The sequence below is a fragment of the Crocodylus siamensis genome, chromosome 4 (assembly GCF_052110815.1).
Source record: "Crocodylus siamensis isolate JL-2025a chromosome 4, ASM5211081v1, whole genome shotgun sequence".
In the NCBI taxonomy this organism is placed as follows: Eukaryota; Metazoa; Chordata; order Crocodylia; family Crocodylidae; genus Crocodylus; species Crocodylus siamensis.
The window spans coordinates 221,187,449-221,475,806 of record NC_143398.1 but is presented as its reverse complement, the minus strand read 5'-3'; the positions used below and the strand labels follow the sequence as shown (position 1 = coordinate 221,475,806).

The window sequence follows — 288,358 nt, the reverse complement described above, 5'->3', positions numbered from 1 at the left end:
CAGTTGCCTGCTAGAAAATGCTGTTCAGTTTAGCTAATTTTTTATCGTACTATGTGTTGAGAGATTAGATCTACTTTAGGCAGTTGGTAGGATGAGGGTGTATGTCAGTTATATGATTTGTATACAGATTTTTGCTAGCAAGTCCCTTCAAGGAGGGTATCAGTTGTAGTAGGAGAAACATGTAATTCTGTACTGTGCTATTGTACCTACATAACATGCACAGGGTCTACAGAATTTACTGAGTTCAGTCTCAGTCCTACCTGATTACAAAATTCAGTGAAGCCAAGAATGAAACACCTTCTGTCTTAAATGGTGTCTTGATCAGGGGCAGGTACAGTGGTACAGCTGCACCCTTTCCACTCTTTCCCCCCTCTCCCCCTGCTTTCAGATCACACTGTGGAAGCAGCAGCCAGGGATTTTTTTCTCTTAATATATTTAATAGATTTCATAGACATTAGGGGCTGGAAAGGTCCTCATGAGATCGAGTCCAACCCCCCCACCCTAGGCAGGAAGTGAGCTGGGATCAAGTGATTCCAGCAAGAAAAATATCTAGATGTTTTTTGAAAGAGTCCAGAGTAGGTGCTTGCACTACCTCTGGGGGGAGTCTGTTCCAGACCATGGACACATGCACCATAAAGAACTTTTTCCTTATGTCTAGTCTAAATCGGCTTTCCTGGAGTTTGTGGCTGTTCGACCTTGGGGAGCTCTGGTGAACAGAAATTCTCCCTCTTATATATTGTAGGCTGCTACCAAGTCACCCTTGAGCCTTCTCTTTTCCAAACTGAAGAGTCCCAGATTCCTCAGCCTCTCCTCGTACGGCCTGCCCTCTAGGCATTGAATCATATGCATGGCTCTCCTCTGGACTCTCTCAAGCTTTTCCACATCCCTCCTGAAGTGGGAGGCCCAAAACTGGATGTAGTACTCCAGCTGCGGCCTCACTAAGGCCAAGTAAAGTGGGAGGATGACATCTCTGGTTTTGCTTGAGATGCATCAGTAGATGCATGCCAGAGTTTGGCTTGCTTTGCCAGCCACAGCATTGAATTCATAATTAATATTTATCCTGTGGTCAATCAGGACCCCCAAGTCTCTTTCACTTGTGGTGCTAGCAATTGTAGCACTGCCAAGGTTGTGTGTTGATGCTTCTTCCTACTGAGGTGCAGCACCTTACACTTCTCTACGTTGAAGGCCATCATGTTTTGGTCAGCCCACCCTGAGAGAATGTCCAAGTTGGCCTGTATCCCCAGCCTGTCCTGCAGTGTGACTGCCCACCCCCATAATTTGGTGTCATCCGCAAATTTGGCCAGTTCACATCCAACTCCCAAATCCAGATCGTTAATGAAGATGTTAAAGAGTACTGGCCCAAGTACCAACCCCTGAAGGACTCCACTGCTCACCCTGTGCCACATTGATTTGGTCCCATCAACTAGTACTCTTTGGGTCTGACCTTGTAGCCAGTTACCTAGTCATCAGACCGTAAGATGATCAAGGACACAGTTCCCCAGCTTAGCTATGAGGACGTTGTAGGAAACTAGGCTTTCTTGAAATCCAGATATATGACTTCAATGTCATCTCCCTTGTCCAGGGCTTGTGTCACCTGGTCACAGAAGGAGATGAGGTTGGTCAGGCAAGACCTGCCAGTCACAAAGCCATGTTGGCTGGCCTTCAGAAGTTTGTCTTCTGTTAGTCTGGTGTTGATGGATCCCTTGACAATTTTATCTAGGATTTTTCCTTGGATGGACATCAGACTTATTGGTCTATAATTCCCCGGGTCATCCCTCCTCCCTTTCTTGAAGACAGGGACCACACTGGCCTTTTTCCAGTCTTCTGGGACCTTGCCCGAGTGCCATGACTTTTCAAATATCTTTGACAAGGTGGGTGCAATGATGTCTGCTGGCTCCTTCAAGGGTCTTGGGTGCATTCCATCAGGGCCTGTGGACTTGTGAATGTCCAGATTCTCAAGGTGTTCCTTCACCTGATCCACACCAGTTTTGGGCCTGCCACCCACTCCCAGGCTGGTTAGTGTTCTTTCTTACAATGTGATCCCCTTGAGAGGGTGAAAAACCGATGCAAAAATTTGTTTAGGAGATTGGCCTTTTCTTGGGCATCAGATGTCAGCTGCCCCATTTGATCCCACAGGGGCCCAATGCTATCTTTATTCTTTTTTCAAATTCCCACGTATCTGAAGAAGGACTTTTTGAGGTCCTTGATCCCTGAAGCTAGCCTGAGTTCAGTTTGTTCCTTGGCTTTTCTGGACCCCTCCCTACAGGTATGGGTGAGTGCTGAGTAGTCCTCTTTGGTGATGCTTCCCATTTTTCAACTGGGGTAGGCTTCTCTTTTGAGTCTAATGAGGTTCAGACCCTCTCTTCCCTTCCATCCTAGCATGTCCCTCTTCTTCCATTCCCCTTCCCACACACTGCTGCTGTCGCTGTCCCCACTGATGCTGCTGTCCCTTGCTCGCTCCAGCCAGGAACAGCAGCAACAACAGGTAGATTCCTCCTCTCTGTCTGGTTCCCTCTGCCCCTGCTGTCCCTTGCTGAGCCTGGCTCCAGTTGCTCTGGAGTCCCATCCAACCTGAAATCCTTCCAATTCATTTCACAAGGGAGAGAACTGGACACTGTCATCACCACCACCACCCAAGATGAGCCAGAGACAGTATCAGCAGTGGGCAAGGAAGGGGGAGAATAAATTGGATCAGGCATGCTGCTGAGGATAGAGGGGGAGGGGAGAAAGTGCTGAGAGCAGGGTCAGAGACAGGATTTTTACCTGCTTTGGGGACTTAAAAAAGTCCCTACTCTGCTCGCCTCAGTGCAAGGAGGGAGCTGGGAACAAAAGTGCTGCCATCCCTCCAGTGCCAGTTGCTGTTCCTGCACCCCATTCACAAAATCCTGGATCCCCCCCTATGAGGGTAGACAAGCACTAAGGTTTGCCCATGACCACCACTTGTTCTCTTGGCAGCATGGGGAGAGCATCCACAGCCAGTTTGTTCTATATTCATGGGCTAGATTCAAGCTGCAGGCCACAGGATGCCAATCTTTAGTCTACATCAATTATCAAGTGTGTCCATACCTCAGTTGGAAATCTGGTCTGACACCTCTCAAATAAGATGTAAAAGAAGGGTCCTGACCATTGCTGGTCATTAAAGATCAAAACAGCATGTCAGAGAGGTGGCAAGGCATTTCACATAAGATTTTATAGATCAAAATCAATACCTTGACCATGAAGTAAATAACTATCTGGAACATAAGTAGTATTCAAGGCTTGTACACCTTAAGTTATTTAGGCACAGTTTTATTTTAATAACTTTGTGAGACACCCTTACTCCTTACATCCTACCCTTACTCTGTGGAGTAAGGATTCCTGTTCCTATTTAGGTTAGCCCAAAGAGCATTTGGAATTAAGCTAAACAGAAGCAAACTACCATTATCCCAAAAAAAGTGTCAGTACCTAATTAAAAACAATGCATGTGCATGAATAACTTACAAGCCGTGGGAAGCAGTACAAAATAAACAGGTACCTGCCTTCTGCTTTCCCTGAAGCTTCTGGATGCTCTTCACAGCCAAATACCTACATGTAGAGAGCTAAGCGTAAAGACATGCCTGGGTAACTACGAGATTGTCTTCACTACAGTGTTAATATGAGAGAGAATTCAACATTTAGCCTTGCCTGACTCTCCTATACACATACACACCTTGAGTTTGAGTTAAATAGTGCTTTAAACTGCAGCTGGCTTGCATGTCGGGACAAGCTGTTGATGCTGAGGCTGGAGCTAATAATACAGTGGGGACTAGGCTACTCTGGTGCTAATCCACTCACTCTGTACTGCTCCCCTGTTAGTACTCTCACTCCATCTAGGCTAATGAGAGAAGTTAACTCAAGCATGCATTAAAGCTGCAGTGACAATGAGCTTTTGTGGTGGTGCTATGAACTTTCATTTTTTTGATCCCAAGATACAGGTACCATGAAAGCTAGGTACTTTAGCATCACTATGAGGGAACTTCTTCCTGACAGGAATATGTAGGGTTGATCTCATCAATTTTTACTGTGTGGTAAAGAAAAAATGTTTAGACTTTACTACAGTCTTGCCTTGGGATCGCTCATGCTTGTGGTTATCTCGAGGTACAAAATCACACCTTTTTAGCAGGGAAGTCAAGCATTAAGTCTCTCGAGCTCTCTCATCTGTGGGTGAAGTCCAGGCCTCAGTGAAGGGAAAAATCACTCCCAAGATTTCAGTGGGGACATGTGGACACTATCCTTCACTGTGGGCTAGGTGCATGTTTTCTAAAGCTATTAGCTAATGTATACCACAAAAAGTGGGGTTATATCAGTAGCACTTCTCACTGTTGTAACCCTTTTGCTTTCCAACTTTCTCCCCCGCCTTTTTTTTTGCTGCTGGTTCTTCCTGCATTGGGCTAGAAACAGCCTCTGGGTGCCCCTGAAAACAGGCCACTTACGGCTACATGCACCAGCTCTCTAAACTCGAAGTCACTTCATTGGAGGCCATGAAAAGACGGGGTCAAGCCATGTCCACTTCATATTGCGCACTCTGTTGTCCTTTCATGGCCTCTGAAGTGAGGTGGAGTTCACCAGGGCTTCTGTGCTCGTGCTCTCTCTCTCTCTCTCTCTCATCTGCTTCAGTTAGTCAGTTGTACATCCCCACTGCCTCCTGCCTCAGGTGGCAAACTCTGCCCCTGCCCGTGAGGAGCAGTCGGGCTGAGCAGCTCCTCTGAGCTGAGTGACCATGGCCAGGGCTCAGACTGTAGTGGTCTCTGGCACAGGACTTACCTGCTGTCTACAGTACGCACATGCACCAGCGATTGTCTACCCCAGGCCTGTTCAGTGGAGTCTACATCTGATGTACGTGTGTGCTTATGCATGCACCTGTGTGGGTGCACGGTGTACACAGCTGCACACATTTGCCTCCAACTTGCACGTGTGCACATCTGTGTATGCACGCAGCTTTGCAGTTGTGCGTGTGTTCACACGTGTATATGCTGTGCACATCTATATATTTGTGTGTAGCTGTGCACACCTGTGCATGTGTGTACATGTGCACAAACACTGTGCACAGCTATGTGGGTGTGTTCACAAAAAGAAATACTGCAACAAGCCCGTAGTTGGTAAGTTTTATTAATAAGAGTTGTCCTCCCAATGCGAGAGAGAGAACAGTAAGCTATTTTCAAAACACTGCTGAATATGAATTTGGAAGATGGTATTATTCAGGGCGTGCACAGCTGTGTGCGTAGTTATAAGTGAGTGCGTGGTGTGCACAGGTGCTGTGCACATCTGTGTATGTATGTGTGCAACTGTGTGCATGTGCGTGCTGTGCACCCCTGGGTGCCTGTGCGCGCTGTGCACACACCTGTGTGCCTGAGCAAGGGTGCGGACAGCTCCAGCGCGCGGCCCCGGGGCTGCCTCCCGCGCGCCGTCTCCCCTGCCCGGCTGCGCGCGCAGCGCTCCCCCCTCTCCCTCCCGCCCGCGCCGCTCCCCGGCGCCCCCTCCCCCCGCGCTCTCGCGGTGGCTGCCGGGATCGCTGGCCGCTTTGGTTAATGTCCGCCATGTTGGCCATGGCGCAGGGAGCGGAGCGGGCGAGCCCGGCGCGGATCTAGGGCTGCGGGGCGCGCGCTGGAAGCGGCGGGCTGCTCTGCGGGAGCTGGTCCGGGGCGGCTGGGCCCCCCATGGTGCGGCGGGCCGGGCGCGGGAGCCGGCAGGCGGCGGCGCGGCCGCACTGAGCCCCCCGCCCGCCGCCGCGGGCTGTTATTGTGAGGGGGAGACAATGAGCAAACTCTCCTTCCGCGCCCGGGCGCTAGACGCCGCCAAACCGCTGCCCATCTACCGCGGCAAGGACATGCCCGACCTCAACGACTGCGTCTCCATCAACCGGGCGGTGCCGCAGATGCCCACGGGCATGGAGAAGGAGGAGGAATCGGTAAGGGAGCCGCGCAGGGGGGGCACCATTGTTTATCAGCCGCCCCCCCTCCCCTCACGGGAAATAGGCCATTGGCATTCACCAAGCGCACTACGCACGCTCCCCGCCGCAGCGCCGCGCGCTCCTGACGGGGCCCTGCGCAAACAGCGCAGCGTCAAGCCCGCTCCGGCGCCGTAAGCGGCCCCTGCTCCGCCATCTTCTTTGCGTCCGGACTCGCGAGTGTTTTGATGAGCGGGGGAGGCCCTTACGGTAGCGTAGAGCGGGAGTGAGGCGCAAGACGCGTCTCTGAATGGCGAGGTGTGCGCGTCGGCCGCAGTTAGCGTAGCGCGCTGGGGCTGCTGCTGCTACCTTCCCCGCGCTCGCTGCGCCCGGGCCGGCACGGCGGGGTTGCAGCTGTCACGGGCTGGGGTCCGACTCGGGCAGACAAGAGGAGGCACGGCATGTGCTGCAGCTGGAGACACCTCATCTGGCCCATCATGCCGGGCCCATTACCTCGGGCTCCGCAGCTTGGGGTGCGGGGTGCGGCAGGTCCCACCATCCCAGCCCACAGGAATTTCCTTTACTTGTCATGGCAGGTGCTGCTTTGCGCTCTTAGCCCTAAGGGTACTTGATTCCAGCTGCTGTCTTGCAGGCAGTCGCATTGGAAGTGCCCAATTGCTGCCGTGAGAAGTGGCTACTTGCTCTTTGAGGAATGGCAGTAGGTGTAATGGGCCGCATGGTGCTTGTGGAACGCCGGCTGGCTGTGGCTGCAGAGCCGCAGCTGGGTCCTGACTGCCCTTTGCATTATAGTGTCTAGTGTGGCCAGTCATGAGCTTGTGCTGCATGTGAAATGTTTGCTGTGCCTTGCTGTAGCGCTGCAGGTAGAAGTGTCTGCAAGAGTCTGTCTCTTTGCACGAGAGTAAGGTCTTGTGGGAGTTAGGACAGTATAGCCCCAAAGCTGTTTGCTGTCCATGATTGCAGTGCTGCTTTGGTGAGCTTGCTGTTGCTGTCCGTAAAGGTTGACTTCTGCATTCTTTCGGTTGGCGTCTTGCTCGCACCAGTAGTCCCTTATGGTTGTACTTGCACGCAGAATTGATAGTAAATGAACCCTCAAGAATTTCTTCAATGAACCTCTGCTGCTGCCTTGTAGCCAACCCACTGTGGATGTGGATTGGCTTTTCAGAGGTTGTAGCTGTCAAAAGGAAGGTTCTGCATTTCTGATTGGCTTCCCTATTTGACTGCTAATATTGAAAAAGATCTTTTGTATCTTCCATTGGTTACGTATGGTTATGACCTCATTGTATTTTTCTTGGTATTACAATGTATATAATGTATCATGCTTAGTGCGTTTTGATCCTCTGAGTGTGTTTTGATCTTGTTAGAGAATGAAATTGTCCTACCATCCGTGAGGGTATTTAGAACAGAGAGAGAACATTACTAGTACCAGCTTGGGGAAGGTTGAGCCTCTTTCACTTTCAGGAAGATCTAACTATCTTTTTACTTTTTAAAGAAGATGCATTAGTAGCCATTTAATTTCTGTATTAATATCTTATTATATTTTTATGAAACATGGGAGGTATGTTTTATAAATACAGGTATATATTAAAAAAACAGAAGGAGTTTCTAAATTTTAAAATCGAACTTATCTAAAATATTTAGGCCCAAGAATAACTTCACTCAAGGGTGAATGATGCATGCATATGCACATGTGTACACAGTAGTGCACACACTTTTAAAAAAATCTCTTGTAATAATAGAATCCATACATGTTAAAAAATAAATAAAATCTGCTTGTCTTAGAATTGAGGTTTGCAATTGTACCACTCAGTTAATCTAATTGCAGTAATGTCATACAAATATTCTAGTGCCAGACTGCAATACTGTCACATTGACTGCTTCATGATGTGCAAGTATTTCTGTTGAATTCTGTGGGACTACTGGTGGTGTCAGGTATTTTTTCGGTGTCAGGGTACTGCAACCTGACCCTGAATATCACAGTGTTCCCAGTTTAGATTCACAGGTATTTTGAAAATAACCTACCTTCTCTGTATCTTATCTTTGGAGCACAAGTCTTATTAATAAAACTTACAGACTATGTTCGCATTACTATATTTCTTTTTGTTTATGACCCCCATTAGAGGTCTGGAATCTGGATATCTAGTACATTTAGGTGTGCTAGCATTCATAACTTTAAGATTCAGTTTAGAGTTGAGCCAAATTTTGTCACTTATATTTGCATACATCTAAACTAATTAGCATTTGAATTTAATCTGGATTTATATCATAACTGACAATAGAATTTGCCTCTATTTTGTTTAGTTTTAGAATCTGGGAGACAGTTTGTGGTTCAAATTCTTCAGATACTGTGCTGGAAATGTACTTCATATTAGCAAACTTATTGCTGTTATATATAAAGGGGATTTATTTTAGTGTACAGCAACACTTAATGTAGGTCTTAACTACCCAGTCTGATCTGAATGCATGTTTTTGAAGTTTTGTTGTGTTTCTGCATTTTAGGTAAAACCTCATGTTTAATAATAAGGCAAGGCAACTTCGCTAGTGACTGAAGGTATTAAGAGGTGGATTTGACTTACTTCTGTGCTTGTAACTACATAAAGGATCACAGTAATTGATCGCTTTGGGAAGTTTAGGTGCTATTGTAGATGTAACTCAGAATTTTAAGTTTCAGCATTCATTCATTTGTAACTAGGTTAGGCACTTAGAGGTTAAGCAGAACAGAAACCCAAGTTAAGGATATATTAAAAAATGCAGAAAGGAGTAAGAATGCAAAAAAACCCAAACTTATTTACTTGGTTTAAGGTAGCTTATCATTATTCATAATTACATGATCACTTACATGAGTGTTTTGAAAGGAAGGGAGAAAGTTAAATTAAATAAACTTAGATTTTGTCCCCTAGTCTGCCTTTGTGTCCATTTTTAAATTTCATTACAGTGTTTTGAACACTTGGTTTCTGATAGGTTTTTGTACTACATTACGTGCTTGGAACTAGTAGTATTTCCAAAGCAGCCTACTTGTTCTTTAATTGAGGCTGTTATGTTGGAGTGCTTTTATATTTAAAAAAATCATACTTGTAATGACAACAAAAGCATTTAGAAAAAGTAAAACTGAAAGTTACTATAACTGAAACAAATGAAGGAAAATCTGTATGATCATTTCTTTATCTTTTGCATTTGGCAGCATTCTATTTTTATTCTTAATGCTTTCTTGCTTTATGCATACAGTAAGGTACTAATTCTATGATTAAATTCTTTCAGGTAGATCCTTATATCTGAAGAGATTTTAAGGGAAATCATGGGGCCCTCCATAAATCTGGTTGCAAGGTCAGACCCAGTACTCATTCCTCCCTCCTGCCCTTAGTGTGTGTGTTGAGGGGGAGGGAGAGTATAACACCTCTGACCATAAACCTACAAACACTGGCAGAGGAGGCTCAAAAGTAGCCTTAAACAATTTGTCAAATTGGCTGTTGTATTGACCAGGTTGCTAGTTGACACAGTGCTTTTGTAAATGGCATTGACAGTCACCTATTCCTCATGAACATTTTCCTCAAACTTTTGTTAGTTCAGTCCCTCTTCAGGGAAATTGAAATCGGTCATCCCTTGCTTTGACCCCCTTATCTATTGATAAAATCCTTGTTAATGTGATAGGAAATGATAACATAGATCTTCATAATCTGATACTTTTCTACTTTCTTGTATATTGTGAGCAGTGAAATACTTAACAGTGCTGATGCATGTAAAATTATCTAGCTCTTCCAGACTTTACCAGGTGGATAATTATGCTGTCATCTCCAATCAAAAATTAATGGACTGATTGGTAATTGCCACTGGTTTTCACAAGGGGGAGAAGGCACACCCCTGCTTTTATGTTGCTCTGCAGCAGACCTCTGCTACAGAAACTTTCATTCTGTGGATAGATCATAAGTTTGAAGATCTTGAGTTTGCGGCTGATATTTTTCTTTGAATACATCAATAAATAAAAGGTAGCCAAAGACTGATAACCTAGCCAAGATTGCTAAGTAATGAACAAACAACAACAAGAGTTATGGAAGTCTTTTTGACCTTGGATGATCCCATCATTCCCAGAGAAATAGCTTTGATAAATTCACTCACCTAGACGCAGTGCTTTTTCAGAACTGTGGTGATTAAATCTATGATATGAGAGCTTCATTGTAGGTAAGGCCACCACTGCTTTTCAGAAGATCACTCGTATATGGAGGTCTGACGACATCAGCACTAGCACAAAGCTTGAAATCTTCAGTAATAATGTACTAAGCAAGCTTCTGTACAGGTCCAGTCATAAAGGGACATGTGTCTGTCTCTCTTTCTCTGTGGTCTCACAGGCTTCCAGGGCCTAGAATGGCCTTAACTACAGCCTTCCATCCCCTCTTAACTTATGCTGTTTCCTTCCACCTTGTCACATCTTTACCAGATCACTTTCTCATTTCCTTGGTCTTTCTTGAGATCTGATATCCTCCTCAGCTTCCAAAATCTGCCTTGAGTACTGTCAGTTTCTGTGATATGCCCTGCCCATTTGATTATCTGTGCTCTTATCTTGCTTGAGCCATCAGGTCTCTTGTAAAAGTTTACAAGGTCTTTATTATGTTCAGGGAAAATTGGACAGCTTTCAGAGTGGACACCTGCTCTGCGTATTCTACCTAACCACTTTCCTCTGAATAAAAATGGTGAAAACTTGTTTTTTGACTTGGGGATGTGGGGGAATAATTCTCCTGTTCCAGAGAACATAGAAAGACTGTAACTGGTCCAAAAGTTTGGAACAGTAGGAATTCCTATTTGACATCTTTGGGTTTACCTTGTGAATCATGTTTGTACACTCAACAGTGTAACATTGTATGGTACCTCACAGCACCCTTGGAAGGATCTCAAGGCACCCTAGCTGGGAATTACTGTTCTACAGGCTTTCTGTTTACTTCATTGGTCAGTAATAAAGGAAGCAAAAGAAATATAAATACATTGCAGCAGAAAAAGTTTTTATAGAGAGACCATTTTTAGTAGGTTACCTGTTACAAGAGGCTGCTCAGAAGTGTATTTAACTGTATTAATTCCCACTTTGCCTTCATTTAAAATACTAGTTCTGTTAATGTTGATTTTTGTGTGTGTATGTGTTTATATGAATGGCAAGTTAGGTTAAAATTTCCTTTACGTATACATTTTACTTTTTTTTTTTTTTTTTTAAATAGTCAGTTGATCTTTTATAAAATTAAAAACTTAATTTATGTTTTTAGAGTATCTTACCAGGTACTTTAAGAATGCATAGATTTCAAATCATAGAAACTTCGTATTTTGATTTAAAAGTTTTGGTAGTTGTCACTAGCATACTACTACTAGCTCAGCCAGTGACTTCTGTGAATGAAAGCAAGTCATTTGCTGTGTCTTTGTCTATTATACATACTTAACAGGATTTCCTGAAGGATAAAATGATGTTTGGGAAAACTGGTTGAATGTTACTGTATGTATAAAAATATTAAATAATTTATTAAAATGATAACTCAGGATTGTTTCTTGTATACCACAGTTCTTTAATCATACTCTGAGATCGTGTGTGCCTATCTTTTCTCATTAAACTATGATCTTCTAGCTATATATATATCATCTCTGTGTTTCTCACCCCCTAATACTGAGTGGACAGAAGCCTTTAAAGGTGTTTGGTTTTATATTGGCTCTTGTTTACAGTTTGTTTATACTTCTGACTTTCAAAATTTGATGTTGAACCTTTTCTCATGTAAGGTGATAACCAAGTGTTTTAGTCATTCCTCACTGAATGATCTGTGCTGTGGTGCAGCACTATAGGGTTTGTTTGTTTTTTTTAAATGTTTTTGTTATTGTAAGCCTGTATCTCTCCTAGCAAAAGCTGTGTGTATATAGTAATCAGACCTATTTTATCTGTTTGTGGATCGTCATTATTAAACAGAAGTATTTTTTAAGATACATTATTAGCTTAAGGTAGGTATTGATGATTCGCAATTGCTGGTGTGCAAAGTTCAAATTTAAAATTAAATTTCCTAGCTTTTATAACTGTAGTTTCAAAAGCTAGGAATTGGAATAAATATATTCTAGTTTAATACCTCTTGTAAGATATTAATTGATGAAAGCATTTATGGAGGAATATCTAGTCTCTTCTTCCATGCAAAACTGTTATACATATTAATTTTGGAGTATTATGGGTAGAGTAGTAATTAAATCCTACTCTGCCTTGAAAATGGTAAGAGCGTTCCCTTTCATTTCCTGTACAGACCTAATGTTCCAGGACCTGTTCTAAATTTTGGGGATACATTAATGACATGATATTTACCCTCTCCCTCTTGACTTGTCCCCTGCCCACCCTTTATGAAAGAAGCAGAAGATGCAAATGGTTAACATGAGTATTATGAAGTCTGAGGGATAATGGGTTCAAGCTACAGAAAAGTTTTATAGGCTAAAAATAAAACCTAGGAATGAGTGATTATGGTATAGAATCTCTAGAGATTTTGCTTCTGTGCAGAGTTTCATAAGTGTAATCAAGACAAGAAGTTTCCCTTACAGGAGAAATAGGCCAGATTTGATTAGAGTAAGTTCTCTTAACAACTGATAACGTATCCACACACAAGTTTTTCTTATCATTAGTCTACTTTACAGCTATTGTTTTATTTACTTGCTCATGAGGTTTTTGGAGATTGCTGGATTTGCAAGGCATAACACTACTTTGTAAATCTCTATAAATCTTTTTGCTAATGAGACATTTATTTTTAGAATTTGTAACTCCCTATAAGAACTTTTCTCCCTCTTTACTCATACCCCCCTCATTCATATAAGGAGGAAGGTTTCATTTCATTTGTCTTTTTTCCCCCTTCCTCACAAGCATTCTTTTTGTCCTTTTTCTACCCATCGGTCAGTGCTGTTAGTAGCAGTTGTTCTCTTCCCTTTCTGTGGCTTAAGTCTTTCACTTCCAGATCAGCCTTAAAAGTGGAGGAATATGACCTTTCAGTCTACTCCATGCATTGTTACTTTCTGTTGATTTGATGCTGCATCCTTAAAACTTAATAGGATCAGCAAACATAGCTACTGTTATTGACAAGGAAGTGCTTCACTGGTTCCATGTGGTAAGTATAAATCCCTGTCTCAGCACTGGAGCCTTACAGATTTCTGTAGTTCATCTAATTTTCCTTTCATTGAAAGAAACCTTAGAAGGAGATTTCTTAAGCATGTCGACTCATTTGTATTTAGAACGCTAGTGTGTCAGATCTTGCATCTCTTCAATTTTACAAAAACTTATAACAGCATCCAGTGGATGCAGTTTCAAAGTAGATTTTTTTTAAGGTGATTTACTTAATAATAACTTAGACAACTGGAAACCTTATTTTAATAAATCAATTTAAATTTTGTTTTGTGTTTGTATTTTATGGTTATTTTCTAAAAAGAGGTTCATTTTCAGGGTTTCCTAGCCCCCAAAATGTCTTGCCTTGCAACTATTTTTGTCTTAACCAAGAGGTAGTCTACTTCTATATACATTTATATAATCCATTATATACTTGTTCAGATTTTTAATTTAAAAAATGGAGAGTGACAGATTTCCTTTTTGTTATCTAATTAAATATTTTATTCATGTGTATATCTCAAGCTTTATTTGGATGGTAATTGGAATTTAATGCATATAGCATTTTCAGTCTTTTTTTATTTAACTAAAATTAAGATTATGAATATATAAAGAATGAAATGTAATGTTTCTAAACTGATATTAAAAAGGAGTATTAAACACAGTTAGTAAATTGATCTATGTGTTTGTCACCATATCCTTTGAGATTTTTAGAACTGGTATAACTCGTACCCAATTTCTGTTCATAGAAGAGAACAAGCTTTTTCTTTTTTCAATTCCTAATTGGTTTAGTCAGTTTGAATTAGCTGATGTAGCTGAATTAAACAGAACACCTTTTCTCTGCCCCTATAAAAGTTAACTGTTGCCTAGAGTTGGCTTAGCATTTCAAGGAGGTCCAATTCCAGTGCTAGCCAGTAATATCCACAAATTTATCAATAGATATGAGAGAGAGTTGTTTGAACATTGCTTTTTTCCACCAAATATTAGCTATTTGATGTGTAATAATAATAATAATAATTTGTTGCTGAGAAGTGCAGTAAAAATAGTGTACATATCTTCACAAGCATTAGTACAAAATTAGCAATGCTTCAAAGTCAGCAATTCCATGAAAAAATCCCTGAGTTGAGTTTATCCTTCGCTTACGCAGCTACAAGTACCATTAAGTATACTGTTGCTTGTATAATGTATGTATTTGCACTGACCAAATGCCTGAATGCTTGACCATTCAAATAAAATGCAACATAAATTCATTCATTATCTCTTCCTCTTTTTTGCCAGCTCTCCTTTAGCTAGAAATAAACAGATGGTGATTGATAGTAGTGAAAGAGTTTTAGTTATAATTCCCTGTTTTAAAGTGTTCTCGGGTTCCCCCACCCCTTTTTAAAGTCAGCTGGTATCAGAATTACATGCTCTGAAAGGAGTTTAAGAGCTGAAGGAATAGACAACTATCTTTCCTAATTGATACAAGTTATAGCTCTCTAATGACAGAACTGGGTTACCCTGTGTCTTAAGGGATTTTTCTTTTAGCTTGAATAAGTACACTGAAACTCTTATCTAATCCATCTCTCTCTTAGTGTAGGATTTTCCTTAATATTGTATTTGCTAGTGTTTTATCTTGTTGATATAAAATTGCAAGCATTCAGACTTATAATTACTTTGTGATATGTTATTCTCTATTGTGTATGGTGCAGTTGTTGAAATATTTTTTTGTGCTGTGCCCTCCCCTTCCCCCCCATGCTGATTTAATACCTTTTTACTTCCTTGACTTTATTCTGTTGTATCCCTTGTACCCCTTATTCTCAAGGTGAGTACTGTGGCAATCCTGGGGTGCTGTGAGATCCTTTTAAGAGTGTCACACATTATTGGCATGGTTAGGCGTACACATGCCTACATATAATTCATGAGATAAACCCAGAGATTTTAAATAGTGTCAGAAACATTTTGACCTTGTATGGTCTCTCAGAGTTCTTTGTTCTGGAAGATATTGCACTTATTTTTCTGCAATCAGAAAAAACTTGTGAAAGCTAAGAGCTGGCACATTCCAGGGGTGCCTTGAGTCTAAAAAAGTTGAACTACTCTCTTGTACTATCTCAAATAATTGTTTCACACAGTCTGGTATTACTGTTTTTGTCCCTTGATCTTGTATTACTGTGTTACTTACTTCTGCCCCTGGCAGTTTTTGACAATGTTGTATGTACATGCTACTTCTGCGATTTCTTTTCTCTTTAATTTACTTTCTCCAGTTTCATAGAAGTTTCTCTGTTAGAGCAGCTGGAGGGAATTCTTTCTGATCAGATGAGTCCTAGAATTCAGCAGGCTATTCCAGGTGTGGCTGTACCAATGCCAGAAGGGAAAGGAATCTTAGTTTCTGATTTGCAGTGACTCTTGATGATGAATTGACTATCAAATTGTATTGTAGGTCCATAACAGATTTGGTATCTGCGTTTTTTGTCATTCCCAGAAATTTTACTTAAAGATACTTTTTTCTCTTTTGATTTGGTATGTGTATTGTATATGGTTATTTCCCAAGGACAGATCCTGAGGTGCTCTTACTGTCATAGCTCCATCAGGGTCCAGAGGAGGGCTACTCATATGGTTTAAGGGCCTGTAGGTAAGATCCTACGAGGAGATACCGAGAGACCTGAATCTCTTCAGCCTCCGAAAAAGAAGGCTGAGAGGGGATTATGTGGCCGACTATAAAATTCCTTGGGGAGGGGGCAGCAAGGAATAGGGGGGAATCTGTTCACCAGGGTGCCCCTTGGCGTTACTAGGAACAGTGGCTATAAATTGACAGAGAACAGATTTAGTTTTAGGAAAAAATTATTTACAGTGAGGGTTGCCGAAATCTGGAATGGGCTTCCAAGGAAGGTGGTGCTCTCCCCTACCTTGGAGGTCTTGAAGAGGAGACTAGACAAGCACCTGGCTGGGGTCATCTTACCCCAGCATTCTTTCCTGCTCAGGGCAGGGGGTCAGACTTGATTGACCTAAGGTCCTTTCTGACCCTAAAAAAAAAAAGCAAGTCGGTAATCTGATGTCACTTTTTAACAGCTGAAAAGCTAACAAAAAATCTGTTTTGATTTTATAGAATTTGAGTTGATCCTTTCTTTTCTTTTTTAAGTAAATAAAGGCTGCATTGAGGTTTTTTCAGATTAATTTTTTATTGTGAATGTTTAGCTATACTTCCAGATCAGTATATTTATTTATATACTGCTATCCCCAAAAGAAGTATAAAATAGTTATACAGAGGCATAAATATTAGATACATACATACATACATACATACATACATACATACATACATACATATATGTATTATACAAATAATACGAAGTTGTACAGAGTTATAAATAATAAAGTTAACCAGGAGTATAAATATGAATATTTTAGTGCACAAATATAGTACCATTTTCAGTGGTGACTCGGCCAGATCACTTTTGCTTGGAACACAAATGCCTTCCAAGTTTTTGTTTTTCTATATGTGAAATTCTGTTACCTCTTGTATGGATAAAAGGCAATTTTCCTGCTGCATACGTGGCCTTTTTGGCACTTATGCACAAGTTGTGACTTCTATTAAACTCTGTTGCTGGTACAGAATAGATCTCCTGGCTTGGCAGATATGCACATGCAGTGTATGTGTATAAGTAGAGGCATAAGTCACAAATTGTAGCCTAAGAAAATGATTAACTGTGGGCCTTAGGGGAATGTGGAGGAAGAGGAGGACCCTCCTATCTTTTAGCTGCAATAACTCAGTAGGAAGGGTGCTGACCAAAGAAGTGGGAGACCTGGGTTCCAAGTCCCTCTTGCCAAACTCTTTCGAACTTCCCAATACAGTGTTGGAACCACTATTCCACAGGGTAGGTATTACCTGGATCCTTCCCCCACCTCACTCCCCTTTTTTGGAACTGGCCCCATGTGCAGCCAAGAGAGTGATATATGTGGGGCCAGAAAAGAGAGAGCAGGCTGCTCTACACATACATGTGTGATGGCTGCTGCTCTGGAAGTGAGAAGGCTTTGGATTCTTGCCTGAACCCTTGTTCCCAGTAGACTGTAACTTCCCAGCTGCTCGTCTGCTATTTTATCCAATGATTATTAAATGCAAGGGGCAGTGGCCCAGCTTCAAGAGGAGAGGAATGGATTGCATGGTGCTGAACCTTTAGCTTGGTGGTTAAGAGATCACTGTGCTAGGAAGCTGGAAACCCCAACTCAAACCTCCTGGGTGAGGAGGACTGAGAATCTGGGTCTCACGCTTTCTGGGTAAATGCCCTAATCGCTCACAGTGCCCCTCATTTCCTCGTGTTTGTTTATTTGTTTTGGAGGGAGATATGGCTACATACATAATAACCCTATACTTGCTCAGCTAATATGTAGCTAGCCAAACATGCACAGTAGCTGCCTGGACATTTGTGCATCCACATAGGTAATAGAATTGTGAACCTGTGCCCAAATACCCATGGGTACGTGCCATTTAGATGCATACAGAAGGAGTTGTGTTACTCTTTTTAAAATTATTGGCTTTCTAATTGTATCTAAAATTAGGCTCCTAAGTGGCATTTACTTCAGTTGGATTTGCTGGGTGCTTTATATTTTGGAAAATCGGGTTGCTTATTTAGTGCCTAACTGTTAAACATCAAGGCTTGACTTCTGTGCTAAGTACAGAGAGTCAAAAAGCCCAAGGCTGAATTGATTCAATCTTTCCTGCACAGACTGAACCGATAAGCAAGTGAACAGACATTCACTTTTGATTCTAGAAATGCACCCACCTGCCTGCAGTGGCTCAGGCAAGAAGCCAGGGGGTGCTAGAGCATGCCTCTTTGCTTGACTGGAGCAGACAACTTTGGCCAAAGCTAGCCCACCCACCCTGCGAGTAGGAGGGGTTTGCAAGGAAGGTGCAAAGCATCATGGGATGCTGAGGGACTGTGAGTTAACTTAAATCTGGAGGTGATCTGGGGCAGAAGTTCAAGTCTGATATTACATCCATCCATGTTTAGCTTAAACGATTTCAGCCCCATTGAAAGTGGTTTATGTGCACTGAACTTTTGCTGTGTTTATAGATCTGAACTGGTTTCTGATTGCCTATACTGCTTTATGTGTGATTTCTGTCCCTAGCCCTGATGCAAAACAAAGGTGATCAAGGTGGATATTTTCAACCAGTTTGAGCAGGCTCTTGTGTTTCTCTGAGTACATAAACTATGTTCCGTTTCAGTTCAAATTGTGTTATTAGGTATCTCTTATTTAACTTTGAGAAATAACTACATGCATCGTGTTCAGCAGTTAATTTTAGGTTAGTTATTGGGAGGGCATATGGCATATGTGACATTTTCTCAACTGTAGCACTTTTTAGTTGTCCGGTAGAATATGAGAACTGACATTTCAGATTTGATTGGTATTTCACATAGTAACATTTGTTATAGTATATAGAATTTAAAAGAATCTTGTTCTCAATTTGTTTGGATTGAATTTTTCTCTTTAGACGCACGTTTTCTTAATGCTTGCATCTTGGCATTTTCCATTTTCCAGGTGTTGTGTACAAATAGAACTGAATCATTTAATTGGGCTTCAGGAAAACCCTAGCTTGTATGGAGAAAGAATATACAAGTAAAGCCAATGGGGATTTTTAGATGAGGGCACATTCTTTAGCCCTTCTCTCTTGTGAGAGCTTACTATGATTACTTGTTTTGAAGTCAGTGGAACGTCTTACCTGATTGTGGGCTTGTACAATAAAGACCTCGTTTTGCTACCTACAAAAATAATTGCTATTTACATAACATTTCTTAGTAGTGCTTTGCTCTGCTTAGGTTTAAACCTGGGTGTAAGCAAATATTAGATGTTTTAACAACTAACCCCTGCCCCTCCCCCCCTTGTCAAGTAACCAAAGATATATGTGGGTAAGGAGAGATGCATGGTTATTACAGAAACAAGCTAGCATGATAAAATATCTTCTTCCCTGTATTAATTATGTCACCTTGTATTACTTATAAATTAGGGTTTTTTTTAACTCTCTCCCCACTTATTTGAGTTTAACCTTTCATTTTTGAAGTCGACTGGATTAAAAAAAATAGCTTGTTTTCTTGTTTGTGTGATGACTTCCTGGTTTTGAGTAGTAAGAAGGTTCAGTGCTTGAGTGTTTACTACAAGACATTTTAATTTTGTTAATATTAGTATTTGTGCCTAGGTTGATTGGTTGTTTAAACACAGAAGTGGCACTGGTTTTAACCAAAGATATGATGTTGAGCACTTTTCATAAAAAAAGCTTAAGCTTTGTGTATGATTATTTTGTTACAGCAGCTGCTCAGAGGAACAGTTCTTTTAATGCATGCAACCTAAGTGTCAGTCATATGAAGGGAAAATGTTGTGATGTGTCCATACCTCTCAGTGCATGGATGTTGTAAAGGCCTTTAAGGTTACTGATAAGTGGTTAAAACATAAATCAATCCTAAGAGTTACCGGGGTGGCATGAATGAAAATTGTTTTTGTAAGACTTGGCCTTTGACATTAAGGTAATGGTGTCTCATAGGTATATATCATCTGTAACTTTTCTTAAAAACATTCATTGAGTAATTTACAGGCCTCTAACTCCTGGGCCATGTCCACGCATGGTGTGGATGTTTGGTTCCCTGGGGACAACTCATGGCGGTGTACCTTGTACCACTGCTGTTGTTCTGGGGGAATGCCCATGCCATGCATGCTCTGGCTTGTGACAGGTTACCTGGGGTGGGGTAGGGGTGGCTGAGGCCAGCACTAGGCTGGTCCCAGCAGCCTTACCAGGAGCCCTCCTGGGGCTGCATCAGTGGTGATTCTGCTATGCAGAGCCTGGCGGGCAGGTGCAGCATTCTCTTTTGAGCAGTGCATACACAGCCCGTTAATGCACTGCTCTGCTTTTTGTTCCTTTGTGCTGCTCCCTTGCAGAGTGGAGAGCAACTGAACGTGTGGTATGTGGTGCTGCAGACTGTGCCACCTACTGCACAGTCACACTCATCTGGATGCAACCTTGGAGTGTTTGTTAAAGGAAAGATGAAAGTACTTTAGAAGTCTGCCCTTCTTAGATTTCATAGACATTAGGGCTGGAAGGGACCTTGGAAGATCATTGAGTCCAGCCCCCGCCCGAAGGGGAGGAAGTCAGCAGGGGTCATAGGATCCCAGCAAGATTAGCATCCAGTTTTCTCTTGAAGGGGTTCAATATAGGTGCTTGAACCATCTCCCATGGCAGGCTGTTCCAGACCTTGGGGGCTCAGACAGTAAAGAAATTCTTCCTTTTGTCCAGCCTGAAACAGTCTTGCGGTAGTTTTATGACCGTTCAACCTCGTCATCTCTTGGGATGCTCCGGTGAACAAATGTTCCCCCAGATCCTGGTGGTCACCCCGATAAACTTATAGGTGGTCATCAGATCACCCCTGAGCCTACGCTTTTCCAGGCTAAAGAGCCTCATGGCTCTCAGCCTGTCATCATAAGGTCTGTTTTCCTGACCTCTGATCATGTGTGTGGCTCTTCTCTGGACTCTCTGAAGCTTCTCCATGTTCTTTTTGAGTTGTGGAGCCCAAAACTGGACACAGTACCCCAGCTGCAGCCTCACCAAGGCCGAGTACAAGGGGAGAATGACGTCCCGGGATTTGCTCGAGAAGCATCTATGCATGCAAGCCAGCATTTTGGTCGCTTTAGTAGCCACAGCATCGCATTGCAGGCTCATGTTCATCTTGTGGTCAATGATGAACCCCAAATCTTTCTTCCGTAGTGCTAGCCAGTGTAGCAGTGCCAAGCCTATATGGATGCTGCAGGTTTTTCCTCCCAAGGTGGAGAACTTTGCATTTTTCAGTGTTAAACACCATCAGGTTCTTGTCTGCTCATTTGCTGAGCTTGTCCTGGATTACCTTCCTGTCTTCTGGCGTGGATGCTTTGCCTCAAAGTTTGGTGTCATGGGTGAACTTGGCCAGTCTGCTTCTGACTCCAGTGTCCACATCATTAATGAAGAAGATGTTGAACAATCTGTGTCCAAGGACAGAGCCTTGAGGGACCCCATTAGTCACAGGGCACCATGACCATTGACTTCCATCAGTTACCACCCTCTGGGTCTGACCACGGAGCCAATTTCCCAGCCAGTGGATCGTGGTGGACCCAAGGCCACAATTGGCCAGTTTTGCCAAGAGGTGATCATGGGATACCAGATTGAAGGCTTTTTTGAAGTCAAGATATATGACATCAATCTCTTCTCCCTTGTCCTATTGGTAGGTCGCCTGGTCGTAAATGGAAGTGAGATTGGTCAAGCACGACCTACCCACAACAGACCTGTGCTGGCTATCTCTCAGGCTGTTGGCGTCAGCCAATCCATTAAGGATGGCCTCTTTAATACACTTTTCTAAGACCTTCACCGGGATAGAGGTCAGGCTGATGGGCCTATAGTTTGCCATATCCACTTTCCTTCCTTTCTTGAAGATTGGCCTTCTTCCAGTCTTCGGGAACTACGCCAGAGTGCCAGGAGTTCTCAAAGATCCATGCCAGAGGCTGGGCTATGATGCTTACCAACTCCTTGAGTAGCCTGGGGTGCAGATTGTCAGGACCGGCTGACTTGAAGGTAACCAGCTTCTCAAGGTGTTCCTTCACGAGGGCAGGGGATCTCCCTCACCCAGACCTCCCTGTCTCATAGTGGGCATGGGCATCCTATGGGGCTGATGAAAGACTGACCCAAAGTACCCATTTAATAGGTTGGCTTTTTCCTGGGTGTCAGTTGTCCCATCAGGTTCAGCAGGGGTCCAGTGTTGCCCTTGCTTTTCAGACATGTGGGGAGCCGCAGGAAAAAGGACTTTTTATTGTCCATGATGCTCAAAGCTAGTTGGAGTTCAGTTGCAGCCTTGGCTTTCCTGGTTTGCTCCCTGCAGGACCGGACCAGTGCAGAATATTCCTCCTTGGAAGTGAATCCCATCCTCCATCCTTTGTTGGCCTTTCTTTTTAGCCTCAGGAGGTCTGCTAGATCCCTGGAGAGCCAGGGGGGCTGCTGTGTCCCCTTGCTGCCTTTCCTCCAAGATGGAATAGAATTAGCTTGTGCATTGAGGATTGCTCCCTTGAGGAGCAACCACTCTTCCTGAACTGCCCCCCTCCTCCTCCTGGGGTTGTGGTCCCTGAGGTCTTCACTGACAAGCCTCCTGAGCTTGTCAAAGTTGGCCTTCCTGAAGTCAAGGACTTCAGTTTTGCTGACTGATTTGCCAGCTTTATGACAGATGGTGAAGGTGATCAGCTCGTGGTTGCTGTCGCCCAGCTTCCCGTCGACCACTAGGTTGCCGATTTAGGTCATCCCCAGTAGCCAGTACCAGGTCAAGCAGCGTTTTACCTCTTGTTGGCCTGTAGACTTTCTGAGTCAGATAGAGGTCATCCATGCTTGGATTTTGCTAAGTGATCCTCCCACGAGATGTCTGGGTAGTTGAAGTTGCCCATGACAACCATGGTCCTGGAGCATGCAGCCTCAGCCAGTTCTCGGTTGAACTCCTGGTCAAGCTCTTGACTTCGGGTGGAAGGTCTGTAGTAGACTCCCACTCTTGTGTCCCCTGTGCCATGTTCCCCACGGATTTTAACCCAGAGGGTCTCCAGTCATCCATTTTAGTTGCCAACATCAGGTTGCAGGGACGCATTGCTTTCCTTAACATAGAGAGCTACACCCCTGCCCCTTTTATCTACTCAATCTCTCCTGTACAAGGTATAGCCGTCTATACCTGTGGTCCAGTCATGGGTGGAGTCCCACCAGGTCTCTGTTATCCCTGTGAAGTCATAATTATATTGTGCTATTCCCCAAGCTCCTCTCATTTGTATACAGGCAGGCAAGTGTCCCCTTCTACAGAATTGTTAATCAGACCCACCTCTCACACAGGTGCTTTCTCTTGAGTTTCCTTCTGACTAGGTACACTGACCTTACAGTCATTGAAGAAAATTTTCAGGAAAATATAAATAAATTTGCTGAGGTGTATTATCTTCTATTTATTGGTGGGAGGAAATCCTGGTTTGCAGAGTAGCATTCAGGCTGTTTCAGTGGGAGTATTTGTTTTCAGTGTGATAGGTGAAGTAAATATGTTGAGTGGGTCTAGGTAAACATTGTGTGCTCTCTGACTATTTGTTGATTGTTTGTTTTAATAAAGGTATAACAATTTAATTTGAGTCTCCTAGATTTATCTTTATTGCTTCATATTTGTACTTAAAGATGCTGAAAATTGTACATTTTAAATTTGAATAATTTTACAGTTTATTTTTGTAATTATAGCTTTTGCTGGCAATGAGTTTCACATGTACAGTTGTTGTCTATGTTCCATTTTAAAGTATCTCTGAACAGAGGATCATAACTTTCAGACAAAAGAACATTTTTTTTAGAATCTTTTCATGTTTCAGGTTTTGCCTGATAATGGAATTCCTAATAACTATTTTGATTTGAGATGAAGTTCATTCCAGTGCCTTTTTAATGTGGGAGGATAGAAAGTTAAGAAATTCCACATAAATAGGGTTTTTTTTCTTTAAAATCATCTTTCATAATTAAGTTTAAATCTCAGGTAAAAAGGATGGAACTTTGTAAAGTAATGGAAGATAATTTGTAGAAATTGGAGATGGCTAATGGGATAAAATGGTATGTCTTGTTCTGTCAAATAAGACTTTAGGAGTCAAAGTTCTTTACCATCTGTCTTTAAATTATGAAGGCAAAGAAAATTTCACCCTTTTTGGTTTAGTTTTTTTTTTATGCCAATTTTGTAATTTTGTAGACAAAATTTGCTTCGTTTTAAAATTTTGAACTTTGATTTCTAGAAAGAAAGCATGTTAACCTTTTTATATTGTAAAGATACGTCATTCAAAACAGAAGTCTAATCTTTCTAGCCAAGATAATGAAGCTATGGGATCACAATTTGGAGTTTCCACTATCAAATGGACTAGGTAACGTGTCAAGTGATCATTATGAAGCTAAATCATTTTCTTCTTGTGGTTAAAATAATCTCATAACCCTTTATTCTAAGCTTGTGGATTACTCTACACCAGTGGTCTCAATTTTTTTGATCGCGCACCCCTATTGGTAAAAAATTTTTGAGCACGCACCCCCAATATATGTATATCTATATAAATATAAATAGAAGTTCTAATATTTTTTCCCACACCCCAGTGGATCATCTTGGACACCACTGCTCTGAACAATTATTTCTCTTTGTTATCTAAACCACTATCGCAAGTGAACAGTTGTTATTAGTTGCATTCAGTTTGATATGCATACCATAGTATTTTATCTGTCAGTCCTCTTTTTACACTGTTTTGCAATGAAAGTTAGTCATTGTATCCAGGAAAATATACATCTTTTCCTCAGTCCCTGGTCTAAATTCTAGGCATGATATGGCTGATATTTCTTGCCCAGCAATCTTGTAGTTTGGAATATAATATGGTATGTGGAATAGACTACTATAGCGCCAAAAGTTTTCTGAAGTCCGTACATCATTATTGTTGTGCTCTTTGCCAGCTTCTGCTGTGACTAGCTTAATTGTTGCATGCTTTGCTACTGCAGTGACTGGAGACACCTGCTGGGATTCAGCGCCTGATAGTGACCTGGCTCCCCTCTCATTCTCCATTCTGCCTTTATAAATCTTTGTCTTTTGCCATCTGGCCCAACACTTTAGTCAAGTGCAGAGAAGGAAAAATTATTTGGCCTGTACCCTGTGCAGATAAAACCTTTACTGTGTTTAGTTTAGTTTAGTAGACCTTAGTCCTAGAGGTTCCAGTGAGGGTCTTTACAGTTCCCTTGTACCCCACCCCCTTAACCATCCTGGGGATCAGGTATGCTTATGATTGGATGCCCACTTGCTGAACTGATGGCTTTGGAGTAAACTCATGTAAATAAAAGCAATTAAAATTACCAAGTGGAAAGTTTCAGTTTACATGTAGTAAACTTTTCCATTTTGTACATCAGTTACTTTCCAAGGAAAGGTGGATTCTTATTGGTTAATATAACCCAGTAGTTCTCAACCTTTTCAGATCAAGGCACTCCTTGGAAAATGTCAGCTGTTAGCTTTCACTCTTTACTACAGAAGAATAATAGAACAGTTCTGCTGCTGTAGAGAGCTCTGAAGGACCACACTGGGTCAGAATGTTTCTGACACTCGAATTCCTGTGGGAAATCTCAGGATTATTTTATGAATCGCATTTGTGCAGCTAACAATGCTAACTTTGGGTGATAACTCTGTCACCCATGAAAGGTTCTCAGGTTACCCCAGGGTGCTGTGGTACCCTGGTTGAGACTCACTGCTGTGGAGTTACAGCTAAGTACAACCTTAACACTAGATCTTTTTGCTGTGTATGAACGTTCACTATATTAAGCCATTATATAGTTTAATATTTTTCAGATTTAATGTCTTCAAGATAATTATGCTCCTGTAGAGCAGTCAGTAGTAGGCCTTTTCTGAAGGCCTTCTGAAATGGAATAATTATCGCAATAGGAGGGGGGTAGTCAAAAGTGAAGTTTGTTCTTTGTGTCTTGTCTGGTACTTCTTTCAGTCACCTAGATAAGCTCTAGTTACGATGGCACTCCAGAAAAATATAGGTCACGTTTCACATGCTTTTTCATTATATTAAGACCTCTAAGTAAATGTGTAGCTTTAATATAAGAAGAAGCTTTAAAATGAGAACAGTTGGATTTTGTTTGTTTGTTTGTTTTAAGCTAGTTCTGTTTTTCAGGCAGATAGTTTCAAAATTCTCTAGTCCAAGAGAGATTCCTAGAACTTTTTCCTTTTGTGCGTCTTTATTTCTCTACACAAAAGCTTTTTAAGTATATGGACATCTGGTTTATCTTGACCCTTAAATGGTATTAAAGCCTTCTTTATGTTCTCTGTCAGAGTTCCAAGGGAGACCAAGGTTTCTGGGGTGGAGAATTGCTTGAGTCTGTGCCACAGTTTACTAGGATTCTGATTTTAAAATTCTGTACATTTCTGGGTAGGGAGAGTAACTGCTTCTAATCTATGAAAGAAGATAAGAGATTTCTAGGCCAGGGATGAAGAGGTGAGAGTGATGCAGCTATAAAAGGAAGTATGTTCCTTTTAGAAATGATAAGGTTTCTGCATGGGTGACTGGTGCCTCCTGAGTCTGGCCGGGGGTACCCAGAGAAGCCGGTAGTGTCGTTGGCGATCAGGACAGGGCTGGTGAGCACCTGCAGGCGCGACCAGTGGCGTTGGCGGTGGGGACGGGGCTGACGAGCACCTGCAGACACCGCTGGCCATGTCAACAGCGGGGACGGCCCTGTCAGTATGCCCTCCAGAGGTGACTGGAAGAGGGGGCACAGGGGTTTGTGTATGACTCATTGTGGTAGCACAAAACATGTTTGCTAAAAGAAACTCTTTCCTTTAGGGCAGGGTTAGGCAAAATACAGCTGCCAGCCGAATCCAGCCTGCCAGGCTGTTCTGTTCAGCCTGCGGGGACCCTAAACAATTTAGAAAGTTAATATTTATCTACCCCTGGTTCCTATCAAAGATGACATGAGTCAGGGCAGTAGGACCCAGGGGAAGTCCTGGCAGGCTCCTGCACCAGAGACAGGGGAGGAATGTGGAGATCGCCCCAGTCCTTTGGGCCAGACAAGCTCCTGCTGAGCCCTTTGGTCCGGCCATGCAGTTGGGAGCCGGCAGGTGGACAGGAAGGCGGGGGTAGGGTAGAGTGGAAGCTAGCGGGAGTCTGGGGCCTGTGCCAGTGTCCCGGGCCCAGAGCAGGGCAGTAGGAGCGTGGGGCACAGGCTGGCAGGGGTCTGTGGAGTCAGGCTGGACTGTACCAGCAGGGTGGGGGGGAGCTGGCCCCGCTCCATAGAACTGCTGGTGGCCAGGAGCTGTTGCCCCCCGCCCTGTGGCTGGCACTTCCTGCTGCAGCCCATACAGGGCTGTCCTGCCTCTCTGCTGCATCAGCACCGCCCTGTGGGGCAGCAGTGGCAACAGAGAGCAGGTACAGGTAGCCCCGTGCAGGCTCCAGGCGGCTGCAGTATGGGGCACCAGCCATGGGGAAAGGGAGTGGCTGTTTTTCTCCCCGCCCTGAGCACTAACTTGTTCCCCAGAAACTGTGGAGGAAAGCAGCACCTCCCCCTCCCCCCACTGCTGTTGGGCAGTGTTTGCTGCAGCTGCCTGCCTGGAGCCCACACCATGCTGGGCTGTGGTGTGGCTGCTTCACTACGGCTTCTGTGCTACCCGGAGCAGCCACTGGGCAGCGCAGAGGCGGTGGTGAAGCAGCTGTACCACAGCCTAGTGTGGTGTGGGCTCTGGACGGGTGGCTGCAGCAAACACTGCCCGGTGCCAGTGAGCAGAGGGGCCACTTTTCTCTGCACCAAGCAGCAGCATCAGCTTCTGCTGCTGCCACACCTCAGCCCCAATGGGCGAGCGCAGAGCTGGCATAGGGCCCAGGCTGGCAGCGGCGGTGGGGAACAAACTGGTGTTCAGCATGGGGGCGGAAAATGGAGTAAAATGGTTGCTCCCCTTCCCTGTGGCTGGCTCCCTGTGCTGCAGCTGTTCAGAGCCTGCGCAGGGCTACCTGTGCCTGGTTTCCGTTGCCACTGCTGCCCTGCTGTGGCAGAGGGGCAGGACAGCCCTACATAGGCTGTGGGCAGCTGCAGCACATGGTGCTAGCCATGGGGGGCTACTTTTTTCCACCTGTGCTGAGCACCAGCCCATTTCCCACAGGTGAGGACAGGGTTGGGGTTGTACATGCTGCTCCCTGCCTGTACTTTGGGTCTGGGCTGGGGGTTCTGGGAGTGGATGGGTGTGTAGGAGCCAGCGGCAGCTGGGTGGAAGCATGGGACCAGCGCTGGTATGCTGGGGCCTGTGCTGGTGGGGCCTAGAGTAGGGCAGTAGGAGTGCAGGGTCCTGGCCAGCAGGGGCTCTATGGAGCCAAGCCAACTCTCCACTCTCTCTGCTGGTGCAGCCCAACTCTACAGGTCCCTGCATGCTCTGGGCCCTGCTGGTGCTGGCCCTGGGAAATTGGTGCAGGCCCCATGCTCCTGCTTGCTTCCACTCCCCCCTGCTGCTTTCCCCACTTTTCTGCCTGGCCACTCTGCACTACGTGGATCATACTCATACATACATATCCCCACAAACCCCTATCTGCAATCAGTTCTGCATATACACCACAAATGCTCAGAAATCAGGACAAAAATATATTTTTAAATTAAATTAAAATATGTTGATATGGGTGTTTGATTTTAGTATGTAATTTGTTGGTGGTTTTTCCCCTAAGATGGCAAACCTTCTTCCCCAAAGGAGTACTTTCAGGGGCAAGGGGAGAGACTTCCAGTGGCAAAGGTCAGAGGTTAGGACCAGGACTTTTCAGTCCCAAGATGGCAACCGGGGGTGGGGCACCTGTTAAGGGGCAGGGCTGCCATACAGCCCTTGACAGCTTGCCTAAATTGGTAAGAGTCCCTCCATCCAAAATAATTGCCTGCCCCTGTTTTAGGGTAATATGGAATTTGATCTTCCTTAGATTTTTTGTTCTAAGGAAGGTAAGTAAGATAGGAGACTGGTTGAGCAGTTGAACAGCGCCACAAAGGCAAGGCTAATCAGGGATCCTGATTTTTTCTGACTTAAAAAAATCCTGAATTTCCAGATATAAAAAACACCCAAAATCCACATCTTTCTGTGATTAAACTGATTTATTTATATATTAGTGGTGTTTCTGTTTAATCGCAGAAAAATTTTGGGTTACTTTTGTAAAACCGAAAATTGGGGATATTTTTTTTTTTAAATTGGAGAAAACCAGGTTCCCTGTTGTTCCGGGCGTTTTATAGGATGGATGGATTAACCAAAGGAAAAGAATAAGAGGTGGCATTGTTTTTATTTGAAAATCAGAACAACAGCTGTATAGCTGTCTGTTCCGTGATTACTGGATGGACTTATGTCCTTGAAATTTATGAGCAAACAAGTTGATTTATCTCTTATAGCGTATCCTATCGAAAGGCTCATAGCAGTTTACAACAAACAAATAAACAAACAGCCGTTGGACAAAATGCGACACTCAGTGCTATAATAATGAGTTCATTTCTTTTAAACATAAAAAGCCTAATGATTGTTTCTAAATTGCTGCAATTTGCAATATTGGTGAATGCTGTTTTAAATGTTTTTGACCCTTAAGGTATATATTTGTAGGGTAACAGGAGTAACACAAGCCATTTACTGTGTTAAACCTCAAAACTTCTTTCATTTTCCAGTAACCAGAAGTGATTTTGATTTTTTGTCAAAACACTGAGTTGATAGTTCTTAGCCTCAACTAAATACATCTAAGATAAATCTTCCATTTACATATTAATAGGGTTTTAAGAAAAGAATTTCCTGAGTCCTACCCTTGCCTGAATTTTCCTTTTTATTTTTTCGTTTTCAGCAAAGATCAAATGAAACTTTGTTGTTGTTGTTGCACCCCATCAATCAGTGCCATCTAATTTTGTTTAAATCAGTGGTTTTCAACCATCTTGAACTCCAGGCACCCCAGACCTGGACTCCAGGTCCGTAACTTTTGTGAATTGAGTGGCACTCAAATTCAAAAACAAGTTTAGATAATATGGTACTTGCCTCTTTGCAGATGAACTGGGAAATGGGGGTGGGGACTTTAGCTTGCTTTATCTGCTGAATTCCTCCTACCTCACTTATCTTCTCACACCTCTTTGCACCCTTTAAAGGATCTAGCAGCACATCGGGTATCCCTGGGCCCTGGTTGAGAATCACTGGTTTAAATTGTAGTTTGTTTTGTATATGTTATGTTGTGTTGTCTTTAATGTGTATCAGGTGTATTTTGTATATTATGCATGCATGATAGTAAGTGTCAGCAGTGACTGTTACAACGTTTCTGGAGTCAGGGACACCAGAGCCAGCTGCAGTTGTCAAATGGAAAAGAATTATTTATGGAAGAAAGAAAGAATGATAAATGCTAGTGTTGGACAGGGCAGCCAACAAACTTTCTTCCCATTAGGAAGACTGGGAAGAGAGAGACAAATCAAAGCCCCTTTTTTCCAGGACTAACTTTGCGTTTTATGACATAAAGGATCACACCAGTCTTGTTTAGAGGTGTTCCCTGGAACTTTTGCTGTATTGTCTGTGGTTGAGATTTTCAGGGGTGACAGGGAAATTTGCGATAGAGCTCACTAACGCTGCATGTCTGTTTTGTCATCCCTTCCAGTTGGAGTTGAAAATCTTTTTTTTCAATAGCTACAATATTAGACGTTGGGCACTCAGTGTTAATGGGTTTTCTTCTGCCCTTTCCTTTAATTTTGTTTTGGATTGTAGGTAGGGCAGAGAGGTATTTAGCTTTCGGGAGCATGTGGAAAGCTATTCATCTGATTTGTATGAATTTGTCCAGGAATTCCCTTTTTCTTTACTCTCAGAATTCCCTTTTTCTTTACTCTCAGACTTCCTTAAAATGTGGAGAAGTACTGTGTAACTGTCTTGATGACAACTAAGTTACAGATAAGGTTTTGTTACCTGCTATTTTATGTGACTTAGCAGTAATAATGAAGATACTACCCCTTAGTTAAAATTTTGTAGAAATGATTTGTTACCAATCCAGATTCTATTGTTGGGAGCTCACTTGCAAAAAATGCTAATTTTGAAATTCTGTCTTTCAGAAGTATCAAAATAATTTGTTATGTGTTTAGAGAGATGTTCTACCTCATAGAGATGATCTGAAAATTAGAAAAAATTTGTAAGGTGTATTTAGAAGCATTTTGAAGCTTATAGTAATAAAAATGTATTTTTACAACAGAAAAAGGTGAAGTGTGTGATGGAACAACTTTTGTTTAAAATATTTAATTTTCAAGTGTTGAACTATTCCATCTATGACCAAACTGACTCTTAGAAGTTTAACTAATAAATAAATAAATTGGCCTGACGTGCAATTCTCAGGCCAGCTGTATCCCATTATGATATCACTAACTGCAGTTTCATAGTTAGCATGGACATCAGTCTTGAACTAGAAAGGAGAGTGAACTGTTGTCTATGACCTCTCTCAAAATTAATCTGTAAAGATGTTGAGAAAAACCATGTGGGGGAGAGAGAGTTTCATAGTTTCTAGGGTCGGAAGGGACCTGAGCAGATCATCTAGTCCGACCCCCTGCCATGGCAGGAAAGAGTACTGGGGTCAAACGACCCCAGCAAGGTGTTCATCTAACCTCCTCTTAAAAACCCCCAGGGTAGGAGCCTGTACCACATCCCTTGGAAGTTGGTTCCAGGCTCTAGCTGCCCTGACTGTGAAATAGCGCCTCCTGATGTCTAACCTAAACCTACCCTTTGCCAGCTTGTGACCGTTATTCCTGGTCACTCCTGGCGGTGCTCAGGGGAACAGTGACTCCCCCAATGCCTGCTGATTTTCCCCCCCCCCCCCGACTAGTTTATAACAGGCCAAAAGATCCCCCCTCAGCCTTCTCTTTTGGAGGCTGAACAGGTTCAGATCCCGTAGCCTCTCCTCATAGGGCCTGCCCTGCTGTCCCCTGATCATGCGAGTGGCCCTCCTCTGGACCTTCTCCGTGCTGTCCACATCCCTTTGAAGTGCGGCGCCCAAAACTGGACGCAGTACTCTAGCTGTGGCCTGAGCAGTGCCGCATAGAGGGGGAGGATCACCTCTTTTGACCTGCTTGAAATGCATCTGTGGATGCGTGACAAGGTACAGTTGGCCTTCCTAACTGCCTCCCCACACTGCCGGCCCATGTTCATCTTGGAGTCAGTGATGACTCCAAGATCCTTTTCTGCCTCCGTGCTGACAAGAGGGAGTTCCCTAACCTGTAGGTATGGTGCCGGTTGTTCCTCCCCGGGTGCATCACCTTGCACTTGTCTGTGTTGAAACCCATCCTATTCTCATCCGTCCACCCTTGTAACCTGTTTTAGGTCTGATTGTATCCTGTTGCTTCCTTCTAGTGTGCCAACATCCCCCCACATCTTAGTGTCATCAGCAAATTTGAACAGGGTACTTTTTACCCCCTCGTCCAAATCACTGATGAAGATGTTGAATAGTGCAGGCCCGAGGACTGAGCCCTGCAGAACCCCACTGCCCACGTCCTTCCAGGTTGAGAAGGACCCATCCACTACCACCCTCTGGGTGTGGCCCTCCAGCCAGTTGGCGACTCACTTGACTGTGTGGGTGTCTACGCCACAGCCCTCCAGTTTCTTAATGAGAACAGGGTGAGAGACAGTGTCAAAAGCCTTCCGGAAGTCCAGGAAGACTATGCCCACTGCTACCCATGCATCTAATGATCTGGTGATCTGATTGTAAAAGGCCACCAGGTTGGTCTGACAGGACCTGCCACTGATGAACCCGTGCTGGTTGCCCCTAAGCATGCAGTCTCCTGCTGGCCCCTCCTGGATGTGTGCCAGAATAATTTTCTCAAACAGCTTGCCTAGGATCCAAGTAAGACTAACTGGCCTATAGTTTCCCGGGTCATCCCTCCTCCCTTTTTTGAAGATGGAAACCCCGTTGGCCCTCTTCCAGTCCTCTGGTACCTCTCCAGGGCACCACGAGTGCTCCTAAAGCTGTGCCAGGGGACTTGCAGTGACCTGGGCCAGTTCCTTTAGAACTCTAGGGTGGAGATCATCCGGACTGGCTGACTTGAATACGTCCAGTCCCTCGAGAAGCTCCCTAACTAAATCCTCGCTAACCCTTGACATAGGTGTGCCTCCCCCGGGGCCCGAGGGGGGCCCAGCAGGGAGGTGGCTGTCCTGGTCCCTACTTAGGAAGACGGAGGCAAAGAAATCATTAAACATGTTAGCTTTGTCGTCTGGTGTGACGACCAAGTTTCCCAACGTGTCCTATAGTTTCATAGTTTCATAGTAGCTAGAGTCGGAAGGGACCTAGGTAGATCATCTAGTCCGACCCCCTGCCTTAGCAGGAAAGAGCACCGGGGTCAGATGACCCCGGCAAGGTGCTCATCTAACTTCCTTTTAAAAATCCCCAGGCTCGGAGCCTGCACCACTTCCCCTGGAAGCTGGTTCCAGGCCCTAGCCACCCTGACTGTGAAGTAGCGCCTCCTAATATCTAATCTAAACTTACCCTCCGCCAGTTTGTGACCGTTATTCCTGGTCACTCCTGGCAGCGCACGGGGGAACAGGGACTCCCCCAATACCTGCTGATCCCCCCTGACCAGTTTGTAGCAGGCCACAAGGTCCCCCCTTAGCCTTCTCTTGTGGAGGCTAAACAGGTTCAGGTCCCGTAGCCTATCCTCATAAGGCCTGCCCTGCTGACCCCTGATCATACGAGTGGCCCTCCTCTGAACTCTTTCCATATTGTCCACGTCCCTCTTGAAGTGTGGCGCCCAGAACTGGACGCAGTACTCCAGCTGCGGCCTGACCAGTGCCGCATAGAGGGGGAGGATCACCTCCCTGGACCTGCTCGAGATGCATCTGTGGATGCATGATAGGGTACGATTGGCCTTCTTGACTGCCTCCCCACACTGCCGGCCCATGTTCATCGTGGAGTCAATGACGACTCCAAGATCCTTTTCCGTCTCCGTGCTGGCAAGAGGAGAGTTCCCCAACCTGTAAGTGTGGTGCCGGTTCTTCCTCCCCATGTGCAACACCTTGCACTTATCAGTGTTAAACCCCATCCTATTCTCATCCGCCCACCGTTGCAACCTGTCAAGGTCAGCTTGTAGCCTGCAAGGGCCCCACATTACCCGGGACCTTCTTTTTACTTCCTGTGTATTTAAAAAAGGACTTCTTATTGTCCTTAATCTGGGAAGCTAGTCCCAGTTCCATTTCTGCCTTGGCCTTCCTAACTACCCCCCTACGTCCCCGAGCAACTGCAAAATAGTCCTCCCTGGGGATGACCCCTTCTTTCCATTGGGTGTAAGCCTCCTTTTCTAGCAAGGAGACATTCCCAATGGGCCAGGGAATCTGGGTACAGGAAGAAATCAGCTGATCCATACTCTGTCTGATCTAAAACAGATGGAATATAATGGTAAACCTGACCTGGAATGTTGATTACTATATATTTTCATATTGTCAGAAGTCATCTGGTAACATTCTCTTGGGTTGCTTCTTTTAACATTAACATTTTTATGAATGAAAAATTTCCCCAAGAAAAACCTTAGATGTAAATTATGTAAGATAGAACCTAAGTTGTATACTCCCTTTTTTAAAAAAAAAAATCACTTGCCAGGGAATAACATGCACATAGGTAGGGCAGAACATGAAAAAAAAAAAGTTCAGCTGTAACGCAAAGTAAGTCCTCCTGCAAACCTGGAATGTCCAGGAAATGTAGCATCCCAGGAGAGAGTTTGGGTGAGGCAGCAGGAACTTGGTGTGCCAGTACAGCACCACGGCTAGGCCCCATATAAGAGGTAGGCAGTTATTTGGCTGCAGGGCGACTTCAGGAATTTTGGTGAGCTGCTGCAGGCTGGAGGCCACAATTTGCCCATACCTGCCCCAGACCCTTGCAAAGGCAAGATTTGTTAATTCTTTACTGTAAATAGTTCTTTATGTAAGGTCCTGCAACTAATTGAGTCTTTCCACACTACAAGCTCCTCAAGAAATGGTAAACTGCATACAGTAGCTAATTTCCTTGCGCAGTTTAGTTGTTGCTTCAGGTATAAGCTACAATGCTCAGCCAATTGCTATTTCAAATTTCTCAGAGGCTGAGAGATGATTAACACTGGACTCTGCCACTGCTACTTGGTGGCTAGAAAGAAGTGGCAGCCCTTAGAGCAGTGTCTCTATACTTCTATTCCAATGAATTAATAATAGTTTCCCTGCTTAAGATTCTAGTTTTGGAAGGCTGATTTGTTTTTGTTTTTGTCTTTTTTGTTTTGTTTTTTTTGGGTGGGGGGAAGTGCATATGGTATGCAAGTGAATACAGTATCAGTGATTCAGTGGTTAAAAAAAAAAATAGGGGTATTATGTCCTTACCCAAAAGCAGAGTTTTTGTACACTTAGAAAATTTGAAGTTCAGATTAAATTTAAAAGACATACAAACACGTTTAATCTGATTGAATTTGTTTGTATTTCTTTTGAATTTATACTGAACTGTAATTTTTTTTGACACAAACACTCCCTTAAATCACTGGTATTTATTCAGTTTTACTTCCAGTTTTAATGTATTTATTATCTGGAAACTACTTACGGAAAACAATATGCATATTTAACCTGTATTTACTTTTTGATATAAAGTAGATCTTAGTCATCTTTTGTCTGTCAAGATTTATATTAAATTAGACCAACTGTACTATTCCATGGTCACTTAAAAATGGTATTTATATTTTATTCCTGGGACAAGGAAGTGTATAAAGAAGAAAAATCTGTCTTAAGTTCCACGTGCAGTTTCTCTTAAGGCAGTAGTGCTCACTCAACCTTTTGGCCCCTGTGGGCCAGATGACTGGAGTGGAACCAGTCTGTAGGCCAGATCAAGCCCTAAGTGCAAGATTTGGGCCCTGGGTCCCAGAATTGCCCCCTACCTGCCCTGAGCACTGGGAGCAGGCCCTTGGACCTGGCATTGCCCCCTCCTCCTGGGATTATTTTCTGGGGGGTTTCTGCCCCCCCTTTTGCCACTACCACAGAGATTGGTCCCTGGGAGCCTTGCATTGCCTACACCCCCCCCAGTAATTTGGGATTGAGTCTTTAGGGTCTGGCACTGCTCCTCCCCATGGGTTTGGGCCCTGGGGGCAGGGCACCTTCCCCTCCCACCCCAGCTTGCCAGGATTAAGTCCTGGGGGCCTGGCACTGCCCCCATCCAGCCCTCCACACTGGGGTTAGGTGCCCGATTTCAGTATGCAGGGCCTTGATGCTCCAGTACTGCCAAATTTCTAGGCTATGGGGAAACCTATGGGCTACATGACAGGGCTTTGGGCCAGATCTGGCCTGCAAACCAGAGGTTTGAGCGCACCTGCTCTAAAGAGTTCTGCTCTGAAGGGAGAAGGCAGCATTTACTGCTAGAAGATATATCTTTAAGTAGAAACAAGGGCAAGGACCTTTGATTCTGTGGATGCCCACAGGCAATCTGTGGGTAAATGTCAGGAACAGTCCCAGATGACCGTGCAAACTGGGGATAAAGTTCTAATCAGCCATTAAGATATATCTGCTCTGTTCTTTCTCTGGGGCTAGAAACTTTCATCCGTCAAATGGTGCTAAGGTCAAATGGAGAGGCTTTGTGGGAATATGGAGTTGTATTTTTGAAGGTAATAGTATGGGGACTAGTCAGTAGGTAGACTATATATATATTGCTTGTCTTGGGGTGCCTGTCCTTATCAGTTGAATGCAGATACTTGCTCTAATTGACTGACTTGTCTAGAAGAGCTTGGTGTGTGTGTGCACATGCTCTCTCTCCCTTCTCTCTACAAGTTGTGTCCTACTATCATTATAGATTTTCTTGCAGGAGACTGCTGTTGTATTGGCAGTAGGCAAACTCTTTGCTGCCGTGGGCTGGAATGACCTGGCTAAGGTCAGAGGAAAGCCAGCACTAGGACTGGGTAGCAGTATTCACTCCCTGGGTATTGACACTTCACCTGCAACAGCTGTGGCAGATAGGGGTTGAGTGGCTGTGACATTAACACCTTAGCTGCTGGCCCTGATGTAGCAGGTGTGATGAGAACCCTAATGGGATGGGTCATCCAGCCTGCTAGAAGCCCACAGTTGGGATCCACTGTTCAGTGCAGCATAAGCAAAACTCCCTCCACTGAAGTCCCATGTGGTACAGTGTCAGCAAAACCTACCAGCTCCACAGGCTAGATCCTGTGGTTCTGTGGCTGAATCTGGACTGTGGGCTATGACTGAGGTTGTCAGCTCCTGATTTATATTGCCAGTAGCAGCAGACAAGGAGAGATTCCCCTTGGAATCTAAGAGAGGTAAATGAAAAGGTAAAAAAATAAAAATGCTGTAACTATTAAGTAAAAGGTTGTTGGAGGCGCTCTTCATTTTTCCAGTTGAAGTTGTGCTAGTTAATAGTAAGCCTGTCAAATATTTGGCCCATGGAGGTGGGGGATCCAGCTTGTGGGGGGTTTCATCGTGACTGTGAGCAATATTAAGCTGCTACTGCTCCACCCTGACCCTAGAACTGCCTGAAGCCAGTGTCAATCTGGCCAGCATCCAGGGGGTTGTTACCACCACCATATAATGTAGTGTTTTCTCAATTGCTGCCAGTGGCAAAAAGCAGCAGCAGTGTTCACCCCCTGGGTGCTGGCCATGCTGACACTTGCTTCAGCAGCTGTGGCAGCTAAGGGCTGAGTGGCAGCAGCATTACCATCTTGGCTGCTGGTATACTGACACAGCAGCATCTGCGGCTGTGGTGAGAAGCCCTATAGGCGGGATTCAGAGGTGGGTCACTTAGCTTGCTTGGAGCTCACAATCTGGATCCAGCCCACCAAATTATTTGAAAGTATGGGTGCATGTTTGTTTGTATAATCAAATGCTGAAGTAGTAATTAGTATTTGACACTTGCTACTTGTCATTTGGACATTCAGTTTTTATTAGCATTTAATTGGGGCTGTCCAACTAGTATCCTCGAAGGGGTTAACATGTGGTCCCAGGTGCTTCTTTTCCCACTCCTTCCAGCTTCTACTTTTTGCTACTGTCCTGCCCTTGGGGGCAGGGGAAGGTAGCCAAGCTTACAGCACAGGGGCACTCATGTAGTGGGTGGGCAAGAGAGAAGCTGGACAGCTTTGGCATTAAGGGAATATGTCAGTTTGCATTCCCATTTTGTTTTATGTTTTTGTATAGCACCACTAAAAAGTGGAGTGAATTTTAGACATTGGAGTGGAAAATGTCTACTTGCTTCTTTTAATTAATTTGGCAGCACTATTTTCAGTTTTCTCTCCTCTTCATACAGATTCAGATGTTTGGACATTTTGTTTAGCAAGAAGGGAGATTAATACTTTTTAAAAATAAGATACTCATATTGTGTAACCACAAAAAATGGCAGACATGTAGGTAATATACATCACTGAATAATCTTAAAACTATTTTTAATGCCTTTTAAAGAGCTGATTATGTTTGAAGCTTGAAGTTTACTGTGTCTTTTTAATTAGATTTTAAGCTCTTGCAGGAACTGAAATTTAACATACACTTTTTTGTTTTCTGTGTTAAAGCTCTTTAAAGTGTTTCAAATTGAAAAATATTGATGCAATAATAAAAAAAAAAAAAATGTTGGCTAATCTCAAGAATTTTTCAGAATATCATAATACCCTCTGATTATAAGGGTTTTTTTTTAAAACTTGATATATCTTAATTTTCATCATGGGATATGCCATAAAGTTCTAAGAACAGGGAAATAATCGTATCCATTTTCTAGTATTGCATAAACTTTTTGAGAGTGTAAACTTTTCATCTGCATTATTAAATAACATGTAGAACATTTTCTAGGGGAAAAGAGGCATCTGAAATTTCAATTACTGTATTTCCCCTTTCAAACAGATTACATTTATCTATCCCTTCTTCATTCAATGCAGTTATTCCTTAGATCTATATGAATTGAGTTACCTTATCTTATTAAAAATATCTCTAAAAGTGGTTCAGTTTATGATATGTCACTTTCAAGGTGTCTTCAGGATTTACTGTCAATAATTTTCATAGCCCTTTTCCTGTTCTTTCATTCTTCTAAAAGACACTAATGGTTGAATGTCTTGCATCTTCATCTTGCACAGATTGAGCAAATCTTTGTTTCTTTGGAATATAAGTACTAGGGGGAAAAGGTGAAAGAGAATATATATAAATATATTGGAATACAGTGTTTCAGATAAACTTGCAAATTCTAGTTATTAGTATGGTCAGATTATCAAATGTAAGTTTAGTAAGTTAAATGAAAGACGGGGAAAACTGAGTGGCTTGGGAATGCAACTAGAAATCTTGTTACTGTATTTACTCCCCCCCCCCCCCCAAAAAAAAAATCTGGGAAAAATTGCATACCAGTGCTGCTTTACCACTGCTGAAGGAATAAGACCCCCACACCCACACCCCCTCCCCCTCCACTGGGCTGCATCCAGTGGCTTTGTAAGCCACATTAACTGACCCCTGCTTTGAAAGATATGATGTACATTCAAAGGGATCTGGATACATTGTGGAACTTAACAATATAAACGAAAAATTGAAATAGAACAGATCAGTACAAAGTGTTACACATAAGGAAGAAAACTTCTTCTGAAGCAGCAAGTAGAAAGCAGTGTTGTTATTGTGAAACTAGCTAATAATGTGATATGAAAGAATTTACTTCCAGGTAGGTTCTGTAAGTAGTCTAGTAACAGTTGTTGTCAGCAGCTGCAAAAATTGGGTATGTGGAAGAAGCTGAGCTCTTCCTCAAGCAGTGTCTTCAGGCCCTTGCTGTTAGGGTTTATTGCTTGCCTATTTTGTATTGCTAGGAAGTCAGATCTGGTTAATAGGTGTCATAGGAGTTCGTGTCATGTTAACATGATTGCACAAGCAACAGTTGTGAAGCCAAGTAAGCTGCTAATACATTTGTTTTATAGCAGCTTTCTTTATTGCATGGATGGTAATACAAACATTTTATAAAACCCAGCTCTGATTTACAATCCCAGTTCTCCTATTCTATTTGACATGTTTAGCCAGATTTGTACAAAATTTACTAGCAACATAGAGAATTTAAAGGATTTTGAAAGTATATGCAACATCCAACAAATTGACCATATAGTTTTGTGGTTTGGATAGGACTGATCGTGCCTCCAGCAGAGGATTGGACTGGATGACCTCTGAAGGTCCCTTCTAGCCTGTCTCTGTGATTTTTATAATTTTGTCTCTAGTATGATAAGATTCCAAAGTAAAATAGAGCTCAATTATGTTGCATATTTAAGGAATCAGTTTTGTAAATGTTTTCTGTTTTATGAAGGAAAGTATGTCTCTTACTCTCAGCTAACCTAGGTTGCCGAAGAAATGGAAATAGGTAACTAATATCTTTCTAAAAGCTTAAAAATTCATTAAATGAAAACTTAAAATCAGGAGTGTGTTAGGTTAATTATAGATCTTGAACCCAGCAGTACAGAATTAATGTGTATTTGGTTGTGTTTCTGATCTTTATGAAGGTAATGCATTTCTTTTAAGATTTTGTTGCATGGTGCTTCTAAGTATCTGTTGAGCTTAGAACCTCTTTAGCTTAGAACATTTAACCCTTTTATTAAAAATGGAAGCTCTTTGCTGTGTATATATAATATTTTAGGATATGTTTTTTTTTTCTCAGTCTACAGTTTCTCCCCTCTAATTCCTTTAAAAGAGGCTTAAGATCTTGTTTACACCACCCTTCTTGCCCCCCCCCCCCCCCCCCCAAAAAAAAACCTTTTACCTAGCATTTCGTTTTACCCAGTGCAAGTAAAGTGGGGGAAATAGACTGATCTTATTCATATTCTTATTTATGGTGCATACATTTCAAATATTTTTTTTTCTCTTCTAGGAACACCATTTGCAACGAGCTATATCAGCACAGCAAGTTTTTAGGGAAAAGAAAGAGAGCATGGTTATTCCAGTTCCTGAAGCAGAGAGCAATGTTAATTATTATAATCGTCTGTACAAAGGAGAGTTTAAACAACCAAAGCAGTTTATTCACATTCAGCGTAAGTTCATGGACATGTTCTTCTATTTCCCTTAAGTTTAATTTGAGGAAGCGTTTAACAACTGCAGAGGCCAAGTTACTATAATATTAAAGGACGGTGAGGGGAGACCCCAGAAAATGTGAGGGTTAATGTATTTCAGATGAGAAACTGAAATTTATATACTAAGCAGAAATTGAGGAATGGGATATAGGGAAGAATATCCCAAAGGGCTAGTTTTGTGGAGTCCATGGATATGTTAAGAATCATGTTATAACAACTAGTAGGCTTTCCCCTATAGCTACTTATTATTTGTTATGTTGATCAAACCATTGGAGAATTAATTTAATTTCTTAACTTAAAAACCCCCCCAACCCTGTAGCTAATAATTGTCTAGGTCAGTATTATTTTTTTTTTGTGATTCATTATTGACCCTATAGTCTCTGAGTACCTTTTTCCTCTGCATACAGCCCAAGTGGGTATTAAAATAAAAACCCAGTAAAATGGAAGAATACCTATAATAGTCTCAGGTGAACTGATTTTGAAAACTTATGTTGAGACTGTACTAGTAGTAAAGAGTAGGTCCTTCATTGTAGGGTGTATGAAGTCCTAGTCAGTAGAAGTACTCTGAGTTACAGACAATTTAATGAATCTTTGTGGGTTTTGCTAAAATACAGAAGTGTTCATTTCATGCTAAATGGAATTTTCAGCTTTCTGAGTAAAATAGGTCCCATTTGGATGGAATTGGCTACCTGTGTAATAATAGGTCTGTTGGGAGGAAACAAGTATAAAGCTTATTTTTGTTTCATTTTTAATAGCTTTGTTTGCTGAGGTGTTTAGGCATGCAATCTGTTGTTTAAGCCCCCACTTAGATCTGATTATTATGGACTGTTTGGGCATAAACCATCTTTATTCTGTATTTATACAATATTTATGGCTGTAAGGATCCTAGTCTATGACTCGGGTTCTTTATAGCTGTTACCACAGTAAACTTGTGGTAAGGCCTTGGGTTTCCTTATTGCTGGAATATTTGTCAATGCCTACATGGGATGGTTAAGTGCTAGCACTTGCATGGGCTTGGACCCCTGCTTGATCTGACACATGAAGTTGAGCTAGTGTGTGGGATCTTTCTGCAGTCAGATTTAGCACATAGGTCTCAGCTAGCACATAGGGTCATTTATGTAGCCCTCAGGGCTAAAAGGTTGAAAGAGAAATCCTCTTATCACTGACCTCCGTTTATCACTGTAACATGCACATTCTTCATAATCTTTGGGAAAGATTGTTGATAAAGTTATTTTGAAACAATTTGAGCAGCACTGAAGTCCTCTAATCCTGACTTCTTTGTTAGGCTTGGTTACAGTACAGACTACACTGAAACTTCCTCCTGTCCCAGAAACAGATAATCTATTGATTCTCCATGTTCATTCCTTGTAGGCGTTTCAGCAGCCATGATATGCTTACAAAGTATTTCTAAGCAGTCTGTAGACTTGGGCAGAGAGAGAAGTGTTTTGTCTCTGTGTTGTTTTCACAGGGAGAACTCAGATAATTTTTTGGAGTTGTAATTCATGTGGATGATAGCCATTTCTATATTTTTTCCATTCTGAATAATATAGACTATCTTTTTAAAATTAGTGGTTGTATGAAAGTAAGTTGGTCTGGGTTCTCTAAGAACAAAACAGAAATGATGCTGGTGCAAAGAAGTGACCGGAGGAAATAGTGGATTGGAATATTTCTTATTTTAATAAAAGGGCTATTAATACCTGTTACTTTGTGCAGGGAAGGAAGGCAGTGGTTTCTGACTGTGTCTGAACAAGGAAAGAATTGACCAGGCAAACTACTAAGTATTTGTGGATATACTAGCATATTCTAAAAAGGTGGTCTTTATCTCTGAGAGAATGTTACTGTTGTATAAAAGCATTTTTGTAAGAACAGATTAAAAGGCAAGGATTTTTTATACAGAAGGGTATCAGTAATTAGTCAATAAAGTGTACTGGGTAAATTATCATCCACTATCTATTAGCACATTTCACAAACAAAAGTAACTTACATTTTTTTCAGATTGTCTAAGAAGAAATTCAGTATAATGATATGGTAATATTTCTGCTCCAGTATGTTAAATTTTTTATGTTAAGTTTTTGTTTGTTTGTTTTGGTTTTTACAACTGAAGTAAATTCTCCCTTAACCTACAAAATATTCAATTAATAACAAGTATTCTTAAAGTATTCCACCTACCTATGCCCACTGTGAAAAATCTAGGCCATGTAATTTGCAGCAAAAGATGAGTAGGAAGATGTTCTGGCTACCTCTGTTCCAGAAAATAACCTATCTGAGGCTGCGTGCTTAACATAATTGGGCTACTTTGAGCAAAGAGTATGGCATTCTAACTCAGAGCATTTATATGATTCCTATCCTGTTAGGACATAATATTAACCTAGTATTCAAAGCTGTGAATCCAGGAGATCCTTGAAGCACACCATCTGACGTGCTGCCATGAGGATGAAGGCATACTATTTAGGGTTGTTAAGATGAGGTAGAGAAGTGGTGATTAAAAGAAGAGTAGTAAATGGGGAAAGGAGAAGCTCAGTAGGCACCAGATGTGGAAATAAAAAGTTTGCGTGCACACAGAAGCTGTGCTAGCGTAACTTAAATCATCCATTTAAGTTTACTGAGTATAAGGTTGGGTGTGGCCACGTTCTTTTTTTTTTTTTTTTAAACAAGTCAGTTTATAATGACAAAACCCATAGTTTCATAATTAATAGGGTTGGAAGGGACCTGAGCAGATCATCCGACCCCCTGCCATGACAGGAAAGAGTACTGGGGGTCAAACGACCCCAGCAAGGTGATTGTCTAGCCTTGTCTTAAAGGTAGGAGCCAGCACCACTTTGCTTGGAAGTTGGTTCCAGATCCTAGCCTCCCTGACTGTTAAGTAGTGCCTCCTGATGTCTAATCTGAATTTACCCTCTGCCAGCTTGTGACCATTATTTCTAGTTACTCCTGGTAGTGCCCAGGGGAACAGGGACTTTCCCTCTGACTAGTTTGTAACAGGCCACTAGATCCCCCCTCAGTCTTCTCTTGTGGAGGCTGAACAGGTTCAGGTCCCGTTCCCTCTCCTCGTAGGGCCTGCCTTGCTGCCCCCGATCATGCGAGTGGCCCTCCTCTGGACCCTCTCCATGCTGTCCACATCCCTCTTGAAGTGTGGCGCCCAGAACTGGACGCAGTACTCCAGCTGCAGCCTGACCAGTGCCTCATAGAGGAGGACTATCACCTCCTTGGACCTGCTTGAGATGCATCTCTAGATTCATGACAAGGTGCGGTTGGCCTTCCTGACTGCATCCCCACACTGCCAGCCCATGTTCATCTTGGCATCAATGATGACACCAAGATCCTTTTCTGCCTCTGCACTGACGAGAAGGGAGTTCCCCAATGTGTAGGTATGGTGCTGGTTCTTCTTCCCCAGGTGCATCACCTTGCACTTGTCAGTGTTGAATCCCATCCTATTCTCATCCGCCCACCCCTGTAACCTATCTAGGTCCAATTGTAGTCTATTCCTTTCTTCTAGTGTGCCCACATCTTAGTGTCATCAGCAAATTTGAATAGGGTGCTTTTTACCCCCTCATCCAAGTCACTAATGAAGATGTTGAACAGTGCGGGCCCGAGGACCAAGCCCTGTGGAACCCCATTGCCCACACCCCTCCAGGTCAAAAATAATCCATCCACTACCACTCTCTCAACACCACAGTCCCCCAGTTTCTTAATGAGAATGAGGTGAGAGACAGACAGTGTCAAAGGCCTTCCGAAAGTCCAGAAAGACTGTCCGCTGCTACCCCTGCATCTAAGGGTTTGGTGACCTGGTCATAGAAGGCCACCAGTTTGGTCTGACAGGACCTGCCTCTAATGAACCCATGTTGGTTGCTCCTAAGCATGATCTCCCCTGCTGGCCCCTCGTGGACATGTGCCAGAATAATTCTCTCAATAAGCTTACCCAGGATTGAGGTAAGACTAACTGGCCTATAGTTCCCCTGTCCTCCTTCCTCCCTTTTTTGAAGATGGGAACCACGTTGGCCCTCTTCCGGTCGTCTGGCACCACACCAGGGCACCATGAGTGCTCATAAAGCTGTGCCAAGGGTCCCGCAATGACCTCAGCTAATTCCCTCAACGCTCTGGAGTGGAGATTGTCCAGACCAGCTGATTTAAATATATCCAGTCCCACCATAAGTTCCTTGACTAGATCCTCACTGACCCTTGGCCTAGGTGTGCCTCCCCTGGGGCCTGAGGGGGGCCCAGTGAGGGAGCTGATCCAGTCCCTGCTCAGGAAAATGGAGGCAAGGAAGTCGTTAAATAGGTTAGCTTTGTCATCTGGTGTGACGACCAGATTTCCTAGCGTGTCTTGCAGGGGCCCCACGTTACCCGGTACCTTCTTTTTGCCACCTGTGTAACCCAAACTAAATTCAGTTGAAATAATACGCTTAGAGTCCAGACTAGTGACTCTCAACCAGGGTTCTGGTGCAAATCTTATTTGCACGTTTGAAATGCTTGGTTACTTTTGGTACTGTTAAGGTCCTGGGTCATGTCATCAGGACAGTACAGAGAAAGACTATACTGCTTCTCTACAGATTTTAATATCTTGTTCTTATTCCAGGGACTAATAGTGGTTTGAGTCTGCTGATCTTAACCTAGAACTTTTACAAATGAGATGCAGAAAAAAAATCTATGTATTTTAAGTATCCGATTTATCTGATATAAAGAGATCAATTTTTAAGATTATATTGGAAATCCCATTTTCATTTGCCTCATGTCTGAGAATTTGTAACTTCAGTTTTAAGATTTTAGAATCTTACCATATAGAAGTGGAAGGACTGTATTTTAGCTGTCATTTTATGCCTTTTCCTTTGTGAGAAATGTTAAAAGTTGGCATGATCCCATGGATACTTTTTTTTTTAAAAGCCCTTACTACTGTTCACTGACCTGACAAGTTATTCACAGTCATAGTTCAGCATCTCATTTACTATAACTTGATTCTGATGCTTTCCTCATTGTTAAGTGCTACTAAAGAAAAATACCTTTTATATAAATTTTAAAAATTATGAAAATTATATATTTTTTGTTAACATAGATAATGATAAACTAAAAAAAAGGTGGAGTAAAGATCAGATAGTTTGAAGTCTGCTAACTTGCTATAACAAATTATTTTTTGTTTTCTGATACATTTTTAGCAACTATTTTGAAATTATTAGCATGTGATTTCGTTAACTCCATAGCTTGGTTCTGATCTGAATAATGCTTTTGTATTTACTTATGTTTTAGCCTTTAATCTGGACAATGAACAACCAGATTATGATATGGATTCTGAAGATGAGACCTTATTAAATAGACTTAACCGGAAGATGGAAATTAAACCATTGCAGTTTGAAATTATGATCGATAGGCTTGAAAAAGCCAGTTCTAATCAGGTATGGTACTCCAAAGAAATAAACCTCTCTTGTTTTATCAATAATTAATTTTAAGATGTTTCAGTTCTGTTTAATTTTTTTTATAAGCCCCTGAAAATCTTTGTTTTGCACCCTGCTGTTTATACCTGCTAAAATGCAATCTTGGAGTCTATAGACATAAAACCATGGAATTGCCTGTCTTATTGGATGGCCAGAAAGTTGATGTTGGAAGTTAATTTGTATTGTAAGAAAAAACAAATTTAACTCGGGTTTAGACTGATCTTCAGAAGCTTTAATTTGCTTTCTCATTTATTATTGATCCCATTGTATTACTGATCTCCCAAATTGCTGAGCATTTTTTAGTGCCTGTTATGGATACAATGGGACAGTTGGAGCTGAGCGCTTACCTGCTTGGAAGAAGACTTGCCTCTGACAAAAGCAGCCTGGTTTGGGTTCTAGATTGAGTTGTGCCTTTCACAGATTCCTCTAACTTACAATTTTTACAGAATTTTAAAAAGTCCAGAAATATTAGCTGAGAGAGGAAAAGTCCCACAAGCAGACAGTTTGACTCTTTCCTCAGGTCTTGTTTTATGTAATGAAAATAAATAAATAAAACTTGGAATTGGTTCAATCATCTCTTTAAATGCTGGGTGTTAAATAAGTGTGAATTTGTGTGACCTTTATTGCTTTGGCCAACTGGGAGGAGTGAGGATATACTGTTTCCCCATAACTGCTTCCTTTTGCACCAGCTTCCATTCTTTTTAATCCTGCATAGATGAGCTATATGATAGGTAGAGCCCGGTAAACACTCTTATGTCAAAATCCATTACATCTTGTCACATGGGACTTGAGCAGACTGGAAACTGGGTTTTGCTTTGCCTTCCCTCTATTTTTGCCCATAATCACATAGTTCCACAAAGCACTTCAAGAAGATTTTAGCTCCTTTTTCTCTTCATTTGGCATCTTGCCTTCATTAATCGGTCTCTTTTCTACGTTTGACAGGGATAAGATGCTTCAATCAAGTTCTTAGATGGTTAAGGATGGAGTTTCAGAAGAGATGACTTAGGAGTTGCTCCCTGTGTGGAGTTGACCCTTGGTACCTTTTCTGTGGCCTGGACCCTCTTCCATCCTGGAAGCTGGGTGGTCTGCAGAGGTTGCATTCCCTTTCCCTGAGGGCAGGCACTGCATAGGAACCCTAGCTGCTAGATATTGCTGGGAAACTAAGTCCAACCGCAGCAAGAAACTTGGTGAGGGAAAGAACTGATGATCCAAATATGGACCTGAATGTTATGTAGTGCATTAGAACTCTTATTCATACAATGGCTCTCTTTAATGCTGCTTTAAAGCAGCCTCCCATTCTGAGAAGAGAGAGAAAATGAGGAAGCCCCAGAAGAAAGTTTCCATAAGTCAGGCAAATCTTGATACTAATTATTTTAATCATAGAACTGGAGTGCTTTCTGGAGGACAGGAAGCACTTCAGTTCTCCGAAGTGCCTTGTTCAGTGGGTTTAATTAGGAAAATGTCCTTGCTTTCATTCTTGTCAAGATGGTCAGAAAAGCCCTTCTTCTTTTTGGGTACTTTTAGAGAATATTACTAAAAATCTTTTTGCTGCATGAGTTGCAGTATACAGTTATCAACAGCAGTGCCAGTCTCTCGAATTAGGAATATAACCAAGAAATATACAGACCACAAAGACTCACATCAATACCTGAGTTCCGCATAACAACTTTAGCCTTAGTAATGTTTTAGAAGGTAGTCTGCAAGCTTAATTTCAGTAAGTGGGAATCTCTCTTATGTTCTGTACCATAGACCCCCGTATACAAATCACGTTTATGTTGCAATTAGTATGTTAATCACAGCATAAATGGGCATGGTGCTACACATGAACCCAATTTAAGGCACTATAAAATGGAAAGCAAGCCATAAACATTTTCCACAAATAATGTAGAACATATTAATGGCTGATTTCTGTGGCACCTTAGATTTAACTTGCAGCTAGTAGTGACAGCCAGCTGAGTGTCAGTTTTAGGGCTGGGACCAAACAGTAGTTTGTAACCAGCTGACTGCTGATCCCAGCTGGAGGAAGGGGGAAGCTGAAGGGCTTCCCTGCTAGAAACTTAAAGGTTTAAAGTCCCCAGCAGGGAAGCCTTTTGGGTCTCCCAGCCAGAAGCCTCTAATACCCTGCACCCATCAGCCTAACCAGAGCTGCTGGGTGCTCTGTTTTAACAGTGAGCTTGTCGTCAGTCCTATTCCCAGATGATCACAAGCCTTGGAAGTGAGGCTGTCCAGCCTGCAACTAGCAATCAGTTGATTGTCTGGCAGGTAGCCCCAGTGAATCAGACTTGGGGCATTTTCTAATATCAGAGAAAAAATGGCAGTGGGGGTGCTTTGACTAAACCTTGTTGAACCAGCTTTAACTAAGGCGCCCCTGCTGCTGTTTTTCAGTGCGGGAACACTGATGCGCATGATGCTGGAGTTTGCTGGAGTGTGGTAATTGCCATGCTCCCAACAAACTGCAATTAAAATGAGTCGGAGCAGCCTCTCAGCAGTGTGTAGACGCCCCTGGATTTTGTACCTTGTTTTGGAATTCTGTTAACGTAACTGTTCTAATAATAGTTTTCAAGATGGGCTTGCAGTTCTTGTGCTGGTTCCTTTTTCTGAGTTTTGTTTCACAGAATTAAAGTGTTGCTTCTTTTCTGGTGAACATTCATCCTGAGATGAATTCTCAGTTTCTTCAAAACATGGACATATTCTCCTTCCATTTAGGCTTTAACTGTCCGCTGATGAAGTTTGATATTTCCTAGATATCATGGGACTGAAGAGTTGAAGAATTTGCCATTTCAGACTCTCATTTTCTTTCATTCTGGTTCAAGATAATATATCTCATTTTTTGTTTTGGTCCTTGCTTATTAGGTTTAAGCATGTAGTATAGGAGACATACAAGACAGGACTTTGTGTGTCCCGTGGGAACATTAGGAATTGCTTCTTATAGTGTGGCTACTTCTTGCACAGTAGTAGATAAAATCTGCCAACCAGTTCTTTGACATTTTCTGCACAATCATTTAGACATTTATATGGATGTTTGAACTTCTTCTGATACCTTGCAAGTAGTTTTCAGAGATCATCCAACTGACTTGGATCAAATTTCACCTGATTTTGATATCAGAAAATGCTAGACAAAAAACTTCAAGTTGTTGGAGCCCCAAAAGAGAGAAATTTGGTCCCACCATTAAATTTGAATCTTCCTGTACTTTGGAATCCTTCTTTGGTGTCCTACCCTGTATACAGGGTATTGGAAGTGTAGGCTTTTTAGTGAGAGTCACGTGGTAGCTGTGAATAAGAAAACACCAAAGGAAGCTCAGTTTCTAGATTGCTAGAGCTCCTTTTGTTAAAGTGATTAGCAGGTAGGGTCAGTGCAGAGCAGATATTATAAAACTTGATGGCTAAGGAAGAAAAAAACATGAACTACTTGATCATTTCTGAAATTATATTTGCAATAATGGGGGGAGTAGATATGTTTTTTTTTAAGTTGACTATATTTAATATGTATGGATAAAATGCATTTGTGGTTGTAGATGTGGTATCGGTATAAGCATACCTATGTACCTACTCAGACTGGCATTCATTCAGGGCAGTGTGGCACAATACTGCTATATTGGGGTTATGTAATCTAAAACATGACGAGTATTTCTGGCTTCCCTTTTTGCTATTGTTATCCTCACAATACTATAATTTCCATAATAAATATGCAGTAGCTTTGTGTCTGTTCTGTCTAGAAGGAGTCCTAACCTAGTCTAGTGGTAAAGGCAGAACCTTTAATATAGATGTATTTAAAATGTACTGAAACCCCCCAAAAGCTTACTTTTTTGTTTTGTTTTTTTTTAGCTTTTTTGTATTTTTTTTTATTTGTATCTTATTTTATTTCTGTTTATTCGTATTGGAATGTCATAGACAATGTTTCTTAGTTTAAAACACATTTTCCTCTATTAATGTTTGCCATGTCTGTGTTACTTTAGAAGATTTTAAAATAGACCTCTTAAAATTATGACCAATTTAATTAAGATGTAAATTGACTAATATGTTAAAATCCTTTCATGCAAAATAATATTCAAGCACTGTTTGCTGCTAAAGATGCAAAGAATATTGAACTGAGGTAAGTCAGTTGTTAATCATCTGGAATCAGAGTTTGCTGAAATACTAAGATTTTAATATCTGTAGCCTCATCTGCAAATACAGAAAGAATATTTTCTTTATTTTAACTTTTGTCAACTAGCTTAGCTTTTAGCAACTAGTTCATTCAAAGGTAATTAAACCTTTGAGAAAATCAGGAAGGCATTCTCCCCCCCCCCAACTCCCCCCCCCCCAAAAAAAAAATCTGTACACAAAAACTTGCTGTGATAGTTCTCAGTCTATTGCATCTAAAATCTTGAAGGACATGGGGTCAGAAACAAGCAGTTATTTCATTAAGTATAAATAATACGTTAGCATTTTAAGCTGATGTGTTAAAACAAATCAGCTTTCTACTTACAGATCCAGCATATTTAATTTGCTTTTTTAACTTACAGTAAACTAACTTTCTACTAGGTTTCTGCATTTAGCTTAATTATAATTTCCATGTAAAGACAGTCTGACACAAAATGAGAGTGAAACTAATAATGATGTAGTCTGAGATTTATATTAAAAGTATTTAATACCTATTTAAGCAGTCAACTCCTGCTGAAATCAAAAAGTTAGGCACTTAAATACCTTTGTAGATCTGTACTTCAGTAAATAGTAAGAATCATTCATTATTTTTGAAAATAATGTTAGAATTAAGAATATGAATAAATTATATTATCATTTATTTAGTGTGTAGATAGTGTATTTTCCTGGGTACCAAATTTAGAATCAAAGTTGTATCAGTTATAAGTCAACATAACCTAATGCATACTAACCAGCAAGAGTCAACCCTTCTTGAAGATATATTTCAAAATTGCAACACAAAACAAGATTAAAATAGCTGTTCTGAATCTGTTGTTCTTGTTTGTTTGTTTTTTTAAATGATGATTCCAATTGGTAGTTTAAATAACTTTAAATCGATCTACCCTTTTCCCTATTCTGGGAAATTGCTAGGTTTATATAGAGGCTTTAAAAGAAATGAATAAAAATGTTGGCTTGTTAATGGATTTCTTATTCCTATTCTTACTGAACTACATTTTTGTATTTTCTTTCAGCTTGTAACACTTCAGGAAGCTAAATTGCTGCTAAATGAGGATGATTACCTTATTAAAGCTGTCTATGACTACTGGGTAAGAAAACGTAAGAACTGCAGGGGACCATCACTCATCCCTCAGATCAAACAAGAAAAAAGAGATGGCTCCACCAACAATGATCCCTATGTTGCCTTTCGGAGGAGAACAGAGAAAATGCAGACCAGAAAGGTAATTTGTGAATATTAGACTGTAACATGCAAACCACTTTGGTTTTATTTAGAGATGCACCAGTATATTGGTCCATACCATATCAGCAGTAATAAAAGGAAAATCAACATTATCGGCAATTGGCTTTTTTGGCTGATATGGCCGATTTAATGTGACCAATAAATGCTGCACACACGTGCACAGCTACAGTATGTACGTGGCCGGGAATGTAGCTCAGCAGCTTGGAGAGCAACATCCAGTGGGTAAGTCTGTGTGGGGGGGGGGAAGGTGTGGGGAAGGCTGATCGAATGAGGAAGGTGGGGCAGGGGCAGGCACTGCCCAGCCACGGCGTGGGATGGAGCCGCAGGTGGTTCATCTGGGGGGCATAAAGAGGGGGTAGACTCTTGCTGCTGCTGCATGCACCCCAGGGGAGGCATGGGGGCATGTTCCCCCCCCCCCCCCAGGTTTGTGCACAGGGTGAGGGCTGCCTGCTGTGGGCTTGAGGCCGGGGGCTTCACTGGACTCTTCCTGGTGGGAGGGGGTGCTGGGGTTGTGCTTCGGATGGGTGGGGCAGGTGGTGGTACTAGGAGGGGGTCTTTGGTGAATTTGGGGGTCTCCTATAGCCCACCCTGTAGTTCCCCCCCCCCCTTGCCAGCACTGCTGCCACCTGCCCCCACCCTCCCTGAGCACGGCCCAGCCCCCCCCCCCACGGGAAGAGGCCCACACAGCCCCTGAGCCCACAGTGGGCAGCCTGCCCTCTATGCACAAATCTGGGGGGGCACATGCCTGTCATGCCTCCTCTGGGGTGCGTGCAGTGGTGGGAGCCACCTTCCCCTCCCATGTCCCCTCGGATAAGATGCCCATGGCTCCATCCTCCACCCTGGCTGGGCAGTGCCTGCCCCAGCCCCATTCCCTCTGTCATCATGGGGGACTTGATTTTTCCCCCCTCCCCCCAACATGGCTTCACTCCCACAGACTTACCAGCAGGATGTTACTTTCCAAGCTGCTGGGCTGCATATGGGCAATCGGATTAGTATTGCCTAATATGGCTGGCTAGTAATCAAATGCCAGTATCAGACAAAAAAAAACTTCATCTGTGTACCCCTGATTTCAGTCCACCAGAGCTCAGTGCTCAACATCCTCCAGCCTCAGCCCCATAACACGTCAAAGATGTTATCTGTTGACTAATCTTTTGTACTCCAGTCATAGCTGTTGTATCCAACTAATTATCTGAGTAAAACTCTAATCCAATCTAATGAGTATGATGCTCATACTTTTGGCCCTGCAGGTCACATAAATGGTCTGGATTTCACATAAATGCACATGTCTATAAGTTGGATCAGGCCCCACACCACCTCTGCCTGACCAGAACCCAGTCTTGCCTAGGCAGGGGCTACACAGGATCCTGGAGCCCTATTTCCAGTGCGTGCGGGTGGAGGCAGCCCTGTGCCACTTCTCCCCATCTGGGATTGGGCTCTGGGGGCCAGCCTGCACAGCTGATCTAGTCCACAGGGCCACAGCCTATGGAGCCCACAAGATCCATGAGGAGCCCCGCAGACCAGATGACATGGCTCCAAGGGCCAGATTTAGCTTGTGACTGGGGGTTGAGCCCCCCTCATCTGGTCTCTTCTCTAAAAGTAAAAATAGTTTTTGGTTTGTTCTTTTACCCTTGAGTTTACCAGCCATGTTATGCAGTTTTAGAGTGAACTTCTGATTTAGAAACTTGCATCTAACATGTATATCCATTGGTACTGATTGTAGTAGCTGGGCTTATTAACTGAAGGTTGTGATTGGCTGCATAAACATTCAGATAATATGGGAGAATTCTCCTGGGCTCGTTCTCCTTGTAGAAAAACTTATCCAGAGGGTCCTGAACAAGTATTCAAATGCCTAGCCCCTGAGGAGCAGAGAGCTTGCAATAGTGATGCTGTACAGCTAGGGTGCCCTTATGCACAAATCTCAACATGTTCTGCAGGGCTGTCTGTCTGCCTGGAGACAGAATGGCAACAGTGCACAAGGCAGCTCTGATTGGCTGACCAAGACTCCTCAGGTTTAGCTGGTGTCTTCATGCAGCAGAATATGCAAATTGGGAAGGTACTTCTATTAGGCCAGATTAAACTAGCTAACTGCTGGAGGATAGTACTGCCGAACACAAGTACTGTCCTACTGTGGTGTTATTTATTCTGCCATAGTGCACATTTAGACAGTGACCAAGGCTGTATGGGGCACAGTGGTGCTAAGGGTGAAGGGGCTGGTTGCCAGCCAATGCCTCTGTAGCATGTTGAGCTGGGTTGGAGAAGCTCTGGGTTGGTAGGTTGACTCACTGAGTCCTCTGCCAGCCAGGCTGCACCACCCTAGATCAGTGTGGTACGGTCCTGGGTACACCTGTAAACACTGCGCCTGGGAGTGATGAATGCTGGCACACAGTGCCCTGGAGTTTTTTGCATTGCATTAATATCACGTATACAAATGCTCTCCATCTCCGTGAGAGGGTTCGGAGCAAAGCACCCTGGTCTTCGAGGACTGTGTTGTCGCTTCTCTCAGACATTCATTGACCAAGGAGGAACTCTCCCAGGAGTGATTTAACTCTGGTTATTCCTAGTTTATTTTTTCTCCCAGAGCCATTTTTGCTCTGGAAAAAAATCTTGAACTTCTGTGCTTTCATGGTTTCTCCTGGGAGAAGAGCAGCTCTCCAAGGAGAAACTGAGTATCTGTACGTGGCCTCAGTTGGTATGATAGAGAGCTGGTGACTGAATCGCCTTGCTATGACCACAAATGGGGGAAGAGATCCTCTTAACCTTTTTGATTTCAGATCCTAAATGGTACCCTCATTAGTGCTTGGATACCAAAGCTTCTATATGTCTGTCTGAAATTTCCATTGTCTTGCCAATAATTTAGTTATTTCAGCAATATAGTTGCCTGTTTTTAATAGGAAAAAATTGTGACACTGGAGATTGAGGCAGAATAAAATGAATATTAAAAAAATCTCCATTTAAAAATTTACTCAAAGCAATGATCAACTTAAATTGGTACACCTCAGACACCCAAGTACCTTGACATGGAATTTATACTATAGTTGCTCCAGAGAATATGCAGCATTGGCAAAAAATTCATAATGATCTGTGTATCCACCAATCTGAGTATTGTAAGATATTTTTCTAATTCTTGCCCCTCAGATATGGAAGACTAGATATTGTATGTGTAGTAAATTGAAACTGGTCAGGGACACGCACAGCCCAATATAATTATTTCTGAGTAGGTAATGAAAGCATGTATTCTTTGAGATAAGCCATATGCTTTCTTAGCTTGGAAGTGTTAAATACTACTTAATCATTAACATTTTTAAGAAAAAAGATTTCTGGTTAACTTTCAGGGATTTTAAAAATGTGCAAGGTTTTGACCTCCATTATCCCCATGGAGAAGTGAGGTGCATGGTGAATTTGGTCCATGTTTTCGTTCTTTTAATACTAACCTTGAGCAAATGTAATTCAGTGGCATTCATTACTTACAAGTGAACAAAATATTTTTGGTCATGTTCTGAGCTTTTGTTGAGGCAGACTTGGAGTGGCTTGATAAGGGAGCTTGACTGAGTAAAGAGTAAGAAAAATGTTTAGGTTTACACTACAGAAATATTGCTGGGAGGTGTTTTTTTTGTAATTATATATTTGGTTTGTTGTGTTGAGTATCTTTAGGGGTAAAATCCTTCACAATTATAAATAGGCTCTGAGAAAATTGCAATTTTTTTGTCAAATTTACGGCACGTGTGCTAGTAAAATATAATTTTTTCATGGAATATTCACAGAGCAACCACTGATATTGGAAAATGGGTCCTGGTAGTTCTGTGAGTATTCCATGAAAAATAATACTTCAATCATGCATGTACAGCAGGCAGGCACACAGCCATAGGCAGTGGAAGGCTAGGGCTAATGGGGCTTAAGCCCCCTCAAACATGGGGCAGTGCAGAGGGCTGCAGGGCAGCCCAGACGTGGGCTCTGGGCAGCTGCAGCAGGGGGGAGGGGTGCACACAGACAGACATGGAGCCTTCATGTGTCTGGGATTGCAGCTAGACAGCACTGCCCACCACAGCAGGTAAATTGGGGAAATGGGAAGGCTGTGGTGGGTGACAGATTTGAGCCCCCCACAGTGAGGGAGTGGGGCAGGGGCTGAGGTGAACAGAACCCCGGGGTAGGTTGTGGGACACTCGGAGCCTGCGAGTGGGGGGGCTCTGGCCACTGCACGCACCTCAAGAGAGACCTAAGAGCCATGTACCCCCTGGATGCCGTGTGCCAGCTGCCACTGGCTCCTGAGGCAGTGGCAGAAGCACGCAAAGCCCAGCAGACAGCCTATCTCTGCCCTGTACACAGATCGGGGGGGGCGGTGCATGCCCCCCAGGCCTCTCTTGTGGTGCAAGCAGCGGTGAGAAAACCCCCTGTGCCTCTGGATGAGTCACCTCGGCTCTGAGTGTCCCACGACCCACCCTGGGGTCCTGTTCATCCCAACCCCTGCCCCACACCCTTCCTCACTGTTGGAGCTTCAGTCTCCCCCCACAGCCCTTTCCCTCCCCTTCCCCGACTTATCTGCTGTGGTGAGCAGTGCTCCTCACGCTGTCTGGCTACAATCCTGGCTCGGTGTCTGTCTGTGCATGACCCTCCCCACCAGCTGCAGCTGCCTGAAGCCTGTGCCCAGACTACCCTGCAACCCTCTGCGCTGCCCTGTGTTTGAGGGGGCTAGGGCCTGTTAGTCCCAGCCTTCTGCCACCTATGCTTGTGACCCTTAAAAATGGCGGTACAGGGCAAATTTCATGGTTTCCATGTAGTCAGTAAAATCCCAATTTTCTAAGGGCCCCAATTATAAATAATCAAATGGTCGGTTTTTGTTTCATTAGCTTATCAAAATATTGTACACTCCTAACAAGTTTGTGTTCCAGAATATGGTTTTGATCTGTGTTAATATTGTATTCAATTTCAACAGAATCGAAAGAATGATGAAGCCTCTTATGAGAAGATGTTGAAACTGAGAAGAGAGTTTAGCAGAGCCATAACAATTTTGGAGATGATTAAGAGAAGAGAGAAAACAAAACGCGAGTTGTTGCATTTAACGTTAGAAGTTGTGGAAAAAAGGTAAAATTACTACACAACTTTATTTATGAGCGTTTCCTTTTAAATATGTATAAAATATTTAATTAAACAAAGGGTTTCATTCTTATCTGTGATGCCCAGTGAATTTCCTCATAACATTTACTTAGTTGAAGGCTTAAATCCCATTTTTAGCCTCATAGAAGCTGAAAATGGTATTTGTTGGACAGCTTTATTTTTGAAAATGCATTCCTAATATAATATAACAATATTGCAATTGTACAATTTTTCGAGGTACCATTTGGGTGACTACGGAGGTGAAATACTTAATGAAGTCAAGCTTAATAGACCTGACAAGGAGATGAGCACAACTCCAGCAACACTTCATAATGGAAACCACCACAAAGTTCAAGAATGTAAAGTTAAGGTAAACTTACTTCTGCAGTGTTGTCTTTTCTTTTGATAAGCTCATGTAGTGAAGCTGCCCACACAACAAATATTCCCAGTAGGTACTTTTATTGGGGAAACAGAGTAAAAGTTGATCTCTAGAGAGAGGAGCTTACAGTTTAAAGCAGGGGCCAGCAACCTTTTCAAGCTGTGGGTTGGAACAGTGGAGCTCCAGTTCTATATGGGCTGCCTGGCTTGGGTGGTACATCAGCAGCAGCAAGGGGCCAGACCGGTAGGTGCTACACCCACACTGCTGCTGCTTCTCCCCAGCCCCCTATTCCCTGGCTGCAGCACATATGCAGCTTCCAGTCTGCAGTACTACTTTCTCCCCCCTTCCCCTTGTTAGCTGTAGTGCACGTGCAGTCAGAAGTTGTGGGTATAGCTGCCAGGTGCCAAGCCTGAACACGGGTCCTTTGCAGAGACAAGGCCTTCTGGTTCTACAGGCCACATATTGTTGGCCCCCGGCTTTAAAATACATTGTCTAGATTTTGAAAACAGTGAATGACTTCACCATTATTTAACAAATAATAATGCTATATTCTTCATATCCTTAAAACCATCAGGGAGTGTAGTGGAAAATGTATACACACAAGAACCTCGTTTAAAAAAAAAAAAGAGAACAGTGGCTTACGTTATACAGTGTGATGTTTTTCTGTTGTCTTCATTTGTAGAATAGAACCTTGAATTTTTTTCTGTAGCATAGTCATTGGCAGAATTGACTCACAGCACAGATTATGTTCCTTTAGAAATTAAGGGTATCAATCACAGCTAATGAAGAAGGTACAGATGTTGAAAATGCAGCCAACTGTTCATGCATGAGAATCCTATAGTATTTAAACCAGGGATGGCCAGGTTGTGGCATGCGACAGATAGTGGGTGGACTGGGACCACGGCAGCAGATAATGCAGGGAGCAGAAAACAGCAGCAAGTCAGGCATGGAGTAGAAAGTAGTGAAATTGACAGGGCGTGGGGCACAGGGCATGGAACAGAAAGCAGAGCAGCTGATTTAAGCAGGTGAAGGATGGGAGTGCTACTGAGGATGTATGGGTAATTTGTGGTGCACTTGCCAAAAAAGATTTGCTGTCATTGATTTAAACTAATGATATTTTCAGGTAAAATACCAGTATTGTTCTGCATTTTGCATTATGTTAGGTGTTGGGAAAAACTAGAAAAAGCTGTGACCTACTATAGTTCTTGGAGGATATCTTGGACTTTGTGGGCGCATCCAGATGAGCACAGTTGTGCAGTATGTGGTGCTGCAAACCATGTTTTCAGTGCCACATACCACATAGTCCAGAGCTTTCTACGCTGCAGGGCATGCTGCCCAAGTGTGTTCTGCTCCATTGTTTTCCACTTTTTTTGGACCTCTGGATATCCAGGGGTCAAAAAAAGGTAGAAAACCCCCCCTGAAACAACGCATACTTGAGCAGCATGCACTGCTAAAAAGTGGAGCCAGGCCTTTTGCAGCTGTGCTGCAGCTGCCAGCCAGGCTTCGCCCAGCAGGATTGCTGTGGCTGCAGCTCCAGAAGGCCCCTAGGACTCCAGGTACGGTTGCTGGGGCCAGCACAGTACTGGCCCCAGCCTCCCCTACACCACCCGGGACAACTTGTCACATGCCAAAGTATGTGTGACACGGGCATTTGCCAGGGACAAGATATGGCAGTGTAAGGTGCGCCACTGCTCCTTGTCCCCAGGGAACCAAACATCCTTACACATCTGGATGCGCCCTATGTGGGTAGCCGTGATATTACTGAGAGCTGTGCACTATCAAAGCAGCTGTCAAGTGTGCTGGGGGCTTTTTTTTTCTTTCCTATGACCATTTGAGAGAATCAAATTGTAGACTGCATATAGAAATAAGGCAGGCAACACATGAGCACTTTTTTATGTAGAAGCATCACGGTACAGAGATGGGGCCTGGGAAGACAATGTATGTATGCACTGATGTTTGCTAGTTATTTTGACAGCTAGGACTATTTAAGCTCCGTGCAAAATAAAAATAAAATGCTAAGGAGAGAAGGACCTAAAGCAAACAATTCTTGTTGAATCCTGTCTGATTGTTGCTGAACACTTGTCACCCAGATAAATTTTCCAGAAAACAAATGAAAAAGAATAATTTCTCTATCCTCACTAGCTACAGTTCGTTCTCCTGAGTATGTACGTTGCCTGCAGTAGGTTTTGAAGACCTGTTCAGTCTAGTTTTTAAGTTGTTGGGAGCTTCTTCCACAACATAATAGATCTTATTTAGGAACCATTTTACATTCTTGATAATTTTTGTTTCTCCTTCGTGTCTATGCCCCTCAACTACCTGTGTATTGCAGCTCCACATCTTCATTTTGAGTCTTATTATGGTTTGGTTGAGCAATAACTATGTCAGGCTTCTTCTAAGTGTGCTTCATATGAAGGCTGGCTGTCCTTAAATAGTTTAACAGATCATATTATTAGGACCTTCAGTTCCCAAATACTTCCTAAGGGCTATTGTTTAAGTGGCACAGAATTGAATCCAGTATAAAGATCAACTTAAAGAAGGAGAAGAGTGAATCCTTTTCTGCATACCCAATATGAACTGGGCTGGGCGAGGTCAGTGGGTCTTTTTACTTCCATGTTTCTGAAACTGAAATTGGCCTCTTCTAATGAGGCTCAGTCTGTCGGGGAAGATGGAAAATGATGGAAGCAGACAGGACAAAGTACTTCCACTTAGGACAAAGTGAAAGCAGAATTGTATGTTAAAAGTTCCTTAGATAGTTCTCCTTTTGCTGAACTCTAAGAGGAAATGGCCCAGCACAAAAGAGTAAAATTAAATATCTGTACAGCAACACCACATTTAAAATATAATAGATTGCGGCATATAACACTTTGTCATATATAAACAAAGGTACGCATTTAATTTTAAGGAAGATAATCTTTTTTCTTCCCTTTCTGTACATGAGGAGGAAATATGGTAGCTCGAAAGCCCTGCTTCTGTAAAAGTTGTGGACACCTAATGTAACAACATTTTAAAAATAAAATTGGCAAAAAGTAGCAGGATTTTGTCAATTCTGTTTTTTTAAATTACATTCTTCATAGTTTTGTGTTATTGCTTCTTGGTATCAAGTGACTTTTTTTCTTCCAGTATTTATGAGAATACTGGAAGTTTCTTTTCTTGACCTGCTGTTTCTGGGTGACTTGATTTTTAATACTGTAGTAGTTTTAATTAAATTCATTGAACATCAGATTCTGTTTTTAGTAATCATTTTAAATATAGGTTTTTGCAAGTATTTTATAGCATTTAAGATTAACCATGCAAGTCCTTACAGGTTTTATTTAACGCTTATGACACCTAGTGGTCAGCAGGTTAGTTACAGGCAGTTTTATGTTTATACTGTTATAGGCGCACGTGCTTTGTATCATGTATTTTTAGTTTCTGAACTGACTTCTGTTGCTTGCATTAGCTTCATTCCAACAGGGGTGTTCAGAAGTACATTTTTGGAAAAACTATTTCCTTAGTATACAAACTTTCTTTCTTGCAACTGAGCATGAGTTATAAAGGGTCTGAAAGTTCAAAAATGTAACTTGTTAATACAAGTAAAATTGACTCTGAGTAAAAATTCATAGTTTCTAGGGTCAGAAGGGACCTGAGCAGATCATCTAGTCTGACCCCCTGCCATGGCAGGAAAGAATACTGGGGTCAAATGACCCCAGCAAGATGTTCATCTAACCTCCTCTTAAAGACCCCCAGGGTAGGAGCCAGCACCACCTCTCTTGGAAGTTGGTTCCAGACCCTAGCTGCCCTGACTGTGAAGTAGCGCCTTCTGATATCTAACCTAAACCTACCCTCTGCCAGCTTGTGACCGTTATTCCTGGTCACTCCTGGCGGTGCTCGGGAAAACAGTGACTTCCCCAATGCCTGCTGACCGAAGCAGTAATAGTAGATTATTTCAACAGCTTTAATCTGTTAAAATTAGATAATGAAATTAGTATAACAGAAATCTAAATTAAATGCAACTGATAACATAAGAAATAGAGCAAGTCAAATGAGATTTTTCTGCATTATATAGCCCTGGAAATTTTAAAGTATTGGACTTGTAGGTCTCTTGCCCTAAAAAGCTAAATTTTGGAAAAAAACCCCACAGTGGGATTTCAAAGTCCAGCATGCTGAATTGACTGACAGACAGCACCATAAAACCCAGAACTACATAGCTATATAATCTAAAAAAATATTTTGTTTGGTATAAATCATAATCCAGTGGTCTTTTATTTATTTATAAAGTTCTAGATCAACTTTATTTCTCAGTATTCTGTTCATGAATAGAATTAGTGTTGCTCCAGGCTGAGATCGGTAATGATTTATTTAAATGTATATTTCATGAAAACAAAAGAACAGTTTTAATTTACCAAATATTTTGTTTTCTTTCTCTTGTCCAAAAACTCCTGTACAAACAGCACTCTCACCATTCATCTCTGAAGGAAGACATGTCAGATGTTGTTCGACAAAAGAAAAAATATCCAAAGAAGCCTAAAACGGAGTGTGTGATAACTCCTCAGCAACCTATGACTGAGCCACTGCCTGTTATCAATAAGAGTGATATTAAACAGTATGACTTCCATAGTTCAGATGAAGATGAATTCCCACAGGTAATACTTTGTTAGTAAAGTGAAAAGTAAGTGTATTCTAAGAACTGGAAAAAATTGAAATTGTCTTTGGTTTAGGTAATCTAATTACAAAAGAGGATGCTTGGTTTTGGACAAGTGCCAAGTATGCTCGCATGATATTTGAGATTTTTCTTATCATATTGGAGGATAAGTGACTTAGCTGGTAGAGAAGGGGATCGGGAAGTTGGCAGACATTAGTTGTATTCCTGATGTTTGTCCTGGGTGCAGATTCTTTCTTCTGTATTTTCTAAGCACATCTGGTATTGTTTTCTTTACAGTAGACGGGTAAGGATGGTAACTTGGGCAGTTGTGTCCTAGGGAACTTAGCACAGAACTAGAAATTGCGTGCTCAGGTTTCTGTTTCTGATACTGCCACTGATTTTATGATGTGACCTTGCAGATGTGTGTTTAATCTTTCAGTGCTTTGTCCTGCTTATTTTGAAAAGTCATAGTTTTACCCATTTTATTTGATTCAGGTTCATGCATAAAGAAGTTGGATAAATGCACAGTATCATTACTACATGTGTAATCAAAAGTTAACTGCTCATAACCTGTGTTTTAATTAAAACTGGTGTGTGAAATATCTTTCTAATAAGTAGATAGTACAATTTTAGTGAGAGAATTTACTTGTGCCATAGGTACCCTCACCAGTGTCAGAACCAGAAGAAGAGAATGATCCTGATGGACCTTGTGCTTTCAGAAGAAGAGCAGGATGCCAGTATTATGCTGTAAGCATTTTTTTTTATATATATATTACATTGGTAACAGGCTAACAGATGACTCTCTGTCCTCTCTCCAAGCAAAAAAATATAGGTTATTTGTTAAGTCCAAAGAAAACCAATTTTGATTTTTCATAACAGCTTTTCATTTTGTGCTCACCCTTTTTATTCTGGTTTTAAATTAAAGCTTCCCTATTGTCTTAGCTACAACTCTAAGAGTTGCTTCAGGAGAATCTAAGGCACTTATAGCTAATCAGTTCAACCATTGCTTCTAGAAAACAGGAAGAATTGTATGTCCAGTTTTCCCAGTTCCTCCCACAGGTTGTTTTGGCATTGGAGTAGAGATTCCACAGGCTTCATCCCTGCCTGTTTTTTTTTATAGGCAAATCTGCACCTCCTTCCCTCCCTTGGGTGCCTTGACCATACTCGCATATATTGTATAGCATGCCCCTCGCGTCCTTCATGTATAGCACACCTTTCATGCATTCAGTATATTCCAGTCTCTCACCTCGTACAGGTTCTGCTTTGAAACGTATACCTACTCCTCTGCTTTGTTTGGTCATCCCAGCCCAAGTAGTCCCCTGCTCCCTTAGCTCCGTCTCCAGCATACACGTTTGATTGTGCCAGGTCTTTGCCAACAAAGTAACTTACTTTGGGGGTGGTAAGGGGGAAAATGAAAAGCCCATGTAAGAAAGATACCTTTTCACTTTTTAAGTGGTTTTTTAAAATGCATTTTATTTTGTATTTGCTTCTGTTGCATCAAAATATTACCTGTTTTAGCCAGTGTAGAAGTAAATTCTTTGAAGACGTGTGGGGGATCCTCTCCTCCAAAAAGGTTGGGATCCACTGCTTTAAGGTTTGTTGCATTAAATGCAAAATTATAACCTTACTGTAATTAAGTGGATTGGTTTGGAGATAATAGCCAGAATATCCAATGTGTACCCTTTAGAAATTCCACTGGAGGCTTAGTGTGGAGTAAGTAGTGTGGATATACAATCTCTTCCACATGTACTGTATGTCTGGGCTATTCCCAAGCAATTTGTTTGCATCTTTGTCAGTGCTGCTGGTCCTCAAGCTGTCTGAAATTACTGTCATTCTTGTACTCTTCTGCTAGCCAGCTGCTTACGATGACTCATTCCATATGTTAGATAAGTGTGTGTGAAACCACCTCTAGTTTCAAACAGCTCAGTTATCTCTCTTGTTCTCCAATTTTGCTGAGTTGTCTAATACTAGCTACAAAGGCTCCTTCTTATTGCTGCTAACATAGTCGTCATGTATTCAGCAGCAGAGATGTAGCTGGAACTTCCTCCTCAACTTTTTAAACAACTATATGAACTAGTTTTGACATTGTTTGTTTCTCAAACAGTCAAGGAACTATTGCATACATTTTGAAATATGATTCCTCTCTTCCACTTATCATTTGCATATTCTTTTTGGAAAATGCTGTAATGTTTTACTTGTGACTTCAATTTATTGGTTTGGGGGAGTTTCATGCCCTTTTACTGCTATATATAACAGTGTACTATAGCATCATGGCTAACAAGTAGCTTTATATAGCCATAGTTTAATAGATTGTAAGTGTAACTTTACGTTTATGGAAAATCTAATTGTCTACTCCTGCAGCCTCGTTTGGACCAAACTAATTATTCATGTGAGAATACAGAATTGGCAGAATTGGATAAGCTGAGGTACAGGCATTGTCTTACAACCCTTACAGTTCCAAGAAGATGTATAGGATTTGCAAGGCGGCGACTTGGCAGGGGTGGAAGGTACAGTGGCATTTCTTTGATTCTTTTGACCCTTTTTAAAAGAAGCATGGGTCAAATGGAGATACTGCCTAACTAATGGTACTTTCATTTTTTGCTTCCTTTTAAATCAGGATCATAATGGACAGATTATCTACAGAACATGATCCTGTCCTGAAACAGATTGACCCTGAAATGCTGAATAGTTTTTCAAGCTCTTCCCAAACTGTAAACTTTTCTCCTAATTTCTCACGGACAAATGCTTCCAATAAACATTGTGAAAACAGACTGTCTCTTTCTGAAATACTAAGCAATATCAGATCATGTCGACTACAGTGTTTCCAGCCAAGGCTACTAAATTTACCGGACAGTGATAGTGAAGAATGTACCTCAAGGAAATCAGGGCAGACTGTGAATAATAAAAGAGTTTCTGCAGCATCTGTAGCTTTATTGAACACCAGCAAGAATGGCATATCAGGTAGGTAAGGATTTAAATTGTTGTGAAATTTGAAACATAGCCCTTGGGAATGGATGGATGACTTCATTGGTGGGAATATGTTGCCAAACAAGTCCAGGTAAAATCAAAATGTTTGAAGAGCTTAGAATATGCAGAGCTTTTCCATCTCAGTAGAAATTTGCATGTGGGGCTGGAAACTGTTGAGTAACAGTTTGTACATCTAGGAATCAGAAGGTCGGGGTTTACCTGTACTTCAGTATTGCTCTGCCACCCCCCCTACCCCCCCCACCCCAAAAAGAGGCTGAGATTCAGCATCTCAAATGTATAGCCTCAATCTATTTAAGGAGAGAAAAGTGCCATTTATAAATAGAAAAAAGTGGACGAGCATTTATATTAAAAGAGTTATTCATTCTGTGTTCTTATCCAGCAGATATACAGATACACTTTTGCTTTATTTATTTTTTTTGATAACTACCCCAGTTTTGTTTGCATGTATTGCTCTACATCAGTGGTTCCCAAACTTTTTTTTTTTTCTTTCCATGCCCCACTTCTGGGAGCAGAGTGTGGTGCCAGCGGCCCAGGGGTGGGGGAGCTCCTGGCACACAGCGTGGCGCATCTTTTCTGTGTGGTGCCACTGGCATTGCCCCCGTGACCCCCATCTGGGTTGTAACCTGCAGTTGGGAACTGCTGCTCTACATATACATGATGCTCATAAGCTACTGAAGAGTTGTGAGTCTAGTTTCCAGATAGTTTCAGGTCATAGTCATGAGTAGCAGGTACCATTTTGTAAATGTTGATGGCTTTTTGCGAAGATCATTGGTTTTGTATATTTTAACTAATTCTGAACTGAAGTTTTCACTTTTATGAAGTAGTCTGAGACCACAAGTGTTTAGTGTTTGATTATGTTTGAAGACTGTTTGATTTAGAGTTTTACTTTTGTGCTCAGTTTTTCTAACTGTTTTGTATTTGTATAAATGTGATTCAGAAGTTAGCTTTTCCTTATTTATCCTTTGTGGAGTATTTGTCAGTTTAGATCCTACTGTAGATGAGCATGTGCAAGAGCAGTCTTTTGAATATCGGTGCCTCTTAAGGCTATACAGATTGACTGTGCCGCCTCCTGCATAGATGCCACTCGCAATCACCCTCCTGTCCCCTCCCCCCAATCTCCCCTGCCCTTCTGTTGCATCAGCCTATGGACAAAAATGGTATACAGCTGGTTCTTATCTGTTGATTAATCCTTTTCATAATTTGGACCCACTGCTTCCCATAAAGCAGGAACACGAATATATGAAAAAAACCAAAACAAAAAAATTATAATTTTTCACTGATCTACAAGATTTTGAATGAAACCCACCTAAATGGACTAAATATTGATGAGATGGGACTTTACCTGTACAGGCATCCTTGTAGTAAAGAGGTATTTATTGTGACTACCTCTCAGTGGAGCTGAGTCCATATACTGAATTAAGATTTGATCTGTCTTATTCTATACAGGAATACACAGATTTTAAGCAGTCTTTAGATTCTGAGGAGATGAGAACAATGATCTAGAACTGTTCAGATACTTGATTTTTGGGTTTGGCTTTCAAAATTAAAAGCGACTTCTGTTTAGGTTGACCAGAAATCAGGGTTTTTTATTTTTCTAAGTGAGATGAGTACATTTTTCAGTTGCTCATATCAAGTGAAATATAACCCACAACCTTTTAACCCACAACATTTAAAATTTCAGAACTTTTAATAGCCATGAAAATGTTAGCCTAGTGGTTTGGTAACCTGGCCAAGATGCAGGTTTAGTTTCTTTCTCCTCTAAAGCACTGAACCTTTTTGTGTAAACAGAGTGTCATTGCAGCATGGGTTTATAACCCAGGTAGATGTCCCTCTCCCAAAATGTGTCCAACTGTCATTTTTTCCTTTTTTCATTCAGTAAGTATTTAAAAACTCCACGCAAAATGAACAGAAGCATCACAAATATTGAGTATGCCCTGACTTAAAATGATACCCTAAAACCCTTCCCAGCTTTTTATCCTCCTAGCAGATGAGGAGATCTGGATTCAGTCTACTAAGGAAGAAGTGGGAATCTGGCCCAGGTCGTTTGAACCCTGAATAAATTCTTGAAGCATTTACTGAGTGTGGTAACAGGTTGCTTCCACCATCCTTTTCCCTGGCCATTGTTTTCTACCTAAAACAGTTTGGCAAATTCAGCTGAAATTCTAAATAGTAAATTTGCCCCCATAACTATTCAGAATTTAAAAATATTCTGGCCCTATCAGATTCTTAGCAGGGGAAAAATAAAAAATAAAAACACCAACTGCAAGACAAATGAGGGAGTCTGTTTAGCCAAAAAGACTTGACATGAAACTGTTGGCACCCCCTGCATCCAAGTAGCATACATGATGCCACAGACATAGTTGGTATCAAAACCTGTGCCAAGACTTGTTACTGAATCCCAAGACTACATGGGAGAGAACATTCCAACCCCTGAGACACAGACTTCAGGTATATCTCAGTGTGAGACCTGGTGATAAGTAGTCTTGCCTACAACTTTGAAGGTTCCCAAGTAGCAACCCTGCCTCTTATACTGATTCAGGCCATCACCTGTGATCATCAGTACAGATCTTACTGGTGCAGTAAGAGTACGCCCCAGTCAGTACAGCTGGAACTATTTTAATAACTGCCATGCTGAAGATGTTGGCTCCATCTCTAAAGGAAGCCTGTCCCTCTCCATCACCATGGTATATATTTTTATCACCTCAAGAAGAGTCTTTTTTTCTCCTTGGAAATCTGTGATTGGCACTGCTGATAAGTCTGCCAGTAAAATCCCAGTAAGAAAAGTACTTGACAAGTTTCCATAATCTCCACAAAGACCTTCATTCATCAGTGTTGGCAATATGACTTTTTCAGCCCGCACCATCCAGACCAGCTCCAAAATGGAATTTTCAGACAACAGATTGGTTGATCAGCTGTTGGTATTTCTGCCAGAGTGCAAACCAATTAGATGGTCCATCAGAAACTAACACTGACCAAAGTTACATTACGTTTACAAACTGCCTAATTGAAATAGCCAAACTCTGTGTACCTAGAGGCTTTAAGCCATTATGTGCCATGCTGGGGTGAGCAGTACAAGCAGCTCTTTAACCTCACCAAGCAATGCAATGACTCTGCATTGTAAAAAGAACTACAGAACTACATCTATTTGGGTCTTCAGTTAGCAGCTGATTGTTGTCATCCCTTGCAATAGAGGCAAGAGATGACAACAATCAACTGCTAACTGAAGACCCAAATAGATGGAGGCTTAAGAGGCTTAAAAGTTGTAAACCATTTGTACACGAAACCCACAAGCTCCTGGTAGAGATTGGGGATGCTGAACCAAACCTAAGGGCAGCAACGAAATGGGCTGGCCACTGGGAAAGGTCAGACCCATTCCTACAATATTTTGTACTGGCACCAAATGATTCCCCCATTGGGCATGACCTTCACAGAGAAGTGTGGGTCAAACTGAACAAACTGAGATCTGGATATAGATGTTTCAAAACAACACTTTACAAGATGAACATCTTGGACAGTCCTCCATGAGAATGTGGTATTAACAGCACAGAACTTAATTGAAAGCTGCAGTCTTTACAAATGTCCAGACAGTGCAGCTGGAATCACATTGAGCGGTAATACCGGACAGTGGCTCATAGATTTGGAAGTTGGTATCTGATGCCATATGAAAGAGAGGAAGTTCTAACAGGAGACCCAAGTGGCCCCTGAAACATGTTATCTCCTTGTTCTCCCAGCGGTGGCCCCTTATGATCAGCAAGGGATTTCATATGCCACTTCAGGGGATGGATTTCATGGAGCCTTGACCAACTTTTAGGCAACAGAAGCTTTCTTACCAGAGAACAGAGTCTTGTCTCTTCTCTAAAAGAGCAATACAGGACAATTTGGACCTAGGTGAAGCTTCAGAATCAAAGATGCTCAACTATATGCTGTACTTGCGATGGGCTGGATTGCCTCCCATCCATATTGGCATGGCATGTTATAGTAAAGTCACACTTGGTCGTCTTTTATCTGACAGTATCCAGACTCCTTGAGGGCCTCCTACAAAGTTACGTACCTGTTTTTCTGCAAAGAATCTTGACAAGACTTTCTTGAAATCCCTAGATCTTCTATTCAAGCTGTTAGAAGGGAATACATCAAACAAGATGGCTTTTCTTGTATCTGTCACCTTTGCTTGTAGTCAGCCAGCTCCAAACATGTGACTGAACCTTGAAATATGTAATTTCAGAGGCAAGCTAGGGTTTTGAAACAGCAGCTGATGCTTCTTATTCACAGGATTCAGAGAAGATGCTGCTTGTTGGTTACCTACAGTGGGATGATGCATACTTGAAAAAAGGGTGCCTGGTTTCCCTACAGGAACCAGTTCTTCTACCCAATGGAATTACTTACGCTAGAAGTCTGGCAGTGCTGAAGGTCTTTGATTCAAATTTTGCCGGCTACAAATATATGGTTTTTGCAGATGTGGATAATTAGTTATAGGTAAAATAGAGAACTGTCAATTAGGAGTGAGGCCAATTTCTTTAAATGATTGTTTTGAAAGTGTTCTGCAAATTTTTGCTGCAAATAACCTGTGAAGGTTCAACATCATGTACAGACTCTCTCCAATTAACAAGATATTTCAGACCTATTTTTTTTGTAAAACTCATTACTTTTTACATTTTGAGTTTAAAATAGTTGGACTGAAGTGTCCTTTATGCGTAGATAAAGAGCTGTTATCACGCTTAGGTTGTTAATTATTTCTAAATCTTTATGGACCATTTTAGACTTACGTTTGGCTATTTTGAAATGCCAAAGTTGCTTTTTACTACTAAAGCCAAGAAATTACAGTAAAGCTTCCTTCGGCTGTCCTACTGCTGCTTGCTTGGATATTAGGGTTTTTTATTTTCTAATGAATGTAATGTGTATATGTGTGTGTGTGTGCATGTGCACACACGTAAAGATGCACAATTCTTCAAATACTAAGTAATTATAGGATAGTGAAGAGCTTTATTACCAAGCACAGAAAAGAATGTAAATGTTTTCCTTCTTTTTTTTGCATTTCTATAACTTATTGTAGAACAGATATAATTAGATGATATAACTTCTTAGGCCTCTATCCTACAATTAACTCTGCATGGGTTTGCCAAGGGTCTGCCTATTTAGAATCAAAGACAAGACTAGGGGTTTAATCTAAAAAGTTATCTGTACAACAACTACAACTGAAAGTTTTCTTTATTTTACTAAGTGTTTTATGAAACAAATTTATTTTTTTTCATTGGAAAGGATCATTTTTGACAGCTTGCAGTTTTAAAAGATTTATTATTTATTAAATAATCTGAATTTAATGCTTAACATTTAATGGACACAGACTGTGAAACTTTGCTTTCTCTTTCTTACGCTGCATGAAGAGAAGATCCTAATGTGCAATGCAACCTAAAGTTGCTGTAGGAACCTTAATTTTTGTTTTTTGTTTTGTTTTTTTTTACTCTGAAAAATAGAACGTTGGAGCTTTCACATTGTATGCAAACATTTGTTAGTTAAAAGACAGAATGGAAAGAAGGAGGATAGAAATTTGCAACCCCACTAGAAAGAGGCTGTGATTGGAGATTCCTTATTTAGAAGAATTGACAGACCTGTCACCAGAACAGATCCACAAAGTTGGAACAGATCATTTGCAGTGACTGAAAGGGATATGGATGCTAAAAGGGATCCATTTTGAAACGGAAATGGATCTACTGACTTTCTTAGTCCTTCATGTTGGGAAAAGATTACACACCAGGATTCCACTTGGAACTATTAAAGTAACTGCCATGCTGAAGCTGTTGCAAAAGTAGAAGCTCAAATAATGTTTAACAATTCTTCCAGTCTTTAGAAAAGGGGAGAAAGATAAAATGATGAAGATTAATAGATGGCTCAGGGATTGATTTTGAGACATGGAAGGTTTTTGAGACATTGAACTATTGTGAGGCTTTTATGGAGGTATAGTACTTTTTTTGGTGGGGCCCCACCTAGGTACCCAAGGAAATAGTTTTCTGGGATCAAGGCTGTCCTGCCTGATAAGAGCTATAAACTAAGAAATGAGGGGAGATGTTTTGGAGAGACTTAAAATATTTCCATGTCAGGTTTTAATATACAGGAAAAGTAAAACGAGATAAATGAGCATACGGCAACGGGGAAAGAAGTATTAATGCATAAAAGTATGTATGGACAGCAAGGAGCAACAAAATACTGATGAGAACAACACCCAGATGATTCAGTTAGTGGAAAAACTGCAACTGCTACTAAACTTGAGTGTGGTTGATAAGAAACTACTGAAAAGTTTTCATAGACAGTAGGGCTGGAAGGGACCTCGGAAGATCTTCGAGTCCAGCCCCCAGCCCTGTTCGTATGCTAATGCCAAAAATCTGGTCAACAAAATGGAAAAACTTGAATTACTGATCATGGTGTTACGGGGATAAGAGAAACATGTTGAAATATCAGTCATGGCTAAAACACGTATTAAAGGGATAGATAGAAGTAAAGGTGAAGGTGCTAGGACAATATTCTACATTAATAGATGTGATAGATTGTTTAAAGGCGGGGAGATATAGAATTGCATTGATAAAACAATGTTTGGGTTAAAAACACTTTAGGGGACATTGGTAAAAGAAGGCTTACTAATAGTGCCAAGGGTCTGCTGTTAACCTGTAGAGAATATGACTTGGATGAGGGTAGACATCTCAATAATGCTATTGGAGAGAGAAATACAGTAAAACCCCTGTTGTCTGGCGTTCTGCAAGCTGGAATACTCTTATTAACTGGACATGGGGGAAGAAGGATCGCATGCGGTGGCTATCGCCACTGTTGTGCGCACAGGGCATAGAGTGTCAAAAACGAGCAGGAATCTTATCAGAGGATAAGGCACAACACCGCATTTATTGGAACATGAAATGTAAGAAGAACAAAGAACAGTAAGGTTATCTGCTTCACTCATTCCCATGTATATTCATTCATTCATACAAAAAAAACAAGCACACATGCATACCGTCTTGCAAAGGTTAAGGTGTTACCAAGTTCTAAAGTTGCTCAAGTCAGTCTGGTGGCCAGCCGGACTGACCACAAGGGATGGAATCAGGTCTTGTTGGACACACCTAAAACTCCTCCTTGCAGGTGGAAAAGACCCAAAGCCTTGTGTTTGTGTTCACTCTTTATAGTGATAACTGTCCATACAAGCCTATGGATTCCAGTGAGTCAGATGCGAAGGTCATCCTCCTTGTCCTGTTGGCAGGCGGGGATTGGTAGGACGTGATCTTCTGGTTTTGTGGTCTGCAATCTTCGGGGGGAGGGGTCATTGCTTGCAGTCTTCAGCTATTGAGGTGAAGCATGATCTAGTATTTGGTAATCCTTAACTGCTGACTTGACGTTGCTGTAACCTTTAACTGTTAAAGTACAGGAGGCTATTTTCACTACACCACCACCTACCACCCTGTGCTGCCACTGCTCCCCATGCTGCTCCCCTCTCCCAGCTTCCCCTTATCTGCCTCGGATAACCGGAATTTTTACATAACCAGCACCTAGCATTCCCCACTCATGCTGGATAACAGGGACTTTACTATACCATCAGGGCTTTAACTTCCTAGGTATTGACTAGGGGGAAAAAAAGGGTACTAATGTTAGTAGGGCCCACATATTCTGAACCATCTGAGCTTTCTTCATCAAATAATCACTGAGCCAACAGAAGGCAATGCCATTTTAGATTTGGTTTGAAAATAATGAGGATGTTTTGGATCATATTTGAGGTAATTTAAATTAAATGTAAGGATAAATAAAAATATACCCTTGGGAAATCTTAAGGTCAGAAGGAGGAGATTAGTGGGTCAATTTCCTAGTCATCTTGGATGCTCATTTCTAATTTAAAAAGTGTGGGAAATAAGCTGGAAGCAGTAGTATGCACACAAAATTATGATCTAATTGAGATAACTGAGACATGTTCAGATAATTTAGGTGACTGGGATATTGATATCAATGCTTTTTTACTTACCTTTTCACAAAAGGTCATTTGTCAGATGATGAATGTAATTAGTGTTAAGGAAAAGGGTAGGCACTGTGCCAAGAGCAGGGGAAAAAAAACAAGATATCTTAGATGAGATGCATGTTTTTAAAGCAGCTGCCTGGTAAGATTCATTCTCAGATACTCAAGGAATTGGTTGATGTAGAACCATTAGTTATTATCTTTGATAACTCCTGAAGGTTAGGTAAGGTCACAGAAGACTGGAAAAGGACAAATGTAGTATACATCCTAAAAAAGTGGGGGGGGGGGGGCAGAGAGTTGGGCACTATTCAGTACAACTTTGACGCATTGAAAGATCCTCGAGCATATTGTAAAACAATTCCTTTATAAGTACCTAGAGGTTAACAAGTTGATAAGTAAGAGCCAACATGGATTTGTCAAGGCACATAATTTCTAACCAGCCTAATTTACTTCTGTGACAGGGTAACAGGCCTTGTGGATAGGGGGAAGCAGTGGATGTGATATGCCTCGACTTTACTAAGGCTTTTGATATTGTCTGCCATGATCTTCTAATATGTAAGCTAAGGAAATATGCTCTAGATGAAACTACTATAAGGTGGGTGCATAAATGGTTGAATTAAGCATGTTCCAAAGAGTAGAGTTCCATCAGCAGCTCAATATCAGAGCAAGAGGTGGCATCAAGTGGGTACTTGCAAGAGCCTGTTGTAGGTCCATTACTATTTTTTTTATCTTCATTCAGTTGTTTGAAATAAGGACAAAGTACTGCTCCTAAGGAACAATTGAATGCACAAATGTAAAGTGGAAAATGACTGCAGCATTATAAAAATAAATCTGGGGTTATAATGGATCTCAAGCTGAATGTGAGTCAACAATGTAAAATTGTTGCTAAAATATTATTTATGAGGATGTAACGGAAAGGTGAGAAGAGTTTGGATTCTTTAAGCTAGAAAAGAAAAGTTGGGGGCTGGGATCAGAAAGCATGTAAAATATCAAAAGAGGATTGTTCAAATTGCTCGTCAATTTGTTCTTTGTGTTCACAGAGGACAGGACAAGAAATAATGGGCTTATGTTGCAACAAGAGAGATTTGGGGTAGATATTACAAAAAAAATTCTATTCTGAAGGCAGTTGAGCATTGGAACGGATCATCAAGAAGCTGTGGAATTACATGTTATACAATTACAGGTTAGACATACTTTTGTCTAGGGTGGTTTAGACAGATGCTCCTTTCCTGAGCAATGGATTTGGACTACATAACTTCTCAGTATCTGTTTTGGATAAAAGAATCTTGATATCAAAAGGGTAAACTCGTGATAAACTGGGACTTAGTTATTGAAATCAGCTACAGTGAGGAGCTTAGAGACTGGAGACTGGACTTTCTTCAAATCAAAGATGCGTACATTGTGGAATCTGTAGTCAAAGCAAGAGGGGAAAAAACTTCAATGAAAAAAAGGGGGGAGGGGGACACAGCCAAACTGCATGAATAAGTGCTTGGAGCAAGTTTATAAAGAAGAGTCAGAGAGCCTAAAATGAGCAGGCAAAATACAGCCTACAGGCCAATCTGGCCCACCAGGCACTGTCATCCAGGCTGTGGCACCCATCAACTAATTGTAACCCTCTCACCCTCCCCAGCCCTTCTGCCCAGAAGGGTGGAAGTGAGGCACCCACATATATACACCCCCTGCCAATGTACCCTATTGCGCCTCACTTCCACCCTTCTGGGTGGAAGGGCCTGGCCTGGCCCGGCCAGCAGCAGCTTCTGGGCGGGGCTGCAGCTGCCAGGGGACCTGCTTGGCTTCCTCAGTGTCTTGCTTGCTAAGGGCAGCAGGTGAGGAAGTGGTGGGACAGTGTGGGGTGGGGGGAGCTGGGGCTGGCAGCAATGCAGAGCCTACACCCAGGGGAGCAGTGGCAGCACAGAGCTCTGGGTGAGCGAGATGTAAATGTGAAAAATGGTGTGGGGACACTCCAAATACTCTCCCCCCCATGGTGCACAGCCCTGCCAGGGGCAATGCAGCAGCAGCAGCAGCAGCAGCAGGTGATGGTGCTTGGGGCACTTGTGCCTGGTGGAAGCTCTGCCACCTGGCAGCCCATGGCTCTGGCCAGTGCTGCACATTGTGATCATGAGCACAGCCCCACTGGGCTACCTCTATTGCCAGGGCTCTGTACCACGCATGCACACCTTCCTCACTTACACACCACTGTGGGGAAGGTCCATGCACAAGGGCTCCCCTCCACTTCTGGTGGAATTCCAAGACCTACGCAACAGGGAGCAGTGCAGGCAGCCAGCTCCAGCACATGAAACTTCTCCCTGGTTGTATGCGAATATGGAAGCTGCATGTGCTTGGTTGGAGCCCTGGTGATGGGTTGCCTGGGGGGCTGTGCTCCTTACCACAAAGTGCAGTGCTGGGCAGCTCCTGTGCCTGGCACCAGCACTCCAAGTGCTTCTTGCTGCTGCTGCTGCTGCTGCTGCTGCCGCCACTTGTAGGGCTGTGTGCCATGGGGGAAAAGTGGGGGGGGGGTCCCCCACATCCCCGCACCCTCCCTCACTGCCCACAAACACCACACCCTGCCCCCACAACCCCCACATATATGCTCCCCATCACATAGCCACATATCCCCACACCCCACCATATACACACACAAACCCCCATACACATCATACATGCACAAATCCCACACCCCACCATACACGCACAAACCCCCATACACACCCCACCACACACATACCTAACCACACCCTCCCCACACAATATACAAGACTAAGAATTTATTTTTGAGTTGTTATGCAGTCACCTCTATATACACTATGCAAACACAAATCCGAACAAAATTATTTTTTGTAATGAGATTAAAATTTGTTATAGTAGGCATCTGACTTCTAGTGTGTGATTTGTTTTTTCTGGTTCTAAGATGGCAACCCCCTCCTCCCAAAAGGAGTATTTCCAGAAGGCAAGGGGTGGGGACTTTCAGTGACAAAGGTCAGGGGTTAGGGACAGGATTTTTGGTCCTAAGATGGTGACCAGGGGGTAGGATTACCCATGCTGCCATCAAAAGCCCACCAAATCACATTAAGTGGCCCTGCAGCTGAAATAATTGCCTGCCCCTGGCCTAAAAAGAATGGAAAAAAGATTAGTCAGCAAAAATATGTATGCCTTTGGATATCCAAAAGGGAACAATAGATTGAACATGTTCATAGATTCATAGACTGTAAGCAACTGGAACAGACCTTGTAAGATCATTGGGTTTAGCCCCCCTGCACTAGGCAGGAAAGACAGCTGGGGTCAGGTGACCCCAGCAAGGTGACTGTCCAGCCTCCTCTTGAAGCTTCCCAGGGTAGGTGATTGCACCACCTCTGGAGGGAGTCTGTTCCACAATCTGGATACCCTAACTGCGAGAGAGAGGTTTTTTTTCTAGCGTTAAGCCTGAAACGGTCTTCCAGGAGCTTGTGGCCATTACTCCTGGTTTGCCTCAACGGTGACCTGGTGAACAGTTGTTTGCCAAGCCCTTGATGTACTTCCCTAGTGGTAGCAGTAAGCTGCTACCAAGTCCTGTCTCAGCTTTCTCTTTTTTAGGCTGAAGAGACCCAAATCCCTCAGCCTTTCCTCGTATGGCTTGACCTGCAAGTCTCTGATTTATATGAGTGGCCCTTCTCTGGACTCAAGCTTTTCTACGTTATTGCTGAAGTGCGGTACCCAGAACTGGATGCAGTACTCCAGCTGTGGTCTCACCAATGCTGAGAAAACCAAGGAAGTGATTCTTCTGCTTTAGCTTGAGATGCATCGGTTGATGCATGCCAGGGTATTGTTGCCCTGCTGGCTACAGCATCACACTGACGGCTAATATTCATACTGTGGTCTATTACCCCTAGGTCCCTTTCAGTTGTAGTACTAGTCAATTTGGTGCTACCAAGCCTGTAAGTATGTTGGGGGTTATTTGTCCCCAGATGGAGCAGTTTACACTTCTCAATGCTGAACTTCATCTGGTTCCGATCTGCCCAACTTGCCAGTCTGTCTAGGTCTGCCTGTATCTGCAGCCTATCTTCAAGTGTGACCACACTTCCTCATAACTTGGTGTCATCCGTGAATTTGACCAGTGAGTTCTTCACCTGAACATCCAAATCATTGATAAAGATATTGGAAAGCACTGGACCAAGCCCCTGAGGGACACCACTAGTCATTTCTTGCCAGCACAACACAGATCTGTTCATTAGAAATGAGTCCTACCCTGCAGCCAACTTTCAGCCCACCTGACTGTTGAGCTGTTAAGCCCACAATCCTTCAGTTTTCCCCTGAGAACATGATGGGATACCAGATCAAAGGTCTTTTGGAAGTCTAGGTATACAGTGTAAACCTCCTCTCTCATATCCAGTTGGTGTGTTACCTGGCCATAGAAGATGAGATTGGTAAGACAGAACCTGCCTGCGATGAAGCCATGCTGGCTGTCGTTCAGAATCCTACCTTCTGCAAGCGTATTGCACATGGACTCCTTGATAAATTTTCCCTGGGATAGAAGTTAGGCTAATTGGTCTATAGTTGCCTGGGTCCTCTCTCCTCTGCTTCTTGAAGATGGCTACAACATTGGCCCTCTTCCAGTCTTCAGGGACCTACCCTGAGCGCCGTGAGTTTTGAAAGAGTTTTGCCAGAGGTCCTGCAATGACTTTGGCTGGCTCCTTCAGCACTCTTGGATGAGATTCATCCGGCCCTGCTGACTTATAAATGTTTTAACATTCCTAACTGATCATACACCAGCTGAATGTCAACAGTAGGAAGGCGGGCTTTCCCACCATGCCCATTCTGAACCTCATCTAGTATGATTTTCCCCCTAGTCTGGTGCAAAGCAGTCATTCAGGAGTTCAGTTTTCTCCTACATATTGGTAACCAGCTGTCCCAAGTTAAGCAGTGGTGCCACGCTTCCATTTGTTTTCTTTCTGTTCCTTACATAGCTAAAGAAGAACTTCTTATTGTCCTTGATGTCTGTAGCTAGTTTAAATTCCGTCTTTGCCTTAGCCTTACTAATCTGCTTCCTACAAGTGCAGGCCGTGGTTGTATAGTCCTCCTTGGGGGCTGTCCCAAGCTTCCATTGTTTGTATGCTGCCTCTGTTTTCAAGAGGACCATGATATCCCTATTAAGGGCTTACCAGCCCTTCTGCTACCTTTCCTCCACATGGGAATGGACTTCTTTTGGGTGTTGAGGATCGTATCCTTGAGGAATGAACACTTTTCACACACTCCATTTATGTTCAGTCCCTGGTCCCACAGCACTTCCCCTACTGTTGCCCTGAGCCTGCTGAAATTTGCATTTTTGAAGTCCAAAATTTCAGCCCTGCTAGCTGACTTTCCTGCCTTGCAACGCATATTGACCGTGATGGTTTTGTGCTCACTATTGCCCAGGCTGCTCTCTAATCAAGTCACTCACCAGATCATCTCCTTTGGCCAAGACCAAGTCTAGGAGAGCGTTACCTCTGGTTGGCCTGTGTACTTCCTGAGTCAGGTAGAGCTCTTCAATACAGCTCAGGAAGCAACGTGACTGATCCGATTTAGCTGAGTGTTCCTCCTAAGAGAAGTCTGAGTAATTGAAGTCACCCATGACAACCATGTCCCGTGTGCATGCAGCCTCTGCCAGTTCTTGAGAAGTACTCCAGATCAAGCTCCTCCCTGGTTTGGTGGTCTGTCTTGTACACCTACAGTTACAATGTTGCATTGAGACTTTTCAGAGTAAATTCAAAAAAAAATCTTTAAACGTCTACAGAAAAACAAGTGAAGAAGTGGTGAAGGTGCTGCATAGTTAGAGTGGTGTAGAAACTAAAGGGTGTAGATGTGGACCAAAAATCAAATGAATATTTTTACATCAGTTTCCAGTAAGGATTCTGATGTTGGTTGTTGGGGGGGGCAGGCAGGGCAGATACAGAGTTAGGGTATTGGAATGGAGATTACTACATCTGAATTGGAGGCAAAACTTTGTGCGTAATTCACACGCATTGGAAATGAACTGCTGCCTGATATCACAGCCTCAGTAGCAAGTGTTTTTAATAAGTTGGATGTGGTACAATGTGCTTAGAGAGTGGATCATTTTTAAGAAGGAAAAATGATTTAGGTAGATACATGACAATTACTTTGACTTCAATAGCTTGCAATTTAGAAGAGATTTTTGAAGGAAAGAAGAATTGGACATGCAAGTAAACAAAAAATAAATTTAAATTGCACCATGGATTTACCAAGCACTGATTGATTGTACCAGAGTGACTCGATGACTTTCTTTAGTATGATCTTTTTTTCCCCTTTCCTAAACAGTAGAAAAGCTATAGTTTCTAATCACCTGGACTTTGGGTAAGGGATGTGATATAAAGTCACAAAGGGAAATCATTAGTGAATGAGTAGCGGTAGAGGAATTGTAAGATGGCTAAAGAACTGGGGGCCTAAAGAACAATGTCAGTGTGTAGTGTTGAATAGAGAAGTATCAAGCTAGAGGTTGTTTAATAGGTAGAGTTTCTCAGTGATCAGTTTTGGGACCAGTCATGATTAATAACCTTGGTACAAAAAGCAGGCATGTGCTGATGTAATTTGCTGATGAGACAGCATTAGGAAGCATCATAATATAAAGGAGGAGTGGGATATTGAAGAGAAAAAATTAGATGTCCTTGAGGATTGGAATAATAGAGAAGGCATAAAATCTAATAGTACAAAGTGGAAGGTCATGCATTTGGGAACTAATAACAAAAATCTCTGCCATATGCCGGGAGTTTCTCAGTTGGAAACAATGAGAAGGACCCAAATTTAGTAGCAATCTTAGGATGTATCAGTTGAGATTTTTCTATAGCAATATAGATCCCATTGTACAAGGTGCTCTGATAGTACCTAATTTGGTTTAACTGCTTACAGTTTTGGCCTGCCATATTCAAGAAAGATGCATTCAAACTGGATTTGAAAAAGGTTGCTAGGATGCTCAGGAAAAGGGAGGAATCTACCATAAGACAGGATACTAAAGGAACTTGGCTTGTTTATCACCCTCTTTTGGCCTTTCTCAAGCTAAACTGAGGGAGGAAGCAGAGCTTGTTAAACTAAAAGGTAGTGTTGGCACAAAAAACAGTGTATGGAAAAAGGCTATGAACGTTTTTGACTGAGGTATTTGAGCAGTGAGGTTTCGAATGCCTTCAAGAGTGGTAATGGCAGCACCTCCCAATTTCTGAGAGAAACTAACTGAGTTTTATGAAATAAAATAGATACCATATTTATTCACGTACCTAACATGCCTTCCCCCCAAAAATTAGTCATCCAAAACTGCGGTGCATGTATTAAACAAGGAAACTGACTACCACACAGCACAGGCTGTGCTCAGAGCTAACACAACTACAGGTTTAACCCTCTCAGCCACTGCTGAACTGGTATTAGCAGCAGGAGGAAAGGAAGTGATGCTGACTCCACCCCTGTTCTATGCAGTCCCAGTTAATTTTTAATATGTAGAAATGTTTTATGTAGCACTGGTTTCACTTGTGTGGGGATGGTTGCTGAATTTAAAATGAGAATGAGCTGTTGTATCTAGTCTTTAAAAAGAAAATTGTTTTTCATTGGGTAGCATGTGAAGTATAGAAACCAGTGTTTGTTTGTTTGTTTTTAGATTTATAAAAGAAATATCAACATAGCATTTAAGAAATAAAGCAGCATAATTATTAATACTGTGTACAAGGGATGTGTATTTGCTGGAGTGGCTCTACTTGAGAATTAATTGTCAGCCAAATCATATGAGTTTTATTTGAGTTAAATTTGCAAACAAGTCACCAGAAAGCTGCCTCTAAAGAGCATAATAGAACAACCTGTGAAGTTCCTGCGGAGAGCCATTTTTGGAAAAAAGGTTCCATTAACTGGAAAATTAACTTTTAAGGTTGCATGCTACAGTCTTCAGTGCACGAGAAACATTTTAAATGACCCCTGCTTCATTTTCTCACTAACTTTATTAATAATAATGCAAATAAAGCAAGAGTTACTTCATGGTAGTGCTTCAGATATTTTAGGTACACTGCACACAGGAAGGAGTATCTGTCACAAGAAATTTGATTATAAGTGAATAAATGTCTGAATTTAGTGCTTGTGGAAGAGTATATCAGATCAATATGTGAATAAAGAGGAGCTGGTTCAAATTGCATTGCTCTTTTGGCCGTATTATACTAACTGAAAATGGGAGTCATTTTGAAGAATCAGAAAAGACATTTTTAATGAACCCATCTGCCATTTTGATCTAAGGGCCAACTTTCATGGTCTCTTTTTGGCTCCTCTCTATGCCCAGCTAATCAAGCTGATTTGCTGGCAAAAAAATCTCTGGTTTGCTGAGAAACTTTGCTATTCTTTGCCATTACTATCATCATTGTTATTACATTAGCATCAGGCTTAAGGTTTTATTGTGCAAGGTGCTGTACCGGGCCATTTTGAAAGACTCTTTTTGCCCTAAAGAGGTCTTGGTCCAATTCAGGACCTCCATCCTTGGAGGTTTTTAAGACCTGGCTAGACGAAGCCTTGACTGGGATGATGTAGTTGGGGATGATCCTGCTTTAAGCAGGGAATTGGTCTAGATCAGTGTTTCTCAACCTTTTAAGTAGCAAGTACCCCCTAACTTCTGAAAAATTTAATAAGTACCCCAATACTCAATTTTCCAGGGGATTTTATATTTTCAGACTACTGGGTGCTGTGCCATGTGTTAGAAGGGCTGTGTATATAAGGCCGTGATACGACAGATGTCTGATCTGGCGTGGGTAGGGTTGCCACCTTTTACACCAGGGGTGCACAACTTAAGTATATACCTGGGCTAGAGGTGATGTTGACCAAAGTTAGCAGGGCTGAACCCAGTGGTGTACAAAGAGTGACATGCCTGGGGAATTTAAAGCACTGTGCAATGCACAGTGCACCAAATTTTTTGCCATAGTTTTGTGAGGTGGAAGGGGCGAGAGAGAGAAAAAAAGAGGGATGAGAGTGTTGGGGTACCTGCGTACCCCCTGCCTGTCATGTACCCCTAAGGGTACGCGTACCACAGGTTGAGAAACTATGGTCTAGATGACCTGAGGTCTCTTCCAACCCTAATTTCCTGTGATTCTATACACCATGTAACAGACAATTGCAGTAAATGATTGAAATAGGAAGATGGCAATAAGGTTATGTCTATGTGTTTTAGATGGACTAATGCACACTGGAACAGCTAGTCAATACCTTAATTTCTAGGCTGGGCTACTGCAAGTTTTTTACCATGGGACTGAAAATAGAAGCAATGTAAGGTTTTATACTTACTACAGAATCCCACCTGATCAACGGGTCAGGCCACAGTGAGCAAAATGCCTTTGGTTCTCTCTCCACTTCTATTGGCAGATCAGGATATGGGCCTACTTTTTAAGATCCTCAGTGGATTAGGGTTCTGCTCTCAACAGTTCCCATACTTTATGATTGTGATAATCTTGTTCTCCATAGCCCACCAAGATAAATGTTTTCCTTTCAGGACAGTGCTTCTAATTAAATATATGGGAGTCAGGGCCCCTCAAGACATTCAGGTAAATGCATGATAGGATCTGATGCACAATCCACACAGTTGTGTCTCCTGCCATGACAGGTGCATGGCAGGAGGTGTGATTGCAGGATCCGGCATCAGATCCTATCATGCCTTAATGCTGGTGCAAGGGGAGCCCTTGATTTGCAATCCCAGGCTCCTAGCCATAGCAGTGCCCCACATGGGGCCCCCATGGGGCGCTGCCATTGCTGGGAGTTGCGTCAGCTGATGGGACTCCCAGCTACAGTGCCACATGATGCACCCCTGTAGCTGGCAGTCCTGTCAGTTCAAATTAAAGCTGGGTAGAAACCAGCTATAAAGTTATTACAAATTTTCCAGCTGTAACTTTATAGCTGTTTAGACCTTTTTATGGCATGATGATTAATTTCTAAATTGATTGCGCAGATAACCAGGTAACTGTGTAATATATGTAATGTGTAGAAGGGGTCTCAGAGATGAGCATTCTCAGTTGAGGGATAATGCTGTAGAGACATTTAAATTAATGAAAATCCTGCTGACTTTCAAGGCACTTTTAAGAGTAAGTATAATAAAGAGAATAGTGATAAACTACTCCCTGTGGCCACAAGGGACAGGACAAGGTACAATGGTCTTTAATCGCAGCAAGGGAAACTTAGGTTGATTATTAGGAAAAAACTTTCGTGTTAAGAGGGTGGGTAAGTTTTGGAACTAGTTACCTAGTGGAAATTTTTAAGAGCAAGGTAAACAAACATATTTTTGAATGATTAGTCGTGGATGAACAGGAGTTAGACTAAATGAGTTTTTTTAGATCCCTTCCAGCCTTGTTTTTCTGTGATTATAAGGTTACTGTTAAAAAGGAAAAGGGCAAAAAATGCCATTGATTTCACTATGAACCCTGCTATAATTACGTTATTTATATTTGCACGTAAATACTGCAGTAGTAGGAGATGTAAAAAATCCTGAAACAGAGAAGCACTAAAGAATAAAATCCCCAACTAATAACACTTTTACAATATGAAGTATAAACTGAAAAAAGTTTCATTTCCTTTTTATAATATTTCAGTCATGATCTGCAAAGACTAGTTCTACCTTGTGATAAGACTTTTAATGTCTTCCAAGATTGTTCAATTTGAGCTTCGGTGAGGCTAACAAAGGCACGTACTCTTGGGATGACTTGTGAGATAAGTCTGTTTTACAGATCAGACTGAGAATATAAAAAAGCTTCAGATTTAAACACTATGACCACGTCCCCATGAGTGGGAACACGTAGTTTGCGGCGCCTCAAAACCTTTTGAGGTGCTGCAAAGTACACATGACGATATTTGCAGCATGGTGGCAAAATTAGATGCTGGGAAATCCTGGTATCTTAAAAAATAAACCCAAAAACTCAGCAGAAAAAAGGGGGGCAGCAAATGTGGCTGCAGTGTGCACTGCCAGAAACCAGAGCCTGGCCAGCCAGAGCCATACCAGCTGCCAGCCAGGCCCTGCGTGCCTGGATCGCCACTGCTGCTGCCTTGGAAGGACCTCAGGCAAGGCAGCCTCAGCCTCCCCTACTGCACCTGGAGCAATTTGCCATGCGCCACAGTGTGCATGCAAAAGTATGCCTGGCACAGCTAGCAGTGGCACAAAGGGGAAACGCATGTTCCTGTTCTTGGAAAAGTGCCCTAAAGAGTTGGCCTGTGATGATGCATGCTCCCCTCAGCACAACTTAGCCTTGTAGAAGAGATGATAAATAATCTGCATTTCATTACTAACATTCCAAATTTTGTAGTCTTCGGTGGACCTTAGAGCACACAATTATTTCATGTTTCTAACAATGTGCAAGAGAAAAGAGTTCTTTCCAGAACTAATATTTAGGCCAGCACTTTGAACCAGACTGTGATCTGTGGCTCTGGAATTGTTCTTAGTAGCATAGCTGTATAGTGCCTAGCATAATTGCTGCTCTTACTCTGTGTTGTTTTCCCCTGGTATTTATTCCATTCCAGATAGAAATAAGTTATTGTTAAATAGGTGTTACCAATTTCTGTGTGCTATTCAATACATTTTTAAACAAACTTAAACATATCAAAAAAAAGAAGTGCAAAACAATAGTTTTCTCGTCCAAGTTCCTTTAATTCTGTGCTTTGTTGTTCTTTATAGCGGTGTTAATTCCGGAAGATTGTTGTCAGATGGCTTATTAATATTTAGGCTTTTTTGACTGAAACTTAATTTTTTTCCAACAGTAATTGAGTAAGCTTAAGCATTTCAAGAGGAATAAACTGTGTACAAATAAAAATGTGATGTTCCAAGTAACACCGAAAGCTAATTACAACCACAGATATATTATTTGACTGCATTTATTTGAGTCTTACATATATGTATGTTGGTAAAAACTAATAGGGGGATTTTGCAGATCAAAAAAAATAAATAGTATATTTGAATTGGCTATGGCAGTCTTGAAGAAAATGGCTCTAAAAATTGCTTAGATCAACAATTGAATTTGTTTTAGGTGCACACTTAAATATAGACGATACAGCACACATTTTGAAAAGTATTTTGACATGAAATGGAGAAAATATTTTTTTTCAGTAAATTTACTAAGGTTTTAATTATTTAACATGAACTGTGTCATTCTGGTTTTACTACTATGACATATGCATGTAAAAAAAAGTTGGTGAAAAATCTGCTGGTCTCATGATCCAAAATTGTTTTTTTGAGATTAGGGTAATGAGAAGAACCAGTCAGACTTGAACGATTCCACTCCTGTTTCAGCTATTTCCTGAAGTGGCCCCACTAAATTATGGTGGAGAAATAAAGGATCGCTCTTGTCACTAGTATCTAAGTGGAAAAGTCACCTGGCACGTTGGAAGCCTGCTCAATAACACAGCAGTATGAGAAGATATTTGGAAACTGGTTTCTGTGTATGCTTTCACTTGACTAATTACTAGAGTCCTCCTTCCAGTGCTTGCTCAAAATGAAATTTCTTTACAGCGGGGAGTATAGTAAGTAGCAGATGAGCGAGTACAAATACTGAGAACACAGAATGGTCAATATTTTATTGTTAGTATGGTGTTTCTTCATGCAGAAGATGTTATTCCTGCAGATTCTAGGTATTTCAGACGACAATACCATTTGACAAAATCAAATTCTGCAAGGTAGTGAAATCTTTGGGAAAACAATCATTTCTTTATCAGCTTCTAGAAGAACTCATTTTATTACTGCCTACTGGCTGAATAAAATTCAGATTTAGCTTTAAACTGCTGACAGTACTTTAATCCACTGAAGGAATAAAGCTTCTAGTTAGGTTACTTAATGATGAATCATGGATAACATGCCCTGGAGGTAGCTTATTTGTGATGGTTATAAAGTGGCCAAACATCAGCATAATCTTGCATCGGTGTGGTTTCTTGTTAAGGTATGGGTGCCTACTGTCCACATGGCCTCGTGCATAGCTCCACACTATCAACTGCGGTCTTGAGTATGACCTCTTGCTGCTGCTTATGTTTGACTTGTAAATGTGTGTGGCATGGGAAGGAAAAAGTCAGGGAACAGTTCATTCTGCTTTTAATACTTCTCCATTTTCTGCCCACATTTATACTTTTTTATTTTTACCTTAAACATCAGATGATGAGTCCCACATACTGTTAGCTTTGATAAGTTTGTTTGTTTGTTTTCAGGTTATTAAACCCAGTGAATTTTATTTGAAGAAAAGTGTCTTGATTTGGTCAGATGTTTAACATTACTTTTCAGTTCAGAACTGATTTATATTGCAGTTGCCTTCTTCATGGAATAAAGTAGAAAATATTTGTTGGTATAGGTTCATATATAACACAGGTGGCCAGCCTGCATGCCTATGGCATGCATCAGATGTGGTAGGCAACAGTAAGACCAGCAGCAGATAGGGTAAGGAGGAAAGAGCTGATCAAGAGAATGGGCAGATGGGAGAGAGCAGAGCAACAGATAAGGTAGGGAGAACAGTGGCAGATAGCCCAAGGAGGAGAGAGCAGAGCAATGGATCTGGTAGTGGGAGAGGGAAAAAAGGACTGGAGTGGCACTCAGAGAGGGAGCAGGACTTACTTTGGTACACCTGCCAAAAGGTTGACCTCTACTGACATGGTCATTGACTATGGAAGAGATAGTTCATGCCTCTACAGGTACTAGGTGGGGCTTTTTAGTGAAAAGTTTGTATAATGTTAAGCCTTGGTCTTCGTTATGGTATGTTCTGGTTTTATTATCATTATGGTAGGTTACAAGAAATCTGGTCTCTCTCAAGTGCATTAATAATTTTTCATTGCATCTTGTTCTGAGTCATTGTAATACAGTAGAACTTTTTCAGTCTGTTCTTCCCTAAATGCATCTTGTGCTATAATTTGACTTTCAGGATTGGAATTGATTAAAATGGAAGTTAGGAATTTTTTAATGTGCTAAGCCTTGGCCAGTGCAAGTGTTGTCTGTGTCTGCCTCCTCTTTGAAGACTTGCGAGAGAGCATCTCTTCCCACCGTGGGAACGGTATAGGGAAACACCGTCTTTATTTGCTTCTGTGGCTGAAGAGTTCACAGGTAACAGCTCTCAGAACAGCCACGGGGCACAAGCAAGTCTGAAGGTGGAGTCCTTTAGAACAGCTGTTGTCTCCGTATATGAGACTGCATTAATCTTAATTGGTATCCTGCCTCAAGAGCAGTCATTGTTTGCCCTGTGCCATTTCTCAACTCCATGTGAGGAGTTATATTGTTGGGAGTAAAAAACATGCTGGATGTAAGACACAAAAATAACAATTGCTCCTTTTTCTTTTCTTTTTTTTTTTCTTTTTAGCATTGATAGATCTGCAGCTATTTCTACAAAGAAAAATAAACCTCAGTATCCATGTTTTTATATGGATGCCTCGCGTCTATACATGTAATATATATTGCTTTCCTCCTCGTCCAGTTTTGTGGGAATCTGATAAGCCTTTACACTTGCCTATGCCTGGTTCTCACGAGTCAGCAAACTCATTAAACCACCTTGACAGTCTCCCACTCCATTCAAAGTGCTGTACCGTAATATGAACTAGCTGAAGAAAATGCTGTGTGGAGCAAACTTCAGTGTTATCTTTAAATAAATAATAGGAGTGAATGAAAAAAAACAGGCAAGATTGGAAAGCTGCAGGATTGAAGTTGTTAAATAAGCATAAGCAATGACAGTGAACCTTCATTTTAAAAAGTGTAAACATATGCTAGGTTTTAGACCTATAAACCCAGTTTTTTGTCATCCTTCTCTAGTTCCCTGGTCTTCAAACTTAGTATGTGGTTTGCTGCTCGAGTACATTATATGATGCTCCTTTTACTTCTTAAAAATCTATCTGTAGAGTGGAGCGCTGGTCACGTAACAGAAGTACTGGTAGTATTTGTAACTACCTGATACACTTCAATTCTTCATAATGCGAATCCCAGTATCTTAAAAAGAAGGAAGGTAGAAATGTAGCCCATATATAAGGAAGTGAATCGGGTGTACCTATCTTCCACCATGATCTGGAAACTCTCCTTATTTCCTGCAAGCCAGGAATAGGGATTCTCTATTCTTCATCAGTGTAGAAGACAGAAGTTAAATTTTATCTCGTATTAGGCAGAAGTTTGACTTCAGCCTACCAAGAGTGGCAGCCATAGCCACTGAGAAGAAAGACATTGACAGCAGCTTTCAATGCTAGTAAGAAGCTGTTCTTGTTGATAATGTGCTGAAAAAGGAATTGGACTCCAGTATCTGTTTCGGCTGAATTTCACTTTCGCAAGGCTTAGATCTCTTAAGGCCTATGCAGACATCCAGAGCCTTTATTTTATCCATCTTGTTTTCATATGTTTTTTATTATTCCCCATCACACTGCTATGTTTTTCAAGTTTGTTTAAGAAACATTTGCTTTCTTCAGTTATCTTTAACACTGGCATAATTTTTCTCTTCCACAGTTACAGGCGGTATCACAGAGGAACAGTTTCAGACACATCAACAGCAATTAGTTCAAATGCAAAGGCAGCAACTTGCTCAGCTCCAGCAGAAACAGCAATCTCAGCATTCCTCGCAACAAACGCATCCAAAAGCACAGGTATTCCTCCTTTTAAAATTGGTTTTATGTGCTGATAACTCTCCTCCATAGTGTGTCCCTTCTTGTGCTTGCTTACTTGTTAGCTTTTTGTCATAAGATAAAGATAACAGTTGTTGATGTGTTTATTTTGTGAAATGTATTTAAATAGTTTAGATGAAGTTCTCTTTAAATTTCTCAGCATGGCTTTGGCAAATCTCTGGTTGCTATCTAATTTTATTTATTTATTAGATTTATACGCCACTTTGGGGTAGTGGGGAGCTGAAATTTTTCCTGCAAATTTATAAGCTTCAAAAGGGTACTGATGCTGTAGTCTGTCACATTTATAATATGCTTCATAAATTCACACCCTTAACATACTGTGCACTAACTCCCCTTGTAGATGATTGTTTTCATTAAAATCAGGAGGGCGGCTTTTTGAGTCAGTATTGCTTAGTATAAATAAGTATGCAGAATTTAGTCTTAGAATCATAGAACAGAAGGACCGGAAGGCACCTGTAAGATCATTAAGTCTGGTCCCCTGCCATGAATAGAAGGTAAATAAGTTCAAACAAGCTCAGCGAGGTGCTTGTCCAGCCTCCTTTTGAACACCTCATGGAATAGCGACTGCACTACCTCTGCTGGGAGTGTGTTCCAGATTCTAGATACCTTTTTATAGAAAGTAATTTTTTCCTTATGTCTAGCTTAATTTTTTCCTCAACTAGCTTGTGCCCATTGGTCCTTGTCCTCTCAAGGAGTGTCTTTTGAAAAGTTGCTCTCCTAGATCTTGATGTTCACCCTGACATGCTTGTAGTCAGCCATCAAGTCACCTCCCAGTCTTCTTTTTACTCAGACTGAACAAACCCAGTTCCCAGAGTCTCTACTCATAGGGCCTATCCTGCAGGCCCCTAATCATATGGGTGGCCCTTCTCTGTACCCTTTCGAGCTTACCCACATCCTTCTTGAAGTGCGATGCCCAGAACTAGACGCAGTGCTCCAGCTGTAGCCTCACCAACACTGAATACATGGGTAGGAGCACCTCTCTGGATCTGTTGGCAACACATTGGCTGATGCATGCCAGAGTTCTGTTTGCCCTGCTGGCGACTTCATCACAGTGTTGACTCATGTTCATCCTCTGGTTGATTGTCACCCCCAGGTCCCTTTCAGGTGTGGTGTCAGACAGTGGACCACCACCCATCATAAAGTTATGGTGAAGGTTCTTCCTAACCAGATGAAAGACCTGGCCCTTGTCCCTGTTGAACCTCATCTGATTGTGTTCAGCCCATAGGACCAATCTGTCAAGGTCATCCAGGATCCTTACCCTGTCCTCAGATGTGCCCACATTTCCCCACAGCTTAGTGTCATCCGCACACTTAATCATTGCACTTTCCACTCCTTCATCCAAGTCATTGTTAAAGAGGATGGGTCCAAGCACTGATCCCTGAGGAACACCACTGGAAACAGCCCTCCAGGTTGAGGCCATGCTATTGAATACAACTCTCTGGGATCGGCCTCTGAGCCAGTTGCCAACGTACCTCCACTGTAGACTTGTCTAGACCAGTACCCTCCGACTTAATTGAGAGAATCTCATGGGAAACAGTATCAAAGGCTTTGCTGAAGTCTAGGTAGATGATGTCAACCTCGCATCCCATGTCCAGCTGATAAGTTGCCTGGTCATAAAAGGACACCAGGTTTCTTAGATAGGACCTCCCCTTGACAAAGCTGTGCTGGTTGTTTCTTAATACCTTGCCAGTTATGAGCTTGTGGTTGATGGCCTTCTTGACAGTTTTTTTTCAAAGAATTTTCCGAGAACTGGAGTTGGACTACCTGGTCTCTAGTTTGCAGGGTCATCCCTCTTCCCTTTCTTAAAGATGGGTACCACGTTAGCCTTCTTCCAGTCATTCGGCACCACTCCTGAGTTCCACGGCTCTTCAAACAACCTCACCAGAGATACTGCTGCGAGCTCAGCCAGTTCTTTCAGGACTCTCAGATGCTGGTCATCTGAACCAGCAGACTTGAAAACATCCAAATATTCTAAGAATACCCTTACCTGTTTGGGACTGATTTCATGTGGACTGCTGTCTTCCTTGTATTCTCTGGGCCTCTGGACACATGATGAGTTCCCATCTCATTTCAAGAATACTGATATGGAATAAGTACTTAGAAGCTGTGTCTTTTTGAGGGAATTAACTGTGGGCTTCCCCCTCCTCCCCCATATTCAGTAGGGGACCCACTGCATGGGGATGGCCTCTTTGTGAATGTTGAGAATTGCCTTCTTCAGGAAGCACCACCATTCCTGAACTCCCAAATCGTCCAGTTGCTGGTTGCAAAGGGCCTTTCTAACTAGACTCCTGAGTTTAGCAAAGTCTGCCCTTCTGAAGTTTAGATTTCTGTTCTGATAGAATTCCCAGCCTTTCGATGGATGGTGAGTCTAATCAGATCATGATCACTGTCGCCCAGAGTCTTTGGGAGCTGTTGAGGGGGGAAATACCTTGTAAATGTGTTCAGCTTTCTTTTTGCAAGGAATCATATTTTCCCATTGTAATATCCATTGAGGGCAAAGCATGTGCGTATGCCAAGCTTACTTTATTTAGTGTTTTTTGTCACCCAGGAAAAGATATGCAAGCAAATCAGAAGTGCTGTTAAACGTTACTAGGAAAACTTCTACTTAGTATGTCCAGTATCACTGTGAGCAATTTTACCCGAGTGCCAGTTGTCTCTAGCCTCCCCCAAAACAATTTCTGTTTTAATTAGGCCTTGGACCTGCATTACAATTGTGGCGTCATATGCATCCTTATGCCACAAAAATAGAATATGCAGACATTCATATCATCTCTAGCACCACAAAATAGTAGATCTACGAAAACGTTCTGGTTTCAAACAAGAACTTCTCTGTAGTGTTACATTTTGTAGTACCAAATGTACTGAGCGGACAGTTACTTAGTCATAAGCTTGCTGTAGAAATTTCAGGTTGAAAACTTAATTTGATATGCTTTATGTAAAAGCACGAAATGGTGATTGTAAAACAGGAGATTCAAGTGAGATTTGAAAGTCTGAATTTTAAAAAGCTAGCAGGCAAGTCCATTTTTCCAGCTATTGTGTACTGAATATGTACCCATACACAAATGCAAGAGCAATGGATTTTTGAAGGGTGGATGACAGATGCTAAAAATTGCATGTTACTATTTACTGTGGTTTAAAGCAGGTTGGTTTAGTAGAAGAATTATCCTTCCAGACCTCAGTAGACAAACTAAAAGGTAAACTGATACGTGCACGTTCCAGAAGCAAAGGTGTTTTATAAATAGAATACAAAAAACCCTTTAGCATCTCAGCAAGGATCCTGAAAAGGTAGATATAGAAGTGAGTGGGTAAAAGTGATGTCCAAGACTCTATGAAATAGGGAAAAAAAACTTTATTAAATGCACAAATTAAAGTAATGTACTATTCTAAGAGGAACCACTTCAGTTAAAGGTGAAGAAGGCTCAGTTTTGCAGCATGTCAATTTTCTGCCTGTCTAGATAGCGTCAGTGTTGGGAGGAATGCAGAGAACTGCAATCATGACCTTTTAAATGTTTAATGTTACCAATATACTTGTTTCAGATAATGCATCCCCCTAATTCATTGATACTTGTGCATTGTCATTGTCATCAATGTCTTCCTCCAACTAGTACTTGGAAGATAATGAAAACAATGTTGTTCTCATAGGGCTCAAGCACCTCTGACTGTATGTCCAAAACACTTGACTCCGCCAGCGCCCACTTTGCTGCGTCTGCAGTGGTCAGTGCACCTGCTCCCAGTCGCAGTGAGGTAACAAAAGAACAGAACACCAGCCACAACAATATCAATGGTGTTGTCCAGCCTTCAGGTAATGCATTCTTAATAGCAACGGTCTAATGCAGAACTCAAAATTGAACAGATAATTTCTGCTTTCTAAAAAATACATTGTGGTTAGTAATAAATGCCAACAGCAGTGATAAATTTAAATACTACTCCTTGAGTTGCACAGATTTTGTTCAGTGACATGATCTGATCTAAATTTCACACAGTAATAAGATAACAGAGTTATATTTGGATCGTGCTGTGGCTCTAACAGAGTTATCAGGAAAGACTTTTGTAAAGGTGCACCAATACCTGGGTCCAATATTGGATTGGCACCAATTATAAAGAAAATTAACTATATTGGAAGTTAGCCTGCGGTGGCTGATAATTTAGCCGATAAATACCCGTATGTGGTCTCAGCTGCAGCATGCAGGCAGCGAGGAGCACAGCCTGGCAGCATGAAGAGCTGCTTGCAACTGGTAAGTCTGTTGTGGTTAAAGGGGTTGGGGAGGGAAGAGGGGTGGGGGACCAGATCAATGCCTCCTGTGGTGAGGGAGGGAGTGGGGCTGGGGTAGGTGCTGCCCAGCCCCACAGTGGGTATGGGACAGAGCCATGGCTCGTTTGGGGATGCTAGGGGTGCAGGCCTCCTGCCACTGCGCACTGCTTATCAGGGAGAGCACCGGGGGAGAGGGGGGCATGTGCCCCCAGATCTGCATGGGGTGAGCTACAGCTGCAGGCTGGGGCTGGAGGCTGCACTGCATTGCGCTAGGGGCAGGTGGCGGCGGCTATGGGCGGGGGATGGGGGCTACAGTGAAATCTGGGGTGGCTGCAACCCCCACCCCCAGCCTCCTCTCAGCATTCCCGCCACCCACCCCAAGCATGGCCCTGAAGCCTGCGCTGCCCCCCCAGGCAGATCTGGGGGCATATGCCCACCTGCCCTTCTGGATGAGCAGCAGGAGCAATGGCAGGAGCTGTGTGTCATCTCTGCCTCCCACCCCCCCTTTGCAGATGAGCAGCTCCGTCCCATGCCTGCCCCCTCCACTGTGGGGGGCATTGATATGCCCTCCCCTTTCTCCCCAACAGACTTACCAGCTGCACACAGCTGTATCGGAAATCAAATCGGTATTGGCCGATCACGGATAAAAATAGGCTATCAGTATTGGCCCCCAAAATCTCTATCAGTGAAGCTCTAGACTTTTGATATTTAAGTATTGGTTCATAATTTGTTGTGTAGGAACTGTAGTCCAGCCCCTTCTGATAAAACTATCCACAAGATCAAGAGATACCAAACAGCGTTTTTAAAAGTCTTGCGAATACCTACTTACAAATGTAATGAATCCGTACTTTTCAAAGATTCTTATATTCAAGAAATTTGAAAAAAAAAAGTGGAGAAGATGCTATTTATTGTTTATGATCTAAAACTTGGAAATTGCTCAAGACCCTACACATGTAGGTTTTAAGCATATCCAACATTTTTTGCAGGATAACAAAATCTTTTTCTGTCCAGGTGCCTTGCTACAGATAACTATAACATGGCACTTAGTTTTTGAGGCTAAATAATTGGTTGAATTGCCTAACGTTTATTGATGTACTTCTGTTTCTCACAGGAACTTCTAGAACTCTGTACTCCACCAACATGGCTTTATCTTCCAGCCCAGGGATTTCAACTGTACAGCTAGTGAGGACAGTTGGCCACACTACCACAAACCACTTAATTCCAGCATTGTGTACAAGCAGCCCTCAAACACTTCCCATAAACAATTCTTGCCTGACTAATGCGGTGCACCTCAACAATGTCAGTGTTGTTTCTCCAGTCAATGTGCATATCAATACAAGGACTTCAGCACCATCGCCAACAGCCTTAAAACTTGCCACAGTTGCTGCCAGTATGGACAGGGTGCCAAAGGTGACTCCTAGCAGTGCCATCAGCAGCATAGCAAGGTGTGTGTGTGTAGTTGGAACAAAATATCTTGAATTGCATTATTCCTGTTAGAATGGTTCTATAAATTTACCTGGCTCATCAGAGCATTAAGTCAGACAGAAATATGTCTTCCAAGATCTCTGGGTAGCCTTACCATACAAAAGAGAGAGACCTGTAGAGAGTCTCATTGTCTTGTAGGATCCAGAAGAGTTGTTGGAGTTCTTTTGAGCAGATTCCATTGCAGGATTGGGGTCTAAATGACATGGTTATGTACTATATTGAACATATTGGATATGTCTTCATTATAGCATTATTTTTACTATAAATGTTTAAAATAAGTTCAGGTAACCATTTTGATTTGACTCATCCTCCCAGTTTCTGCTGGCTTTCATCAAAGAACTGTACAGATGCTGTCTCCCACACTATATTTGCACATTTCAGATGGTGCAATCTGGCACTGATCCATGATGAAACTCCCTTCAGATATGATTTGGTTTCCTGTGTTTCTGTGTAGAATTGCTGTTTTAGCATACAGATTACATAGGCATGGAAAAAGGTGTTGAGCAGATGATCTAAAAATAATACTCTGATCCTGTTTTAGAAGTCATCTTAAGGAGAATCACAGAATCATAGAAGTAGGGTCAGAAGGGACCTTGTAGATCTTCAAGTCCAACCCCCTGCCAGGGCAGGAGAAATAACTGGGCTTAAATGATCCCAGCTAGGCAGGCATCAAGCCTCCTCTTAAAGACCCGCAGGGTAGGAGCCAGCACCACTTCCCTTGGAAGTTGGTTCCAGATCCTAGGCGCCCTAACTGTGAAGTAGTTCTTATGGATGTCTAATCTAAACCTACTCTCCCAACAATTTGTAGCCGTTATTCCCTGCTTTGCCAGGGAGCACTAGGGGAAACAAGGTCTCTCCCAAACCCTTCTGGTCCCCCCTAGTGAGTCTATAGACTGTCACCAGGTCCTCCCTCAGCCTTCTTTTGTGAAGGCTGAACAGGTTCAGGTCCTGCGGTCTCTCATTGTAGTGGGGTTTTTTATGTGAGAGAGTTATGCTACATGTATGTATTATGACTAATAAAATAATGTATTTTATATAATATGGAAATACTGCCTGGGTAGTACAAATGGGTTCTGAGGGTTGAAATTCACTGTGATTTCATTGTAGCTATAGGAGGCCAGGGACAAATGAGGGAGTAAAAATGCTCGTGGAAAATTGTTTTTTACATGGTATGCCTCAACTAGAAAAAGTCACTTAGCATAATTATTTAACATGATCTGAAACATTCTGGGTGCATCTACGAGTGCAGTGTACTGCGCAGTTGTTACCTGGCAGTCATTTAGTACTTGCTTACACAGATGTTACTGCGCAGTCCTGATACCACACGGCCATTTTCAGCAACTACTGCACAGTAGCTCATTGCGCAATAGTATCAGCATTATGGTTTGTGCCTGGTGATACTATGTTGTCATTACAATAAGCTACAGTGACACAGTGTTTTACATAGATCGGCCCTCCTTTTGCCATTAGGTATTCAAGTGTGTATGTTCTAGATGCAAAGACTTCCTGGACTTTTGGAAGGCCGTTGACACCCACACAGTCAAATGGGTCGCCAACTGGCTGGTGGGCCGCACCCAGAGGGTGGTAGTGGATGGGTCATTTTTGACCTGGAAGGATGTGGGCAGTGGGGTTCTGCAGGGCTCGGTCCTCGGGCCCGCACTGTTCAACATCTTCATCAGAGACTTGGACGAGGGGATAAAAAGCACCCTGTTCAAATTTGCTGATGACACTAAGATGTGGGGGGATATGGGTACACTAGAAGGGAGGAATAGGCTACAATCGGACCTAGACAGGTTACGGGGGTGGGCAGATGAGAATAGGATGGGATTCAAGACTGACAAGTGCAAGGTGCTGCACCTGGGGAGGAACAAGCAGCACCATACCTACAGGCTGGGGAGCTCCCTTCTCATCAGTGCAGAGGCAGAAAAGGATCTTGAAGTCATCATTGATGCCAAGATGAACATGGGCTGGCAGTGTGGGGATGCAGTCAGGAAGGCCAACCGCACCTTGGCATGCATCCACAGATGCATCTCAGGCAGGTCCAAGGAGGTGATCCTCCCTCTCTATGCAGCACTGGTCAGGCCACAGCTGGAGTACTGCGTCCAGTTCTGGGTGCCACACTTCAAGAGGGATGTGGACAACATGGAGAGGATCCAGAGGAGGGCCACTCGCATGATCAGGGGGCAGCAGGGCAGGCCCTACGAGGAGAGGTGACAGGACCTGAACCTGTTCAGCCTCCACGAGAGAAGGCTGAAGGGGGATCTAGTGACCTGTTACAAACTAGTCAGAGGAGACCAGCAGGCACTGGGGGAGTCCCTGTTCCCCCCGAGCACTACCAGGAGTGACTAGAAATAACGGTCACAAGCTGGCAGAGGATAGATTTAGGCTAGATATCAGGAGGCGCTACTTCATGGTCAGGGTGGCTAGGATCTGGAACCAACTTCCAAGAGAAGTGGTGCTGGTTTTTACCCTGGGGGTCTTGAAGAGGAGACTAGATGTACACCTTGCTGGGTTTGTTTGACCCCAGTACTTTTTCCTGCCATGGCAGGGGTGGGACTCAATCTGCTCAGGTCCCTTCCAACCCTAGAAACTATGAAACTATGCCTATTTAAAACCCAGTTTTTAAAAGTACCTTTTTTTTTTTTTTTTCAACCTAGCTGAACAGAGTAAGTTTCTGACTGATAGAAAAGATAGACGTACACAATTACAAACTCCTCATATTAGTGCTTCAAAACACCCAACTAAACTGATCTTTAAAAAAAAAAAAAAAGTCATGTTGTTAAAAGTGGTAATTTGTCGGTTAACATAGAGAATGATTGTTGTTTGATAATGAGCAGTTGTGGCAAATCATGTATCACTTGATATGTGTTGTTTCAAAGGACTCTTGTATTTTACTACCAATAAATAGGCTATCAACTTGGAATGCAGAAGATTTGGCTACTAGTATTTTCTTCATGAGAGAATACATATAGAGGCTGAAAGTATATTGTAGATTAAGAGCAGTGTTTAAACATCAACATACAGTTTTCTAGTACAAGTATGTGCTATCCAGGTTCCTGCTTCTTTACTGCAAGCAGGGTATTTGACTACACCAGGGGTGGGTATAATGCAGCCCGCAGGCCAGATGCGGCCCGCCAGCCCGTTGTATCTGGCCCACGGGGCCCCTAAAAAATTTCGAAAATTAATATTTATCTGCTCCTGACTGCCTGACATGTGGCCCTTGATGGCTTGCCAAAACTCAGTGTGCGGACCTCCGCCTAAAATAATTGCCCGCCCCTGGACTACACCCTAAATAGAATGTTTATTTTCATTTTTTTAAATTAAATTTATTAAGATACAGTGCAATTGTATCTGAAAGTATTACCATTCCTCTCAGTAAATATTACATTTTTCTTTTATTTCAGAGAGAACCATGAACCAGAGCGACTGGGTTTAAATGGCATAGCAGAGACGACAGTAGCAATGGAAGTGACATAACCTCCCACCAGTTGATCAACTTGTGCTGATGGCGTAGTCATTTATATTCCAACTGAATGCAAAATACAATGCTCTGTGGATCACAGAGAACTAAAATGGACCTACGTGGACTATCATTATATCGTATATTAAGTCGATATATAATGTACATTTTGTAAAATTGGGAAAATCACTACCTTGTAATATAGTTTATTTGTATCATCAATATTATTTCTGTTACTTGAATAGTAGATATTCATCATCATGCTTTTGCACTTGAATTTGCAACTGAATGGATTTAAAAAAAATAATTCTTTAATGGGATCATGAGCATGAAATGGGATCCTGCATCACTTGTTTTAACTATTTATTTTGCCATGTTTACATTTTGTATCTTGTACAAATAAATCCAACTTTGTGTCTAAAAAAAAAAGTTAAAGATTCATAGCTAGGAAACAAAATTCTTGTAATTTTTTTCTAAAGGAAATGTAAAGTTTTCACTTGGTTCATTTTGTTTCACAATTTGACTAGATGGACTTTTTTGGTAAATACTTTAGTGGCATTTCACTGTCAAATATGAAGTTCAAGGCAAAATAGTATTTTCTATTACTGTGCAGGGGAAAGGGATGGATCGATACATGCAAATTTAATGTAGTAACTCACTTTTTCATATATTTTGAATGTATATTTCTATTTATAATACCAGTTTATAAAAAATAATTACACAGAAAAAACAGACTAGGAAAAAATTATGCATCTAGCACATATTAAACTGTGCAGATATGAAAAATTTTCAACTGATTACATTTTACCTAAAGACTGCATATTTTAACTGGCTTTAAAACTGTAACACACCACATAAAGGATATTTTACCAGGTATGTATTGCATTATATATCATTGCAATAATTATTGGATGTCTAGATATCGAGCCATCCCAAGTGGGGGCGGGGGGAGGGTTGTGGCAAGATTGTCTTTTCAATTTTGGAGAGTTTTCCTGTGGCTACAAGGCAAGTAACGGGTTGGAAAAAGTCTGACTGTAAGCGTTGGACACCTTCGTAGTGTAGTGTTTTAGTGACTTTTTTTATACGGTTCTTGTAAATTAGATACGTGTAGTGGTGTTTCAGAATGTTTGTTTATGCACTAGTTCAGACAACTTTCCCTGTTACTTGTTCTTGATAAGTGAAAACTGCAGGGAAATAAAAATACATATCAAAATATAGACATGTTGCATAAGTGTTTATTTCACAATGTGCAAACAATTTTGAATGTAAATTTAAAATGGCATTAGTCTTTTAAGGGTTTTTAATTCAAGTATATACTGCAGTTTTAATGAGTGTGATCATTTTCTGCCTTTAATGTCTTTGTGATATAAAAAAGAAAGGAATACTAGTCAGGTGGCTAGGACCCAAGGCTTAGAAGATCCAGTTCAGTTTTCTTCTTCACTGTGAACTTGTAGTGCTTCCCTGGACAAGTTGCATAATTTTTCTGTACTTCATTTCTACATCTTCTCCCCTGCCAGCGTTGTTAAGTAGAAAGTCACTATCACACAGGGGTACAGTAGAACCCAGGTCATCTGTATATGGGTATTTTGCAATCTGCTTAATTTCCAGTTGGTGGCCAAATAAAGGATCAGCCTTAGAGCTGCTTGCTTTTGTTATTGCTTGAAATGATGTTGCTTCTCCTATCAGATAGAGCTCATCAGTAGTCCAGTGCAGCTGATGAGAGAGAAGCCACCACCCTTTGAAATTATAAGCTGCAGCAAGCAGCTGGAGCACCTGAGCACACCTGTGCAGCTGTTTGCTATGGGTGTATATACTCCTGGTAAGTTGGTAAATCCTCATCTTCACAGAGGGGTAAGGAATCTAAATCTGTGAAATATCTGGATTCTAATGTATCATGATAATCTAAGGATCGAGGTGTTCAAATACTACAATAATGGTAACCATGTATAAGTATGAAGGAAGGTCTACACCTTCAGATCTTCTACTGCAGTACTCACATTGGTGCATGCCATGTGCCAGAAGGATGTCATGAAGCCACCCTTAGTGGTGCACCAGTAAGAACCCAAGACAGAGAATGTATTGGTTTCATGCCCAATACTGTACTAAGAGTAGCTATATTTGCATATGTTTTGGGGATATATAGAGAAGGCATATAGAGAAGGTATTCCAATCTTCACTGTGGCACTTCCCAGGCAGCCCTTTGACAGATATACATGTATAGGTACCCTTAGATTTCTGGACAGGTGAGCATCTTGAGATTTTTTTTGTGTAATTTCTATGTAATTAGTTGCCACATAGACTCCATATGCAACCTATCTGTGTAGAATTTCAAATAAAAACTTTACTCAATCAGGTGAATGAGCGGAAAGTGTGCACCCATTAAGCTTCGCTAACAGTCCGGTTCATTCTAAGTTGCTGTCAACTGTTTTTGTAAGTTGAAGGGAGTTGAAGTGCTAGTGCACGGAGCAGCAGGTGAGATGCGAATGTGGTCATCTGCCTTGTTCTGAGGGTTGACTTTTTTTAGTTGGCTGTTTATATTTCAGGTTTTGCATCGGAGCACATGAGACAGAGTAAACTGTACATTTGTCTTCCACTAGATCTAGGTGTTTCTTTCTTCTTTTTTTTTCTGTGCCACATCATCTATTTGTACTTTATTTGGCTGTTTACATAAAGTTATTTTAATTGCATTGCAACAACTCTTACGCTTTTACTAGGAAATCTTTCATGGGTAGTTCTGGATATAGCATTCTAAAGTATTTTCTAGCTCCTGCAGTACTGGAGAGCTCTCCAAGTTTGAGATCCTGAAGGAAGACTAGGCTAGAAACTCTTCCTAGTATGTCTTGATAACTAATGGCACTTTTTCTCTTTAGAAAAGGAAGAGAGGGGTGAGGGATTTTAGAAGTCTCTCCTACACAGATACTGGGTACCCTGGGCCACATTGAACTAGGCAGGGGATGATGGATTTGCATAGGTCATGCCATATCTTTGCCCCTTTAGCATGGAGTTCAGATCTGTTGCTGTTTCTTATACGACTTTGTTTTCATTTCTGGTTTTATGCAGAACCAGAATTATTCCTTTATGTGGGCATACGATTTGTGTCAGTTGTGAGTTACGTAAGAGAGTAAATAATAGACATTTGCTGTCCTCTTTCTACATGCTAAGAGTTCTTTGTAAGTAATCTTTGTGCTTAATCTAGACAGCCTGAGAGGCCCTTTGTAGTTAAAATAAATGAAATTAAGACATTGAGCACCATATAGTATTTACTGAAGACTTGGAAGTTTTGTATTATACCAAATTGTAGCTAATCTCTTCAATTTAAACTATTTTCACTATTAGTTTAGGGTATGTTCATGGAAAATTGGGCCAAGAATGTCTTGGTTATATAGCAGAAGTCTCCCTCTTCTCTTCCCACCTCTTGTATTCAAATCACTCACTCCACTTTATACACTGCTCTATGATGTCCTTTCACAGCCTAATGAAGAGAACTCGAGTTCATGAAAACATGTGCTCTGATCTTAGTCTGTAAAATGCACATCTACCTTGGCTTCTGCCTGACTTTAACACAGCTATCTCTGGTTACGTAGCAGTCACTCTTTGAAGCTTTCTAAGTGAGGGCTAGTAGCTATTTGAGAAACTTCTTTTGCTCAAATATATCGTGGCAAAAGATGACATGAAGAAAAGGATTTTTGTTTATAAGTAAGCTTCAAAAGCTAGCCCGTAAGCATGTCTAGAAAATGTGTTTGAGGATTATCAGTGATGTAATATAATACTTTTAACAGAGAGATGGGTGGAGCCTTATTATTATTCTCAGAAGTTTGCAGTGATTTTTACTGTCGCTCTTTCTTTCTGGCAGCAGAATCAATAATGAAGTCCAACCTAAATGGAACATAAATCAGAATTCCAATCCAAAGCTATTACTTGCTCCTAATGGCTAAATGTAGCAGAGGTTACTCACTAGTGGGTTCCTTTGTGTGTATAAAAGACAGTGTCTGCATTATCCCTGTATCTCCATGGTAAATGTAAGATATATTTTTTATCATAATTGGAGCACTGTTCCATGTTACAATACTGGTCATTAAGGAACTTTCAATTTGGAACTAAAAATAATCTAATGACTTGTAACAGACGTTGTCTCTGGGTTTTTAGCATATTGTAGCCATCTGTACACTAAAGAGTCAAGTGCTGCAGGTTTTGCATGATTTCGTATTAAACAGGTTTGAGAAACTTAATATTCTCATAGCCTACAAATGACATTCAGCTTTATCTCTTCTAGACAAAATTTCATTCTTAAGAATTGCACTAGGTAATGAGTTTTGGAAACTGTTTCAGGCTGATCAGAGAGTGACCCTGCAAGCAGAGTTGAAAGATTACTCCAGCTGAATCTAACAATAGGGCAAGTAATTTTTTATTCTAAATAACTTGTACTAAATCCATTTTTCTCATTCGTTATTCTGACATGTAGAGGTAAAGGGGAGGAACAGTCAGAGAGCATACAGGCAGAAACCATGTGAGAACAGTTCAGATATCAGCTTACCATAATGGTCTAAACCAGTGGTTCTCAACTTTTTTTTCTTAACCAGGACCCATTTGTAAAAATTGATGGCCAGTCCCAATCCAGTAAATAGTTTAAGTAGAAAACAGTCTGCTGGCTGCGCCAGTGTTCCTCACTCCTGACCCACCATCCCCAAGCCCCAGCCCCCCCATATGTGGGGGGGTTGGTGTGTAGGGGAGGATGGGAGGGGTGTGAGAATCCATTTTTTAAGTTCATTTGTGACCCTTTCCTATATTCTTGTAACCCACTTTTGGGTTGTGACCCACAGGTTGAGAAATGCTGGTCTAAATTCCTCAGTTTCATTAGAACTGTATCGGTGATTCTGAGAGGAGGCATTTGGCCTATTATGAAGCTTTGGAGGTGTTTTCACCCCTCCAGCTATTTCTTGAGAATGTATCAAAATCTTGAAGTCAGTTTGCCACAGAAGGTAACAATCAAAATGTGCAAAGGATCCTATACTACTTCTGTCTGAAGTTCATGTAAGGCAGAGGTGAATAAAGAACCTCTCTGAAACATGATATGAGGTATTTTGGTCTCTGGGATTTCTTCCTGATCTTCAAGTTCACATTACAGAAGTATCCCTACAGAGAAATGCATCTTAAAACAGTATGAAAAATCTATTCTGAGAACAAAGTTCTTTTTTTTTTTTTTTTTCCAGCTAAACAGTAAAAGATTAACCTAGAAATTTATTTGCTGGCTAGATGTTGCATTTTTTTTTTTCATATACCACACCACCAAATATCACACACAGATGCACTATTTTTCCAAGGCCCCAAGAAGAAATATGGGTGGGATATGAGTAAGTAGCAGAGGTCTGGGGTCTTTGGGCCCTGCTGTGCCGCCCCCAGCCCCGATCTAGCATACTAGCTCTGGGGTCACGTGGCCTGGTAAAACACAGTCTCGCCCACTGACTCCAACTGCATGCCAAGTCTGACCCTGTGCACTAGCTCTGAAGCCACATGCTAGATTCAGGGCCTCAGGGCCATGTGCGAGGCTGAACCCAGCATTCTTGTCAAGCAACCTTGCATGCTGTCTCAATACAGTGCAAGGTTAGGGAGGGGAGGGGCTCCCCATGGGTCAATAAATTTGCAGCAGGAGATGAAGAAAGGGAAGGGAAGAGGCAGTGGCAGTGCTAACTGCTGTGGCTCCCGTAGCAGCAGCAGTACTGCCACTGCTCCACTCCTATCCCCAAGGTTCAAGACCTGCAGAGGGCCTTTTTCTTCACATACAGGCTAATGCAGTCATTCAAAAACCCAAGGAAGAATCAAGCCCATCTATACAGATTTCCTTAAGCTGCATAGATTGGATTGGGAGCCAGCAGAACATACTGTCACCCTTTGGTGTGGGGGTAGGCACACAGATGTCTATACTGGCTAAGGCCAGAAGGCAGGGGGCACTCCTGCATGCCTTCCAGCATGTTGGAGATTGCTGAGAGCAGCTGAGCAAGGGCCAACCCTGATTGGTTGTCAAACACAAACCCCTGTTAGCACCGTAAAACATGGAGGCAGCATGGGGGGGAGGAGCGCTTCACAGACGGGAGGATCAGGCCCCTCGGAGCAATGGTTGAGGGAGCAGTAATGTAGATTCCCTTCTGCCCAGCAGCAGTTCTGGGTTCAGCCAGCAGGCAGCCCAAGGGCGGGATCAAACAGAGATGTTGTATGGCTCAGCTGGGGGAAGCTCTCATCATGAACATGAGCCTGCAATGTGATGCTGTGGCTAGTAAAGTGACCAAAACGCCGGCTTGCGTGCATAGATGCTTCTCAAGCAAATCCCAGGATGTCCTTCTCCCCTTGTACTCGGCCTTGGTGAGGCCGCAGCTGGAGTACTGTGTCCAGTTTTGGGCCCCACAATTCAAAAAGGATGTGGAGAAGCTCTGGGGGGATGTTTGTTCACCAGAGCGCCCCAAGGGATGATGAGGTTGAGCGGTCATGAACTACTGCAAGACTGTTTCAGGCTGGACATAAGGAAGAATTTCTTTACTGTCTGAGCCCCCAAGGTCTGGAACAGTCTGCCAGCGGAGGTGGTTCAAGCACCTACATTGAACATCTTCAGTGCTTATCTTGCTGGGATCCTATGACCCCAGCTGAGTCCCTGCCCTTCGGGCGGGGTCTGGACTTAATGATCTTCTGAGGTCCCTTCCAGCCCTGATGTCTATGAAATCTATGAAGTCATACACTGCCCCTCTCCAGCTGTGCAGACCCCAGCTCAGGGTGGGGGCCAGGGCTGGGGACTCCATCCTTCCCTCCCTGTTGCTGAGAGGCAGCAGGTCCCAGGGTGGGCAAGGCTGTGGAGAACAGCCCTGCTGGCTGGGCAGCTGATAGGAGCAGCAGGGATAGGGGGAAGCCCCTGCTGTGTAGGCCCTCCCTAACTATGCAGACTCCTCTTGCCTCCCCCCCCCACCCCGCCCATCCTCCCCATCCTTAAGGCAGTGAATCACAGGAATGCAGGGCTGTGGGCACTGGCCCTGCTGACCAGCCAAGCCAGGCAGGAGCAGCGGGAGGGAAAGCACCCGACACCCAGACCCTCCTCAGTTGCGAATACCTCAACTTCTAGGGGGATGGGACAGTGAGGTGGGGGGAGAGCTGTGTTCCCCTGCTTTCCCTCTCCCCACTACCCCATGTGGCTGACAGGTACATGCAAGGATACAGGATTGGGGGGCAGAAGCTTTGCTGCTTCAGCTCTGCGACAGCCCTGGGGGCAGGACTCGGCTGGCACCTGGCCAGAGCAGATGAGCATGGGCCAAGGTTTGACTGCCCGCCCTACAAGGGGAGGGGGTTTTAGTGGGGCCTGAAAAGGCTAGAATGCCAGAGACAGTGACCTAAGCAGAGTCCAGAGGGGATCTGGTGCAAAAGTTCAATAGATCGGTTTAACCTAAACCGATTCTATCTGATACTGCATCAATCCAGGTCTATCTTAGACCAGGTTCTGCCATTTTTAAACCAGTCTATGTGCACTGAACTTCTGTTCTGTTACAGGTTTAGAGCAGTTTCTGACCACTTATATCAGTTTGTGTGTAATGTCTGTCCCTAGCTTTAATGCACACCCCAATTTTCCCCAGCTGGTTTTAGGGGGAAAGGCACTAGTTATATGCCAGAAAATACAGTATTTATTTTCAGCTGTTGCAGGATGTTGCCAAAGTACTGCATGTTTTTCTGTTTTCTCCTGAGGAGCCATTGCAGTTCAAGTAAATTTTAGTAACCAGCCTTTCTAACTTGTCCCTAGCTTTGCTACTCTGATTTTCCTGCCTCCCCTGTGGCCCATTTCCTCAGACTGATTATTAACTTCTTACGGAGCAGTTGTGTGAGACCACTGGAAGAGGCTCCACGTATCCTGCCCCAGTTTGGTTCAGCTGTGCATTGGGCAGCCAGGTTGCACAGCGTATTCTTGCAGTTGCCAGTGGGAGTGTAACTGGATTGGAAAGAGATGAATGCACCATCCTTCCCTACCTAGCTGTTGAGAAAGGCCAGGACTTTAGTGTATCCAGCAAGGAGACTGTCCTTGACTAATTTCAAGATGAAATAATTAAAAGCTATCCTATCTCTGTCTTACACGCACATTCACTTTAGTTTTGTTGCAGACAAGAAGATCCTTTTTTTCTTCCTTTTGCAAGGACTGTTTGAACTGCTGCTACTTTGGCTCTAAGGGCCAGACTGTGTCTGTTATTAGAATGGGTAGGTTTGTTTTGACCCATTTAATTTCAAACCTGTACAAACTTTGCAGGTTAAAAAATATCTAGCAGTGTATATATATGCATAAAATATACTATTACAATTTGAATAAAAATAGTTAAAACTGGAAGAGAGGAATGGAGCAGAGAGAAGTTGGTTACAGATTAATAGAATCTTGAAGATAGTAAAATAAATGCTGGCCTAAATCCAGTTCTCAAATAAGAGCAACTATTAGTTGAAATAGTAAGCAATGGCAGAATTTGACACTATCGTTAAGACTCTGGAATAGGCTACCTCAGGAACTTGTGATTGCTCTTGGAAATTTTTAAGAGCAGGTTAGACAAACAAATGGTTTTAGCAGGGATGATCCTGCCTTGGAGCAGGGGTTGGATTAGATGATCTCTTGAAGTCCCTTCTAGCTCTATTTTGCTATGATTTTATATGCCAGAATCCAGCATAGTTACCTATGGAAAGGTGTGATTCTAACATCTTGTTAACTGTTTAGGCTCTTGCACCAACTGACAGCAAGAATAAATGGCCATCAGTGGCCAAAGGCCAAACAATCATTAACAGAATTGGAATTTACTAAGAACTACCCTTAAGAAATGTCCAAAAAAAGAACGCTGAGGAACTGTCCCATTATTATTTTAATTAAAACAAATAAATAGTAACTCCTTAAATGGAGGTAGGTGGCCTTGCTTTGGTAAATCATAACCTAATCCCAGATCCAGACACTGTTGCCCTGACAGCCTTGTAGTAGCTCATCTGTAAACTTCTGGCAAGACAGTACTTGATTTGCACCATTGCTTTCAATGCTTCAATGACTATTTCCTAATCCATGTCATTTTCACTGAATCTTGCCCTCAGTAAAGTGTGCCTTCTGAGTTCTCCTCATCCCCATCTGGATGACAAGGACATGTCTAGGCCAGGCAGTTCTTAAATCAACAGCTTTGTAAATGACACCAGAAGGTGGCATCATCTGCCTTCAGTGACGTTTAACTCTTTCTAGGTATTGTTCCAGAAAGGTTTTATTTGCTTTTCCCAAAACAGTTAGGGTATTATTTATTCTATTAAAAAAAAAAACAGGAATTTTGGATAACTGCTCATAATTTGACTCCATTTTCTTTCTAATCTTCTTATGCACTGACCAGTAGTTGCAAACATTTCCATCCGTGCTGCTTATGAAAGCATATTTTAGTATTAATTAAACAAATTTATATTTTATCCAAAATAATAGTAGTAAAATTAACTAAAGCCTTTAATACGCACAGTCACATTTACAGATGTAATGTAAGCAAGACCCTGCTTCAGCAAAATGCATAGGACCATGCTTAATTGTTAAACACATGACTAATCCTATTAATGGTAATGGCACTTATAAACAAACTATGTACTTTGTTGAATGGACAGGGATTATTCACGTGCTTAACTTGCAGCACTTTTTCAAGTGCTTTATCAAATTAGGATAAAGCGGTTCCTAAATGGCTTCCTGATAGGAAGGGACAATCACTTTCTGATAGAAAACAGTCTATTTTTAAGGGTATTATTGGGAAATTTATTCTGTCAAGATCTAAACTTTCTTTGGAAATTACATTTTAGAAAAAAAAAAAGTCAAGGTCTTCTGACTAATCCAGAATCTGACCTTATTTGGAACAGATCATTATGAGGCATTTTTAAATGCTTTTAAGTTTCTAAATTTATTAAATAATTTTGCAAAAATGCGATTCATAAGGAACATCAAAATCTGGGGGTTTCATTCCAAAGCAGATTTTGAAATCCCAGAATTTTTCAAGAAATTCTGGTTCCCACACAGCTCTACTCCTCGCACGGAAACACATTTTCAGATGCAACTAAGATATTTCGTACTGGCAAAATATATACACTCCATGATTCAATCCTAACCTATCTCCCTAGTTTCTGTGAACAAGATACTGAACAAAATGGGCAAGAAGTAGGGATTAGCAAGACATTTGCCTTATAGTCAGGTTATTCCATAATTACTTACTGCAGTGTCAATCACAGTTTCGTCATCCAAGACGAGACTCATCACACTGTACATAAATATTGTAGATCATATTCTATGGCAACTGTTAGAGATGGAGTCTGCTAGTAGGCAATCAATGATAGTAGCCAAGCACAATGAAGACAGTTCAGGATAGATTTTCTGCTTTGTGGGACTGGGCATCTTCCAAATATCCATTCTTTATTTATGTGATGACCATTTAGGTGCAGAAAATATGCTAATGAATAATTTAAACAAACACAACACTGTTGAACCAACAAACCGTCCCCTAATAATAATTTGAATTATTGACTATTCCTCCATCCTGGGAAATGCTGAGCGTGTTCAAGGCTCACTGAAATAAATTACAAAGGGAGTTGTTAGCATTTGTTAGCCCATCAGACAACATAGCAGCCTCTCTCATTAGTTCGAGCTCTTCTTAAACAACTTTTTCCAGGGAAGAAATGGAGGGACATTGCCAGCTACCTGATGATTAGCTTCAGAAAGCCCTAAGCCAGAACTGTCCAATCTGCTTTTGTCCTATCTCCTACAGCATGGACTGTAGCCAGCACGTGGTATGCCAGCTAATGCTGAGAAATGTCTGTAAGGCAGAGGGGAGGGGGAAATCCCTGCTTGAGCAGGGAGTGGTGAGGGGGAGGGAAGGAGCAGGAGGAAGCCAGGCAGATGCTGCTGTACCTGCAGCCTTTGCTGGAGCTGCACCCAGGGAGCAGAAGGGAGGGGCCCGCCTTGCTGGGCTGGAGCAGAGCCCTGCCCAGAGTTGCAAAGCATCTGGGATGCTGGAGGACTCTGATTTAACTTAAACCAGGAAGGGGTCTGGGACAGACATTGCATATACCGGTTTGACCAAAATCAGTTAAGTCTGATACTACATTCAACCAGGCTTATCTCAAACCAGCTTCAGCCATTTTCAAACTGGTTTATGTGTACAGAACATACTGTACTGATCACGTAAACTGGTTTATGTGTAATGTCTGTGCCTAGCGTAAGTGTTTGTAAGTTCAAGACCTATATTAGCTTGTCGAGCTTGTAGATGCTACAGGGCAATGATAAAACTAAATGGTTCTTAAGCAAGCAACCTATACTATAAAGGATTTAGCAATGTAAAACTTATGTAAGTTTAGGCATACGAAAGAGAATTTTTAAATTCAGGCCTATGAAATATGTATTTGTTATTGCATCTTTTGATTACATTTGCATGTGAAATTGTTTTAAAGTATTAATAAAAATAGCTTTTCATATTCATGCACACAGCAGAAACTCCCTTGCAGACTCATTCTCTGGTCTCTCAGCCACTGCAAGGTGTCTTCTCCATCCTTTACAAATGCAATCTTGTCCTACTTGTACTCACCCTCCAAGGACCATTGTCCTGTCCTGTTGCTTTGACCTCCCTTTCCCTTTCCCTTTCCCTTTCCCTTCTTCATCTTCATCATAGTATACCTATCCTATGCCATTCACTATTGAAGGGTACCTCTAGTGGGTTCATGGTACCCGGCTTTATTACCTATTTACTCAGTTATCTAAGTTTAAGTATGTTCTTATCTTTGGCCATGCTGTGTCTCACATTGGGAGGAGCTCTGTAAACAGGCATGCAGTTACCTGAGGGTATAGATGCACATATATTTTGGACTGCTTTAAAAGGGCAGCAGCTGTTACATTCTAATTGTTGTGTGTGAACAAGCTGTTAACGTTACAAATGTAGTAAAATCAGTCTAAATTTAACACTGAATGAAGCATGCATACATATGTCCATATCCTCATTATCTCACTCCAACCTGTCCTTACAACTCTTGATTTTTTTTTTAACTTGACAACAGATTGGCCTCTGCACTGTTACCTGAAAGGAGAATATCAGGAGGATGGAAATGGCTTTTTCTCTATGGCTGTAGAAGACAGGACTAGAAGCAATGATCTCAAACTACAGCAGCTGAAATTTAGGTTGGAAATTAGGAAGAACTTTCCGGCTATGAGGATAGTTGACCATTGGAACAGTCTACCTAGAGAAGCTGTGGAATTTCAATCCCTAGACACTTGACTAGAATGGTTTATTTGGGGATGATCATAGCTTACATGGAGGCCTCGACTAGATGACCTTGTGAGATCCCTTCCAGCCCTACTAAAGACTTTAAGGTTCAGAGCACTGTCCTGTGTTTTGTGACTTGGACACACATGTGACTGAGCCAGGGTTCTGAGAGCAGCATTATTTTTTATAACCGAAATTATGTTTATTGGGTCTCTACACAAGACGCTGTCACCATAGCGATGAGCTACGTCACCATAGCTCATTGCTACAATAATGTAGTGTGTAAAAATAACTATGCAGCTCCCAGACTGCACAGTACTGGTGGGTACTGTGCAGGCAAATGATTGCGCAGTACCAAATGCACAGTTCTGGCCCACTGTGTTCCCTGGATTACAGGGCCCAAGGTTCCATTGAGGGCTTTTCTCTAAAACATTTTGGTTAAATTAAAATCTCCCAGTGCTGCCTTTGAACATCTCTGAAATCATGTTGTTGATTATCGTGACATCAGGACCTAAACCAAACTTCTCATTTACCAGGCTGTTGTCATTGCTACCCTGCTGTATGGGTGTGAAACTTGGGAAACATATTGGAAAAACCTGAAAACTGTACTATTACCATCAGCAAGTCTTTGGAAAATCCTCCATATCAGTTGGAAAGACAGAAGAATGAATGTCTGCATTTTGGCTCAAGCAAACTCTATTAGCATTGAAGCCATGTTTCTACAACACTGTTAGATCAACTCCATGTGGTGCCCAATGACTAGGGAGACGACAATCCAATTGCTCATGGGTCCTGTTACTCATTAGCCAGAGCAAGCAGGGAGCAAACACCAGCACACATTGCGCAACAGCTTTATTCAGAATGGAGATAGCTTTGGGCCAGGTCCCAAAAAACCCAGCAAACCAGGGACCTGCACTGAACATTATTTTTTTTCACATTTTATACACCTTGGTTTATACTCATTAACATTTATTCCACCCTCGCTCCTCCTTTGTTCTGCCCATATCTCCTCCTATCTCAAGCTCCACCTGTTTACTGTTTACTTAATTAGTATGGAATTGCCTATGTATTTCATTCATTTACGTGTCTTTTTGCTATGAGCGCATATCTAAGACCTTCACCCCACTTCTTCAGTCACTGGATGGACTTTGACCAAAACTTGGAAGCTTCTTCACCAATCACCATTCATTTTTTGCTTATGTTCATCTCGGATTCTGTTACCAGTTATATGTTGTCTTTCACGTTCCAGTCTGTTTTTCAGTCCCATGTTGTACCATCTTTCTTAAGACTTCACCTCATTCACAGCACACAGACCCACACAGACTCATTTGAAAATGGTTGACACAGTTAAGATGGTTACTTAGCATAAGCAAATGGCTGGCTTAGCATAAGCATTTATAAGCAATAAATATATTATTATATATAATAATATATAAGCAATAAATATATTATTATATATAAGCTCTATATCTTACAGCACTACTATCTTGTTAAGAAAATGCTTGCTTAAGTGCCATGCAGTACACTTTTAACATATAATTCTGCCCTGTGATTAGCAGCTCTGCTAGGCCACAGGTCACACCCCTTTATTCAGCTGCAAATCCAGTGCTCCCCAAGATCCAAATGTAGTTACCCTAGCAAACACCAGCTCTGTTGGACAGAACACATCATAAAGATGCCTGACAACCAGTTCCCAAAACTGATCCTGTATTCCCAACTCACTAATGGTAACTGCTCTAGAGGTGGGCAAAAGAAGAGATTCAAGAGCACCTTGAAGGCCAGTCTGAAAAATTAACATCAATACTTGGGAGGCTCAAGCACTAAATAATCCTCAACAACTTTGTGATGTATGACAAGGTATCAGTCACTGAGCAAACTTGCCTCATGATGGCTGCACGTAGATGAGAGAGACAAAGGGAAGGAGCTGTGACCAAATTTTACCAGGACCTCCTCCTTTCCTTCTGGAACTATTTAGCATGTCTACAGTCAAACTCAGGTTGGGCTCATCACTCGCTGATGAGTTCCGGTACTTACTGAAAGACTGTACTCCTCAGGGGACTGCTGCTGATATCAACGTAGGAAAAAGAGGCATAACCTGCTCCCGTCCATATCCAATGTGTGAGGGAAAAATGATCAACACCTTTCTGTGAAAATGAAACCAGACAAGTATATTGTTAATTTTCATATGCCCACCTACAGGACCAAGGGCTTGTATTAAGATTTTAACTTTAAGTTTAGTCACTGTAACATGCTAGGACTAGTAAAGTGGAGGAGAGAAGTGAATATGAAAACAAACATAAATGATTGATGTTCAGGTTTTGTACCTTTTTGGATCCTTGTGCCAGCTTGAGACCATCCACAGATGGAGGGCTCAGTTAATGTGGACCATCTTTTAGCATGAGGGAAATGAGTATAGTTTTTACAGAAAAAAAAACTGGAAGCAGTGTCATTTAAATATATTGGAATCTGTTTCAATAGAAATATGAGCTGAAAAAAATGCACTGAAAATGTAAGCATTAAAGCAAAACAATCCTTTTACAATAAGACTGGTTGAAGGATGTTACTGGCAGCAATAAAGGTCTATAAATCTAATACAAAGTCTATTTATTGTACCAGGTGAAACTGTGGGGTTCTGACCTTACGGTTCATTGAAAAATAAAAAACTTTTTGAATCATTTTCCAAGGTGACCTTTATCTCTACCAAATTCTATGGTGGGGGGACTTATACAATCTGACACTGCGTTGCTTAATGTGAGCATTTGAGCTCAATTAAGAACTCTAAATTACTGGATAAAAAGTAGAACTTTTACCCCTATCAGATATTTTAAGAAGTGCATTTTAGAAGCCTCTGCTCTTCCAGGTAAACCCCTATTTGGATGGTTAAATAACAATCATTCTTCTCCAGACAAATGGCCCAGGAAGTGTGGTGACCATCATGGATTCAGTATTCCTCCCTTATATTTAAAACAAGACATACACTTAAGAATAAAAGGGTGCTTATACATATGGTCTGGGATGGGGGCGGGTATTTTGATTCGAGCGGCTCTCAGGAGCCACTGTCATTAAAATGCCTGCAGTGTCTTGTGTATTCAGCATTCCGCATTTTAAAATGGTGGCTGGGGTGCTTTAACTGAAGCTGGTTTGATGAGCTTTAGTTAAAGCACCCCGCCACCATTTTGGAGTAGGGGACACTGAATACATGAGACGCTGCAGCACACTGGAGCATTCTGATTAGAACACTTCAGCAGACTTGATTAATCAAAACCTACCTATTTGAATTACAAAACCACAAACAATGAGACACTATAACTAGACTGCGATTCACTCAAAGGAGATGTGTGGTCATTATAGGCAGGTGGTATTGAACCCCATATACAAACAGGATTTGTTCTTAAGGGAAAAATTAAACATAGCAGGTATGCTCAACCCCCAGCCTGTGGGCCAAGTGTGGCCCATGGAGTCATTGCAACTAGCCCATGGGACTCCCCATGGGCTGGAAAATTTGGTGGTGGTGGAGCACTGACAGTTAATATAGCCACCCTTCCCTGTACCAAATTCCCAAGCCATAATCCTTGCACAGCAGGTTAGAGCCAGGCTGTGTCCTCTTCTCCCTGTGGGGCTAAGCTGTGTCCCCCCGCCCCGCCCCCCCACCTGTAGCTAAATTGGGGCTGGGCCACGCCCCTTCCCCCCACAGCTGGACTGGTGTTGGGCCATGCTGCCTCTCTCCCTGTAGGGCCAGATTGGTGCTAGGTTGCCTCTTCGCCCCCATCGGCACAACTGAACGGGGCCTACCATGTATGCCCTAAGCAAGGATTGGGACTGCCAGCCAAAAAGGTTGAACACTGATGACATAGATGATTTAAGCCTCTATTTGTGGTCTTTCTAATTCTTTGAAGAAATAATAGGAATATGGAACCCTTCATTAGTTGAAAAAATTAAATGCTGGGCTAATGTAATGAAAGAAGGCCAGTGTGGTGCCCATCTTCAAGAAAGGGAGGAAAATAGATCTGGGGAACTACAGGCCAATCAGATTGACCTCAATCCCTGGAAATATTTTGGAAAAAATTATCAAAGAGCTCATTCTTGACAAACTGGCTGATGGCAACATCCTGAGAGAGAGCCAGCATGGGTTTGTTGTGTGTAGGTCTTTCCTGACCAGTCTCATTTCCTTCTATGACCAGGTTGACATATCACCTGGACAAGGGAGAAGAGATTGACATCATATATCTGGACTTTAAAAAAGCCTTTGATCTGGTGTCCCATGATCTCCTCATGCTAAAATGGGCCAACTGTGGCCTCGGCTACATCACAATCTGATGGCTGGGAACTTGGCCCTGAGTTTGGACCCAGCCAGTAGTAGTCGATGGAACTGAATCATCATGGCACTCTGTGACCAGTGGTGTCCCGCAAGGCTCCTTCTTTGGACCTATATTCCTTAGCATCTTTATTAACAATGTGGACATTGGTGTCAGCAGTGGACTGGCCAAGTTCACCAATGACACCAAACTTTGTGGTACAGCGTCCACACCCAAGGATAAGCTAGTGATTCAAGCTGACATTGATAGGCTTGGAAAGTGGGCGGATAAAAACCTGATGACATTCAATATGGATAAATGCAAGGTACTCCACCTCAGGGTGGGGACAGGACCTGCATTACGCTAATAGGTTCGCTGTGCTCACTAGCACCACTAGCCAAAAGGGACTTGGTTTGCCACCAACGCAAAAGCCACTTGCATTGGTGGCTCATAAGATGGACGTGAGCCATCAATGCAATGTCACAGCTGGTAAAGCAAACAAAACTCCGGCTTGCATCCGTAGATGTTTCTCAAGCAAATCTCAGGATTTCATCCTTCCTCCGTACTTGGCCTTGGTGAGGCCACAGCTGGAGTATTGCATCCAGTTCTGGGGTCCACAATTTAACAAGGATGTGGAGAAGCTTGAGGGGGTCCAGAGGGGAGCCACACACATGATCAGAGGACGTGAGAACAGGCTTTATGAAGAGAGGCTGAGAGCCATGGGACTCTTCAGCCTGGAAAAGCGCAGGCTATGGGGTGACCTGGTGGCAGCCTATAATTATATTAGGGATGTACATCAGGATCTAGGGGAACACCTGTTCACTAGACTGCCCCAAGGGATGACAAGGTCCAATGGTCACAAACTCCTCCAAGACCATTTTAGGCTGGACATAATGAAAAATCTTTATGGTCCAAGCCCCCCAAGGCCTGGAATAGACTCCCTGCGGAGGTGGAGCAAGCACCTATTCTGGACTCTCTTAAGAAATGTTTGGATGCTTATCTTGCTGGGATTCTTTGACCATTGCTGACTTCCTGGCCCTGGGGCAGGGGGCTGGACTTGATGATCCTCTGGGGTCCCTTCCAGCCCTAATGTCTATGAAATCTATTAAATCTAATGAGGAAAAAATATTTTGGCTCCTCTCTAATAACTTAGAGCCTGTTTTATACTCCTGGAGTATATATGTACTACTTGCACAAAGAGTAAAAGTCAAACTCAAATAAAATATCCATGTTTTATTCTTTTACTGTAGCATATTGTTTCAATATTTTTGTATCATCATATATGTTTTAAATTGTGTTTACATTTGTAAAATGTATAATCTTATTGTATGCTTTTAACCAATAACTATACATTATATAATGTTATATATAATTCTGTTGTCAATTATACTTTATAGTGTTAGTGAAAGCCCTAACTGGTACTATTAGTAGTAGTCCCCTGGTAATTAAGAACATGGGGATTAAGAAATTAGTCAGAACATGATGACTCAGAATCCAATAGTCATGATTTATAAATGAAAAGCATGTATGGGGAAGAGAGTGTTAATTACTTGATAATCTGTAGAAATAAATCACAGTGGACAGGATATTTTTATCACACCATGCACATTATGGCTAGCTACCTTTGATGCAGTTGCTTTTTAGAAAAGCATGAGATCCCATAATAACTAGCTTGCTGTGTTGCCATCAGCATTGTATAATGATGGCTAGCACTGTGGGAAGAAAGCAAATAGAAAGAGTCTCTTTGGAAATGCCACAGAACCGGCTATTCTGTATTCCTGTTTGTATGATTCAGACTAATTTAATGTGATGGGAAATCTGTTCTTTCATGAAAACTGATTGCACAGGTTGATTGGAGATGCCTAAGCTTAGGGAACATCTCCTACTTGCCAGCTGCCGAGAATGATTATTGCTCACATCTTTCAGCCCTTGAGACCAGCTCCTTTTCAGGGTCTGCGAATAATAATACATTTGCTTAGCTTAGTCTCGCCTAGTAATTTTTGTAAAGCTTGTTTGCTTTTCAACGATTGAAGGTGGCAGAAACTGCGCTGCCACCGACCATTACCTTACAGAGGTTCTGTTGTGTGGAGATTTTCTTTCTAGCTTTTGAGTACCTTCTTGTCAAATATGTTTAAGCATCTGATGATCAGGTTTATTGATCTCCTTTCTCTCAAGTGCAGGCACAAAACATGTTAGCGTGACTACCTGCTACATACATCTTCTTTAGCCAAATACTGGCCTTTTAAAGCAAATGCAGCTTCTACACATGTACACTTGTATCAGACAGAATTGACCCCAGGATTTTAGATCTTTTTTTAGTCAGTTCTTCCATTTTTTTTTAATGACAAATTACACATCCTGATGACGTTTACCAGGCCAGGGTTAGATGCATGTTAATCACCACCAATTGATGAAGTGAATAATATGGTGTTTTGTCTACATTTTATACCAGTACACACACAGACCTCCATTATGAAATCAACAGCATGGTAAAGTTTACTTTGTATTAAATCTCTCCAAAGCTTATTTTGGAATACAGGTTTGTACGCTTTGACTTTTGTGTTAGTACCATTTTATGGCATTGTATTGACAGATTGAATAGTTCTAATACCCTTATTTTTGGTTGTAGGCAATCACAGCTATATACTGTGGACCAGATCCTAATTTACCAATTAGGAACCTATGTGAACTTGGGTGCCCAAATATGATCCTATTCCATATTGCTCGAGTATCTGAAAAAACATGAATGCATCTACTTTTGTAACACACCATTTTTAGCTCTAAGACCATATCAGAAAAATCACTAAACACAAAGAAGGCTCATCTAACGTTTGTGTTAACTGTTTTGTAGAGATTAGGACTACATAGAATAGAATTACATTCAGGTACCTAATTCATGGAATATTATCTGGCCATATATACCTGTTAATACTCTATTAAATATACAGCGATTGGCCATGAGAATCATGGCCCACCCTCTGAAAGCATCTGTGTTCATTTCTCAGTTCTCTCCATGCTGCTCTTAAACTTGTAATACTGCTGCAAGATCTTCATATGGATATAGATAGTGTGGCAGGGCACTGTTGGTGCCTGCCGCTTTAAGGGCTGAGCCAAACAGCTAGCAGGTGCTTGATTATGGTGGCCATTTTAGAACTCTGGCTGCCTATATAAACAGAGCAGTTCACTGCTGGCAGGCACACTGTCTGACTGAAAGGCTGTACAAAACATCTTGGAGGTAAGGGCAGGAGCTTAGGGGAAGGGTTTGGGGCTCCTGGTCCTGGGCATGACTTAAAACTGCACCCTGCTGGGAGTGGGTGTCCTGGTGGGGCTTCCAGTGGCATGGGAGCCTCCAGGAAAATACCAGACCAGTTACCACCCCAGTGGAAGGTGGGTCAGGGTGCTTCAATAACCCTTAGTCCCCACATCACTGTGGGTACCAGTTGGGGCTGGGCATGGCTACGGCCACCTGAGCCCCCACCAGGAAGGGAAGCCCCATAGCCCCAGTTAAGGGGCAGAAGATGTGGAGCCCAAGTAAAGGTAGGCCCCAGTGAGAGGGGAGAGATGTGGAGCCCCAGTGGAGAAATCAGAGGGCTGGGAGCCTAGTGTATATATGTGTGAGTTTGTATAGAGTTGTCCCAGGAGGGGCCAAGGGAAGCTTGGCTCCAGTCAGATAACTGGCTGGCCACTACCCCAGTAAGGGTTGCAGGAGAGGCCCAAAAAATGATACATTGGCCACCCAAAGTATGCGCTAGATAAAGCCTGTGGCCAAAGGGGACTGCTCCGAGAGGGAGCAAGGCGGTATAAGTTGTTGATGCATGAAGGAGACCCTATGAGAGGGGGTGGAGTACGAGAGGCCCTAGTGAGAGGAGGGCAATATGAATGTGTGTGTGTCTGAGGCCTGACAACGAGAGCTAAGCTTAGTCCAGCTGTAGGCCAGGAGCATTGTCACCTGGATGCCATCTGTGAGGCTTAGGTTGTGGTGTAGGGGTGGAACGGAGCCGCAGATAGCACCCCCTGGCATTAGGGCAAGAATGGGCAGCCTTTTTCCTTATTAGAACCAATTGAGAGACAACAAAGCAAGATGTGGCAGGAAAGGTGGCAGGCAGTTGGCCCAGAAACAGGTGGGCAGGCCAATGGCAGACTGGCCCCGAGAAAGCCCCCTGTTACAGATATCTATTGATAGATATCGATCATAGTGTTTAGGGTTGGAAGGGACCTAAACAGATCATCAGGTCTGACCCTCCTTCCCCAGGCAGAAACAGGTGTTGGGTTCATATCACCCCAGCCAAATATCTGTCCAGCTTCCTCTTGAAGACCCCCAAGGTAGGAGAGGGCACCACCTCACTTGGGAGCCCGTTCCAGGGCCTGGTAGCCCTAACTGTACAGTAATGCCTCCTGATGTCCAGCCTGAACCTTCTGTTTAACAATTTGTGGCCATTATTCCTAATAACCCCGGGTGCTGCCCAGGGGAACAGAGCCTCCCCCAGTTCTCGCTGCTCCCCCTGGGTGAGTTTGTAAACGGCCATCAGATCCCCTCTCAGCCTTCTCTTGTGGAGGCTGAATCAATTCAGGCCCTTTAGCCTGTCTTCATAGGGCCTGACCCATTGCCCCTTGACCATGCGAGTGGCCCTCCTCTGGACCCTCTCAATGCTAGCCACATCCCTCTTGAAGTGTGGTGGCCAGAACTGGACACAGTACTCCAACTGTGGCCTGACCAACACTGCATATAGGGGAAGGATCACCTCCCTGGACCTGCTTGTGATGCATCTGTAGATGCACAACAAGGTGCGGTTCGCCTTACTGACCACTTCCTCGCATTGGTGGCTCATGTTCATTCTGGAGTCAACAATGACTCCAAGATTCACTTCTGCCACTGTTGACAAGAAGGGTGTTCCCCAGCCTATAGGTGTGTTGCTGGTCCTCTTCCCTAGATGCAGCACCTTGCACTTGTCTGCATAGAATTCCATCCTATTCTCATCTGCCCACCTCTGTAACCTGTCTAGATCTAGCTGGATTCTGTCCCTTCCCTCCAGTGTGCCCACCTTGCCCCACAACTTGGTGTTAACAGTGAATTTGGACAATGTGCTTTCCACACCCACATCCAAATAACTGAAAAAGATGTTTGAACGGTACAGGCCCCAGGACCGAGCCCTGGGGAACCCCACTGCCCACATCTCTCCACGTTGAAAATGACCCATCCAACAGCACTCTATGGGTGTGAACATCTAGCTAATTTGCCACCCATCTGACTGTGCAGGCATCAATGCCACAGTCACCTAGGTTTTTGTTTTTTAAAAGAATGTGGTGGGAAACCATGTCAAAGGCCTTCTCAAAGTCCAGGAAGACAACATCCACCCTGACACCCTTGTCCAGGGACTTTGTGACCTGATCATAAAAATGAAACCAGGTTAGTCAGGCAGGCCCTGCCCTCAGTGAACCCATGTTGGTTGCCCCTGAGCATTACCTCCCCTGCTGGGCCCTTGCAGATGTGCTCCTTGATAACTTTTTTTTTCTCAATGGTCTTCCCAAGGACCAAGGTAAGACTGACTTGCCTATAATTGCTGGGGTCCTCCTTTCTTCCCTTCTTGTAAATGGGGACCACATTGGCCCTTTTCCAATCCTCTGGGACCTGGCCAGTGGCCCATGAGCGCTCGTAGTCATGCCAGGGGCCCTGCTATGACCCCCGCCAATTTCCTCAGCACCCTCGTGTAAAGAGCATCTGGACCTACTGATTTAAACATGTCCAGCCCCTCCAAGAGTTCCCTAACTAGGTTGTCCCTGACCCTAAGCATGGTGGTGCATCCCCTGGGTCTGTCCCTAATTCTAGTGGGGGAAATCTTCCAGTCCCTGTTCAGGAATATGGAGGCAAAGAATTCATTAAAGAGGTCAGCTTTTTTGTTTGCTGCAATCACCAGATTGCCAAGCCTATCCCTGTAGGGGCCCCACGTTACCCAGTGCCTTTTTCTTTCTTCCTATGTATTTGAAAAAGGACTTTTTATTAACCTTAATTCTGGTTGCTAGCCCTAGCTCCATCTCTGCCTTGGCCTTTGATAGATAGATAAATATATGCATGCTAATACTGGATTGGACTCAATCTGTGTGCATTTTGTATTTGAAGACTCTTATCTTTGTCTGATTAGCTTGCAAGTTCCTTAACCTAGATATAAAGCCTTGTATGTTTGAACAGTAGTACTGGTATATATGCTTGTGGCACTTAACAAACAATTGCTGGGATTAGTGAACCTACAAACTTATCCACCTGACAGGGATGGTAAGGAGCTTTATTAATGTTGATGCAGTGCTTTAAAGATGGATCAAGGGCTGCAATAATTGCTGCATCATACTGGCTGGTATGTACTTGGCTTTGGATGGCTTGGATAGTAGGAAAGTTATGTCATTCTGCAGAGAACAAACAGCAGGTAAAATAGCAAGATGATGGTAAGGTAAAGATTTTTATAGTTGATATTTTTGGCCTGATGAAGAATACTTTGCCTAACTTTATCCCAACCATGCAATTGCTTCAATAAAAGATATCGCCTGCAAAAATCGTTGCCTCTGGTATCACTCTGGCACTACCAAAAGATGAAGTCTTTGACTTGGCCCTGACTGGCCAAGAAAATATGGATGGAAGTAAAGGAAAATGATGGACAGTCATCTTTCCGTATTGCTAAGAAAGAGGTTCCCAACCCTTTTCCTACTGTGACATAGGGTATGGAAAACCATTTGTACCCACTGATGAGAAGTTAAAAGAATCAACCAACTCCAAGAAAAAACAAAACATACCCAATCTGTTGCCCCATGGACAAATTCTGAGCTGAAAGACCACTGGTCTTCTGCAGTCATTGACAAGTCTCCCAATGACTTCACCAGTGCCAAGATTTCAAAGGCAACTAGAAACACATTTGCTTTACTTCATATTTTTACAAAATGAGAGACGGTGGCAACTGAGTAAAAATGTTCCAACTGGAGGCAAACCCGTCTTTTAACAGGTTCTTGCAGTACTGGATAGTCAAATGTGTTCTATTTTCCATGTGCAAAGAAGGCACTCCCAGCATGGGCTCTACCTTTTATTCCTTCTCACCTTGTTTTCCTTTCAGCATAAAACAATGTCTGCAGGAGAGAGCACAGTGTGCACACCTCTTCCAGCACAGGACCAGCTGTAATTAAAGGTAGGGTTCACAAACCAACTCTAAGCAGCTTGTTTCCATTATTCTCTAGGCTCCGTTCCCAATTCTTTACCCATTTCGTGTCAAGTGTGACTAGGGTTAAAATGATCACATCCTTGACTGTTTCCTTGACTGACTTTTCTTGAGCAAATCAGACAAGAAATTAGAACTTAAGAACCATGGTTGGAGGTTGTGCGACAAAAGAAGCTACGATGGTTTGGACACATCAGAAGAAGGCTGGACACCCTTGCCCACACCATAACATGGGGTGCTGTTGAGGGAAAGAAAGCAAGAGTCAGACCCAAGAAGTGCTGGGAAACCAATATCAAGGACTGGATGGGGTTTCAACTGATGAAATGCACAGAGCTAGCCAAATGGGATGGCGTGGAGGAGATAATTATAGCATCTAAGGTGTCTCAATAGTTACAGCAGCCTTGGAGCTGACCTGGCTTGACTTCATCAAATCCTGATTGGAAAAAGAGGAGAACTTTCCAAACACCAATGCTTGTTCTCTGTGGAGGGTGTGGATATTTTGGTGGGCTTTAGGGAGAAGAGGGTGTAAGGGCTGGAGGGCTCATCGCCCCCCAGGGACTGTGGCAGAGGAGGCCGCACTGCTTGTGTCATGTACTGAAAAAGGTGGTGATATCTCTGCTGCTTCTGCACCAGAGTCCAAGGCCTAATGAAGTGGTACTTAGGGTGGCCAACATGGAGGACATTCTGGTTTTCTGCTACTCTGTCCTCTATTGATACCACACCGGAGGCCTTTGTGCATGGGCGACAGGTGCTACCTTGGCTAATCTTGCAGATTGGAAGTGGCCGCAGTGCTTCATCCGGTGCTTGTACTCGCAGAGGGGGCACTGCTGCTCCCACCTATCCCCACCCATTGCCTAAGTGGGAAGCACGGCCTGTTGAGGGCACACCAGTGCTCTCACAAGGGGGATGCGTACCCCCCTGCATCGCCACTGCCTTTTGCGTCCTCTTCAAGAGAAAAATAGAAGACGTAACAGTGTCCGGCTTCGTCCCAACAGAGGACAGAGGCTAACCGGACTGCCCCTTAGGATGGCCACCCTACCCATGCCCCTGTGCCTGCGGCACAGAGCCGCACGCTACTTGACGCCGCCTGTCCAGTGCAAGGTGGTCGAGGTCCAATAACCAAGAGGGCAAGTGCGGCGCGGAGACCCCAGAAGACTCCGAGACGGGGCGGGACCGGACCTGGACTTGCTCAAAACATTGTGGCCGGCCCCCCGCGCCGGGACTACAGCTCCCGCCATGCTTTGCCCGCGCTCCCCTCGGCCGGGCTGCGGGAGGTTGATGTAATGCGGTGAAGTCACAAAGCCCCGCGGCTGCGGGAGGAGGCGGCTGCGGCGCTCGGCATGGCAGGGCGGGCGGCGGCGGCGTGAGGAGCGGAGCCCCAGCCCCAGCCCCAGCCCCAGGGATGCTGCGCTGACGGCTCGGCCCGTGCGCTGCGGAGGGAGGGAGGGAGGCCGGGGCCGGTCCCGGCGGCGGCCCCGAGCGGTCGCCCCGCGCCCCAGCCCGCCATGGCGGACCCGGCCGAGTGCAGCATCAAGGTGATGTGCCGCTTCCGGCCCCTCAACGAGGCGGAGATCCTGCGCGGGGACAAATTCATCCCCAAGTTCAAGGGCGACGAGACCGTGGTGGTCGGGGTGAGTCCGAGCCGCGCCCCCGGGCACCGTCGCGGGCCCCGCGCTCACCTGGGGCCGGGGCTGGCGGGCGGGCAGGTGCCGTCCCTCGCCCGCCCCCGCGGGCCCGGCTCTGCTCCGCCGCGCTGCGGCTGTGCGGGGGCGGCTGCTCCGCGTGCGCCCCGTCGGGCCGGGCCGGGCCGGGCCGCCCGCAGCGCCGCGGGGCTCGGGGAGCCGCTGGCCCCGCTCCTCGCGCCGGCGGGGGGCTGCCCCCGGGGCCCGGGCCGGGTCGCCCCCGGGCTGCCTCGCAGGGCCGCGCGGCTCGGCTGCTTGAGCCGTGTGCCCCGGAGCCGCCGGCCTCGCTGGACGTGGGGGAAGGGCTTTGTTTTAGGTGCGGGCTCCAGCCCTCGGCAGCCATATTTGTGCTACCCATGAAGCGGCTGTTTCTGCCCTCTTTGCACGAGTGCTGGCAGGAATAGGCAGCCCAGTGAGCGAGCCCACCACGGGACAAGCCAGCGAAATAGCGATCTTTGTGTCAGAGGTTTGGTGCCCTCGGTCGTTGGGCGAGCAAGGTACTTTCCTTGTAAAGGGGGCTAGTTGGGTGGGGAGAGACCGAATACAACTTTGAGGTGATTTTACACATAGATGATGGAGACTTTTTTTACGTCTCTTCCTGTATTTGGGGCGCTGCATAAAACAATAAAACCAAACCCAACAACAACGAAATGAGATTCGTTTGTGAGGAGGTAAAATTCATGTTCCTCACTGGAAAGAATCATCCTAATCGCCGCGGCCAGTTAATCTGCTCTCCGAAACAAAGGAGGATGACTTCAGGCCGTGAATGTTTGGAACGAAGAAATAAAACTAGCAGTGAAACAGTTACTTCCATTGAAACGTTAGGAAGGTTAAAAAAAGCAACCGCACACGTATGAAATGATCCGTAGAATCTTTTTACGCGCGAGCGGCTTCTGCTGATAAACGCATCCTTTTGATAGGGGAATTCAACTTCCGGTCTCTGCGCTACTTTGCTAAGACTTGCGTATGGTAATTCTAGTCATAGTGCAGCTCTGCAATGTAGCCTGTCTTTGAAAAACACTGGATCTGGTATAAGATGACATCTTTGAAGAAAATGCTCAGGCTTGACTGTGAAGCATTATCTGTTGACTTGAAAAATGAGGGGAAAAAGCAGATACTGCCTCCAGCAGGTACTAAAAGTATCCCCTCATTCTGGGCTCATCAAACTAGTAGCCTGTGGGCTCTTGCCTGGGCTCCCCCTCTCCACTGTCTCAGCTGCTGCCACCACTGGGGTGACTGGGCACTCCTCCCTCTTGCTGCTCCTCCTTTGGGGGTGGGGTGGGGCAGGCCATGTTGCTTCACAAGCTTTGACATGGGGGGAGGGCCTGGAGCCTCTCTGCAGTGGGTGGGGATGCTTATGCAGCATGGTTCACCGGGGGGGATGCTGGTGGCATGGTACGTGTAGTTCGTGGCCCATAGTTTGGGGCACACGTGGTCCCTGACCACTGTAAAATTGTATAGCCATGCCGGAATTCATTTATGACTTGCTATTGTATTTTGGGGAGAAATGGCAACAACAGATAAGAGGGTATGTTTACCCTTCTGTATATTTTCCCTTTAGCAGGATAACTGGTTGGCATCTTTAGTTGAATGTCTTAATAGTTGGGTTTTTTTTAATTTTACCCATCTTGGCATCTCATTATGTGGCCAGTTGAGGTCTGGGAAGAAGGAGGACTAACGATGTCTAACAAGACCTTGTCTCTGTGACAAAGTTCTGCTGACATAACTGCATCTATTAGGGCTGGTGGAAAGATCATGTAGCCAGTGCGGTTATACTGGCAAAACAGCTCTATTGGCAGAAGTAGGCTGGCAACGCTTCTGCTGTTTGTCGGGTGGAGGTGGGAAGCGAATGAAACTGGTGACAGATTCTTTCTGTTGGCAGAGCTGCTTCTACACCAGGGGGCTCTGCTGCTGTAGCTCTTCTTCCACAGTTGAAATAACTGCAGTCCTGTAGTATAATGGATTAAGCTTCACAGGCTTCCTTGCAAGTCTTTGTTATACTAAACAGTGAAAATTCTCTCTTGCGTTGGGTTTGCTGATTGTAATGACACCTATGAGAAATTGGGCCATTACTAGTGTAGCCGTCTTTGGTTGCAAGTTCTTAGCCCAAAGGGACTTTGCCATAACTTGATCTACAGTAGGTGGTATTGCAGTGTACTAATAATAGAACATGGTATTGATTGTCCTTATTCAGTGGGTCAGATTTAATGCTTAGATCTGACCACTAGTAATATTTAGCTTGGCGGAAAGAGGGATGAATCATCTTTCTGCTGAAAAATATTGCCAGGGTAAACTTTCTAGAAGAGCACTACTTTCTTTTGAAGAGTCATAAAGTCCTTAAAAAATTGAACTGTAAAGTAAAATAAACAACTTACTTTTGTTTGCTTCAGAATACAAATCACAAAGTGTATTTTTGTTTTATTTTAAAAAATGCAGTTTTGATTAAATCATAAATATCAGGAGTTTTTTTCTTCTCTGAGACAAAAACTAATGGAATTTTGTTATTGCAAATGCACAGACATGAAGGGCAAGGTTATGTCTAATTCAATCTTCTGAACTACCTTCTGGAAAAATAGTCTATTTTATTCAAGATCTTTACAAACATATGGAGAAAATGCCTTGTGCGCTGTCCATCATTATCTGCTACTAACATTTTCTAGGCTTGCAGTATGTCTGACAGAAAGCAGGACTTGGCATGATTGTTATTTCTCAAAAACAAGCAACATGATTTTTCCAGTTTCTTTAGACACTGTCCATATCTGTGAGTTTTTCAGGATTTGTTCATACAAATTGTAGATTGCCCACAGTGGAACTAGAATTTCAAAGGAAAAGCTCCATTGGCCTCGCTGGGGATGGGATTTCATTCATTGCCTTTCTCCCCTCAGCTGGGCACTGATAGGAACCTTTAGAGATCTGTCTCTCTATATAGACAATGCAATGGGATATGGTTTAAATGAATAAGTTATGATTGGTTTTGATTTTTTTGACTTTTGATCATGATTTTACATGGCCAAACATATTCAGACATGATGTTCTATGACTCTTTTTCTCCTTTATGTGATTCTTGTGTGTTTGCCATGTTCTAACCCATCCTTAGCTATAACAGTAAAAGACAAATGTAAATAAATAGATCTGTTGCCTCTCTTTGCTCCAAAGCAACCTGACAGTGATCATCTGTTGACTATCTGTTTGACTGATGTATTTCCAAATGTTTTTTTCTAAGTTGCTTATTTCTTGTATTCGGTGAGTGTGCTAACTTGTCAGAGATGAATTTTATCTTATAAGCACCTATGAGTGAAGTTCATCAGTGTCTGGAAGGAATGTATAAGGGATGGTTAACTGCCTGTGATAGGAAATGGTATTTCCCAGTTAGATTTTCTAGTGGGCCCATGATACTTTTCCTCTCTAAATAAATTCAAAACAAAACAAAGAAACCTGAAGTAATTGAAGTGTGCTGAGGAACAAGTTTTTCTTTTGTTTGTCTCGTAGGTCTATATCGGGCACTCCCCTGGTAATTTAGCAAAAGAAGTTTGAAAACTGACATAATTGGGATGTTTAATACTGGGGATTTCTAGAACTGGCATTTTGGCCTGCCTGAGAGATGGATGTCAGTGTTTGCTGTTGGCAGGAAGGAGACAAAAAAACTCTTGGTTTTCGTTCCCTTTTGAATGGAAAAGTAAGGGCAAAAAGTAAAAAAAAAAACAAAAAAAAAAAACTTTGCAGCCATCTCTGGAAACAGAATGTGCTGAGATTTGCCCTTCTGCCCTGCAACCACTGTGGTGGCAGGGGGGAGAAAGGAGAATACTGTTCAACAGGATGCTGTCCACCAAGTGTTGCCCTGGTGGGTTGTTAAGGAAGTCCTTGCAGCTCCCTTCCAGTAGAGAGATGATGGCTATGATGCAGGACCTAATGTGCGTCTTCTAAATAAGTGAGCCTTTCTGCTAAGATATCTTACTGGCTGTTAATTTGCAGTCACAAATGCTTTAAGAGTTTGGGTTTCTAACAAAACATCCTGAAAACAAGTGAACATTAGAGGAGTGAATTCAAGGCAATATAATAGTCTCAACGGTTCTTGCCAATCATTCCAATGTTTCTTGTAATGTTGCATGGTACGTTGCTCTTCTAATGAAAACAGAGAAATATTTCCACCTTTTTAAATGCATTCAAGTGTAAACCATTTTACTTTGAAGTGGGAGGGATCTGCATGCCTTGATAGAAATGTCTGAAGTAGAGTTAAATTAATATAAGTTGATTTGCTCTAGGATGTGAGATTGGGGATGCCAGTACTGGTGGTGAAGCTGACTGTTTTATAGCTAGGGAAAATCAACTTGTCAGCTTGTTCAAATGACCCTTTTTTAGAAAGAGAATTGGATATAGTTTTCCATCATTCTGTGGGATTGTTCTGTTTTCTGGTATGGAAGGATATGCAGGGTATTTTGCTATGAATTTTATTGTAGTTGAAAACATAACCTGGAATCTTTTTATATGACCTGCATCATTAGTCTGTTTCCTTTTTCTCCCTTAACTCCTCTGTTCCTATGAAGACTTGGCATTTTTCTATAAAAGAACTGGTCTGAGAAACTTGTAATGTGGTACCAGCAGCTCACACAGATAAGCATGTAATCTGTTTGAAGCCTATGGCCTCCAAAGGCAGGCACCAAGACATGCCAGAAATCTGGGATGGATTCTTTTCTATTAGAAAACGTTATTAATTCTCTTATGTCATCAAGTTTTGCTTTACTGTGGCATGAATTACAAAGCAAATTTTTTACTTGATGCCTTCTACTTTCCTGCTTTAAGACAAGTTTTGCTGTGCTCTGCTAATCTTCCTAAAATGCTGGAGTGCATTGTTTCCATGCCTGACTGTTCTGCAGCATATAGGGAGGTCACTGTATACTCTAACAAAATGTAGTAAATGTGCCACATGGCTCCCATTCACCTTGAACTAATTAATGGATTAGGTTAACAGGGGAATTGCCACAAAGCCAACAGCGGACGTGTCAACATTGTGCTGCCATTTCTCTAGAAACAAATGTTTCATTAACTTAATGACTGTAATAGTAGCCATTGAAGGAACCATTAATGCACTTGGCTTTTATGCCTAATACAAATTATTGTTCTTTTTAGCCTTCCCAAACAAGCTCCCAGCAACGATTTTCCTATGATATATTGCTGAGTCATCAATATGGCCAGAATTGGTTGGACAGTATATGGTTCTGTTATTACAGTGTTAGTAGATTTCAGTGGCCTTGATCTCTTTTTTACTAAGACATTTCTGCACATTAATCTTTTAAAAACAGATGTCCTCAGTTAATTTAAACAATATGCAGCCTTCTCTTTCTTTTGTAATCTAGGGCAGCATAAGTCTGTGGGGAAATAGCTGTAATGACAAGGACTTCTTGCCAACTCTTCTGTATTTGTCAGAATCTAGAGTTGCCTGCTCTGCCACCACATCAGCTCAGACAGTCGTTTCACAAGCTAGGATGGGTGATTGCATAGCTGGGGAGCACATATAGTCTTTGTCTATCCCATATCTTCAGGAATATTCCACCTCTGTTGTGGCTTTGAGAACTTCTGTATAGAGTGGCTTCTAGGGGTGTTTTGAACCATTTACAGATTTGCAGACGTTTAGGGCTGGAGGGGACCTCATGAGATCATTGGGTCCAGCCCACCCTGTTCTGGGCAAGAAAATACTGCTGGGGTCAAATAACCCCAGCCAGGTGTGCGTCCAGTCTTTTTGAAGATCTCCAGGGTAGGTGCCTGTACCACCACTGCTGAGAGTCTGATCACACAAACTGCAACAGGGACTGGCAGAGAGCATGGGTTCAGGAGATGGCTGTCTTCTGGCAGGGGCTGAGAGATTGCTCCCTGCCCCTGGGACCTGCCTGCTGCCAGGGCGGGCTTCGGTGGTGGAGCTCAGGTGGGGACAATGTCCCCCTGTCCCGGCAGCAAGCAGCTCTTGGGGACTGGGAGCAATTTCCCACCCCCGGCTGCCTTGAGAATAAATTTGCTCCTGCTTGGCCATCTACACCTGCCTTACTGGTCAGTAATTACTCGGCAGATAATTTGCTACTTGCACTTGCAAGAATTTGAAGTTCAGTAATGAATGGACTGATCCCTGATTTCTGTGTCTTGCTTATACCGTACAGTCATTAAACTGAAGGAGAAATAAACAATGACTACCATTATTTTTGGTTACAGGAAGCACAATCATGTATTCAAAACACAAACAAATCCCCCTTTAGCTTACCTTATATCCTTTGACTGGAGACAAAAAGTACTTGAAATAAATATTGGTGCCTAGTGAACTTCCTTAGTTTTTTCAGGCCAAAAATCTTGGACCAGAGAATAACAACTTGAGTGTTCCTAAAGCTTTCACCTTGTCAAAGGAATGAATGCTGAACAAGGGCAGATGTGGTGCTAATGTACCTAAGAGAGTCCATGAAGGGAGTTAAACTATTTCCTGTAGCCTCTTGGAAGTGGGAGCTGTGCAAGGTGCTGAAAACATAGCCCTTAGTAAACTTTTATTATCGTTGACATCTAGTGACCTGAAGTATCCAGCAATTAACCTTATTCCAATTAAGGTAAGTCAGATAGTCTCTTCTAAACCAAAGCAGAACAATCTGCAGCTTCAATACAGTCCTGCTGGCCCAGTGATTCTTTTTAGGGATTTTAAGAATATAGATACTATCTGTGGAGAGGAGCTAATTCTTCTTGTTTGGCTGCAAAGAGAGAGCTACTATTTGTGCAGATAGAGTAATTGAGAATATGGGATAGTAGTACATGCTGTGGAGATGATAGCTTCTCTCCTTGTACAGTTAAATGTCATCAGTTCTATTGTTTGACCATTTCTGTCTAAAGTATATTAGTTGTAGAGTTAGTTGCTTCCAATTTTTTATTCCATTTGAAAGCACTACACACTTTAGTTCTTGAGCCAAATAGATAACACGGACTTTACCAGTCTTCTCACTGTATTACACTTAAGTACAGCTATATTTTTAGATAAGACCATATGCAGATTTTGGGAAGCTGCCCCCAAAATTTACAGCAAACTTTACAATATGGCAGGTGGGAGATTCTACTATTTCATATAAATTGACCCAGTTTTTATTGAATTAAACTAACTATTCAGCATATTTTACTGTGTTTTCAATTTTCTGTATAGTTAAACTTTTTGGGAGATATCTAATGGGAAGCTGCTGGGTTTGGCATCCAACAAGGTGTGGGGAGAGTTTTGGAATAAATTGATGTTTCTTTTGAAAGAATCAGCACTGACATAATTTAAAAATGCTGGCATTTTAGGCCCTGATCCAGTAAGCTCATTTATATGAATGGAAAACACTAGCTCTGCCCTAGCAAAGCTTTGTTGAAATCAGTAGGGCTCTGCGTGGGCATAAGGGTCTTCCTGCGTTGGATTAGCTTGTTTTTAGGTTTCTTTGTAACTTTCCCAATGAATAAAGCTCCTTCCTATTTCCACTTACAAAATTGTTCCCAGCTCTCTGAAAAGCAGGGAAGGTTGTGTTGGTTTATTCTCATTTCAGATTTGAAAGGTTATCTTCACAGCCATAGGGGTTAGAAGTGTATAATTTAAAAAAATAGATTCTTGAGGGAAGGTCTTTTGAGTGAATTCTGTATCAAATTCTTTGGCTACAGGATCTTGTTTTTAGCAGAGGAAGTTTTCCTAGACAGTAAATGATTCAGGGTCCTGTCATGGTGGCTTTCTTGCTCCTGGTATATTTTTCTCCTCTTGATAAGGGAGAGGAATGCAATCTAGTACCTTCTTCTTGAGTTTCAGTCTCTCTTTTCTGTCAAAGGCACTATCATACTCTCTTTAACCCTCCCTATAAAAGGAAAATTAATTCGCTTTCTTTTTGTAAAGGAACTTTGAAGCATTCTGAAAGGAGACCTAATAAAATGAAAATATCACTACCAATTGATTTTTTTTTTTTTTTTTTTTTAAGTGACTTGATAACACAGGTGTCTTGTAAAGTGTATCAAGTAGTTCAACTAATTATGTTGTGTCTGGCTAATGCATTAGCTAAGAATATGTGCTTAATTCAAAATAGACCTGTTTTTTGTTTTGTTTCTTTGTGAAACACTTCAGGTGTTTTTCCATATTTAATAACATATTCACGCTATCCTGTAGTCACAAAGCACTACTATTTTCAGCTTCTCTTAGTGAAGGGATGAAGGTCATTCATTGTTTAATGATTTTACCGATGCTGAAATTTCACAAATATGAGGTCTAACTCGATTTTCCAAGAATGTTTTCCCACTAAGCATTGTGCTGTGTGTTAAGAGCAATGGTAGATGTAAACACTGAGCTTTGGCACACAGATGGAATTAGTAATAGGTGCAGTGTGGTCAACAGCTGTACTTGCTTGTGTCTTTCTATCTGGGCTGCAGACTGCATTGTCTTCCCCTGAGATGTAGCTGTCTCACAGTCAATGGAAGAGCTGGAATTGATTTCTGAGTGTCCCTGTTGAGTTTGGCACAGCTAGATCCTCCAGTATTCTCTGAAATCTGTGCACACATCTTTTTGTATAGTCAGAGGAGATCTGGTGTGAAGTTCCCTACTCCCAACTGAAAAGCAAGTTGGGCAGAAACAGCTGTTTGGTAAGAAAATGGTTTGATATTCGTATATAAGAAAAATGCAGAGATGGTTTATATATACTGTGCTTAACAGTGCACTAGCAGGTTATCAGTGACTCACAATTGCAAAAGATAAAAAGGAAATAGAAAGGCCAGCTGGAACTTCCAACATGAATGTGTTCATTTTATATCTTTTCACTTTCCTAAGTTAAATTTTAATTTATGAGGAATAATAATTTCCTGTAATTAGTTTTTAATTCCCTAGTGCCACTTTCTTTCCTGTTTTGCCACAAACAGCCATCAAAATAAGCCTGTTAAAGATTTCCTGTTTCCTCCATTATAGCTCATTGTACCTAACATATTTGCAGACCTTCCCAGGCGTACAATCAGTCAGCCTGCAAAAGAGTGTTCAGAATTGTGCAGCTGGAAAAGGGAGCCACTTTATCATGGAACGATTTTCTTTTTTTCTCCAAGTGTGAAATATCTTCCACTTACATTTTAACTGTTTTCACTTGTAAGTAGATGTCTAATGTCTGTCTGCTTTTCTTGTTAGAAAACAGATGTGTATAAATTGAGCCATGTGTATTTGGTTGCAACACTGTATTGCATGAACAAAAATGTCAATCACAGATGAGTGCAGAAGAGGAAACCGCTTTTCTGAAGAAAGATGGATTGGATGATCTGTTTTGCTTTGTGGGGAGAGATGTGTTCATAATTTGAAGTGGCTTCTTTGTCTGGGAACATTTTGGTTAAGGTTATTATCTTTCTTTAGTTTGCAAATTGTTGCTTTATTTAAACAAATTCAGCAGTTGTTATTATTATTAATATTTGCATTGAACAAGATTTTTAAGTGAAAGGATCTGTGTTGGGGGGGTTAGTTTCTTTAAATAAAGAGAACAAAGTGTGCGCACATGCAGCGTGTGTCAATTTTGTTAAATTTCTCCTCTGAATCTGTAGCTCTGTATTTTAATGTAATCAAACATGGATTTACCTCAGGCAACTTCTTATAGACCCTTAGTTTTCTCCTCATTCATTTCTGCCCTGCTACAGCTTTTCAAAGCTCAGCTGTTTCAGCTAGATGAGACCTCAATTTTGGGAGAATATCTATAAAGTCCATTCCTACTTTTTGAAGAAATTTTGAATGTAGAGTTCAACCTAGGTGCAGACTACATACTCTGCTTAGACTGCTTTAGTCTGAAGCAGGAAAGCAGAAGCTGTGCAGAATACTTTAAGGACACTAAGTGCAAGTTATCTGAGATGGTAGCTTGTGTGAGCAATGGATGGTTGACCCTGCTTGCGCTGACGCTGCATGCATGGAAGCATAAAACGATATAGAAGATGCTCAGTAATTGCTGAGCTATTTTTCTGACTGATTTCTGCGCACCCAGTGCTTTGCTTAACATCATCCCTTCTGCCCCGCCCCTGCCCCCTGCTCCTGCAAGTTGGAATAATTGTGGCTTTCCCACGGGAATGCTTTTTAATATAGAAAGCTGGAGGGGGACACTTTTCAAATGATTGGATTAGAATACGAGAAAGCTGTGTATTTAAAATGCATTTAAAAATACAAGCCCACCCAAACCACATCAAGCTCATAGTTTTCTTTAAATATTGTTGAAGAGCTGTAGCTCAGAGATGCTCTGACTTACCATTGGGACTCTCTCTTTCCTATTTTTTGGAGAAGTCCAAATGTCTCTCAGTTGTGGGCATCCATTTTCCATCCATTAAGACAGGCTTCCTGAAATGTAAACCCATTGGCTTTGTCTAAAACCATATAGCAGTAGAGGCAGCTGCAAATCCTGTCTCTCCATGTGACAATATGAAGAAGAGCCTTCAAGCAGTTACTGCTACATTCCTGCTGTTTTGGTTGACTTTTGATTCTCTTTTTTAATTCCACGAGAACCTCTAAAATTTGATCTTTTCAGATTCTGGGGTTAAGGATAATTGAAAACCCAGCCATTTTTAAAATATATATTGTAACTGGATAAATTATTCGTGAGATAAAGACTTAAAGGCTGCTTTTGATATGCTTGCAAATTGTCTATTTTTTTTTTTTCTGCTGCCATCTGTTTTCTGAACGTGATTACATTTCCCTAAACATTGAAACACAAGTCAGTTTTGATACTGGGTTACATAAAAGTCCATCTTTAAAGCTATGAAGAGTAAGATTTTTTAAGAAATTGCATTTTTTCCCCCCCAACTAGGTGTATTTATGTCAGTGAAGTTGGTAGAGCTAGAAAAAATGTCAACAGAAGATAACTTTCACGATCACAAACCTTTGAACTAGCCAAGGCAGTTTCAGAGTCAACAGATGTTTCTGAATTTGGCACAATAACTTCTGCTGCTACATTCCTCACCAAAATGCATCTTCTTTTATTGATTTTTAGATACTTGTGGTTCTCTTTTACACAGTACCTTAGAATCGTCTTTATTATAGCCGTTCTCCCAACAGCTTGTGTGGTGACTTTGGGAAGAGAGTGACCTGCTGGATGCCAGGAGATGAATTTTGAAGCTGTGGTCACCTGCATCCCAGACCAACCTGTAACCCCTGTAACAACTGTGTTATCTTATCTTTGAGTGCCTGTATATGTAGGCACAGGCCAATTATCTTTACTGAGTAACTGAGCATGTGTTTTTCTCAGTGCCGTTAAGTAAACACTTTTATTTTTCCCCCTGAAGTTGTAATATGGTAATTTGATGGCATGCTGCCTGGATGTCTGTATTTAGGCCAGCTGTAAGGTGTGGATAATAATGTTTATCCAGCATTGTAAAGTGCTTTGAAGTTTTACATTGTCCCTTTTCATTGGTAGAACAAATCATTATTAGCTATATTTTTCAACTGGTTTGCCCACAGTGAAGAGAAGCTGAGTGACTGCGCTGGGAGGCACCATATTCCACTGAGCTGTGTGTTATTACTTAATATATAATAAACTGTTTCTCTTATTTTGCCAGTGTTAAAGGTGAACTGGACTCAGTGTGTTTGCGCCTAATTTAGCTTCCATTTGTAGTGAATGTGCAGACCTTATCAAATGCACATTGAATGAGGAAGGGCTTTGTGGGGTTGATTGTTAGGCCTGGTGCTTTGTGCTCTTATGAGAAAGGTGACTTCTGTTCACAGCCAGGTGGCATCCAGGTCTTTATCCCGGTGTTTCCACAGAATTTCTAAGATCTGATCTTAATGTCTGTTCCAATATCCCCAACTCTGAGATCATCCCTTTCAATCCATACAAAATGTAGTGATTAAGCTTGTTTTCTGGCCTCTTAATTTGAAAATGTTACCCTTTTTTTTTTTTTTTTTTTTTTGTAGCTGTCCATTAACTTCTCTTTTTAAAAATGTGCTTATCACTGTTCTCTTTATAACAAAGCATATCTACTTCCCTGGTTACTTACCTGGTGTAGTCTTGGCAGCTTTATAAATACTTTAAAATACATTGGTAAATTTTGTTTGACAAAGTGAAAGTCTCCACTTACAGCTATCCCCTTAAATGAAAATATTTTAATACTAAATTAAGATGACAAAATTGAATACATAAAGCAATAATCAATGGCCAGACTTAAGGTTGTTGTGGTGAAATATTCCTTTATATATGAAAATGTTTGCGCTATGTGGGTGATGTAGAATTGATACTGGTTTTCATCTTGCTGTTATGCGCTACTTGGATTTTGTAAACGTTGTCACATAGCAACCTCAACTGCTTCTTATAAACAGACTTGTTAGAATAAAAATGTCATACTACTATCCCATAGAGCTCCAGCAGCAAAGGATTTCAAAGCAAACGTAAACATTAATTAAGCCTCTCTTCCCAGTTGTGAGGTAGGTATTATACTTGGTTAAGAGATGAAGTGAGAATGAGGTGCTAAGAAGAACTTGCCTCAGGACAAGCCGCAAGGCAGTGCGAGAGCTAGAACTGGGCTTGGAAGCAGAGCTCGCTGCCTGTCACTTCCTAGCTCAGAGCATTCCACTAGGATCTTTCTCTGCCTTTCATTACTTGTGTTGCTATGCTATAGCCTTGTAAAGGATGTATTGTTCTGTGTATGGCCTGGAAGCAGTAACGCGGACTGATGTCCTGTTTATCTAAAATCACATTTATCACCATCTCACTGATGCGTTCAGAGCATCCACCAGGCTGCATGCACTGACTTTCTAAATTTGTCATACCAGGAGAACACTCATTTGAGTCATAGCTACCCTCTTCCTTTAATCAAAACATGTTTAAAGAGCTGCTTAGTCAGTTTGGTTTAAAAAACTGGAGGCGCTGCAAGCTCTGAGTTGGCTGGCTCATTCACTGCTGTGTTCAGTAGACCTCGGGGCTGTTAATCATTGTGACAGAGTGCTATGCGCTGCCTGATGGGGAAGTCTCCCCCTCATGCTGTGTGCGGTGGTTTTGCAGGCATGTTGTGTTCAGGGTTTCTGGAAAGGTTTATTGCTCTGCATATTTTCCAGTTCTAGCCTGAACTGGTTATTTGTCCTGTTGATTTTTCTTTCCATTGGAATTGGTGAAAGTTGCACCATGCAGTTTTGGACTTGTTTCATTTTTAACGTATCACCCTGTTAATATGATGGCTGCATGTGGCATTTCCATAAACTTGATGTATGAATACAGAATTTTTACCTGAATTGCTGCATTCTTTGCTAGTCTGGCTCATCATCTGCCCCTCACAATCTGTTTATGTTAACCTGACTCCTACAAGTGGGATAGTCCAATGTTGGACTGAATTTATCCTACCTGGGTTTAGTCCCTTTGTGACTCAGGTTGGGGACACTTAATCTGTCTGTACCTTAGTTTTTAATATTATCTTCTCCTCTCTGCAGATTCTTCTGGACAGGGATTATTAGCTGCTGGTTTTTGTTTTGTTTTTAAATATAAACTTGCATGGTCTTCCTTGGGCACAATGAACAGAAGACCAGCCATTCTAGAAAGAGGGGCAATTTCAGTATCTGGGACCAGTCTAAAGTGCTGAATGGATGGTTTCCTGTAGCTGACTGTGCTCTTTAGGCTAACAATGCAAACATAGGCTTGTCTTGGTGCTCCACCATGCTGTAGTACCATGGCTGAACAAGCAGTAGAGGTACTTCTGTTCCTTGGCTCTGGCACCACATAGTTGCCATTCTGCTCCACCAACAAACTCTTTGCAAGGCCTCAGACCACCACTCCTACAACCTACCCTCCTAGGACATGTACTCGGCATTCTGCAAATCAGGTGATAGGAAGGCAAAGCAGATGGTATTTTGCCCCTTATGGTAAGAATACACATCCTTTGTCTTTAAAGATTGGGAATTGCCCTCTCCTAAAAGTGTACCCACTTCATGATTTTTTTTTTTTTTAAACCTTTTTACCTCTGTAAAGCTCCTTCACTCACTAGCTGATCACATTTTGCATGGTCTGGTGGATATATAACATGAGCACTTGTCTTTGTAAGCTTTTCCCATGGCTAGAACTTGCTAAAAATGAAAAACCCATGAAATTGTTTCCATTTTAAAGACTTTCAGACTGACCTGTTTTTGTTTCATATGCTGTCACCTTCTCATCCCATTTTAAGAACAATAATAAAAACATGGCTATAAACCTGTATTGCAGGTTGGGGAAACACTACGTCAGAGGGACACTGGATATCTAAATGGGAGTCACTAATGAGAAAAAAATCAAAGGAGGATCCTAGGGAGTAGGAGTTAAAGTACAATTTATTTCTTGGAGACTGTGATGAAGAGCTTAAGAGTAAATGAGATGTTGTATACTGGTGATATGGAAAGAAACTACTGAACTGAAATGCTGGAAACCAGCCTATGAAAATGGCTTGTATCAGTAAAATGTGCAGCTCTTATGACCCTGCAGTGAAAAGATCTGAGTGACTGCTTTTTTTCCTTAGGAAACTACTGCCAGCCAGAATTGATTTATGGAGGGATTTATGTTGAATGCCTTGATGGAAGGAGCAGGATTGATAAATTCAGTGGTACCAATTGTGCACAGATACTGAAACATCAGCTGTACAAATTATTGGTCCTTCCTGTTCTGGGAAGAATTACAATGGTGGCGTTGAATACCTGATGTACTGGCTGTCTGCATTTTGTGTGGTCTGGATGTTCTAACTGAGTAACCATGTCATGAAGCCCAGCTTTTCTGTGTGTGCTCTGCTCTTGTTTTGGCTGTTTTTCCACTTTCCTGGACAGTCAGTGTTAAGAGTTGGAGATCCATCCTCACCATGGTTTATTAAAGAAGCAAATATGGGTTTTCTGTTGTAGAATTTGAATTGTCAGCTTTGTCCACTTGAGAATCTATCCTTGGCAAGAAAAGTTGATTGACCAGCTGCTGCTTGTATTGTTTATCCATCTTCATTGTGAATGGTTTTGTAGCCCTTTTCTTCTCTTGTCATCTTGCAGATTGCTTCTCTTTGGTGAATGCGTGCAAAGAGAATTGCTGTGGGGTGACAGCTGTGGTGACAGTACTTGATCCTCCTCATCACTCCTATCACTAAAACATCTTGGCTGCCTATTGGCAGCTTGTTCCTTTTTCCTCATCTGCTTCTTTAAGTCATAGTGAGAAATAATACACTTTCACTTGATTCTGAAACAAATGTTCTAGGGGCTGTGTTCATGACATCTACCTGGACCTCACAGCCTTGTGCCCCCACGGCTCTCACTTCTGGGAATTGATTTAATACAAAACCCCCCTGCAGCAGGTGAGGAGGCAGTGGCAGTCTATGTGCTGTTTTGAAGGTTTGGGACCATAAGAGTAATGTACTAATTATAATGTCATATAATTATATCCAATGTCCTCAGTTTCTTAATAATTTAACAGGAGAAAGGGGCTGAGATAATGGCCAGTATGCATCATGTCAGCCTTATTGCTACACGTTAACAGAGGAGTCAAAAAAGAAACCTATTATGTGCAAGCCTAATTGCATTTTTCAGTTTTAACAGTTGCAGGAAAAAATTGTAAGCCAAAAGATCCATTTCGATACTTTTGTTAACAAAGACTTAGAAAGGAGTGTCTAAAAAAGAAAAGAAAGCAAAGTCCCAATGTGGGAAAAAAAAAATCTTTCTTTGAAAATCTTAGGTTGTGGAACTATCTAAAATATATGAAGTGAATGTTTGAGTCTGGCAGTGAAATTGTTATTGGGGTATATCGAAACAGGGCATAATGATTTCTGCTGAGGCCAAGGCCCAATTCTACAAGACCCAGGAGAACATTGCCCTTCCTACATAGAAAAATATATGACAGGTTGACATTGACATCCACTTTATACCTTGCTACAATGGCCATTCAATATCAGTTCAATCAGATTTGTTGAGTTCTTGGTTTTTTGGGTTTTCTTGTTGCATTAATACTTTTCTTTTGGAAGGGGTTTCGGCAGTAAATAATATACTTTTTTATTATGTTTACCTGGTTTGAGGAACATTTAAAAATGTAATATTTTAGCCCTGAAAGCTTTCCTTCAGAAATTAGGAGGGGTGTGTGTGTATCTAATTGTTGAAGGACTTCAGTATTCTTAATCATGACTGTTTTCACCTGTTCACTTTAGTTTTCTTGTGAGGGGTAGGCTGATTTTCACAGAAAAGCCAACCCCCAAGCATTCAAAAACCAGGAGCTAGGTCCCACAGAAGCATGACATTTAAAAATAAAGTTGGGCTCTTATTTGCCTTCTGGTTTTTGAACCTTTTCATATTTTCATATTTCAAGCTTTGTTTCTCTATTACTGAAAAAATGGTATTTTGAAGAAAATGCTAAGGATTGTGGGACTTGTAATAAAATCAAGAACTAGAAATTGTAATTACTTATTCATAAAGCTAGAGCAATCTGTTTTCTTTCTCAAAATAATGAAATAAGAAATATTTTCTTGGTGACTTCAAGGTAAACAGTGGAAGCTCATGGATCTTAGTCATGAGTAGGGCTTGATATTCTTTTCTCTACGGGACAGGGGCCTTAATAATTGTCACTTTCTTGTTTTATAACTGAAGTTTTCAGTGACCAGGTTCTCTTACTTATCAGGTGCTTACTGTGCTTTGCCATTTGGCTGAAAGGCTGCTCCCTTCATTACATTAGATTGACTGCTTCTCCCTTCCTCCCTACCTAAGAGACCACTGGCCCTCAGTGAAGAAAGAACTAGCAGGAGGGGAGAGTGGATGCAAGCAGGCTAAATGAGAACAGGATGAAGGAGATGACAAAAGAAATCAATACGGTATTGCAAAGTGACAAGAGATTAGACAGGCTGAAGTGGGAACAGATGTCAAACAGCATGTGGAATGCTACATCAGGAGAGATGGAAAACGCATCTTGGATCCTGTGCGTTTCTCAATGCAAGTTATTTGTCTTTCTCTTTCTCTTGTATAATTTTCTAGGTGCAAGATTTATTTATCCGTCAGGTACAAAGCAGCAACCAACTACTCCAGTAAAGCTAGGGGAGAAAATTTAAACCTGGAGTGTTAAAGATAGAGTCCATGAGCTAGATCTAGCCTGCCAGAGCCCTTCCACCTGGCCCAGAGTCCTCCCTGTGGGGTCTTGGACTCAGGCCTGGCATGTTGTATGTGATGCACAGAGCCCTACTGGTGTGGACTGCACACGGTGCAGGGGCTGGAGCCTGTACACGTTCAACATAGCCTGCAGGACCAGTCTGGGATGCTTGTTCCGTGTGGCACCTGTGCTGGACTGGCCCTGAATGCTAGGGCTGTGGCATTGGGCCAGCAGATCAGCCCCCATATGGTGGAGCCAGCATGCAGGACTAGTCTGGTGTGCATGTCATATGCAGTGTGCTTGCTGGATTGGTCATAAGCTGCACTGGGCTGGGGATGGTGTGTGTTGTGGAGCAGGTATGGTCCAAGGCATGTGCTGCCTATGGTTCCCTTACCAGCCAGCTCTGTGTGCTAGATCTGGGGTCATTCTGGCATGGGTGCCACATGCAGTGTGTGTGTTCCACACTGGCCCAGCACACCTTTTGTAGCACATGTCTGGGACTGGTCCCATGTGCTGTGTGCTGCATGGTGGTAAGTGCATGTTGCATGTAGTGTGTGGGGCTAGAGCTGGTGCACACGTTGAAAGCAACATAGGGGGCCAGCATGGGGTACATGCTGCATGTGGGGCTTGCACCAGACTGGCCTTTTATACTGGATTTGGCATATGGGGCTGGTCTGGGGACCTACTCTAGCCGGCAGACTAGGTTCATACCCATTATTTGGCCCACGGGACTGGATCAGTTTAACACCCCTGATCTAAACTACTGCCACAACAAGGAGAGAGCCTGCGTGCCATAAAATCTAAGTGGCTACACATGCAGAGGGGTAATGGAATATTTTTCCGCTTTGCTCCATCGAGGAACATATGTAGAAATCTACCTAAATTGCCTTGGAAATATGCTGCACAGTGGCTCCTTTAATTTTGTTCTTTTTCCTCTGCTGCCCCCGCCCCCGCCTGCCACCAATTGGCCAAGGGACCCCAGCCATCCCATTGCTTGCTTCTGATCAGCCGGGAGGCCAAAAACTGCAGTTTTAAATAGGCGAGGGCTTTACATAGGCTTTAAATCACTGTGGCTGCAGCTTTTGCCTCCTGTTGCTGATTTGGCCAAGGGGCCCCAGCAGCCCCACTGCTCACTACTAATTGGGTGAAAGGAAAAATCCGTGGCATATTTAAAACTGACTTTTTTGCTTCCTAGCTGATCAGAAGCAGGCAGCAGAGATGCTGGGGTCCATCAGCCAATCGGCAGCCAATCGGCAGCTGTGGGGGCACGCGGTGAAGAGAGCAAGATTAGAGGAGCCTCTGTGCAGCACACTTCCAGAGCAGTTTAGGTAGATCACTAGTCATATGTGGAGACAGGGTGGTGACAGATATGCCTGCCTTCATAATGAAGTGTAGGATTTAAAAAGGGTTTTATAATGAGGTTTTGGCCATTGGTGTAGCGGTGGGTGTTTACACATGCCAATTGAAAATTAATTGTGTAGCTGCACCTAAAATCCCAGTACAGGCAAGACTAGACCAGCACTGCACTGCTTACTGACTTTTATGTACATTTTTTTTGTACATTTTTTTTTTTCTGCTTATAATTTATATTAATGATGCACATTGTAGACAAAAAGGAAAGGAATGATATGACTGGTTGTGCTGTAATATACCTACAGTAATAGAACTAAGGGGTGTGGACTCAGCTCTGTATAGATTGGATGCTTTAGTGGGGCTTTTTTGGCACTTGTATCTAATAGCTGATTGAATCAACTACGTATTAGATAAAAATGCCAAAAAGCCCCTCTGAAGTGCCCGACCTATATAGGTGTTGCAGAGCTGGGTCAAACTAACGTGCTCCCAGTAAAGTGCATTGTTTTATTTGATTTTATTTTTTTCTTTCATGTCTGTCAGCAGCCTTAATTGTGGCCTGGCAACAATATATGCCCAGTGTTCTTTCCATGGCTTCCATTTCCCTCAGGATTTCTGAGTGTGACTGAAAGCCTGGATCTGAAGGACAGCTGGACAATAGAATTTTAAACTGGTCGGGTTAGACTGGCTCAGGTTGTGCTTGGTTGGAGTACAATGAGTTGGATTGTGAATGTGTGCTGAATGGAAATGAAAAGATATGCTATATCAATAAGAGCATTTGAAACTAAAATAATATTGACAGTTTCCACATAATGCAGTAACACAAGCTAGTGGAAAACTGAGCCATATCAGAATGACCCCTATAGAAATATTACAGCAGCATAAACCAATGCCTTTGATCCTCCATTATCTACACACGGAGAGTTAATGCAGCAGTCTTTGATTTAAGAATAAATGTACAATTTATTTTTCATATCTGATAGAGTATTTCTTATTCTGCTTAAAATAATTTAGTGGGAAAGGGTGGAGGAAGTCCTTAGTCCTATGAAAGAAATCAAGTTGAAAATATGTAATCTGAATTCCACAGCATGCTGCAAATGACCCAAAGAGTGAGTGCATGGATGTGTATTTTAAACTGATGTTATACAGGAGTCTACATGAAATTATTTTCCCAATTCATTATTAAATGGTTTATTTTCTGCCAAGGTAAAAGAGGAAGCTTAAATTAAACTGTAGAAAGATAATGCTGCTGTTCAAATATCCTTTGCTGTTTCTGTATTTATCCAGATTCAAGGCCACTGAATTTAAGAAAACCCCCAGCAACTTGATTTTTGTAGGTGGAAAATTTATATACTGCTGCCTGTCCTCTTTTCTGCTAGTCCCAGGTGCCTGCTCTCTCCCCTCTCTGCCTGCCTCCAAGCTGCCTTCCCCCTGTGTGCCTGGCCCCCCAACCCTTTTAGATCTACCTTACCGTAGTTAGATCAATCCAAATGTAATGTTTGTATGTACCCTTAGACTGTAGTCTTAAGGTAAACCTTCTACATTTATTTCCAGGCTTTAGGTCGGCTTCATAAACAGAAGGTAACAGTGGCCACGTCTACATGAGACATTGACTATGCAGTCGTTACTCCGCAGTCATTTAGTGCCAGGATAAGCACTAAATGACCGTGCAGTAACCAGAGTAATCAGAGGTCTAGTTACTGTGGAGTAGTGCTGACAATAGTCTTTTTTTGGGACGTTACTGCTCAGTAGTCTAGTACAACTACACAATAGTGTCACATCACAGTTCTTGTGGTGCAGTGCTACTGAGCAGTAGTATCAGGCTACTGTACAGTCAGTATCTCTTGTAGATGCTGCCAGTGTGATTTTAAATAATTTGTACGCATTTCGTGTTTAATATCAGGGGTCTCTGGTGCATCAGGTATATCTGCTTAAACATATACCCTGTGGCAAATCCTTTTTCTTTCTTCAAACAGAATGTAGGAAACCCAGCAGGCTACCTAGAGAGGCTGTGGAATTTCCATCCTTGGAAATGGTTAAGAGTAGGTTAAACAAAAATATAAATGGAATGGTTTAGTTAGAGCTTATCTTGCTATGAGCAGGGGGTTGTACCCACTATATGATCTCCTGAGGTCCCTTCCAGCTCTACCTTTTTGTGGGGTTTTATGTATTTATTATTTTTTATTAAACTGATCTTAATCTACAACTGAGCCTAGATCCAGATGCTCCTTGACTTTGGGGTGTTCAAAATTTACAATCGACTTTTATGGGTTAGTGTTATCTGTAATTTGAATATGCAGGATTGTAACATGTAATAAAATACTAAGATCTGAACAATGATTAGAATGCAGACAGTATAGGAAACACTTAAAGGCATGAAGTTATAAGCCCAAAAGGTAGCTATACGGGGAATCCTAAAAAATGTCACTCATTCTTTTCCTCAGGGAAGCCCTGAGATTTCTCTTCTTCCTTTCAGACCGTTTCTGTTTGCCTCCACTGCAAGCAGTCTCAGAGGTCTAGCACTGTAGCGACAATCCCCCCTGGCTAATTAGAGCTGGAAGTTTCTCCTTCTGGAGCCTACCAGCGGCATTATGTCTACAAGAAGAATTAGCTAAGAAAAATGTGAAGCTTCTTTCAGGTTTTTTTTATCTTTCAGTACTTCCTGTTTTTTTGCTATCACCCATTAATGAGATGGCTGAACTCCTTCCCTGTAAAATCATTACACAGTGACATCCTAAGTAGATTTCCTATCCCTTCCCTCTGTGGGTAAAAATCTCTGCTTGGACTTTGGCAATGTTTTTTGTTGTCTTTTATTTTGTTTTTATGTTTGTTAACATATTTTACTTGTTTCCAAGGCTTTTCCTTTTATATTGCTGAGAGTATTTGGATAGATGCAAACTTTCTGTGGTACAAGTTTGAAATGCTGAGACTGAAGAGCAATTTCTTGCCCTAATTGCAGGGGATATGATGGTCTCCAAACATAAAACACAAAGGGTAAAGAATGTAACTTGGAATGTAGCACAACCAGATAAAAAGTATTTTTATTTGAATACATAAAAAATAAGCCTGTATGAACCCCTATAGCCCTTCCCCTCCCCACCCTCTTTTGGGAGAAGGGTATACATCCAATAGATAAGTAAGATCTATATAAAATGTGCAAATGTTAGTTTGTGTCGAAGTTCAAATTCTGGGTGGCCAGTACTCTGCTGTAAGAGATGGGCTCTCCCGCAAGGAATCAGGCACCGACACTCTGACATTGCTTTATACCTCATCGCAGCTGAATCGCCCAACTGGGGCAGCCTTCAGCATAAGCCCAGAGCAAGGCTTGAACTTGTTTTAATATGTGTGTAGCGGGAAACACCTTATCCACCCTGCCATCAATCACCCCCCTATAATTAGGAGTAAGTGGATGAAATTAAACAAGGAGAACATTTAGGTTGAACAGTTTCCCAGTGTGGAGATCTTGTGCTGTGGCAGAAGTGCTCCAGGGAAGGTTTGGAAAACTAATTGTTTGGAACAGTTCAAATTGGGCAAAACACTAGAGCTTGAACTATAAAGGAACAATCCTGCTAAGGGAGGGGATTAGAGGGCTGAATACATGTTATCCCTCTTTACCTCCCAACAGTGGACACTGGGTTACACCATTGAAACTGGTGAATAATAGGCGTCTGTGTATTTAAGGGTTGCTGTGTCCAAGAGGCTTATAGAAGGGTCTGATACTTGGAAAAAAATGTTCTTCATCAGTTAGCTATTTAAAATGGCTTTATTGTATTATGAAGATCTTTTCTTATCCTTACCGTAATATTCTGAATGGCTTTCAAAGAGACTAGTTTCCAGGTTTCTTAAGTCCTTTCTATACATTACAGGTATTGCACAATTAACTGGTTAATTATTAATTACCTTAAGCCCAGCTATGTGCTCAAAGTGGCTATCACACAATAAAAAACATCAACTAGCTATAAAGTTAGACCTCAAAAACATATATTAACTTTCTAGCTGGTTGCCATCGAGTTTTAATTTGCACATGTAGCAAGGCCTCCCCTGTGGCAGGAACCTTGTCAGCTGATGGGGCTCCCAGCTACAGGGGTGCACCATTCCCAGTGTGAAACCCTTGAGCCCAGGGGATTGTGGCAGCCATAGCGCGAGGGGGAGGGGTGCGTGAAAGCCTGGGGAACACGCGTGCTGCTGGGACTGAGACTCCCACCCCTGCCACTACATTGCTTCCAGCATGGGCAACCTTAACGAAGGGGGAGTTGGCTTCTTGCTGATGCAGGACTTGGCTCCCCCTACCCTGGCAGTAAGGTGCTGTTGGATCTAATGCACGATCCCGCAATTGCACCTCCTGCACATGTGGCTTAATCATTAAGTCTGATCTGCTAAGGTAATGTGCTATTCTGTCAGAGGGCTATCTCATGGCTCACAATGTTTGTTCATACATGAGTGCTCGTTTTAATGTATTTTTCAGCTGAGGATCAGGAATATTATCAGAATTTAATAGCTTCTACTGGGAATGCTTTTGGCCTACCTTGAATTTGTTGTGGTATTCTAGCAAGTTGTCTGAGTAATTGATTCATTTAGTCACACTTTAAATCTTTTTTCTGTATGACTTTAAATCTATTTCACTATTCCACAATTAACATATTTAACACTGGATGTGTTCTGTTCATTTTTAAAAGAAATCTTACGGTCAGAAAATGGACACAATTTAAAAAAAAAAAAAAGAAAAAAAGCCAAAAATCTCTCAATATACCTGTGAGCTTTTTTCTTTGCTTACAAATACAATTTTATCTTTGCCTAAATCATTCTGGTAGTAGAGCCAAAACAGCTATAAGAGAATGAGATGGATGTTGATTCTTATGCATTATCTTAAATATCCTATCATAAATAGGTTCAGTTGCAGAACCTCTATTATTTGTCAAGAAAGAAATCAGTTGGACTTTTAGAGTCCAGACTGAATTTGCAGGATTAGCTATTTGTTATGTGTGAATGGAACAAATGTGATACAGGCGTCATGATGCAGTGACCCTGGTACCTGCACTTGGTTTTCAGATGGCATAAATAATTAATATTTTGATACTCAGATGCTACAAAGGTGACAGAAGAATATATTTTTTTGTCTAAGGCATGATGTCAGTTCTACATGACGTGACTGAGTAAAAGATGAAGTGCCTCTGGATATGCATTGCTCTCTGTACTTTGAAAGAAACCTCTGCCTGTTAGGCACGTGACTAATAATTTTATTTATAAAACACCCCTCATCAAAGCATGCATGGTGTCAAACAACAATCATAAAACAATTTTTCATGAATTAATTCAGCTAGGATGCAAATAATGAATTCATGTGATCAATTGTTTGTACGTTAGGTACCGGCAAATGTATCTTGCATGATATATTAAACCTAGTTATAAATAATTCATTTTAGCACCATCAGTGGAAGTCTCTGCCCTGAATTAGCAGTGATGCAGAATGATGATGACAAAGTTTCAGCCCAGTCATAGCTTGCCAAATGATCCATCTGATAAAGACCAAGCCATGTGACCTAAAACAGTGTTGTATTGTTATACCCTGAGGGGATCAAAAGCATTTGGTGCTACTATATTATTGGGTGAGAGCCACGTTGTGAGAGTCCAACTTAGAGCGCAGCTCCCATAATCTTAGAGTGAAGCTACGTGTTACACTTAGACCAGGGATAGGCAAAACACGGCTCGGGGGCCAGATCTGGCCTGCCAAGCACTTTCATTTGGCTTGTGGTGCCAACGAACAAATTGTGCCCCACCCAGCCCTTCTGCCCATGAGGGTGTGAGCGAGGCACCCGCATGTATCCCCCCACAACATAACCTATTGAGCCTCCCACCCTCGTGGGCAGAAGGGTGCAGCCCAGCCAGCACGCAGCTTCTGGGTGGGGCAGCTGCTGCCGCTGCTACAGCCCCAGAAGAGCTGCTCTGCTTGCCCGGTCTCCTGCTGGCTCTGGGGAGCAGGTAGGGAAGTGGGGGGCCAGAGCTACAGCTGGGCAGGAGCACAGAGCATAGGCCTGGGGCTGGCAGCAGCATAGAGCCCATGCCCAGGGGGGCAGCAGCAACACGGAGCTCAGGTTAGGAGCTTTTGGGTGTGAGGAAGGGTTGGGGCATGTGGGGACCCTCCATAGGCTTCCTCCATGGTGCGCAGTCCCAGCAGATGGCGGCAGTGGCAGCAGCAGCAGATGGGGATGCTCAGGGCACTCATGCCCGCTGCAGGTGCCTGGCAGGGCATGGCTCTGTTCAGCACTGCACATTGCAGTGAAGGGCGCAGCCTCCGCCCAGCTGTCTGTATTACCAGGGCTCTGTGCTGTGCATGCCTATGGTCTGCACTCATGTGGCATGGGAGGAAAGGCCCAGGCACTGGAGTCGGCTGCGTTCCACACTGGGGCTGCCCCAGGTGCTTTCCCCTGGAGGACAGGGAAGGCAGCTGGCTTCAGCACCTGGGGCGTCTCCCCTGTGCGCGGCGGGTGCAGGGAGTGCCAGCAATACAGACGGCCTGGCAGAGGCTGCACCCCTTACTGTGATGTGCAGCACTGGCCAGAACTGCGGCCTGCCACACAACCCCCCAATATACCCTATGCCCCCCACAACCTCCCACGCTCCCTTAAAATTCCCCAACACCCCACCATACACACACACTCCTGACCACCCCCCCCACACACACTCTACAAGACTAAGATTTTTTTGAGTTATGTAATTGCCTCTATGTACACTACGCAAACACAAATCATGACAAAAATATTTTTTGTAATAAAATTAAACTATGTTATAATAGGTGTTTGACTTCTAATGTATGATTTTGATTTTTTCTGGTTTTAAGATTTCAACCCCCACTCTCAAAAAAGAGTATTTTTGTGGGGCAAGAAGAGGGACTTCTGGTGACAAAGGTTAGGGAGTGGGACTTCAGCCTCAAGATGGTGACCAGGAGGGTGGGGCTAGCCATGTGGCCCTCCACCCAAAATAATTGCCCACCCCATCTTACTAAATCTGTGGAAAGTTAAACAGTGTTAAAACCTGCTGTGAGCCACATTAAGGATTAGTGCTGTTTCTTGCCTGCTCAGCTCTGACTCTCCAGTAGAGGGCTGATGCGCACTGGTGTGGCTAAAAGCCAGGACACCAGGGCTCTCCCTGTTCTCTGTCCCTTAGGTGGGAGAGGGTTGTGAGTGGTGCTTCATGGAGACCTGAAGTTACCCTGACACAAGCTAGTCCAGAGTTAGCTCTCATCTGAAGTGGTGTAACTTGAGATGCTTGGAGGGTACTGAACACACGTTAACAAGCTTTAACATGTGGATGCTCATGTTTTAAGTTCTGTTAGTATGGTCTAAGCGTAATGTGTAACTTCACTATTAAAGACAGAGGGTGCCTTTGTATGAACTGGTAGGAGCTAGGGAAGGAGCAGTGGCTATTTTAAGGGTTTTACCTTAGGAGATGGAAGGAAGTAGGACACCAGGAAGGCATCGCCTCTGTGAGCTGTTGGCTGCCATGTACTTGTGGTGGGTTCATGTAAGCCCTCTTTCTCCATCGTGAGTCTCTTCTTTGCATAGATTCATGTCTCAACCCTATTGGAGCTCTTTTCTCTTTAAATAGTTATGGTGGGAACTGCTGGTTCTTTAAGTCAATCAAGCGTGGGCTCAATGTTATTTGAGAGCTGGTGTGGAGAGTCAGTGAGGAGCCAATGTTCCAGACAGCTAGCTGTGCTCATAGTTTGTCTTGGTAAAAAGCAAATCAGACCCTTTTTGGACAAGTCAGGCACATACTGATGCTGTGGAAGAACTTATTCAACTCTGTTTGAGAAAATAAATGGATACTCTTCATCTTCATCCCACTTTCATCTGCATCTCTTTGTGGGGGGTGCAGTTTATCAGAGTTGATAAAGGGATTGAATTTATCTTCTGGATAGAAAGAGATTTAGGGCAGATTCAGGACCTGAAATGCTTGTTTGAATAAACTACAGTGAATAGTGGACTTGGGGGAAGAAGCTGGGGTTTTTATATAGTAGGGGCACAGCTCCCTTTCCCTAGCTCCCTAGTCTTCATATGAACAGAAGGGATGTCATCAGTGGACTGAGGACCAGATGGAGTCTTAACTGCAACTCTCTGCTAGGTGGAAATGGCTGAGGTAGGGATTTTGACCTGGGTTATTCGGGTCAAAATTGCTGCATATTTCCGAGCTGAGTCAATAAGGTTGCAGCCTAATTAAATGACAGCCTGTCTTTTCACCTGTCCAGAACAAAGTATTTCTCTGCTGTTCTAATTTTTATTTATTATGCTCTTAGGTGATATGCTGCTCTTTAGTCAGTCCCTACCCTAGTATGTTTTAGGCACAAAGATTTCTTGGTGAAAGATATTCTTTAGAACACTGTTTCCCTTTATTGCATGTTTCATAGATTTCATAGACATCAAGGCTGGAAGGGACCTCGGGAGAGCATCGAGTCCAGCCCCCTGCCCAAAGGGCAGGAAGTCAGCTGGGGTCATAGGCTGTATATAGGATGTTGTATATGTGGCTCCAGTTAGGTGCATGAGTGTTTCACAACTTCTACTTCTCTTTATACCACTCCTGTGAGGCTTGGAGGTTCAAGCACCCTCCTAGGATGGACCCTGTCTTCTGAACTTCATTACAAGATTGCTTATGTATTTTACTAATAACTATTTAATGTAAAAATGCAGGGACAGTTTTGGGGTCAGGGGCTGGAATTCAGGTCTCCTTATCCAGGATGAGTACCCTAACCGCTAGGCTATGTAGTCTTGCTCTCTTTGGGTCAATGAATTTGACTTATTTTTTGTACAGCTTCATGTGTCAGTATAAGAGTGTTTCTGCCTTGAAATAGCTTGAAGTCTGGTGGTTAGGTCACTCTCATAGGAGGTAGGAGGAGGTGGGTTGAATTCCCTTAGGCAGAGAAGGGAATTTTCCTTTAGACTATTGTACACAAGGAAGGAATTTTGTTATCTTCTGGCTAATGGTTAAAATAAATGAGCAGCTGGTTTTTATGGAAGTGGTTAAACACTGAACTTCAGGAGCGGGTTCTGCCATAGGTGGGTCTCTGCAGCCCAGGCTTAGGCACCTCTCAGAACTGGAGAGGGGCAGGATTCAGGCATACGTCTCTTGCTTCTTTTTGTTTCCAGGCTTGTCATTTGAAGGCTTGTGAATTTCCCCTGCAAATGTGGTATATCTCATCCAGTGCACTGAATGGAAACAACGTAGGTGAACCCAGGCAAAAACCACATACCAGAATGAATCATCACATGGAAAAAAGATGAAGGACAGAGATGCATAAATGGGTGCAAGAGAATGTTTTTCACAAAACAGCGAATCACTTTCTTATTTCACTACCCTTTTTCTCAAGGGAGATTTACAAGAAACCTTTAAAAGGCAAGTCTGGGTACAAAAATTCATAAACTAGCTGGATACTAAGAACAGATATGTACTTCATGGTTCACTATAAGCTGCCTGATTGTTGCTAATCTGTCTCAACACCACAGGCGATAATGATCCTCTTTCCTTTTGAAATGTTTTGACCTTAATCTTGCTATCCTTTCTTCTGCGATTTTTCTGGTCTGTTGGTTAGTCCTGAGAATTTCTCTCTCTTCTAATTTCACAGCCCTGCAGACTGTTTGTTTGTTTTTTGTCCTTGCCATGTCTGCTTTTTCTTCAGATCTGAAGAATGCACTGCATTTGAAAACTTCCCTATCTCGATCCCAACCATGCAGTTAGTCTAATAAAAATCCTTGCTGCAGTGCTTTGAATACAATCTGAGGCACTTAACTCGACCCTTTTACTATACACCTCACTCAGGGTGGAGGGTTCCGCTCTGGGGGCCTAGTGCCTAAATGTTAGGCATTGCAGTACATCACAAAGCACAGCCTCTTTGTCGATCTAGCTGCGAGTGCCTTAATTCAGGTCATATAGGAAGTCTGACTCAGGAGGAGCTTGAATCTAGGCCTCTCGTGCCTTCGGCTAGAGCCCTAACCACTGGATCAACCTGCCTCTCCTGCCTATTTATATAATGTTGAGTAGATGACTTGAGAACAAGAGGTGAATTTTTTTTTTTAAAGGGGATTGTTTTTGACTCCCCTTTAGCTTGCGTGTCAACTTGTAGTAATATTTATGTCTGTGTTTACTAATTGTGTATCTGTCAGAGGTGGCAAGTACATTTTATAAATATCCTGATCTTGTGACCTTCTCCATAGCATAAGACCTGATGCTGCTTGCATTTATGCCTAACATGCTGTTCATGCTTGTAAAATTCTCAACTCCAAGATGTCTTTTTTCTTTCTTTTTTTTGAATACCAATGGTTTAAATTCATAGGGAAGCTTCAAAAGTCAAACTAGTAAAATAATATTCTGCAACTTGAATTTAGTTAACAACGCTATTGATTCCTGACCAAGAAAAACATCCATTTCACTCTCAGTATGACTTCTGCAGAAATTGTGAGAGCATAGCTGAGGACATATTTTGACCATTATGAAGTAGAACTATAAGGTAATGGAACAGTTTTTAAACCAGTTTATAGAAAATAACACAGATGGGAAAAGCTGATTTGTATGTGATCAGTGGTATATATCTGCATAAAGAGCACCTTCTAGATGAGGCTGATAGTATTCTCTGGTATTAGTAGGGGTGCACTGATAGAGATTTTTGGGCCGGTACTGGTGGCCAATATGTACAGAGCCATATTGGCTGATACTGATCTGATTGTTTGACATGTGCCTGGCAGCTTGGACAGCAGCATCTGACTGGTAAGTCTGTTGTGGGCGAGGGGGCACAGGAAGCAATGGGTGTTGGGGTGGGGGGGGCAGATTGAGGCCCCTGCGGTGAGAGAGGGAGTGGGGCAGGGTGCAGCATGGCGCCATGAGTGGCTCGTCCGGGGGGGACAACTCCTGCTGCTGCATACACCCTGGGAGGCCATTGGGGGGGTGCCCCTAGGGCTGCGCATGGGGCAGGGTGGCTCTGCAGGCTGGGGCTCGAGCTGCACTTGGATTTTCCTGCTAGGGGTGTGGCCCAGGCTGTGCTGGGGCAGGTGGCACGGGGAGGGGAGCTATGGGGGGGGGGGCTGCAGCCACCCCAAAACTTGTAGCCTGCCCAACCCACTCTCCCAATGCTGGCATGCCCGCCCTGAGTGCAGCCTGGCCCAGCGCGCCTAGGAAGAGCACAGCTGCAACCCACAGTGGTAGCTTGCCTTTGCCTCGCATGCAGATCTGGGGGCACCCCCCATGCCCTCTTGGGGTGTGTGCAGTGGTGGGAGCTGGCACCCCCTCCCTGTGCTCCCTGGACAATCTGCTTGTGGCTCTGTCTCGTGCCCCGCCTCAGCTGTGCAGCACCTGCCCCTGTCCCTGCCCCAGCCCCATTCCCTCAATGCAGCGGCCTCAATCTGCACCCCCCTACTCCCCTTCCCTGCCACTTCCCTCACAACAGACTTACCAGCTAGATGCAGCCGGGCTGTGCTCCTGGCTGCCTGCATGCTGTGCTGTGGCTGCCTGCATGAATGAGGGCATTTATCAGTGACATTGGCCATATCAGCCAAAACCTCCCAACTGCCAATACGGTCAGTTTTCCTTATATTGGTGCTGATTTGATATGGAACTGATGTATTGGTGCACCTCTAGTTATTAGGATTGTCTCTTATAATCCCTTGCTTTAGTTGGTTACAACTTGGTATTGGTGATGCATAGGGGGTGCATGCATGTGCACATGCACCCCCTGAGCATGGTAGTGCACATGGACCCTCTGTGAAAAGGCACGCCCCCTTGCCGCCAGTACCTCTGGTGGCATCTGCAGGTGGTCGCCAACTGATGGTCAGTGCTCGCCACCCCCCTCCCTTGCTGCTGACAGCAGCATGGCCACCTGTGGCAGCTCCTTGCTTGCCACTGCCACGCTCCTGCTGCCAACGGTGCTGCCACCACCTGCAGGAGCTTGCCGTGCCCCTCCAGCCTCCAGGGGCACATGGCATTCATGCAACTTTTAAAAAGCTTAATCATTCAGGTCTAAATCTTCCATGCTGTGTGTCTAGATTGGACTGTATTATTTTGAAAATTAACAGCCAAAATGATCCAGCCATTTCCAAGAACAAACATAGGCAAAACACTTTTTTGCCTGTGTTAAAAAAATCTTGATTTTTCTTTTTGAATAGCTCTTGTAGCCCCGTATTATGGAGCAGGGACTTTGAATTTCTAAGGGGCATCTTTTGCATTGGAGATGTGCTTTTAGATGTCTCTGAGGAAAACTGCTCAAGTTTGAGGAAGTCTTAAGAATTTGAAAAACCAGTTTGTTTATACATGGAAGATACTTTTTTATTTTAACAACTAAAGATTCCTGGGTAAGTCCCAGGCCAGGGCTGAGCAGAACTTTCCCTCTAATTGCCATTCTTGGTTGCTTTGGGCAATACTATGTCCATGGAACAGAAGGGAGAGCACGGATCCTACCTCTCCTGGCTATCAATGGATGCTTGCTGCCCAAGCTACATAGATAATGATGTTGCCTGAATCAAACTGGTAGGCTCCAGAGTGGTGAGAGACGCGTGGGTGAAGCCTGCTGTGCCCCCGCTCCCCCGAAGTCCCCCAGACACCCCCTCAGCAGCCGCCGAGCCCCCTGCCGACCCCCAGCACAGCCGGAGGTAAGCGGGCTTGTGGTGGGAAGGGGTTAACTTGCTTGCTGGGAGGAGGCCGCTGCCTGGTGCCGGGCCCGGTCAAGCCCCCGCCCAGCCCCCGCCCAGCCCCCCACTTGGCCCAGCCCCCCAGGGAGCCGCGCGACCAGGCTGCGCAAACAGGCGCTCGAGTTAGCGCGGAGTTCGCGCAGGAGAGGGCGCAGGAGGGCACGAGACCCTGCCTGCGACCCCCCGCCCCAGCCATAGCCAGCCCCAGCCGTAGCCAGCCTACCAGAGGCATGACACGGATGGGCACCCGCCACACCCTGAGGGTCCCCTCAGGCTCTGCGGCCCCCCCATTGGGCACCTCAGAGATGGCCACCGAGACGGAGCCCACGGTTCCAGGCTCCATGCAGACAGAGCCCCTGGCTCTTGGCTGCGGGGGCTGCCTGTCCCTTTTTCAGGCTTTGGGGCCCGGGAGCATGGTCACCTCCCCTTGTGGGGTCTGCTCCCTCCTGGGGTCTCTGGCGTGCCAGCTGGAGGAGCTCTAGGGCACAGTCCAGAGACTGTGTGCCATCAGGGACTGTGAGCAGGAGATAGACTCCTACTGCCAGGCCCTTCTCCCCCGGGAGCCGCAGGGGAGAGCTCCGTCTCCTTCCACAACTAAGGAGGATTCTGGGACCTCCCGCTCTGCCCAGTCAGGGGCATGGACCAAGGTGGTCAAGGGCCCGAAGGCCCGCCACACCAAGGGCCCTCCCTCGCCGGAGCTTAGCAACAGGTTCGCACCTCTTGCAGCCCCAGCAGAGACTGCTCAGTTGCCAGCTCCTGCAGGCAACCCAGGCTCGACCGCAGCTACTGGCCCCGCTCTCCCCAAGACAAAGCGAAAGGTGTTTGTTGTGGGAGACTCCATCCTGCGGGGCACTGAGGGGGCAATCTGCCGCCCCGACCCCTTAGCCTGGGAAGTCTGCTGCTTCCCGGGGGCCCGCATCCGAGACATTGCGGAGAGGATCCCGCAGCTCCTCCGGTCTACAGACCACTACCTCATGCTCCTGATTCATGTGGGCACCAATGACACGGCTCGGAGCACCCCCAGCCAGGTCATGAGGCGCTACAGGGAGTTGGGAGCGGGGCTTAAGGGTCTGGGAGCTCAGGTGGTGTTTTCGTCGATCCTCCCAGTCTCGGGCTATGGGCTGAGGAGGATCCACGCAGTGAACCAAAGACTGCAGCGCTGGTGTCATCGGGAAGGCTTTGGCTTCCATGACCACAGCCCGCTCTTTGGCGAGAGAGGCAGCGAGCTGCTGGGAAGAGATGGCCTCCACCTCTCTCCCCTGGGGAGGAGGCTCTTCTCAGCCAGGCTGGCTGACCTGCTCCACCGGGCTTTAAACTAAGCCCGCTGGGGGATGGGGGGACTATTGCCACTGCTGGCCCACTGAGTGATCCTTGCAAAGCCAGCAGACCAAGGCACTTAAGGGAGCCCACCCCTGCCTCAGCCCTGGCAGAATCTGTGGGCAAGGCAAGAGCCCCCAAGGGGACACTTGCCTGACTGTACACTAATGCCAGGAGCCTTGGCAACAAGCAGGACGAGCTTGTCCTCCTGCTCAGTGCAAAGAAATATGATGTCATTGGGATAACAGAGACCTGGTGGGACTCCACCCATGACTGGACCACGGGTATAGAGGGCTATACCCTGTACAGGAGGGATCGTGTTGACAAAAGGGGCGGGGGTGTAGCTCTCTATGTCAAGGAAAGCTACATGTCCCTGCAAGCTGATGTTGGCGACCGGCATGGACAGCTAGAGACCCTCTGGGTAAAAATTCGTGGGGAATACGGCACAGGGGACACAACGGTGGGAGTCTACTACAGACCTCCCACTCACAGTCCCGAGCTTGACCAGGGGTTCACCCGGGAACTGACTGAGGCCGCTTGCTCCAGGACCTTGGTTGTCATGGGTGACTTCAATTACCCAGACATCTCGTGGGAAGATCACTCAGCAAAATCCGAGCTGTCGCAAAGCTTTTTCTCGACCTCTACCTGACTCAAGAAGTCTATGGGCCAACGAGAGGCAAAGCGCTGCTCGACCTGGTACTGGCTATGGGGGATGACCTAATCGGCGACCTAGTGATGGATGGGAAGCTGGGTGACAGCGACCACGAGCTGATCACCTTCACCATCCGCCGTAAAGCTGGCAAGTCAGTCAGCAACGGAGAAGTCCTTGACTTCAGAAAAGCCGACTTTGACAAGCTCAAGAGGCTAGTCGGTCAGGCACTCAGGGACCATGACCCCAGGGTGATGGGAGTTCAAGAAGAGTGGTTGCTTCTCAAGGAAGTGATCCTCAATGCACAAGCTAAATCTATTCCAACACGGAGGAAAGGCAGCAAGAAGGCACAGCAGCCCCCCTGGCTCTCCAGGGACCTAGCGGACCTCCTGTGGCTAAAAAGGAAAGCCTACAAAGGATGGAGGATGGGATTCACCTCCAAGGAGGATTACTCCATGCTGCTCTGGTCCTGCAGGGAGCAAACCAGGAAAGCCAAGGCTGCAACTGAACTCCAACTAGCTTCAAGCATCAAGGACAACAAAAAGTCCTTTTTCAGATATGTGGGGAGCCGGAGGAAAAGCAAGGGCAACATCGGACCCCTGCTAAACCAGATGGGGCAACTGACAACTGACGCCCAGGAAAAAGCCAACCTATTAAATAGGTACTTTGTGTCAGTCTTTCATCAGTCACATGGGATGCCCATGCCTGCTATGGGACAGGGAAATCTGGGTGAGGGGGATCCTCTGTCCTCCATAAATGCTGACTTCGTGAAGGAACACCTTGAGAAGCTGGATACCTTCAAGTCAGCTGGCCCTGACAACCTGCACCCCAGGGTACTCAAGGAGCTGGCGAGAGTCATAGCCCAGCCCCTGGCACGGATCTTTGGAAACTCCTGGCGCTCTGGTGTAGTGCCCGAAGACTGGAAGAAGGCCAATGTGGTGCCAATCTTCAAGAAAGGGAGGAGAGTGGATCCGGCTAACTACAGGCCCATTAGCCTGACTTCTATCCTGGGGAAGATCTTAGAAAAGTTTATTAAGGAGGCCATCCTTGAGAGACTGGCCCAGGCTAACATTCTAAGGGACAGCCAGCACGGGTTTGTTGCGGGTAGGTCTTGTTTGACCAATCTCATTTCCTTCTACGACCAGGTGACCTATTCCATGTCATATATCTTGACTTCAAAAAAGCTTTTGATCTGGTATCCCATGATCACCTCTTGGCCAAACTGGCCAGTTGTGGCCTTGACTCCACCACGATCCGCTGACTGGGAAATTGGCTCCATGGTTGGACCCAGAGGGTTGTGATTGATGGCAGTCGCTCATCGTGGTGCCCTGTGACCAGTGGGGTCCCTCAAGGCTCTGTCCTTGGACCCATACTGTTCAACATCTTCATTAATGATGTGGACATTGGAGTCAGGAGTGGGCTGGCCAAGTTCGCCGATGACACCAAACTTTGGGGCAAAGCATCCACGCCAGAAGATAGGCGGGTGATCCAGGCTGACCTGGACCAGCTCAGCAAATGGGCGGACGAGAACCTCATGGTGTTTAACACCGAAAAATGCAAGGTTCTCCACCTTGGGAGGAAAAACCTGCAGCACCCTTATAGGCTCGGCAGTGCTACGTTGGATAGCACTACAGAAGAAAGAGACTTGGGGGTCATCATTGACCGCAAAATGAACATGAGTCTGCAATGCGATGCTGTGGCTAATAAAGCGACCAAAATGCTGGCTTGCATCCATAGATGCTTCTTGAGCAAATCCCGGGACGTCATTCTCCCCTTGTACTCGGCCTTGGTGAGGCCGCAGCTGGAGTACAGTCCAGCTTTGGGCTCTGCAATTCAAAAAGGATGTGGAGAAGCTTGAGAGAGTCCAGAGGAGAACCATGCGCATGATCAGAGGTCAGGAAAACAGATCTTACGATGACAGGCTGAGAGACATGGGACTCTTTAGCCTGGAAAAGCGCAGGCTCAGGGGTGATCTGATGGCCACCTGTAAGTTTATCAAGGGTGACCACCAGGATCTGGGGGAACATTTGTTCACCAGAGCGCCCCAAGGGATGACGAGGTCGAACGGTCACAAACTCCTGCAAGACCGTTTCAGGCTGGACATAAGGAAGAATTTCTTTACTGTCCGAGCCCCCAAGGTCTGGAACAGTCTGCCAGCGGAGGTGGTTCAAGCACCTACATTGAACACCTTCAAGAGTAAATTGGATGCTTATCTTGCTGGGATCCTATGACCCCAGCTGACTTCCTGCCCTTTGGGCAGGGGGCTGGACTCGATCTCCCGAGGTCCCTTCCAGCCCTAATGTCTATGAAATCTATGAAACTGGCTTTCTGGAGCATGGAATAAAAAACTGTCCATTGTGATAAGAATTGAGGTTTGGAAACTGGAAGTGAGGTTTGGATTGACTTGGTAAAGAGCCTGGGAACTGGAGCTGGAGATTAGGACTAGGGCCAGAGAAGCAGAAGCCAAACTGGTCAGAAAAGCCCACTAGGACATAGTCATCTTCAGGAAATGAATCCCAAGAGTTGGATATTGCCATCTCTCTGCTATCAAGAATTAGATATGAAACCTACTGACAGTATGCATCTCATCTCTCATTTGTGCTGGTCCACAGCAATAATAAACTGTAATCCTTTATTCATTCATCTGTGAGCACTTGCAGCAGTAGTAAATCATTGAAATGCTGTGACATTGAAATTAGTACTTTACATAATCATCCCCTGACCTCACAATGCCACAATAGTACTCAACACATGCTAAACTGTTCAAACGTGCATTTGCTCACATTTTAACTGCACTTGGTTTTATGTTGAACATGTGACACGACCCTATTGGAACATTATGAGCTTGCTGATGGCGCCACAGGCCAGAATGTCTGTCTGTTTTTTTCGCTTTGCTTTTTTAAGAAATCTAGAAAGGGATGCACAAGCACACTCTCGCACATGCTCGTTCTCTCTCTCTCTCTCTTATACCTATGTGCCCCATTATAAGAGATTATTAATAAATAAAAAATTATAAATAATAAATTCCAAACAGGATAAATGCCTAAATTTATTGAACCCCTTGAGTGTATGTGTGATGATACTGTCTAATTACATGATTACATTCTGCATTTTTTTCTTTGGCCATTTCCTCACTCTTGCCTCCTCCATTATGCAGGAGGGACAGTGCTGGCTTAAGAAGCAGCTGTTAAATTTTTTTTTTTCTTTTCATTGTTCACAAATAGCTGCAGGTCTTATTTACTGCTGACAGTTCAAACCCTACTCTGAAGACAGAATAATTTCTTTCTTCGTTGTTTTTTCTGCAGTGATCTTCATCACAGGAACTGTGTGCTCCAGCAGTGTTAATGAATTAATTTTCCAAACACTCTTGAGCAGAAGAGAAGGAATTATTATACTTATTTTACATATGGAAACAAGGACATAGAGAGATTGTGTTGAAAAAGAGCCCCTAGTGTGAGTGGCCAAGTTGAGATGCCAATACCTGGCTTTTCAGAGTACTCAATCATATACAGTATCGTATACATTCAAAACATAGCTCCTCTTATTTCAGTAGCAGATGTGGGTGCACAGTTGTGAACTGTCATGGGGTAGAATCCAGTTCCCCGTGACAGTTCACAACTTAACTACTAGGGTCTGTCTTGTAGCCACCCCTATTTAATTTCATTATCTTCCAGCTTCTGTGACAAATGAGGCAGGGATCTTGCACCCATCAGCTTCCTTCAGTAGGCTCTGAGTCGTCCCCAGAGCAGATCCATCAGGGGCACAGAACAAAGCAAGAGAAATAGCATGTAGTGATGCAGGTGGACTGTGATGCTGTGCATACACAAATGGGGGTTTCATTACCCTTTAACTCTGGCATTGCACAGCTTTGAGAACTTGAAGTTGCAACTTTAATGAATAGGGGTACACTGATAAAGCTTTTCTTGACTGATACCGATAGCTAATTATTAACCGGCCATATTGGCTGATACTGATCTACTAACTGATTTACAGGAATTCAGCCCTGCAGGTTGAAAAGCAGCATCCTGCTGGTAAGTTAGTGAGGGTGGGGAAGCGATTCGGGGGGTGCAGATTGAGGCCCCCACAGTGAGGGGGGAAGGGGTTGGGGCAAGTGCTGCCCAGCCAGGGCAGTGAATGCAGGGCCAGGGCCAGGAGTGGGACGGAGCCAAGGGTGGCTTGTCTAGGCAGTGTGAGGGGTGTGTGAAAAGGAGGGGTGGCTCCCCATTGCTGTGCCACCCCCAGGGGAGGCATGGGGGAGCATGTGCCCCCCTAGATTTGTGCGCAGGGTGAGGGCAGACTGCCTGCTGTGGACTTGGGGCCAGGGGATGCCCCAGCCTAGGAGGAGCTGGGCCAGGGCTGTGCTTAGAGCAGACAGGGGCAAGGCAGGTGGTGGCACAGGGAGAGGTGGCTATGGGGAATTTTGGGGTGGCCATAGCTCCCCAAACTGCCCCCCAGTGCTGCCCCTGCTTGGGCCACTCTGCTCTGCTCTCTTTCCTTTGGGAGCCCCCTTATGGAATGGGTAGCTCAGGGCTCCTGAGGGAAAGGTCCCCACCATGCCCCTTCCCTCCACAGACTTACCAGCAGGACGCTGCTCTCCAAGTTGCTGGGTTGCATTCCTGGCTGTGTGCATACTGCAGCTGCGCACATGTACATGGTACTTATTGGCTACACTAGCCAAAAATGCTCATGGCTGATAATGTTAATTTCCTTTTATTGGTGTCAATCCTGTATGTGACTGATATATCGGTGCACCTCTATTGATGACCTCTTAATATATGAGGATATTTCAGGAAGTAATGGCAATTTTGAAGTAAAACCCATTTTCTGCTTTATTGGACAAACTACATAGCAGCAGGGAACACTGATTGTAACATTGTCAAACGTACCCATCGTTTACGACTATGTGGTGCAGCAATGTGGTCATTGCACACATGATTTTATTTTGAAATTAATTTCTGAAACACTCTTGTAGTTTCTTAACATAATTTTTGTAGTGTTTGTGATGCAAATGATTTATGACTCCATGTATATGACTCATATCATAATTATGAGTTGTTATGAGCACTCTGTGGTCCATTTGATGAAGCTTATGGTATTTACATATCCTATTTACATTTACTATTTATGTCAGGGCCATCCACTTTCTTAATGGCTGGGAGCTGTATTAGTAGTGACTGTGCTGTGGAGTGTTGTGCCAGTGGAAGCCATAGCACCCACACCTCTGCATGTGCAAACCTGCTTGGCACTGTGTTAGTGGGTGCTTCTTTTCCCCACGCTGCTGCACTGTTTGGGTGGGCGGGCAGGTCACCTCTCCAACTGCAGGGCCCTCTGCTGCATCATAGCACAGGCTCACTCAGAACTACAGGTTGTGCTGAGCCCCGTTGCCCTGTCCTTCTCTACCTCCTTTAGGCAGAGGGGGCAGGAAGTGAAAGCCAGAGAAGGGAGGGGGACTCAGGAGATCTTAGCTTCAGCAGCAGCCAGAGCAATGAGCAGTGATGGGCCAAGATGGACAGCAGACTACAATCCCAGCAGCCAGGGGGGAGCCTTGGGGTGCAGATTAACTCCTTACGGGTCACATATGGCCCACAGGCCACCAGTTGGACAGTCCTGATAGCTTTGTTGCACACATGACAGAAATAAATGAAAAGTATGGAAAGTGTCAATATACAATACTTTACATGTTCTAAAAGCTAGTGCACACAACACTGTTCAAAATATGCCTAAAAAACTAAGAGGGATGGGAGGAATCTCGTAATGAAAGATGGATGGTAGTCTAAAGAAGGTGTTGGGAGAAAATTGTGTTGGAGAATCCCGCTCACCTTAAGGGTTGGGTCACTTAATTTTTATCAGATCCAGCAAATTGTAAAAGGGGAAGCATTGTGCACTAGGGGGGAGACATTTTTAAATAAATATGGATTTTAGTTGTTCTAGATGACCCTAGACTAGGAGAAGGCAAAATATGACTTGTGGGCCGTATCTGGCTCATGGAATGACTTTTTCCGGCTTGCAGTGGATTTCTCAGTCCTGCCTGGCCCAGGTGCCGTCTGGGCAGTGGTACATCGTACCACCCCCAGGCACGCAGTGGGGCTGGGGCAGTTCAGCAGCTGAACTGTGTTTCTGGCAGCCCAGGTGGCAGTTCCTTCTGGCTGCCACCACCACTAGCCCCAGCCCCATGGTACTGGTGGGGACTTGCATGCACAGCTGTGCCTGCAGTCCACGCCATGCCTGCTCTGGACTCACCCTGGCCAGAGTGGACCAGCCAGAATGCATGTGCATAGTCCCAATCCTGGCCTACCCTGTGCCTGTTCCAGACTGCCCACCTATGCTGAGCAACTGTTATTGTAGCTTGGCACATTTATCTTTAATTGTACCTGCTTGAGTGGGGAATTACAGTATTGTTTGAACTTTTCTTTTATATGCAGACTTATTGAAGCTTAAGTTTTTGTATAGCCTTATTATTATTTGAACTTTTCATTTTGCTTGTGTCTGCATTATCAGTTAGCCTTGAGCTTGCTTTCACAGGCAGCTTATGTTCCAGCATTATTAACATGTTCGTGTCAACTGTAGGGCTTTGTTACCAGCTCAAATTCATAGTTTCATAGTTGCTAGGGTCGGAAGGGACCTGAGTAGATCATCTAGTCTGACCCCCCGCCATGGCAGGAAATAATACTGGTCAAACGACCCCAGCAAGATGTTCATCCAACCTCCTCTTAAAACCCCCCAGGGTAGGAGCCAGCACCACTTCTCTTGGAAGTTGGTTCCAGATCCTAGTTGCCCTGACCATGAAGTAGCGCCTCCTGATATCTATCCTAAACCTACCCTCTGCCAGCTTGTGACTGTGTGTTTTTCCTGGTCACTCCTGGTAGTGCACGGGGGAATAGTGATTTCCCCCAATGCCTGCTGATTTCCCCCCCCCCCCGACTAATTTATAACAGGCCACTAGATCCCCCCCCTCAGCCTTCTCTCTTGGAGGCTGAACAGGTTCAGGTCCCGTAGCCTCTCCTCATAAGGCCTGCCCTGCTGTCCCCTGATCATGCGAGTGGCCCTCCTCTGGACCTTCTCCGTGCTGTCTGCATCCCTCTTGAAATGTGGCACCCAGAACTGGGTGCAGTACTCCAGCTGCGGCCTGACCAGTGCCGCATAGGGGGGGAGGATCACCTCTTTGGACCTGCTCGAGATGCATCTGTGGATGCATGACAAGGTGCAGTTGGCCTTCCTAACTGCCTCCCCACACTGCCGGCCCATGTTCATCTTGGAGTCAGTTATGACTCCAAGATCCTTTTCTGCCTCTGTGCTGACAAGAGGGGAGTTCCCTAACCTGTAGGTATGGTGCCGGTTGTTCCTTCCCAGGTGCATCACCTTGCACTTGTCAGTGTTGAATCCCATCTTATCCACATCCGCCCACCCTTGTAGCCTGTCTAGGTCTGATTGAAGCCTGATGCTTCCTTCTAGTGTGCCAACATCCCCCCACATCTTAGTGTCATCAGCAAATTTGAACAGGGTACTTTTTACCCCCTCATCCAAATCACTGATGAAGATGTTGAACAGTGCAGGCCCGAGGACCGAGCCCTGTGGAACCCCACTGCCCACGTCCTTCCAGGTTGAGAAGGACCCATCCACTACCACCCTCTGGGTGCAGCCCTCCAGCCAGTTGGCGACCCACTTGACTGTGTGGGCATCAACACCACAGCCCTCCAGTTTCTTAATGAGAACGGGGTGAGAGACAGTGTCAAAAGCCTTCTGGAAGTCCAGGAAGACTATGTCCACTGCTACCCCTGCATCTAATGATCTGGTAATCTGATCATAGAAGGCCACCAGGTTGGTCTGACAGGACCTGCCACTGATGAACCCGTGTTGGTTGCCCCTAAGCATGCAGTCCCCTGCTGGCCCCTCCTGGATGTGTACCAGCATAACTTTTTTCAAACAGCTTGCCTAGGATCGAGGTAAGACTAACTGGCCTATAGTTTCCTGGGTCCTCCTTCCTCCCCTTTTTTGAAGATGGGAACCATGTTGGCCCTCTTCCAGTCTTCTGGGACCACACCAGAGCAGTGCGAGTGCTTAAATTAAATGAACTTGGCACTAACCAAGTGAATTGGAGGTCTGAAATGATTGGATATGTTAAAAAAAGGTGATAAGAGGGCACCAGTGAAGCAATGCCCAGAGTAAGACACTGGTAAAGGACCAAATTAAGAGGTGTGCATGTGATGAGCTGTTGGAACAAAGGAATATGCTGACAGAATGAAATATGAACAGTATGATGATCGTAGGGAAACCAATATGTAGAAACAAAGTGTCATCAGAGGAGGAAAATTAAGAAAAAGCATAAAAGGGGGCAACAAGAAAGTGAAGTGTGGTGTCATCTCTCCAGCAAACAACATCTGTCTGGGTTGTGCCTGCCATAAAGATTACCCACTGATGACCACCCTCTACTTTCAGGTTTACTGACTGGCCATCAGACCCTTTGGTAGAGTAACATCTGGGATTGGGTGAGATCATTGGACTAAGTGTTTTTAGGCACTACTAAGATAACCTTTGATGTATTAATAAGTCAGATTTTAGTTAAGTGTGTGATTGTATTACATGTTCACGCTGGTTTAATTATCCTTTAGTGATACCTTAGCGCCACCTGGTGGACAGCGCCAGTAACATAATGGTGGCGGCAGCATCAGCAACTGGGCAGAAGCTGCTGCTGGATGTATGGGAAAACTGGCTGCTGCCCTCTCACTGTTGCTGGGCCTTCCTTGCTGCAGCCCCTCGGAGCGCGTGTCCAGGCTACCTTGCAGCTCTTCTCAGCCACCATCACTGCTACCTCTGGGCTGCCCAGCAGGGCAGCGGTGGCAGTGGAGAGGAGCCACAGGGCAGCCCAGGTACAGGTTCCAGGTGGTTGCAGCAAGAAAGGCCCAGCAGCGGGAAGGGGCAGGTGGCCACATTTCCCTCACACCCAGCAGCAGCTTCTGCCTAGCTGCCATTGCTCAGCGTGGGTGGGTGGTCTGGAGCAAGCATTGGATGGCCCAGAGTTGGGGCTGTGCATATGGGTTCCCACTGCTCCATTCTGGCCAGAGTGGGCGTGGGGTGGGCCAGGGTTGGGGATGGGGCCGTGTGCTCAGTTGTTGCTGGTGGAGGGGAGCAGTCGGAAGGCATGCAGGTTCTGGGCTGTTATGGGATGAGTGGGATGAGGTGATGACTGGTCTGCAACAGCTCCCCAGAACTGTCTGTGTAGCCCATGGGCCCAAATAATTGCCTGCCCCGGCCTAGACCAAAACCGAAGAGCTAATTATCTCCTCGCCCTGGTGTCAAGTACAGACCTACACTTTTTATCTGTACAAGTTATGGTTAACCTGTCTATACCCATAACAGAACAGAAGTGTGGCGCACAGAGACAGTTAAAAAATGGTAGAACCTGGTCTAAGATTTGTCTCCCCACCAAAGGATCAACGTGTGTTCTGTTTGCTACCGTGCTTACAGAAAAATTTGTAACTTAGGTCAATTCTGGCGCAGGCTTTTTGAATATCTGTACCTAGCCTGGGAGTTAAAATGTTTGTCCAGACTGAGCTTTGAGTTTCTGTCTAATTCCAACTCCTTGATGTCTCACAAGAACAGAAGTTTGTATCTGGGCGGAACTGTGATAAATGTTACAGTCTAACCTGCCTTATTTACTTGTTGTGGTTAGTGTATCTTTCCATGAAGCTCTGCTTTCAAAAGTGCAGGTGGTCATCAGGACTGAAAATTAATGTGCTGCGATGACTCGCAATAATATAAAAGAGTAATATAAGCTAGCACTTTTAAAAAAAGAACAGGAAGGAGAAAATTGACCTACATGGCGCACTTTTAACTATACCTTCAGACCCTTAACTTTTCAGCTCAAGAAATGTATAAAACTTGCAGCTAGTGCCCATTTACGCTTTCATCTGTGTATGGCATAAATAGGCTGGATTGTTCACTGAACTCTCAAAGGGCAGCTGACAGTTCTCTTGTTGAGAGCTGAATTTGAGTGCAGTCTTTACATAGTTATAGTATGGCAGGGGTTGGGGCAGGCTCTCCCATGTTGATTGGCCACCGCATTTCAATCCAGACTTGGGGGGCTGATCTTTTCTGGGTGAGAGGTGGTTCAGGCTCTGTTGTCACTTAGTTTTTTTGGGCTTTCTGATTAGGGCTTATCTGTGTAGAGAGACCTCACTGAAAGTTGTTGCATGCATTAAGCCAACCTGGAAAAAGCAGTTCCAGACAAAAACACAACTGCATGGGAGTTATTCCAGAATTACTATAACATTTCAAATTCACACCCTGCCTTATTCTGGAAATACTCCCCCATGTGTAAAAAACTTTTAAAGCTGTCAAAAATATATTGACATATGCTTATAGTATGTTACAGAAACCCACCAACAAGGACTTGAGTGAAGATTTATATAGGCCACTAGAGATCCATGGCTTTAAGTATATAGTGTCTATACTTTATCATAAAAGGTCAGCAAATAATTGTGCCTGCTCCCAGATTTTTTAAAAATGGTTTGAAAGGCATGTTTTTCATAGATTCTAGGGTCAGAAGGGATCTCAGTGGGCCATCTAGTCTGACCCCCTGCCCCTGGCAGGCAAGAAAAGGGTCACCAAACCTGGGATCATGTGAACCCAGCCAGGTGCCTGTCCAGTCTCCTCTTGAAGACCCCCAAGGATGGGGCAAGCACCACCTCCCTTGGAAGCCCATTCCAGATCCTGGCAACCCTGACCGTGAAGACATTTTTCTAACAACCAGTCTAAACCTGCTCTCTAGTAGCTTATGGCCACTGTTCCTTGTTCCAGGGGGTGCCCTTGTACACAGATCGTTGCCTACTTCATGTTGCTCTCCCCTTATGAATTTGTATGCCACCACAAGGTCCCCTCTCAGCCTTCTCTTGGAGAGACTGAAGAGGTTAAAGTCCCTTATCCTTTCCTCATAGGGCCTTTTCTGCAGGCCTCCAATCAGATGAGTGGCCCTTCTTTGGACCCTCTCCAGGTTGTCTGCATCCCACTTGAACTGCAGTGTCCAGAACTGGATACAAGCTGCAGCTGCAGCCTGACCAGAGCTGTGTAGGGAGGGAGAATCACTTCCCTGGACCTGTTTATGAAGCGCCTATGGATGCACAACAAGGTGTGAGTGGGTCTGCTGGCTGCTTCATCACATTGACGACTCATGTTCATCCTGAAGTCAACAGTGACGCCAAGATCTCTTTCTGCCTCAGTGGTGCTGAGAAGGTCACCCCCAGATGTTCTTATCTTTGAGATGTGAAATGGTGAGAGGTAATGACAGAGTATTTTAGGTAAACAGTTTTTGTATGAGTCTTCTACTTTGGTTTGGTTTAACATCTGCACATTCAGACTGGGCAAGTGTCAGGTTTATGATCTACTTGAAGTGAAACGAGACAAATAGCTAATTGAACACAATGTTTGAACAGCTGGCTAGAGACTACAGATAAAGCTAGTTGACTGATCAGAATGAAAATGGTAAGTCTGATTTATCCATCTACCAGATAGCTTTGAAGTCCTTGTAATGTAGTTTGAGAATGAGCTTCATACCTTGGAAGTATTGTATGCTTTTCGTAGAAGAACAGAGAGAAAAAAATTTTGCTTCTGGTTTTTCTTTCCTAAACTTAAAAAAATCTTATTTTAAGTGAAGATAGCTTTGCATTTACATTACTGCATTTACGCTACTGCTCTTCTCTTCTCTCTTTAAAAAATGACTTATCTTTGAATATTTTCCATACTGAAGGCTTGTCTTCAGAATTTCTCTTTGGAATTTTTGTAACCAATACCAGGTTGCTACATGGGGGAAGAAAAAGCTATTCCCTGTTAGAAAGAGAGAGTGATGCATGAGCTGCATACATCATATGTTTCCTTATTTATTCATGCAGTTGTAGTATATGTGTTACAATGGCAGTGATTTGCACTTGGATGCCGTGAGATCCTATTAAGGGTGATGCACAATATTATCTCTGTTAGGTGTGCAAGCAGCTACCATGGATTCAAAAGATAAACCCAGAGGCTGGATCCAGATGTGCAGGCACATGTTGTTTATGGTGCTGCAAACCTCTTTGCAGTAGCACAAACTGCACAAGTTGCACATTAATCAGTGCATGGCACTGCTAATTTGCAGTGCTGAAGCAAAATTCGCTACTGGGATTTTCTGGTAGCAAGACAAAACAAAACAAAACCCCAGGGGAAAAAAGTGGCACAACCAACGCCAAAGGGGTGAGCACCAGGACAAACCCAGTCTCTGCGCACTGCGAAGCCCCCATGCTGAGGCACCCTGCAACCCAGCCAGCTGCTCCTCAGCTGGCTGGGGCACAGTGTGCCTTGGGAGGGGGGAGCAGGCAGCCTTGGACTGGCTGCTGCCCTGTCTCTGCATGCCTCCAGTGTGGGGGCTCTACTATGGAGACCCTGTGCTGAGGCACACTATGCCCTAGCCAGCCTCAGAGTAGCTGGCTGGAGTGCAGTGTGCCTCAAGACAGGGGAGCAGGCTGCTGCTTCATGGCTGGCTGGGTGCAGTGTGTCTCAGCACAGGGGCTCTGCAGTGGAGCCTCTGCACTGAGACACGTGGAGAGAGGGGAACAGCCAGCCCAACGCTACTTGCTTCCCTGTCCCGATGCATGCTGCGCCCCAGCATCGGGGCTTTGCAGCACATGGAGATGGGCAATCAGGGAGCCCTGGGCTGCCTGCTCCCCTGTCTCAATGTGTTGGTTCTCAGCTGGCTGGGACACAGGGTGCCTCAGCACAGGGGATGGCTAGTCCCTGCTAAAGCACCCTGTGCCCCAGCTAGCCCACCCCCACAGCATGTGGAGTAGTAGGACAGCGAGTCTCACTGCAGAGCATGCAGGCAGGGGCATACACTGAAGCAGAAAATAGCAGCACAAATTTTACCACTACTGTTTGTGCTGCTGCGAAGGCACACCCCTGCTGGTGTGGACCCAGCCAGAGAATTGAAATAGGAATATGTAGTGTTAAAAACATTCTGACCTTTTGTGGCCTTTTTTAGGTCTTTACAACAGAAGAATTGCTCTATTATTTTACCATACTAAAAAAACCTCAAAAGTGAAAGCTAGGGCTGATACTGATAGCTGATTTTTAAGGAGGCATATTGGCCAATACTGATCCAATTTTCGATACTAGCCCAGCAGCTGGTAAGTCTATTGTGGTGGGGAGGGAAGGGGTATGGGGGGGCAGATCAAGGCCCCCATGGTGAGGAAGCAGTGGGGCTGAGGCAAGCCATGGCTAGTCTGGGGGCCATGGGGAGGTGCGGGGGTGGCTTATGCCACTGCGTGCCGTTTGTCCGGTGCTTCTCTGGTGGCTCCTGCTGCTTGTCCAGGAGGGCATGGGGGGGGCGTATGCCCCCGGATCTGCACAAGGTGGTGTGGGCTGGGAAGAGCCCTGTGCAGCCTTGGCCCCAGCTCACCGCACCTTGTGTATATCCGGGGGCACCCCCACTCCCCACTAGCCCTCTTGGGCTAGTGGCAGGAGCAACAGCAGGAGCTGCCAGATGAGCGGCTCCTGGTCGAGCAGTGCGCAGTGGCAGGAGTGCCTCCTCATGCCTCTCAGACAAGCCCTGGCTCCATCTTGCACCCCCTCTTCTCTCCCACCTTGGCTGGGCACCCTGGCTGGGCCTTAGCCCTAGCCCCACTCCTTCCTCACCACGGAGGCTTTGATCTGCCTTCCATGCCCCTTCCCTCCCCTCTTCCCTTCCATTACAACAGACTTATCAGCTGCACGCATCTTTCCAAGCTGCCAGGCTGTACTCCTCGCTGCCTATGTGCTGCACTGCGGCTGTGTGCATGCATGGGCCATTTATGTGCCAAATTATTGGCCGTATCATGCCAATTTTTGATACAGACAATTTTCTTTATATTGGTGCCGATCCGGTATTGTATCGGTGCACCTCTAGTGAAAGCTAAGAGCTGGCATATTCCAAGGGTTGCTTTGAGCCTAAATGGTTGTACTGTGACACCCAGATGCCATGGCTAACTATGACTGTTACAGGATTGTGAGTATCCACAACCTGGAAAAATCCACAGATTAAAACCTCAAACACCAAAGATTTGGGGTTTTGCTTCCTAAAAGGACACTGTGGACTGGTTTTTTGGTTTTTTTTTTTTAAATGAATTAAAACATGCTTCCCTTTGTAATGCCTTTTTTTTTCCCCTCGCGCACAAAGGCATTCCATTGTTCAGCATGAAATTTTAATTCTTCAAGTAAAATGGAAGATCACATTAACTAGTTCCATATTCCATGATTTGGTTAATTTTTTGTGTGTGCGCATCTGTTCTTGGAACCTATTAAATTTTAACCGTCCTATTTGTTCCTAGCACCTTACTGAAACTAGGTATTTTGACCAAAATAAAATGTACTAAAAACATTTTAAGTTGATCCTGAGCTGGTAAAACAGCCATTCAAGCTTTCAAAATTTGCAAAATTCTGAATTCCAGTGATCTGTTTCTGATCCCTACCATTACAAGTTTCTGAAGTACCAAATTGATAAAATAACTTTCCAAATGCTGATTTAGTTTAGATTTATGGATCTTCTCTGAAATTCTGCAAGAGTAGGGTGGGGAAAGAAACTCAATTTCAAGCAGTCATATTTCAACATACGCTTCTTCCACTTCAGCATGTTGAAAGTCAATAAGTACATAGGAAATATGGCACTTTGTATTTCCTAACTGCCATGAAGACAATTTCAGAGATTGTGAGATGTATCTCTTATCCTTTTTCTATGGAACTGTCAATTCCATTTACTGTAATACATTATTATTTCTGTTGCAATGAACATTATCATTCAGAACAACCTTAAAGTGAGTCTTAGGGTACCTATTAAGCCACTTCTTCTTTACTGCTTTTATTATTTCTGTATATCATCTTAAAGTGTATTGTTTGTTTATTTCAGCAGGGAAAGCCTTATGTCTTCGATAGAGTGTTACCTCCGAACACAAGCCAGGAACAAGTTTATAATGCCTGTGCCAAGCAGATTGTTAAAGGTAGGTGAGGTTCTCATTCATCTCTAAACAGCAAATGTAAATGTTTGATTTTAATGCTGCCTGAAGCTAGGTAAACATATATTACCCTTTCTATGCTTGAGTTCAGGCCCTGGTACTCATTTTTTGAATAAGAAATTTGTGGTGGGGTATATAAACCCCCATGCAGGGTTTATCCTGGGTGCCAGTCAGCTTGTTACACTACTGCCCCACACTGATCAAAAAAGAGGTAATGGCTTCTGGTGCCTAATCAGCTGTGCCCTTTTATTCCTGCCATATGTAGTTGGCTTGGGGAAGTATAATAGAGCCAACCTCGGTGGCTATCTGGGAGGAGTAGACTTTCAGCTTTCACTCTGTTGTAACTAGGAATGGATTAGATACTGCTAATGCTGTAGGAAGGTAGGCCTGTTTTAGACTCAGTTAGACAGTTGTATGAAATACCTCACCAGAGACTCCAGTGGTTTGTGATGAGCTCAGGAGTGACACAGGCAGAGTTGTGAAAATAATTTTGGTAACAGGCTAAGCATGATTTGGCTTGCTGTGGGACCATTTTAAAACTGCAATAACAAATAATCCCTTTGCTGATGGTAAAACAGTGTCTAGAACACAAAACAATATGCAAAGTAGACTAGTGTAATTGTTTTAACATGGCTTTTGCCTGCTCTGTCCTGACTAGAGGTACTCTGTTTTAAACCTCTGCTAATTGTAACTGATTTTTAGATAGTCAGTAGAGATCTATTTTTAAAAATTTCTTCTAACTGCAGGGGTAGAATTGCATGAGGAGGCCTGAGATCACCCAGCTAGCTGAAAACAGTGCTGAACTTCAAGGAAGAAAGGAACCTTCAATTTCACTACCAGAATTCAGATTGGCTGGTGGTGATGCAGTGATATGAGCACTAGAATAATTTCTAGTAGCAAAGGCACTTCTCATTAAAGGCTTATCTGCATGGGAAAGGTATTTAAAAGTAAGCTGAATTTTAAAAGGCAATAGCTATTTCTCCTGGTTCCCGGTATTAGCATTCCTTAACACCATTCTTACTGTGGCTCAGCTCTGCCCACAAAACACTAAAAAGGTACTCACAGTGTGGAATAAATGTGTCAATGGGCAGCTATTTCCTTGTGTAGATGAGCCCTAAGAAGAGAATCGTTATTTCATGTACAGAAAGCTCCTTTTTAAATGAGAGGTAAGCACACCATGGCTACTGGATTGCACTCTGAATGCTACCAAAATACCATAAATCATTTCAGTGTTATGACTGAACTCGTGAACCTTGAAATGCTTAGATACATTTTAATGTCCACCATTGATTTTTCACAAAAGACATCTAGGATAGGCCTGACCCTGAGCACTAGTTAGTGTCCTGTTAATTGTTCAGCACCTCACAGAATCAACCCTGAGTTTCCCAGATCAATTTGTTCATAATGACATGGGCTGATTACCGCACTTTTTGAATGTGGAAGTCCCTTGATGACCTTGTTTTTAGCCTTTTAACATTACTTTTGGGGTGTGACCAATACCAGGTCATTGTTGAATGCAGGGGTACTCAAACTCCCAGCCTGTAGATCCGATCCAGTCCCTGGTGCTGTGTGGTCTGATTGCAGGGCTTCCTATGGATTTGTGGGCAGCCCCACTGGGCATGGCCCTCCATGCTAGGTTGGGTGTGCAGGGAGGTATGGGGCCTGATCCTGGTGCACGAGGGCCAGGTTGGGGCAATGTGGGGCTCTTGGAGCCTGCTTCCAGCTGGCATTTCCGTCTGGCTGGTATCATGCCTTGGGGCCCTGCACCACCTCCACCCAGTTCCTGCATGCTGAGACTGGGCCCCAGAGATCTATGCCACCCCCACCCAGCTGGCTTTGGGCTCCAGCAGAGTGGAGGTGGTACAGGGCCCCGGAGTGCAATCCTGGTTTGCAGGGTGATGCAGCACCCTATCTATCCCACAGACCAGCCTTGTGCCATTCCTCTTGTTGGTAGGGCCAAAAGTGTGGGCACCGCAGGTTTAGTGCAGGGTTTTCCAACGTCTGGGGAAGCTCCTCTGGGTGCATGAAGGATTTGCCAGAGGAGACAAATTTCGTAGTTTCGTAGTGGCTAGGGTCAGGAGGGACCTGAACAGATCATCTAGCTGACCCCCTGCCACAGGCAGGAATGAATGCTGGATTCACAGACCCCAGACAGGTGATCATCCAACCTCCTCTTGAATTTGCCCAAGGTAGGGGTGAGGACCACTTCCCTGGGAAGTTGGTTCTACATTTTGGCCACCCTAACTATAGAATATTGCCTTCTGATCTCTAACCTAAACCTATTCTTCATCAGCTTATTACCATTGTTCCTCATCACCCCAGGTGGTGCTGGGGAGAAAAGGGCTCTACCTATTTGCTGTTAATCTCCCCTGATGAGTCTGTAGGCAGCCACCAGGTCCCCCCTCAGCCTCCTTTTGCTGAGGCTGAACAGGTTCAGGTCCCCCAGTCTCTCCTCACAGGGCCTGTCCTACTGCCTTCTCATCAAGCGGGTGGCCCTCCTCTGAACCCTCTCCATGCTGGCCACATCTTTTTTGAAGTGCGGTGCCCAGTACTGGACGCGGTACTCCAACTGTGGCCTGACCAATGTTGCACAGAGGGGGAGTATCACCTCTCTGGACTGGCTTGAGATGCATCTTTGGATGCATGACAAGGTATGGCTGGCCTTGCTGGCTGCAGTCTGGTATTGGCAGCTCATGTTCATCTTGGAGTCAGTAATGACTCCAAGATCCCTTTCTGCCTCTGTGCTTTCAAGAGGAGAACTCCCCAGCCTGTATGCATGCTGTAGATTCCTTCTCCCAAGGTGCAGCACCCTGTATTTGTCTACTTTGAACCCCATCCTATTCTCATCTGCCCATTTTTGTAGTCTGTCTAAATCTGTTTGCAGCCTCTCTCTCCCTTCAAGTGTGTCCACCTCGCCCCACATCTTAGTGTTGTCAGCAAACTTAGACAGCGTGCTTTCCACCCCCTTGTCCACGTCGCTGATGAAGATGTTAAGCAGTGCAGGACTGAGCCCTGGGGGACCCCACTGCTCACATCTCGCAAGGTTGAGTACAACCTGTCCACCACTACTCTCTGGGTGTGCCTCATCAGCCAATGTTTTACCCATCCAACTGTGTAGGCATCAGTGCCACAGTTGCTTAATTTATTGATCAGAATGGGGTGAGAGACAGTGTCAAAGGCCTTCTTAAAGTCTAGAAAGACTACGTCGACACCATCATCCAAGGATTTAGTTACTTGGTCACAAAAGGCAACCAGGTTGGTCAGGCAGGACCTGCCTTTGATGAACGCATGCTGGTTGCCCCTGAGCATGATCTCCCCTGCTGGCCCCCCACAGATGTGCTCCTTGATGATTCTCTCCAAGATCTTCCCAAGCACCAAGGTGAGGCTTATGGGCCCATAGTTACTTGGGTCCTCCTTCCTCCCTTTCTTGAAAATTGGGACCACATTAGCCAGTTTCCAGTCCCCCAGCACCTGGTCAGATGACCATGAATGCTCATACAGCCAGGCCAAGGGCTCCATGATGACCCCTGCTAGCTCCCTCACACCCTTGGGTGGAGGGCATCTGGACCTGCAGATTTAAAAATGTCTAGCCCTTCCAGAAGATCCCTAACTACATCTGTGCTGACTGAAGGCCTTACAGAGCTATCCCCAAGATTGTCCCTACCTCTGATAGGTGGAATGTCCTGGTCCCTGTTCATGAAAACAGAGGCAAAGAAACTGTTAAGAATATCAGCTTTTTTGTCTGGCATAGCCACAAGATTACCGTTTGCGTCTTGCAGGGGCTCTACATTGCCTTGTGCCCTCTTCTTGCTCCCAATGTACTTGAGAAAGGGCTGTTTTCCAAGTTCTCTATTTAGCCCTCCGCTGCAAATTAAAGTGCAAATTTTCATTGGGAATATTGGAAAGGAAATCTTCAAAACTTGATGGGAGTATAATATATGTATAATCACTTGCCAGTGTTTCCTGAGAACCTGAAACAGCAGCTCTGAAGTACAAAACTGCCTTTTCTGTTTCAGCTTAGGTGTCAGTGATGATATTTTAAATATCATTATTGTTAAAAAAAAAAAATTGCATTTCAAAATGTGTGCATTGGGGAAAGCAATATCAGCACATCTGTGCTGCTCATTTTCTAAGGGGACACTTTCAGAAGAGATGCTAGAAATTAAGATGCTGCTCATTTTAATTTAACAAAACCCACAGGGATTTGAGTTGGGGGTGGAAACAGTGATTTAGTTTTAGTTTTTGAAAGTGCAACTCTGCTTTCAGATGTTTGTAAAATGCTGTTTAATGCATCCCATAGAGGGTAAATGCTAAGGTTGTCTCTGGCATCCTGAGTGCCAGAACACACATTTCACTGTATAAGTGGGTCACTTATCCTGCTGCCTTAAGACAGGTGAGTCAGCTCTGTTCTGAGTTTCTCAGGCCAGTTTTATAATTCACAAAATAACCTTGAATCCATGACAAACCAAACCAAAAGAAATCAAACCCTTTGTGGTTTCTGAATGTTAGGAGGTGGTTGATTTTAATCTGGGCTTATCACCAGCACAGCAGCCTTTCCTCTCCAACCTCTGGAATTTTTCATCCTTTTTGTGGCTCCCTGCTTCCAGCTTGCCCCAAGCCTCCCGGCCCAGCAGACTAATATCCACTGACTACGTGCAACTGAGTTCCAAGCCCTTGAGGAGTCCAAGACCTACTTAAACACTGTTGCTGCCATTCTGTCATTCCTACTTTTCACAACACTCTTACAGAATATGTTCTTCATTGCATGATGCTGGTTATTAAGTGCAAAACTGCATTCACTCTGTATGGACCAGTTGTAAATGATTGCTGGGGGATGGAAGAAATAATACATTACATTATTGTACTCTCGAAGTCTTATTTGAAGAAACTGTTGAAATCTTCTGTCACCAGACATTTTAGTGCATGTATAGACTTGTAGATTCTTTTGAAAAGAAATTTAATCTTTTGGTTAAAGCATTGACATGAGGCTCTGGAAATTTGGGTTCTCAGAAATACTTATAGACCTTGGATCAGTTAATCTATTAGTTTCCTTAGTTCCCCATCTGGAAAATGTAGATTAAAAGACTTTTTGTCTGTTGGGTCAATTATTTTGATTGTAAGGTGGTCTTTCTCAAATGGCATTTGTGTAGATTAGTTAGCTTAATTGGACTCCAGTCTTGGTTAGTGCTACTAGAAATCTACTGTTATACAAATGTCAACATGGCTTTCTAGATGTTGTATTTTATCATTTCTCATTATTAAGCCCCCAAATAAAAATCTTAATGCAATGATAATTGTACCTGTAAACTGTGTAAATATATATAATGAAATATTTTCATAATAGTTTAGAATATTACTGATAGACCATCAAGGATACTTGTATAACTTAATTTATTACATTAAAATATCCATTGAATATTAGATCATTATTTTCAAAGGCTTATTGGTATTTTTAAATAGTCTTATGATCATTACCTTAAGCCATCTTTATTCATAATACACCCACACTGTTCCATATTGTTTCATCATGATGAATGTCATTACAGAAAATGCCAGTTGGCATAATGAATAACCATTGAATACTAAAACAATGGTTACAAAAACTACATTGACAACAGAATTTTCTAATTTAAGATTTTTAACAAAAGCTGAACATAGCTGTCTATTTAAATAAACAGCTCAGTAACTGAACCACACTATTTTTATATCCCATGTATAAGAAACATGCAAACCATGTCCTTTGGTTTATATAATTAAGTAGTCTAGATTTTAGAGACATTTGTTTAATAACTTGAGCTCTTTTCAAATATCTTTTTGAAGGATTATTATGTACAGTGGTGAATTTGCCAGTCATTCTCCTTTCTGTTGCACTACATCCTACTTTGATCTGGCCTTTTGTCATCAGAAAATGCTTTTGCTTTCTAGTCTAAATAAAAAGATGATTATATTTTGGGGGTCTTTGTCTTTTCTGTAGTGTAATATAGGAAGAATGGTTGGAAGGAATTAAACACCATGGTTACTAGATGTTGTTGAAATACATGTTAAATATATCATGGCCAGTGCAAGTTGTTTGCTGGGCTTTTGTTTTTCAGCTGTGTAGCAATTTGTGTGTGCTCCGCAGCCTTGGAAGAAAAGAAAATGAATTGTTTTAATGATTTTTTGTGGTAGTTCTGTATAAACATTCTGGGTAGTCATCACTGAATAGCTTATTAGCTGTCTAGTCTGATTATTTATATACTTGACTCAACTGAATATTTAATGACAGAATTGTAGAAGTGGAAAAGATGTATTGGATTATTCTGCTCACCTATAGAAAAATTGATTCTGGAATGTTTTAAAATGGTTCTTATTTTTGCTAGAAAACCTCTTGGGAACTTGTTCTGGAGGATCTGAATACTGGCTGTTTGTGCAACATAATGAAACTTTTACTTTAAGGCTTGCCCTGTTCACAAATTCCAAAAGGAAGCCCTAGAAGTTTTCTGTTCCTCTCAGAAAACAGGAATATTGAAGGGTTGAAATTCTGCACACTGCCCCCCCCCATTAAAACACCCTGCAAGCAGACTTCAGTTATGCTATGTCTGCAAACAGATGAAAGTACAGGAGGAGCCTGTTCTCAGGTTACAGTGTATCTTAATATTGCTAAAGAGTGGCCTGTAAAATAAGAAAGGAGGGAGGCATTAGGAAAGAGTTCCCTGTATAAGCAGGTGAGGGTGAAGCAGCAAGCATAGGGGAATGATAAAGAGGAAGAAGAGAGAGGGGTCTACTGGAACAGAAAAGTTGGTTTCCATATACTGTAACCACCAGTGGTCATCAGTCAAAGTCATTTTATGCATAATAGAAGTTGAATGGTGGAGCTCACCATGCTGAGAGAGAGAAGAATGGGAACTGCAAGGCAGATCAGGAATAGTTTAGTTTGCCTTTTGGTGGGTTTGAAGAAGAGAAATACAACATGCCATTTAAAAATGTTAAGAGAAGGATTGAGGTAGGAATGAACAAGGGTGTGTGTGCGTGCACATGTGCAAAAAGGTATATGTCCTTTTACTTGCATGTATTTTTCTTTCAACTTTTTGTTTTCCTCTCTCTTAGCTTGTGAGCCTTTGTGACAGAGACCATTTTCCTTTGTATTTGGACAGACCCAAGAACATTTTGGGGTTACTGTTATATATAAACAAATGGGGTATTCAACAGTGGAAAGTCTACCGAAAATAACTTAACCCGTATTCCTCTGAGACTTCAATGCTGGCCTTTGTCAGTTGTAAGTTGTATTATCCTTGTTTACTCAAGGTGTTGTAAAGGGCAATGGCGTGAATTTTGAAAGAGAATAGACGTAGTGGTTTTCAAGGCTTTTGAGCTGAGAACTGACAGCTTGAAGCACATGCAGTACCGGGTCCAGTGAGGGTTGCATAGTAATTAACTTGAAATGCTATATTTTTGTAATGGCCATATGATATTTGTGTATTGTAACTGATATTTACAACCTTTACTTAAGCTTAGTAATAGGTTGTATGTAATAATATCCATATATCTTTCTAAAATGGGAACAAGAATAAATGATTCCAGTGGAGAAGTGGGTAAAATGAGGCAGCTGTCCAGAGTAGGTTAATTTAATTTATTCATTTTAATCTTGATTTGCATTACCATTTATTTTCCAAGAGACACTCATTCTTATTGGTGGGTATAACCATTAAAGCATGTTGAATTTCAGCAAAATGTAGCCTTAACACTAGTTCCTTTTTAATAATTAGCAAGACGCACCATCCATACATATTTATTGGCAGTTACATATTTTAACAAATATTGCTAACTCCTGTTTGTTTACAGATTGCTAACTCCTGTTTGTTTGCATTAGGAAATATGAACAATACATTTTTTATTTCTTAGATTTTCTTTTGTATATGAGATTTGTGTCAATCATTGTGGGAGGGTGATAGGGATTCAGTTAAAATGGACAAAAACAGTCTTTTAAAATTTATTCTGTTACTTAAATAAAGTTATCTGCTAGATTAAAGATGATATCATTGGGCTCATTGTTGCAGCATATTTTAATTTATTTAGTTTAGGCCTTAGTAAGTTGTGAATTTCAAATTTATCTTTAAGCAGGTTTGCTTTCAAAAAGGAACCAACAGTAATTTTGATCTGCACTAAAGCTGTTTTAGGTTCCACTTCCAGTTTCTACTGCCTCAGTTATCATCCAGATCTGCTACCCTCAGCAGTCCTCCTTACCTACTCACAGCTGCCTGTTCAGGTTTCTCTGGGCATCCCACCAACAGGCATAGACTTAGATGCTGAGCTTCATAATTAAGCTATTTTAAAGGTCTCTTTCTTCCTTTCTTTCTTTCTCTTCCCCCCTCCATCACTTTCCTTTTCCCTCCTTTTTCAAAAACTTTTACATCTTGCAAATACTTTCTGATTAGCATTAAGCTTTCAAGAAAATTAGTATTAAAATCACAGTCATGAAATTTCAGTTGGTTTACTTTTACCAAATGTAGATATAAGGATGATCAAAATCGGGGCTTATAAATAATGGAAGGCAAGCTTCAATCATACCTCTGGGGAAGCTGCTATCTGCTTAATATTCAAGCTATTACTGCTGTAAGCAGGTTTTCCAGCTCTAGCTCATACTTCATTGAACTGCAAATCAATAAGATGCTGCTTTCAAACAGGAAATGTGAATGAATGTTTTGAAATCCTAGGGAAGTGAAACTCGGACCTGTTTAGAAGCCCCTTGCTAAACATAACTGGCTGAGCTGAAGGTATGGGCTAGTTTATTTATGCCACATCGGAGACTAAACTGCTCTTAAATTGTGCTGCCAATGTGTGAATTTATTACGGGCCTTCTCTCACTAGAGAATGAATAAGCCATATTTTCTGTAGATGAGGAGACCATGTATTTTAATCACCTTGGTGCAGACTCTCTGGTGCCCTGTAACATTTGATTACTTGATTTCAGGTTTTGGAAAATGTACCCAGAACTATTAGTCTGACATGCATAGTTTCATAGTGCTTAGGGGTGGAAGGGACTTAAACAGATCATCAGGTCTGAGCCCCCTGCCCCGGGCAGGAACAGCTGCCAGGGTCATATCACCCCAGCCAAATATCTGTCCAGCCTCCTCTTGAAGACTCCCAAGGTAGGAGAGAGAGCACCAGCTCACTTGGGAGCCCCTTCCAGAGCCTGGGAGCCCTAACTGTACAGTAATGTCTCCTGATGTCCAGCCTGAACCTTCTTGCTAACAATTTGTGGCCATTATTCCTAGTAACCCCCAGTGGTGCCCAGCAGAACAGAGCCTCCCCTAATTCTTGCTGGTCCACCCCTAGTGAGTTTGTAAATGGCCACCAGATCTCCTCTGAGCCTTCTCTTGTGGAGGCTGAATAGGTTCAGGCCCTTTAGCCCCTCTTCATAGGGCCTGCCCTGTTGCCCCTTGACCATGCAAGTGGCCCTCCTCTGGACCCTCTCAGTGCTAGCCACATACCTTTTGAAGTGCAGCACCCAGAACTGGACACAGTACTCCAACTGTGGCCTGACCAAAGCCGCATATAGGGGAAGGATCACCTCCCTGGGCCTGCTTGTGATGCATCTGTAGATGCATGACAAGGTGTGGTTAGCCTTACTGACTGCTTCCTTGAATTGGCAGCTCATGCTCATCCTGGAGTCAACAATGACTCCAAGATCCCTTTTTTCCACCAAGTTGGCAAGAAGGGTGTTCCTTAGCCTATAGGTGTGGTTGCTGCTTCCTTCTCCCTAGATGCAGTACCTTAGGCAGTCCTCAACTTACAAAATTTCTAGTTACAATGTTTCACATTTACAATATTTATAAACATCCTGTTTCAACTTTATGATGTAAGTTTTGACTTGCAATGCTTGATCTGATGTGATGCCACACCAGCAAACAAGTTTGCTGTGGCACTCATCTCCCTGGAGAACATCTGTCCAAACTTCCTTGGACACTTTCTTTAAGAAAGCAGACAAGACTTCAGAAAAACATGCAGCAAAGACTCCTAACGGTTCTTGGCTGGAGTCTTCTCAAAAAGCCCAACCAAGAGCCTTTCAAAAAGTCCAGGAAAGTCACTTCAAAGAAGTCCTTCCAAATCAATATAATGGCTATTTACAATATAAATGCATTCATGTAGCTATATTACTCATGTATAATTGATCAAGTACAAAATTCTGGGGTATTTTTGATTAAAATAGGGTATCAGGCTTTGGTTCAGGAGCAAATCCCCCATTTATAACATTTTCTTATGAGAAAATTGGTTCGAAGTTGCAACATTTTGACTTAAGACGCAGTTTTCAGGTGCCAATTGTGTCATAAGCCCGAGGACTGCCTGTACTTGTCTGTGCTGAATTCCACCCTATTCTCATGCACCCACCTCTGCAACTTGTCAAGATCTAGCTGGATTTTGTCCCTCCCCTCCAGCGTGCCTACCTTGTCCCACAACCTGGTGTTATCAGTGAATTTGGGCAGCGTGCTTTCCACACCCACATCCAGATTACTGATGAAGATGTTGAACAGTACAGGCCCCAGGACTAAGCCCTGGGGGACTCCACTGCCCACATCCCTCCAGGTTGAAAATGACCCATCCACCACCCTCTGGGTGTGACCATCTAGCAGATTTGCCACCCATCTGACTGTGTAGGCATCAATGCCACAGTCGCCTAATTTTTTTTAAGAGAATGTGGTGGGAAATCATGTCAAAGGCCTTCTTAAAGTCCAGGAAGATGACATCCACCCCGACACCCTCATCCAGCGACTTTGTGACCTGATCATAAAAATGAAACCAGGTTAGTCAGGCAGGACCTGCCCTCAGTGAATCCATGGTGGTTGCCCCTCAGCATTACTTCCCCTGCTGGGCCCTTGCAGATGTGCTCCTTGATAATTTTCTCAAAGGTCTTCCTAAGGACCAAGGTAAGACTAACTAACTGGCCTATAATTGCCGGGGTCCTCCTTTCTCCCCTTCTTGTAAATGGGGACCACATTGGCCCTTTGCTAATCCTCTGGTACCTGGCCAGTTCCCCATGAGCACTCATAGATCCATGGCAGGGGCCCTGCTATGACCCCCACCAATCCCCTCAGCACCCTCAGGTCCTAGCACGTACAGTAGGGATCATGCGAATAACGCTGCTGGATTGCTAGTCGGCGTTGTTTATGGCCGGTATTTGATGGTATCTGATAGTCTTTGAACCTCCAACTTTCGTTCTTGATTAATGAAAACATTCTTGGCAAATGCTTTCACTTTTGTTCGTCTTGAGGCAGTCTTAACAAGTTCACCTCTAGTGGCATAAAACGAATGCCCCTGGCCATCCATCTTAATCATGGCCCCAGTTCTGAATACCAACAAAACAGAACCGGAGCCCTATTCCATTATTCCTAGCTGGAGTATTCCGGCGACCAGCCTGCTTTGAACACTCTAATTTTTTCAAAGTAAACGCTTCGGACCCCCGGGACACTCAGTTAAGAGCATCAAGGGAGTGTTGAGAGGCAGGGGCTGGGACAGGCAGTAGCTCACCTCGTGGTGGACCCCCAGGTCAATCCCAAGATCCAGCTATGAGCTTTTTAACTGTAGCAACTTTAATATATGCTATTAGAGCTGGAATTTCTGTGGCTGCTGGCACCAGACTTGCCCTCCAATAGATCCTTGTTAAAGGATTTAAAGTATACTCATTCCAATTACAGGGCCTCGAAAGAGTCCTCCTCTATTGTTATTTTTCATCACTACCTCCCCAGGTCCGGAGTGGGTAATTTGTGCTCCTGCTGTGATAGCCATTTCTCAGGCCCCCTTTCCAAAATTGAATCCTGATTTCCCCATTACCCATGGTCACCATGGTAGGCACAGGAACTACCATTGAAAGTTGATAGGGCAGATATTCGAATGCGTCGTCACCGCCACAAGGGCGTGCGATCGGCCTGAGGTTATCTAGTTACCAAAGCAGCTGGGCGAGCCTGTGTTGGTTTTGGCTTGATAAACGCATGCATCCCTGGAGGTCAGCACTCATTGGCATGTATTAACTCTAGAATTACCACAGTTATCCAAGTAACAGTTGGAGTGAGTAAAGGAACCATAACTGATTTAATAAGCCATTCACAGTTTCACTGTACCGGCCATGTGTACTTAGACATGCATGGCTTAATCTTTGAGACAAGCGTATGCTCCTCGCAGGATCAGTCAGATAGCCACGCTCCTCAGGTGAGGGAGAGCGGGGTGGGGGAGCCTCACAGATGGGCACCCACTTGGCCAGGAGGGCCAGCAACTTTTCTGCCTGCAGCCCCCTGCCCCTCAGTGGCCCCACAGGACCCTTTCCCTGGGGCAGGGAAGGTGCGGGGACCACAGTGCAGTGGCACGGGGAAGGACAGCGGGGAGGGAATGGCAGGCACCAGGCCGGAGCCTGAGCACCCTCTTCCCACCCACTTTTCCCAGCGTGCCCCCCCCTTGGGGGGCCGCGGCAGATGCCCGCGCAATGACTGCTAGAGAAGATGGTGTCCACAAGATGGGGAGGGTAGAGGGTCAGGGCGGGGCTCCATGCGGGGCTCCCCCAGCTGGGCCTGCTAACTATCACCTGCATTTCTTGGTGTGGTCAGACCTCTGGGAGGGCTCCCAGGGTAGGGCATGGTCAGACCTCTGGGAGGGCTCCCAGGGCAGCTCAGCACAGGTTCGGCCAAACCTCCTCCAGGGGGAGGGAGAGGGAAGAGCCTGGTCTCCAACAGAGGGGGTCATATGGGTAGGGGAGGTAGCCACTTTGCCTGAGCACCGGTGGGGGGACTGTCGGCCTGCTAAGGGCCCTTCCTGATGTGACCGCAGTTGCCACATCGATTGGTAGAGAGGAAAAGAGAAGAACAGGGGGGAGGTAACCGCCTTGCCCGAACACTGGTGGGGGGGGTCACCAGCCTGCAAAGAGCCCACCCCTAAACAGGGTTTGCCACATCAATCGGAGAAAGGAGCACAAGAGTGGTGTCCAGGGCGCGGCCTGGGCCTGCGGGAGCCATGGTCCAGGGGGTTTGGGCCAGGCGTGACTACCAGACTCAGACCAGGAGCTCACGCACCAAGGTGTCCACCATCCCTCTCTCAGCAGCGGGACACAAAACTCGGGTTTGGCCCTTGGGTGCAGCACAGTTCTGCCCCAGAAGTTTCTCTGACCACCCTTCTGGAACAAAAGATAGGCATTTAGGGTCCTGAAAAACATGTTCCTGAAAATCTCCACGAACACTTCCTTAGAGTTTTGTGAATGTGGCACCTGGCCCCGCCACCGGGGTGAGACTCCAAAAGTGTCCACCCTCCTGGATCGAACGGTCGAGCATTGTGCTCACAGCAACCCCTTACGGACTTTCAGGACACGCTGCGGGGGGCCCATGTCAACTGCTTGCAACACAGGAGAGTGGGCTGGGTGAAATTTTTCTAAGTCCCATGGTGGACACCAGGACAACCTGGTTCTTCTGCAGGAGAACCCCGCCACTTCCAAGGAAGCACCCTACTGATTTAAATATGTTCAGCCTCTCCAAGAGTTCCCTAACTAGGTTATCCCTGATCCTAGGCATGGCGGTGCTACCCCTGAGTCCATCCGCAATTCTAATGAGGGAAGTTTTTTGGTCTCTGTTCAGGAATATGGAAGCAAAGAATTCATTGAAGAGGTCAGTTTTTTTGTTTGCTGCAATCATGAGATTGCCAAGCCTATCCTGTAGGGGCCCCATGTTACCCAGTGCCACCTTCTTACTCCCTGTGTATTTGAAAAAGGACTTTTTGTTATCCTTAATTCTGATTGCCAGCCCTAGCTCCAACTCGACCTTGGCTTTCCTAACCACCTCCCTGCAGTCCTGAGCAACAGAGGTGTAATCCTCCTTGGTGGTATCCCCTTGCTTCCATACACCTCCTTTTTTGCCCTTAGGCATCTCTGGATGCCTTTGCTAAGCTATGGAGGATTCTTAGCACTCCTGCCCCCCTTGGTGCACATTGGGACCAACTCCCTTTGAGCTTGGAGGATTGTCTCCTTGAGGAACAGCCACCCTTCTTGGACCCCCATCTCATTGAGGCTCTGAGATCCCACTGCCTCTCCTACCAACCTTCTTAACTTACAGAATTTGGCTCTCCTGAAGTTGAAGACCTCTGCCTTGCTGCTTGCTTTCACCACCCTGTGCTGGATTGTAAATTCAAGCAGGTGATGATCACTGTTGCCCAGGTGGTCGAATACCCGCAGACTCCTCACCAGGTCATCACTTGTGGCAAGGGCCAAGTCCAGCAAGGCATTTCCCCTGGTAGGACTATGCACCTTCTGGGTTAGGTGGAGGTCCTGTATCCCGGCTAGAAACCTATGTGATTGGTTGGACCTGGCTGACTGCTCCTCCCAGCAGATGTCTGGGTAGTTTAGGTCACCCATGACAGCCACATCCCTTGACATTACAGCCTCTGTGAGCTGACCTGAGAATTCCAGGTCCAGCTCGTCCCCCTGGTGAGGTGGTCTGTAGTAGCCACCCACTAACAAGTCCCTTTCCCCATGACCCCCTTGCATTCTTACCCAGAGCGCCTCATTTTGCCCCTCTCCTGACCCCATCCTGATCGTTGAGGACGTGTATTGCTCTTTGACATATAGTGCTACTCCCCGCCTCTTCCCTGCTCTGTCCCTCCTGTGCAGCCTGTAGCCCTCAATGTCCACTGCCCAGTCGTGGGTAGAATCCCACCAGGTCACATCCAGAGCCAGGGCTACTCGTGCTATCTCAGTAGCATGATACAGAAGCATCTCTGTCAGTACGTTACCTCTGCCTCTCCAAAGCCACTCCCCGGTAATATAAATTGGCAAAGAGTATCTAGTTATGATATTGTACTAGTCAACTTTCTTTTTAACATTTGAAAAATAGACTCTACTTTTTTCTTTTTCAGTCCCACTGTATGAGAAGTCATTGTGTATCTTTGCCTGAGTGGTCTTCAGTCTCTGCCTCCTCTGTTTCCTTTCTCACTCTTTGTATCTGGTTATATTTTCAACCACATTTCTATGTGTTTCATCTCTCCTTTCTTTTCCTAGTAGCTCCTTATCTCTTTCCTTTTTTTGATGTAACTCCTCTTTCATTTTCTTTTTGCCATCTGTGCAAAACCTCCTTATACCCATCCCTCTACATAAATGTATGTAACTTGTCTAAACAAAGATTTGCACCTTATAGACTAACTGAATCAGAATGTATAAGCTTCCATGAGCAAGAGCTCACAACACAGCTAGCTATTTCTCACTAAACAAAGATTTGTTAGAAAAGATAGATAGCTTGTGTTTAAAGGACAATGAGGAGGTGAGGATTCATTTCACCACAAACTGGAAACGGCAACGAAAGGGTGGGCTGCTGAGAATCCTAACAGGTTATTGTATTGCTTTTGGATTCTGTTTGAGGATTCACTTAATGTTTAAACTAGCCTTGAAGCCTCAACTTGGCTTCTGCATGCTAGAAGGCAGGAGAACATTTTTTTCCTCTATACCACCAATTTTTTTTCTTCCTACAGCTTTGTGGCTGCTATAGTAGGAGATAGCACAGTTCTGGGACTTCACAGTTCCCCTTAAGCTCCTAGGAGGAAGTGTGAGCGATAGAACTGCACTGTAGACTTTCCACTGTTGAATACCCCATATGGTATTCCTGCAACTGTCTTCTTGCTCCAGTACATGCCTCCACTAGAGTAAGGTTCCCATGGTAAAGAAGCACTGGATTGGTTACACTTTGTTCATATTTGAAGGACACTTGTTGACTTGTTATTAGCAACTACAGGGGTAGAAATTTAAGCAGCATACCTTATTTTTAAAGACATAAGTATATGAGGCTTGCTCATGAAAATGTCCTGTTCTCTTCTGGGCAAGTAAATCTTCAAGCATATGACCTACCTGATCATTTGTCTTTATCCTTGAAAGGTGAGTATGCTGGGCACTGTAGAGTTTTTGCTCTTTTATGTTCTTCACAAAAGACTAGATGCAATTTGGTTTTGGAATCACCTGGATGTAGGGGACCCACAATGTAAACTCTGCACCTTGGCCCAGGAGTGTGATCCAGTTTGACCATATTTAGGCCCCAAGGATCTCTGTACAGTCAATCAGGAGACCTAGCAGGCACCTGTGTGCTCTCTGCAGAGTAGAGTGAGAAGCATGTGTCTCCAAAGCAATGATTCTCACCCTTTTTTGTACCAGGATCCATTTGTAAACATCAATGGCCAGTCCTGACCCAGTGCCCCTTGCTCCTGAGCTGCTGCCCCTGTCCCTAGGCCCCAACCCCACAGTGTGTGGGGCGGGGGATGGGTGGGTGGGGGCAAGGAACTCTGCAATCCTGCAAGGGAAAAGCCACATGTTCCCCATGTTTTTCTCCCTTAAAAGAGAATCCATTTTTAAAGTTGCTTCATGACGCTTTCATATATTCTTGCACCCCATGGGGTGAGAAATGCTGCTCTAAAGGACAATTTGGAGAACCCAGAGGCATTTGAAGGCAGCCAATAGGAAATGCTGAGCAAAGGGTAAGCATGAATTTCCATCCCTTTCCAGAGCTTAAGTGTCTAATTTATGCCACACTCTAGACACCTCTGTTCATCTGTGATGCAGTATTCCCTGTCCCATTTCTGAGGTAGGTGCTTAATGTGGGGCTGAGAGTGTTAACTTTTTGGCCTAGTAGGCTTATTAGAGCTTTTGCTCAGAAAGTGGGAAACCTGGACTCTAGCCCCTACTCACCCTGCATCTCCTGCTCTCCCCAGAAAGTGTCTTAAACATAAATTAGGTGGGTGATGGCAATCTTGGCCCTCTTCTTGGGCCAAGGGTGCAAGAGTCATGTTCCAAGAGAGAAGACAAGCAGGAAACAGCATGCTTTTACAGTCTAGTCGCTCACTGCCTTGGGAGAGGGGAGTCTGTGTGGCCAGGGTTATTTCTGTTTTTTGGTTTGTTTTTTTAAATCAGTGACTATCTATTACAGTGGTTCTCAACCTTTTTAGCCTCAAGGCACCCCCTCCATAACTTTCTGAATTGCCGAGAATCACTGAACTGGAATCTACATTCAGAAAAGATGGGGAGGTATCTTGAAGTAAGAAGAGTTGAGAGCCACTGATCTAGCTTGTGCCAGGTAAGGACTGCAGGGGCAGGACTCTTAAGCATGCCATGCCTGTTCTTTCCCCTGTCTGTCCCCTCTCCACCCCCAGTCTGTATCTGGGGGGACAAGGATGGTCCCGCTCTGCCAGGGGTGCTCCTGTATGGTCTCACACAGCAGAGCTGCCCCTGTGGCTCCTCTCACTGGCCCCAGGAGCACTTAAGGATCAGAGGGGATGAGTTGGGCTGCAAAGCGTGCCCCCACACTGTAGTAGAGTGTGCTGCTGGGAGTGTGGGGCAGCTAGCACATGGGTTGGATGGAGGGCGGTGGCAATGCCAGTTCTTAGAGGAGCAGCTGCAGGCACCGCTAGGGTCTCTGGTTTGGATGCAGGGCACTGGATGATGGGAGGAGAGCACTTACCTCCTCATGTAGAAGATGGGAACAGCAACTTACAGAGATCTTGTGGTTGAGAATCACCTGTCTAATATAAAATGGAGAAAGCGTTTGGGCAGCAAATGAGAAGGAGCACATCTCTGTAGTCTGATTATTATTGGGAGATGCGAGTTCTGGGGTCCAGTCCTTCCTTTTGAGTGTACCTGGGGAAACTTAGTTATTCAAAAGAGAGGCACATCCCAAGCTAAGGTTCTTATTAAGTTTTTATGGCTTATGTAACATGAGGCGGGGGAGTTATGCACCTTTATAGATTAATTAAATAAGATATGTGTAGCACAAGCTTTTGTGAACCCAAGTTCACTTCATCAGGTGCTGTGATGAAATGGACTTGGGTTTATAAAAGCTTGTGCTCTATATACATCTCCTATTCAGTTAGTCTGTAAAGGTGCATATCTGCCCTGCCCTTGTGCCTGACTTCAGTTAATAACCTCTCTCTGCTTATGTAGCATGGCCAAATGGAATGTAGTAGCTTAAATTCTACTTACCAAAGTGGATCTGCCAAATTGTCCTCATCTTTTAAACAATAATAACTTCATTTTTAGAGCACTTCGTGGTACTGTACTATATTTTATTTCTTCCTAGATTTCTGTAAGCCTTGGTAGGCAGCCACCCAGTTCTGTAAGTGCCTCTTCCAAACTAAATTGCATAATCTCAATACAACATGCTTCACAGGATTGCTTATCCCACCCTGTCAGATACATACTTGCCTGCGAGTATGATCAGAATAAAATGAGCCAAAAGACTCCAACTCCAAGGCCAGGTACAGAAATTACACTTTTACTGGTATAAATGATCAGAAACTGGTCTATACCTGTAACAGAGTAGAAGTTTGGTACAAACAGACCAGTTTAAAAATGGCAGAACTCAGTCTAAGATTTGCTACCCCACCAGAGGGCAAATGTGTTTTGTTCGCTACCGATCTAAACTATGCTGCTTACAGAAATCTGTGGAAATTAAATCATTTCTGCCTCAGGTTTTTTAAAAGTCTGTACCTAGCCAAGAGGTTCCCCACACTGAAGGAAGGCCCTCTAGCCCCAGATTGGGACAAAGGAAATGGGAATGCAGGAGCAGACTCGCACCTGAATGGATGGGTGTAGGCCGGATCCCAGGAACTCTGAGGTCTTGTTTTGTTCTTCTAGCAGCTCAGGTCCATGATTCCCCACTTCCCCTCAGGCTTACAATCATCTATATGCAGTCATTAATGACGTGCATCTCTCTACAACCTGACTAGGTATATAGTAATGAAAGGGGTTGATAATGAAGACCCCCGTCTCAGCAAAGTGAAGAATTTATGACAAATACTTAACAACTGCTTGTCTAGGATGGCCTCAGAAATGATCAGTTAGAAATTATCATGATGTTCTCAATTATCAACAAATGCTGTTCTGGATGGTAATGGGTTTTAGTTGCTTTGTTTCTGTGATTTTGTTTAGTTGCTTTGTTTATGTGATTTAGGGATCTCTGTAACTGTGCTGGAATTGCCCCCTGTAGTAGCTTCTTTAATGTTTTTCATTTTGCCACTTGCCCCCCTCCCTCTTGATTGGCAGAGGGCCCCCCTGGTTGGGCCATTGCCACTGATTGCCGAGGAAGTGAAAACCACAGCATATTTAGAACTGCGGTTTTCACTTCCCCGGTGATCCGCAGCAAATGGGCCGGCTGGTGGGTTCCCTCCACCAATCAGAGGGGCGGGGGGCAAGCAGCGAAATGAAAAACATTAAAGGAGCCCTTGTGGGGGGTGGTTCTGGAAACGTGAAATCTGGTCTTTCAAGCTGGTTTCTCTATAAGGTTATCCTAAGTTCATTCCAACATTATATAATTGAAGATGTATATGAGATGGAGGTATTTATGCCAAGGCCTCTAATGTGTTCCTTACACCCACCAGAGGTAATTTGGGAAATCGATTAAATTTGAAATATTGTCAATTCAGTTGTTGTGAGAAATAGATATAGGACATAAATATAAATTAAATTGTCTTCTGTGCTTTAAAATTCAGATAAATTTAATTTTCTCCATTCCATTTCCAATAAATATATTGTATGGTACCTAGCATCTAGGATTTTTCCTCAGGAGAGTAATAAAGGCACACATTATTTTCTAATTATATAAATTACATCTTATTGTAAAGAAATTCTATTTTTACATTAACAAAGAAACTCAGTGCAGCCATCTGCTCTTTCTTCATTCCCCAAACCCTTTATTTTCTTATTGAACTTTAAATGGTTTAAATGGTGAGTTGTTCAATACTATTTTTGTGATCTTTCAGTAGTTAAGACAATGATGTGCATTTTTCCTCTTTTCTGCAGATGTCCTTGAAGGCTACAATGGGACAATCTTTGCTTATGGACAAACATCTTCTGGAAAAACGCATACAATGGAGGTAAGGAACAAAATGTTTTAATATAGTAGCATCTTAAGAATCAGTCAGGACCAGCTGCTTCCGAGTCAGACGTGTACCAGAAGTACAGTTCAGCTTTCTAGACAAGTGGTAAATACACGAGTGACAGTGATGTGTTTTGTTCAGAATACCTCTTAGACTGCGGATGTTCCTCAGGAATGCTTTCAAATGTTTTATTGATAAGTTGCTAAAATAAAAATCAGTGAATTAACAAGTCAACAATAGCTTTTCCAGACTTCATGTATCAAGTTAGGTATGTGTGTATTTTTAAAGTATCTGAGTGGGATTTGTTAATCCCAAAACAAGAGCAATGCTGAGGGTCTGTGTTGTCTTGAATGCGCCATTCTGAAAATTCATGCTTCTATTTCTGTTTCTCATTTGCAATCCTCTCCTGGGAGCCCCACTCACTCATGTTGCAGCATTAATAGCTGAACTCCTGAGACGTTGCTCTCAAAGAACGCAATGCAAGGCTAACTGCTGAACTCCTGAGTGTATCCTTGTCCCCAGCACATGGAGAAAAGTATAATGTGATCTGGAGCCCAAGGGCATTTTGCCCTAAACCTTGTCAGCCTATAAGTAGATCCAATGAGATGATATTTTAATCTCTTGCTAAAAATCAGCAGATTAAATCGAACATTTGATTATGTGATGGCTTTTATTTACATAGCTTGCTGTCTGAGTGCTGGGCTGCGACTGTCTTACAGCAAGAACCTTCTGAAATCAGTTTATGTTGAAAATATGCTGGATAATTTTTTCCAGCATATTTTCAACTTAAGTTGCCAGCTATAAATGGAAGGCCTACAATATGTATTACTAAAGGACATGGAAAAAAAGGAACCATAAAAGGAGAAAGAGGCTTGCTTTAATTAGCTTAGCAGACTTGCTTCATGAATGGCAGAAGTGACCTACCTAACCTAACGGTGAAGGGAGAAAGAGCATGATGTTCTCTTCACCTGACTGGCCATTGTGGAATCGCTGTCCAATTGCCACAGTAACTCCTAAACTGCGGGAGGGATGTAATAACTGATGCCTTGTGTCTAATTAAATCTGCCCTTGCCTTCTTGGAGAGTGAGGGCGGGGGAGTCACCAGCTCAATCCATACAGATGGTGCAATGACTGAGTAATCCACCAGCTCAGAACATAATTAAATCAAAATGCCTGCAGGGCATGAGCTAGTGCTTCCACAGTGTGGGGAAGGATTTCTTAAAGCCAATTCATATTTAGAATTATAGGCTCTGATAAAGAGAAGTACTGTAGAAAAGGAAGGGTTTCTGTAATTTTTTTTTTTTGAGAGAGAGAAATCTGTCACATTAAAATCTATTTTCAGTTTTAATCCTCCTTTTAGCCCGGCATCCTCTTGTAATGCCATTACAGTACTTTGGGAAAAAATAAGTCATTCTAAAATTGAAGAAATTTTTAAAATCCTCAAGATAAAGCTGTTATACAGGATTTTCTACAAAATGTGAAATGATTAAAAATATTAGTGTTAAGCCTTCCTGGGACAAGATAGTACAATGGAGCTCTGGGAAACCCATGTCTTGCACAGGGAGAGGGATGGGTGTCGTGTATGTGGGTAGCTACATTTTTTGTTTTGTTCACAAGCTTACACTTTGTTGATTCCTTAATTGGCTTTGACTTCACTCCAGACTTTTCAATAGCAGAGTCCTCTGTTAGGTTGACATTATTATTTCATCATCCTGAAATAGGAAAAAAAACTTTGTTTCAAATGTTACACATCACTAGCCACTGCTTGTTTGCTGTGTTAAAATGTAGGGATTGATGATCTTAGTAAAATAAAAGTTTTTAATGAGCTTTGCATTTGCCATCTTGGGGCTTCGATGAATTGACTAACTGCACTGTCAGCATGGTGATAGCAGAACAATCCTCTGAAGCATTTTTGAGGTTACAGCTGTAATAGAGAAAGTTTGGTAACTCTAACTTTTGTATGAATAGGCCGTGTTGGTTTTTCTTGCTTTCCAACACTGACATGAAACTTTATTGTGGAAATGTAATGGGTCCTGCTTCAATGAACTCCAGATTTTAGTGAAATTCCATTTATAGTGAAGTAAAACAATTTCCTCTTGGTTCACTGCATCTCAGTGTAGCAGTGTAACTGCTGGTTATGCTGCACCTTTTGATTTCTTTTTTTCCATAGGCCAGTGAATGTGATCTTGCTTCCACTCACTTCAGCGGTAACAGGGTCTGTCCCTAGAAGATAATTATACGTGGTATACAATGCCTTTGAATTGTATTTTTTTATTTCTTTTTTTTTTTTCTTATTTTCTGCATAAGGAGATGATAATAGTGTAAGAGCAGAGCTTATCAAGGAGAAGGGAACATGTATTTTATGTTTTTATGTTGTCATTTCTTTGAGAAAAAATAGTAGTTATTGTCAGTGGCATTCTGGTTCTGTGACTAAAAATGAAGTGAATGCCCACATTCTAGTTTTGTAATGAACTCCATTGTAGAATGTAGTCTCCAGGCAGTACTAGCAGATAGGCAGTTATGCTAGCAAAGCTGGTTGCAGGCTGATCTAAGTGGCAGGAACAAATGGTATTAAAATTACACTGCAGCTTCAATTCAGTAATAGCATGTCATAATGGCACAGATGTAGGCAAGGTAATGCAGGATGTATTTTTTTTTCCATCAGGGATTCTGAAACAGTTAATTTATCACCTCCTTTTCCTTTTCACTGATGGCTGTAAACCACTCCGCTGTGTAATGTAGGCTTTTCTGAGCAGGTGGGTGGGATGTCAGACATTGTATAGTTAATGGTAATTTTGTATGAACATCAAGCATATACACACTTTATTATAAGTAGAATATTCATGCTCAAATATATCTAAACTCTGTTTTATAGGGGAGGAATTAACAGTGTAACTGACAGTTTTCCCCCAAGATTAGTAATTCAAGGGCAGAAAGCTAGTGACTGCTTTAAATTTAGATGGACAGCTATATATAGAATGTGCCAGTTTTTCATGTTTAATTTTCTTCATCCTGGCTTAATGCTTATAAGCTGGCTGCCACTCAACCAGCCCCAGTACATTTAAATGCAGCCAATGATGTCCACAGGCACTTTATCTGAGAACAGTAATAAAAGCTGACTAATTGCTAGGGCAGTTGTACATTGCACACCAGTAAGAGTCAGAAATACATGCAGTATACACAGAGCTATTAAGTAGACTTTTCTGTCTAACTTGAATTCAGTTCTTTTTTCTTTTTAGTATTGCTTTTACAAATTACATGTTTTTACGCCTGACCTTTATTTAGAAAGGTACCCTATGGTCTACGGTAATACTTACATTACTCAGTTTCCACTCCTCTTTATACCGTAACAGGGCAAAATACAAAAACATAATGTTTTCTGGTGTCGCCATGGGATTTTGGGAATTCTTAAAATCATCTCAAGTCTTTTCAGTTCAATTATATATACATCCAATAAATAAATAACTACTCCCTAAAATCTTTCTATTGCATCATCAGGCCATTTTTTACTATGGCTGAGAATGACTACAAAAGATATGAAACACCTTTTTCTGTTCTTTTCAAATTCAAGTATTTTTTCCTAGCTGTTACCATTCTGCTATATCCATGGAAGGATTCCGCCCCCCACCCCTCGGTTTTTAAGATAATTTAATTTTTGCTACTATGCATTTCAGTTTCTTATTTATAAAGCTGACTTCTTTGTAGAGGAGAAAACTGAAGGATGCTGTGCAATCAGGAAAATTGTTTTTTATTTAATATTCAGTGCAGCTGCTTAGGGCACAGCAAGCTGGCAGCAGGCATTAATACAGAGAATGGTAATGTCTGCAACACAGCATTTCCTGCCACTAGGGTCCAGGAAAATGAAACCGCATCATATTATTGAAATGCAGATCTCCATCCCAAGCATTTCTTTTCTAGCTGTCAACACTATTGACATGATAAAACAGTCTGATGAATGGTTTTGGAGTTTTCCTCTCCTATAGGTTTTCAAATGTCTGAATTCAAACAGGAAGAGCATTTTAAGTGCTTTTGTCTTTACTTTGGTATGTTAAATCACAGAGTTATAGTGTGTGTCAGCAGGACAACATGATGCACACAATGCAAGGAGCTGCCAAAACATGTAGGTACTCTGTAGGGGGAAGAATGCTAACGTGTTGGGTGACTCTGCCACCTTTTGTGTGCATCTATACAAGGCAGATCTTTGGAGATCAGGGGATGGGTTCATAGGGGTCCACTAAGCAAAGATCTGTTTGTGAGAAGCTTTTTTCTACACTTGTGCATGAAATACCATTTCAATGTTACACTTTGTCTTTGTGTCTTTAGGGGAAGCTACATGACTCTCAGCTAATGGGCATCATTCCAAGAATTGCACATGACATCTTTGATCACATCTATTCCATGGATGAAAACCTGGAGTTTCACATAAAGGTAAATGCAGGATGACATCTTATGTAATGATTAAGAAGGAAGAAAACTAAGCTGGATGGTGAACTTTGGTCATGTTATAAAATGGGATGTTTCACCACAATATTTTTCAGAATCATAGATGATTCAAAGAACTATTAATTTTAATAAGGAGATATATAATTCAGGAATCAGATGTAACAATACCTGTTTCATTAGTCTAAGCTGAATATCCCTTTATTTTCTTTGTATATTTGCAGGTTTCTTTAATATTGTAATTCTCCATTTCTTTAATGCTTTCTTAATTCAAAGGGTAGGTCTTGACAAAAAGAAAGAGTACATTTTTAACTTGGGTTGGCCAGTGTGAGTCAGGTTAAAATAACAGCACAGACCAGTGCAGCTTGGACTGTGCATTAACTAACTTCTCGTATAGAGTTCCTACTCTGAAGTATACATTGGCTGTTATGATATAACCATTACCTCTGCATGTTCTCATAGTTGTGCAAGTGTAGCAAAACAGTTGTAATCTTAACCCTGTTTCAATCCAGGTTAAAGTTACAATGGTTTTGCTACATTTGTACCACAATGAGAGCTCACAGATGCAGTGGTACCATCATAATAACTTATACCAGTATTATTTACTACCAATAAAACTATTACATTTGTGCACATGCTTTTGTTTAGCAGCTCTAAGTAAAGTTGGTAACCCAACTGAAAATCCAAGTTTCCTTTTCTTCACTACTATTTTAAGCTGAAGTAGCCAACCTTATTTAAAGCACACTTATTTTCTCTATGATATATGTAGCAACTGCAGCTCAGCCCTTGTTATTAACTTGTATAGGGCATCACTGGTATGGATGGTGCTTTGAAAGAATTGCAATCTCTGCCTTGAGGAGGTGGGCCATGGCCTCCTCTGCATGTTAAATGCATCACATAATTGCTGGGTTAATCTCACAGTTAATTTAAACTGGCTACACAGTGCAGATTAATTGTTGTGCCTTAAAAAGGTTCAACCAGCTATGAAGTTATTGCTGGATAATGTGTAACTACTTTAAAGCTGATTTCTATCTAGCTCTAATTTGCATGTGCAGCACAGACATACCCTGCACAGCCAGGGCTGGGAGTCCCACAGTTGAGGGGACTCTCCCTCCCAGCAGTGCCCTGCAGCTGTGAAATCCTGGGTCCTGGTAGGACCCCATGACTCATGGGAGTCTTAGTCCTGGCAGTCAGGGGTTACTGCCACAGCTGTGAATCCTGTTAACTATGGGACTCAGCTGCAGGAGCCTGTTACTTGCAATCCTGTGCTCTCCCTCTACTGGGAATAAGACGTGATAGGACCCGATGCTGGATCCCATAGTCATGCTTCCTGCCATGCATGTGTGACATGGCTGGAGGCACAACTGTGTGGATGATGCATCAGATCCTGTCATGTCTTTGCCTGAATGTCTAAAGAGGCCCCATGTTACATAAGATGTGGTTTGTTGGGAAAAGAAGACTACCTCTAGTAATTGGAGAGGTGGCAGGAGAGAAGGCTTACTAAAGCTATGCAGTTAGTGGGAACATCTAGGTTGATATTAGTTCAATAACCTGTAGTACAAGAACACTTTTACTTTAGCTTCTGTGACCAGATAGTGCTCTCTTTAGAATGTGATTCATCTCTTTTCTAGACTCTCTGTTGCTGGAGGAAATGGTAACTTGTTACTTTGCTTGATTTGATCGAGATTTAAGAGCTTAGTGCATCACATTGGTTGGATTAAATAGAGCACTGTTGTGTATTCATTTGATAATCCTCAAACAGGCCTCTGAACCCATTACTATTGTGTAATTACCTTGGTTATATAACAGAATAACTTTATTAACCATATACAGTCTTGAGTTGCACGTAAGGAGCAAAATGCTGACAGAAGAAATAGCTTTATGCATGTAAAAGGATCAACTAACTACTGAAAAATGTTTTATTAGAGTAGAGGTGTTTGAGGTTTTAAAAACCTTTTGGATATATAATTTTCATCTAACCAGATTTTGCAGGAGATTTCCATTCTGATCATTCACATCAACTGTGTGATCTTTATGTGGTTACTGCTAATTTATAGCACCTAGATGGTAGCTAGGCTAGTACCTCATTGTGCCTGGCACTATACAAACTTATTAATGGCCTGTGTTTGCCCTGACAGAAGCCTTGGATGTGTTACTTAATAATTCACATACTGACATGCCTTAATTCTTTTCTGTAATCTCTCAGTAGTTGACATTTGTTACAGTGTAATGGAAGCAGACCCGATTAAATGGCATTGAATAAATGAGTCTGTTAATTATACAAGAGAGCTGTCATTTAGAGAGAGAAATTCTGGTATTGGGACAAAGAATCCATCAAACTCTCCTGCATTTTTTGCATAAAATCATTACTTTTCAAGTTTAATCAGTCTGACAGTGGTCTTCTCAGCTGTGATCTCATCATTGAAAACTATTTTATGTTTGAATTGTTGTGAAAACATTTCTACTAGGTGTTTTGAAACATGTATTTATTGGCTTTTTTATTATACAAAACCTCAATTTGTGATGCAAGCTACCTAGTAGTGCCAGTGACCAAATCTGTGATGGTTTTGTCCAAATGTACTAAAGTGATGGAGTGTCATCTCACTTGCCAGTCTCAAAAGGAAGATTAAGGTAGGTAGGTCAGTTTCCAAAGTTTGCTCCTGTTTCTGTCACTGATTTGCCATGTTACAGGAGTGAGTTAGTTAAGCTTTTGCACCTCAGATTCCCCAGTTCTAATATTTACCTTGTGGCAGTGCTGCTATGAGGATTCATTTATTAGCTTTAATGTCTGTAAAATGCTTTGAGATCTTTTCATTATAGAAGTTATACAACTGCAAATAATAGGGATTATTAACATATATATTGAATGTATGAATTCTTTGGGGCATGGGGCTCCCTTGCCTCTGAAAAGCACGGAGCTGGATTTATCTTTTATACTCAGGCAGAACTCCCATTGATTGCAGACTGAACAAGTGGATAATTGGACCCAGAGGGTTGAAAGTAGCTGTGTTTGTCTGAAGTCAAATGGAAGACAGGGTAGTTTTGCACCTTGTAGACTGATTTAATTAGAGATGTGTATTTTGTGTGAGCTTTCGTGAGATGGAAACAGCGTTTAACACCTGCGTAAACAGTATTTTTAGCTTGCTTGTAAACCTATTTATTTAAGTAACAGCCTCTTACTGAACTATGTGTAGATGTATGAGAAGCAAGTTTTGTATGTTAATAATTTTATTGGACCAGCTACGTAGTTGGGATTCATGCTAGATTGGCTTTTTTGGCACAAAATGCCCTTCCTCAGGTGCGGGAAAGAAACAAATAGAGTTTAAGCTAAATAACAGGGGGGACAGTTGTTTTGCTTAACTCTATTATGTAAATGAAAATAGTCACTTAAAAAGGGAGAAGAGGCCAATATACTTTTAGAGCAAAGTATAGTTAGCAGAAGTAGCTACAGATCAAGAGGCTGAAGCAGATAAAACCTAGTTATGTAAAAAAAAATAAGATCATTCAGAAGGGGAAAGGCTCATTATTACCTGTTGAGTACAAAGAGATTAGCAGAGGGAGCAGGTGAATTGTAATGAACCATAAAACCGTTATCTGCCTTTAGTCTTCAGTATTTAGTGCCCAATAAAGTTGCATGAGAGGCAAGGATTTTTGTGGTGATATCTTTTATAGGACCAACTGTGTTGTTGGGAGAGATGTTAGATAAGTTTTTGTGTGCAAAGTACCTTCAGGTCTGGGAAAAAAGCTGACACAGCTTGTGCTAAATAACACCTTTGTGTATAATTCCATATGTAAACGAAAAACGATCACTGAAAGAATTAGGAGAAGGCTGTAAAGAGCAAAGTTAGCTGGAGTGGCTTCTAAGCAAGAGAAGTGCAGTAAAATCGATAACCTAATTGTGGGAGGGCAAGACCATTTAGAAGGGAAAAGGGTTGATATTGCTTGTGCAGTGCAGCGGTTAGCAGAGGTAGCACGTAGATTGTAATGAGCCACAGCACAATTGTCTATGTTTAGTCCATAATTTTTAGTGTCCAGTAAGGTTATGAATATTTGATCCCAAATATCTTTTGAAGGTGTTTTATAGATTTCCCTTGAGCATAAGGATTGTGAAGTCAGAAAGTGAGTGATTATTCTATCAAAAGTATTTTCCTGCTGCTCTTTGTGTTTCTCTGTCCCGTACCTTGTTCTGGTCAGAATATTCATTTTGGTTCATAGCCTTGTTTAGTTTCACTCCCATAATTTCTCACAGGGTATTTGGTGCATTGGAGGAGATTATACTGTATTCTATGGTAGATGTGCATAGGAACTATAGATTCTGATGATTTTATTGTTGGGGATGTTGATTATGGTAGCAGTGGAGGTGTGCTGAGATGCAAACACTAGTAGGAGAACTCTCTTCTTTCCTGGACTTGAAGAAGGGCACTTTGTGCCTAAAAGCTTGTCTACCATCTCAAAGCTAGAGAATTGTTCCAATAAAAGATATCTCAAAAAAAATCCTTGCCTTGTATATTTCCTGGACTACAACTACAACAGCACTCTACATGCTACTATAGTAAGTTTATGCATTATTTGCTCCCTGAATAGTCTTTTGAAGATATTGTGTAGGTTTCTCTTGAGTACAAAGACTACAAGGTCAGAGATGGGGTGATTTGTCATTTGGTGATGACACAGTAGTATTTGGATGCAGCTTCGTTAATAAAATGTGGACTTGGAATTTGTCACAGGTATATGGATAAAATTCCTAAGAGTGAGTAAGGTGATGAAACTGCACCAGCTATGAATGATGGGTCTGAATATTGATAGTGTAGAGAGTGCACAAACTTTAAAAAGGCATTAGAAAAAAGAGAAGTTGGGCAACTTTTTGATGGCCTAGAATGACACTTTCTAATTTCTGTTAATATCAGAGATTTGTTTAATAATGCATGCAGTAGACTCCAAGATATAGGTTGGTTTCATTACATTGTGAAAGTCCTTCAATTAAAATAATCATTTACCCAATAACTAAGCTACTCTAACTGTGATGCCTGAATAGTTGATATTCCAAAAGAGATTTGAATTTAAAAATTAAAGAGATCTACAGTCTCTTTGGTGTGTAGGAAGAGACAACCATGAAGACCAATGAGCTACATTTTTATTGTCCATTCGGTTTTTAAAATGAATGGATGGCATAGCTTTTATTCACATACAAATGTAATGGAGAAAATATATACGGTCAGCCTATTTTAGCATATGATTATAAAGTGAGGCCTTAATGTAAATAGTAAGAAATTTGTCACCCATAAACCCGAATCATCAGTAGGGACCACTGCAAATCACACTGGAAGTTCAGTGCACGGCAGTTCCTTTAACCTTGCAGTTTCTTCTGCACACCTTCCCACCACTGATTGGCGGAGGAGCAATGACACTTGCCCCTGATTGGTGGGAAGGTGAAAACTGCGGCACATTTAAAATTGTGGTCTTTGCCTCCGGCCATCAGGACCAAGTGGTGAGTCTGAACGGACCCCTCTGCCAATCAATGGCAGGGCAGTGCATGGGGGAAACTGCAAGATTAAAGGAGTCACCACGCAGTGCACCTCTGGTACAAATTCCAGTGGTCCCTAATCATCAGCAATGTAATGCACATGGCACAGTTCTTAAAATAAAATAAAATGGCTTTTTACCCATACAGTACTAAATACTTACTAGACAAAACAGTCTGGTGCAAGTACAGGCAATCCTTGCCATTAGTGGGGGATACATTCCTGTGTACTGTTGACACAGTTCCCTTAACTTAAATGGGTTTCTGTTTGGTTTTACTGGGGCTGAATAACCCCTTTATTTGTTCAGTCTCTCCCATCTCTGCCCCCTTTTTTGTTACACAACATAATTTCTGTTCAGTACACTCTTCCTCTTGTCCTTGATTCAGGAAAGCACTTGGGTGTGTGCTTAACGTTACGTTTTGGCTTATCTCACATTGACTCATTAAATTCAATATACAAATAACACTAAGCTTGCTAAAGTATAATCTGCACTTAGTGATGGACATAGCGTACCTTTTATAAATATCCAAAAAGTACCTTATTGATAGGGCTGTGCGTAATTTCGGCAGCTGTTTCATTTTGGAGATGTTTCGGCACCCGAAACACTGAATCCAAAATGAAATGGAAGTCACTGAAACACCACCAAAATTAAATGAACCCATCCAAAATGTTTTGGAAATGTTTGGCAGCACCCTCTGGGAATAGTCTGGCAAAGCCCCTCAGCCCTCCTTTTAAAGTGCTGGGGCCAGGTGGGGGATGAGGCTGGGCAGGGCACCCATGCAGGCTTCTCTCACAGCTCCCCCCGCTGGGGCAAAGGCAGGCACAGCTGGAGGAGCTGTGAGAGAAGCCCTTATGGCTGTCCTGCCCAGCCCCATCCCTTGCCTGGCCCAGCCTCCCGGCACTTAAAAAAAAAAAAAAAAAGGCTGCACTCAGTGGGTGCAGCAGCAGTGATCGGGACCTCTGGGGGCTTGTGGCAGAGCCCCCCCATGCAGCATGGAGGAGTAGGGGGCAGCAGGGATCGTCCCCCTACCTGGCACCCGCGCAGCAGCTGTTGCATCACACAGTTGCAGCGTTGCTTGGCAGGGTACCGCGCACTGTCTGGGAGTTGGGGCAGCTCTGCCTGTCAGCTGGAGCCTAGCACCACTCAACCCCAGTGGCTCCAGCTCCCAGACAGCATGCGGCCCCCTGCCGAACTGCACTGCACCCATGCCATGGGAAAGCAGCTGCACGGGTGCCAGGCGGGGGGGAGGGGTGATCCCCATTGCCCTGTGATGCATGGGGGGGCTCTGCCACAAGTACTCGGAGGCCCTGATCGCCGTAACTACAGCCGGTGAGTGCAGGGCATTTAAAAAAAACATTTTTTTTTAAAGATTGAAGGAGCTGTGGGAGAACCTGCAGCTGTCCGGCAGTGCTTGCCTCTCCCCGGCCAATCCGAATCAGCACTGAAACGGCATCAAAACTCTGAAATGGATTCTGTCAAATTGAAACAGAACAGTGATCTGAAACACCGAAACAAGTCATTGTCCTCCAAAATGGCCGAATCCGAAACGAAACAGCCGTTTCACACAGCCCTACTTATTAGATATTCCATGGCATCATTAGAGCTTACTAAGATTCCACAGTTTGCTTTTTTTCACTCTAAATGTCTTGGAAAATTTGCGGTAAACAAAAGCAAAAGTGGATTTATTCATCTTACTTTGATGGGTCACTGAGAAGTTATTTTTCAATGAACAGTGGAAAAATCCATGTAATATGACATGTAAATAAGTTAAAATACAGATAGTTTCAACAGTAAGATAAAAATTGCATGCGGGAAACTGTTGGCTCTGGATTTAGAATCCAGATCCCTTGTTCAGGGCAGGGGACCCACCCTCAGACTGACCACAACCTTCCCATTTCATAATAGGCACATTTATTGATAGAATGATAACAGAAAAGAAACAATACAAACAATCAAACAATTCAGACATGTTCAAACAGACCAGACGTGTTCTTTGCAACTTTACCCCTCCGGTATACTGGGCAGTTGTCTCAATTGGGTGCTTGTGCCATTGTAGCACTACTAGTTCCCCTTTATCCTGCAAAAGGCTGGAGAAATGCCAAGGGTTAGGCCTTTCCCTACCTCCCTTGGAAACCAGACATGTCTGCACACAAAGGACCTGGTCTTCCTTGGGGAGCCTATCATTTTACTCTGTGTTCCTGATCTCTGCAAAAATTGTGGGAATTAATACAGCTACATTACATTACTATTACTACTGTCCAAGCTAAAATACATATTTAATACAAACAAAGCAAAAAAGAAAGAAAGAAAGAAAAAACAACCCAAAAGGATAACAACAAAACAAACAATCAATCCAGCCTTCCCAATCTTTGGTATGGCTGAGCTCTGGTGAGGCCTTGGAGATGCTCTGCATGATGCACCATTTCTTGTAGCTACTCTGCAGGTATTTTATAGCCTATCGAGAAGCTTTGCTTTACATTTCATAGTCTAGCACAGTTGACATCACAGTCACTTATAGCAATAGCATTTTATGAACACAGCCAAGCACAATCATTACACATAACACAGTCAAGCTTGATTCCTCTCTGTACCCAGCAAACTTCACAATACTTCAGCAGTGGTTCCTTCCTACCAAACACAAAGACAAAAAGGAGGGGCTTACCCCTCTCACTTGGTTTACATTTAGCTGGCACATTGTGGCTGGCTTTGCTTGGCCTGCAGCCATGCTAGTGCTCATCCAAAAATTTCCCCTCTTTGCATCTTGCAGAGGCTGCTTTTTCAACAGTGCTTTCCTCTCAAAGTGTCAGGTTCAAGGTGTATCTTGCCCCACACTAACTGTGGAGCAACATGCTACTGTTGGCTTATATTTAATTTTTTAAGTTTAGAGGGAGCCCAATGCAGAATTCATTTTTCATGTGCATTGGTCTCCCTCCAAACTTAAAAAATGAAATATATGACTAGAAGATGCATGCTGGAGATGTGATGCGTTGAAGACAATGCTTGGTCACATATTTTGGTCACATCCTCTTACCAGTTTTGGTTTGGAAAGAAATTATAAATAGAATTAACATGGTTTTGAACACAGCACTGATACCTTTGACAAATACATGGGCTCTTGGGTGTGTATACCTCAGGAATCCAGACTGAATCTGGCCTACATTGCAATTTTTCAGTGGGCCTTATTAGTGATATTCAGTATTATATTACTGCATTGGAAAAGTTGAGCATCTCCAAAGCTTGAAATCTGGTACAATGAGATGGTGCAGCTGGCATCCACGGAGAGAGTCATGTTTATCAGGTTTAACTGCTTCAGAAAGTTTGGTGCAGCTTGAAAAGAGTTCTTCGAATATTTTTGTCATGGGTGACTGGTGCCCCTTGAGTCAGGGGGGGCACCAATCAGCAGGGGGGTCCCCTGGTGTCCAAGGGGGTCCCCCAGCGGCTGATTAGGCTGTCTAGGGTCAGGGTGGGGGCGGGTCCACCATCAGTGAGCCTCTGATCTCACTAAAAAGCGGCTGGTGCTTGCGGGGGGGGGGCCACCGGCACTACCGCCTGCCCCCTGCCCACAGCCTAAACACGGAGCATGGCCTGACAGGAGGCGCACCAGCACTCTCAGAGGATGCACATGCACCTCCGTGCACTCCCTATGCATCACTACTAATTTTGGTAACTACGTTATTACTCCTTGCCCACTTTTTTAAAAAGTTTTCTAACCCTCCCTCGTACCTCCTTTTTTTTCTCCCCCTTTTCTCCTTTATTACTTGTTTGTGACAGATATGTTCATAGTTCAAGTAGACATGTATAGTTGATATAATAGTTCTGATTTTTGTGTTGCATTTAAAAAGCTATAACATCATTTAAAAATTGCATGTGGGAACTTAGAATTGATGGACATCTTGGATTGTTATACACATGCTCCGGAACTGTGGGGGGGAGCTTTAATTAGAACAGCTCCCAGAGCCATCTAATTAATTAAAGCACCTGGAGTATCTCATCTATCAGCATCCCTGTGCTGAAAAATGGCAGTAGAGCACTTTAGCTAAAGCTTGTCAAATGCCCCCGCTGCCATTTTTCAGCACAGGGACGCTGATACACGAGACTTGGAGTAATTACCATGCTTCAGTAGACTCAATTAATTGAGTGTGCTCTAACACACTGTAATTACAGTGCATCGGCGCAGCCTTGCTGCTTATGTATAGGCACCCCTTATTTGGGTCCCTTGTCTTCTTCCATTTTTAAAGATTTGAAACTTCAGCTGAAAATGTTTTTAAATTATGAGACTGTAAATCTGAAATGATTCATATTTTTTTTGAACCAGGTTTCCTACTTTGAAATTTACCTGGACAAAATAAGGGACTTGCTTGATGGTAAGTGGCATTAGTTTCTTTACCTACTGGCTTGGGGTGATACTGAGGTTGGTGAGATTGTGAGGCTTTAGTTTGTTTGCAGTTGATTCATTGCTGTCATATTTAAGAGGTTGAATTAAATTTAAGATACCTGACTGAATTTTCTGCTTTAGATTTTCTGTGCTTTAAAGTTATATGAACGTATGGATTTTCCTTATGGTATTGGGGGAGACGTTTAAAGTTATATCATCCATTAAGTTCAGTTAATTGAAGAATGGGAAAGACCCCACTTAATGTTAAATTTTGTAATTGAGTTAGAGTCTATTCAAATTATTCCATGGGCATTTGCACAAGTGATATGAGCATTTTACTGATAACAATTCTAATGCATGCAATTTCTCTTCTAGTGTCAAAGACAAATCTGGCTGTACATGAAGATAAAAACAGAGTTCCATATGTAAAGGTATAAGGAAAAATTCAAGATATTTTGGTTCAGGTCTTCCCCTTACATTCTTAAACCAGCTTCTGCTTTTACTAATATGCATTTCCTTAACTTATATTCAGTGTGTGTGGGTGAGAGGGATTGGATTAGACAAAGTCATAAAGAACAGTCCACTGGGACCTATTAAATAGATATTAACCACTGATGGTTGATGCCAGGGAAGATGTGACTGGTGGTGGACTACTGTAGACATTAGCTCTGTGTGAATAGTCTATTTGGATTTGGCTGATTCAGAGGACAGTGATTCCAATCAGAGATTCAGATCACTGTCCTGAATCAGTTCGTCTGAATCAACTTTGAAAGATTCGGCACTGGTTCAGAGAGATTCGGTGATTCGGATTGGCTGGAGAGAGGCAGGCACAGCCGGGCAGCTCCTCTGGCTGTTCCCACCTCTCTCTGGATGGGAGGAGCCATGGGAAAAGCCACCATGGCTGTCCTGCCCGTGTCTCCCCCCCCCCCAGCCTGGTCCTGGTACTCACTGGCTGCAGCAGGGGCTGTGGGGCCTCCTGGCAGAGCTCCCCCACGTAGCCACTGCTCCCTGCTCACCCCCCTGCCTGGCTCCGCCCTTGATGGCCTCCCCACCCAGCCCCAGCAGTCCAGAAAATAACACCCCCCATAAAACCCTGCATTCACGGGCAGTAGCAGCAGCTGTAGGGGCCCTGAGGTCATGTGGCAGAGCCCCCTCCCCCCCAGCCTCTACTGCCTGATTTGCACCCCCCCCCCCCCAGTTCCAACCCTGATGGCTGCCCCATCCAGCCCCAGCCTCCTGGTAATTTAAAAAAAAATAAAATAAAAGCCCTGCACTCACTGGTTCTGTCACCAGGGATCAGGGCCTCTGGGGGCTCATGGCAGAGCCTCCCCATGCAATGCAGAGAAGTAGGGAGCAGCAGGGATTGCGCCACCTGCCTGGCATCCACGCTGCAGCTGCCCCATGACATGGGAGCAGTGTGGCTTGGCAGGGCACTGCACACTGTCTGGTAGCTGGGGCTGAGGCGTGCTGGGCTCTGGCTGACAAGTGGAGCTGCCTCAGCTCCCAGACAGTGTTCAGAGCCCGGCTGACTTGTGCTGCACCTGTGTCATGTGGCAGCTGCCATGTGGGTGCCAGGCAAGGGTGGGGTGATCCTCACTGCCCGCCATTGCCTCGTGCTGTGCAGGGGGGCTCTGCCACGAGCGCCCAGGGGTCCCAATCATTGCTGCCAGAGCTGGTGAGTGTGGGACTTTTTTTTAAGTGCTGGGAGGCTGGGGCCAGGCGGGGGATGGGGCTGGGCAGGGCAGCCATGGAGCTTCTCCCGTGGCTCCTCCAGCTGTGCCTGCCTCTGCCTCAGCCAGGGGAGCCATGGGGGCTATGCCCTGCTGCTGCTTGCCCAGCCAGCACAGGGGGAAGGGAGGTGTGCTATGCAGGCGTAGCTTGCTCCAGGCGGCAGCAGAGCATAGCCCCCACTGCTGTGCCTGCATCAGTACTGCTGTCTCTTGCCAGCCGGCGTGGAAGGATGTGGAATGCTGGTGTGGCAGTGCTGGGGGTGAGGGCTAGGCCCTGCTGCTGCTTGCCCCCTTCCACCTGGAGCAAGTCGTTCCTGCATCCCATGCCCCACCCACTCCCCTCCCTGAGTAATGCACCCCCTGCCCCAGGTGGGCAGCTTGCTCCAGCCCAATCCCTCCCTTCCCCACACCTCTTCCCTCCCTCCTCCCCCAACAGACTTACCAGCTGGAGGCAGCTGTGTCAGCTGCCTGTTTAGTCTATGGCCAAATCTCTGAATTGGCTGAATCTTTTCTGATGCTTTTCCGAAATGATTCTGATGCTTCAAATTGATTTGGAGCTTTTACTTGGTCTCCTGATTCAATTTGGATTTGGAAATTAGGTCTCTGAATTGGGCCAAATTTCCTCTGAATCTAATCGGCTACCAAAGCTTCACACAGCCCTAGTAGACATGCTGTGTCCGTGTACTCCCTTTCTAAGATGGGGTAGAATGGACCCTTGGCCTTACCTAGTATGGCATATCTTAGGATGTTATGTTCTTATAGAAAGAGAGTTGTACATATTTAGAATATACTTAGAATTTTGTAGATCAGTAGTGCTCAATGTTTTGGCCCAGTGGGCCAAATGAGTGGTGCAGGGCTGGTCTGTGGGTTGATTTGGACAGTGCATTCCTGGATCTGGACCACACTGCCTTCATCAGCTTCCATGTTATGGGTTTGGGGACCTGGGAATCTGTGCTGCCTTCATGCAGTCCTGCCTGCTGGGATCAGGCTCTGGGGCTCTGTACTGCCTCCACCTGGCCCTGCATGCCCAACCTAGCACAGAGGGATATGTGGGAAGCCCAATGAGCTGGATGACAAGGCACTGGAGGCCAGATTTAGCCAATTAATCAGGGGTTGAGCACTCCTGTTGTAGGTAGCTTTGAGAGAAGAAATATGTGAAGGAATTAGATGAGGCTGTTCTTATGTATTTTGGTAGCCAAGGCAGATTGAAGTTTTGGTTAAGTGGGTACAGGTTTTTTTTCATGATAATCCTTGTATTTAAACAGTTTCCTGAAACATTCATGAGCTTGATTCTTTTATTCTCTTTGCTTCACTTTCCTGCTTTTTAAAAGCTTATAGTTGCAATGAAAGTTAAACATTTATATGAATATTTAATAATGAACATGAACAAAAATATATAATTCCTCATCATTAATATTCAGTGGCATAGATGCTATAATTTATTTGACCTGATAGTTTTCCAACCAAGCTAATGTTGTCACGGAGAATTTGCATAAATTGTTGCTTTACAGCTTTTTGCTCCTTTTTTTAGACTTTATATAACTAAATAGAAATTTCTGATGAAAAGGGGAACATATTGTACGATTCTTTTCCTCCTCCTCTTTTGAGGTGGGGGAGGAGCAGGCAAAATAATTTCATAGGAATTACTGTATTTTTGTAGAAGGAAGAACAGTTTCCTCCTACCCTTTAAGTTGAGAATGAGAAAATAATTATGGCCCTGGGGACTAATATGAGTTAGTGGCTCATACGGATATTGTTTGATTCTGCAGTGTCCTGATTATATGAAATTTCCTTATTATAAGTATTCTGATTATATTGGCCCTTTACTCCTATGGGAGAATAATTTTCTCTAAAGTTATGCCACAAAAATCTCACTGAAGTCAACAGGTATGGAATTCTGCTTCCCTTTGTCAAACTTAACATGGTTTTCTAGCAGTCTAGAGCTATTTTTGGCCCTACCTTTATGCTGAGGATGTGTAAAAATGTACATATAGACTGATTATGTGTAGAAGAGCTATACATTGGTTGGATATATGGGCACGTCCTGAAAGGGGTGTGGAGAGAAGGGCACTCAAGTTTTAGCCCCCAACTGGTTAATGGTTATGGCACTCACCTAGGAAGCTGGAAACATTGGTTCTAAATCCCCAATGCCCAGAGGGGGTTTGAACCTCCATTTTTCTGCTTTTTCCATTATAGTGCTCAACCACCATGCCACAAGTCAGGTGGTTACATTTAAAAGTCATTGGATAAAATGGATGGAGAACAGTACAGTAAGGAGGTTTCTGCTCCCCCTTGGCCTCAAGAGCTACAGCCTGAGCAAGAACCAAGGGTCATCTCCATTTAAGGTAGTGGCCACTGCATTGAGCAGTAAGCACCCACCAGGTTGTTCATCCACCTGCCCCACAAATCTCCTTCTCATGGCTGTCAAAGGGGACAGCTTGCAAAGAGCTTAAACCATGGCAGGCATGGTAGGTAGAGAGCACTGCTGGGAAGCCAGAGGGATGGTCTGGGAGAAGACAGGACTTAGAACCAAAGTCTCCAGCTTCCTTGGCAAGAGCCCTAGCCACTCAGCTTTTGGGGCTAGAACATGGTGAAGTTGTCCTTCTCCTCCTCCTCCAGCATCTAATACCTGCTAGTTAGGGGTTTCTGGTTAGCTACGTTTCTGTGGCATACAGGCAGTTAGTTATATGTCCAGATTTGGGCGCACATACATAGCCTGTAGCTGTCCGGCCAGCCTACTGAACATGTTTGATCCATGTGGACAGGCTTATGCATTCACACTGCAGGGGTATTAGAATTGCTACCTGCACGTAAGTGCCAAAACCACCATTTATGTACCTAGAAAATTGCCATAGATACACAAAAAGAACTAGAATTCTACCTGAGGAGTGCAGAATTTGGCTCATTAACTTTTGAATGATCATATTAGCTATTAGTGGGGAAGTTTCTTTTTGTCTATTCTGATGGATATTTTTCTTTGCATCTTTTCAGTGTGTTTTCTCAGCTTCTAAATACTGAATTTTATGTTTCTAGGGTTGTACAGAGAGGTTTGTCTCTAGTCCTGAAGAAGTCTTGGATGTTATTGATGAAGGAAAAGCCAACCGCCATGTAGCTGTTACAAGTAAGTGATGTCCATCAAGTGGGTTTAAAACAAATGGACAAAAAAAGCTAACCGCACCAAAAACAAAACCAACAACAAAACCCTCAAACTCAATAACCAACTAACACATCAACAGACAAACAAAAAAATCCCCACCCCAAAACCCTGATCCTATATTTGAGTTCTGAAGACTCAGGAATAAGGTCAGAATTTACCAAACACCAAGCACAGGCTCAAATTTGAGCATGTGGTATAGCTCCAGTGATTTAGATACCACACTTGATAAACACTGATTTTCTGATGGTGATCACTGAGGCCTGAGAGATCTTTTTATATTGGCCTAATAAATTATACCTGTAGATAGTTAAAAAGGAGATATAAAAACAAATGTACGCGAAGGTGCAATCTAGTGCCAAATTTGAATGATAGAAAACTCCCATTGACTTTGGGGAAACAGATTTGGGCCTTATTTCAGTGTACTTACACCAGGTATAGTAGGGTTGATACAGACATTTGCTGCACCTGGTCAGTGTCAGAGAGTAGGAAGAATGCAGCCCCAGGGCTGGGGCAAGTTGCAGGGCTTTGGGGCTGCTCTTTGAATGTGTCCACGTATTCGATAGATTGAGCTAACCCATTTTGGATCTGTGTTTGTTCAATGTCTAGGTGAACCAGGGGAGATTAGGCCCGCTATTTTTGGCCCAATTTAAACCTCTTGAATGTCTTCACAAGATCAGCATTTAGATCAATCTAACCCTAGTTAGATCAAATGTAATGTCTGCACATACCCCTCTACGACAAATAAACTTGGTCAGATTATGACCATTATTAGTGGTAAGGTGCTCTTTGACTTGAAAGGTATAAAAAAAAAAGAAGTAAAAATGGCTTTTGATATAGTTTTTACAAAATGTCAAGAATATTTTTAAATAATTGATTTGGAACTTGCTTAACCTGGAATCTTTGCAATATTTCTTTAAGAAGCCAATAGTTAGAGTGAAGTTTTGTGGGGAAAAATGTCAAGCTAGTGTTTTGTTTTGTTTTTTGGGTTTTTTTAAAGTCTCTTGTTAATTGCCCTTGTATGTGATGCTGTCTGTTGCTGTGAAAACAGTTTCTTACAACACTGTTGATGGTTTCATTTATGATACATATCTGTTCAACAAAATGAACTATGGATTCTGTAAAGTTACACAGAATAAATATAGTAAGCTTTTGGTCAAATAATAGGACATTACTTAATAAAATGTAAGTCACGCCATGTAAGTCACTCCAAAGATTTATTTAAAAAACCTAGACACTCAGCACTGCCTGGGGCAGACCACAGCTCAGGGTGGCTGCACGATGTGGTGCAGCAGGGGAGCCCAAGGCCAGAGAGCTGCAGGTGAGGCCAGGGCACCTCAATGCATGTTGCAGCAGGGGGCGGTAGGGGGAGGAAGAGGAGGGGCTTAGTGGCTTGCACTGGTGTGGTCTGTGAAGTGTGCGGTCTGCCTTGGTACAACCCACCAAGCGTGCACCCCCCAGCCACTTAGAAGTTAGACGACCCTGGTATAGACATTTGAGCACTTTTATTCCTGGTTTTCTCATTTTGGCATACAAGCAGTAATAATAACTTAAGCATTCTTGCACATAACTCAAGTGTATTTTTTCAGGATTATGTTTACTGTAAATCAAGTCAAACGGACACACCTCAACTCAGATGTCTTATCACTCAAGCACTCTCAAGACTCAATAGCTCAACAAATTTCCTTATTCCAGTATGCTGCTGTTATTTCTTGTTGCATTTTTATTTTTTAGAAATGTATATTCTACCTTTTATGTGTGCAGGTGTACCAACAAAGTAGGAGAATGTCTGTTTTTCTACTAAAGCACTTGGGTTTTCATTAACTTTTTTCATGAAGTTATGTTAATTTTTTTTTTTATTTTAGCCCCCCAGTTTTTTGTTTTCATATAATATTTAATGGTGTTAATTATTTAATGGAAAAATTAGGTACTTATTTTTTTCAAGGTCATGTCATTTGTCATGAAGCTGGTTAAATTTCAGGTCAGGTTGGGAGAAAATAAATGGTCACTCTATATTTCATAAATGTTGAACTGTACTCTTGTGGAGAGACTATGCTTCAAGATGGTGTCCAAAATGTATATGGATTACTTTGTGAAGTTTACCTGTTGATCCTAAACTATGACAACATCAGATATGTTGGCATATCTTAAAACTTTCTGAAAAGGGTAGTATTAAGCAAAAATCTTTAAAAAATATTGTTTCTCTATAGATATGAATGAACACAGCTCTAGAAGCCACAGCATCTTCCTAATTAATATTAAACAAGAAAACGTAGAAACTGAAAAAAAACTCAGTGGAAAGCTTTATCTGGTGGATTTGGCTGGAAGTGAGAAGGTAATGAACATATTTTTTATCAGTAATTTTTACCTTGCTTAGAAGCATTCTTGGAACTCCTAAACTGAGTGGGTATTGGTGCAACTTAAATCTGTAGACTTGGGGGATAAAACTTCTGTAACTAATGCAGCCTACCTTTAGCACTATCAAAAACTGTATCCAGATTAAGCATAGGTGATAGTTGGATGTTAGGAGGTGGAGAAAAAGAGCAGACCAGAGCTACTAGAATGAAATGCAAAACAAAGCATCCATAAAGAATATTTTAAGTTTGTAGTGGAATGAAATGGGTCATTATCTAGTCGTATAACTTCATGTCTTCCAGATCTATATATGGATGTTTATGCTTGTTTTAATGATGATTACAGAAGGCTGTGTTCATTCGCTGACATATAGGCTCCTGGCAGATGTTCAAACAATGGCATGATTGGGACTGGAGCAATTGCTGGAGGAATTGCTACATCCCAAGCATGATGTCTCCTGCCTTGCCAGATGTTCATGTCAGGAGGTGTGATGTTTGGGTTGTAGCATAAAATCCCAATCAGGCCACCACGGAGCTGCCATAGTCTTGATCCTGGAGATCCAGACACAGGGATGCCTCCAGTCCCAGACTTGTGTAGGTTCCAGACTTATGGATATTACAGTCAGTCTGACCATCAGCTGAGTGTTGGTTCACAACCCCAGGCTGTTGGAGTGTATCTGTCAATCAGATGATTGTCAGACCCAACCCGAGAGTTCGAAACTTGGGTTGTTGGGGATGAGTTTGACAATTAGCTCATTGTTGGACTCTGCCCTGACAGTCCCTGGTCAGTTAGAGATCCTGGGTTACTGGTGCTGGTTTTGACAAGCAATTGATTGTCAGCCCAGTCCCAGGAAAGCCCAGCTGTACGTGTAGGTTTTAGAATGTCTTGGGGCACTGGGATCCTGGGACTGGGTAGTCTCTCCCCTATCCCTATTTCCTCTGCCCTGGGGTATCCAAGAAGTGTGGGTTCAAGCTCGTTTCCTGCAACCCAGCATTTCTAAATACCTTTGCCTGCAGCCCCCCATGGGGACTGTAGAATGAGGCAGTAAAGGCTGCTGGGCTCAGATTGCCAGGCTCCTAGGAGCCAGAGCCCCTCAGCTCTCCCCTACCAGGGAACCCACTCTCCTGGCAATTGATTGTTGGCATTGGGACCAGAGCTGTCCTAGTCCCAATGCTAACCCTCATCCACATGCCAGTACTGACAATTAGCTGATTGTTGGTTGTCAACATCAGCATGAAAATGCTATAAAAGTTATGGCACCATACAAACTAGCTAAAAATGTTGCACATTTTTGTGGCATAACTTTGTGGCTGGTTTGCAGCTTTATGCCACCATAAATTGACTGCAGTGCTGCAAAATGTGTAGCATTGTTACTGCATATGGTGTGCTAAACACATTAATCCATTGTAGCTGTAACGTGTGCCAGTGGCCGTAGAGAAGGCTATTATGGGTGTGAGGGCAGGCATTCTCCAGTGTTGTTTGGAAGTTTTATGAGCTTTCTGTAAAGTGTCCATTTAGGCCATTACTGTAATATCTTTTCAGATTGATTCCATTTCTGGTACTTTAGATCATTTAACTTATTAGGTGATGAAACATTAGCAATTAGTTCATTTAGGATCATCAAAGGCTATTAGTATGTTTTCAGGTGCCCTGTATGCTTCCTTTCATAACACTGACTGTATAAGCTATTTTTGCATTTAAGGTACAAAAAAATTAAGTAAAATAAAATATTTATCTCGCTAATCAAAAGAATAATGGATCAGAACAAAACTGCAATTGAACAAAAACTCTGTTTCTCACTACGGAATTAACATCAAAGAGAGGATGTTATTAGCAGATTGCAGAACATTCAGAATGTCTCCCTGTAACTAAAACCATGATTTTGTGGAAGTATAGAACACTTCTGATATAATTTTAGAAGGCTTCTTTACATTTGTCCCTGCTTTTTAACATATACATTCAATACTAATAAGTAGTTGAGAAATAATTGAGTTTAAATAGCATAGGTAGGTCTTTCATGTTAATGGTAAATTTTCATTTTTCCAATTTAGAAAACAACTGAGCGAAAAATTGGGTTCAAATGTATTGTTGTGGCTTGCCAAGTAACTTTGATTTCGCGTTACTTGATGACTTGGGATTGCTTTTCTGTTATTTCAGCCGAAAAAGCTCTTTCACTTACATTAGAGTATGTGTTTATTTAATTTATATTATTGGATTAAAAATGTGTTGATAACAGTTTGGAAACTGAGTAGCCAGTCAGAATTCCATTCTTCTGCCTTAAATTCATAGATTTGCAACTTGTGAATAGGTTTGGGGGAATTCAGTAGAAAACCTGGAATCGCATCGTCTTTCAGAGGGTTGTCCTGTTCATTGCCACAGTTGTTCTTCTTTTTATGTGAAATAGCATCCATTTTCCATAGTTCTATAAAGGAACAGGGCTGAAAACATGCTGCATCTTAAAAACCACAATGAAACAACAAATATATAACCTTTTTATACACATCTTGGGCAGAACTCCCATGGTTCCTTTAACCAAGAAAGGGTGCATAAGCTAGCTTGTTCTTGCGTTGTGCCAAAAGGAAGGAAAAAACAAAGAGAAAAAGATGAAAATGCTATTAAATGTTTTTAGTAGACATTTCTTAACAAACACTTTATTTCAGAGGAAAAACTTATTTTCTTATGAGATTCTATTATTTTTCCCCTGTCCCTTCCTGTATTGTAACTTTATTTGCACAAGCTCTTGCTGACAGTTCAAACTGACTGGTTTCTATCTCTGGTAGGTCAGCAAAACTGGAGCAGAGGGCTCTGTGCTTGATGAAGCTAAAAATATCAATAAGTCTTTGTCTGCTCTGGGCAATGTGATATCAGCTTTGGCAGAGGGAACTGTAAGTAATCCCCCCCTTTTTTCATTTGACAGATATGATTTTTATTTACCATGCACATAAAGCCTTTATTACATAAAGGGTAATAGAAATAAGATGATACTTCCATTTTAAAAAGGAAAAAGTATTGGCTTTGGACTGTAAACTAATAACTGTTTTTATTTCTGCTAGAACCATAATTTAAAGAATTCACAGTCACTTCCAGTTGAACAGTTAGGATGCACAGTACATGTTGTACACTTAACCATATACCTATTACACCAAAATTATCAGGTCTTAAACTTTCTTGTGCATATTAAAAACAAAGGCGTTTGAAAACAGTTATTTCTATCTTTTTATTTAGAAAACACATGTTCCATACCGAGACAGCAAAATGACTCGAATTCTTCAAGACTCTCTTGGTGGGAACTGCAGAACTACTATTGTTATCTGCTGTTCTCCTTCCATCTTCAATGAAGCTGAAACAAAGTCTACCCTAATGTTTGGACAAAGGTGAGTCTACCTAAGATTGGACTGAGAAGTGACCAACTTGGCTATAGTGTTTGAATCAAGTGAATATGTTTTTCTTAAAACAGTGGTAAAAGAAATTAGCCTGTACTGAAATTTGACATATAAGGATAAACTATCTCATTAGTCCTTATGTTATTTGAAAAAAAATAATTTAATGTTGGCAGGCAGCTGAACTGGTCCAGAGTTCAGGCATTATTTTTGCAGCTGAAAGTACTTGCATCACAATGTTGTGGGAATGTAACAGTGCTGGATAATATTTTTCCCAGCTGGCTCAGTAGCTGGGTTTTGATTTTGCTTCATCTGAGGTGCCACTGGAGCCTGCTTCTGAGACTTTTAACACTGAGTTTTCTATTCAGAGGCATTTTGATTGGTATGACCTATATAGGAGTCCACGTGTAGTAATAGGAATATAATGTGGATTTGTATTTAAAGCTGATCACTGTTGTTGCTCACTGGAAATTTTAGATATGTACATCTTAACTTGGAAAAGAACTCTCAAGAAAAGACAAGGATGAAGTAAACTTGCTCAGAGTGAAAATCTTTGACTGATCCAAAAGAAATGCTCCTGTGGAATTAGTGCAGGCAATCTGTAGATAGGTGATTCTTAAATTACTCCTTTTATTATAATCAGTGTAAGCTTGGATACTTTTTTGGAAATTGTTTACTTTTATTTAATATATGACTTGATAAAAAACATTATGTGCTAATAATCTGTGATTGCTCTTTGAAATATAAGTCACCATAACCATTTGTATAGCACGGTAGAATTTTTTGCTGTCTGTCTGAAATTGGGTTGTGTTTCCTGATATGCACCATTTGTATTGAAACCCATCCTTTGCAAAGAACATTTTACATAGAAATGTATAAGATTGCTGCAAGTTTTTACCCAGCAATCCTTTACTCATTAACGCCCCATTCTAGCCTTTATTAAAGTTTTGCTCTTGGCTTTAGTGAGAGAAGATAGACCATATAATTCTTAATTAGTGTTCTGCCTATAAACAGAAGGGGACATAAAAAAGTGCAATATGGATCTTGTTATAAAAGGAACAAGAAAGGCTCAGAAGGATACAGGCCTCTGTAGGGTTTCAGCTTTTGAGGAATTAATAGCTGGAGCCAAGGTAGGCATAGCTGTTCTGGAGTATTGTCTCCTTGTGGCCTGATTGATGCTTCTAACTTGCCTTTCATGTCTGCTAGGATCTGGAGATCTGAACTAAATGTGGCCAAATAGGCAGCAATGGGGAAAGCTAGTTAGGGCTCCTTCCTCAGTCCCATAAATTGCTCACCTAGAAAAATCTGCCCTAGGAAAGCTTATGTGGGCTCCTCCTATGGTTTTTTGTTGCAAGAAGGGGATACTTGGCCCAAAATAAAGTTATTACAGGAGGAAGCTGTCATTGACATGATCAGACTAAGAGGTTGTGATGGCTTGTGTTTCAATGCAAACACAAATAAACAAGCAAGAAAACCTCCTCTTGCAAAAATCATTTCTTGGAGGGATGTGCTTAAGAGTCTTTAATGATATAATGATTACCAGGAATCCTGGTTTTCTCTGATTTAAAAAAATGGCAAATTCCCTGATAAACCCCCCCAAATTTGCAATTAAAATGAAACACCACTAATAAAATAAAAGCTCTACTCTGTCTGCCTGTAATGCTTTATTCGCGCTCTGATTGGCTGACTGAAACAGCCAATCAGAGTGTGAATGCAGCGTTGGGACTGGAGATATCAGCATGGCAGAGTGTTGCCATTATGGCGGGGACACGGAATGGAGCGGGGGTGGGCGAGGCCAGCAGTGCTGGCCTTGCCCCCCCTGCCCTGCTCCCTGCAGGTGGCGGTGATGGAGAGGGGCAGGAGGGTGAGGCTACCGGAGCTGGCCTTATTAGAGGTGGCAGCGGTGGTGCAGGGGGGCAGGAGCAGGGTCGGGACACTGCTGGGGGGGGCGAGGCCACTGGCCCAGACCTTGACTTGCCCCTCCCCCTTCCATCGTCACCACCCGCAAGGCCGATATGGGCTGACATGGCAGTGGGGGGAGGGAGTGGGCCCAACACAGGAGGTGGGAGGAGTGGGCATGCTGTGACGGCGGGGGGCTGATGTGGCAGTGGGGAAGGGAAGGAGTGGGCCCGGGCCCAACATGGCCCAAGTGGGGGGAGGAGCGGGCCTGAGGTGGGGGAGAAGTTGGCTTGTTGCAGGGCCGGGGGGGAAGGGAGGAGAGCAGCAGGCCCGGCTTGATGTGACAGTAGTGGGGGGAGGGGAGGAGCAGGCCTCTTCCCCTCTTTAGGCCCAAACCCACTTCTCCCCCCACCTCTTCCCCTGTGTCAGCCCTGAGTCTGGTCCTCCCATTGTGTTGGCCTGGGCCCGCTGCTTCTCCATCCTCCCCAACACCACCATGGTGGGCTGGCTTTTTCCCACCCTCAGGTCTGGTTCTCCACCACACCACCCACGTTGGGCCCAGGCCCACTGCTCCCCTCCCCCTGCTGCTGCAGCCCTGGCCCCCTGGCTCTGTCAGTACCCCTCACCCCCCCAGCCCCTTGGGCCCTCCTAATGACCCGTGGATGGGGCAGGTGCAGGCTGCCTGCTGTAGGCTCTGGCAGGGGGTGGGGCCAGCACCCCACCACTGTATTCATTCCTGGCAGGACGGGCCTGTGCCTCCTAAATCTGTGTGCGAGGCTGGGTGTGGGCTGCGGGCTTCCCCTTCCTCCTACACTCCCGCTGGGGCTTCCGCAGCCCAGTGGCCGGGACCCGGCAGGGCAGAGCAGGGCTGGGAAGCCCTTCACCACTACAAGGTCTGTGCTGCCCTGGCAATGTGCCCCCTGCCTGCCCTGTAGTAGCGAGGGGCACAATCTTGTGCTGCTGCCCCTGCCTCACCAGGGTGACGTGGGGCCTGGAGTGGCAAAGAGCTTCCCTGCCAGGTCCCACCCACTGGGCTGTGGAGGCCCGGGGGGGAGCAGCACAGGGGGAGCCTGACCTCACAGCGGGCAGCCTGCACCTGCCCTGCCCCCACCCTGTGCACAGGTCTGGGATGCATGGTTCCTCCATGTTCTTCCTTCCCCGCCCCCCCCGGTGAGTGCATGCAGCAGTGGGGAGCCTGCCTCCCCCCTCCCCCAACTCTCTGGACAAGCCACCCCCAGCCCCAGTGCATTCTCCGCCAGGGCCCTGTAGCCACACATTCTGACCCCAGGCTCCAAGCCCCCCACACTGCCTGGCTGGGCAGCAGCCCCAAACCTGCCCAACTCAGTCCCTCTCTCTCTATGGGGGCCTCAATCCCCGCTCCCCCCTGCCAGACTTACTTGCAGGAGCTGCTCTCCAGGCTGTCTGGTGGCCAGCCCATGGCACTCCTTGCCTGACTGCCCTTCTTCTGCGCCCTCCACCCCTTGCAGGCTGGAACTCTGCCAGTCTACAGAGAGCTCTTTGCAAAAGTGCAAAATCTTCATGTTTTTCTGTTAAAATGATAAATCCACATTTTCTCTGTTTTTCTGTGGGAAATGGAAAACCAGATCCCTGATGATTACTCAGTAGTGATGTTAACTGGGGGTGTTAGGTTGCAATAATTATAACTGGTTTGTTATGTAATGCGTCTGTGTTGGCTTAGACTGGCTTGTACACTGTTGTTGCTAGAGGGACAAAAAGTTATAGATAGACATTATGATGGCTTCACAATGCTTCATAATTGTTATTTGAGTTTTTATTTGATAATTTTGTTTAATGTTTGTTTACATTGTCTTATAACAAAATGAATGAATAAAGCAGGAATTGTACATCCCTAGCTTTTTTCCTGGATAAGGTCCCAATTCAATAAAGCAGCTAAATACAAGCTTAATTTTATCACGTGAAATGTGCTTTGCAGATTTTGGCCTGCACAAGGTTACACAGTGCTATTTTTCTAACATCCTATGATCCTATGAACATGCATTGCATCTTTCTAACAATATTGGATGCTTGCACATACGTTGAAGGGATATATGTATCCATAGGCTGTGCAGAATTCATAATATTCAAGTTTTCATTTCTTGGCTTCATATCTCATTTTGCAGTAATTAACAAGAATGGACCTTATGTGCGGAAGGCAGATCTGTTTAGAAACTGTTAGACTCAGCTCAACTTGACTAACAACAGCCATGATTGATGCTGAATAAAGAAAGTAGTGCAGTGAATTAATTTCATTCTATGCCTCCCATAAAACTATAAATAACAAATTGTGTTGTAAAAAATGTAAAATACTTTTTGAAGAAGCGGAAAGCAGTTTTATTTCAGTGCTTTTTTTAAATCATACAACACATTTCTTACTGAGGACAAGGATGTCAACTGAGGGAATTGGGAGTAGAGCTAGACACTCTTCTGCAACTTAAAATAGATCATTCGGGATTGTGCCAAACAGGAACGGCGCAGAGCAGTGAACTGTAAAGAATAAAATACAAATGAGAGGTTAGCTGTGGTGCTGAGTTATATTAGATCCATGAAAGAGAGCAACACATACTCTGCATGTGGTACTGGTCTCTAAGGCTTTGTAGAAAAGAAAATGAATATCTACGGAAAAAAAAATCTCCTTTTGGCCCCCTGCCTGACTAAAGAATACAGATTTGACAGTTGACTTAAAGGAGACACTTCTGGGTGCGAGTCTTTTTACTTCCAACATAGCTATGTGCCAGAGGGGCAAGGGAAAGCATTTTAAATATTAAAGGAAAGGTAGTGAACATTTGTGCATCGTGGATCGTTATTGTTTTCAGTAGTTCTTCTGCTTCCCCACATTTAAAGCACTTATTTTAAATGACAGCATTTTCCAGGGCTGAAGATAATCTCCCAAGAGCCATTTTACAGCACTGGGGAGTGTGGAAGTGCTTTACTGGCTTTGACATTACTCTACATCCCCTACCCTGTTCATGTTGCATTTTTACTAACGTAAACAGTTTCCACCATGTGCTTCACCAAATATTAGCAACTCTTTTAGGGGTTCTTTTTTCTTCTTCCTTCTCCCCCCCCCCAGTGCAATCACAGGAATGGACATTTTGAACCAGGCTTTAAAGACTAACAAGAGATGTTCACATAGAAGGGAGTGGGGCTTATATTCTTTGGCAAAAATGCAAAAAATAAAACTACTGCATTGCACAGGTAGTAAAACTTGCTGTGAGAACGGTTGGGGCATTGGCTGGAACGTGGAGGAGGAGCAGTGCTGTTCCTGATATAATATGAAATGGGACTTCAGGCCTTCTTGTTATCAGCTGTGTTTTTGGAAAGTTTTAAAATGACTTAAAGGAGCCGTGAAGTGTTTTTACAATAATTATGATAATGGTTTTTCCAGATGATAATTAGTCTGCATCTCCAGGGCAAGTCATTGAAAACAAGTTGTTTTAGGGAAGGTATTTTTGTATTGGTGATTCTGAATATGTTCTTTAGAAACTGTTTTCTAGATATTAGTTTACTGGTTTTGCATATATTTAGTATTCTTTGATTTTAAAGCTCTCGATCTAGTAATATGTCTGTCCTTCATTCATTCATGTCAGTGTTTAAGCATTTGAAGGACAGAGACTGTTTAAGTTTTCTTAACTCACTCTATTTTTAAAATGTAGATATGGAAAAGCAGGTGCCTTGCTAATTGTCTTGCATGTATGTGGTCTGTTGGGTTAAACCAAATTGTCAAATAAATTAGTTTCATTCAGTTTGTTCATATGTCTAAAAGGGTTTTACTGATTTCCTTCTCTGTCAGCACAGTAGGGTATGTGGTCTTGTGTTTATAAGTGTGTACGCATTGTAAAGCCACACAGGGCCTTTGAATGGTGTGTATCAACAATTTAAACATTATTGCTAGCAATGGCCTGCATCTCTTCTGAGTCACATCAGCCAGTGAGCTTGTCAGGTTGTATAAGCTCAGCAGTCGTGGACCTGGTCAGTTATGGGATAGGAGACATCAAAGGAAAAACCAGTGTGCTTCATGCAGTTGCACTGACGTTTTTAGGATGTAGAAATCTGTCACTTCTGAAACGATACCACATCCTGGGTTTCGAGGCTGGCATGCTACTGAAGGAAATGTAAAGTTGCTGTTCTCTTTTAGTAGCTTTGGTCACTTCAGATTCATTCTCTGGAGAGAACAGGTGCTTCCTTTGGCATCTCAACCATGTTGTAATTTGCTTAATTTACATTTTGACCACTTTAAATTCCTTCTGCAAATTCAGATGGAAACAGTGTTGTTGTACAATGCAGGATTGCTTTTTACTGTCAAAATGAACTGTGACCTCAGAATGAAATTCTCCTCTTCTAAATGGCCTTGGCAGAATCAGGGCTTTCCTTTTTCCCCCCTTAAACATGAATTTTAACTAACACAATATAAAATTAAGGCAAAATTTTTGTGTCAAATGACCCCCACAGGCTGATCAGAGGTTCAAGTTGGCATATAAATTGGTTTAAGTCCAAATTTCAGCTGTTCCAGTCAATGTATTTTAACTAAAACAGGAAGTACAAAGACAGTCTTTCTTCATGATTCTGTATTATTATTAGAAAAACAATTTATTTTCATTGACAGAATTTAACTAAAAAAGGTTACAAACCTGGGCAGGGATGCTGTCTTGCATGTTCCAGGCCAAGGGAGCCTGGAAACTGAGGTATGTAGCTGAGAGGCACTGAATGGCTGCTTAGCTGAGCAGCTCTGTTATTATAGTTTTTGTTTTTAATCAAAAAGCAGCACTTTCATGAACTTCCATCCTTAATTATAGCTGTATTTTGTCATAACTGGTCCCTTTCAGGATTAGTTGTTAGTTTTTCCATATAAAAATTACCTTTCAACTTCCAGGGAGCAATGCTGTATAGTTTTTGAAAGAGGAGTATACATTGTGATTTTGTAATTTATGTTCTAATGTGCAGTGTAGTGTTTTTAGGCTTTGCTTTTTAAAAAATCTGAATCCATATTGTATTACATTCAGAGAAATGTTGTAATGAAATGATTTATGCCTTCCTTTAATTGCACAGAGCCAAGACTATTAAGAACACGGTGTCTGTGAATCTGGAGCTGACTGCGGAGGAGTGGAAGAAAAAATATGAGAAGGAAAAAGACAAAAACAAGGCCCTGAAAAATGTTATCCAGCATCTGGAAATGGAACTGAACAGGTGGAGAAATGGTAAGAAACAAGGAAGTAGAGTGAATATATATGTATTTTTAATTTTAGATGTTTTGTAACTTAATCACAGGACAAACATTCCTATGTATTTTAATGGCACAAATAAAACAATTTCAGCTATAATTTTGAATGGCAAAAGAAGGTTTTTGACTTGATAATACATTTTTCTTCATTTTATATCCCTAGATAAGACAAAATCAGATTGTTATTAGTGTACCTTATATTCCATAATATTTTGGTATGTAACCTCTGGAAGCCTAGGTTTGAGTCATGGTAACTGACAGTTAGTTGTAGTGCACTGGATCAGAGCACTGAAGGTTACACAGCTTGCCATAAAGAAGAGAGTTTTGTTCCAGTATACCAGTATTGGAAAAGGAAGCAATACATCCAGTTAAAAAGTGACAGTTGTTTAAGGATGTTAGCATGGCATCTGTACAGATTGTACTAGTCTCTAAATTGTGCTAAAGACTTACATAATTTCATGAGTGTAGACTTTGCTCTGCTTATCTGTGGAAATGCATGAAAACTCATGTTTGTGAGTTGGGGGACATAGATATGTGTGAAAGAGAACAATGCTGTTGTGTTCCTGGGTGTTCTGGCTTATTTTGATCAGTGTTCCCACTCTCTGAACCACTATGCTACAATGGAATAATAATTCCTTTTCAAAAAGCAGTTTTAGTTCACAGAATAGATTATTCTAATGGCCTTTTTTGTTTTAAGATCACTCAGTTCTCTTGTGCATGCTTGCTGCATGCAGGTGCCTTCATGACCCTTTTGTCAGCAGCAACAATAGCTTACTCTTATGCCTAGGCCAATTTTGGAGGTTGCTGTGCTTTGTAACCAGTATCCTGATGTGGGAAATAGCATTTTTGGCACAGTGTAGCAGGCAGGGTTATGTGAACCACTTAACTGAATTCACTCACTGAAAATGAAAACAATTTCCGGTAACTTTGCTATGGTGTAAGTGATCAATCATAACTACAATTATATGGTCACTTTCTCTGTTCCTACATAATGAACAAGGAAATTATGTTGTCATTGTTTGCCACTATCAGCGAGATACAGACAGACATTACACTTTTACTAGTATAAGTGATTGAAAACCGGTCTATACCCATAACACAACAGAAGTTTGGTACACATAGGTTGGTTTAAAAATAGTAAAACCCAGTCTAAGATTTGCCCTGCCCACCAAAGGGTGAATGTGTGGTCTGTTCACTACCAATCTAAACTACACTACTTGCAGAAAATCACGCAACTTAGATGAAGTCCATCTCAGGCTTTTTGAATGTCTGTACCTAACCTTTGTGTTCAACTGGAATATTACATTCATGCAATTGTGTGTCAGTTATATGATAAACTGGTATATGGTACAAAGTGTGAAATTTGTGGATAAAAAACTAATTATAAGACCATTTTTTCCTTTAAGACTCCTAGTGGAGTTTTTACTGCTCCTTATTACAAAGTAGTTAAAGGAGCATAGTAACAATTCTTAAAACTATTCTATTACCTTTTTTCCCAGTTAAATTGATATATAAATGTAGAAGAATTATATTGAAGTCAGTAGGTTCTCTGGCTTTACATTTGTGTAGCTGAAGGCAGAATTTGATTTCTAAAATTTCCATAAGAGCTGTATTTTTCGACTACATCAGAAACATCTAGAATTTAAAAAATGTGCACAAAAAACTTTGGAACTAAATCAGTTTATTGTAGCTAGTTGCACTGAAGGCAGTGTATATTACCTTTCATGAGTACTAAAATCACATGAGGTCTGGGAAAAGGAAAGCGGACAGAATACCCATAAAGTGATCTTTTTTGATTAACTTCTCAGTTTCTGTCATTTGAAAGATCACTCTCTTTCAGCCATGGGTTTCTGCTCTTTAGTGCCTCCAGAATTGCTGCATATTTTCTACGTGTGAGTTTAGCAGGAAAAAAAGTCCATTAGTACTGCCATTAGAAACTGTCGCCTGATCTGAAGATTCACCACCTGCCTGCCCTCCTGTGGCTTTTAGATGGAATTTCTGTGGGGAGCTGCAAATAACCCTGTTCAGAGTACCATAAAGAACAAAATTGCAGCTATGGCTGTATGGTTTAATTCATGAAATTGGGGAGACAGAGGAGGGTAGCGAAAGAAGGTAACTTGGTAGGTGGCTTTTGTGTTAGAAATGTTAATGAGTAGGTGCCAATTTAAAGGCTTTCATCTACTCACAAGTTTGACATTGTAATGGATGGTGCTTGTTTTTCATTAAAGAGAAAAAAGTTGAATCAAATATGTTAAAAAAAAGGAAAAAAAAAAAGGAAGTACTAAAGGGTTATAGTCAAGGGCCATTTGAAAAAAGAAGTGTGTGTCATTTGAGTCCAGTGCTAGCATCTAAATGTTAATTATATGCAACATTATGAGCAAACACAGAAGGTAAATAAATGCAAGCCAGTGATTTGGCATTGAGGGATGCGAGTCAAAAGATAGATGTCTTACTCACTTAATAACTCTGGTTTTAAATACACATACAATTTTCAGTGGGCTCATTAAGAGGCAACCCTCTTTGTCTTTAATGAAAGCAGAAAAAATAAAATCTTTATCATTTTCAAATGTTCCTCTTCCCTCCTCTTTAGAGCTTATCTTCCTTATTAGTTACCTAGCGATAGCTTCTGTGGCCTTCTCTGGAGACTCAGGCCACTTCAGTGCAGGGAATATTTCTCCATTAGTGCTTTGGAATTGCCATGGAGACGGTTTGCCTGATGTTGGTCTTCTATAGTGCTGGGAATTTATAATCCCCTTGTGTGCTTGTATGCTTGATTCTGTGTTTACTAAATGTCACTTTCTAAACGCCTTTTCCATCCTAGAAAGATGGGAGTGTTTTTAGAATAAGGCACATGGATACACTGCTGAGTAAACAATGTTTGTAACATACTATCTTATTTTTTTCACCTACCAATATGCCCCTCTTTCTGTTTCATTGGTCTTTCTCAGTTACGGTTTATTTGCATTTAAAATATATTATTGATTATTTGATCATTTGAATAAGATTGATTGGTGGAAGGCAGAAACAAAGATGTGATCCCAGTTCCCACTGAAATCACTGGATTAAGCACATGCATATCCTGTGTATTAGGATTGAAAGGATATTGTCATGAAACTTGAAACAAAAAATTTAGCCTTTTCTTCATACAGCAACCTGAATGGAAACATTTCTGATATTTTCAAAAAATTGAAACTTCTTTTTGAAAACATATTTCTTGTTGTAGCAAGACACTTTGCCTGAGAGGCAGCTTCCAGGTTATGCAGAGGCTGATTGCAGGCTTACCTGATGGGAGAGGGCCAGGCTGGAGCTAGATAAGCCCAATGCCTGAGTCCGTGAGCCTGGATAGAGGAGTTCTCTGCAGGAGGACTCCTGATCGGCCTAAGAAGGTCGGGGATATACAAAGACTCTGCAAACCCAGGAACCAGAGAATATTTCCTGGGGCAGAGAAGAAAGGGTTTATGCAGGCAAGGGGCCTTTGTTTTATGTTGATAGTTTTTTGAGTTGCAAGCCTTGAGCCCCACTGAAGAGAGGGATCAAAGCCTATAAAGAATTCCCCTAGCTCAGAGAAGCGGCTGAGTGGGGACAGAGAGCAAGGGGATCGTGCCAACTAGCCCAGAGAAGGGAACTGAGCAGGGCACAGAGGGTTCTCCAGCCCAAAGGATAGTCAGAAAAGGGAGCAGAGCCCACCAGTCCAGAGGAGGGCTGAGTGGGTCAAAAGGGTTCCCCAAACCAGAGAGCGACTTCCGGAGGGACGAGGGGCCTGAGGACCCAGAGATAGAGGGCAGAGAGGGGCCCAGAGGGTCTGAGAGTCCTTAAAGGGCTAAGGAAAGCAAACAGTGGACATGAATAATACCTGCAAGGCTTATGTTGTGGTGTAGGGGAGGAATGGAGCCACACAATTTGCCCTTTACTGCCAGGCTGAGAGGGCCTGTTTCACCAATTTTGAGACTAGTGGGGTCCATGAGGGACCTGCTGAGGAGCTGATTGGACTCAGGCTGTCTGTGTAAGGCCCATGGGCAGCCTCCCTTAACTTCAGTAACAATAAGGTGTGGCAGGTGAACAGTCGAGAGGACAGGAGGACTCTGAGCCAGGCAGGAGTCATACAGCCTCCCTTGCATCATGGCCTCCCTTGCGGCTTGAATCTGTTACACTTCTGTAGGATTCTCATACATAGTGCTCCAGTTTTGGAAACAAAGGGTGCGTCTACAAATTGCTGTATGTCGCCATAGCAATGCAGTACATCACTGTACGACATGCTATAGTGACATAGCGATCACGTGAGTCTACATTAGAACAGCAGCTACTTTGCCATAGTGGCATGCTCCCCTGTTTTAGTGGCCCATTATGGAGAAGTAGCAGCCAAAACAAACCATGCACCACATGCATGGCACAGTATGGGCAGTTACTGCGCAAAAGGAAGAACTAAAGTACAGTGCAGTAACAATGTCGCTGTAGGGTGATGTGTAGACATGCCCAAACATACTGTTCTAGTGCCCAATAGCTAGGCAGATTTGAATGTTCCTTGTTGTTCTGAATGAAATACAAAAGCTAAGCTAGTGACAGAAATGGTCAAAAATGTGTTAGATTTAGTAATATTTTGGCATTAATCATCTCATGGGTATCAATAATTTAGACAAAGACTATTTTTAAGATGTTTTATGCTGATAATTTTGAGTAGTGAATGTTTCTGTACACAGTTGGCAGGAGCAGTTGCTAGTTAACATTTATTTTCTGGAGCCAAATATTTTTGTGTTCATATAAATGTGGTTGTTCCCTAGGTGGAATTTTAGTTACACCCCAAGCAATATGTATGGCATTTAGCAGTGACAGGAGTATTCCCGTCAGGTTTTAATGAACTTAGATTCAGCTTTTAGTGTAAAATACTTCCCTTTCTTCTCTTATTTTAAAAAATATTTTGAAGGAAAAAGTATAAGAAGAACATCCTGTCTCCCAAGTACTGGGAGTATACAGTTACTTAATGTTGGGTACTCAGAGGTACAATTGAAAATTGTTGGTTTTTCTTTATATGTGTCTTTATATCTTCTGAATCAGGAGTGTCAAACTCACCTTGCGGGCTAGATGAGTGGCGTGAGGCCAGTCTGCAGGCCCTATCCAACCCACGGACCTCCTCCCGCCTCCATCTCCCCTAGCATACCTGATCTGGCAGCTGCTCCAGCCCGTCTGGGACCTGTGCTGTGTGTGGTGCAGATCCTGGAGTAGCTGGAGCAAGTGGTGCATGTGGCGCAGTTTGGCTGGAGTGGAAGCCACGTTATATGTGATGGTCACCCTAACAGCTCCAGAATGGTGTTGCATGTGATGCTCACTCCAGGTATTTTGGGACCTGTGCTGCCCATGGTGCCTGCAAGCAGTGCCTACAGTGGAGGTCCAAGATTGGCTGTAGTGGGCATTGTGTGCAGCGCATGTCCCAGAGTGGGTGCTGCCTGTGGCCTAGTTTGGCTGGGGTGGCTGCTGTCTGCAGCACTGCTGCTGCTCTGGCTGGACTGTGCTGCATGTGACGCCTCTTATGGCCATTCCAGGATCCACACCACACACAGCAGGGGTCCCAGCCTGGCTGGAGCAGCCTGTGGATCAGGTATGCTGGGGGAGTGGGAGGGGAAGGGGCCTGTGGACTGAGTGTGGCCCATGGAATGCCCTGGGCATATGCCGTGTCCTGTGTGGGTCTAATCAGACCCAGGTGCAGCACTGGGGACTGGATGGTGGGGCTTCGTGGGCTGGATCTAGCCCACTGGCCATGTGTTTGACACCCGTATTCTGAGTCCTATATATCTTGCGTATCTTCCTAATGATGGTGGGAGGGAGAGGACAATATTTGTCTGTCTGTTACATAGATAATGCTTTATGGACTCTAAACTGAGGGTCTATTTTTCATATTTACCTTGCTGTAAGCCCATGGAGCAATTCTAATATAAAATGGATATGAGAGAAACAAAAAACCAGCAGACCCTTGTAAGTGTAATTTGTGAGATGTTGCAGCTGTTCTGTGCTGCTCTGGTGGTATAAAGTAGCACTGAAACCACTTCATTTGGTTCAGATGAGGGGGAATCCATAGAGGATGTGTGTCTGCATGTGAGAGAGAGAGATTCCATTTTGTGGCATCAGCCACCCTCCCTATTTCTGTTGGCTTAGCAGTATGCTATTCTTATCACTGAATATAGGAGATCTAAAAGCCTGAACCTGGGTTCTAATAGTGATGACACTAACCATTTCTTCTGTGGGTTCAAAGGAGAAGCTGTGCCACAGGATGAACAGATCAGTGCTAAAGACCAGAAGAATCTGGAGCCATGCGATAACACCCCTATCATTGATAACATTGCACCTGTTGTTGCTGGCATTTCCACTGAGGAAAAGAGGAAATATGATGAGGAGATTGCCAGTCTCTACAGACAGCTGGATGATAAGGTCAGAAAATTGCTTCTTTGAGTCTGCTCTTTATATGTAAATCCTGAGTGCAGAGTAGAGGTATTTGTTATCAGTGCTTCAGCTGTGGTGTGACTAACTGCATGGCACAGTAATAGTCTTGGACTTTGAGTTTTCTGTTCCTGGTGAGGCATCTTGAAAGCACTGGGCTCATCTGACATTTAAAGTTTCATATTTAATATGCATTAGCAGTCACAAATATTAGCTGATCAGTTTTTATGTTGGGAGAAGTTTTGAATGAGAACCATGTAAATGGAATTATTTAAAACTGCTTTAGGTAGTAAGTAGAGTGCTTCTAGTACAGGGTTTATATGCTGGTCACAGATTCTGTGACTTCTGTATTTTTGTCTTTAGTGCCATCACTTTTTCTGTGTGGATGAGGAGCCTTTCAGGATTCAAAGTAACACCTCCTCTTACAGATTGGTCTGGTTCCCCTGACTGCAGCCATTTAACAGCTTGCACCTTCAGCTCATTTTAAGGTTCAATGCAATTCTCATTGGCCGCATCTACATGAGGTGCTTTCTGCGCAGTCATTTAGTACTTGTGTATAGGGATGCACCAATACAGATTTTTTGGGCCGATACTGATGGCTGATTATTAATGAGCCATATTGGCCAATACCGATCCAATTGCCAATATGCAACCTGGAAGCTTGAAGAACAGTGTCAGGCTGGTAAGTTGGGGGTGGGGGGCAGACTGAGGCCCCCTCAGTGAGAGAGGGAGTGAGGTAGGGACAGGTGCTGCATAGGTAGGATGAAGGATTTATCGGTGCATCTCTATGTGTATAAGTAAGTACTAAATGACAGCGCAGTAACCTGAGTTACTGTGCAGTAGCACTGATGAATGCCTTTTTTTGTACTTAGTGTTGTGTCATGGTTTTTGCCATGTGACACTACTGTGCAGTTGTATCGGGCTACTGTGCAGTCAGTATCTTGTGTAGATGTGGCCACTGTAATGGAAAGCTTGCCATTAATTTTAGGGGCCTGCTCTAGTCCTTTTAAATTTCTCACCTTTTCACCGAGTCATAAATCAATCATCTTCCTTGCCATCTTAATGCAGTAGGGAAGGTTGCTACATGACAGGGTAAGAAACTGAGATGTGATGAATGTTACATTAAAGTTAATAAATCCAAGATTATCGTTCAAGTTTTCTGGAGCCTTTGTCTTAACTGTGTCGCTCTTCCAGAATGCATGCATCTTGGAGGACAGGAGCGTTTTTTATTGCAATTGCCATCACCACCATTATTGTCATTGGTACTTTATCTAGAGATGATAATAAAGTTCACTGAGCACTTTTCAGAATAAACAAATGTATTGGGCTTGGACAACAATAGAAAATGCAGAAGGTGTTCAGAAAGATTTGGTGACTATAGTCAGTTTTGTTTGTGATGCCAAAAGATAAGAGGGCATTTTGGGTGTTTTGATAATTGCTTAAAAATGTTCCTAACATAAAGATGTACTTTACTGGGGGGGCTTCTGAGATGCAAGGGAAATCGTGTAAAAAATTTGCATTGACTTGCTGTCTGCTGATGGCTAAAAGGTCTTGGGCTCAGAAGAGTATGGATGGTTCTATTGGTTTTGTAGCGAGTGAGAATATTAAAGCTTAGACCTATGCCTTCCATTATGCTCTTGGACATGGTATGCCCAGGTATACAACAGTGTTTTCATCTCAATCTTTTGGTATATTCACAAAACATCCATTGAACACTTCGATAAATTGCAGCTTTGGATAACTGCATATTGCAGTGTTTATATCCTGATAACAAAAGGGTTCAACTATCTTTTCATCTCTTCCCCACATAAGGCTGCATAGAACTAATTATATTAATTATTTAAAGAGCTAATTATAGATAGTCTTGGTCAGTTGTACAGTCTGAGACTTATTGCAGGAAGTATGAGAGAATACAATTCAATCAGGTATTCCAATTGTGTGGAATTAGAAGGTCAGCCATTTTCCTATTATATAAAATTTACTTTCATAGTTATAACTCCTGAGAATCTAGACTTTGCATGTACAGTAAATATGAAAACCTATTTTAATGTTGGTGATGAGTTCTGCGTACTGCTTTCTAGCCAACCTAGCCATCAGAATAGAGATACACCAATATATTGGCAACTGGCTTTTTTGCCCAATGTAGTTGATAATGTTACCAATAAATGCTGCATGCAGGAATGGAGCCCAGCAGGTTGGAGAGCAGCATCTGGCCAGTAAGTCTGTGGAGGGGAAGGGGCATGTGGTTGGGGGAGCAGATTGAGGCCCCCACAGTGGAGGACAGGGTGGGGCAGGGGCAGACACTGCCCAGCCAGGGCAGGATGTGGGATGGAGCCACAATTGGCTCATCTGGGAGGTGGGGGAGGGGCACAAGTAGGGGTTAGCTCCTTGCCACACTGCGCACCCCCAGAGGAGGTGCATGGCCCCTGGATTTGTGTGCTGGGTGAGGGTGGACTGCCTGCTGTGGGCTTGGGGCCAGGGGCTGTGCAGGCCTTTTTCCAGCAGGGGGCTGGGTTGGGGTTGCACTTAGGGTGGGTGGGGTTGGGTGGATGGTGGCAGCAGTGGGGAGGGCTATAGGCACCCCAAAATTATCCATAGCCACCCCTCCTGCTGCTGCCACTGCCCAACCCAAGCACAACCCTGGCCCAGCCCCACTGCCTGGAAGAGGCCAGTGCAGCACCTGGCCCCGAGCCTGCAGTGGGCAGCCTGCCCTCACCCCATGCACAAATCCAGGGGGCACATGCCCCCATGCCTCCCCTGGAGGTGTGCACAGTGGTGGGGAGCCGCCCCCCCCATGCCCCCTGGACAAGCTGCCCATGGCTCCATCCTCTGCCCCAGCTGGGCTGCCCCTGTCCCTGTCCATGCCCAACTCCCTCCCTCAACATGAAAGCCTTGATCTGCACCCCCCCACGCCCCTTCTCCCCTACGGACTTCTTGGCTGGATGCTGCTTTCCACACCGCTGTGCTGCATATTGGCTGATGGATTGGTATCGGCTGATATGGCTGGTTAATAATCGGCCATTGGTATCAGTCAAGAAAATCTTTATCGGTGCACTCCAACATCAGAAGTCAATCCGTTGTTTAGGATGCTTATCAGTAACACCCAGAGAATTCCAGTTGGCTTTAATGAGACATAAAAACAGCCACTTTGACCTTGGGAGTTGTTTTAGAAGTAGACATATCCTTTCTCCACAAGAATGGAGGAGACTGACTTCGTCAGTTGCCAGGATTGGCATTAATGTTGAATCCATGTGCCCAAAGAATACATACAGTGGAATTAGACATCTCTCTTTCTGCTTCTGCATTCAGCAACAGCTTCTAACCCCGAGGGTGTTGTCTTAACTAAGAACCTGGAATGCCAATAAAATTGGTTGCCTGGAGATGCAGTAGCCAGACATTGTTTCCTTCAAGGTCTTTGACAGAGAAGGAAAGATGAAAATTTAACAGACAAAATGCCTACATTCCCTGTTTTCATATGACATATTTTTTGTTTGTGTTACTCACAGCTAGTCGTAGTTTTTTTTTAAATTTAATAAGTCTGTCTTCACTTAGAATAGAGCCTACATTTATATTTTATATTTCTATAAAATGTGACATCCAATATGTTTACAGCTAATGAAACATTAGAAAATAAAGTTGTTATAATAGGACTGTTGACAGATCTTTCCCTATAAAATACTTCATATTTAGGGATCTTTTCTGATCTCTTTCAATGTGTGAAGAGAGGAGTTGGATATAGATATATATTCAGAAAAACTTTCAAATGGAATCATCAGCTTTAGCACTGAAGGTATTGTGTTCTCCAGTTATTATAAACTGACAAAAGTTGCAGGTGCAGTTACTTACCATTTCAGTATCATAGTCATGATCTGAGGAAAGCCTGGTTAACTGCATGCTATGATTTTTATTAAAAGACTACTAAATACTTTTGTATTGATATTACCACATACCTCTGTCTTCCAATTCTTCCCCCCTCTTTCCTACTATTTAAACTCTGACTTGCTTTATTTTCTCTGTTGTGGTATTACCATTATATGAATTCTGAAAAAGAAAGACTAAAGGTTTCTAAGCAAAACTACGTATAGAAATATTTTTAATTCCGTTGCAGGATGATGAAATCAACCAGCAGAGCCAGTTGGCTGAGAAACTAAAACAGCAGATGTTGGATCAAGAGGAGGTAAAAAAAAAAAATTATAGTATTAGTTGTACAGCTGCGTGTGTCATATTTACTGGCTAAAATTCATTTGGATGATAATTGCCTGCGTGACGCATGGAATGGTTTAAACTTTAAGTTTGTCTGCTAGAGTTGAAGCCCAGGTAGCTCCATACAGGTATGCCATATTGCTGTCTATTAGGTAGAAGACATCAGTGTAGGAGGTTTACCAGCATTTTTCACTGTTTAAAAACGTTTTTCAAAATGTTCATAACTTCCAAGGTGCCACACCCAGGCAGACATTAGCCAATTGCCTGGTTTCCTTAGGACTATGGACCTTTATAAAATTATAAACACTGGTGAACCTGTATTCAGGCATTACTAAATGATGCACAATTATTTAGTGCAGTGATTCTCAACCAGGGGTACTGCAGCACCCTGGGGTGCCTTGAGATTCTTTTAAGGGTGTCCCATGGTGCTGCTCAATGTTAGCACTATTAGGTGAGCTAACATGATTCACAGGATAAACCCGGTGATTTCAAATAGGAATCCACAGTGTTAAAAACATTCTGCCCCATTGTTTTCTTTCTGAGTTCTTTGCAACAGAAGAACTACTCTATTACTTTTCCATAACCAAAAAATGAGTGAAAACTATGAGTTAGCATTTTTCAGGGCGTGTCTCCAGGGCTGCAGATCTAAAAAGGTTGAGATCCATTGGCCTAGGGAGAAGTGTGTGATTGAAAATTGGATATTCTTGCATTTTCGTTCTGGAGTTACCTCTGATTTTGCTCTGAGGTTTTGGAAAGATCAGTTAATCTCTCTTTATATCAGTGTTTCTTTTGTAAAGGAATCCTTGCCATATGTGATTGAGAGTGAGGCTCCTTACTTCAGTCACAGATATTAAATATATAAATTAATACTGATTTACTAGGTGCTTTGAAGATGTTCAATGCTTCAATAATAAATACTGAATTATTTTTACTGAGTTCCCCAAATGTACCTCTCCTACTTAGAGACTCTGAATAAGCTGGAAGAGAAATTAAAATGTCTTGTAATCAATTAGTCTTGCCATTTTTGCTGTACTTGCTTTTGCAGTTTAACCAACTCTGCAGGTTTCTCATGGATCAAATTCTTTTACTGCATTGTAACCACAGACTAAATGTAATACTACTGTAGTCTAAGCAGTGCATACTGTCGATTTACACCAGTACAACAAAACAGATATTGCCTCTGTGTTATCTTTTTCCTTATTTTTGAGAGTACCTTCTAGTTATGTCTGTATGCAGTTTCTAGCTTTCTTGCTTCACGTATAGAAAACATACCTTGTTTAACTCTGCCTGTACAAGTATTTTGTGAATGGCTCTTCTTTGGTTTAATCTGTTATTCAGAGTAGTTGATATATCACAGTTTTAGACAGGGTCACATACAATTTGATGGGTGAGCGAGGTTGGTCAGATCATCATCGGTGATCGGCTCCATGTGTTCTCCAGTTTGTTTACACTATTCTCATCCCTTTTTAAGGCTTGATTTATTAATCACAGTGAGCTTTTTCTCTACAAATTACTCTTAGCATCTTCACTCATCATAAGTTAGTTCAGATGGTGCTGATTACCTTCACTGAAATAGCTCTATTGTGAGCAATTACTAGTGGCCATTTCATAGCAGAATGACCATATTGAATTTTACCTTTCCATCTGTAGGGAACAAGCAGATGTTTGTCTTCAAATTCTTTACAAAACTTTCTGTAAATTGGGGAATTTTTTCATGTGGGGGAGGGGGAAAGAACAGGAACGAAGGAGGAAGGATCAGAAAAGGCACACGGTTCTGTAACTGGAATTTGGTTTTCACTTTGTCTTGAGTGCTAATCCCTACATTTTTGCTAGACCATACATCTCCAAAAATAAACTTCTTTCCTCTTCCTTTGGTGTAATAGCTGCTAATACAGTTGTAACTATATTCAGAAAATTATCCTCTCCTGGTTGCTAAATAAGGACATCCAAGCATTTTCCCTAGGTACAGAACTGGCTTGTAGTAGAGGCACATATTTTCCGTTTTCAAAACCAGTTTTTGCTCTTTGCAGTGTTTTTTTACCTTTTATTCAGTGGTATTTATTCACTGGTATTTTATGACTCCAAATGAGATGTTCATTAGAAAAAATTGATATTGTGTCTTTTAACTAGAACAGAAAAGGAGTGCAATGATGTTCCAACCATTAGCATCATTTTCTGTTACCCTCCAACCCCCTCACCCACACCCCATAAGACTGATAAGTCATCCTTCCTATTGGGAACTTGAATTTTATTGTCTGAAGCTTAAAAGTTAATACGTCACTTCACAATCATCTTCTCCCACTGTTTCAAAACAGGATCTAGTGCTCTTTGGGTCTAATATCTGCAAATTTTAATTTGCATTCCAAACCTGGCTTCTTTCTACTCATTCCCTATTTCTACAGTTTGTACGTTCCTTACTTCTGCTCTCTTTTCTAATCTTTATTTCTTGAGCTATTTGGAACCATCTACTTCTAGAACTTGCATTACTTGGGAGTTTCCTGTCCTATCATTAGTCCTTGTCTCCCTGTGATTCTTCATTTGCTCGAATTTTGTGGGATATGAGCCTATTTTCAGTGGCCTCTGACAATTTTTGGATTAATCTCAGCCTTGCTGTCTTTATTACTGAAATTCCTGAAGCTAGTGTTGTATCACTTACAAGCTGTACTGAGTTATCTGATAGGGATGGCCATCTGGAGTCCAATGCACTAATCTTGTAATTTCCTCTTCGAAAGAATCAACCCAAAATGTTTAAGGTTTTGTCTTAGTGCATGTAAACTTCACCTGCTTTTTGCTACAGAAATGAGCCAGCTGCTGTCTGCTCCTGCTTGTGATTAGCTCATTGAAATATGTGCTGCAGGGTGGCTGTCTAACTGCTGTTCCCCATAATTAGCCAGGGCACTTATTTCTGGCTGATTAAACTAGCAGATTCATTGCTAATATAAGCCATGTTACAGATAGGATACCTGCTGTTATAATACCCTTTGTACTCCTTTGCCACTGTTTAACTATTTCTTTCTTGCCTACATTTGTAGTGCTACATAGTGGTTTCATAGTGGTTCTGAATCTTGTTAGGAAAACTGGTTCTTCTTTATTAGCACATGGGGGATAGGACTCTGTGTACTAAGCTAAGCCTAAAGGCTTCATAAATTGCTCTGGTCTGCTTTATTTTTTGAATAAGGAGGTGTTAGTGATTTAACTTTTCACATTGCTCCAAGCTTCCTGAGATTGCACTAACTCCTCATTTTTGTATGACTGTATTCACCTCAGATAAATTATGATTTGGACACTGGATTTTGTAAGAAATATGTGATTTCTAATAGACCTTCACCTTCTCTTAAGTTCTTTTTCAGTGTCCAGGGATGTCTGTCTGTGGTTTGGATTTGATGTCAGCCTGAACTTTCTCCGGGCTTGAGAATGAGTGGGTAGGTGACAGAGGGAAGCCCAGTCAGCACTAGCTACATACTACATCATGGGAAAGAAGAGCTGGAAGGGACCTCATGAGGTCATCTAGTCCAGTCTTCTACTCAAGGGTGGGATCATCCCTGACTAAACCATCCCAGCCAAGTGTCTGTCCAACCTGCTCTTGAAACTTACTAGGGATGGAGAGTCTACGACTTCTCTAGGGAACCTGCTCTGCGGAGTGCTGGACCACCCTCATAGTCAGGGTGACCTTTTTTTCTTTTCACTCCAAAGAGTGGCAGTGGAAGGAAGGGCCAGTCACACCTATCAGAGTCTCCGATTCTTGTTGCTTTGATCCTCTGTTCCGGTGGTGCTCCTGCGATCAGGTTACCCCTTAAACAAGAATCTATTTCTTGTCCCTAGGCTTTATACAGTGCTGCTTTTTGCCTTATGTTTTAAAAAATGCACGTTCTGATATAAGTGTGTCACTTTCTAAAAGTGTAACATTAGAGACAAGTGTTGGGAGATGCATTTCAGTTTTTGTTTCTGTTTTATTTTGACACAGTTCTCTTATGGATAATGTAACTTGAAGGTCTTCCTGTGAAAAGTGTATGAAATCTGACTTCTGAAGAATTCTTAATTTTCCTTTATTTTCTTGAGATGGGGTGTAGGAGTAAAAGGAAGTCTATAAAATGGACCATGTTGTAAACCTGACCGTATCTCTTAATGGAGAATAAAGTGAATTAAATGCATTTTTGTAGGGAATTTGGAAACTGTCATAAGTCTGTCAAATCTGTACTCATATAGTTAATCAAGTACTTCTTGTTATTTAAAATTTATTTCTGTAAAAAGGAGCAATATTTTAATAAGATACCTGCCTAAGTTTTCATCTTTCAAATCTCAGATTAAAAGGATCATCACACGTTTGCGTATTGAAATATTCCCCGTAACAAAATGCCACAAGATGTCCCAAGCTATTTTAGACAGCTTTTTGACACCGTTCATTTCAGAGTTTTGACTCTGACATTTCAGTTCTTTGCCCAAGTTGGAGAATTAGATTGAGGGCAGAAAAAAGGCATTTGGAGCTATAACATTTCTCCAACTAAGCTTCTCTGCTTCAATCTTGGACATAATAGGATTTGATTAAGCTTTCTTTTCTATAAGGTTGGGAGCTTTTTTGTTCGTTTGCTTCAGAGCTACATGTACATTGATATTGATATTATTTCTGGTAGAATGGCAAGATTTATTCTCTCTCCTGCAATCACCTGCTGCTCTTTGCATTGTTGAAAACCTTTCAAACTAGTTCTTGGAGCACACCCGTGATATCTGCCATCTGTTTTCAGCTTTTGGCATCCACTAGGAGAGATTACGAGAAGATCCAAGAGGAACTCACTCGTCTTCAGATTGAGAATGAGGCAGCAAAAGATGAGGTGAAAGAGGTCCTTCAGGCCCTGGAGGAACTAGCTGTCAATTATGATCAGAAATCACAGGAAGTAGAGGACAAGACCCGAGCCAATGAGCAGCTAGCTGATGAACTGACACAAAAAACAGTAGGCATATATATTCCTGATTATTCCTCTTTTTTTCATGCAGTTTTTTGTTTGATCAAAAAATAATTCCAGTGGGTATATGTAAAGGTTTTGGAGGTGTCCCAGATACTTGCTAGCAGCACCAATCTGTAAACCTTTTTTTGAAGGCTGTGGTGAAGTGTTTTCCTAGTTTTTATTAAAAAATTGACTAGAGAAATGAAGGTCTGTCTTAATTACAGTTCCCATACTCTGTCACAATTACAACCAGTAATAGCTTTTGTTATGGTGACCACACTCCTTGCATAGAACATGTAAAAAAGGAACGGTAAGTTGTAGGATCAAAGCCTGAGTATAATGTTATTTTAAATTACTGAACTCCTCACTCAGTAAGTGTGTGGAGTTTTTCGGAGGGAGAAAATCTTATGCTGCTTGCCACTTGCTCTCTTTGCTTATCCACTGTGTTCGTGTGCTCTGGATTGCAGAGCTACTGTTACTACAGGCTGGTGAAAACCTTTCTTCTCTCCTCCCTCACAGAGTTTGGAATAATCAGAATTTTGACATTTACCATCTGAATATAACACAGATCTTTCTTTCCCCGAGTTCTCTGCGGGACTGGAGATAACATTGGCATTGGGGAATGATTCAAGAGTGCAAATATTATCACAACCTCACTGTAATCATTCACCTCTTAATTTCTTTCTCTGCAATGCATAGTTAGACTCCTTGGATGTAATCAGAATGAATCAGGTCTAGCTTAGCCAGTTTACAACAACTCCAAGTTTAGATTTGTTTTTAGCTGGATAGATGCTGGAGCAGCTGTAACTCGAGTCAGCTTGGGTCATAGTCTCACTCCAATTTTTCTTCATTTATAATCAATAGTATCATATTGATTTTGTGGTACTAACATGTTCAATGTTGGATTAATATTACATTTAATAGATTTACTATTAGAGCATTCATTGTTTGTTTTCCTATACTATTTACTGTAAGGTGTATTAACAGTCTGCTGAGTACATAGGGGATACGGAGGGGCAGTTAGATAGAAGGTACTGCTGTATAAATGCAGTGAAAAAATGCATTGAGGGAAGTGTCATCTTAAATGTAAAGAGAAACATTTTATAAAAGGAAGTCTGTATTTGCTAGTCAGTATCACTGTGAGTTGTTTGGTAATAGATAAAAGGACAGGTCCTAAAGATCCTTAAAAAAATTAAATACTAAAGTTAATTTTCCCATAGTGTTGTTTGGATGCATGACAGGCCACACTATATAAATCGCATCCATGTAGTTTTCTCTGGACTATGTACTGAGGACCTGAAGGGAGGTGGGGTGGAATGAGACAGTTGAAATAAAGAAATACATTTGGCTCTTACCAAGTCCTTTCTGCCTAAGTAACAGTCCTGAAGAAAAGAATCCTATCTGAAAGGGAGATGAGTAGGCTTATTAGCTCTTGATATATCCTTATTTGTGAATCCTGTTGGCAAAAGGATGTTATTGTTCTCATGTCTGCCTTCATGGTACTTAGCGCAAGGATGAGATTTTTCTCTATCCAATTCAGTACGGCAAAAATATTGTAAGAAAACATTATGGAAAGAAGAACTCTGATAATTATATATATGTTATACATAATGCTGCCTGTCATGCATATAAATAGATGCACACCTGTCACCCTGATTAATATTCTTGGATATGTATAACACTAACGAGGCTCATTTTAATTAGATTAATGTACTTAAAAAACTTAAAGCGACCTTGTTAGCAAAGAAGTAAGATCTGTCTTTTAAAAAAGGATTATATAAAGGAATTCTATGCTTCAAGACGAAAGGTAAGAATATGTTTAATCATATGAAATGTGGCTGTCGCACTCTACATGAGTTTTGGTAAGGTTAAAAGAAATTATCTTGTAATCTGAAAGTCATAATTGGACAGCCTGCACCCAAGGAATGACACTCGAACATTGCTGAAGCAGGGGAAAATGACATGACAGTTATGTTACTGCTTACGGGGAGACATGAATGTAACAGTCAAAACCTGTTTTGGCTGTTGAAGTAAGAAAAGTGGCATGGGTAGGTGCCTTCTACTTTGAGAATCAGTTATCAGTTTTTGGAAATGGTATCTGTTGTTTGGTTTGATAGGAATTGGAGGACAGGAGGGTAACTTTGTCCCTCGATCTTTTCCAGACGGCTTTGACCGCCACCCAGAAAGAGCTGGGTCAGTTGCAGGAACTGAGCAATCATCAGAAAAAAAGAGCTACGGAAATATTGAACTTGCTGCTTAAAGATCTGGGAGAGATTGGGGGAATCATTGGTACCAATGATGTGAAAACGGTAAGCCATCTTTTTTGTAGTACTTTTGGTTTGTAAAAATGTAAAGGTTGTTGTAGCGCATCAAACTCTAAGCCTTTTACCTCTGAAATGAAAATGTTATGCCTATTTGGAACACCAAATGTAAAATGTTTTATTTTTTCTTAGTATACATTTGTCTAAACCATAAAACGACATGCAGCTTGGCAAAATCTATAATGAGGAACATTTATATTCATGAAATATTTGTTTTAACAACTCTCCAGCAGATCAGGACAGAGGCAGGTGAAGGAAAAATGCTTATCTGTACAACGGCTTTTCACAGAAACAATGAAGACCAAATTGATCACTAGCTTATAGGTAATAAGTGGCACAGGCTTAAGGCTGTCACCTTCCAGTGCTGTTGAATTGTGCCGGTCACCACATAAATGTCTGCAAGACAGTTTCATGAGCCAATAGTCAGGGATAGAGACAGATCTGCAAATGATTCCCTCTCCTTTGGTGTACAAAAGTGAGAATTAACAATTGCCACTGCCTTGGAGAAACCTGGATATAATGTTTCTGGTGATACCTGAAAACTTCAACTAATCAGTGCTTTGGTATTTGCCTGCTGGCTTGCTCTGCTGAATGCAGATAGGGGCCCAGCTTTCCACCTATGCTTCCTTTACCTGCAGCTGAAGTAAATTCCAACTAGTGGGAAATGTATTTTAATGCTGTTGGCTAAACTGTGTATCAATTAAGTAAACTGTTCATTTTAGTTGATTGCATGGCCTTGCAGCTTCCCCAACAGCACTGATTGCAAAAGTTTTCTGTTTGCCTGTTTGAAATTAAATGTTGGTAGAACATCGTGGTGAGTTTGCTTAAGACTCACTATTTCCAGGGAGTTTTGAATATTGTATTTACCCTGTAACATGTCCTTGCCAGTGAATTTTCTCCTTTTTGGCTTCACTTTTGAATATTGGATATGTTGTCTTACTTTTCGAAACTCTTTCCATGCCTCAAAAACTAAAAAGCACATCCAGCTGAATACCCTGTCTATGATTTGCTCCTGGGACTGGTTCTGACTTGTTGAGCACCATTATGTCCTGCTAAACTCTGTGGAATTCGCGAGCACCCTGGTCCGTTCCATTTGGCAGTATGTTTCTTAGGACACATAACGTCTCTGTATTTCCATGCCCATGAACAGTTTGATGTTCTAAACTGTGAAAGGGAATGAAAGTCCATGCAGGATAAGGGATGCTTTGGTTAACACACAGTGAGAAAACAGGGTTTCTGGAATTCTGCTGTGTATTAGATTCCCCAGGTTCTGAATGTACGTTGGCAATTGCTGTTAACTTCTGTGATAATCCCAGCAACCCTCGGGTGCTTTCAAATATGTGCCAGTGTTTTAAAAGGACAATATTTTAAATCAACAAACTGCATTCCACTTGGTGGCTGATGCAAGCCACCAATAAGCCTCATATTCAGAGGGTTTATACAAGGCCAGAGGGAACTCTGCCCAAGTTAGTGTGATTTTATTTGGATGCTTTTTAATGTGGTATTAGCATAAGAGTGAATCTTTCATTTAGATGTTACAGCAACCCCTGGTGGCCACACTATAGAGGAAGTTTTCAGAGAGAAGTATTTGGAAATAAAAGCCTATCGTTTTGTTCAGGGTTTTATATCAAGTAAGATACTAAGGCTTTACACAACAGCTTTCAGGTCAAATAAGGCACAACTGAAGGGACCTTTAAAATGATACAGACTATGAAGTTCAGCCAGGAGGTAATTAGTAGCTTCTCCAGAATGTGTCTTAATTTCAGAATGAGTTGGATTTTGGAGGCAGGTGACCTCTTTATGCTCTTGTGAGAAGGTATTGGAAGGGCTTAGCCTCTCAGTGGCCATGCTGAGAGGAATGTGAAGCCCTTTGAGATGCTGTGACCCACATATTTGCCCTTGCATAGTCTGTATTGCTTGCCAGTGGGTAGCTGAAGGGGAATCAGAAAGAGAATCGAGGGAGATATAGAAAAGAATACAGCACAGTCTTGGAACAGATAGGGAAGAAAAGTGCCTACCTAGAAGTATACATACTTGAAGAAAAGGGGTTTATATACTTCTTTTCAGGTGAGAATTGTAGGCCAAAGCTGTCACTTGCCAGTGGCCTCAGATGGAGAATGGTTCATAAAGGTGGGTTTCCCCCCCCATGAATGCTATGGATAAGCTTGCCTTTGGCTTCATTAAAGAAGGGAAGGTTCACTGTTGTTCTAATATCATAATATCATAGGAAAGCGCCTCTAAAACAGGTCATTGCAATTAAATCTGGTGCTCTTAATCATTCTCAGCTTCAGTGTTGAGCAGGGATCCTGGTTTTCTCTGTTTAAAGTCCCAAATTCCCTTATTAAAACCCCCCAAAATCCACATTTTCCTACAATTAAAATGAAATGCTACTATATTTACAGGGATAAGTTGAACACGGTATTTTATTGATATATTTACAATTTTAATAATTTTGGAAGCCTACCAGCGCCTCAGTCATTATAATAAAAGAAATCCTAAATACCTATATATTTTGGCATTTGATTTTGGTTTTTTAATCATGAAAAATCAGAGCTTCCCATGCTTTCTTCATTCACCAGGACACAGGTCCAGCTGTGCCTGTCCCTTCTGCTGTTTTGTGGCACTGAGCAGCCCTGATATGCTGATGCTTCACACTCCCAAAGCACAGCTTCCCCAGACCTGCTGGTGCTCCTCACTCCTGACCCACAGTCCCCTGGCCCTTCTGGTGCCCCTCACTCCCAACCCTCAGCCCGCAGCCCTGCCGGAGGGGGCCCTCAGCTGCCCCCAGCCCCTCTTGGCCTCACGTGAACTCAAAGGACTCCAACAGGGGACAGAGGTGGGGATCCTTTGGGGGTGGTGGGGAGCTGCATGGCCAGGCAACTGGGGACCACTGCCCATGTGCTTAGTGGCAGAGGTGGCCACATGAAGCCAGGAGATGCCCACATAAGGGAGGGCCATGGCCAGGCTGCATAGCACAGCACAGGAGCTCCAGCCCAGGGCCATAGGCATCCTCTCCTCCTCCCTCCAGCCTGCGCTGGGGCTAGACTTGCTCTGCCACCGCCTGCACAAGCAGGAGCCACCGCAGCTCTGACGGGCCAAACAGACTGCTTGGAGCTCCTCCTCCTCGTTTAGGTGCCCACAGCATGTCCCGGGCCAGGGCTTCACGCTGCTATGCTGATCCTTCCCACCATGCCCCAGCCCCAGCTGCAGCTGGTGGTGTAGGGCAGTGTGTGTTGTCCCGGCCACTGCCTGTGCCACGAAGCTCCCTGCTGCCCCTGAAGGACCCCCACCCTCCTGCCCTCTTCCTCTGCTGGGGAGCTGGGCTTGCTGGTGGCACTGAGCACTGCCTCAGCCCCCCCCCCCCCGCCCACCTGGACTCCTTTCCTCAGGGCCAGCACGCACCCCTATTCCCCCCCATGCACACGTGCACACACACACACACACCCCGAACAGCCCCTAATCCCTAGCCCAACCCTCTTTAAAGGAGACCTTCCACATTTTTCTGCAGCAAACGAAAACCTGGATCCCTGATGTTGAGCCTGCAAATAAATGGGTTGTAACCAGAGTATGGGGCTTAATTGTTGGGTACTCCTTTTTGTCAGTCAAGAGTCTGAGAACTTGAGCGATTCAGCATTTCAGGTTGTGGATATGAAAAACTCCAAACTGTTAAATCTATCATTTGAGTTCTGGTATGTGTCATAGTTTCATAGTTTCTAGGGTTGGAAGGGACCTGAGCAGATCATCTAGTCCGACCCCCTGCCATGGCAGGAAAGAATACTGGGGTCAAACGACCCCAGCAAGATGTTCATCTAACCTCCTCTTAAACACCCCCAGGGTAGGAGCCTGCACCACTGCTCTTGGAAGTTGGTTCCAGACCCTAGCCGCCCTGACCGTGAAGTAGCGCCTCCTGATATCTAACCTAAACTTACCCTCTGCCAGCTTGTGATTGTTATTCCTGGTCACTCCTGGCGGTGCTCAGGGGAACAGTGACTCCCCCAATGCCTGCTGATCCCCCCTGACTAGTTTATAACAGGCCACAAGATCCCCCCTCAGCCTTCTCTTTTGGAGGCTGAACAGGTTCAGGTCCCGTAGCCTCTTCTCATAGGGCCTGCCCTGTTGTCCCCTGATCATACGAGTGGCCCTCCTCTGGACCCTCTCCATGCTGTCCACATCCCTCTTGAAGTGCGGCGCCCAGAACTGGACGCAGTACTCCAACTGCGGCCTGACCAGTGCCGCATAGAGGGGGAGGATCACCTCCTTGGACCTGCTCGAGATGCATCTGTGGATGCATGACAAGGTGCGGTTAGCCTTCCTTACTGCCTCCCCACACTGCCGGCCCATGTTCATCTTGGAGTCAGTGATGATCCTAAGATCCTTTTCCACCTCCATGCTGACAAGAGGGGAGTTCCCTAACTTGTAGGTATGGTGCCGGTTGTTCCTCCCGAGGTGCATCACCTTGCACTTGTCTGTGTTGAAACCCATCCTATTCTTGTCCGCCCACCCTTGTAACTTGTCTAGGTCTGATTGTAGCCTGTTGCATCCTTCCAGCGTGCCCACATCCCCCAACATCTTATTGTCATCAGCAAATTTGAACAGGGTGCTTTTTACCCCCTCGTCCAAATCACTGATGAAGATGTTGAACAGTGCAGGCCCGAGGACCGAGCCCTGCGGAACCCCACTGCCTACGTCCTTCCAGGTTGAGAAGGACCCATCCACTACCACCCTCTGGGTGCAGCCCTCCAGCCAGTTGGCGACCCACTTGACTGTGTGGGTGTCTACACCACAGCCCCCCAGTTTCTTAATGAGAACGGGGTGAGAGACAGTGTCGAAAGCCTTCCGGAAGTCCAGGAAGATTATATCCACTGCTACGCCTGCATCTAATGATCTGGTAATCTGATCATAGAAGGCCACCAGGTTGGTTTGATAGGACCTGCCACTGATGAACCCGTGTTGGTTGCCCCTAAGCATGCAGTCTCCTGCTGGCCCCTCCTGGATGTGTGCCAGCATAATTTTCTCGAACAGCTTGCCTAGGATTGAGGTGAAACTAATCGGCCTATAGTTTCCCAGGTCCTCCTTCCTGCCTTTTTTGAAGATGGGGACCACGTTGGCCCTCTTCCAGTCCTCTGGTACCTCACCAGAGCACCACGAGTGCTCGTAAAGCTGTGCCAGGGGACTTGCAATGACCTTGGCCAGTTCCTTTAGAACTCTAGGGTGGAGATCGTCCGGACCGGCTGACTTGAATATGTCCAACCCCTCCAGAAGCTCCCTAACTAAATCCTCACTAACCCGTGGCCCAGGTGTGCCTCCCCCGGGTCCCGGGGGGGAGGGGGCCCAGCAGGGTGGTGGCTGTTCTGGTCCCTACTTAGGAAGATGGAGGCAAAGAAATAGTTAAACATGTTAGCTTTGCCGTCTGGTGTGACGACCAAGTTACCCATGTTGTCCTGCAAGGGCCCCACATTACCCGGGACCTTCTTTTTACCCCCTGTGTATTTAAAAAAGGACTTCTTATTGTCCTTAATCTGGGAAGCTAGTCCTAGTTCCATCTCTGCCTTGACCTTCCTGACTGCCCCCCTACATCCCTGAGCAACTGCAGTATAGTCATCCCTGGTGATGTCCCCTTCTTTCCATTGGGTGTACGCCTCCCTTTTAGCAAGGAGACATTCCTGGATGCTTTTGGTGAGCCACGGGGGCTTGTGTGCTCTCCTGCTCCCTTTGATCCTCGTTGGGATTACCTTCCTTTGGGCTTGGAGGATCGTCTCCATAAGGAGTGACCACTCTCCTTGGACACCTGGCTCCCCTCCCCTCCAGGACCTCAGCACTTCTCCAACTATCCTCCTTAGCTCGTTGAAGTTTGCCCTCCTAAAATCTAGGGCTGCTGCCTTACTGCATGCCTTTGCCACCTTACGCTGGATGGTGAATTCCAGCAGGCGATGATCGCTGTCACCCAGGTGGTCGAGCACCCGCAGCCCCCTCACCAGGTCATCACCCGTGGCCAGCACTATGTCCAACAAGGCATCTCCCCTGGTGGGGCTGTGCACCTCCTGGGTTAGATGGAGGTCGTGCACTCTGGCCAAGAACCTACGTGAGTGTTCAGACCTGGCTGACTGCTCTTCCCAGCAGATGTCCGGGAAGTTCAGGTGCCCCATGACTACCACATCCTTAGCCTTCACTACCTCTTGAGCTGACCCAAGAATTCCTGGTCAAGCTCTTCTCCCTGGTTGGGAGGTCTGTAGTAGACCCCCACCATTAAGTCTCTTTCCCCTCAACTGCCTTGTACTCTAACCCAAAGCACTTCAGAGTGCCCCTCCCCTGACTCCCTGCTAATTGTCGAAGATGTGTATTCCTCCTTAATATAGAGCGCCACGCCCCCACCTCTCTTTCCTATCCTGTCCCTCCTGTACAGCCTATAGCCCTTGACATTCACTGCCCAATCATGCGTTGCGTCCCACCACGTTTCCGGAATCCCCACTATGTCCGGGCTGGTGACAGCTAGGAGGAGGGCGAGTTCCTCCTGCTTGTTACCCATACTACGAGCATTTGTGTAGAGGCATTTGAGGCCTCCTGTGGATGTGTGTGCTGACCCCCTAGTCCCAGCGTTACCCTGGCCCCTATCTCTTACCTGTTTATTTGCTTCGCTCATTGGGCTGGCCTGGGCTGTAGTTGTGGGTGCTGTTTGGTCTGGCAGTCTGATGTTTCCTCCGCCCTCATCTTCCCCTTCCCCCGACGAGCCTAGTTTAAAGCCCGCCGGAGGAGGTCCGCCAACCTAGAAGAGAACACACGCTTACCTTTAGGGGAAAGGTGGAGCCCATCCCATCCCAGCACATAACTCTAGACATCTGATTCATCACTCTGGGCCCTTTGCACTGTTTTTTTGTTTTATAACCATTTAATAAGCAGTGCTTCCCTTGGTGTTGTTTAGTTAGCAGATGTGAATGGGGTAATTGAGGAGGAGTTCACCATGGCACGGCTCTACATCAGCAAAATGAAGTCTGAGGTTAAATCACTGGTAAACCGGAGCAAGCAACTGGAGAGTGCCCAAATAGACTCCAACAGGAAGATGAATGCCAGTGAGAGGGAACTTGCAGCCTGCCAGCTCCTCATCTCACAGGTATGTGTCTTTCCTCCTTGTCTCTTTGTTATTGATTTTACATTTTTACTGCACGCTCTTCTTCTTTGAAATTATTTTTGTTCTTCCCCTAATTCTTCTTTGGCATGTTCCTGCCTGGCTGTAGGTATCAATATAAGTTGTGTTGTACACTAGAGCTGATACTCTTTAAAGTTGTTTCATCAACACGTATTTCTACAATTCTGTATCTTTAGGACTTTCCATCAACAGTAACCAGGCTGGGAGAACATTTAGCACATTAGTATTATGCCAAATAGTATATACAATAATACATTCAAAACTGTGGAAAATAATACCTATGCCTTTGAAAGCCAGATGGGAACAGGATTTTCTGGTAGCTGCTTGATCAACAGAAATGGATGCAGGCTGCAGCACCCCAGGATAGATAGACTTGTCTGGATGCTCTGGATCAGATATTTGTGTCCTTAAAGGACATAGTAAGTGCTGAATACCAGATCTCTCCAAGAGGCTTGTTATATGTTAGTTTTAAACAGCCCCTGGAGTTCTTAACCCATGGGATTGTCCCCACATTAACACCTAAAATGAGTTTTAAGCATGCTTCAGGTGGCTTAAAGTTATGCCACTTCAGGGCAGGTTTATCCAGGTTACCCAGTGCTTGTTCTATTCATGTGTGGCCACTTCCCAAGTTACAGTCCTCCAGCATCCCAGGATGCAGTGTCCCCCCCCCCACAGCCTGTTGTTCTTTATGGAGAGGCATTGCACCTCCTGAACTCTATGGCCCAGGGAAATGTTCTGGCGCCAAGCCAACTCCCCTTTTCTCCCCTGGGGCTGTGACCTTCCGACCCAGAGGGGTGCAATCCTGTGCAAACAGCCTGCAGAGCGCATGGCAGCTAGCCAGGTCGCAAGGCACTGATGGGTCCAGGAATGAGGTCTAGAGAGGGTGGGGGGATGAAGGTAAGGGGCCAGATCAGGTCCCCAAGAGCTGGGGCTTCCTTCCTGGGGCAGGAGCAGTAGCTCCTCCCAAAATACCTTCTCTCACCTCTGTCACCTCCCAGCCACTCCAGGAAGCATGATCAGCATCTTCCACATCCCAAATCCCAATTTATTAAAACATATCTTCTTTAATTTACTCCCTCTGTATTTTTTTTCAATTTTTTTTTTTTACTTTTTATTTTATCCTTCAATGGCTGACTTCCTGCATTTCATCACCCTTTCCCTACCCTCATTTCCTTCACACTTCCAATTTCATTACCCACCCCCATTCCATTAACTCTCTGCCTCCTAGCTTTATGTTTCTGCCCCCTTCTGCACAACCAATCTTTTATATTCCCCCCCACCCCACCTAGAGCAGGGATGTCCTATAGCAATCCTGTCTGGGCTTACAAGCCCTGTAGTGACAGCTCACAGCTGTAGCTCTTAGTTAGGCCCCTGCTTGCCAGCCCTCTAATGGCAAGTCACAGCTGTGCAGGGGGGGACAGACAGAAACTTTTTAGCCTTAAAGTGTGACTATTCCACACGTGAGCTAGCAGTAGCACTGATCAATATTTGAGCAGTTCCAAGTGCAATGTCTAACAAGGCTTCAAATTCACTTTCGTGTGAAAGTCATCTGTGTTCCCTGGTAATCTTACCTGTATGAGGATGGGGACAGGAATTGTGAGTCAGAAAAAAAATGGGTTTTTATCATTAAAATATAAGTAGGAACAGGTCCTGTGCTGCAGCTACTCTTCATGTCTGGAAAAGCAAAAGCTATAACATTAGCATCCCAGAGAAGCAGGAGACTAATCTGTGACTGGATATCCTGTGTTCAGGAATGTTAAATGAAGCATGAAATGAATGATTATGGCTGGTTATATCTTCTATCACTGAAACCATACACTTAACAGTTATACTTAAGTCACATGACACTTTACAAGCTATAAGCATTTTGTAAAAATTACCCAGTGTATTCCCTTCAACACTGATGGAAAAAACTGACAGAGGCTTTTTTTGCCCAAAGTGGTAAGAAGGAGTGAGAGGTAGCAGAAAAACGTGGGTTGTGCTGAAACTAGTAGGCTACATCTCTCTCTCTCTCTCTCTCTCTCTCTCTCTCTCTCTCTCTCTCTCTCTCTCTCTCTCTCTTTTCTTTCTTTCAATTCTACATTATTGGTTAGTGTTGTATAGAAACCAAGTAGAACGTGTGTATCAAACATGTGATTGCATTTATCTTAGCATTTGGGGAGCTTTGTAAATAGGTTTATGTTGAGGTGCCACTCATGCCCAAGCCCAGGGGGAAGCTTAGTAACTGAGGTAAGAAGCTTGCATTGAAAATACTGTTAAATAGAGTCCTAGACATTGAATGTCTGCCATACGTGGCTAATTCCTGACTTTGGGGACTGAGCAGTAGCAACCGAGCGTAGGAAGACTGACATTCTTGTAAAGTTTAGAAATGTGAGGGTCCTACCATGATAGGTGTGGAATTCAAACACATTATCCCATCACTCAGCTCTGAGAAACTGAATTCTGTCAAGTCTCACAAAGGTTATCACTAGGGATCCAGGTTTCTCATTTCCCACCCACCCTCTGCCCTACACACCTCCTACCCCACACAGTTGGAGAGTTGGGGCCTGGGGCCAGGGGGCTGCGGGTCAGGAGTGAGGGGCACTGGCAGGGGCAGGGGGCTGCAGGTCAGGAGTGTGGGGCACCAGCAGGGCTGGGGAGGGTGGGGGCCGTTGGTTGGGAGTGAGGGGCAATGGTATGGGCAGGGCATTGGCACTGAGCAGCCCCAATATGCCATAAAGTAGCAAGGGGGACAGCTGCAGCTGGACCTGCATCCTGGTGAGCAAAGGGAGTGGGGAAGCTCTGATTTTCCATGATAAAAAAAACAAAAGCAAATGCCAAAATATATAGGCATTTAGCATTTATTTTATTATAATGATAGAGGCACTGGTAGGCTTCCAAATTGCTTTAATATTGTAAGTAAATCATTAAAACATTGTGTTTAACTGATCGCTATATATAATACTGTTTCATTTTAATCATGGAAAAACATGGATTTTGGTTTTTTAAATCAGAATTTCAGATTCCGCTCCCCCCCCCCCACACACTTTAATCAGGGTATTTGGGATTTTTTTAACAGAGGAAATCAGGATCCATGGTTATCACCTCTTACGATATTTAATAGGGAAATGTAATGTGAACTCTAGACTTCTTGTTTGTGCTGAGGACAGTGTTTTATAAAAACTTGAAGACCTCATCAATAGAAATGCAGTAGCTCCCACTCAGAAACTGGGAATTTGATTTTGAGATTCCAAATGAAATACAGGTTGCTTTTTAAAATGTGAACTACTATTTTTAAGTATTAAAATGGCCTTTTTGTTGCAGAGATGTTTACAAAAATATGGCCAAATAATTAGGATTGCTGTTGAGCTATAAGTAAGATTTTTAGTGTAGCTTTCAATGTCTGGGAAGTTACACCAGTGTGTTTTCTGTCCTAACCCAACACCCCCCATTTAGACTATTGCTGTGCCTTGATAACAAGCCAGTGATGTTCTCCATATGGCATTTTGAAAATTTCCCATGCTGTGATTTCAGTGTAGATCTTGCTTATTAAATATGACCAGTAAGCATTAATACTGCTTTGTGTGTTACCTCTATCTCAGATCCTCTACTTCATTATCTCTCAGTAGATAGCTCTAGATGCATAAAGCTTTCTTGCTTTTCTTGCTTTTCTTAACATGAGGAATCAAGCCCGTTTGTCTCAAGATAACAGGCATAACTAGTTATATCTTATTGCCGCTCACTGGTTTTCTTTTAAAGCATGAAGCAAAGATCAAGTCTCTGACAGACTACATGCAAAATATGGAGCAGAAGAGAAGGCAACTGGAGGAGTCACAGGACTCGCTTAATGAAGAACTTGCCAAATTGCGTGCTCAAGGTATTGTTCTTAACGCATGCTCATGGATATCAGTGTCTTCTAATCACGGGCATCTGCCAACTACAGACTAGAAAATTCAGTACTATACGAGTTAGGCAGTTGTTCTGGAGGTGTCACATTTTTTTTGTAGCTTTCCTTCTGTAAAAGGAAAGCCCCCCTCCTTCCTTCCATTGCCAGAGGTATAACATGGCTAAACCAGATTGGACAAATAAGATTTTAATTCACTTGTCCAATCATAATCATTACAGAGGGTCTTCATTTAATAAAAATGAACTCTGAAGAGGCTGCAGGAATGTAACAGGGATGGGAGATCTGAATACGCACATTTGACAATGAATGGTTCCCCCACGTATAAAATTTTCCTGAATTCTTAGTGGTCAAACAGTACCACTGTGACTTGGATTAAACGTACACCCTATTTTAGTGATTTGCAGCATGCACCATGCTCACTTTACAAAACAAAGTTAATCCACAGCTGTCTAATCAATGCTTTGGATTCTGCGGGTTTCATTATTGAAAGAATGGAAACTATATGGTGGGCCAGACTTTTGAACACTGAAATGTAAGCAGTCAAGAACCAAGCCTTTGCTTTCATAAACTTCTTCATTATGTTGTAAAATTCTTGGATTTTTGTCTAATAACCATGGTTGCTATTCCTTACAACCCTATGGATCCTTTATTTGATCCCAAGCAGCATATCCCTCTTCCAGCAGCTACCGAATGACCAGCTAACACAGGCTTCATTTTACAAAAAGCAACTTAGGTTATTCTAGTAACATGTAGCAATGTATTTAAAAACATTGTTTCTTTTGCCCTTTCACTATGATAAGGCCCTGTTTTCTACCATGTAATGGGGTGATGTTCAACCAGAATGTCACTCCATATGCCTTTTCAGGAGGTCTTCCTGGACTTTGGGAGCAGCAGGTTGTGACAAAGAAATTGTTCTTTAATGGCTTTCTCAGCCAGTCCTGGGAGGAGTGTGGCACCCAAGAACTTGGATGTCTAGCAAATGGTGGAAGGGGAGGACAGGAATCATGATGGCCAAAGGAGGGTTGGGTGGCATTGCAAGAGGACAAAATTGGCTGGAAATATGTAGGTACACAGAGGTGGTGTGCACTTGTGGGTGGTGGAAAAGGAGATGATCTAGTGTATCCACATGTCACTACACATAGAGCATTGCAAGCCTGGGATCAGCCCTCTATTATCATTTTTACCAAATCATTGTTAGTGCATAGATCATATACCTTTTCATTTTGTTACCATTGAAAGTCTACCCAAGACAGTCACTTTGTGTGCTGAATTCTTAAGAATACTATACTTCTGGAAAAAGAAACTGTTGGAGCAATTTTTCTTTTTTTGGTCTCACATTCAAAGCATTGGGGCAGGCATTGGTTAATTCTTTACATTTTCTTTTTAACCATAAACAGAAAAAATGCATGAAGTCAGCTTCAAGGATAAGGAGAAGGAGCATCTGACTTTACTTCAGGATGCAGAGGAAATGAAGGTAATGTTGCCTGTTACGGAGCATATTTCTCACCAAGAAGGTCCGTCACACTTGTGGTTAGATTCTGCCTTCAGTCACATGTTATACCCATTCATTTTTGAATAAACATTAGAATCAGTGATATTTATACAGTTCTTATGAGAAAATCTGCCTGTCTTGTAGCCCACTTACCTTCACATCTTGACGGGGTAGACGTAGGTAGAGTAGAGCTATGTGAACAAAGAAAGAAGTAAATTATAGACAGAATATCAGAGGTGGCTGTTTTTGAGAATGTGTTGAAAGCAGAGCTGAACTCAATTAAAAGTGAAGAGATACAGTCAGATGAGTTAATTGCACAGATTTAATCAAATGGGTTTACACACATTCTTCTTTCTGAGCACAAATTCAAGGCTTAAATACCACCAGTAATTGGGAACAATTTCCTTACATATGAATGGAAATCCAAGCCCAGTTCACCACTGCATTTCTCTAGTTTTATACCAGCTAAAACTCTTGATGTCTTATCACGTAAGTGATGAATGGGATCATACTGGTTAATGTAATTTGCATATTGAAAAATAATAAAGACAAGCCAGGTTGATTTGTAAAGAACTTTGAATACCTCCTTCTAGAAATGAGTAAGTGAAATACAAAGCCAAAACACATTATTCCTTCTTTCTGTTTTGCATATAGAATGTGAAGATGAAATATTAGGTGATAATGCAGTGTATTGGTGTTTTTTGATGAAGATTACACAGTATGTATAAAGGCAAAAGATGCTTTATAGGGATAGTTACTGTTGTACATCTTCAAGAATTTGACTTCCAATTGAAATACTTAATGCTTAGGTTACATAATCACACAGACTTATTCCATGTGCTTGGAGAGAAAAAATGTCTTGTGTAATACCAAATCAAGAAGAGATTATAAGGTAGCTTTCTCTATTACTTTGAAGCTTTAGCTCTAGGAGTTCAGTAATAGGGTTATGGGTAAGCCTTCCTCTGTATAAATAGGTCAAAGATTTTCCTGGTGAACAAATAGGTACCATGATACAGGAGAATGGCAGGAGTAATTGTAAATCATAGACTATACCTCACTAATGCAGTTTGTGGTCTGTATGTATCACTCCTTGCAAGGTGACAGAAATCAGGCCTCTCCAATAATAGAAGCCACATGCATGTTTGTGAATTAAGCACTTAGTGATATACACAAAATGGTATTTATACACAAAATGGCATTTATTATGCTATCTTGAGCGAAGTTCTGATTTGACCTGTTTTTAAATTGGAAAAAAGCTCAATTTAGATATAAGTTAACAAAGGGGAATAGAATGATGGATGCATACTTACTTTCTGTTTTGTGTTTGGTTTTGGTCTTTGCAAACTACAGAAGGCACTGGAGCAGCAGATGGAGAGTCACAGGGAAGCCCATCAGAAGCAGCTGTCCAGGCTGCGAGATGAGATTGAAGAGAAGCAGAAAATAATTGATGAAATCAGAGAGTAAGCTCACTTGCTTTCTTCCTGTCACTGTTTTTTCTCTTGTACTTTTCTGATGACACTATAGCCATGTCTAGCCTGCAAACTTACTGTGCCAACAGCAGTGCCATATGGTTCTGCACATCTCATCCAGGCGAGCCCATGCATTGCTGAGGGCTGGTGAACGTGGATGATATTCAGTGCCAATTAGTCCAACCTTGGTGCTGCATAGAATCCATTAACCTGCTTCTGGTCCAGTCAGGAACACATACAGAGCACTGTGACATGTTTGAGGATCCTGACGCAAGGCATAATAAATTTGCTGTCTAAACATGGCCTCAGAGATTGTGCATTTACATCAGTATTGATGTATGTCAGGGTTTTAAAATCCAGCAGCACATTTTCCCTGTACGGCTATTTGTATTTATTTGAAGATAAAACTAGGATAGTATATATAGTATCTCATGCATTAAATTGTTCTTTTGCTTTCTGTGTATCTGCTTTAATAAAAAGAATTGCAGAGTGGAGAAGAGAAGGACAGAATATAGATAACAGGTATCAGATAATAGAAATCTACAGGCAAGAAAAATATTCCTAGAAGAAAATGAATCGGAAAAATAAAGGCTTTCAGCACCAGTACCAACTGACTGGTCCTGTCACAACCTTTCTTGGACTCCAGTAGCTTTGTATTTCAGGACCTGTAGTATTTCCGCTTGGCACTACATTTTAATTTCATCTTGGTTAATGGAATCCCTCAAAGTGTATTTGAGTGTGGATACACACATGCTTGGAGTCCTTTCAAAAGGGGAATGGTTCAGAAGGGCAGCAGTTGGCACATTTATATTGTTATATATTGTTATATTCAAATGCAGCAAACCTGCTCCAGCTTTAAACCTGGATAAGAGAGAATCACAGCATCATTCTCTGTGGTGAACTCTGCTTTAATTATCAAAGTTTTGTTATTTATTTGCCCTAAAATGGTCAGTACCAAGTTCACTGGATTTTTTACCTTCTCATTTTAGCATGAATCAGAAGTTGCAACTGGAACAAGAGAAACTGAGTGCGGATTATGATAAATTAAAAATTGAGGATCAGGAAAGAGAAATGAAACTGGAAAAGCTCATGTAAGTTTGTAGTCTCCTCATTTGACCACCCTCTTAGCTTAGTCCCTTTACATGATGTTGCAGGTACAAAGCTCTCTTTCCTTTTCTAGTAGGGACAGACTTATTGCCCGTACCCTTGTCAGTGTGGAACCACATAGTTTCTCCACTCAAGAGACTGGTACGCTGTGTGTACCAACTGCCAAGGGGGAAAGAATGATCTTCTTGTCCTACAGTTGTGGAGACAAGTGTTCAAATCCCTAGCCACATGTTTTTCTCTGTGACTTTGGGCAAGTCACTTCCCAAATTCTCAAAGGCATTTACAAGGTATTTGAAACCAGTGGGAATCAGGTGTCTCAATACTGTTATGATCTGGCCTGTAGCATCTTTATACTGTACTTCATTTGTCTATTTGTACCATGGGGATAATAGCAATTTTTTACCTTATGCAGGAGGTTGCAAGGATAAATAAATTAAAGACTGCAAAGAAGTTAGTTTCTATAGGAAAGGGGAGGGTTTCAAAAAAGCACGCAGGTTGGATAATTTCCCTGCAGGTCTGAATGGGAAGAGATACAGGTGCTCAAAACCATTCAGGAATCTGTGACTATTGATAGAGTGACCAACAGCCACCTTGAGAGTGTTTATATGTAGCTTTGGGAAAAGAGTCCAGTGCTACATAAGTAATCTCTAGACCTGTCAGTCTTACTTCAGTATTTATCAACCCACAGCTGGTTCTTAGGCAGGTTTAGGTTTAGGTTTTTCACTGTGAATTCTAGTCTGACTGTCTTGCTTAGTTTTTCCTCTATACTCTCAAGAAAGAGTACTTTTAAAACCTGTTTTCCCAGGAAGCTTCTTCAAGTCTTGGCAGGCTTTGATGCCCCTTGATTGAATTGGTTCTATATGTTGTCCAGGACCAAGTAAGAGTCATCAGAGCTGGTGGTTCTGGTGTTGTCCTTTAACAGCTCTTAAATGTAAACTGAGAGTTGACCAGGTTTCTACCTTACTTATCCCAGGCAGTGCTTTTAGCAAGAGGCAGAGGCATAACTGGCAGGGACTGTGCCCAGGGCAGTCCCCGCTTCCCTCTCCGTCTCCCTTTATACCAAGAGCGGGCAATTATTTTGGATGGAGGGCCACTTACTGAGTTTTGGCAAGCTGTTGAGGTTTGCATGGGTAGCCCCACCCCTTGACAGGTGCCCCACCCCCTGGTCACTATCTTGGGACTGGGAGTCCCACCCCTAACCTTTGCCAATAGAAGTCCCTCCCCTTACCGCTGGAAGTACTCCTTTGGGGAAGAGGGTTTGTTATCTTAGAATGGGAAAAAAACCCAACGTATATACTAAAAATCAAATACCCATAATAGTATATTTTAATTTAATTTTAAAAACATTTTTGTCCTGATTTGTGTGTGTTTGTGTTGTATGTGTGGACGTGATTGCATAATAACTATAAAATGCAGTCTTACTCTTGTATAGTATGTGGGATGTGCAAGGGTTCCGGGGGATATGGGTGGGTGGGTGTAGGGTTTGTGGGGAGCTGTGGGTAGGTGTGTTTGTGGGGATGTGTGGATGTCTGTGTATGTGGATATGGTATTGTGTGATTGTGTGAGGAAGAGGGTGTGGCTGTGGGGTTTGAGGGAAGAGTTTGAGGGTATGTGGGGTGTGCATGGGAGCTGCCTGAGCTGGTCAGCACCTGCCCCTGCCCCACAACAGCCTGGAGCCAGAGTGCCCTGTGGCACACCTCCCCACCACCACCAACAGCACGCAGCCCCATTGTGTCCCATGTGTGCTCTGCACTGCTTGGCTGTGGTGTGTCCTGCTGCCTCTGAGCATGCAGCAGGGACAAGTGCACATAGTTGCAAACCTGTGTGCTCTACACCGGCTCTGGCTTTGGCCATTCAGGCTCAGCAGTGGCAGCAGCAGCTTGTCAGAAACTGCTGCTTGGCATGGGGGAAAGCATCCCCTCACTGGGTAGTTTTTGGTGTGGCTGCCCGGAGCCTGCCTGCAGCTCCATTATCACCACCCATGAGCTGCCCTGTAGCTGCTCCACACTGTGACCGCTGCCATGCTTGGCAGCCCAGAGGCAGCAGTAACAGAGCTGGAGGGCAGCCCAGCACGGTGTAGGCTGCAGGTAGCCTCACCAAAAACTGCCCGTCGGTGGTAAGGGGGAGGGGCCACTTTCCTCCATGCTGAGCAGCAGTTTCCGCCCAGCCAGTTCTGCCACCGCTGCTGCCACTGCCTAGCCTGGACGGCCAAGCCTGGAGCTGGCCTTGGGACCCAGGCTCAGCAGTGGCAGTGTGGGAGAGAAACTGCTGCTTAGTCTGGGGGGATAGTGACCCCTCCCACTGCTGGTGCTTCCTGGTACAGCTGTTCAGAGCTGTGTGGAGCTGCCCTATGTCTGCTTTGCACTGCCCCGTGAGGCAACTCAGAGGCGGCGGTGATGCAGTGGAGATGCAGGGCAGCTCCATGTGGGTTCTGGGCAGCTGTAGCAAGAAGCACTGGGAGGAGAGGGGCCACTTTCCCCCCACACTGAGCAGCAGCTTGTCCTGCACTGCCACTGCTCAGCCCAGATGGGTAAGCATGGGGCACATGGGGTCGTGGTTGCACATGCTCATTCCTGCCTGTACTGCGGGGCTGGCATGGGAGTGAGCAGGTACGTGGGAGCACAGTGAAAGCTGGGTGGGAGCATGGGGCCCACACCAATGTCGTGGCTGGCAGGGACTCTGTGGAGGTGGGCCAGCTTCCCTCTCTCCTTGCCTGTTCCCTGTGCTCCAGCCATTTTGTGCTGGCCCCAGGACACTGGCGCAGGCCCCACACTCCCACATACCCACTCACTTCCACTCTCCTTTGCTGCCGCTTTTCTCAGTTTCCTGCCCATTGACAGGCCACTCTTGCATGATGTGGCTCCCAGCTGCAAGGCCACGATGGCAGGACTCAGCAGGACAGAGCCAGCCTAGCTCCAAGGACTGGAGTGATTGCCTGCAGTCCTCCTCTGCCTCCCTCTGTTCTTATCTGAATTTCCTGTTCTGGCACAGACAGGCATGAACAGCCCCACGGTCCCAGGCCAAATGCCTCTGCTAGGCAGGGGCTTCTGGTTGGGGGTGGAGGGGGCGGGACCAGGTGGGTCTTGCTGCTGCAGGGTCTTGCTGTGGCTTCCCCTGGGTCCTACTGCCCTGTCTCCTATCATCTTTGACAGGCAGCCAGGGACAGATAAATATTAATTTTCTAATTTTTTTAGAGGCTCTGTGGGCCGGATAGAATATCTTGGTGGGCTAAATGTGGCCCACAGGCCATATTTTGCCCACCCCTACTTTATGCCTTCTTTGCAGGGTTCTGGTTCAAAAGGCTTTGGCAGCAGGCAGCACACAGGAACAGCAGCTGAAGTTTGTTACTGTTGAGGGAATATGTCATCTCATTATTTTGCTGCAGACATTCATGTCAAGCAGGCAATAAAACTTCTGTTTTTGATGGCAAAAAATGGAGTGAGATCTCCTCCGAGGAGCAGTGAACTCCAGTTGTTGCTGCTCAACAGAATGATGTTTCTCAGAACGGCCTTTGCTAGCTGACACACTCCTCTGCACCAATGCTGCTTGGTGCTGGGGTTGGGGTTGGAAAGTGCAGGAGGAGGAGCAGCATGGGGTGGATGGCTGAGGCACCCTTTACTCCATTCTGGCACCCCCTCCCCATTTCTCCTTAGCATCCAAGCCTCATGCCTCTGTTACTGGTGAGAAGCACACCTACCAAAATATTCAGACAAAAAACATCATCCCTATAAGTGTATCAGCTAATAGTATTAGCAGATCCTTGCACAGTACTTCATATAGTTATATCCTGTGCTTTTAATGGCCATTTTAGAAGTTGCATAAAAGATTTTTGTAGCTCCAGTTTTATGACACCTTATGGCAGGTGATAAATCTGGTAAGACATCTTTTTCACTTATTGCACTGTAAAATCAAACCATCTACCACAAACAGAAATGCCTACTTGCTTATTTGGGCTTTTCTTGTTTTCCTGAAATCATGGAAGAACAAATTTTCAATGACAGGTACAAGAAATGTCTGCAAAAATGGCAAAGACATTACTGCTGAAAAAAGCTACAGAAGAAGCAGTCAAAGGATTTTTTAGTATGCAAACAGATGTTCCACTCGGTTTGGAAAGCATTGCTTGATGCTGTTGTGTTTCGTGTGATTCTTTTATTTTTATTATTTGAGTGTGCTGTTTGGCTTATATAATGATCTATCTTTCTAGAATGCTCAATGATAAAAGGGAGCAAGCAAGAGAAGATCTTAAAGGGCTGGAGGAAACTGTGGTATGTTTCAATTAAATATCTTCAGGTTTTTCTTTTTTTGCAGGGGCTTGGGCAATGATGTGTTGCTAGAAACTCTGTGTGTGTGTGGGCATCTACATTTCCCCCAAAATATGTTCAATTTAGATAAAGTAGGTTAAAGTAGTACCTCAAAACTATTTTGACCTTAAATTCAGGTGCACACTAACCCTGATGGCATATCAGTAGGGTCCAAACCAACACACTGTTATCTGCTTATCAGAGTGGTGGTACAGTTGAAGGGCAGTATTTAGTATTAGGACATGATTATTTTTCAAATACATATTAGATAATATTTTTGTTTGATTGCAGTGAATGGTCTGTGTGTTCATATGCTTATTTTCACCCTTGCAACTCTAAGCTTATCTTACAATTATCTTACTTTGAAATGTCAGTCATGAGCAAGATTTCAGTTGGTAATAATTATTGACTCAAGAAGCAGCATCTTGTAAAACAGTTTACATGCAGCATGTAATGATCATGGCTTACCCCTAACAAACTGAATAAAGAGGTGTAAATCCCAGCAAAGCTCATATGCCATCAGGGTTAGTGTGTCAGGTGAGCGGAAAAGCAGATCTGTGGGCTTCCATCTGCCTGTCTTGCACAGGAAGACAAGCAGGACTGAGCACTGGTTGTAGTCCTGACTTGTTCTTCTCTCCTCCACCCACAAGTATGTGCCAATGAGCACAGTTGTGAGAGGGAATCAATAGTAGATTGCTTTTGTCCCTAAGCCAAGCAGGGGATGGGAATTGTAACACTGACTCCTACTGGGGTAGTTTAGCTACATGCTGCCTTGCTGTCAGGAAAGAGTCAATTCTCAGTCTAGCAGCAAATTAAGTTCCTCCTTCTGGGAATAGCGTGGTCCATCTGTGCTTTTGTTTTGAATCACTGTATGGGATGTGAGTACAGACATATACTGGGATACATGTATAATGTACTATTTCAAATAATTTTGGCCTCTGTGGATAGTCTGCAGTGAGCAGTTCTAGCAGCCCTGTTGCAGTCGCATCTCTTTTGCTCTTAATCATTTTATACTGTTCCCCAGTGAAAGGTAAAGTTAGGAAGTGTCAGATTGAAAAAGTTATAGTGTTATCACCAGTGTCTGAGGTGATAACGTGGAAGGGCAAAAGTTTCCTTTATTATTCTTATCAGTTTGGGACATGTCTTTCTTACTAATTCAGCCTGTAAAAACTAGAGTATAGGACAGAACACACTATTTAGCCAAATACTTTTCCTTCCTGCAGCTGGCTTTCTTCCTCTCTTACCCCACCCCAACCAAAATGGGCAAAGGATTGAGATGTTCTGTGCCATGCCTCACTTCATATGAAGTAGCTTTTTTGGACGATAGGTAAAATTAAGCTGTGTTGAAATCTTGGAAATTTGCCTAAATTGAGCAATTTATAAGGCACCTATCACCTTGATATTTAAATAATTATGTATGATATCACCAGCTTTCACTTTGTGTGCTGGGTCCTTGAGCCTGAAGGCTGTAAGCTCAAGCCTGGGTTTGGGCCCAGTGGTCCCCCCAGGGTGTGCAAGAAATTTTTCAGTACATAGGTTCAATTTAGGAAATTTAGGAAATTTTTCAGTACATAGGTTTGTCCCACAGAATTTGTGTACAGTGGGTGTGTCTACGCCTGTGCTTTACTGTGGAGTCAGTAAAGTATCATCATCTACACATATGCTGGTACTAGGGCTCAGTAGATTAACTAACTGAGCCCTAAGACAGTACTGTTGGGGACAGTACACTGTTGGTGGAGGGGCTGCACCAGCCAGCCCCTCCACCATCCAATGCCGGCCCCTGGAGCCCAGGGCTGACCTCCTGAGCCTCCTGCCAGCCCAGGGATGCTCTGCTGTAGCTCAGGCTGTGATGGTCCTGGGCGCAGCATCTGCAGGCGTGCCATGGACTACAGCAGTCTGAGCATCTACACATACCATTAAGGTGCTGTGATAAACTCCAGTTCAAACTGTGCTGGAGTTTATCATGTTGCCTTAGTGGCACATGTAGATGCACCCAGTAAAATGAAGCTCAGTTATTTGGGTGCTTATTTAACAGTTGGGTACATAAACCACACCTAGTGTTCAAGGCTTTATCTTTCTACTTGTTCTTTCCTCTCCCTCCCTCTGCAGGTTTGATATGGTTTCTGACACAGGTTTTTTACTGACCAATAACCATGGTAATGAACTAATGAGGGCGTGAGACTGAGAGAGAGAAAAAGAAAAGTGTGCATAAAAATAAGGTTTTGAGTTTTTTGCCGAAGGATGCTGTCATACTTATAGTTGGATAAAGGAGATCTTAATATACTGTGGTGGCTTTATTTTTTGTCTTTTACAATCAGGTTAATCTCTGGTGATGTGATTAATTATGGACAATACTAGTTGGTGGGTACCATTCTACTCTGCATAATTTTCTCAATGCCACCGGAGACCAACATGCCAGTTATATCCTGGTATATAAACCTGGTCAGGAGTTCAGCTTTGGTCAGCTCTTCTATAAACTGATGCAATTAATTTATTTTCAGGTTATTTAAGCATTAGGTGACATTTGTGTGTGTTTAGGCACCTCTGTTTATAGATCTTGGAATACACCCTACATGTGAGGAGACATTGAGCAATACAGAATTTGTCATATTTTTACTGTGCATTTTAAATTCAATTTCTAGGCAAGAGAACTCCAGACCCTCCACAATCTGCGCAAACTCTTTGTTCAAGACCTTACCACTCGGGTCAAAAAAGTAAGTTCAAATCTTAACAAAGTGCTTTTTTTGATCCAATAGTTTGTCCTTTTCCCACCACTGAAAATGTCACTGGGCAAGTAAAAATCTCACCAAGCAATGGTATTCAGAGTGCATAATTCCTTCTAAAAACTCAACAAACCGTTAACTAAGGCTGCTGACAGATGTGGGGGGAAAAAAATAACCCACTTTGTTTTACTGTAAGAAGCAGTACATTAGTTCAACCCAGCTCCCCAGCATTTGTATAGATAGTGTGCTTGAGCGGGGCTTTTTGGTGTTTTTATCTAATAACTGATTAAATCAGCTATTACATAAAAACACCAAAAAGCCCCACTGAAGCACCCAATCTAAACAGATGTTGGTCGAGCTGGGTCCAGGCAATGCCTCTTTTGGGCATGTGCTGGCCTCAGCATGGAGGTGCACCAAGTTTAAAGTAAAGTACTGGGGGGTTTTTAGTTTTTGTGTTTTTTTACATCTGGAAGCAGATTTCTTATCTGAGTTCTTAAATCAGTGTTCTTAAGTTATGGACTGGTGTAAAATTGTAGCGGCTTCAAAAGGGGAAAGGGAACCGCACCTGAGGACTACAGAGCAGTGGTTGAACTGTAACTTACCTGTGCCTGAGTTTGTAGCAATACTAGTATAGTAAAACTGCTTCATGTTTTACCTAGCTTGATTCCTAGTCAAACAGGGTTTTTTAGCTCATTTGTATTTTTAGGATCAGCTGTAACCGGTGCTGGTATTGCTGTGTGGCCCTGAGCTGCTACAGTTGTATCTTTGTCCATGTCCTAAGAGCCCATGCTGCTCCCATGCTGGTTTGTGCAAGTGGGCAATAAGATTTGAAGTGCTCTCAGTTCTGTTCTTTATCTGGGGTAGTCTATTTCTGTTTCAGCTCCTGTTACTTGTTCTTCTGTTTCTTTACCTCATTAAGTGAAACAGACTGATCTGTTTTATCGGATCAGTTACTGAAAAGAGAGTTTGTGTTAGGGCTGGTGAACCAGAACTGACTCAAACACACACTGAACACTTGTGCTGATCTAAACCATTCCAGTGTGGATTCTTTTTGAAGAACATAGCTCTCAAACATTCAGTGAACAGGAAAATAAATTTCTTTTTGACCTGAGCTTGTTGAGAAGTTTTCACCCTGTAAGCTGTGTAAAAGACTGCAGCAAAATGCAAATTTCCTCCCGGGGATTAAGCATTTGACTCTAATTCCTTAATTTGCTCCTGTGCAGAGTGTTGAACTGGACAGCGATGATGGAGGGGGAAGTGCTGCTCAGAAACAGAAAATTTCCTTTCTTGAGAACAACCTGGAGCAGCTTACAAAGGTTCACAAACAGGTGAGACTAATGCCACCAGGAAAATCTCTTTAAGCAGCCTCCCCTTAAATAGGGAATTCTTTGTTTCGTCCATTAATGAATACTGACCATCCCTGGAAATCTAGCTGTGGGCAAATCCGTTTCATCTCCTACTATTTTCCTACTATTTTATATTACTGCAAATGAACTCTCTATTGCTGTGTATTTCTGTAAATCAGGGAGCATAGTGGTAGTTACATTTACCCAGGCACATTTTTTGAAGGCAAGCTTTCCAGATATTACATTTAGGTCTCATTTAAATTGCGTATTTGGTCTCTCCTATTTATGCTTGTCCCTGTACACATGATGCTAGACAAAATGTATCTGTTTCCTGGGCAGATATACTTCAATAGCTTTTTGGACTAGATTCTCAATATATTTTAAGGAAAAGTATCATTGATCTTTATGGGAGTTTAGTAAAAACCACTTCTTCAGCCCCTTTTATTAGGGGTACACATATTAAGATACTGATGGCTGATTATTAATGAGCCATGTCAGCCAATACTGATCCAATTGCCAATGTGCAAACCCGGCAGCTTGGAGAGCAGTGTCTGGCTGGTATGTCGGTAGGAGGGAAGGGGTGTGTGTGGGGCAGATTGAGCTCTTCCCCCCCCACAGTGAGGGAGGGAGTGGGGATGAGGCAAGGGCATGGGATGGAGCCACAAGCAGCTTGTCCAGGGGCTTTGGGGAGGGGGAGGGGTGGCTCCCACCACTGTGTGCACCCTCAGGGGAGGCATGGGGATCTGTGTGTGGGGTGAGGTCAGGCTGCCACTTCAGGCTGGGGCCAGGGATGGCACTGGGCTCTTTCTGGCATGGGAATCACTGTAGCCCCTCCCCCCCCACCCCAGCACTGCCGGTGCCCTCCCTGGTTGCAGCCCTGGCCCAAGGCCCCCGCTGGGAAGAGCCTGGCACCACCCTCACCCCTAGCCCGTAGCCACAGCCTGCACTAGCTCCATGCACAGATCTGGGGACATATGCCCCCATGCCTTCTCTGGGGGTGTGCGCAGCAGCAGGAGCCATCCCCCACTCCCTGTGACCCCTGGACGAGCCACTCATAGCTCCTCCATCCCATGCTCTGCCACACCCTGCCTGGGCAGTGCATGCCTCTACCCCAGCCCCACTCCCTCTCTCACCATGGGGCTTGATCTGCGCCCCCAACACTCCTTTCTTCCCCCTGCCCCTTCCCCTCAGCAGAATTACTAGCCAGATGCTGCTCTCCAAGCTGCTGGGCTGCACTCCTGGTCATGTGTATGTTGCAGTTGTGTGCATGTCCGCAGCATTTATCAGTGACATTATTGGCCACATCAGCGAAAAAAAGCCAATTGCTGATAATGTCAATTTTCCTTTTATCGGTGCTGATATGATATGGACTGATGTATTGGTGTACCTCTACCTTTTATGTGTGCATACACTTACACTGCAGTGCACATACCCATCAGTTTCCTTCCTGCTCTTCTTTGTGGCTGATTTTGTGTCTGTTCTTTTTGGCTCTTCACTGGTTTCCAAATATGGCCTACCTTCCCAAAGTTGATTCTTGACCTCAGGCAGCCTTGAAAGAAAGCCAGGAGCTAACATCAGGGGGTTAGGAAGGAGAAAAGGTAAAGTTTTCAGTGTACATAAGGACTGGTTCCTCCAAAGAGTCTTGACACTGACCCTGTCCCTTGCAGCTATAAATCTATCCCTTCTTGTTGATGTAACTTGCTCTAAGCAGCATGATTGGACCACGCAAAGCTAGTTGATTCCTAGGGTGTTAGATACCTTTGGATTGCTGGTGTTACAAGGGCTAACAATATGAATAATTACTGCTTGATTGTTTAATTTTTTTTGCTCAGAGTTTTCAGCAGCAACTACAAACCAATGAATTGCAAAAACATATAAATAACTCTTGACTGAATTCTGAAAGAAACAGATAACAGGAAATTAGAAGTGAAGCTCTGTTTGACACGTTTTCAACTAGTAATGTTGGCAGAGTTCAAGAGGTTATTGCTGAAGGCAGGTTAATAAGTAAAACAGTCTTGTCAGTAGCATGAAGATGAAGTGTATGAGACAAAAGTAGCACATATCCTTCTTGCTTCTTGTAAGAATCTGGACAAGCTGTTGTGGATTTTGTTAAAACTTTGAAGTTAATTTTTGGCAGATTTGTTTCCTAAAGATAATATTGTGAGTGCATTCTATACACAACTCTCATTGAAATTAAGGGGGGCTGACTTTTGCTTTCCTTGTATACCTGGAATGTCCATGGTTTTCAGAGGGTTAACAAAGGAATACCAGGCTTTATAGCCATTGTCATTGATGAGGTTTTTGTTTGGGTAAAAACAATGAGAGAACAAGAGGATAAAACACTTTAAATCCTGCCTTTCTCTGTGAAGGCTGTGCTTTGAAAAACTCATTCTTTCTGGTTCTCATATTTAGCACTTTGTGATTACATGTTCCAGGCTCTTGCATTCAGTTTGCAGAATGGAAAATGGTGCTTCTAATTTGATTTGTGCCAGCTGCTGTAACATTATCCACATAGTTTTCTCAAATTGGTATCTCAGTCTTGCTGTGCATTTTAGGGTTTGAAAAAACAGTTGTTTCTGAGACTTTCTATTTTCATTCATGGAATATTATAAAAAAATAAGCAGAAATAGACTGAATGATAAAAATAGTTAAGGTTCAATATGCAACATTCTCAGTTTACCAGTGCTATAATGCACTCATTTCTAACTGAAATATCATGAAATATTAAACCTTAACATATCCCACTTACATTTTGCTTCTGTTGCTCTTCAGTTCAGATGTTTCAGCTGCTGTTTCTCATCCAGGTACTTAGACGACCTTTATCATTATGCAGTTACTAGGAACCAGTGCTGCTTTAGAAACCTGGGCAAAAATAGCATTGAGATGGAAGGTGTCGACCAGAATAATGTGATTAACTTACTAATAGTTTGAGTCCTACCACATTTAGAAATACTTGATAGACCAATTGCCCAGTACTTTCAGAAGCAGCAAATTTTTCTAGGCACTTTTCATAGACCGATAAACTGAAATAAACCTTTTTGATCCCTAGATGATGATTACATGATTAATTTGTTTTTCTTATTGAATTATCAGTAAATTAGTAAGGAAAAAAACACTGGAAAACTTGCCAGCACTGGAGGTAGAAATCACACTATTTTCTTCAGGTTCAGGTTTTGTGCTTCCTTTTTATGGTGGATGCCTGCTTATGGTGTGAGACTAGCCACATGCTCTCTAGCCACCTTGGGCAGGTGCTGTCAAGACTTAAGGGGCTGGATCTTGTGCAACAACAGCCCCCTTGCCTGGCTCATGGGCTTCCCCGCTCCCCACCTGGGAGCAGCAAGGGCCTGATCCTGCAGGACAGTAGCCCTGGGTGATGTGCGTCTCTGCCCATCTGTCCTGATACCACTGATCCCACCACAAAGACAACATCTTTTTTTACCCTTGCTGTTCATGTGCATTTCTAAGTAATGGGTTGCTCAGGTATGTGGATGTCCTTGAGCTTAAGCTTCTGGTGTAGTTCCAGTTAGATCTGTGACAGCTGTCATCTCAACAGAATATTCTTTAGCTTCAGTATTTGTACTGAAGACCTTGCTGTTTTTGGATGTAATTTAATATGATGGAATAGGTAGTTCTCTCTTCAGGGCACCTAAACCATCCTAGCGAATTAATTTGCAAATGAAAAGTAGTATTTTTCTGCTCTATTCAGCACTTGTGTGATATTACTTAAAGTGCTGTGTCCGGTTTTGGGCCCCACACTTCAAGAAAGATGTGGACAGTTTGGAAGGAGCCCAGCAGAGCAACAAAAAAAATTAGAGGGCTGGGAAGTAAGATTTATGAGGAAAGGTGGAAAGAGCTAAGGTTATTTAGCTTGGAGAAGAGAAGACTGGGGGTGAGGGGTGGTATTTGGTAACAGTCTTTAAATACCTGAAGAGCAATTAAAGAGAAGATAGAGATAAGCTTTTCTCTGTCACTGTAGGGGACAGGACTAGGAGCACCAGAGGAAATTTTAGTTGGAGATTAAGAGAAACTTTCTGACTGTGAGGGTGATCAAGCATAGGAATAGGCTACCTATAGGTAGCGGTAGCGATGGACTCTCTGTCTATGGAAATTTTCAAGAGCAAGTTGGGTAGACACTTGGCTGGGATGGGTTAGTTTGGGATGATCCTGCCTTGAGCAGGGTGTTGGACTAGATGACCTTGTGAGGTCCCTTCTAACCATATTTTCCAATGATCCTATAATCCTCACTGAAAATTATATCTATTACAAGAATGCCTAGGGTAGTTAGAGAGATCTCCTATATATGTTAAGGATGATTTCTATAGAAACCTATGGATTTAGGACTTTCCATAAGCAGGCTTATCCAATAGACCATGTGTTTTGTGCAGAGGGATTCCTTGGAGTTAATATTATTTTTTCTTTATTCGTACTTATAGCTGGTACGTGATAATGCAGATCTTCGTTGTGAGCTTCCTAAGCTGGAAAAACGACTTCGAGCTACGGCAGAAAGAGTTAAGGCCTTGGAGAGTGCACTGAAGGAAGCCAAGGAGAACGCCATGCGAGACCGCAAACGATACCAGCAGGAAGTAGATCGTATAAAGGAGGCTGTAAGAGCCAAAAACATGGCAAGAAGAGCTCACACTGCTCAAATTGGTAAGGACATGGAGCAGAAAGGTGCTTGTGTTGCTAACTTAATGCAATTTTCTTCTTCTCGCACAAAAGTCTGTGATAGCAGACAATATGGAAAACTATTGACTCTCCATGTCTGTTTTACAAGCAGTCTTTTCTGGAACCATGATATTGTGTCTGAAAGATAAAGCTCCTCTGTTGTTAATAGGAAGCCCAATACGTCTCATGTGCTCTAATGACCAACCTTAAGCTACCCTTTCTTTTTCTGTCCCTCTTTGGTCCTTCTGACCTCAGACTCATTCTTCCCTTTCTCTTCATTTCATTATATGCTTTAGTTTAAGCTACAAAATCAAATGTTGCTGTATACTTCACATGGAGCTGGTGCATCCTGTTTGTGTGGCACCATTTTTAATTGTAAAACAGCTGTGCATGCAGACATGAAGTATACAGTAAAGTATATTGTGTAGTTGACCTGGTGGAGCATTGCTGGTGGAAGGGGCACAGTTTTGGATAGTATAAGTTAAATACATTTGAAAACTTAGGACATGGGCATCAGGTAATATATACAGTTACCTGCCTCATATTGCCTCCTTTTGAAAGTCACTACCAATTGCTTCTCATTTAACTCTGGACTGATACAAGGAGTGTAGTCATTTGAAGAAACTGGACATAGCCCACATATGTAAGTAAATATATAAACTAGGAAGTGGTTACCATATAGTTCTACTCACGTCTGCCTTGAAGAGAAACCCCAACCTTTGGAGAAGTAAAATGTCTGAGATGGTTCTACATAAGGATGTTCACAGAAACAGGTGCTAGTGGTCACCTGAGCCATATGGAACAGTTGGCAGGATGAGGATGTTATACTCACAGCCAGAATTTGGGCTGAACTGTTGGATAGATTTTGAGAAATACCTTAGAAATGCAAAAATCTAGAACTCTTGGTTCAGAGATGATTCCTTTTATTAGACCAGCTGAGAAATTTCTCAGTTGGTTTAATAAAAGATATCATCTCTGAACCAAGAGTTCTCAATTTTTGCATTTCTTTTGGTCTCAAACCAACAGAGCTACCAAATACATCCCCGAGAAATACCCTAACAATTCCATTTTTTAAAAGAATGTAACTATGCAATTGAATTTTCTAGTTGAATATTGAACTTTGTTTGATTTAATTTTCATGTTTCAGCCAAACCTATCCGCCCTGGCCATTACCCAGCATCTTCTCCAACAGCTGTTCATGCCATCCGAGGAGGAGGAGGAGGATTGTCAAACTCCAGCTACTACCATAATGTGAAGTAAACAATACGTGAGTTCAGGGTCACTTTTTCATTTGTTGTTGTCCTGTGACCATCCACTTGTCCTAAATGCACAGCTGGCAGGGGTCTAATTAGCTTAAATTTCAAAAATAATATTTAAGCCTGAAAGTGGATTTCTTTGTTTAATGAGTGTTAAAGAAGTAGTTTAAAATGTCTGTGAGATTTTTTTTTAAATGAAAGAAAAAAATATTCAAAAGGGACACCTTTAACCTTTAAGGTGTCACCCTGCCCTGCTTTATGCCTGACTACAGACTAACACAGCTAACTATCTCTCTCTAGTCTTCAGAGACAGATTGATTTTCTCACCCATGCACGAGATTCTAGGTTGCCTTTGTCTGCTGTAGCCAAGAAGCTCAAGCACACACAGGGTTATTTCCTATTCTGTGTTCACCCACATTCAGACTAGAAAAAGGCATTTTTTAATTATAAAGCTAATAAACAATTAAAGCAACTTACTAGGTTTGTGAAGGATGCTTCCCCATGAGGGAATTTTTAAATACCATATTTTGTTGCATGCAACACATAACCTCTCCCCAAAACCAGCTGCTGGAAATTGGGGTGCACATTTTATGTACATTTTATGCAAGAAATACAGTAAGAGCAAGTTCTACCACTCACAGGTGAAACTGAAAGTAAAATCTCCAGGCCTCCAGGGAGCAGAACACAGCAGGTTTGGCTGCCTGGCTGCTGCCACTCATTTATTTAATATAAGGAAGGATTGTTTTTCCTTTGTTTTGCCATTTGAAAACAAGGTGTGTATTATACTCTGGGGTGTTATATGTGAGAAAATACAATATGTACTCTTGTTCAAATACAGTTATTGGACTTGAAGTAGGAACTAATTCAGGGAGGCCATACAGTTCACATAGGCAGCCAGCAACCTTTAACGAGCTGCAGATTGGTACAGCCTGTCTCTGGTTCAACCCATGTCAGCAGTGGGGAACTTTGCCTGTGTCCATGCTGGGACCAAGCAATTGACAGCTGCATCCTTGCCACTGCAACTTCCTGACCGTAGTGCAGATGCAGTTTTCCACCAGTGAGGAGCTGTGCCAGGCATCATGCCAGAGGATGGGTGGCAAGGTCTGGGGTCATCCAGTGTCAGGAGAAGCAGCCAAGATCCAAGGGGAGTATACAGAGTCTGTGTGTAGAGAAGCCAGGAGCCAAAGATTAGTCTGGGAAATTGAGTCAGAGATCCAGAGGGTTGGGTAGAGCATGAGGTCAGGAAGCTAGCCAGGTCAGGTATCCAGGAAATCAAACCAGAGTTGGGTCAGGGAGCCAAAGGGTCAGGCCAGACTTGGGGTCCATGGCCAAGCTGGGTTAGGTATCCAGAGAATCCATCAGTCAGGAGAGACGCAAACCAAGGGTGTAGCAACCTAGGTACAAGGTTGAGCCTTGTTGCCCAGATGCTTCAACTTCTGGGCCAGGGGTTTATATTGGAAGGGATGAAGGGTCAGCTGATCCTGGCTGGCCACGCTGGTGGCAGGGAGTGGGTGTGGGACTAAGCCCAGCTGGAGGATTCTGTCCACCAAAAAGGTGCTGAGGAGGAGACAGACTGGGATGAGCAGCTGCACTAGGCAGGCCAAGGCCCCAGGTTCCAGGCCATGGCCGGGTATTGGAGCCAGGCAGCTGGAAACTGCATCCCTGCTGCTTCTCCCCACCCTGCTTCTCAGATGAAAGTGGTGTGGGGCTCAATTCCAATGTGAGGGGGCCAGCCAAGGCTGTACAGGGCTGGATCCTGACATGTGGGGTTTGATTCAGCCCATAGACCAACCCCATATCACTCATCTGGCTCACGTGGCCAAAAGGTTGAGCACCATCCATCTACATCATGCAGGAGCTCCAGTGAGATGATCAGAATAGTTTCTTCTGGCTGCACTGTTTATGAAATGCAGTCTTTTAATTGGCTCACTCACTCAGTTTTCTGTGCGTCTCAGTTTTCTATGCTTTGTCTAATCATTTACCTCTAGCACAGCTGTTACCAGATTTGCCTGTTACTTTGGGGTGTGCTCATTTATCAGGGTACGTTTCTGGGGTCTCTGTAATTCTGTCAATGTGCTGCTTGTGTTACTTGTGTTTCTATATGGAGCTGTATCTCTCCCTTCTGCAAGTCCTCATCCCCAATGGAGTTATCTTGCAGGACTCCGTTTCAATGGGGCTGGGTTTCTCCAACCACTGAATCAGTCAGCAGACATACAGACACAGATTAACAGGGCACACCTGAGCCAACCCAGGTTATTCAGCATTGATAGGCTAACACCCTCATATACCTTGAACTCAGTTCATCAGGCAACAATAAAATGCAGCCAGACACAAGCACATGGGTTAACAGAGTGCATCTGAGTCAGGCCGGGTTATTCGGTATTGACAGGCTTGACACTCTGATGTGCTTTGAACTCAGTTTATCCCTTATTTCATCAGGACAATAATAAATGAAGTTAGACACACATACACACACATACTAACAGAGTATGTCTGAGCAGGCTGGGTCCGATCAGCACTTTCAGCTGATACCCTCATGCGCCTCAAAACTCAGCACATCCCAGTCTCTTGTCAAAATGGTCCTAGTCATAACTCCCTTGATGAGCAGACCCCACTGGAGTTTTGGGCATTACAGGGATCTTTGGCTTAGGTAAAAGAAGTGCTGCTGCAGAGCAAATGGAGAGGTCAAGGAGAAGGAAGAGTAAGTGAGGTTCAGAGAGTGAGCGTAGCAACTAACTTGACCATAAAACTTATTTATTGCCAGGTGTATGAACTTATGATGATACCAATAGTAACAGCCATACAAGAAAGACAAATAAAACAGTTACAATAGTACATAGTTTCAGTTAGGTATTTGGGGAAGTCTAGCTCAAGTTCGATCAGCAAAAGTCCGGTTTAGAAAGCTGTGCCTGGAGTAAGAAAGCAAATGTCAGGTTCCTGGAGTCAGAGAGAGAGAGAGAGAGTTGGGATCTCACCACTCAGCAAAGCTTGAACGAGTTGAGATTGCCAGGTGTTCCCACTGCATCTTCATTGTCTTTTCTAAGTCTTTCCTCTAAGCAGTTTTTGTTCAGGCAGAGGTGGGGAGGGGGTGAGTCTCTTGTGAGTCAGGCTGCGTACTGTGCCAGGGTTCCCCAAAACCACAGAGCTGAGAGGTAACACAGCTTTGATTAAGTTTAGGGCTTTTCCTCATCTAGGAATCTCTTTCTATATGGTTAGATTGTGGTTGCCCAGTTATTGTTTGTTCTTAATACATTTTTATTGATTCTTTTTTTTTCCCATTATCTTGTCAGATGCATTTGGGAAGGGGCTAGTTACAAAGGGCATTTGTACATATGCATGTGCTCTGGTGCATGCTTTGTATAAACGGTGAAATGTGTCAGTGCTGAGAAAATGGTGGTGGCACACTTGAACTAAAATGCATCAAAGGTGTTTTAGTTCAAAAGTGCGTCATTGATTAATTGAGTCTGTTGTGACGCGCTGGATTTTCAGTGTGTCGGAGCAGACAAAGGTACATGTATAAATGCCCAAAATGTTTACCAAGCAATTAGAAATGTCTTCTATTTTTGTCCACCAGAGGGCAATCAAGCAGCATGCCTGAAAATGTTTTTTTAAAAACAATTGTTCATAACCAGAGGCAAATGTGGCAGCTTGGTGGGAGGTTTTTCCCAGGTCTCTTTTGTATGCAACTGTTTCATGCATAAGCTTCTGAGAGAGGCTAGACATGACTGGCAATCTGCATCCTCCCCCTTTCTCCGCAGACTCAGACCTGTGACGGGAAGGGCGTGTTGGGGCCAGCACTGTTGTGGGAATGGCACGCTAGTTCTACATAGCTAACACCAGTGTTGATGCTGATGTTAAAGTCAGTGTTCTGCAAACACTTTATCTGCAGCTTTTTCCTCTGTCTTGACATTTCAAGTGAAGAACTGTAACTGTTGACATCAATCATGTGGGCTTCAAGTGAGAAATTTTCTAACTGAAAGGGTTCCTCCTGATTGGGTTGGCAGTGTATTCTGAGATGTGAATTGCTTTCTTTGTAACTATTTCCCCAAAGTTCTGCATTCCTCTGATTTTTTTTTTTTTTTTAAATTGAAATATTATTGCAGGCAGTTTGCTGCTCTTTTACATCACAACAATTAAAATAAGTGCTTATCCACTGTGGGGGGTGGGAAGACCTGGATGGTTACTTTCTCAATGACAGTCTGGTCTTGTTTAACTCCCTTCTTTTACTTCTTTATGTCTCTCTTCTCTTTTGACAGCCTGCTGTTTCCTTGGGGCACCCAGCATTCTTGGATGCTGTGTGGTTTCTGTTTCATGTCATATGTGCATGCAAAGCATCCACCACAGCACATGCCATCTTTTATTATCCCGTGTGGGTTGTTTTTGCTGCTTGTGTTTGCCTTCAGCCCTGTGGCTACAGGTAGCATATTTTTGCTGTAGATGAACTGGGCAAGGCTTTGGTGGGTTTTTCATGTGTTACTTCATTCTTAACTGAAGTTTTGCTTGTTCTGGTCTCACCTGCAATCATACCATAATTAGTTCTTTGTCCTATTGTATTGTCATCTTTATGAAAGAAGAAAGGGAAAAGTATACAGAAGGAGATGTAGAAGATGTTTTAAAACACATAGCGACAACTGGTCTGGGAAAATAAACTGTGCATGAACTGTGTGCACCTTTAAGAAACCATCCAACCAGTGCATGAAAAAAAAAATGGTACAATCAGCTAACTTTCAAATTAGGGGCAGGCATTTCTTAAGCAAGTCAAAAGTTAGAATTTGTGCCATTTTCAAAACTATGTCTAAAGATGGAGTTGATTTTAAACCTAAGTGCCAGTATAACATGGACTGCAGTTTGCACATAGTGATGCATTTCATTCCACTTAACTGTAAACAATTAAATTTAACTTTGGTTCTCTGTGTGATTCCATTGCACTTCTGATCAGGACTAAATACTTGTTAATGGGGAAGCCAGTCAAAAAGATGTTGATTAACTAGAGTATTTTAAGTGAAGGGACACATTCTTTAGCCCTGAAAGTACAGGCCAGGCTGTCAAAGCTAGCCTCTGAAATTGCAGGTGTACTTTTGCAGTTCCTATCTATGGCTGCCAAATATGCATTTGAAATGTTGAAATGGGATAATAACCCATCTACCTAACTTATACAGATGTATAATGGCTTGTGCATACTGAGCTAGAGCTGGTAGTTGTGAGACTGGTTGAGCTCTGTCTACTATATATATGCAGGCTGGCTTTTGCTTTGCAGCACCAGGACAGACATTTCTTGAAGAGACCACTGATCATTGGACACTGAAGATGATAACCATTGATTGCAGTTAATCTGGTCACTGGTTGGGGATTTACTCAAAGAAAACCATGGTGTTTGTTGGGAATAGTCAGTGCTACTTCTGCTGTTTCTGCTAGCTAGGTCCATAGGTGCTTGCCCAAATCTGTGCAAGAAAAGGCTTAAAGTTAGATCTGGACAAAGACATGAGGCTGTTCTGTCAAGACTTTGAACATCTTGTAGGACTCCTTTTGTGCTGTGTATGCATAATAAAAGATGGCTCCTCCTTCAAGGTGATTTGCATATGACAAGACAGCAGATGAAAAGAAACGTATCTTTGGGGAATGTAGACAATAGGGTAACAGAAAAAAAGTGGTGAAGAAAGATACAGTCTCAGGAAACCAAGCTGTTGTCATATTTTTTATAAGAATCACTGCAAAATTAAATCTTAGGCCCTATCTACCTGTAGGAAAACTGCAAAAATGTAACTGCACTGAAGTTGTTGCATCATTACAGACTTCAGTGGATTGATGTACAGTGGGGATAGCCATAGCTGTGGCTCACTTCAGAGAGAAGTATCAGTCTAAAGCCCACTTTATGTTAATACAGGGTGTCTCCATTTTGAGTTGTCACCTGAGTGCCAGTGTTTAATGGAACCTCATGTATTCTAAATGTTTTACATCAAGTTACATGGTTACCAAGCTAGTTTTGAACCAATTCACATAATTGCAAACCCAGAGCAGATTAACTAAAGCTTGTCAACATTTTTGGAATCACGGTTGAGTTCTTAGGACACCAACAGGAGTAGAGGAAAGGTGCAGTGGGATCTGATGCAGGATCCCAACAATTGTGCCTCCTGCCATGGCACACATGCATGGCAGGAAGCTAAATGTGGCATCCTGCATCATATCACATTGCACCATATTACTGGTGCAAGAGAGTCCAAACTGGACTCCCTTGCACCAGGAAGTAGCAAGCTTGGCTCCCTGTGCCCTCCTGGCTGGGAACCCCAATCAACTGAGATGTGCTTCCAGCCTCTGCAGCAAACAGGAGGCTTGAAAAGCTCCCATGTGCTCTAGAGCAGGGGTTTTCAACCTTCTTTGAGCAGTGTACCTCTGGCGGCTGGTCGAGGAGTGGGGGGAGGGGGTAGCAGCAGCCAGTTGAAGAGCAGGGGTGAGGGGTGGTGGATGACAGTGGCTGCCATGTTGCGAGCTTCTCTCCCTGTGTCTGGCTGGTCAGTTGGCACCTGTACTGCTCGCAGAGGGGCACCACTGCCCTCGCCTTGCCCCAGCCCTGCTCCTGTGAGGCAGCGGCATGAGGTGGCAGCGCTCTGTCCCTGCCTGCCTGTGTGTACCCCGGGACCTTTCAAGGTACCCCTGGGGGTACACTACTCCCGATTGACGACCCCTGCCCTTGAGACTGGGCACTGGCCACATATTCTATTAAAGATATGATAGGAACCAGCCACAAAGTTATTACATGTATTCTGTGTAATAGCTTTGTGGCTTATTTCTCATTCAGTCATACCATTAATTGAACATGTGGCCAGGTCAGTGCTTAAGATGTAATTAACCGTAATCAGGTCTTAAGTGTAACATCTGTCAGAGGCCTTAGAATTTTAACGTTTTGAATTGTGGGGGAAAGAACATCATGGAAGAGATTTCAGTAGTTTTTAATAATTCCTATTGGAGCTGCTGTTAAAAATTTCATAGACGTTAGGGCTGGAAAGGACCTCGGAAGATCATCGAGTCCAGCCCCTTGCCCAAAGGGCAGGAAGTCAGCTGGGGTCATAGGATCCCAGCAAGACAAGTATCCTATTTGCTCTTGAAGGTGTTCAATGTAGGTGCATGAACCACCCCTGATGACAGGCTGTTCCAGACCTTGGGGGCTCGGACAGTAAAGAAATTCTTCCTATGTCCAGCCTAAAACCATCTTGCAGTAGTTTATGACCGTTCAAACTTGTCATTCCTTGGGGCACTCTGGTGAACAAATGTTCCCCCCAGGTCCTGGTGGTCACCCCCAGTAAACTTATAGGTGGCCATCAGATCACCCCTGAGCCTGCGCTTTTCCAGGCTAAAGAGCCCCATGGCTCTCAGCCTGTCGTCGTAAGGTCTGTTTTCCTGACCTCTGATCATGCGCATGGCTCTTCTGGACTCTCTCAAGCTTCTCCACATCCTTTTTGAATTGTGGAGCCCAAAACTGGACACAGTACTCCAGCTGTGGACTCACCAGGGCTGAGTACAAGGGGAGAATGATGTCCTGGGATTTGCTTGAGAAGCATCAATGGATGCAAGCCAGTGTTTTGGTCACTTTACTGTTGAAATGGAGGGGAGTTTCATGGTTGCTAAGATCATGGGACTGGTAATAATGCTCTTTACCTGCACAGCAGTCTCGGTGCTCTGGTATTAGAAGCTCGGAAATGATTTCCCTTCATTGTCAAGGCTTCTGTTAAGAGCCTCTAGGTTGCTACTAGAAGCTTTGAAAATGAGGTGAGGAAGCAGCTATGAACCTGAAGGGCTGTTGTTACTATTGAGACTTCTAATAGGAGCCCTTTGACATCTGTTTCTCTTTCATTGTTTCTGGTTCAGTTAACGTTAATACAGCTGTTATGCAATTAATCACAGTACAATTAAGTTAAAAAAGAGACTGGAGCTGAAGAAACCCTGTGCCTAAACCCAAGTTGTTTAGGCACTTAACTGATATACAGGTAACATGTTTGGTACCATGAGGCAGAAGGCAGGGCAAAGTGGCACCTTGTAGACTAATTCAGAGGGGTATGAGCTTTCGTAAGCAACAGCTTGTAAATGATAGACAAGACAACACATTTGGACAAGCATTCTGTTATGCAGAATTATACCGTTAACTGGCATGCATGTAAGTGGTATGTGTTAAGTTACAACCCATGATCAGAAACTGGAACAAGATTGAAAAACTCGCTGGCTCCTTTGCACCATGTGGGTGCTACAGTTGAGCCTTGTTACACATGAATTTTTAGACAGCTCCTGGAGCTCTTAAGCCCTGGAGTATCCACACATTAGTTTTAAGCACACTTTAGGCAGTTCAAAGTTATACCACTGCAGGGCAGGTTTATCTCTGATTGACATTACCCATTTTGTGTTCCATTAATGTGTGGCCTCTCCCCACAGATGAGCTACCCAAGTTGCAGTCTTCCAGAGCCCCAGGATGCAGTGTCCCCTCCCCCATCCTCCTGTTCTACAGTCTGAACTCTACTGCCCAAGGGATGGTGATAGCACCAAGCCAACTCCCACCCCTGCCCCCAGGGGGTATGACCGTCCCACCCCCAGGGGTGAAAACCCATGCAAACAGCCTGCAAAACACGTGGCAGATAGTCAGATTGCAGTGCATGGACTTTTCCAGGAGTGAGATCTAGCAGGGGTGCAGGAGGAAGAAGGTAGGGGGCTGGATCAGGTCCCCATGATCTTGGGTTCCTTCTTGGAGCAGAAGCAGTAGCTCCCCCCAAAATATCTTCTCTCACCACTGCCACCTCCCAGCCACCCCAGGGAGCATGACCAGCATCTCCTACACTTAAATCTCAAATCCCAGTTTATTAAAACATGAGACTTTCCTTAATTTATTTCCTCTTTATTTTTATAATTTTTTTTGCCAGCATCTTATTTCCTTCATTTCACCATCCTTCCTCCACCCCATTTCCTTCCCACCTTTCATTTCATTATTCATCCCCATCCCATTAACTCTCTGCCCTCCAGCTTCATGTTCCTGTCCCCTGCCAACCTATCTCTTATACTCCACCCCCCCCCCCCCGCAACACACACACACCTAGGGCAGGGATAGAAGCCTATCTGGGCTCACCAGCCCTGTAGTGGCAACTCACAACTGTAGCTCCTAGTTAGGCCCCTGTTTGCCAGCCCCCTAGTGGCAAGTCACAGCTGTGCTGGTGGGGAACAGACAGAGAAGGTTTTTAGCTTTAAGGTGTGACTGCTTCAAACTCAAGCTAGCACTAACATGATCAACATTTGAGCAGCTCAAAGTGCAATGTGTAACAAAGCCCTTAGAAATCTAAATTAAATGGCCATCTAGAATTTCCCAAGTGTGGAGGAATACCAAGCAAATTCCTTTGTGTACACAGCATACCCTCTTGAGCTTGAGGAGGAGATGTGAGCATGGGGGGCAGACGGGGAGAAGGATGTGAGTGGGTATACCAGTTAGGGTTACCATATTTCCAGTTTAAAAAAAAGAGGGGGTGTAATATGACTGGGGGGGGGCCAGTGATATGCCTGTGCCCTGATCCTGTCCTGCTGGGCAGGGGATATAATATGATTGTGAGGGGGCAGTGATATGCCGGTACCCTGCTTCTGCCCTTCACTCCCAAGCCACAGCCCCCGCCCGACCATGCTGGTGCCTCTCACTCCTAACCTGCAACCCCCTGGCACTGCCTGTGCCCCACACTCCTGACCCACAGTCCCCTGACCCCCCTGATGCTTCTCACTCCCAAACCACAGCTGACCCAGCCCTGCCAGTGCCCCTCACTCCTGACCTGCAGCCCCCTGCTCCCCCCAGCCCTGAAGCATCTCTTTGCTGTCCTGCCCCTGAGAACTAAGGGGGCTGGGCCACAGAGCTCTCTGCTATCCTCCACCCTCTTCCCCTGCTGGTGGGGCTCTGCTGCAGCCCCAGCATCTGGACAGCTTCCCCCAGTGCCAGCAAGGCCCCCCCCCCCACTCATCTCCTCTACACACCCTGCCCCCCCCCACCCCCTTGGACAGTATCCAAGCACGGGCCCTCCGCTGCCACCCCTCATAGGCCTACCTACATGCAGCTGCTGGGGCTGCTCCAAACCCCCTGCCTTGCTGCATGTCAGCCATGCATGAGACGCACATGATACCCACTGACTCCAATTGCCCTCCTCCAGCTCCCCCTGGCCCCCAGCAGCTCCTTGCTAGGGCAAACCTGGAAGTGCTGGGGAAAACTTCAGTGCTTAGCAGAGCAAAATCCCGGACATTTGTTGATATTTTAAAAAATTGCCTGGACCAAGATGGGAGGACCCAAAAAGAGGATATGTCCAGGAAAACCTGTATATATGGTAACCCTATTGTACCTGGATTGATGCTACACTTTAGTTACCTGGTCTAAGATGTGGCTTTTTGAGGTTTTAGACATACTTGAGAGCATTCGTGAGGCTGCTGCCATTATACTAGGGGTACACCAATATTTTTTTTGAATGATACCAATGGTATTAACCAGCCATGTTGGCCAATACTGATCTGAAAGCCAATATGCAGCCCAATAGTTTGTAGAGCAGCATCCAGCTGATAAGTCTGTTTGGGAGGGCAGATCGAGGCCCCCATGGTGAGAGAGGGAGTGGGTCTGGGGCAGGCGCTGCCCAGCTGAGGCGGGGCACAGGAAAGAGCTGTGGGCAGCTTGTCTGGGGGGCTGTTCCCCACTGCTACTTACACCCCCAGGGAGGCATGGGGGCATGTGCCTGCCTGGATTTGTGCACGGGGTGAGGGTGGGCTCAGAGCCAGTGGCTGGGGTGGTCTTAGGGCTGTGGTTGGGGTGAGCGGTGGTGGGGCAGGTGATGGCAGCACTGGGAGGGGGGACTGTCGGGTGGCTCTGGCAACTTTGCTGCCCACCTGCCCTGAGCGCAGTCCTGGCTCAGACCCCTGCTGGGAAAAGGCAGCTGGTCACCGCACACACAAATCTGGGGGGCACACGCCCCACATGCCTCCCCTAGGGGTGTGAGCAGTGGTGGAGAGCTGCCCACCCTCCCCATGTCCCCCTTGCCCCCTGCGCTTGCAGCTTGGTCCTGCACCCTGCCCCTGCCCCAGCCCCAGCTCCACTCCCTCCCTCATCATAGGAGCCTTGATCTATCCCCGCCATGCCCCTTCCCTTCTCCACATCCTTTCCCCCCCACAGCCTTACTGGCCAGATGCTGGTCTCCAAGTTGTCAGGCTGTATTCCAGGCTGTGTACATGCTGCGGCTGTGCACTTGCATGCGGCATTTATTGGTGACATTATTGGCTACACTGGCCCAAAAAGGCCGATTGCTGATGATGTCAGTTTTCCTTTTATCGGTGCCAGTCTGATATGGACTGATATACTGGTGCACCTCTACATTATACCTATGGCTTGATTTAGTCCTGCAGCCCCAGAGATCAAGGAGGCACAAAGTGATGCTAAACAGAGCTCTGGTGCTGCTCAGGATTCTGGTGCCTGCAGGACAGTGTGGGGAAGGCGATTTTATAATCCTGTCTTGCAAAGGACGTTATTAAAGGAAAATGAATTTATTAAACTTCTGGGTGTGCTGTGACTACTCTTAATGATACTACTTGAGAATACTGAACTGGTTAACTTTATCCAAATACTAATTTACCAATGAACAAGCTGGCATGATTGATATGCCTGCATGTTGTGTAGAAATAGCAGCCACATAGCTCAGCAGGCAAGAAAGGAAACCTATGAATTGAAAATTGTCAGCTTCTTGATACTTTCATGTTTCCAACTTCAGGAAGGCTGGTTCCCTGCCCCTCCCTATCTTTGCTGAGTATTTGCTGAAACTTGCTTGACATCTTATTTGGTAAGAGGTAGAATGAAATGAAATGGAAATATACACACAGTAGAAGTAATGCTACTCTGTGGTCTGCTGAAATTAAGGCAACTTGTATTTGGATCTGTATACATGAAAAATGCTGTGTAAATACACGCTAATCACGTGCCTTTCTGCCTTGCCCGAGTGCTAAAACCTTTGGTATGTTCCCAGCACCTCCCCATTCTTATGCAAGCTGGAAAACTATTGAATCCAAACCAATAAAACATATAATATTAAAAACTGCCCTGTGCGGCCTGAAAGTATTAATAAGCAAGATGACCAGAAGCTGAGCTGCTGTTGCTGCACTTATTTCAAAGTAAACTTTGTTAAAAGGTTGACAGTGTTTTGGTACTGACAGCACAAATAAAAAGAGTGATGGACTCCAGGGTTTTTTTAATTTAAATAATCTTGAATGATTAGATTTATTTAATATATAAAATAATCTTAGAGTAGAAGTGAATAAATAGATTTCTTGGCAACAAGACTTTCTCAAATTCAGCTATTTTAACCAGGAGCAGTTTTATCTGAACATTGAACATGGTAATGTTGTAGTTGAAAACTTGAATATAGTTATACATTTCTTACTAGATATGAGGAATGTCTGATAAATATTTTATAGCTGATTAAATATCCCTTTAAATATATTGTGTTCTGAAATGTTGCATTATAGAGAGTGATATTCTTGTACCTAGCAATGGAGAAAACTCCCAGTAAAAGGTTGAAAGGGAAGAAGAAAAAAACAGTTAAATATGTTGTGATTTTTAAGTATTGCAATAGAACACATTTAAATAAGGGAACCGTGCTTTACATCGGATAGTAAAGCATGTATTTCACTATGATTATTAAATTACATATATGTTTATATATTTTTACTGTGCCATGTATTGCCATTTTTACTCTTTAAAAATGGGTAAGATTGAAATTCTCTGCCCCCAGCCCATACCACTAAGGCTCTGGTTCTGTGAATGCTTAGAAAAGCACTCCCTTTTCAGTATATGAAAAATTCCACTGCTGTTACTGGAGCTACTTACATGTTTAACATTTATCAGGTGTACAGTGCAAAGTGTTTACAGGATTGGGGATTCAGAAATACTCACTTTCTGACCTAGATGTTCACTAACTTTGTTTCTTCTTATTCTCTTTTGGCAGGTCGGACTCCACTTAGCATGTTAAAGACTGTCATTAATTCACTGACTTTTTTTTCCTTCAACCTGATCTGCATTCTATTCAACATGAGCTTTTCACAGTCATCAGCAGCGTACCAGGTTTCAAATATTTTGAGCTTTGTAGAATCTTCATGTGTACAGAAGTGTTCCACTCCACTCTTCTTCAGAACTATGTACAATGTAGTTACCATATCCATCTGTGTAACGATAAAAGGTCTGCCATTCCAAATCTTTCACTGACTGCATTTGACCTCTTGGCGCTGGTTAGGCTGGGGCCTTTATGCTGGTATTGATGCTTTTTTGAAGTGCTCAATTGCATCAGTAAATCCTGACTTCTGACAGCAAAGAATCAATCGTTCAGCAACCAAGTGCCATTGAAGGCAGGTGATTGTGTTCCGTCATGTCTGATTTACTGTATAATATACATATTATTTTATATTTTTAGGGGAAGAAAATGTGCTGCTATACGGTTTGAAATAATTTTAACACTTAACATTTTCGGAAATAAATTTCCCCAAAGAAGCATTTGTAATATCCTGGTAAAATCTTTGGAACTGTATAATAACATGAGTACGGGACTTGTTAAAGATCAAACTATGGAATGAAGAGAAATCTGTTAGTTTAGATCTAGGTTTTGAAGTTCAGTGGTCACATGAATACATGTATGTGAACTATCTTAAAATGTAACATCTGATCTGCTTGTAATTCTACTTCTGATGAGGGGATTTCCCTGAGTTTGATGGCTAGCCCTGTGTTTGTAAGCATTGTTCATTATGGACTCCTGAAAGCTTTCAGAATGCTGCAAAAATCTTGTATTGAAAAAGGTGACAGGTATGCCACCTCCCCCCACCACTTCTGACAAGCCCTGATCTGTTCCTGTTGGAATTCAGAAATGGGACCTAGCAGCTGAGCACCTATAGAGATCTATTGAGGGCTTAAAAGGGAGGAGAGGGTATGTACCTGAACTGTGCTGTGCAAAGAGAATTTAGGAACATGACATGTCTTAAAAGAGCACATCGCAAGAAGCAAAGAATGTATGTATGTATTAGAACTTGACAATATGCAAGTCTGTTAATGGGTAGTATAGTTTTAGCTCATTCAAATGATGACGAGACTACTTGCCTTTCTTGGTTTCTCCTATAGTGCCAGATAAGAGGTTTCCATCTTCTCAGCAGAGGGCATTGAAAGAATTATGGTAAAATTAGGTTGGCAGGCAAAAGTCAAACCACTTATGTTGGATATCAACTGCTTTTGTTTCACATAGGCATTTTAAGCTATATTATGTCTTAAAAGCAAGATGGATTTCACAGAGACTAAAGCAGAGTGTACCCTTTAGTCTTGTTTTGCTGCTGTTTGCTTTTATTTAATTTTGGAGTTAGTTTTTGGATTCTGAACATGTTCTGCTGGTAGACGTATTACAAACACTTAACTGCCATAGAATATAGCTAAACGTTATGAACTGACTTCAGATTTTTTTTCTAAAGAAGTTATCTGGAATCTTTCAACTGTAGCAAAAGAAATGGGGTTTAATTTAATTTTTTTTAATGTTGCACTATTTTTGGGAGCATTTTTGTTAAAAATATTTAATAAAGATTGAAAAGTTGCATTGTTTAATTTATTATGTATTTCCAAGTTTCATAATCCTCTAATTTTTCTTATTGTGCATATGCATTGCCAGGAAAATGAACTGTGAATTTGCCATATGCAGTCTCTAATAATGGGACTAATTCAAAGCCACTCTGTCCCACCCTATCAACTGTTCACAGCTTAAATGTGTATTCTGAATAAAGCAGCTACTTTCCTTTCATTTTATTTCTAAAGCAGTTGTCTTAGAAAGGAGTGTCAACTATTAATTGCCATTGTTTTTTTAGACATCAAACAGTTTTGTATTATTTCCTCATTCTGAACTATATATAGTTTGAATGCTATAGAATAAATTTGGTCCCATGGTCTTGATTTCAAATCTGTCACCGAGCAATTTTTAAGTGTAGCTCTAGTTCAAAAAATTATGTGGTCTTCACATATATCAGAACAAAAATAAAACCTTTCAATTATACATAACAGTTTAGACAGTTATCCTGAGAGTCATTGATAAGTTAGCTTTGATGCCTCTTAATAATCATGTTAGTGCTGATCAGCCAGTCAGTTCATCTAGCTTAGATCACTTAGGTGCCTCCAAGCTAATTTTTAAAATTATGACTATAAGATGACTTTCTATTACTGAAATGCTTAAGGGATATGTTATACCGTAATCCTAAAAGAAAGAGTCGCTGGGCGCACCTACACATGCATTAATATATGCCTTTTCTAATATGTATTAAACTTAGTACCTTCAATATGGGGTACTAAATTAATATGCATCAGGTAGTGTTAATGCACAGTAGCATGTTTGCACACTTTAGTGATGCTTAATGCGCAGTAGACTCTTTTACCATGCATTAAAGTGCAATAAATGTCACAGTTATTAGCGTAATGTCACAGTTTGTGATGCTTTAATGCGCAGTAGTCTACTGCACATTAAAATGTACATGTAGATGCACCCACTGTTTACCTAATTTGATCTAATTACTGCATCAGTATAACTTATTCTGCTTTAAAAACTTTGTTCAGTGAGACTATTTTAGCTGAGGTTTAATTTCACACTCTTAAGTTTCTGTTTAGCTTTTTTTAACCACTTTCATAGTATCTTGCACATTTTATACATAGAAGTGAAAAATCACATCTCTGCTACGCAGAGCTCAAAGGCCTGTAATTTACTATTTTACCCTATTTAATGGTATTTCACTCTTTCTTTTCTCCCTGAATATTGCATTTTATATTTATTGTAGATAGTTTTTTTTTTTAGTTAACTGACAAAAATTGTTGTTTAAATAGTTTAGATTTAACTTCATAGCTAAAATTTCATGCACAGGACACGTTTTAGTAAAACTGGAAATGCAGTTTATGAACAGAAAATGTTTACAATATGAAAGTAAAATATGCATTTTTTTGCTATTGATCAATAATGTGTTGCTGCTCCGTTGTGTTTCTGTAACTGATGAGTTCTTAAGTTGTATTTATCCTCAAATTCATTTTTTTATTAGCTAAAATATTTTTTTCCCTGAAAGTAAGGAATAGCTTAAAAGCTGGAAAAATTTTGGCTGATATGTGATTCTAAGTGTTGTGTTTCACGAAGTGGGTGAGATTGGATTATCCTGAATGCACTGGAAGGTTTTTAAAATGGCTCCTAACTGTATTATTGTCTGCCCACTACAGTCTTCTGACTTTTTTATTTTTTTTTACTATTTTTGTTCTGTTACCCATTGGATAAATACATATGTCTGCTGAAAAACATAATGTTAAACAATTTAATCTTTGACACTTCTCTTCAAATATTGACAAATCTCAGATTAAGTTAAATCCGTTTCAGAATTGTACTTGTGAAAGGATGGAGCATTGTGGCTTCAGGCTTGCACCTTTCAGGCATATTAATGTACCTCTCCTCATTGGAGTGAAGAGAGGAAAACTCAAAAAATAATTTTTTGAAAGAAAGTAGAAACCCAATTTTGAGATCAGACGGAACCATGGAATCAGACTAGCAGGATAATCTTAATCCACCCTTGCTTTGATATTTAGCTTTAATGACTAAGGACTGAAAATGCATTGGAAAACAAAGTGTGCTAAACAAATACAGAAAGGAACAGCACTGCAAATTTCTGTCTTACTCATAAACTATTTTGTCAATTTGAAACAGTTTTCATTGTGGGAGAATTATTGAGGGGATTGAGGCATTCTGTAGAATTAAACTGTCTAGTTTGTAAAGTGTGTAATGTGTACTGCAGATGTGTATTCTCTGGGCTCTATGTATCATTACAGTAGTGTTCATTTTAGGAAAAATTAAATTGTGGACACATTTTGGTGGTAAGGGGAAAATCGTGATTGCATCAAATGATGCTGTAATGTATTAAACTCTTAATAGCAGATCTGAACCTCCTCCCCCCCCCACCCTTACACCCTTCCTTGGAGTTAAGTCTTCTAATCTTGGTTCAAAAATACTCTCTATTAAAGATGTATGGATACACTGGCAGACTGCATGATGTATCATTTGAAACCTGTTCAAGTGGAAAATAAAATTGAATTAAACTTTCTTGTATGCTGTGTTTGTGACATGCATTAACGTTGTTTTCGTGTAAACTTGTCTGTGACAGGTGTTTTCCCACAAATAATCTCTGTTTAGGCGCTAGTTATTTTGTGGTAAATTGTATAAATGCAATGGAGTACCTGGGAATGCCAGCGTTTTAGTGTTCTGCTAATGTGTGGCAGGTAGACAAGATGCTCCCAAATGCCTCCCAGGGAGGCATATAGTAGAAATCTATCACTGTAGAAGTTTGTTATTCTTTTACAAATACTTTTTTCCTCCCACTTCCTCACCTCAAATCCTCCATCCACTCACTTCTTGCTGGATGGCTTAAGTCAGGACAAAGACATTTTGCTTTTTCCTTGTTGCCAAGTGCTTAACAGGAGCATTACTGTCTGCTTTCTGTGCTCTGATATAGTGAGCCCTCACAGAGTGCTTTCAGTATGAAAACTGTTCTTACTAAGTGTGAACAGTTTGCGTGTTGACTTCTCTATTTTAAAAAGTGTTTCCAAAAGGGTTTCTAAAGGGCATGTGCCAACAATTGCATTTTATGACATTCCAGAGAGAGAGCTTAGCTGGCACCAGCAGCTAGACAGATTCTTGTTGGAAGCTCGTTGCCATTTAAAGTCCTTTTTGACAGTCAGCATTGAGAACTACAGCTACTAGTCTTTGACTGACTAACATGCCATTGACCAGCTAACTTCCTTAATATTAAATATAAATTAGAACTTAATTGTACCTATTTCCTAGATTTCATAGACATTTGGGCTGGAAGGGACCCCAGAGGATCATCAAATCTAGCCCTGTGCAGGGGCAGGAAGTCAGGAGGGATCATAGGATCCCAGCAAGATAAACATCCAAAAGTGTCTTGAAGGCGTTGAAAGTGGGTTCTTGAACCACCTCCGGCGGCAGTCTGTTCCAGACCTTGGGGGCTCAGACAGTAAACAAGTTCTTCCTTATGTCCAGCCTGAAACAGTCGTAGAAGAGTTTGTGACCTAGTTCTGTTGTTGGAGGGCTGGAAAAGACCTCAGGAGGTCATCTAGTCCAACCCCCTGCTCAAAGCAGGACCATCCCCAACTATATAATCCCAGCCAAGGCTTTGTCTACCTAGGTCTTAAAAAAAAAGTCTCTATATAATTAGCTTGTTGTTAAAACTAGGAAGTAATCATTATTTCCTTACTTATAGCAAAAGGTATTTCTACCCATTCAAGATGAAATGCTTCAGCAGAGAAGTTTTCTATCTTAAAGAGTTAAAGTCCATTAGAAAATGTAATACTTAGTACTTAGTGGGTATGTCTACACAAGATGCTTAATGTGCAG

The 288,358-nt window shown here is 43.1% G+C and overlaps 2 protein-coding genes and 1 pseudogene across 5 annotated transcripts; 2 read left to right on the top strand and 1 right to left on the bottom strand.

Annotated features, from left to right (window-relative positions):
• The first annotated feature begins 5,523 nt into the window (after nucleotides 1-5,523).
• EPC2 (enhancer of polycomb 2) lies at nucleotides 5,524-98,422 on the top strand. The gene is made up of 14 exons (XM_090045801.1): nucleotides 5,524-5,926; nucleotides 40,347-40,506; nucleotides 45,787-45,932; nucleotides 51,125-51,331; nucleotides 56,282-56,430; nucleotides 56,680-56,812; nucleotides 61,252-61,443; nucleotides 62,100-62,189; nucleotides 63,804-63,949; nucleotides 64,060-64,403; nucleotides 87,833-87,969; nucleotides 91,651-91,810; nucleotides 93,372-93,705; nucleotides 97,150-98,422. Exons 1-14 carry the CDS (start codon nucleotides 5,774-5,776, stop codon nucleotides 97,220-97,222), a joined length of 2,424 nt encoding a protein of 807 aa, XP_089901927.1. The 5' UTR covers nucleotides 5,524-5,773; the 3' UTR covers nucleotides 97,223-98,422.
• Nucleotides 98,423-122,236: 23,814 nt separating this feature from the next.
• KIF5C (kinesin family member 5C) lies at nucleotides 122,237-287,047 on the top strand. Of its 4 annotated transcripts, none has more exons than XM_090045797.1 (26): nucleotides 122,237-122,593; nucleotides 170,576-170,663; nucleotides 190,462-190,535; nucleotides 194,862-194,966; nucleotides 204,814-204,862; nucleotides 205,249-205,304; nucleotides 209,637-209,724; nucleotides 211,968-212,092; nucleotides 214,893-214,997; nucleotides 215,338-215,486; nucleotides 222,459-222,607; nucleotides 228,875-229,050; nucleotides 233,168-233,236; nucleotides 238,005-238,211; nucleotides 240,368-240,514; nucleotides 247,446-247,634; nucleotides 251,409-251,526; nucleotides 252,954-253,030; nucleotides 254,399-254,508; nucleotides 255,507-255,608; nucleotides 259,829-259,889; nucleotides 262,568-262,639; nucleotides 263,872-263,976; nucleotides 268,428-268,644; nucleotides 269,807-269,926; nucleotides 282,905-287,047. In XM_090045797.1, exons 1-25 carry the CDS (start codon nucleotides 122,468-122,470, stop codon nucleotides 269,917-269,919), a joined length of 2,877 nt encoding a protein of 958 aa, XP_089901923.1. In that variant the 5' UTR covers nucleotides 122,237-122,467; the 3' UTR covers nucleotides 269,920-269,926; nucleotides 282,905-287,047. The 4 variants fall into 4 exon arrangements, with proteins under 4 accessions (XP_089901923.1, XP_089901922.1, XP_089901925.1 ...); XM_090045796.1 differs by having other exon boundaries at nucleotides 170,573-170,663; XM_090045799.1 differs by lacking the exon at nucleotides 122,237-122,593 and adding an exon at nucleotides 171,425-171,615 and having other exon boundaries at nucleotides 170,573-170,663.
• Nucleotides 181,726-182,847, bottom strand: LOC149867602 (18S ribosomal RNA; annotated as a pseudogene).
• Nucleotides 287,048-288,358: the final 1,311 nt, after the last annotated feature.

Bases quoted from the DNA above. Each gene is read 5' to 3' on its own strand.
- EPC2 (XM_090045801.1), top strand. From the start codon at position 5,774: ATGAGCAAACTCTCCTTCCGCGCCCGGGCGCTAGACGCCGCCAAACCG. The intron at 63,950-64,059 runs GTACAGTGGCAT...CTTTTAAATCAG, and splicing joins CGACTTGGCAGGGGTGGAAG to GATCATAATGGACAGATTAT. The intron at 91,811-93,371 runs GTAATGCATTCT...TGTTTCTCACAG, and splicing joins TGGTGTTGTCCAGCCTTCAG to GAACTTCTAGAACTCTGTAC.
- KIF5C (XM_090045796.1), top strand. From the start codon at position 122,468: ATGGCGGACCCGGCCGAGTGCAGCATCAAGGTGATGTGCCGCTTCCGG. The intron at 247,635-251,408 runs GTATGTGTCTTT...TTTCTTTTAAAG, and splicing joins GCCAGCTCCTCATCTCACAG to CATGAAGCAAAGATCAAGTC. The intron at 268,645-269,806 runs GTAAGGACATGG...TTCATGTTTCAG, and splicing joins AGCTCACACTGCTCAAATTG to CCAAACCTATCCGCCCTGGC.